This window comes from Oncorhynchus nerka, linkage group LG20 (assembly GCF_034236695.1).
Source record: "Oncorhynchus nerka isolate Pitt River linkage group LG20, Oner_Uvic_2.0, whole genome shotgun sequence".
In the NCBI taxonomy this organism is placed as follows: domain Eukaryota; kingdom Metazoa; phylum Chordata; class Actinopteri; order Salmoniformes; family Salmonidae; genus Oncorhynchus; species Oncorhynchus nerka.
In genome coordinates, this window is record NC_088415.1 from 78,169,998 (window position 1) to 78,458,355 (window position 288,358).

The window sequence follows — 288,358 nt, forward strand, 5'->3', positions numbered from 1 at the left end:
CAAACGACAAATGTCAGGAAATTACTTTGGTAGGGTGTTGACATAAGAAGCACACTCATTTGTCCTGTATCGCTTAGTCTCGCTTCCCTTGTGAAATTGACTTCTGTCATGTTTGGATGTTGTGGGGATTTTTTTTTACTTGTGTTGAGTGTGTGTGCAGTTTGTGTGGCAGGAGAGAGAGATGTCACTAATATCCCTGAAGTGGCCTAGATACATCATTCATGCACCAAATGTCTATTACAAGTTACATTACAGCTTCGGTCTATATACATGTTTTAGAACGTTTTTTTTATAAAGCTCTTGAATGTCTTCCTCTGAAGGGAGATGTAATTTTCAATGATTATTGGTCATTGGTTTGAACGCTGTGCTTGAGTTAATGGTGTTTTGCGGAAATTGTATTATTTTTATTTAAGAGAAATATGAAACATTGTAGATTTTGGTACCCATGATATCCTTTGTATTCTAAGTGTATTTCTGTTTGTCTAAAACACACACACACAATGAAAAATCAAAGAAAGGATGTTTTACATGTTTATTTATTAGGTAGTAAGAGAAGCTATTACAAACTAAATGACTGTACAGCATGGCGAGTCAGAAGGGGACAGATCATGAAAGCCTATATCATACAGTAGGTCCCCTTTAAAACAGCAACAGAATTTCTCTATATCATACAGTAGATCCCCTTTAAAACAGCAACAGAATTTCTCTATATCATACAGTAGATCCCCTTTAAAACAGCAACAGAATTTCTCTATATCATACAGTAGATCGATTGTAAAAAAAAAAGGTTAAGAGAGAGAGAGGCATGCAATAGAGAGATAGTCTGGATAGTGGGAATGGAGACCGGCTACAAGGACTCAACTGCAGACAAGAGGCCAAGCCCACTACTAAGACAGGAGAAAGAGGGCGGCTGCATCTAATTCTCCACCCTTCTCCTGAAGTGTGCACTTGCACACTCCCTCTCAGAATCAGGACGTAGCCAGAAAGACACACCGAAAGAAAGAGTTCAACTCTAAAACCTATCCAAATGTACAGATGTAGGATTTTAATTTGAGCCAGTTTGCTACAGAAAGAAAATAATCCTGCAGCAACAGGAAATGTAAATTATATGTTTTTGTAGGTGTTGATACATTTTCTGTAAGGGGAAATCAAGTCTGACATTTCAAACTTCAGAAGCCTTTTTTAAACCTCAAAATACACAAGTTTTACATTTCAGGAATGTTCTTGATAAAATTAAGAGGCTACATCTGTAGGTAATCTATATATGCCTAAGTAACACACTCAGGACTCAACATAGCGTTAGTGACTATAAATTTGGTTACGTTGGCCCGTCCAAAGCACTGCTACTTTATACAGTCTAAAGCCATGTGAGACCCAGAGAGTCAACCACTGGAAGATACCACAAGAGGGACAAACCATAGAGAAATTATCATTCAATCACAAAAGAAGCTCAGATAAAAATCTATGCACATGTGAATATGAAATCCAAGAAAAATCCATATACAGTATATATTGCTTATAGGAACGATGCAGAATACATACACAAAACAATTGATGATTTAAATTGCAGGCGAAAAAAAACCCATCTAAAATATATGAGGTATGTTTCGGTATTTCTGGACATCCAAAACAAGACATCATCATGGGTTCATTTGGTTGAACCAAGAGACAAATAGAAACATGTGTGTGTGCACAACACACGCAGCATCGTAACGCCCAATTCTCCTCACTGTCACACACACTGCACATGGTTAGAAGTACTATACAGAAAGGACTAACTCAATCTGAATCGATTGAAGTAAAAACGTAAGACAACTCATCTGATTATGCGTCGACTTCAAATCGATACAAATAAAAAACATCAGTGCAACAACATGACATGAAATCCCAAACAAAAAAGCTACATATTCATCGCATTACCGACATTATCGAAATATACAGATCATTGGAATACAAAAAACAAACAAATAATAGAAACAACACCAGAGCAGTAAACAACAATTCAACTTGGGACAAAAAAGGAATAAAAAAAACATTCAAATAAACTATTGGACAAACACATGCTTTTTAAAGTGCAATATAAAGCCTAAGGGATGCGCGAGGTATGGTTTCAGAGTGGGCTTGGTGGTGTAGGGTGGCCATCTTGCCATCTTCTTTCTCAGTATTTAGACCCTGTCGCAGATCACTGTCTCAACGACAAAGGTGTTCTCAAAGTGACGGATGCTGTGGCAGTTCCTCGCCTCACGCTTGTTGATGCCTGGAGGAGGGAGAGAAGAATGGAAGAGAGGTAAGCTTACACACAGTTGTATGTGTCATGTTCAATAACATTTAAATGTTATGTTCAATGATGTTATACATATGATATATGATCCATAGGGTTTGGGATATCTATGGTGCTATTGCTTTGCTGGGTTACAGAGGTAACTCCCCATATGTCAACATACTATGGGCCTAATAACCATTATGGTATCATCCTCTGAAGACTAGATGTTGAACAATATTGTTGAGGGGGATCCCACTGCCTACCTCACTGTTACCATGACTACCCATACCAGCCTCATCTTTGATCAATGTAGTTGCTCGTCAGCCCATATATGTGCTCAGAGGAAGCATGTTACATCAATGCTCTGGTTTTACAACTCGCCAATCACAGAGGCTCATGGAGCACATCACTACTACGCATCACTTCCTCCCCCACGCACGCTGTCTGATCATTGGAGCTGCGTGGTGTGTTGGAAAAATGACTCACATGCACACACACACGATGGTTCTGACATGGTGATCAAGAAGGATCTGTGCATGGAGATCACTTAGAACTCATACAGTGGGAGGCAAGCGCCTGGCAGAGCCCACACACTCTCACTCTCTGAGCCAGCACAGGAAGCACCGATATGGACCTGGCCATCTCCGTTTCCTCTGTGATGAGGGGTGTCACCAGACAGTCAGCCAGCCCATGGATTCAGACAGACACAGTGACTACTGTGAAACACACAACCCTTTGTTCTCCCCTCCTCTGTGCAGGACAGGAAGAGCCTAACTGATGACCTAGTATTTACATGCATCTCATGTTGATAAGGACATCTGTGTGTGAAAGTGTATGTGGATGTGTGAGACAGAAGGGAAAATGATGTGTTGTTGGTGTGTGTGTGTTGTACTTACGTCGACGTGCGTCGCGTCGGCGTTTGAGGCGGTAGGTGTCTTTGCCGTAGCAGAGCCGGTGGATGAAGGGCCCCAGCGGTCTCATGTTCCTCACCCTCCCCGTCACCACCATCTCCTCCTGGATAATGTAGGTCTGGGGCAGATAAGTCCCCTTCTATTGGAGAGGGAGAGAAACACAAACACACGTTAGTACAGGGATCATCAACTAGATTCAGCCACTAAACTGATTTTTATTGAGCGGATGTTCGGGGGGCCCGGAACATAATTACATATAATATGTAGACTGTAAATTGACCACAAGAATCCCAAACAGATTTAATGTTTGACTAAAACAATCATTTCAAACCTTGCTTACATTTGTATACGATCATGTCATATCTCTCTATTATGCATGGGACTACTTAGGAACAGACTACTTAAATTAAAATCACTTGGAGCTGATTTGGTGTTTATTTTTTACTGTATACAAAGTTTGGCCTGCGTGCCGCCATTTGGAAACCCTCCGTTAGTACAATGCCCTTCACAGGACAGACGGTACACATGGCTGCAATGTCCTTTTGTATAATAAATATGCATGTGCAGACTGTCCCTCTGATGGACAGCCACACACACACAAACAATTTTCCTCTGACAGACCTAACCCAGATACAACACAATAGCGTACCTTGACGTTGACCAGCAGCTCCCAGAGGTTCCTTGGTGGCATGACCAGGGTGGTGTTGAGCTCAATCACGTAACACTTGTCCAGGGAAATGTCATGGTACACAGTCAGACCCTGGAATTAGAAATGACAACAAAACATTAATCATGTTTTTTATCAAATAAAATAAAACTTTTGTTCATTTAGTAATTATTTTCTTAACTCTTTTCTTAAAACTGCATTGTTGGTTAAGGTCTTGTAAGTATGCATTTCACAGTAAGGTCTACATGTGTTGTATTCGGCACATGTGACAAATACAATTAGATTTTTATTTTCACTCCAGTATGCTAACTAACAGAAAAGATCACATAAAATGTTCATTGCCTTATAGACCACTGACCCTAATAGACATGTCCTCCAGAATCCTATTCTCATATGTATACCAATGGGCGAGCATTTGGACACAAAATGGCCACCTTGTATCACACTACACAATGAGTGTGTGGGACAGGCATAGGGATGACTTACCCTCTGGAAGTCATGGATGATGTCTGCGGGGTCGCTCCCTCCGAAGTGGGGCACGGGCACGCTGATCTGCTCGTAGTTGTCGTCCAGGTAGATGCCCACGTTCTCCTCCAGCTCCTGTCTGCCGTGCAGGGGGGCGTACACAGAGTCCTCATACAGAACCCTGCAGTGGAACAGGCTGTCCTCAGGAATCTAGAACACACAGAGGGAGAACAGAGCAGAACAGGGTTAGTATAGTCATGGGGATATCCATCTGTGGTATATCTATAGCATGCATCATTTCTTCAATCAGAACCAATCTGTCTGTATGATTGAACATGTGAGGTATGATGTAATAGTAGCTACTACTGGCAGTTGTACAGTAGTATAAAGTAGTATAGTCGTAAGGTAGTATGCAAAAATAGTATAATATCTGACCTGTGGTATAAAATAGGAGGTACTAGTGGTAGTTGTATAGTGGAGTGCAGAGCGGTGCAGTATAGTAGTATACCTGTTGTATGAAGTAGTACCGGTAGACGTTGGTATAAAATAGGAGGTACTAGTGGTAGTTGTATAGTGGAGTGCAGAGCGGTGCAGTATAGTAGTATACCTGTTGTATGAAGTAGTACCGGTAGACGTTGGTATAAAATAGGAGGTACTAGTGGTAGTTGTATAGTGGAGTGCAGAGCGGTGCAGTATAGTAGTATACCTGTTGTATGAAGTAGTACCGGTAGACGTATATGGAGGCCAGCACCAGTCCTGACATGAAGACCACCAGGCCAAAGGTGAGACAACACAGCCCGTTCAGATGAGACTGCTTTGGCCTCCGGGGAAGAACCAGCTCCTCCTGGAGAAAGAAACAATACACAGGTCAGACCTACAGGCCAATGTCAGATCAAATTATTCAACTTAAGAGTTAATTAATCAAATGGCCAACCAGACTATTTACATTGCCCCCCCCCTTGTTTATACACTGCCACTACTTGTTGTTTATTATCTATGCTTAGTCACTTTACCGCTACCTACATGTACAAATTACCTCAACTAACCTGTACCCCCGCACATTTACGCAGTACTGGTACCCTCTGTATATTACCTCTATTTTGTTATGCAATTTTATTGTGTTACTTTTTATTTTATTTTTTACTTTAGTTTATTTAGTAAATATTTTCTTAACTCTATTTCTTGAACTGCATTGTTGGTTAAGGGCTTGTAAGTAAGCATTTCACAATAAGGTCTACTACACCTGTTGTAGTCAGCGCCTGTGACAAATAAAATTTTATTTGATTCATCAGCAAGATGCTCCCACTATGAAAGAGCAGTTTCCGTTTCACTCGATGTTGGTGGTAATAGATAAGCAGATAGTCACATTGATCAGAGCAGAAATAAATCTGTTTTATAATATAGGCTGAAGGCTAGAGATGCTGAAGATGCCTTGTCATCCCAACTGCCCACCCCCAGTCTCTCAGCCCTACCGTCAATCTGTTTGCTATTAGCGACACACTACTCGGCACCTAGAAACGGTACCCACACACAGTTGCTAGGGACTATGGAGGATCAAAAGGGATGAGGCAGATTGCGATGTGCTTGCCGAGTGATGGCGAGGGAGGCTGTCACGGTTGTCTGGGAGTTCTATTCTTAGGATTCGACTTCCACATGCCCTACTTGTAGCTGTGACAGCGTTACATCACACACACCTCCAGTGGGAGGGAGTGATCACAGTGATGGCGTGGAAGTGGAATCTCAAGCCAGATTTGGTATTAATAATCCTTATACACACACATACAGATTTGGTATCCACACGTCTCCTTTACGAGCATCCCCTGTCTCCCACCTCCCTACATGACGTCAAAATCATAACCATGTCATTCATTTGAGGTACACGATCTCACACCTTCAGATTGGGACTTGCCAAACACAGATGTATACTGAACAAAAATATATAAATGCAACAATTTCAAAGATTTGACTGAGTTAAAGCTCATATAAATAAATCAGTAAATTTAAATAAAAGCATTAGGGCCTAATCTATGGATTTCCCATGACTAGGCAGGGGTGCAGCCATGGGTGGGCCTGGGAGGAAACTTGGGATGGGGAGCCAGGCCAGCCAATCAGAATGAGTTTTACATACAGAAATATTAGCCCCTTCCCCTGTTGTGTGACAGAACTGCACATTTTAAAGTGGCCTTTTATTGTCCCCAGTACAAAGTGCACCTGTGTAATGATCATGATGTTTAATCAGCTTCTTGATATGCCACACCTGTCAGGTGGATGGATTGTCTTGGCAAAGCAGAAATGCTCACTAACAGGGATATTAAAAAAAACGTGTGCACAACATTTTAGAGAAATAAACTTATTGTGCATATGGAAACTAAAAGGGATTTTTTTTTTCAGCTCATGAAACATGGGACCAACATCTTACACGTTGCGTTTATATTTCTGTTCAGTGTAGTTCTACGTCAGATCTAGATTTGATCTTACTTGAGCTAGCTAATCTGACTAGTGAAATACAGCCTAATTTCTAGAGCCTAGAAACTCACATCCATTTGGGGGTCATAATCAAGTCAATGTTGAGCATTTCTGAATCTGATGGATGAGGGTAGAGTTATCTAGCTCCTACAGTTGCTTAGATTGACAATTCAACTGCAAAGCTGTAAATGCATGGATTCTGTCACTTGCAGAAATACAATTCAATGTTCAGCATAAGTTTCAGATTTACTATGAATTGTATTAGCATGCCTGACAATATCCCATCTAGGTGCACTCTAATGACAGACAGACCTATAACTGTGATGTCAGTGCTAACATATTGAGCAGCTTCATATAGACACAACAGTGTGGGAGGCTTTCTATGCAAATGCAGTATGGCCACCCTTTTAGCAACTCCCTGACAGCTGTAACCAAATGCATATTTCTTATGACTCTCTCAACAAGTGCCACTTCCTTTCCTCATCTCCTTTATCCGATTTAAAAGAAGAGAACAGATGAAAGCCAACCAAAGTAGGACTTTCTTCTAGCATATTGCACCTGGGAAGTATTTTTAGATCAGTGCAGACTGCATAGATGAGGGCAATGACACAAGGAAAGGAAATCCCACTTCACTATTGAAATACATGCACCCTTATTTCTAAAAACAGCCCAACTGCGCAGGTGCCCCTTACGCGCTACCTGCTGGATTTGCTGGGGAAAAACACCTCGGTGACGTAACCATAACGCAGCGATAACGTCCCCATTTGTTTGCACAATTTACAGACTGTCCAGAAGATTCAACTTCCCAATATAAACCTAATAACGTGTTGTCTTGGAAGTTGTAGATAAACATAGTAATTACTCGAGTAGTATGGTCTAGCATAGCCAGCCTACGATTCGTGGTTACGTCTGCTGCACACCGAGTTATCTGCAGTGTCCCCAGCTAGCCTCACAAGGTGACGTAATGTCAACATCCTCGGGCTTCGCTGGCTAGCTTGTATCGATTTTAAAAGGTTAGGCTACTTTGTATGCGTGTTTCCAGCGCTTTCACCGCAGCAGTGTATACTTTCTAGTAACAGTAGTAGTAACACATGATACTGTAACAGTAGCCTAAATGATATCGTGGTAGCCTACTATGCAAATTAGTCTACAACTGATGTTATGGGCTCTTTTGGACTGTAATATATTTAGCAATTTACATCAACGCAATCATTAGGCTACATGAACAAATAGTGAACGATTGAACTATAACGCAAATAAGAAAACATATAGCCCTGATATAATCTAATTAATTGCATTGGTCAGCAAAACATCCCTATTTTACCCCAACGCTGTCAATACTCATGGAACAAAGAAAAGAGACGCTGAACTCACGTGTTCATAGGGCATGAGAATCTCGGCTTTGTCTCCATCGAGCTCCTTCTCTGGTTTCTGCGCCGTGATCGGCTGGAAAGTTATCTTCACCATCTTTGTATGTTTTATCTTTTTCACTACACTGACTTCCTCATTCGACACTGGTAGATTATATAGTTGCACTGTTCTCTCGCCCCCGTCGTATCAGGCTCCTCTCTGACCTCAGATGAGCGTAGCTGTGACGAACAATTCTGTGTAGGACTCGGAAAAAAATCAGACCCCAATCGCTTTTCAAAGTAAGAGTCGACATCCATATGGCTTGATCAACATGTTGCTTTTATTAACCTGTTGTCGATGTTATTATGTTTTATAATAATTTGATTGATGTTTGTATCGATATTTCTGGACTAAAAACAATTTTGCACCTGAATTCACTGCATGAATTCGATTCAGAAATAGGGGTTTATTTGCGAGATTCGTTCAGGGACTTTTATTTTGAAGTTTTGCACCAGATATGGGTATAACTTCCTTATCTTTATTTGTATCGTTTTTTCTCTGCTGATTTTCCTCAATAGGCTCTGATATTCTGGAAGTTTATAATGATACTCATATACAGGAGTGATACTCAAATTATCTCTTTAATGACGGGAAATTGGATATGTGAGAGTATGTGAATGTAACCACCCATTTATAATCAGGGGTTCCCACCAGGGGTACTAGGACCCTTGGGGGTACTCTGCCCATCCACAGGGGTACTTGAGAAGACTCTTGAGACCACAGGCTTACTGGTAAAATACACATGAGGGGGTACTTTAGGGGAACTCCGGGCAGAGCAAAATTCAGTTGGTATAGTAACTGATAAAGGTACACACCTTATAAGCTATATAAGGTGTGATGTCACACTGTTGAAAAAGTTGTGGTAACACTTTATTTGGTTTAAGGGCTGTTTTATTCTTATAAAGGCCATATCGTATGTGCATCTTCCTACTGAGCAGTAATGAACTATTCATATGAGATAATAACAACCTCTCTAGCAGTGTATGAGATGTCTGTATGTCTGTCAGATCTGTAGAGAGGAATAGAGCACAAATGGAGAGAAAACAATATTATCTCAAATTAATTGTACACTTCTCAATAAACAGAAGCATGGATGGAGCCCATGTGCCCAAGGATGAACAGGCCTACAGTGGAATACAATGTAGATAAGACATTCCTTTAGCCTATTCAAGACTGAAATAGGACTGGAATGAAATGTGGCACATTTTCCAATTCAAACTTGGCCTAAATGACTACAGATCTGTAGCATTCACGTCCTCTGTAGCCATGAAGTGCTTTGAAAGGTTGGTAATGGCTCACATCAACACCATTATCCCAGAAACCCTACACCCACTCCAATTTGCATACCGCCCCAACTGATCCACAGATGATGCAACCTCTATTGCACTCCACAATGCCCTTTCCCATCTGGACAAAAGGTCTTCCTGAAGACAAACAATAATGTTAACTTTCACTGCTATGCGGATGACACACAGCTGTACATTTCAATGAAACATGGTGAAGCCCCAAAATTGCTCTCGCTAGAAGCCAGTGTTTTCAGACATAAGGAAGTGGATGGTTGCAAACCTTCTACTTTTAAACTCGGACAAAACAGATGCTTGTGCTAGGTCCCAAGAAACAAAGAGATCTTCTGTTGAATCTGACAATTAATCTTAATGGTTGTACAGTCATCTCAAATAAAACTGTGAAGGACCTCTGCGTTACTCTGGACCCTGATCTCGCTTTTGACGAACATATCAAGACTGTTTGAAGGACAGCTTTTTCCCCATCTATGTAAGATTGCAAAAATAAGAAGCTTTCTGTCCAAAAATGATGCAGAAAAAGGAATCCATGCTTTTGTTACTTCTAGGTTAGACCACTGCAGTGCTCTACTTTCCGGCTACCCGGATAAAGCACTAAATAAACTTCAGTTAGTGCTAAATACGGCTGATAGAATCCTGACTAGAACCCCAAAATTTTATCATATTACTCCAGTGCTAGCCTCCCTACACTGGCAAGGGATGATTCCAAGGTTTTACTGCTAACCTACAAAGCATTACATGGGCTTGCTCCTACCTATCTCTCTGATCTGGTCCTGCCGTACATACCTACACGTACGCTACAGTCACAAGACGCAGGCCTCCTAATTGTCCCTAGAATTTCTAAGCAAAGAGCTGGAGGCAGGGCTTTCTCCTACAGAGCTCAATTTTATGGAATGGTCTGCCTACCCATGTAAGAGACGCAAACTCGGTCTCAACCTTTAAGTCTTTACTGAAGACTCATCTCTTCAGTGGGTCATATGATTTGAGTGTTGTCTGGCCCAGGAGTGTGAAGGTGAACGGAAAGGCTCTGGAGCAACGAACCGCCCTTGCTGTCTCTGCCTGGCCGGTTCCCCTCTTTCCACTGGGATTCTCTGCCTCTAACCCTATTACAGGGGCTGAGTCATTGGCTTACTGCTGCTCTTTCATGCCATCCCTAGGAGGGGTACGTCACTTGAGTGGGTTGAGTCACTAATGTGATCTTCCTGTCTGGGTTGGCGCCCCCCCTTGGGTTGTGCCGTGGCGGAGATCTTTGTGGGCTATACTCGGCCTTGTCTCAGGATGGTAAGTTGGTGGTTGAAGATATCCCTCTAGTGGTGTGGGGGCTGTGCTTTGGCAAAGTGGGTGGGGTTATATCCTTCCTGTTTGGCCCTGTCCGGGGGTATCATCGGATGGGGCCACAGTGTCTCCTGACCCCCCCTGTCTCAGCCTCCAGTATTTATGCTGCAGTAGTTTATGTGTCTGGGGGCTAGGGTCAGTTTGTTATATCTGGAGTACTTCTCCTGTCTTATCCGGTGTCCTGTGTGAATTTAAGTATGCTCTCTCTAATTCTCTCTTTCTTTCTCTCTCTCTCTCGGAGGACCTGAGCTCTAGGACCATGCCTCGGGAATACCTGGCATGATGACTTCTTGCTGTCCCCAGTCCACCTGGCTGTGCTGCTGCTCCAGTTTCAACTGTTCTGCCTGCGGCTATGGAATCCTGACCTGTTCACCAGACGTGCTACCTGTCCCAGGCCTGCTGTTTTCAACCTTCTAGAGACAGCAGGAGTGGTAGAGATACTTTTAATGATCGGCTATGAAAAGCCAACTGACATTTACTCCTGAGATGCTGACTTGCTGCACCCTCGACAAATACTGTGATTATTATTATTTGACCATGCTGGTCATTTATGAACATTTGAACATCTTGGCCATGTTCGTTTATAATCTCCACAGCCAGAAGAGGACTGGCCACCCCTCATAGCCTGGTTCCTCTCTAGGTTTCTTCCTCGGTTTTGACCTTTCCTAGCCAACATGCTTCAACACCTGCATTGCTTGCTATTTGGGGTTTTAGGCTTGGTTTCTGTACAGCACTTTGAGATATCAGCTGATGTACGAAGGGCTATATAAATACATTTGATTTGATTTGATGGCAAGCGGTACCGGAGTGCCAAGTCTTGGACAAAAAGGCTTCTCAACAGTTTTTACCCCCAAGCCATAAGACTCCTGAACAGGTAATCAAATGGCTACCCGGACTATTTGTATTGTGTTTGCCCCCCCAACCCCTATTTTTACGCTGCTGCTACTCTCTGTTTGTCATATATGCATGGTCATGTACATACTACCTCAATTGGGCAGACCAACCAGTGCTCCCGCACATTGGCTAACCGGGCTATCTGCCTTGTGTCCCACCCACCACCTGCCAACCCCTCTTTTACGCTACTGCTACTCTCTGTCCATCATATATGCATAGTCACTTTAACCATATCTACATGTACATACTACCTCAATCAGCGTGACTAACCGGTGTCTGTATGTAGCCTCTCTACTGTATATAGCCTGTCTTTTTACTGTGGTTTTATTTCTTTACTTACCTATTGTTCACCTAATACCTTTTTGCACTATTGGTTATAGCCTGTAAGTAAGCATTTCACTGTAAGGTCTACACCTGTTGTATTCGGCGCCTGTTGTATTCGGCGCACGTGACAAATACACTTTGATTTGATTTAATGTCCCATTCTGTTAATTGTGTTGGATTGGGTTGGAATTGGCCTCATCTTTGGACAGCATATGCAATGTCCCACAATTAAACTTGAAATACACGTAAAGGTGACTAATGACATACCATAAGAATTGTCTGTGACTGTTGCAAGAGGCTAATGGCATTTGGCAATTGGTTGTGATGAGGCTAAGTGCTTGTTTGAGTTGTAAGGTATGGTGAGTAGGCCTACGATATAAAGCATTTATAGGGCACATTCAAAATGATCCTTTAGGTATTTTTTTTACTTAGCGTTTTATATTTGCTAATTCAATAAATATTGTTTTTATGTGTTAAGTAAAGTTATAGGCCTATAATGCTGTTTTTAAAGTTGACGATAAAATACTGTCTCTTTGCTATTTATTATCATCATTTCATTCCATCTCTTTCAAAACATATTGGTCTCAGGAGCACTACTAGAATGGTGGGTTATGAAAGAATAAACTATTTCGGGCCGGGACACAGACCAAAGAATAACCCTCTTACGGTCGAGCCAAGTCCTCTCTCTCTCTCTGCCGACAACTGCCATAGCGCTCAGAGGACAAAATGCTAGACCAGCGATTGGCTGATTCGCATTGCGCTCAACAATCTTCTGCTCGCGTAGTCAGCCCCTCTATTCACATGTAAATTGGGTGAGGCGTTATAAATACCTACTACTGGCACTATCGTTGCGCTTGAGGCTGCATAACAAATCAAGTGCCCGTCTGCACAAGTACAGTTTGGCTTTGTTTGCAACAGGGACCGGAGGCCATCTGTCCCATTCACGGTGTGTAACGGTCGTGTGGATTTATCAACCCTCCGTTTTTGGCAGTGTCTGGGTTAAACTTCTCCAACATGGCCCCCACTCCCAATAGTAAAAACGGACTGAGAAGAGACGAGGTTGAATACTATGGCATTAAAGTGGACAGAAAGGTAGGCCAAAGTATCGCTGATTGTTGTGTATTGAGTGTTATTTAGTGTAACTTAATATAATTTATTCATGTGCGGTCAATGTTTTTTTTTTTTTTTCAGACCAGAAAACCGTTGGTTGAGAAAAAGAGACGGGCTCGCATCAATGAAAGTTTGCAAGAACTCCGAGTTCTGCTCGCAGACACAGATGTACGTTTTTGCACATTTTATGTCACGTTATCTGACACTCTCCCTCTCTTTGTGTAGCCTATTATCGTTACATTGTAAACCAGTTATTTACATTTGATCAATCTGACATTCACAGTTACAATTAAAGATGGAGAACGCCGAAGTACTGGAGATGACTGTGAAACGAGTGGAGAGTATCATTCAAAGCCGAGCACAAGGTAAGATAGGCCCATAGGCTAGGTTTATGCACGCGATGGTATTATGCACGTGGACATTTCATACAACTAGTGGAAAGTAGTGTGTAGGCCTACATATGTAGGATCTTAATTTAAGACAGTTTGCTACAGCAGGAACATAATCCAGCGGCAACAGGAAATGTGAATTATGTGGATTATAATTAATGGACATTTTTGTAGAGGTTGATTCAAATTTCAAAGCGTTAATAACAAACTTCAGAATCCGTTTTAAACCTCAAATACACTGCATGTGTTACATTTCATGCATTGCAGTAATGTTCTCCTGCAACAGGGTGATAAAATGAAGATTGTTATAAATGTACCTTTCTGTCTGTGCTTTGTCAGAGGTGGACACTGTGAATCGGGAGGCACGTGAAAGGTTTGCTGCTGGCTACATCCAGTGCATGCATGAGGTGCACACCTTCGTGTCCAACTGCCCTGGAATTGACGTGACCATTGCGGCAGAGCTCTTGAACCACCTCCTCGAATGTATGCCCCTAAACGACGAGGACAAATTCCAGGTGATGATCCAAGATATCATGACAGACTGCTCCACTAACAGTAACAGCACTTGGCCCAGTTCTGAGGGCATATACTTAGCACTGGTCTCCCCTGGGGGAAAGAGCATCTCCAGCGGCAGCTCCTCAGCCCTCTCCCCAGCGCCCTCCACTACCTCCAGCGATGACCTGTGCTCGGATCTGGAGGAGACTGACTCTGAGCAGAATCACATCTCTGTGGACGCTGAGAACCAGGATGTTCTGAACATGCCCACAGCGGCTTATTCCGAGTCCATGTGGAGACCCTGGTAGAGCCCCAAATGAGGCCTACAACTGTCCTGTACTAGAGGAATAGCCTGCAATAATAGTTCTTGTATATTGGGTTTTATTCTGTAATGCTGAAGATCAAATTCCTTGGAATGTTGTTAGGCTGTTGGATGAGAGATTTTGTAGGACTAGCATGTGAAGTGGGACACTATAACTTCACTTGGCAATGCAAAGTGTTGCAAATAGGCTAGGGGTGGCATCATTTTAAAAAGCTCTTTTTTTGTATTTGAACCATTCTAATAATGCGTTTGAACAACTAATAAGTATTCAAGCTATTTAATGAATTAATTGTATGTAATAGTTCAACTTTGAATAATTCCACATTGTTATAGATCTCAGATGTATTTTTGCCAGATATAGGTGGTTTATTTACCTTCAGTGAAGGGAGGGTACAGTAGGCCTGAATGCAGATGTAAATATGTAATTGTTAATAGTATGGCTGTATAGAAAATAACCTGTCCCATTAAACCACACATAGTAATGTGTAAATTATTTTATATGTTTAGGTTGAGGAAAATAAATGTTGTAACATTAGTCTGTAACATTGTAATAACACCGTTTTTTAAGTGTTTGTGCCTGATTATGTCATGTCCATATCTCATTTCAGACATAAATTGTCAAAACTGACTTAGTTAATTTTATTAAAAGCATTTTCTCTTCATATTGGACTCAGTTTATCCTATTTATTCTAAACAAAAATATAAACGCAACATGCAACAATTGCAGAGATTTGACTGAGTTACAGTTCATTTAATGAAATCAGTCAATCAGTGGTGCAGCCATGGGTGGGCCTTGGAGGGCATAGGCCCACCCACTGGGGAGCCCGGCCCAGCCAATCGGAATGAGTTTTTCCCCACAAAAGGGCTCCCTCAAAACTTGAGACATCTGTGGCATTGTGTTGTGTGACAAAACTTCATATTTTAAGGTGGCCTTTTATTGTCCCCAGCACAAGGTGCACTTGTGTAATGATCATATTTTTAAAATCAGCTTCTTGATATACCACACCTGTCAGATGGATGGATTTTCTTGGCAAAGGAGAAATGCTCACTAACAGGAATGTAAACATATTTCTGCACAACATTTTAGAGAAATAAGATTTTGTTCTTATAGAAACTTTAAGGGATTTTTTATATCAGCTCATAAAATATGGGACCAACACTTGACATGTTGCGTTTATATTTTTGTTTAGTGTACTTAGCTGTGAAGAATTGAACACAAAGTAATGGACTATCGATCCATTCAAGGAAGTCTACTGCATAGCACACTTCTAAAACAGGGAGCAGAAATGGCAAAAATTATTGCCTGCTAAACTCAAACAGTCATTCCACAGTAATCACATTTCAGCTTTACACTGGTAGCATTGTTTTTAAGATCTGAATCATACATTAACATTTGTATGCCATTTGTGTGTGAAGGTAGGCTTGGAAGTTTTAATTGAGTCCTATTTTAGCACAGCTGGGCCAGTGGGCCATTATGAGGTGAGAATGTCTGCCTTGGGGCTTCTCTACAATGCAGTGTGAGATCTGACAGATGGTTCATTTGATGGCTGGGCCTTCATTGATATTCTGACAGCTTTGATTCCTTGAAATATGCCAAGGAGATGTCAATATCATGAGATGTTAGTTCACCGTGAGGTTGTGTGGGGTAATATAAGAAACGTAAAGTGAGCCATCCCACTCCCTATTTATTTCTGGTTCATATCCAGACAATGAACTAAGCAGACCAGACACAGAGAGCCACCCTGAAGAAGACCAGAACTGTGACCTTCTTTCCCCAACGGTTAACGACCGAGACTCCAAGTAAGACATCTTTATTCATCCACCATCTTTGATAATATGACCTCAGATAATATGACCTCCCGTTCAGTCAAAAGTAGAAAGCACTAGCACATGTGTTGTAATCTTTGAAGAAGTATACTGTTTGAGCATGAAAGATCTCAACAAACCCCGAACAGCCCACCACAGATACCTACACTGAATATGAAAGCGCTTCTCCTCGGGTTCAGTGGACGACCTAGTGGCACCTTAGAAGTTTCTCTGATGTCCCCAAGTGTCACTTCTGACACCTCCATATACTAGCAACGTCTCAACTCCCACCAACATAAACATGTTAAGACCCTGTTATTCCTCTCTTAGTTTTCCAAACCACAGACGATAAACAATATGTTTTTCTAAAGACTATTTCGTTATTCCAATGATAATTGTTCTTCTCATTGTATAATCGAATACATATTCATGCATGATGTGAAAAAAAGCCTAAAGATAAGTTATAATGCCATTTCATTAGCCTATACGCAACGTTCAGTGAGTTATATGGCTCATTTGCAAGAGTACCCTAGCTAGCGTTTAAATAACACACATCAACAATCCAACACCTTCTCTATAACATATAGCCTAGCCAAGGTGACTATAATGAATTGTATGAATGTTATATTAATTCTCTACCTGAAATCCATATTATTAGGAGACATTCACAGACTGTTTGTTGTCAGTTTACGATGTAGCCGACTCCAGATTAGCGGAACCCCAGAGGTGACCATCACCGCAGGAGGGAAACTGTCCAGATTCACACCTGATCATCAAATTGGGAGAGGTGCGAACGGCGAGGCATGTGAATGACCGTGGCCGCTTTGATCCAAGCTACTAAAAGCCGTGCAAAATTTTTCCAACTCTCTCACTGTCTGTCTGCCTTCCTGTCCAGTTTCCACTGATAACATCTAGCCATGGGCTTTTGGTCGCGAGCATTAGGATTTTATTTGACCCTCTCATTTACATTACATTTAAGTCATTTAGCAGACGCTCTTATCCAGAGCGACTTACAAATAGACATAATACTTCATGATAGTGTTATAAAGAGACATAATACTTCATGATAGTGTCATAAAGAGACATAATACTTCATGATAGTGTCATAAAGAGACATAATACTTCATGATAGTGTTATAGACATAATACTTCATGATAGTGTTATAGACATAATACTTCATGATAGTGTTAGACATAATACTTCATGATAGTGTTATAAAGAGACATAATACTTCATGATAGTGTTATAAAGTATATTTTCTACAAGTTATTTAACATAAAAATAAATGACTAAAAAGACTTCATTAAAACAAAGGACTTAAGAAACAAACCGATTTTTAGGCAAATCGGAATTAAATGTTCTATACTGCAGGAAAAGGTGGAATAACTAACATGCGGTGGTTAATAGCCCTATTTTGGCTGATAGGCCTATTTTGAAATGCCACACTGCCATTCAATTCGAACAGTTAGTGAAGTGAGCATATGGCCAATCATTTCACCAACGGTCCATTTTCTGTAACCGCTCAAGTCATTCAGGTCCTCCCAAATTAAAGAACGTGCCATTAATGGTCCATTACACCATCTACCGAAATTAACCTAATTAATTAAGAACTGAAATCACTTAAGAATTGCAATGAATTGATCTCGGGAAAAACATGAAAATGTCTCTTTGGTCTAAAGCTTTAGGAGCTGTTGACATCAGAAGGAGAACTTGCTAGGATATCCTTCAATATTGATCGTATTTTCACTGAAAGTATTTCCACAATAGCCTTATCCTGAATACACACAAACACGAAAAAGGTATCCTAACATATGTCATGAAATAAATGTATGTTACCAACTTGATTTTATTACATTTATGTCAGATTATTGTGTTTTCATAAAGAGTAGGCTAGAAGCGTAAATATATTTAAATGTTAAAATGTTTGACTTTTTTTTCGAAACATTAACACATTAACACAGCCAATGTGTTTACACTTTTTAAAGTGACTATCCAACAACACAAGAAATACAGAAATACAGAGACATACAAGACCCATTGTAAAGAAATCATTAGGAAAAATGCAGGTAGACAATGTGTGTTTCCAGTGCTTAAAATAAAATAAATATTTAAAAAATTAGACAAAGGAGGAGTCCTGACAAATGCTTAGACCCAATAACTATCCCAGCCATATTACAATGCAGAAAGTGTTGCTACTACCGTGTGCTCTTAAACACTGTTTCAAGGCCAGCAAGCCTGATAGCTTATAACAGGATGCTTTGTGTTTGGGAAAGCTGATCCTGGAACAGTGTTATAGGACACTCTTTCCTCAAAGCTTGGTCAAACCATCAGTCACAGGCTAGAAAGAAAATGGTGAACAAAAAACATCTTCTCTATAAGCCTCCCCTACCAACTGTACTCTTTAGTCAGCCAATACGCTGTACTATGAACCCTGTAAATTAAACGTTTCAAAAACAAACACATTATCAAATCAAATCAAATTGTATTGGTCACATACACATGGTTAGCAGATGTTAATGCGAGTGTGGCAAAATGCTTGTGCTACTGGTTCCGACAGTGCAGTAATATCTAACAAGTGATCTAACAATCCCCAACAACTACTTAATACACACAAATTTGAAAGGGGTAAATGAGAATATGTACATATAAATATATTGATGAGCGATGGCCGAACGACATAGGCAAGGTGCAATAGATGGTATAACATACAGAATATACATATGACATGAGTAATGTAAGATATGTGTAAACATTATTCAAGTTGCATTATTTAAAGTGGCATTGTTTAAAGTGACTAGTGATCCATTTGTTAAAGTGGCCAGTGATTGGGTCTCAATGTAGGCAGCAGCCTCTGAGTTAGTGATTGCTGTTTAGCAGTCTGATGGCCTTGAGATAGAAGCTGTTCTTCATTCTCTCGGTCCCAGCTTTGATGCACCTGTACTGACCCTGCCTTCTGGATGGTAGCGGTGTGAACAGGGAGTGGCTTGGGTGGTTGTTGTCTTTGATGATCTTTTTTGCCTTCCTGTGACATTGGGTGTTGTAGGTGTCAAGGAGGGCAGGTAGTTTGCCCCCGGTGATGCGTTGTGCAGACCACACCACCCTCTGGAGAGCCTTGCTGTTGAGGAAGGAGCAGTTGCCGTACCAGGCTGTGATACAGCCCGACAGGATGCTCTCGATTGTGGATCTGTAAAAATTAGTCAGGGTTTTGGGTGACAAGCAAAATTTCTTCAGCCTCCTGAGTTTGAAGAGGTTGAAGAGGCACTGTTGCACCTTTTTCACCACACTGTCTGTCTGGGTGGACCATTTCAGTTTGTCGTTGATGTGTACGCCGAGGAACTTAAAACTTTCCACCTTCTCCACTGCTGTCCCTTCGATGTGGATAGGGAGGTGCACACTCTGCTGTTTCCTGAAGTCCATGATCATCTCCTTTGTTTTGTTGACGTTGAGTGAGAGGTTGTTTTCCTGACACCACACTCCGAGTGCCCTCACCTCCTCCCTGTAGGCTGTCTAGTTATTGTTGGTAATCAAGCCCACTACTGTTGTGTCGTCTGCAAACTTGATGATTGTGTTGGAGGTGTGCATGGCCACGCAATTGTGGGTGAACAGGGAGTACAGGAGGGGGCTGAGCACGCACCCTTTTGGGGCCCCAGTGTTGAGGGTCAGCGAGGTGGAGATGTTGTTTCCTACCTTCACCACCTGGGGGCGGCCCATCAGAAAGTCCAGGACCCAATTGCACAGGCCGGGGTTGAGACCCAGGACCTCCAGCTTAATGATGAGCTTGGAGGGTACTATGGTGTTGAATGCTGAGCTGTTGTCAATGATCAGCATTCTTACATAGGTATTCCTCTTGTCCAGATGGGATAGGGCAGTGTGCAGTGCGATGGCTATTGCATCATCTGTGGACCTGTTGGGGCGGTATACAAACTGAAGTGGGTCTAGCGTGGCCGGTGAGGTGGAGGTGATCATTGACTAGTCTTTCAAAGCACTTCATGATGACAGAAGTGAGTGCTACGGGGTGGTAGTCATTTAGTTCAGTTATCTTTGCCTTCTTGGGTACAGGAACAATGGTGGCCATCTTGAAGCATGTGGGGACAACAGACTGAGATAGGGAGTGATTGAATATGTCAGTAAACACACCGTAAACACATGTATATTGGTCCCAGTTCTCTTATGCTGGTTTCTTCCTATATTTATATTGTGAGACTCAGAACATAGAAACACATATCCTGTACATATGCTTTCCTAGCAGATATTATTCTCTGGTATAAAAATAGAGTATCTCTTTGAAACCATTGGGGGTAAAAAACATTTCACCAACCATTTACCGATGCTTCAAATTATATATATTTTTCTCATATTGAGAGACAGTTGAAAAACAGCAAGTCCACTACATATTCTTGGCTACCATCAACACAAAAACAAGACTATAAGTCTTAAACTTCAGTGAAAGCATTACTTTTAATCAGTGATACAACACAGGAAAAGAGATGGATGGAATTGAAAAAACAGTGTTTTGCACACACTGGAACTCACCGAGTTGACATTTTAGTAATTTAGCAGACACTCGTATCCAGAGTGACTTACAAAAGGAATTAGGGTTAAGTGCCTTGCTCAAAGGCACCTCGATAGCTTTTTCACCCATTCGGCTCGCCGATACAAACCAGCGACCTTCGGTTACTGGCCGAGTGCTAGGCTAGCTGCCCACCGCTAGGCTACCTGCCTAACCTCAATCTCATCTTCTTTTTCTCTCTCTCACACATTCACACACAGAAAATGAATTGACCAGGTGGGCCGTTGGTCTCTCAGGCTGTAGCAGAGTTTCCATACGGTTTAGCTGGTTGTAGAAAAGGTGTGTACCACCAGCAGGACACATGCAGTACTAGATAGTCCAATATGGTAATTCCCTGGTCAGGGACAGCTGTTGGTCTGAGGGTGGGACCCGGTCAATAATTGATGTCGCTTGAGAACGAGTCTTGGGAGGAAGTGCTGATGTTACAATCAACAGCGATGGGTGGATTCAGGGTGTGGATGTGGCTATGATGATCCAAGGCCAGAAGAGGGACAAGGGCAGGTGTCTGTGTTTAAGGGCTCCTCGCCGGGCTTCCTGGAGGGGCTGACCTCGCCTGTCTCAGTCCCTGTGTCTCCCATGTCTAGGTCAGGCTGCTCCTCAGACATCACTGCCTCTGGAGCATCCTCCTCAAAGCACACACAGGCCTAAACAAAACAACAACACACACACACATTTCTGTTAGTTAATGTTAGACTTGCTTTTGACAAACGTGAATGACTGCCCATGGTATAAGAGAGAGAGAGTAAGAGAGAGTGAAAGAAGGAGAAAGAGAAAAAGAAAGGAAGAGAGAGTGATTGTGAAAAAGAGAGAGGGAGGAAAGAGAGAGAGCGTTAAAAGAGAAAGCAATAGAGCGAGAGAGCGTTAAAAGAGAAAGCAATAGAGCGAGAGAGCGTTAAAAGAGAAAGCAATAGAGCGAGAGAGCGTTAAAAGAGAAAGCAATAGAGCGAGAGAGCGTTAAAAGAGAAAGCAATAGAGCGAGAGAGCGTTAAAAGAGAAAGCAATAGAGCGAGAGAGCGTTAAAAGAGAAAGCAATAGAGCGAGAGAGCGTTAAAAGAGAAAGCAATAGAGCGAGAGAGCGTTAAAAGAGAAAGCAATAGAGCGAGAGAGCGTTAAAAGAGAAAGCAATAGAGCGAGAGAGCGTTAAAAGAGAAAGCAATAGAGCGTTAAAAGAGAAAGCAATAGAGTGAGAGAGCGTTAAAAGAGAAAGCAATAGAGTGAGAGAGCCGTAAAGAGAAAGAGAGAGCTCACCTTGACGTCCATGACCTTGGGCAGCCCTCCACTCCTCATCCAGGGGTAGACCTCTACCAGTTCCCTCTGCTGCTCCCCAGTGAAGCACGGCTGACTCTTCTGCATCCCACGCAGCCTCTCTCTGTCCTCTCTGAGCAACCTCTCGATGCCCCTGAGTAGGCCAAGGGACAGACACACTCAGTATTCTGAACCATGGGACCTATGTCACCAGGGAAAAGATACTCAAACAGTAAGAATACTATTGGACATACAGGTAATTGGGCATTGGGCATTAGGGTGTCAGGAAAGGTAGGTCTGGTTAGTGGTTGAAAAATGTGTATTTGGTATGAGGGAGACATGGGTATCAGATGACAATTTGATATAATTGATCTTCATGGTTAACTAGATTGGGTGTCTGGTACCTGGAGAGTTTAAGAAACCACACATTTCTCAATCCACCTTGTCTAACAACTGTGGGTCTTTGTGTGAAAGCCCCATCTGGTGGACATAAGTCAGAATTGCAATTTTACTTTAATATTAGCAAAGCTTTTAACACAAATGGTCAATTCTAATTCAGCATGCCAGGTGAATATGGGAAGGGAGTGGGAAACAACAAGGGTGTACAGTGCAATGTACTAGGAAATTATTTCCCAAAGGTCTAGAGTGCCGTGTCCCATCTAAACATTTTCTTATGGCCTCCCAAAAAATATCCAACAAATATTTAAAACCCCAGCATTCACAGCCACTCATCATGCCCTGGGTAGAAGTTGCCTGTAGTCACAGATCTAGGATCAGTTTATCCTCCCCCATCCCAAATCCCAAACTGACCCCAGATCTGCATCCACAGACAACTTTCTCTTACTCCAGGGCACATTGCGAGCTGCCTCTCTCCTGTCTCCTCCAACTCACCGCGAGGGCATCAGATTTTTTATTATTATTTATTTAACCTTTTTTTAAGTAGGCAAGTCAGTTAAGAACAAATTCTTATTTACAATGATGGCCTACCCCGGCCAAACCCTAACCCGGACGACGCTGGGCCAATTGTGCGCTGCCCTATGTGACTCCCAATCATTGCTGGTTGTGATACGGCCTGGAATCAAACCAGGGTCTGTAGTGATGCCTCTACTACTGAGATGCAGTGCCTCAGACCGCTGCGCCACTCAGGAACCCTGATAGGTCAACATGACCTTGTTGTCAGTGTTGGGGGTGACCAAACACAGCGGGTCCTGCAGTACATACTTGTCATGTTGGCCCTGCTCCATCTCCATTGGCCGCACCTCCATGACACTACTGCTTCTCCCACTATCGCAGCCGGTGGAGTGCCCTTTGACCTTCTGGCTGCTGTTCCGGGAGGAATCCACGCTGCCAAAGTAGTTTCTGATCTTTTTGCTGGTGTGGCTGCTGCATACTTGAGGGGGAGAATAACAAAACAGAGTTAGGATATTTTACTTTTGAATCACCAGAGCTCTAGTCTCAAGTGCTTTATACATGAAGCAGCAAATGGTTGAATGTAATGTCTTGCTGCCATGTCCTTCTGTCATATGTTTGTTATTGTCCCTGCCAGTCTTGTTCAGAAAATATGCTTAATAATAGGTTTTACAGTTTTAGATGGGAAAAACCCCTCAATACGGTTACAGGAGTTACGTTTGGTACAGTGGAAGTGACTGGGATAGGAACAAATGTCTTACAAACGTACAAAAGGTCTAGGGTAGGTGTGTGTACAGACCTGTGCCATTGCCAGATACACCACTAGTTGACGTTCCACTAGCTGACTTTCTACATCCCGAAGTCCTGCTATTATTAGACCTTCCACTGTTAGACGTTCTAGCTGAGGTTCCACAGTCATTAGACCTTGAACCCAGGGACCCTGACGTGGCTGAGTGAGAGTCTGAATGGAGCCGGATGTCAAGCATGTCGCTAGGATTACCGTCGCCTGGCGAATTCACCTGCAAGACAGAGGTCAAAGGAAAGGTCAACAAACAGAAGGTCCACTCAAGTCGTATTGGTCTCTTTTTTCTTTAATCAGTCCCATCCTTTCTTTCTTGCTACTCCGCTCCTTTAATATCATGATCTGAGAGGCACCTCAACCGTATTGTCCTGAAATATTAATCCAACAGAGACCCGTTTTACAGTAACTACGGGAAGTTTTCTTTTGTGCATTTTAACAATGGAGGAACTGGAAGTTTAGTGAAGCCACACCAATCCAGTCATACTTCTCCTGACACGTTGGCAAAATTTGATTTACCTTTCTGCCAAAAGTCATCTTTTTTCGAATGAATTTTTACGATACAGCCGATTTTGACTTGCAGCTGGCCCATCTAGCGGAAATTTCTCAGCTCTGCCTCAAGGGCAACATTCATAACAATAAACATCAACCTGCAGAGCAGACAGAGTTGGGATTTAAAGGGATACTTCAGGATTTTGGCAATGAGGCCCTTTATCTACTTCCCCAGAGTCAGATAACTACCATTTTAATTCATTATTGACCATTTTGATTAAAGGGATACTTCCGGATTTTGTCATTGAGGCCCTTTATCTACTTCCCCAGAGTCAGATGAATACCATTTTAATTCATTATTGACCATTTTGATTAAAGGGATACTTCATGATTTTGGCAATGAGGCTCTTTATCTACTTCCCCAGAGTCAGATGAATACCATTTTTCTTTTTCTGTGTCCAGTATGAAGGAAGGTAGAGGTAGTTTCGCGAGCCCATGTTAATATAGACTTCCAGTCATTGTGCTAACGCTAGTTAACATTGGCTAAAACTACTTCTAACTTCCTTCATACTGGACATAGAGACATAAAAATGGTATCCATGAGTTCGTCTGACTCTGTCGCAGCAGATAAAGGGCCTCAATGCCAAAAAATACTGAAGTATCCCTTGAACACCCTTGGCATGTTTCCACTGTTTGACCGATTTTGATGTCAAAATATGTTTAAAAACTATAGTTTGTGCCTTTAAAGTCGTACTCCAGCCTCCTTTTCAGACCAAAAGAATTGGTGAAACTATAACATCATATCACAGTAAAAGCATTCTTAAAATATTGAGGAAAATGTCAAATGAATCTATAGCCTATGTGCCGGACCGCCACTTGGCTGCCAGCTGAAGACAATTTAGGATTGACTTAATACCTTACAGATTAAGCCGCCTTTTATACATCCTAATCCTAACACCTCCAGGCTAAAAACAACACTTTCGTAGTGTTGCTGCGATTCTGGGGAATCTCAACATTACTGCATTACATTACATTATAACCTCACACCCACTTTGTTATTTTTTATTACAATGTTTTTATTTCATCTTTATTTAACCAGGTAGGCCATTTGTTCTCATTTACAACTGCAACCTGGCCAAGATAAAGGAAAGTAGTGCGACACAAACAACAACACAGAGTTACACATGGAATAAACAAGCGTACAGTCAATAACACAATAGAAAAAGTCTATGTACAGAGTGTGCAAATGGAGTAAGGAGGTAAGGCAATAAATAGGCCATAGTAGCGAAGTAATTACAATTTAGCACATTAACACTGGAGTGATAGATGAGCAGATGATGATGTGCAAGTAGAAATACTGGTGTGCAAAAGAGCAAAAAAAGTAAATAAAAACAATATGGGGATGAGGTAGGTAGATTGGATGGGCTATTTACAGATGGGCTGTGTATAGGTGCAGCGATCGGTAAGCTGCTCAGATAGCTGATGCTTAAAGTTAGTGAGGGAGATATGTCTCCAACTCCAACTCCAACAGCTATTTTTGCAATTTGTTCCAGTCATTCGCAGCAGAGAACTGGAAGGAAAGGCGGCCTAAGGAGGTGTTGGCTTTGGGGATGACCAGTGAGATATACCTGCTGGAGCGCATGCTACGGGTGGGTGTTGCTATGGTAACCAGTGAGCTGAGATAAGACGGAGCTTTACCTAGCAAAAATGTATAGATGACCTGGAGCCAGTGGGTCTGGCGACGAATATGTAGCGAGGGCCAGCTGACGAGAGCAGACAGGTCGCAGTGGTGGGATGGCACTGTGGTAGACTGCATCCAGTTTGCTGAGTAGAGTGTTGGGGGCTATTTTGTAAATGACATCGCCAAAGTCGAGGACAGGTAGGATAGTCAGTTTTACGAGGGTATGTTTGGCAACGTGAGTGAAGGAGGCTTTGTTGTGAAATAGGAGGCCGATTTTGGATTGGAGATGTTTAATATGAGTCTGGAAGGAGAGTTTACAGTCTAGCCAGACACCTAGGTATTTGTACTTGTCAGAACCGTCCAGAGTACTGATGCTAGTTGAGGGGAGGGGGGGGCAGCGATTGGTTAAAGAGCATGCATTGAGTTTAACTAGCATTTAAGAGAAGTTGGAGGCCACAGAAGGAGTGTTGTATGGCATTGAAGCTTGTCTGGAGGTTTGTTAACACAGTGTCCAAAGCAGGGCCAGATGTATACAGAATGGTGTCATTTGCGTAGAGGTGGATCAGGGAATCACCCACAGCAAGAGCGACATCGTTGATATATACAAGAAAAAAGAGTCAGCCCGATAATTGAACATTGTGGTACCCCCAGAGGTCCGGACAACAGGCCCTCCGATTTGACATACTGAACTCTATCTGAGAAGTAGTTGGTGAACCAGGTGAGGTAGTCATTCGAGAAACCAAGGCTGTTGAGTCTGCCGATATTTATACGGTGATTGACATAGTCGAAAGCCTTTTAGCCAGGTCAATGAATACAGCTGCACAGCACTGTCTTCATTTATGATATCATTTAGTACCTTGAGCGTGGTTGAGGTGCACCCGTGACCAGCTCGGAAACCGGATTGCACAGCGGAGAAGGTACGGTGGGATTCTAAATGGTCAGTGATCTGTTTGATAACTTTCGAAGACTTTAGAAAGGCAGGGCAGGATGGACATAGGTCTGTAACAGTTTGGGTCGAGACTGTCACCCACTTTGAAGAGGGGGATGACCGCGGCAGCTTTCCAATCTTCAGGGATCTCAGACGATACAAAAGAGAGGTTGAACAGACTGGTAATAGGGGTTGCAACAACGGCAGTGGATCATTTTAGAAAGAGAGGGTCCAGATTGTTTAGCCAAGCTGATCTGTACGGGTCCAGGTTTGGCAGATCTTTCAGAACATCTGCTATCTGGATTTGGGTGAAGGAGAAGCTGGGGAGGCTTGGGCAAGTAGCTGCGAGGGGTGCGGAGCTGTTGGCCGGGGTTGGGATAGCCAGGAGGAAAGCATGGCCAGCCGTAGAGAAATGCTTATTGAAATTCTCGATTATCGTGGATTTATCGGTGATGACAGTGTTTGCTAGCCTCAGTGCAGTGGCCAGCTGGGAGGAGGTGCTCTTATTCTCCATGGACTTTACGGTGTTCCAAAACCTTTTGGAGTTAGAGCTACAGGATGCAAATTTCTGTTGGAAAACGCTATCTTTTGCTTTCCTAACTGACTGTGTGTATTGGTTCCTGACTTCCCTGAAAAGTTGCATATCGCGGGGACTATTCGATGCTAGTGCAATCGGCCACAGGATGTTTTTGTGCTGGTCTCGGGCAGTCAGGTCTGGAGTGAACCAAGGGCTATATCTGTTCTTAGTTCTACATTTTTTAAGATGTTAAGGAAATTGCTTTTAAAGAACCACCAGGCATCCTCTACTGACGGGATGAGGTCAATATCCTTCCAGGATGCCCGGACCAGGTCGATTAGAAAGGCCTGCTCGCTGAAGTGTTTTAGGGAGCGTTTGACAGTAATGAGTGGAGGTTGTTTGACCGCGGACCCATAGTGGATGCAGGCAGTGAGGCAGTGATCGCTGAGATCCTGATTGAAAACAGCAGAGGTGTATTTGGAGGGAGGGCAAGTTGGTCAGTATAATATCTATAAGGGTAACCATGTTGACGGATTTAGGGTTGTACCTGGTGGGTTCCTTGATAATTTGTGTGCGTTGAGGGCATCTAGCTTAGATTGTAGGACAGGTGGTTGGATAAAACGATAGAAAATAGAAACAGGGGAGGGAGAGAGGCAAAAAGCTAAAGAAAGAGAAGACAGTAGGGGGACAGACAACGAACAGGGTTATGTCCTACCTGCAGAAGCGTGATCTTCTCCATGGCTTGGCAGACCACACTCCTTCTCTTATCGCGGAAGGTGTTATTCCCCGGGGGAGCACCACTGGAGGGCGCTACCACCATGCTGTGCTGCCTCTGCAGGGAGCATGGTGTCTCCTCCAGCTGCAATAAGTTGAGCTGCAGGGGTGAGCTGCATGGTGACTGGAACACTGGAGGGGAGGGCACTTGGTCCCTGCCATCCATGGACCCAGGTGTGGAGCCCCGAGACTGGGTGGTTTCCCCAGAAGGCTTGGGGGGCTCCATGGCCATGGAAGAGAAAGGCTGGGTGGGAATTGGGAAGCCTGTCTGGGGGACTAAAGGGTTCTGGCCCGGGAACTGGGCCTGGATGGTGGAGGATGACTGTGGTGGGAAGGGAAGAGATGTCTGTAGGGGGAAAGGCTGCGGCTGTGCCAGGAAGGGACCCTGGGCAGGGAAGGTGAGGGATGTCTGTGGGAGGAAGGGCTGTGGCTGGGAGGAGTAGCCTGCCGTCTCGACCTGGTAAAAAGGCTGCTGTCCTGGAGCCCCGCTCCCCATTTGAGGGAACATGTAGTTGGGGAGAACCAGAGCCACCACAGGGGTCACCATGGGAGTAGAGAAGGGGGAGTGCTGGATGTTTGGTGCCGGGCACTGGGGATCCTGGTTGCACTGACTGTCGCCGAAGCCTGGCATTGAATTCTCAGGGCTGGTAGGCATGGTTCCAGCCATGGTGCCCACCCCGGGGTAGACCTGGAGAGGGAAGGCTGGCACTATGTTGGGGTAGGCCAGGGGCGGCAAGGTGGACTGGGAGGAGTTGGAGGGGGACCAGGAAGTCTGGTTGAGGCCCTGATAGAGGAGGTGGGGTCGGGGCTGCTGCTGTCTCTTCCTATGGGACTCGTTCTGTTTTACCCACTTGGACTTGGTCTTCTTGTTGCGTCCGCTTCTACGGGCAGCGGGTTCGGCCTGCCTGCATGGGCGCACAGTGAGCACAGCTGGAGAGGGGGAAAGAGCGGGGGAAGAGAGAAAAAGAAGGTTAGATTACATTATGTATTTGACTGTGAGAAGTTGAGTGTATGAAAGCATTAAGGTACTGTGTGTGTCTGTCTTGAATTGTACTAGCCTATGTCTACAAGCTTTATTGAGTTTGTATTGTATTGTAATGTATTGTAAAGTAACGTAATGAATTGTAATGTATTGTAATGTAACGTAATGTATTGTAATGTAATGTATTGTAAAGTAACGTAATGAATTGTAATGTAACGTAATGTATTGTAATGTATTGTAATGTATTGTAGTGTAATGTAATGTATTGTAATGTAATTTATTGCATTGTAATGTAACGTATTGTAATGTATTGTAATGTATTGTAATGTAACATAATGTAACGTATTGTAATGTATTGTATTGTAATGTAACATAATGTAATGTATTGTAATGTAACATAATGTAACGTATTGTAATGTATTGTATTGTAATGTACTGTAATGTATTGTAATGTAATTTATTGTATTGTATTGTAATGTAACATGTTTTAATGTATTGTAATGTATTGTACTGTAATGTATTGTAATGTAATTTATTGTATTGTATTGTACTGTATTGTAATGTACTGTAATGTGTTGTAGTGTATTGTAATGTATTGTAATGTATTGTATTGTAATGTATTGTAAAGTAACGTAATGAATTGTAATGTATTGTAACGTATTGTAATGTATTGTAATGTAACGTATTGTAATGTATTGTAAAGTAACATAATGAATTGTAATGTATTGTAATGTAATTTATTGTATTGTATTGTAGTGTACTGTAATGTAATTTATTGTATTGTATTGTAATGTAACGTATTGTATTGTAATTTATTGTATTGTATTGTAATGTATTGTAATGTAATGTATTGTAATTTATTGTATTGTATTGTAATGTAACGTATTGTATTGTAATGTAATGTAATGTATTGCATTGTACTCTATTGTGTGTAAAGCGTGTTCGCTGCTGTACTCTACCATCAGTGGCACCTTGTCCCTTCTGGCGCTCCAGGTATTGGGAACAGTTCGCCTGGAAGACCTGGACTCCCTGAAGCTCCTTGAAGCGGCACAGGAAGGCCTGCTGCTCTCTCTGGGTGTGGGTTGCTAGGACCTGCTTGGTCAGACCCAGCTTCTTATAGGGCTCCCTCTGCAGGCTGGGAGGTGAAACAGCACTAGGAGGAGGCCCAGGAGTCTGGCTGACCCGCTCCACCGCCTCCCCACCACCAGATACATCCTCAATGATCTCTGTATGGAGAAAACAGATAGAGAAACATTAGTTCCAGCAGACAGCCATGGATGTACAAGTTAGATACAATATATACATAAAACATCCAACCGTTCAGGTCATAAAGAGATGAGCAGCTGTGATACCCTCAGCAACATTGATATACATATATACAGTGATATACATTACAGTGATATACGTTACAAAGAAGCAGATAGGAAGATACATGCAGGACGCCAGTGTGTGCTAGGGTCATCTACTGTATATCATACATCATGGTACAGTCTTGTGGAACCAGACGAGTGTGAATCTCTGGGATTCTGGGAAGCGAGGTTATGCATGGCATATGTATCTTCTGGAAGATGCATGAACCCAGAGTACAGACATGATACTGCACCAATGGTGTGCGATAACATTCAGTACACAACATCTAGCTACATCTATACCCACGTAGACACACACGCACGCATGCATGAACACACACACACACACACACACACACACACACACACACACACACACACACACACACAGAACCCACCACAAAAAAGAGCAAAAGACCAGAGAACGAGTCCATGTAGTGTATACCTGACTCGGGCTGCAGTTTCTTGTCTCCTACATGCACGATGGTGCTACTGTAGCTACACTGGCTTGTTATTGACACCACACTCTCGGTTTTGCTGCACGGTGGCACGGCGAGGGCCGCCAGGGAGGAGGAACCCACTACCCCCGAGGCTGTGGTCGTAGCCTCAGTCTTTTTGTATGCGATGATGTCATCCACAGCGGTTAAACCAGGCTGAGCCTTAAATAGCGCAGGGTCTGCCAGGGTGACAGGGAGAGACTGAGAGAGGGTGACTAGGAGAGTCACATATTAAGTCCCATAATCGTGGATTATAGAGAGAGAGAGAGAGAGAGAGAGAGAGAGAAAGAACATTTGGCTGTCTGATTCAGTTGGTTAACCTGTCCAACAGAGATTTTGCATGAACTAAAAGATGACCTCTTTATAAATGAAGAGGTATAAATATTATATTTGATTTATTTGTACATAATAAGTATTGATCTTTTGATAAATTGGTATGTGTTCATCCGTTCTGATTCCCTGGCGATCGGTGGAGCCAGATGGAATCTGCAGTGATGTTTCCCAACCAATGTATTATCAACGTTGTCACACCATATCTAATAAAGGTATCCGTGCCTATTAATCTAGCAGTATTATTTGGTTTGAATTGAATTCATCCCACAGGTATCTTCAATTTGAATGAAGAAATGAAGGAAATTCAAACTGTGTATCCAGTTTAGATTTAATGATGGGAATTCAATTCATGGTGCATTCAATGACTGGTAGAAATGGATAGCGGTGTAGGAAAGGTCACTTCTAGGTTTCATGTAACATCATACCAACCATACTGTAGTCAAGAGTTGTACATGTTTTATTGTAAGTAATGGAGTAAAGCTAGATAACGTTAGTAGAACGTTGGTACAAGGTACCTTCAGATATCTGCATGCGGTTGTCCCCTCCTTTCTGCTTGTCCTCGTCTGAGGAAGTGTTGTCAGAAGAGTGGCACTTCCTCTTCATAGCGATGGGAATGTTACAGCCCTCTAGATATCTGTCAAGAGACACAGGAGAGACCGTTTAACTTTCTATCTTCATCAAAAACAATAGCCCATGATGTAACTACCATGAAATTGGGTAGCAGTAAGTTTAAATAGCAGCTACGTAGTACCTACCACTCTCCTTCCCACATAGCTACCCAGAAATACTACCTATAATTATTTTCCCCCATAAAAGACAAACTAAATGAATAGACAGATGACTGCCTAATGACAAGAGAGATGTTCAGCACAGGAGGCTGGTGAGAGGAGGACGGCTAATAATAATGTCAGGAACAGAGCGGATGGAATGGTATCAAACACCTGGAAACCATGAGTTTGATGTATTTGATTCCATTCCACTGATTCCACTCCAGTCATTACCATGAGCTTGTCAAATTAAGGTGCCACCAACCTCCTGTGACGTACAGATAAATGATGAGCAAGATTAATAAATAAGTGACTAGTTAGAAGCTGACCTGATGACGTTGTCCAGACAGCTGATCTGTTGGTAGGAGTAGACCGCCTGGTCGTTGACGGCCAGCTGCTCCTCCTGTACTGCAGGCCTGCAGTTCTCCAGGGGGGTGGCCCCACTGTCCCTCCAGCTCAGAGGTGCCACGGGTGCTGCAGTGTCCTTGAGACGGACCGCTGCGGGACTCTTCTGGAGGAACTCTGCTAGGGAGAGGGTAACGGTCAGGACTGGAATGGGCATGAATATGAACATTATGTTTACACCAGACTACACCCATTTAACATCACGCATGTATTAAACACACACATATACATCTCGCTCAACACATAAACACGCATTCATATCTGTACATCCACACACATCCACTCCCCACTCTACATGATCAAATGCACACACAAGCATATCTCAAAAAGTATTTTTCCTGCAGATTGTAAATATTTCTGTTTTGGTTTTCTTGTGTGACTTACTGCCAGGGTTCTTCTTGGTCTCAGACCTGGCTGAGGAGGAGGCTTTGTAGATTTGTTGTTCCTGACTGTTCTGGGGGTGGATTCCTTTACAGATCCCCTGGAATGACCTCTGCTGGGGAGGAGAGAAGAGACATGCTCACTATCATGGAGAGAGAGAGAGAGAGAGAGAGAGAGAGAGAGAGAGAGAGAGAGAGGGGGAAGGAGAAATAGACTGGGAAAAGTGAGAGCGAGAAAGAGATAGATAGGTAAAACAGAAGTAGAAGGGTACTCACAGGTTTGGCCCAGCTGCTTTCCCCCTCCTCCTCGATGCGTGTCCTGCTTGGGCTGCTACCATTGCTGTTGATGTCTCTGGTTGAATGTGTGTTGCTCTCGCTGGTCTTTCCCTGGGATGCTGCAAGGTGGTCGTTGCTTCCCACGTACCCACTGGAGCTAGTGCTGTGAACCGGCTGTAGTAGCAGTCTGTGGATCTGCTCAGTGATCTCCTGGACTTCAGAGTCCATGATCTTGGTCTCCATGAGGGCAGGGAGCGTGGCCTCGAACACATCCTCATTCACCGGGCCCCTTCCAGTGGAAACAACCATATTATCATTATTAGCAGTAATTTCTAGAACAATAGACACAGCATAAAAAAGTATTTTTTTGCCATTTAAAAAAATGATGCCAAGATACTGTAACACAAAAAAAGTGCTGAGCAGGGAGAAGTGCCAAGATACTAAAAATTTTCCAAAATAGGAAAACATTGTGCTAGGCAGACACTCACATGCGGACTGTGTGCCTCCCGATGATGAAAGAGACCTTACAGCTCCAGGGATTGACAAAGCTGGACCAGCTGGTGTCGATGATGGCGTACTCTCCGTTCCGTGTGCAGAACCTGATGGAGGAGTGGTCGAACGGCTGGCCAGCATACTGAAGGACTATGGATAGGAGAGAGAGAAAAGGGAATATAAATGTCACTAAAATATGCTGTAAAGGGACATTCCATTTGTTTTGTATGCAACCCAGTGATGTAATAATTAAAAGTGTAATAATTGTTCATGTGTTGTTCTAGTTTTACTTACTCCTCTTGTGAATGGCCAACATGCTCTGCCTGTCATTGGGGTGCATGAGAAGAAGGACTGGGGTGCCAATCAGCTCCTGGGGGAGGTAACCAAGGAGAGGAACAGCCCTGGAACACACACACAATGACATTATGAATCAGCGTACAGTATTACTACCCCAGGAGGTTGGTGGTACCTTAATTGGGAAGGACAGGCTCATGGTAATGGCTGGAGCGCAATCAGTGGAATAGTATAAAAAAGGACCCTGGGACTACACACCTCCCTCTGCAACTGGATCCTGGACTTCCTGGTGGTAAGGGTAGGCAACAATACATCTGCTACGCTGATCCTCAACACTGGGGACCCTCCTGTACTGCCTGTTCACCCACAACGCGTGACCAAGCACGACTCCAACACTATCATTAAGTTAGCAAACGACACAACAGTGGTAGGCCTGATCACCGACAACGATGAGACAGCCTATAGGGAGGAAGTCAGAGACCTGGCAGTGTGATGCCAGGACAACAACCTCTCCCTCAACGTGATCAAGACAAAGGACATGATTGTGGACTACAGGAAAAGGAGGGCCGAACACACCCCCATTCACATCGACGGGGTTAAAGTGGAGTGGGTCGAGAGTTTCAAGTTCCTTGGTGTCCACATCACCAACAAACTATCATGGTGCAAACGCACCAAGACAGTCATGAAGAGGGCACGACAAAACCTTTTCCCCCTCAGGAGACTGAAAACATTTGTCATGTGTCCCCAGATCCTAAAAAAAGTTTTACTGCTGCACCAGCGAGAGCATCCTGACCAGTTACATCACCGCCTGGTATGGCAACTGCTCGGCATCTGACCGTAAGGCGCTATAGAGGGTAGTGCGTATGGCCCAATACATCACTGGGGCCAAGCTTCCTGCCATCGAGGACCTACTGTATATACTAGGCGGTGGTCAAAGACTCCAGCCACCCAAGTCATAGACTGCTCTCTCTGCTACCGCACAGCCATAGATCTGCCTACATGTACAAATGACCTCGACTAACCTGTACCCCCGCACATTGACTCTGTACCTGTCCCCCCTGTATATAGCCTCGTTATTGTTATTTAATCTTATTGTGTTACTTTTTATTTTATTTTTTACTTTAGTTAATTTAGCAAATATTTATTGAACTGCATTGTTGGTTAAGGGCTTGTAAGTAAGCATTTCATGGTAAGATCTAAACCTGTTGTATTCGGCACTTGTGACAAATAACATTTGATTTGATTTCAAATACATCAAACACATTGTTTCAATGTGTTGGATGCCATTCAATTTTCTCTGTTCCAGCCATTATTATGAGCTGTCCTCCCCTCAGCAGCCTCGACTGATTACTAGATCATAATCCCAATACAAACACATTATCAGAAAAATGTTTGGTGTCTTGCCTCTCGTCCACATCCTGGAACACACAGCTAGGAGTGTGTGTGGTGGTGAAGATGCGCTTGTCGCTAGGAATTCTGGGAGCTGTAGGCAAATTAAAACACTGTTAACACTACTGTTCCCACACACTAATCGCATACTATCCACTGTTATACACTACTAAAGATGCAGTTTCAAAAGTATTCAAACAGGCACAACTCAGGTGTTGTGATGGCATTATGATTGGTCCTTACCCTCGTATCCGGAATGCAACCTTTCAGCCAGTAGGAGGCAGCAGAGCTGGTTCTCAGAATGGACCTTGTCCTGCACCTTCATCAGGAAGGGGGTCATACGGAACGGGGAGTACTGCAGGTCCCCCTCACACTCCTTACCCCCACTACAGAACACAGGAGAGAGTGGACAAAGTCAGCAAGTCACTAAAGCAGCAACAAAACCCTGAAAATATAGCCTATAGTATGATAATGATTGACGGTTTGTGTCAGTGGATTTCCCATCTTCAGCAGCTATTTCAGAGTTCAGCTCAACTACGCTACTTGGGTTTTTACCTGCCTCTTGGGAGCAGAGTTGAGCAGTAGTTTTACTTTAACAACAACTATGAATAGTGAGTGTGTGCATGTATACGTGTACGTGTGTGTCAGAGAGGAGCGAGATGAGACCAGCCGAGACTCAAACTAATTTAAATCTATCCAAAGTGGAAAAAGGGAATGAATAGAAAAGCAAAGAGAAGCACGATCATAGCCCTGCACACACCTGATCCGACAGAAGAAGGATTTCTCCTGCATGCAATCCGACGAGGAGGACTCTGAAAAGAGAAGAGGGGAAGGGGAACATTTTTTGAATTCAAAAGAAGCCTCTACTTCATCGGCTTACTGCCGACCCTCGCCTCAGTGTTTCCATGCCTACACTACGCATGTTTCCCAAGCTCTTATTAATCCCTCTGTGTTACCTGGCTTTAGGGACTCTGTCATTCATTTGTATTGTTTAGCATGGCTGACTAGGGTAGGGCGACTAGACTCAAATCCAGTTAAATGTTTTCATGTTTCCCAAGCTCTTATTAATCCCTCTGTGTTACCTGGCTTTAGGGACTCTGTCATTCATTTGTATTGTTTAGCATGGCTGGCTAGGGTAGGGCGACTAGACTCAAATCCAGTTAAATGTTTTCATGTTTTCCTAGCAACGGTTCAGCGTGTGCTGTTTTAAATTAATTTGTTTTCCGATCATTATAACTACATGGGATTTGCCTGTAAAGAGTAGTGAGTGTCTCAAAAGGTTGCTATAGATTTCAAAATAATGATTCACTATCATTAGGACGGGGGACCACTCCTAAAGCCAGCTGTAATGGGTAAACATGCATGTTTTCTTTTTCCACCCTACCTTAAATATTTTTGTGCACACCTTGTGATGTATCTAAAACTGTTTATAAACTGTCTATAAGAGGTTATAAGTTAAAGAGGGTGTTAGCTACCTGCTCCTGTGCACATGCTCCAGGAGGGCAGGCGGTAGGGCATGCTTATAAGTGTTTAACGACTGTCCATGGTTATAAGCATTCGTAGAGGGGTCATTACCTGCTCCGGGGCACATGCTCCAGGAGGGCAGGCGGTAGGGCATGCTTATAAGTGTTTATCGACTGTCCATGGTTATAAGCGTTCGTAGAGCGGTCATTACCTGCTCCTGTGCACATGCTCCAGGAGGGCAGGCGGTAGGGCATGCTTATAAGTGTTTATCGACTGTCCATGGTTATAAGCGTTCGTAGAGGGGTCATTACCTGCTCCGGGGCACATGCTCCAGGAGGGCAGGCGGTAGGGCATGCTTATAAGTGTTTATCGACTGTCCATGGTTATAAGCGTTCGTAGAGCGGTCATTACCTGCTCCTGTGCACATGCTCCAGGAGGGCAGGCGGTAGGGCATGCTTATAAGTGTTTATCGACTGTCCATGGTTATAAGCGTTCGTAGAGCGGTCATTACCTGCTCCTGTGCACATGCTCCAGGAGGGCAGGCGGTAGGGCATGCTTATAAGTGTTTATCGACTGTCCATGGTTATAAGCGTTCGTAGAGGGGTCATTACCTGCTCCTGTGCACATGCTTCAGGAGGGCAGGCGGTAGGGCATGCTTATAAGTGTTTAACGACTGTCCATGGTTATAAGCGTTCGTAGAGGGGTCATTACCTGCTCCTGTGCACATGCTCCAGGAGGGCAGGCGGTAGGGCATGCTTATAAGTGTTTATCGACTGTCCATGGTTATAAGCGTTCGTAGAGCGGTCATTACCTGCTCCGGGGCACATGCTCCAGGAGGGCAGGCGGTAGGGCATGCTTATAAGTGTTTAACGACTGTCCATGGTTATAAGCGTTCGTAGAGCGGTCATTACCTGCTCCGGGGCACATGCTCCAGGAGGGCAGGCGGTAGGGTGTGGTGAAGCTGTAGAAAACACTGACGTCTTGGGGAGTCAGGAACTCCACAAACCTAGCGTCCTTGAAGACACCCCTTTTACAGTTGAGGATAGAGGCAGCCTGGTCTGAGATGTAGACAATCTTCCCCGTGATCAGAGATATCGCAACCGCAAAGTTGTCCTGGAGGAACACACAGGAATACATATGAGAAAAACATGCATATACAGTACACACACAGCTGCAAGCGTGGATTATTCCTAATCGCTGGGATATCTGATCTGTTGTTGTTCAGACACTGTATGTCAAATAAGGACAGAGATGGACACAGGTGTGGGTATGACTATGAGTCACGCTATCAATGTACTTTGGTATTGTTGGGTTCTGTTTGCAACTGCTTTATGTGTTTAAGGTAAAATTGTCTCTTTTTCATGCTTTGAAGGTGTATTCAGAGGAAAAAGGGTTAGTAACTTACATTGTTTTTGAGGGTGTACTCTGAGGTGATGCTGTCTATCTCCTTGATGGTGTAAGAGGACACATCCAGGCCGGATGGCTGACTGCTATTGGTCATCAACAGCTGGTAGTACTCCTCATTGGCTGAAACACAACAACACAAACCCACATTGGTTTCCTATTGGCATTTTAAGATGCATTAGACAACAACAAACTATAATGTAATGATGCTAAATACATAATCAAATCACATGTTCAGGCTTACTACCCAGAATGCTTTGCGGTTGAGTTATCTCTTACCTTCCACCTGTTTGACACAGCGCAGGGCGTATTTCAGAGTGTTGAGGGAGCTGTTGTTGCCCTTGTTCCTCTTGTCAGCAGGAAGGTGGCGCTTGAGCTCCTTCAGGGTCCTGAGAAGCTCCTTCTGGGTCTTGGCCTTAGCTGACTCCTCACTACTGCAGCCGCTGGTGGAGGGGTTGTCCTGCTCAGAACTCAGCAGGCTGAAAGCATTGGAACTACTGGGAGGAGAGGGGCTGTGGGAGTTAGAGCTGGGGAGACAGACAGACAGAGATTATTAATGACATAAAGTAACATGTTTTCATTGAGAATTGTTTCAAACCACTAGAATTAAATTGTTATAAGCAAAAGTGATACACTAAAAATAGACTCCAAAGCTACTACCATATATGCAACCATTGATGAATTATTTAATTCCTCAATCGTGGACAATAAGTGGATTTCATGTTTATGACGAAGAGGGTATTTTCCACAATGTTTTAAATTAAATAGCAAAACAAAGTCCTTGAGTTTAACATGAAATGAGTGGGTCCATTTCTTTGCCCATCTGGTACAATGGCTTGGAGTTTGCTCTACTTTTATTGTGTTCAGGAGAGTACAATGCTACAATGGTACAAGGATACCAGAGCAGCTCTTAAAAATTATATTTGCCTTTTTGTTTTCCCCATCCACTCCGCAGTTGTCTGTGTTCCTGTCTCTGTAACATTCCACTCTTTGTACTCTGTAAAATGTGCCATCTTTGGCAAATGACACCTTGAGTGGAATGTAATAGCTGAACAAAGACTGGCAACCACGCTAACTCCACAGAGGATGCCAGGGGAATTCTATGCTGTTTCAATCTCAGGTCAGTCTGACTTTCCTCTGTCTTTGAAAGAGCATAATTACATCATCTAGTGGTCAAACAGGGAAATGGTTCCAATCGTTTTTCCACCATTCATTTTTGTGTTTCGTGTAGGATCACCCTGGCGTGATGTTTTGATAACCATGTAAATCTCTCTCAGACAAGGTGACTTATATCAATATATTTACTCTCAGATTTGAAAATGCTAATTAGCATCAAAGTATGGGAAAAATGAATGGTGGAAAAACGATTACAACCATTTTCCAGTTTGACCACAAGGTTTTATGGGTATTATGACTCTGTGGTACTCTATTGTGTCTTTTTGAAGCAAAGACGGGACCATGGCACAGGTAAACTGGATTGTGTGTGTGCGTTAATGTGTGTGTGAGAATCTGTAGTAAGTATGAGCCAATGTGTGTTTTTGTGTCACAGGCATTAGCCTAAAGGCTTAACAAGAGCGCTAATACATCCAAAAGCTATAAACAGCTGCTGAAGACAGCCAACTCATGAAATATAACTCAGGTGTATTTAAATAGTAGCTCAGAATATAATATAAGCATTTAGAGATTTAATTATATAAAAGAGAGCCACCTAAAGTATCAGCGGTATCTGCTATTGGCATTAACAGAGTGGTCTGGCAAACGGTTGCAACTAATTATAGAGGTAGGTAAATAGAATAAGCTAATTATATAATGATAATAAGAGCAGCTGTAGGCCTCCCCACTGTTGCAGTGGAGCTGACAGGTACATACTGTATTGTCACAGAGTGGAGACAGAAAGCGAAAGACAACTTCACCATATGACACACAAGTACTGCGACCTCTCAGCAAAAAAATACCTCGATCACTCTTTGCTTTTAACGAGAAGTTCCACACAATCAAGATGTGCTCCAGTGCCTTTCTCTTCAAAGAGTGTTTTGAGGTGTTTTCAGCCCAGCTGCTGAGAAATAAGGAGGGGGCAGAGTGTGTCATTAGGGTGGTGAAGTGGGCACCGCCATCCAATTACAGCCACTCCATTGTCAGCTTCCATAAGTTCTCAATGGGGTCCATCATTACTTTCTATGGGGTTTTCACTTCTCTTTGTGAGGGTCTCACTTCCAATATGTGGTCCATCATTTCCTGTCTATGGAGCAGCCTGCATGGGCACCATGGGGAGAGAAGTGAGAGACAGGGTGCCGCTGTCAGTATCTAGGGCATGTCAGATGTGGACCAGCATGTGCCAACAGAGGAAGATAGAGGGATGGAGGGACCCTGATACAACATGAAAGACAGCCACCATCTCTAACGGCCTCAAAATGTGCTGCCAGTGAGGCATATTGATGTCAACCTACGTCAAATGGGGAAACAGACACAACAACAGAGGATGATAAAAAGGACATGCATCATCATGTAGCCTTGGATTTAGATGGGATGTTGATGATGTGTGGTGTTGGATCAACTAATACTGTCAACTCTTCCTAGTCTGATGGGCTGCCGGCAAAATAAGACTAGTAAAAAGGTACCCATCTAGAAATGTTGTCTAGTCTAACCCCTCCCATAAACCAACTAAAGCACATCCGCTCACTGACCGCTTGTTGCTCCCAGACGACTCCAGGAGAGCAGAGTCTCTGCTGTTGCCATTGGAGCTACCCGTTGACTCATTGCCGTGACTCTCGTTTCCATGGCTTCCGTGGCTCTCGTTGCCGTGTGACTCGGTCCCGCTGGATCCACTGCTCTTCATGTCCACGTCGTCGTGGAAGGAACGTGAGCAGGCGCTCCTACGGCCAATGTGGGGTGAGGCCGAGGGGTCCTGGCAACTGCTGTCACTGCCTTCTGAGGCTAGACCCAGGCCTGGACCAACCTGGCTATAGCTGCTCCTACAATGAAGCTGGGCTATGGAGCTGCACCTTGAGCCCCCCTTGGGCATGGACCTGCACCCTGAGGCCCCCTTAGCCATGGAGCTGCAGTCTGGGTCTGAATTATCTGACATTAGAGGAAGGGAGGTGTGGTGTGTTGAGGGTTTAAATCAGAGAAGTGCTGAGTAGAGGATGGAGGAAGCAAAACTTAATCACCCCATTGTCAAAGAGCCAAAGAGAATGGATGGATGAGCTGCAGTTTTCTGGAAGAGAGGAAGAGGAGGGTCAGTTAGCTACACTAGTTGTGACTATTTCTTACAATGTTAAAACCATTTAAGCGCACAATTAAATAAATCCCAGGAACAAATATATAATTTGATACAGTAGAATTCCTCTGAAGCTATCAGACAAGAAACACCTAGACAAGACCCCCAAAGGTGTCACCTGCCCCTGTCTTCTGCCCTGTAACACAACAGAGCTAGCTAGACATTGACTATCCCAGTACCTATATCAGTTCTATCTAGACCTCTGGGATCCACCCAAGTGAGGGCCAGGCCAGGGGATGGTCCATCAAAGCGGAACCACCCGACAGTTCTGCTTATTGGGGTAGCCCCCTGCCCTTTCACCCCCCTCTGGGGAGCTCAGTTGAACCTGTAACTTGTCTAGGCAGGGCTTGAGTCAGGCCAGCTCAGTGTATGAGTCTACTCACAATGCCACCAATCAGTCATGAATGACACAATGCCCCCAATCAGTCATGAACTACACAATGCCCCCAGTCAGTAATGTAATGACACAATGGCCCCAATCAGTCATGAACAACACAATGCCTCCCAATCAGTCATGAACAACACAATGCCTCCCAATCAGTCATGAATGACACAATGCCCCCAATCAGTCATGAATGACACAATGCCCCACATCAGTCATGAATGACACAATGCCCCACATCAGTCATGAACAACACAATGCCACCAATCAGTCATGAACGGCACAATGCCCCCAGTCAGTCATGAACGACACAATGCCACCAATCCGTCATGAACAACACAATGCCTCCCAATCTGTCATGAACAACACAATGCCTCCCAATCAGTCCTGAACAACACAATGATCCCAATCAGTCATGAATGACACAATGCCCCACATCAGTCATGAACAACACAATGCCTCCCAATCAGTCATGAACAACACAATGCCTCCCAATCAGTCATGAACGACACAATGCCACCAATCAGTCATGAATGACACAATGCCCCCAATCAGTCATGAATGACACAATGCCCCACATCAGTCATGAACAACACAATGCCTCCCAATCAGTCATGAACAACACAATGCCTCCCAATCAGTCATGAACAACACAATGCCACCAATCAGTCATGAACGGCACAATGCCCCCAGTCATTCATGAACGACACAATGCCCCACATCAGTCATGAACAACACAATGCCTCCCAATCAGTCATGAACAACACAATGCCTCCCAATCAGTCCTGAACAACACAATGATCCCAATCAGTCATGAATGACACAATGCCCCACATCAGTCATGAACAACACAATGCCTCCCAATCAGTCATGAACAACACAATGCCTCCCAATCAGTCATGAACGACACAATGCCACCAATCAGTCATGAATGACACAATGCCCCCAATCAGTCATGAATGACACAATGCCCCACATCAGTCATGAACAACACAATGCCTCCCAATCAGTCATGAACAACACAATGCCACCAATCAGTCATGAACGGCACAATGCCCCAGTCAGTCATGAACGACACAATGCCACCAATCCGTCATGAACAACACAATGCCTCCCAATCAGTCATGAACAACACAATGCCTCCCAATCAGTCATGAACAACACAATGCCTCCCAATCAGTCATGAACGACACAATGCCACCAATCAGTCATGAATGACACAATGCCCCCAGTCAGTCATGAACGACACAATGCCCCACATCAGTCATGAACAACACAATGCCTCCCAATCAGTCATGAACAACACAATGCCTCCCAATCAGTCATGAACAACACAATGATCCCAATCAGTCATGAATGACACAATGCCCCCAGTCAGTCATGAACGACACAATGCCCCCAGTCAGTCATGAACGACACAATGCCCCCAAACAGTCATGAACAACACAATGCCCCCAATCAGTCATGAACGACACAATGCCCCCAGTTAGTCATGAACAACACAATGCCCCCAGTCAGTCATGAACAACACAATGCCTCCCAATCAGTCATGAACAACACAATGCCTCCCAATCAGTCATGAACGACACAATGCCACCAATCAGTCATGAATGACACAATGCCCCCAATCAGTCATGAACAACACAATGCCACCAATCAGTCATGAACGGCACAATGCCCCCAGTCAGTCATGAACGACACAATGCCCCACATCAGTCATGAACAACACAATGCCTCCCAATCAGTCATGAACAACACAATGCCTCCCAATCAGTCCTGAACAACACAATGATCCCAATCAGTCATGAATGACACAATGCCCCACATCAGTCATGAACAACACAATGCCTCCCAATCAGTCATGAACAACACAATGCCTCCCAATCAGTCATGAACGACACAATGCCACCAATCAGTCATGAATGACACAATGCCCCCAATCAGTCATGAATGACACAATGCCCCACATCAGTCATGAACAACACAATGCCTCCCAATCAGTCATGAACAACACAATGCCACCAATCAGTCATGAACGGCGGCACAATGCCCCCAGTCAGTCATGAACGACACAATGCCACCAATCCGTCATGAACAACACAATGCCTCCCAATCAGTCATGAACAACACAATGCCTCCCAATCAGTCATGAACAACACAATGCCTCCCAATCAGTCATGAACAACACAATGCCACCAATCAGTCATGAACGGCACAATGCCCCCAGTCAGTCATGAACGACACAATGCCCCACATCAGTCATGAACAACACAATGCCTCCCAATCAGTCATGAACAACACAATGCCTCCCAATCAGTCCTGAACAACACAATGATCCCAATCAGTCATGAATGACACAATGCCCCACATCAGTCATGAATGACACAATGCCCCCAGTCAGTCATGAACGACACAATGCCCCACATCAGTCATGAACAACACAATGCCTCCCAATCAGTCATGAACAACACAATGCCTCCCAATCAGTCATGAACAACACAATGATCCCAATCAGTCATGAATGACACAATGCCCCCAGTCAGTCATGAATGACACAATGCCCCACATCAGTCATGAACAACACAATGCCACCAATCAGTCATGAACGGCACAATGCCCCCAGTCAGTCATGAACGACACAATGCCACCAATCCGTCATGAACAACACAATGCCTCCCAATCAGTCATGAACAACACAATGCCTCCCAATCAGTCATGAACAACACAATGATCCCAATCAGTCATGAATGACACAATGCCCCCAGTCAGTCATGAATGACACAATGCCCCACATCAGTCATGAACAACACAATGCCTCCCAATCAGTCATGAATGACACAATGCCCCCAATCAGTCATGAATGACACAATGCCCCACATCAGTCATGAACAACACAATGCCACCAATCAGTCATGAACAACCCCCAGTCAATGCCTCCACAATCAGTCATGAATGACACAATGCCTCCCAATCAGTCATGAACAACACAATGCCTCCCAATCAGTCATGAACGACACAATGCCACCAATCAGTCATGAATGACACAATGCCCCCAGTCAGTCATGAACGACACAATGCCCCACATCAGTCATGAACAACACAATGCCTCCCAGTCAGTCATGAACAACACAATGCCTCCCAATCAGTCATGAACAACACAATGCCTCCCAATCAGTCATGAACGACACAATGCCACCAATCAGTCATGAATGACACAATGCCCCCAATCAGTCATGAACAACACAATGCCACCAATCAGTCATGAACGGCACAATGCCCCCAGTCAGTCATGAACGACACAATGCCCCACATCAGTCATGAACAACACAATGCCTCCCAATCAGTCATGAACAACACAATGCCTCCCAATCAGTCCTGAACAACACAATGATCCCAATCAGTCATGAATGACACAATGCCCCACATCAGTCATGAACAACACAATGCCTCCCAATCAGTCATGAACAACACAATGCCTCCCAATCAGTCATGAACGACACAATGCCACCAATCAGTCATGAATGACACAATGCCCCCAATCAGTCATGAATGACACAATGCCCCACATCCGTCATGAACAACACAATGCCTCCCAATCAGTCATGAACAACACAATGCCTCCCAATCAGTCATGAACAACACAATGCCTCCCAATCAGTCATGAACAACACAATGCCACCAATCAGTCATGAACGGCACAATGCCCCACATCAGTCATGAACAACACAATGCCTCCCAGTCAGTCATGAACAACACAATGCCTCCCAATCAGTCATGAACAACACAATGCCTCCCAATCAGTCATGAACGACACAATGCCACCAATCAGTCATGAATGACACAATGCCCCCAATCAGTCATGAACAACACAATGCCACCAATCAGTCATGAACGGCACAATGCCCCCAGTCAGTCATGAACGACACAATGCCCCACATCAGTCATGAACAACACAATGCCTCCCAATCAGTCATGAACAACACAATGCCTCCCAATCAGTCCTGAACAACACAATGATCCCAATCAGTCATGAATGACACAATGCCCCACATCAGTCATGAACAACACAATGCCTCCCAATCAGTCATGAACAACACAATGCCTCCCAATCAGTCATGAACGACACAATGCCACCAATCAGTCATGAATGACACAATGCCCCCAATCAGTCATGAATGACACAATGCCCCACATCCGTCATGAACAACACAATGCCTCCCAATCAGTCATGAACAACACAATGCCTCCCAATCAGTCATGAACAACACAATGCCTCCCAATCAGTCATGAACAACACAATGCCACCAATCAGTCATGAACGGCACAATGCCCCCAGTCAGTCATGAACGACACAATGCCCCACATCAGTCATGAACAACACAATGCCTCCCAATCAGTCATGAACAACACAATGCCTCCCAATCAGTCCTGAACAACACAATGATCCCAATCAGTCATGAATGACACAATGCCCCACATCAGTCATGAATGACACAATGCCCCCAGTCAGTCATGAACGACACAATGCCCCACATCAGTCATGAACAACACAATGCCTCCCAATCAGTCATGAACAACACAATGCCTCCCAATCAGTCATGAACAACACAATGATCCCAATCAGTCATGAATGACACAATGCCCCCAGTCAGTCATGAACGACACAATGCCCCCAGTCAGTCATGAACGACACAATGCCCCCAGTCAGTCATGAACGACACAATGCCCCCAAACAGTCATGAACAACACAATGCCCCCAATCAGTCATGAACGACACAATGCCCCCAGTCAGTCATGAACAACACAATGCCCCCAGTCAGTCATGAACAACACAATGCCTCCCAATCAGTCATGAATGACACAATGCCCCCAATCAGTCATGAATGACACAATGCCCCACATCAGTCATGAATGACACAATGCCCCACATCAGTCATGAACAACACAATGCCACCAATCAGTCATGAACGGCACAATGCCCCCAGTCAGTCATGAACGACACAATGCCACCAATCCGTCATGAACAACACAATGCCTCCCAATCAGTCATGAACAACACAATGCCTCCCAATCAGTCATGAACGACACAATGCCACCAATCAGTCATGAATGACACAATGCCCCCAGTCAGTCATGAACGACACAATGCCCCACATCAGTCATGAACAACACAATGCCTCCCAATCAGTCATGAACAACACAATGCCTCCCAATCAGTCCTGAACAACACAATGATCCCAATCAGTCATGAATGACACAATGCCCCACATCAGTCATGAACAACACAATGCCTCCCAATCAGTCATGAACAACACAATGCCTCCCAATCAGTCATGAACGACACAATGCCACCAATCAGTCATGAATGACACAATGCCCCAATCAGTCATGAATGACACAATGCCCCACATCAGTCATGAACAACACAATGCCTCCCAATCAGTCATGAACAACACAATGCCACCAATCAGTCATGAACGGCACAATGCCCCCAGTCATTCATGAACGACACAATGCCCCACATCAGTCATGAACAACACAATGCCTCCCAATCAGTCATGAACAACACAATGCCTCCCAATCAGTCCTGAACAACACAATGATCCCAATCAGTCATGAATGACACAATGCCCCACATCAGTCATGAACAACACAATGCCTCCCAATCAGTCATGAACAACACAATGCCTCCCAATCAGTCATGAACGACACAATGCCACCAATCAGTCATGAATGACACAATGCCCCCAATCAGTCATGAATGACACAATGCCCCACATCAGTCATGAACAACACAATGCCTCCCAATCAGTCATGAACAACACAATGCCACCAATCAGTCATGAACGGCACAATGCCACCAATCAGTCATGAACGGCACAATGCCCCCAGTCAGTCATGAACGACACAATGCCACCAATCCGTCATGAACAACACAATGCCTCCCAATCAGTCATGAACAACACAATGCCTCCCAATCAGTCATGAACAACACAATGATCCCAATCAGTCATGAATGACACAATGCCCCCAGTCAGTCATGAACGACACAATGCCCCCAGTCAGTCATGAACGACACAATGCCCCCAGTCAGTCATGAACGACACAATGCCCCCAAACAGTCATGAACAACACAATGCCCCCAATCAGTCATGAACGACACAATGCCACCAATCAGTCATGAATGACACAATGCCCCCAGTCAGTCATGAACGACACAATGCCCCACATCAGTCATGAACAACACAATGCCTCCCAATCAGTCATGAACAACACAATGCCTCCCAATCAGTCCTGAACAACACAATGATCCCAATCAGTCATGAATGACACAATGCCCCACATCAGTCATGAACAACACAATGCCTCCCAATCAGTCATGAACAACACAATGCCTCCCAATCAGTCATGAACGACACAATGCCACCAATCAGTCATGAATGACACAATGCCCCCAATCAGTCATGAATGACACAATGCCCCACATCAGTCATGAACAACACAATGCCTCCCAATCAGTCATGAACAACACAATGCCACCAATCAGTCATGAACGGCACAATGCCCCCAGTCATTCATGAACGACACAATGCCCCACATCAGTCATGAACAACACAATGCCTCCCAATCAGTCATGAACAACACAATGCCTCCCAATCAGTCCTGAACAACACAATGATCCCAATCAGTCATGAATGACACAATGCCCCACATCAGTCATGAACAACACAATGCCTCCCAATCAGTCATGAACAACACAATGCCTCCCAATCAGTCATGAACGACACAATGCCACCAATCAGTCATGAATGACACAATGCCCCCAATCAGTCATGAATGACACAATGCCCCACATCAGTCATGAACAACACAATGCCTCCCAATCAGTCATGAACAACACAATGCCACCAATCAGTCATGAACGGCACAATGCCACCAATCAGTCATGAACGGCACAATGCCCCCAGTCAGTCATGAACGACACAATGCCACCAATCCGTCATGAACAACACAATGCCTCCCAATCAGTCATGAACAACACAATGCCTCCCAATCAGTCATGAACAACACAATGATCCCAATCAGTCATGAATGACACAATGCCCCCAGTCAGTCATGAACGACACAATGCCCCCAGTCAGTCATGAACGACACAATGCCCCCAGTCAGTCATGAACGACACAATGCCCCCAAACAGTCATGAACAACACAATGCCCCCAATCAGTCATGAACGACACAATGCCCCCAGTCAGTCATGAACAACACAATGCCCCCAGTCAGTCATGAACAACACAATGCCTCCCAATCAGTCATGAATGACACAATGCCCCCAATCAGTCATGAATGACACAATGCCCCACATCAGTCATGAATGACACAATGCCCCACATCAGTCATGAACAACACAATGCCACCAATCAGTCATGAACGGCACAATGCCCCCAGTCAGTCATGAACGACACAATGCCACCAATCCGTCATGAACAACACAATGCCTCCCAATCAGTCATGAACAACACAATGCCTCCCAATCAGTCATGAACGACACAATGCCACCAATCAGTCATGAATGACACAATGCCCCCAGTCAGTCATGAACGACACAATGCCCCACATCAGTCATGAACAACACAATGCCTCCCAATCAGTCATGAACAACACAATGCCTCCCAATCAGTCCTGAACAACACAATGATCCCAATCAGTCATGAATGACACAATGCCCCACATCAGTCATGAACAACACAATGCCTCCCAATCAGTCATGAACAACACAATGCCTCCCAATCAGTCATGAACGACACAATGCCACCAATCAGTCATGAATGACACAATGCCCCCAATCAGTCATGAATGACACAATGCCCCACATCAGTCATGAACAACACAATGCCTCCCAATCAGTCATGAACAACACAATGCCACCAATCAGTCATGAACGGCACAATGCCCCCAGTCATTCATGAACGACACAATGCCCCACATCAGTCATGAACAACACAATGCCTCCCAATCAGTCATGAACAACACAATGCCTCCCAATCAGTCCTGAACAACACAATGATCCCAATCAGTCATGAATGACACAATGCCCCACATCAGTCATGAACAACACAATGCCTCCCAATCAGTCATGAACAACACAATGCCTCCCAATCAGTCATGAACGACACAATGCCACCAATCAGTCATGAATGACACAATGCCCCCAATCAGTCATGAATGACACAATGCCCCACATCAGTCATGAACAACACAATGCCTCCCAATCAGTCATGAACAACACAATGCCACCAATCAGTCATGAACGGCACAATGCCCCCAGTCAGTCATGAACGACACAATGCCACCAATCCGTCATGAACAACACAATGCCTCCCAATCAGTCATGAACAACACAATGCCTCCCAATCAGTCATGAACAACACAATGCCTCCCAATCAGTCATGAACGACACAATGCCACCAATCAGTCATGAATGACACAATGCCCCCAGTCAGTCATGAACGACACAATGCCCCACATCAGTCATGAACAACACAATGCCTCCCAATCAGTCATGAACAACACAATGCCTCCCAATCAGTCATGAACAACACAATGATCCCAATCAGTCATGAATGACACAATGCCCCCAGTCAGTCATGAACGACACAATGCCCCCAGTCAGTCATGAACGACACAATGCCCCCAAACAGTCATGAACAACACAATGCCCCCAATCAGTCATGAACGACACAATGCCCCCAGTTAGTCATGAACAACACAATGCCCCCAGTCAGTCATGAACAACACAATGCCTCCCAATCAGTCATGAACAACACAATGCCTCCCAATCAGTCATGAACGACACAATGCCACCAATCAGTCATGAATGACACAATGCCCCCAATCAGTCATGAACAACACAATGCCACCAATCAGTCATGAACGGCACAATGCCCCCAGTCAGTCATGAACGACACAATGCCCCACATCAGTCATGAACAACACAATGCCTCCCAATCAGTCATGAACAACACAATGCCTCCCAATCAGTCCTGAACAACACAATGATCCCAATCAGTCATGAATGACACAATGCCCCACATCAGTCATGAACAACACAATGCCTCCCAATCAGTCATGAACAACACAATGCCTCCCAATCAGTCATGAACGACACAATGCCACCAATCAGTCATGAATGACACAATGCCCCCAATCAGTCATGAATGACACAATGCCCCACATCAGTCATGAACAACACAATGCCTCCCAATCAGTCATGAACAACACAATGCCACCAATCAGTCATGAACGGCACAATGCCCCCAGTCAGTCATGAACGACACAATGCCACCAATCCGTCATGAACAACACAATGCCTCCCAATCAGTCATGAACAACACAATGCCTCCCAATCAGTCATGAACAACACAATGCCTCCCAATCAGTCATGAACAACACAATGCCACCAATCAGTCATGAACGGCACAATGCCCCCAGTCAGTCATGAACGACACAATGCCCCACATCAGTCATGAACAACACAATGCCTCCCAATCAGTCATGAACAACACAATGCCTCCCAATCAGTCCTGAACAACACAATGATCCCAATCAGTCATGAATGACACAATGCCCCACATCAGTCATGAATGACACAATGCCCCCAGTCAGTCATGAACGACACAATGCCCCACATCAGTCATGAACAACACAATGCCTCCCAATCAGTCATGAACAACACAATGCCTCCCAATCAGTCATGAACAACACAATGATCCCAATCAGTCATGAATGACACAATGCCCCCAGTCAGTCATGAATGACACAATGCCCCCAGTCAGTCATGAACGACACAATGCCCCCAGTCAGTCATGAACGACACAATGCCCCCAAACAGTCATGAACAACACAATGCCCCCAATCAGTCATGAACGACACAATGCCCCCAGTCAGTCATGAACAACACAATGCCCCCAGTCAGTCATGAACAACACAATGCCCCCAGTCAGTCATGAACAACACAATGCCCCCAGTCAGTCATGAACAACACAATGCCCCAGTCAGTCATGAACAACACAATGCCCCCAGTCAGTCATGAACAACACAATGCCCCCAGTCAGTCATGAACAACACAATGCCCCCAGTCAGTCATGAATGACACAATGCCCCCAGTCAGTCATGAACAACACAATGCCCCCAGTCAGTCATGAACAACACAATGCCCCCAGTCAGTCATGAACAACACAATGCCCCCAGTCAGTCATGAACGACACAATGCCCCCAGTCAGTCATGAACGACACAATGCCCCCAGTCAGTCATGAACGACACAATGCCCCCAGTCAGTCATGAACAACACAATGCCCCCAGTCAGTCATGAACGACACAATGCCCCCAGTCAGTCATGAACAACACAATTCCCCCAGTCAGTCATGAACAACACAATGCCCCCAGTCAGTCATGAACAACACAATACCCCCAGTCAGTCATGAACGACACAATGCCCCCAGTCAGTCATGAACAACACAATGCCCCCAGGCAGTCATGAACGACACAATGCCCCCAAGCAGTCCTGAACAACACAATGCCCCCAATCAGTCATGTAACGCATGGGGCTGCTTGCCAATGTCCTCTGGCTGAATCTACCACTGTTACTATAAGGTCATAAACATAATCAGCATAACTTTATGGTGTTGCATTAGTCGTCAATAAAGTAACTTAAACCATAAAGCATTATTGAATTGAACCACGCCGTGCTGGGGACAGGAGACGTGCTGTCATCATGGGACTATTGTAACTGAACGAGGTTGAACGTTTACAACACTCAGACTACTGACCCATTTCCTCCACAATATCTTTATTACATTACTTCCTGACTACAGGAGCCTAAAATAGAAGAACATGGAAAGAACAACTACTGGTGTTTTGGGATGACAAAGATAAGCTCACTTGTTCTTACACCACCTACTTTCACACTTACACTGCTGCTCATAGATTATTGATTAGATACATGACTACCACTACACTGCTGCTCATAGATTATAGATTAGATTCATTACTACCACTACACTGCTGCTCATAGATTATAGATTAGATTCATTACTACCACTACACTGCTGCTCATAGATTATTGATTAGATTCATTACTACCACTACACTGCTGCTCATAGATTATAGATTAGATTCATTACTACCACTACACTGCTGCTCATAGATTATAGATTAGATTCATTACTACCACTACACTGCTGCTCATATATTATTGATTAGATTCATTACTACCACTACACTGCTGCTCATAGATTATTGATTAGATACATGACTACCACTACACTGCTGCTCATAGATTATTGATTAGATTCATTACTACCACTACACTGCTGCTCATATATTATTGATTAGATTCATTACTACCACTACACTGCTGCTCATAGATTATATATTAGATTCATTACTACCACTACACTGCTGCTCATATATTATTGATTAGATTCATTACTACCACTACACTGCTGCTCATAGATTATAGATTAGATTCATTACTACCACTACACTGCTGCTCATAGATTATAGATTAGATTCATTACTACCACTACGCCGCTGCTCATAGATTATAGATTAGATTCATTACTACCACTACACTGCTGCTCATAGATTATAGATTAGATTCATTACTACCACTACACCGCTGCTCATAGATTATAGATTAGATTCATTACTACCACTACGCCGCTGCTCATTGATTATTGATTATATTCATTACTACCACTACGCTGCTGCTCATAGATTATAGATTAGATTCATTACTACCACTACGCCGCTGCTCATTGATTATTGATTAGATTCATTACTACCACTACACTGCTGCTCATAGATTATAGATTAGATTCATTACTACCACTACACTGCTGCTCATAGATTATAGATTAGATTCATTACTACCACTACGCCGCTGCTCATTGATTATTGATTATATTCATTACTACCACTACACTGCTGCTAAAATTATTATTGATTTGATTCATTACTACCACTATGCTAGAATCTTGACTAGAACCAAAACATTTGATCACATTACTCCAGTGCTAGCCTCCCTACACTGGCTTCCTGATAAGGCCAGGGATGGTTTCAAGGTTTTACTGCAAACCTATAAAGCATTACATGGGCTTGCTCCTACCTTTCCGATTTGGTCCTGCCTTACATACCTACACGTACGCTACGGTCACGAGACGCAGGCCTCCTTATTGTCCGTAGAAATTCTAAGCAAACACCTGAAGGCAGGGCTTTCTTCTATAGAGCTCCATTTTTATGGAATGGTCTGCCTATCCATGTGAGAGACGCAGACTCGGTCTCGACCTTTAAGTCTTTATTGAAGACGAGTCTGGCCCAGGAGTGTGAATGTGAACGGAAAGGCACTGGAGCAACGAGCCGCCCTTGCTGTCCCTGCCTGGCCGGTTCCCCTCTCTCCACTGGGATTCTCTACCTCAAAGCCTATTACAGGGGCTGAGTCACTGGCTTACTGGTGCTCTTAAATGCCATCCCTAGGTGGGGTGCGACACTTGAGTGTGTTGAGTCACTGACATGATCTTCCTGTCCGGGTTGGCACCCCCCTCCTGTTCGTGCCGTGGGGGAGATCTTCGTGGGCTATACTCGGCCTTGTCTCAGGATAGTAAGTTGGTGGTTGAAGATATCCCTCTAGTGGTGTGGGGCTGTGCTTTAGCAAAGTGGGTGAAGTTATATCCTGCCTGTTTGGACCTGTACGGGGGTATTGTCGGATGGGGCCACAGTGTCTTCCAACCCCTCCTGTCTCAGCCGCCAGTATTTATGCTGCAATAGTTTATGTGTCGGGGGCTAGGGTCAGTCTGTTATATCTGGAGTATTTCTCCTGTCTTATCCGGTGTCCTGTGTGAATTTAAGTATGCTCTCTCTAATTCTCTCTCTTTCTCTTTCTCTCGGAGGACCTGAGCCCTAGGACCATGCCTCAGGACTACCTGGCCTGATGACTCCTTGCTGTCCCCAGTCCACCTGGTCGTGCTGCTGCTCCAGTTTCAACTGTTCTGCCTGCAGCTAATGAACCCTGACCTGTTCACCGGATGTGCTACCTTGTCCCAGACCTGCTGTTTTCAACTCTCTAGAGACAGCAGGTGCGGTAGAGATACTCTGAATGATTGGCTATGAAAAGTCAACTGATATTTACTCCTGAGGTGCTGACCTGTTGCACCCTCTACAACCACTGTGATTATTATTATTTGACCCTGCTGGTCATCTATGAACATTTGAACATCTTGGCCATGTTCTGTTATAATCTCCACCCAGTACAGCCGGAAGAGGACTGACCATCCCTCATAGCCTGGTTCCTCTCTAGGTTTCTTTCTAGGTTCCGGCCCTTCTAGGGAGTTTTTCCTAGCCACTGTGCTTCTACACCTGCATTGCTTGGTGTTTGGGGTTTTAGGCTGGGTTTCTGTACAGCACTTTGTGACATCAACTGATGTAAGAAGGGCTTCCTAAATAAATTTGATTGATTACTACCACTACGCTGCTGCTCATTGATTATTGATTAGATTCATGACTACCTCTACACTGCTGCTCGATGATTATTGATTAGATTCATGACTACCTCTACACTGCTGCTCATTGATTATTGATTAAATACATGACTACCACTACACTGCTGCTCATTGATTATTGATTAGATTCATTACTACCACTATGCTGCTGTTCATTGATTATTAATTGCCATTACCATTAGTACCTATCTATTTTATCTTGCTACTGGTCACTGTTACTCATGTTTAATGTATATATTACCACTTGTATATTACCATAGGCATTTATATATTCCTGCTACCAGTCAGTCACTTTCCAGCCCTGTTTACATATTCACTGAGTGTACAAAACCTTAGGAACATGACATAGACTGACCAGGTGAATCCATATGCCTTTCACAAGCATTTCGGATTAGAAGGAGGTTCATTTTATAAATTGTGTATACATAATATTATAAATAATATAAATAAGTAGGTGAGGCGAGGCCACTGTAGCATTTACATATGTAGTTTAAACACTAACTTGTTTGTACATGTTAGACATCTTAGTAAGTAGGCTATTATTACTGAAGACTAATTTCGGATGAACAAAAAAAATGAATCCTCCTCCATACCATTGACCTTATGATTGTGTCTCTCTAGCAAAGAAAAATCTCATCAAATTGGAAAATCACACACAGCGATTATTGTTTAGTCGGCTAAAGATGACTAAAAACAGGACACAACACCGGCTCCATGCGGTGGCGATTTTTCATTTAGGCCTAATGAACGTGTTATAAAACAACGGCGCAAGGCACCCAGCCACTGTCTGGCTTGAAACAATTAAACCAGCCGCCTGATCAGTTCATAATGTTTTGTACCAATGTTTCACTGCCAGAAAACACCGCAATAGACTGCCCTTTCAATACACTAAGCATGTTTTTGAAAGATCTCTGACACATGCAATGATGACTGATCACTCATCCTCACTCAAGCTTGATCATACAGAGGGCAAACATTTGTTATTGTTTTGCATAATTGTTTCTCTGTATTGTTTCTATGACTATGGCACAGGTTGCGTACAGTCCAGCCGTAGACATGTAAGGAGCGTAACTGACAGTCAGTGGGCAGGGCTTACTGTCCCACTATGACCCGCACACTGACAGTCATGCAACGCAACTTTCTAACTCATTTTAAATATATATATGTTTTTGTAAAACCCACCAAGGCGTGTTATAATAAAGATGTATATATGCTCTGACCACTCCCAGAGTTTCGAAGAAGTAGGCTTTCGCGATACAGTTGAAAATCCCCCACAAACACCAAACCATAGGAGCCAACAAAAATATGACAAATTCACCAACCTGCCAGTTAATAAAGTAGATTATCGTCTCTTTTCTGTGATTTCAACGACTTCTGTTGGTTTGCAAAACTAATCGTTTTATTTTGCTTCCCGGTAATTCAGGCTTTGGTTTGACACACTACACTACTCTACACCTAGCGTTCAAGTTTCGTCATAGTCATATCCCTAGCGCTTTAGAGTGACCTCATTTTGAGCTCCGCCCTTAGCACCGTCGACCTCCTTCCTCTACCCTGCGTTTATTGGCTCCAGTAATTGTGTTTCCATGGCAAGTATATGGAAACAGCCCGAGACGTACGACTATTGGTGAAAAACGATGTCAGTCTCTTTATATAATGATTTCACGTGGAATTCCATGGCCACAACCAGCGTGCAGGGAGTGAGGTCGAAGCACTACGAGATACTGTAGGTGAATGGAGCGCTGTCGGTGGTTGGTTCATAGAGGCTCAAGCGACTGGCTGTTATCTAACGGTTATACAAGTGTGTGTATTGTCAATGTGGGTGAATTGTTTAACCAAATCCTTGCATGGTAATAGCAACAAACAAAAAAATATTATTATTATTATGTTTTTTATTCGAAAAACGTACAGAGGTCCGGACCTCGATGTCCTCATATGTATTTAACCTTTATTTAACGAGCAAGTACGTTAAGCCAGTTAAGAACAACATATTATTTACAACCACACACCACGACAAGAGAGACAACACTACATAAAGAGAGATCTAAAGACAACAACACATGACAACACAGCATGGTAGCAACACGACATGACAACAAAATGGTAGCAGCACAAAACATGGTACAAACATTATTGGGCACAGACAACAGCACAAAGGGCAAGAAGATAGAGACAACAATACATCACGCAAAGCAGCCACATCTGCCAGTAAGAGTGTCCATGATTGAGTCTTTGAATGAAAAGATTGAGATAAAACTCTAGTTTGAGGTTTTGTTGCAGCTCGTTCCAGTCGCTAGCTGCAGCGAACTGAAAAGCCGATGTAGCTAAGTTCCTGAATAAGAAGTACAGTATTCACCATTATACATCATAAATCTATATTTTCCTGTGTGCATTTGTCAGCACAAGCTTAGGGGAAAACACAGTAGACTTGGCACTGATTAAGGAGCAGGTGTTGTTTACATAATGCAGTGTGTTTAAATCTCATCCTTAGGGCTCCCGTGTGGTCTAAGGCACTGCATCTCAGTGCTAGAGGCGTCACTACAGATCCTGGTTCGATCCCGGGCTGTATCACAACCGGCAGTGATCAGGAGTCCCATAGGGCGGCGCACAATTGATACAGCGTCATCCGGGTTAGGGGAGGGTTTGGCTGGCGTAGGCCGTCATTGTAAAGTAAGAATTTGTTCTTAACTGACTTGCCTAGTTAAATAATGGTTAAAAAAAACACACACACACTTTCACCAAATCAACAGAATAGCAGCAGATGGTAGTCAAGAATAGCCATTCTTAACTGCTATCGCAGGCCGTTGCTATGCATCTGTCCCATCCGTGCAGACAATGTGAGAAAGTAGTCCTGTCTTATGCCAAGTGCATGCATCTGCACGCACACGTACTAATACACCTGACTCTCCTAATGTACTAGTATAGAGCCACAGGGCCTGATATCCTTTCTTTGGCCTTTAGTACCAACATGAAAATACTATTTAGAATAGAACATTTTTAATCAGTAAGAAAATAAGTGCCTGACCCTTCTAAAATAAACCCATTATTGGCTTCCAAAATGGGTCTCGCTCTTCTTTTCCTTGAAAGGTGTACTATTAAGTTTGATCTAATTCAAAACCGGTTGACCAAAGTCACTAATGGATGATTAAAACTACTAGCTAACCTCTTTTCAAATAGAACATTCTGGAATTGTTTGTAACATGGGACTTTGGGGAAAGAGCCCCCATCCTCATGGCTTAACGGAAGCTGCTTTGAATCGGCACATTCAATGACGTAGAAGTCCTAGTGACTCACCAACCCAAAGTGCACCAGTCTCCCCAAACACACGTTTTGGTGCTCGGCTGACGGTGTCTCTATCTCTGTATGTAGGGCAATATGAGGCTGAAGTGTTTATTATTGTCTCCCTGTGTCTATGTTTGTCTGTGGCAGTGTGAGAATGACGCACATCGGCCCCTGGTTCTGGCTTGGAGGCTTTCTAATGACCCATCACTTTGCTGTGTGTGTGTGTGTGTTGCACACGTCCCAAAACCATCACCAGAGGTGATAGTAAGGCTTCAACAGGTTAAAGGGCAATACAGTGCTGAAAGCATTGGGAGTCAAGAGGGGTCAGCATGTTATTGTGGATGGACTGTTAAGGAGCCTTTAATTGTTCAGCAGACTTACGGCTTGGGGGTAGAAGCTGTTAAAGAGCCTTTTAGACCTACACTTGGAGCTCTGGTACCACTTGTCGTGCGGTAGCAGAGAGAACAGTCTATGAATTAGGTGACTGGAGTCATTGACAATTTTTTGGGCCATCCTATGACTCCGCCTGGGTGTATATAGTACCAGTCAAAGGTTTGGACACACCTGCACATTCAAGTGTTTTCTTGAATGAGTAAGTGTGTCCAAAACTATGAAATAACACGTATGGAATCATGTAGTAACCAAAAAAGTGTTAAACAATTCAAAATACATTTCATATTTTAGATTCTTCAAAGTAGCCACCCTTTGCCTTGATGGCAGCTTTGCACACTCTTGACATTCTCTCAATCCATTTCCTCTGAAATGCTTTTCCAACAGTCTTGAAGGAGTTCCCACATCCCGAACACTTGTTGGCTGCTTTTCCTTCACTCTGTGGTCCAACTCATCCCAAACCATCTCAATTGGGTTGAGGTCAGGTGATTGTGGAGCCCAGGTCATCTGATGCAGCACTATGGACTACAGTTAGGAGTGGACCCAGACAGGAAGTGGCTGTCTAACCTGCCAAACACACGTGTGCCTTAATCTAGGCAGACTGGCATTTCCTAAAATGATTATACCCTTTAAATTAAACTACTTCAGTGTGGAGGAATGAAGGAACAGTTGATGCAATTAAGAGCATGGAAACATAAGCAAAGTCTGACTCAAATGTCCAAGCTCAGACGTCACCGTTCAAGCTTCATAGACTACTTCCATTGTTGTGTCACATGCAGTATGTTTTGCAGCCACAGACAGACATGAGCCAATCCTACAGCAATGCAGAATGTTTTCTGCCTGCTGGGAGACTTCTAAAGTTCCATCCCTCTACCACCTCCTCCTCTCCTGCCTTTATATGATAAGAAGAAAGCTAATGTTTGGGTAATGGTGGACGGTTCTGGTCGGTTTGTTTTAAGATGGAAATAGACAGTCTCCCTGAACTGTCATAACTGAACCTAACTATTTATTTTATGTCTGAACTATGTGTCATGACATTGGCCTCTTTGGGTATAGCAATCCCATCCCCCTCTCCCTGCCTCCCCCTTGCCTCCTTCAACTAGGCTGCTGTGGTCAGAGGTCATAAATTCCTGAGAGGATCTCCTCATGGACACATAGTAGAGAGAGAGTAAACTTTCATAGAGGACAAAGGAAATCCTTCCACCTCACAGAACTTGAGGTACGAACATATTTCATGTTCCGGAGAAAGTATAAAAGATCGGTGAAGAATCCAGCTACGAACTGGTCTGTTTGTCACAACTTGGGAAAGCTCATGGGAGATGGTGTGGCCACATTACCATAACAATGTTTATATAATAGCCTCAGATATGAGGTTTACATCTAATTGTATAAGATGAATGAGTGAGTATGATAATGTTTGTATAATTGTGTAATATGATTTTGGACTGTTTAATGAAGAAAAATACAATTCCATTTTGATTTGAACTAAATTAGAGGACCGCCCCTGAGCCCAGTTAGGGTCAGACATCCTGGGACAGCCTTTTCTGCCATTCCCAATAAAAAACCCACTCGGGTTTTCGATCAGCAGACCAAGCTTACCTCAATTACGAGATGGCTAAAGGTTGCAGACCATGTTTTTCTCCATTAGGAGGACAAAGGTTGTAGACCATTGCTGAATATTTTAACCATACCACATGGTTAAACTCTTAGACTATCGATACCGACAGAATAGGAACAAGTCTTTGATATTAATTACTAGTCTGCAGCTAGGAATTCGGTATCATTGAACGCGAAGGACGAAAAACCGCCGAAACATCCATTCTATAACGAATGTCACTTTGAACTATCCCCTCTAACCAAGACAGAGAGAGAAAGGGAGAGAGATGGACAATTCTACGAAAGACACAAACTTTTCACCAGCGATCAAGATGACACACTGAGCGTAAATATATATATTGATTGCAATTGTTCCCGAATGAGTGAGCATTCATGTGTAAAGGATTAGCATTTCAATTTTTATAATCATTAACTGTAGTGACTTCTTAGTCGACCCCAACTTCCCCTTTTGTCTAACAAGCCCCCATGCCGGTTTAGCCCACTAGGGCACATTCTCCTATCATTACATTTACCTTGTTTGTTTGTTTATGCATTTCTGTGAATTACTAGTTTGTAATAAATAAATGATTTAAGACAATTGATGTATGGATGACTCATAGTGAAGACTGGGTTCGTGCAGATAACCAACAATTTATGACGTTTGGAATGAGACTAACGTGAGGTAAAGTAAATAATTCATTAATTTGAAGACTAATTGATCAGATAATATATCTGAAAAGTTATTTTAGGAAATTATAACTTTGTAATCTGAATATTTTTCCTTGGTGCCCCGACTTCCTAGTTAATTAGTTACGTGATTAATCAGTTGATCTCCCCAATTTTGTGGCATCCAACAGTCTTGTCTCATCGCTGCAACTCCCGTACAGACACGGGAGAGGCAAAGGTCGAGAGCCATGCGTTCTCCGAAATAAGACCCAACCAAGCTACACTGCTTCTTGATACAATGCCCGCTTAACCCAGGAACCAGCCACACCAATGTGCCAGAGGAAACACTGTACACCTGGCATCCGTGTCAGCGTGCATGCACCCGGACCACCACAGGAGTTGATAGAGCGCGATGGGACAAGAACATCTCTGCCGGCCAAACCCTCCCCTAACCCAGACAATGCTGGGCCAATTGTGCGCCACCCCATGGGTCTCCCGGTCGTGGCCTTCCTGCGACAGAGCCTGAACTCGAATCAGGATCTCTATAAACAGACTTAACACAAAGAGTTATCTGTATTGCAGGACTCCTGGTCATTACGTGTCTCCCTGTCCATTAATAAAACAGGCTCATCGGTAGGTACGACTACTCTGGTGGGCCATACAGAGAATAGTCCTTCTCCCTGTACTTGTACCCCTCTCCATGCCATCCTGCTGTGGGTCTACCAGTCAAAATCTCTCCTGGTACTCATTGACTTTGGGGCCGATGAGAGATTCATGGACACTACCCTGGTGTCAGATCTGGGCATCCCCACTCAGCTCCTCTCCATTCCCATGAACATTAGAGGGCTGGATGGGCGCTCTATAGGCAGAGTCACCCACAATACCACTCCTATCAACCTGCAAGTGTCAGGGAACCACAGTGAGACTATGCTGTTCATGCTCATTACGTCTCCCCAGGTACCCGTGGTATTGGGGTTTTCATGGCTCCAGCGTCACAATCCCCCCATCGACTGGACTGCTGGTGCTACCATGGGCTGAAGCCCGTTTTGCCACGCTCATTGCCTGAAGTCGGCGCAACCTGCCCCGGGATTTCTTCCTGTGGGCTCAGAAGAAGCCTCGGACCTCTTCACCGTTCCCGCGGAGCACCAGTACCTCCGGGAGGTTTTCAACAAGGCCCGGGCCACTTCGCTTCCTCTGCATCGACCCTATGACTGCATGTTCGACCTTCTCCCGTGCACTACACCACCACGGGGATGGCTGTATTCATTGTCGGTCCGGAGACCAAGGCTATGGAACATACATGGAGGACTCCCTGGCTGCAGGGTGTCCGTCCTTCTGCCTCCCCTGCTGGCTCAGGGTTCTTCTTTGTGGAGAAGAGGGGCAAAACCCTGTGCCCGTGCATCGACTACCAGGGCCTCAATGACATCACAACACGCGCAGTGCAAAACTAGAGACTCAGTTTGTTTTACTTTAACAACAAGCTACCTAGTTAGCTAATAAAAGTCTACAATAGTTTTTCTTTTCATATCTGGATCCTGGGACGCAGTTAGTGTTACCGCTGGGACCGCTGCTATATGTGTCAGGATCCTTGCTCAGACAAGATGGTACTACATTGGCAAAGCAGCTAGCTTAGCTGCTAGCTATCTAGCTAGGCCACCTGGTCTACTATTGCCGGATACCAAGCACGCTAAGCGGTTAGCCCTTGTGGCTAGGGCCACACTTCTATCTGTTTCGGTTTTAGGGCTACCGATTTCCAGTTTTCTACTGTCGGCATCTCTCATTTCACAGAGCGAATAGCGGGCTCATCCTACTATTAGTACTATCATGCCTCTGAAAAAAGACGAGGATCACATCTCTGCTGGGCAGGTACGTGCACTCTTGGAGAAGCAGAAAGTTTTCTATAAGGAAATTATACTTCAGCAGGAAAATAACTGGAGTCTACCAACAAACGGCTGGACGACCTGAATAAAGATGTACAAGACATTAAAACAAGCCTTCAGTTCACACAGAAGGATGTGGATGTATTGAAGACCACACAGGATAAACTTTCCATAAACTGTTCCTCTATGTGGAATGAAATCACCACAGTCAGGGAGGGCCCCCAGAACATGTCTGGGAAGGCTGATTACCTGGATGGACAATCAAGGAGAAATAATCTTGTAATAGATGATATCCAGGAGAGCCAAAGTGGGACATGGGCTGAATCAGAGGACAAAGTTCGAAAGCTGTTTTCTGAGGAGCTACAATTGGATCAACAGGTTGAGCTGGAATGTGCTCACCGGTCTGGGAAACCAGGGCACTGGCGGTGCCAATGGGGGTGCCAATGGTGGTGCCAATGGAACCAGACCCAGGCCAATTGTGGTGAAATTCATCAGGTTCAAGGATAAGCTTTCAGTCCTTGAAAAAGCCAAACGCCTTAAAGGGTCCTTCATCTTCATCGATGAGGATTTGTCAGATGCAGTCTGTCAATGAAGAAAGGAAGTAAAACCAGCCATGAAGGCTGCAAGAGAACGAGGTGACATAGCATATCTGAGGTACGACAAACTGATTGTTCACCCTAGGAGGAGCGACAGACACAATTATTTCCAGCCCCACGCACACACACACGCTGGCTGACTGAGTATCTCTCTCTCAGATTCCAACTGCTAATTCATGTTTGGACATAAAAATACCGTAAATCTACCAAAGAAAGAGGTCTGTTATTTGCTCACTTGAATATATGCAGTTTAAGGAACAAAATTCATGAAATATGCTGTCTAATGCAGTCAAACAATATTAATGTATTTGCAATATCAGAGACTCACTCTGACTCTTCTTTTGAGGATGCTGAGATCTCTATACATGGATACAATTTGTTCAGAAGGGACAGAAATAGATATGAGGGTGGAGTTGCAGTTTACATCCAGAGTCATATTCCAGCAAAACAACGTAATGACTTAATGTTGAATGGATTAGAGGCACTATGGGTACAGGTGCATTTACCACATTTCAAACCTATAGTAGTTGGTTGCTGCTATAGGCCACCTAGTGCTGATGTGAAATATCTTGATGGAATTTGCAAAATGTTGGATAAGGTATCTGATGAAAATAGGGAAATGCAGTTTTTATAACCAACTATCCAATGAGAAATAAACTTATTTCTGTTGCCAATGTATGTAACCTGACCCAAGTTGTGACATTACCAACCAGAGCGTTCACTATTAGGTCTGGTATCACATCATCAACTTGTATTGATCACATTTTTACTAACATGGCTGAACATTGTTCTATAGCTGTATCAGTGGCACTAGGTTGCAGTGATCATAACTTGGTTGCACTCACTAAGAAAACTAAAATACCAAAGGCTGCCCCTAAGGTAACCTACCGAAGGTCCTACAGAGGGTTCAATCAGGACTCACTCACTAGGAAAACTACAATACCAAAGGCTGCCCCTAAGGTAGTCTAGCGAAGGTCCTACAGAGGGTTCAATCAGGACTCACTCACTGGGAAAACTACAATACCAAAGGCTGCCCCTAAGGTAGTCTAGCGAAGGTCCTACAGAGGGTTCAATCAGGACTCACTCACTAGGAAAACTACAATACCAAAGGCTGCCCCTAAGGTAGTCTAGCGAAGGTCCTACAGAGGGTTCAATCAGGACTCACTCACTAGGAAAACTACAATACCAAAGGCTGCCCCTAAGGTAGTCTAGCGAAGGTCCTATCAGGACTCATTTGTGGATGAGATTAAGAATGTGCAATGGTTAGAAGTGTGTAGTAAGGATGATCCTGAAATGTCACTAAGTTTGTTTATGAAAATATTAATTGAGTTTAGCTGATAAGCATGCCCCTTCAAGAAAATGCACTATGAGGTCAAACGATGCCCCATGGATTGATGATAAGCTGAGAAATGTAATGATTCAACGGTATAATGCCTTAAAAGTAGCAGATAAATCTGGCACTCTGTTTGATAAGCAAAGTTATTGTAAATTAAGGGAGGGGGGGGGGGGGGGGGGGCTAACCGGATGTTTGTCCCAGACGCTGCCCGCTCCTGGAATGTGCTCATTCCTCCAAGCTTGCCTGTCACCCTAGCTCCCAGTGGACCCTGGCCTTTGTTCGACAACGCAACCATGGTCCCTGACGTCTCCGCGTTCATTTTCCACAACTGCTTTTCCAAAGCCGGTCAAAGGCCAGCTGGAGCGAACCAAACAGGACCTGGAGACGACTATTCGCTGCCTCGTCTCCGCAAACCCAGCACCTGGAGCCAGCAACTTGTGTGGGTGGAATATGACCGCAACACCCTCCTCTGCTCAGCCACTGGTCTCTCGCCTTTTGAGCGTTCAATGGGTTATCAGCCCCCGCTCTTCCCTGAGCACGAGAAAGAGGTCAGCATACCTGGAAGAGAGCCCAGTCTGCTCTTCTCAAGACCACCTCCAGATATCGACGACAGGCGGACCTCCACCAGACCCCGGCTCCCCGCTATCGTCTCGGGCAGAGGATGTGGCTGTTCACTTGGGATCTGCCCCTCCGGGTGGAGTCTCGCAAACTTTCCCCCCATTTTATCGGCCCTTTCCCCATCTCTAAGATTCTTAGTCCTTCTGCTGTTCATCTTCTGTTGCCCCCACATACTACCCAACCAGCCCGAGATCCAGACACTACCCAACCAGCCCCAGATCCAGATACCACCCAACCAGCCCCAGATCCAGGGACCAGCCCCAGATCCAGATACCACCCAACCAGCCCCAGATCCAGATACCACCCAACCAGCCCGAGATCCAGATACTACCCAACCAGCCCCAGATCCAGACACCACCCAACCAGCCCCAGATCCAGATACCACCCAACCAGCCCCAGATCCAGATACCACTCAACCAGCCCAGATCCAGATACCACCCAACCAGCCCCAGATCCAGATACCACCCAACCAGCCCCAGATCCAGATACTACCCAACCAGACCAGATCCAGATACCACCCAACCAGCCCCAGATCCAGATACCACCCCCAGATCCAGATACTACCCAACCAGCCCCAGATCCAGACACCACCCAACCAGCCCAGATCCAGATACCACCCAACCAGCCCCAGATCCAGATACCTGTCCACCCACTGACACGCCCACTTGGCTTCTTCCCCTGTGATCAAGCCATCATGCTCTGTCCCTTCTCCATCACCCTGCTGTGCTACCCAGCCATCCCTCCACCTTCCTCCTGGCTATAAATGGACTCACTATCACTCCATCAGCTTGGTTAAATGAGGAAGACACATTTCAGTTGAATGCATTCAGTTGAACAAATGACTAGGTATCCCCCTTTCCTTTCCTGTCACTGCTGGACTTCCTAATGTTGTGGTGTCCCTGAGCTCTGTCTTACATGACAGAGCACAGGGACAATAGATGGTTTGATAACCAAGAATAGATGGTGTGATAACTGGTTTGATAACCATAAATAGATGATTTGATAACGGCTTGGATAACCAAGAATAGATGGTGTGATAACTGGTTTGATGGTGAAAATAGTAACAGCACAGTATAGAACAACTTCATTATTCCCAATAGAACTTCAGGATCTCTTTATGTAAAATGTGTCTATTAATGGTATAATATACCGTTCAAACAGAGTAGGCCTACAAATATACTGCCATTCTATGAATTTCCCATATTTTATTTGATATTGCCTTTCTCCTTCTAACTTGTTAAGGGTTGTTGTATAGAGGATCAATTGTTTGATAATTAAGAGTGAATTAATTAACAGCATAGAATATAATAACTTTATGTTTCCCTATGCAAGTTCGCTATTACAATATCATGTGAAAATATATTCTTACTATAATGGTATTATATATACAGTACAAAGTACAAACACACTGTCAAAATCAATGTTCTATTCTGTGAATGTTCAATGTTTCCTAGGAATTGTTCCTCTGTTGCTTTATGGTAATGAAGTAAGGGAAAAAACCTGCGTCCTTGTAGAAATGCTTAAGAGGTGGTACTGTACATGGGACTTGAAATAATTAAGGTGAAAACAACTAACATGTTCTTCCATTTCAAACATGGCTCAATAGTACAGTGGACCTTTGCTTCCTCTACTTTTCCATTATGGAAATGACTTCCACACTGCACCACTTAGTCTGAGTGTCCCCAAACCTGAAAGAGAGAGAAAGACAGAGGAGAGAAGAATAGTGTGAGTCACTTCCGACTGGTCATTACATTGTAGGAGGGTGTATGTAGAAACATTAGTGTGGAAACAGGGAGAATCTAAATTGCTTACTCCTCACGTCCTCTCTCCTTGCCTCTTTCTCAAAACCCATTGGAGGAGAAGGACAAAGGGGAGGGACCTCTGGGTTTCTCATCCAATGGGTTTTGAGAAGGAAGCGAGGAGAGAGGACACGAGGAGTATGCAATTGAGATTCACCCTATGTTTCTACACCCTCCTACGATGTAATGACCAGTCGGAAGTGAGTCACACTATTCTTCTCTTCTCCTCCGCGATGGAGAGATAGAGGGATGGAGGGATCACCCTCAAACATCAGTGGATCTTCCCTTGTCTGTTTAGGTGGGTACACTCATCAGGGCAGCCTCAAGTGCGCTCTCTCTCTCTCATCTCTCTGCCAAGGAGTTCCATGGCCACATAAGGCTTGAGCAAGACTATAGCACAGATAGAACAATGAGCCAGATATTTCACCAGATGTATAAATGTGAAGCATCCGGTTGGCGTTTCCACTCACTACCAAATATGGTGGTGAGAGGAAGCCCTGTGGCTGGCAGTGGGAGAAGATGGATCAAGATGGATTTTGGCTAACATTCTGCAAATTTTCTCATCAATTAAACATTTGATCTCCATACAGTATTCTGTTTCCAAAACTAGAATATGTAACAAAAAGAGTGTACTGTGTTTTGTAGACTTTACTCTTTGCCAAAGTTTTTTTAAATAACGTTGTTTAGGAGTGCAAGGGTGTATTGAGTTATTGCACAAGCGCACACAGAGTAGATGTTCCCTAACGCAAATTTGCAAAAAAAATGTTAGAACGCGCCAATAGCATCTCAATAACTGGTGCTTGGCTCTGCCCAGCTCCTTGCTTGTTCTGCCCACTATGATTAATTTGCTCCCATTGGAAACAACAGGCTCTGGACTATCTTGGATTAGTTATAAAAATCTTTGGCATTGATTATGGATTTCACTCTCAAAAACCAGGTCATCCGAGAGCCCAGGCATAGAATTAAACTGAACAATATATTGTACATTCACTGAACAAAAATATAAACACTACAGGTAACAATTCCAATGATTTTGTTACAGTTCATTTAAGGAAATCAGTCAATTGAAATACATGAATTAGGCCCTAATCTATGGATTTCACATTACCGGGCAGGGGCGCAGCCATAGGCCTAACCACTTGGGAGACAGGCCCAGCTAACCGGAATGAGTTTTTCCTCCAAAAAAGGGTTTAATTACAGAAATAAATACTCCTCACCACCCCTCCTCCCCCCTCAGACGATTCCTCAGGTGAACAAGCCGGATGTGGAGGTCCTGGGATGCCATGGTTACACGTGGTCTGTGGTTGTGAGATGTACTGCCAGATTCTCTAAAACGATGTTGGAGGTGACTTATGGTAGAGAAATTAACATTCAATTCTCTGGCAACAGCTCTGGTGGACATTCCTGCAGTCAGCATACCAATTTCTCACTCCCTCAAAACTTGAGACATCTGTGGCATGGGGTTGTGTGACAAAACTGCACATTTTTTGAGTGGCCTTTTATTGTCCCCATCACAAGGTGCACCTGTGTAATGATCATGCTGTTCAATCAGCTTCTTGATATGCCACACCTGTCAGGTGCATGATTTTTCATGGCAAAGGAGAAATGCTCACTAACAGGGATGTAAACAATTTGTGCACACAATTTGAGAGAAATAAGCTTTTTGAGGTTATGTAAAATTTCGGGGATCTTTTATTTCGGCTGATGAAAACATGGTACCAAAACTTTACACGTTGCCTTTCTATTTGTGTTCAGCATATGATCCTAGGGCTACACAGATCATAACAATAGAAAAGTTATCACAATAAGTTTAGTATTTTTACATCATCCTCTCCATCATTATTATCATCATCCTAACCATCATCATTATCATCCTCATGATTATCACCATTATCATCCTCATGATAATCAGTATCGTCACATTATCATCATGATCACAAACGTCATCATCACCATGACTAAGAAACCAACTGCACTGTGGTATTCACCCCGTCAAACGGAAGCCATAGAAATGGAATAACAATTTGACTGTCTTCCTCCATTGGCTTGGTTGTCTTCCTCCATTGGCTTGGTTGTCTTCCTCCATTGGCTTGGTTGTCTTCCTGCATTGGCTTGGTTGTCTTCCTCCATTGGCTTGGTTGTCTTCCTCCATTGGCTTGGTTGTCTTCCTCCATTGGCTTGGTTGTCTTCCTCCATTGGCTTGGTTGTCTTCCTCCATTGGCTTGGTTGTCTTCCTGCATTGGCTTGGTTGTCTTCCTGCATTGGCTTGGTTGTCTTCCTCCATTGGCTTGGTTGTCTTCCTCCATTGGCTTGGTTGTCTTCCTCCATTGGCTTGGTTGTCTTCCTCCATTGGCTTGGTTGTCTTCCTCCATTGGCTTGGTTGTCTTCCTCCATTGGCTTGGTTGTCTTCCTGCATTGGCTTGGTTGTCTTCCTGCATTGGCTTGGTTGTCTTCCTCCATTGGCTTGGTTGTCTTCCTGCATTGGCTTGGTTGTCTTCCTCCATTGGCTTGGTTGTCTTCCTCCATTGGCTTGGTTGTCTTCCTCCATTGGCTTGGTTGTCTTCCTCCATTGGCTTGGTTGTCTTCCTCCATTGCATTGGCTTGGTTGTCTTCCTGCATTGGCTTGGTTGTCTTCCTCCATTGGCTTGGTTGTCTTCCTCCATTGGCTTGGTTGTCTTCCTCCATTGGCTTGGTTGTCTTCCTCCATTGGCTTGGTTGTCTTCCTGCATTGGCTTGGTTGTCTTCCTCCATTGGCTTGGTTGTCTTCCTCCATTGGCTTGGTTGTCTTCCTCCATTGGCTTGGTTGTCTTCCTCCATTGGCTTGGTTGTCTTCCTCCATTGGCTTGGTTGTCTTCCTGCATTGGCTTGGTTGTCTTCCTGCATTGGCTTGGTTGTCTTCCTCCATTGGCTTGGTTGTCTTCCTCCATTGGCTTGGTTGTCTTCCTGCATTGGCTTGGTTGTCTTCCTGCATTGGCTTGGTTGTCTTCCTGCATTGGCTTGGTTGTCTTCCTGCATTGGCTTGGTTGTCTTCCTGCATTGGCTTGGTTGTCTTCCTGCATTGGCTTGGTTGTCTTCCTCCATTGGCTTGGTTGTCTTCCTCCATTGGCTTGGTTGTCTTCCTCCATTGGCTTGGTTGTCTTCCTGCATTGGCTTGTTTGTCTTCCTGCATTGGCATCGGCAGTGGTGGGTGCGACCACCCACATATGTGAACTCAGAGGTTTTCTATAGCAAACGTGACGCAGTTTGGTGTCGCGTCTCGCTGGCACAGGCAGCCAGGCTTGGCACCATTACTGCCTGCTGGAGGCATCAATGCCCACTGCCCAGTCACCCACCATGTGTTAACCAGTGACGTGCATCAACTGGGTATTTCTGATACTCACCATCATGTTGTGTAAAATGACTGTAGGTTGTAAACCAATGGAAACATCAGATGAGATGTGGTAGCGAATATTTTGCGAAAGGGTTAGACACACATCACATTGAGTATTGTATTACTTACCATTCAATTAATATGGTTGGATCCCACATAGGGTTAACTTCACAGAAGTGCTAGTTGAGTCACTCTGTGGAATAGCAAATGTTTTACAGTAACCTCCAAAGTGGCATTAAACACTGTGGATGATGGGTATGTAGACTAGAGACTCTCCTTATGTTAATCATTATAGTGGAGAAAAACCTGCTAATCACAAGTAGGGTAAAAAAGAATCCCAAAAGATGAGTAATTATTTGGGGGTCTTCCTTGGTGAGAACAGAAACTATATTGTGACCTTTATGTGTAGCTGGTTTCCTTGAATCACTGAGTCATCTGGCTTGCCTATATAGAGTGCATAGTAATGTAGGGTTTGAGGGGGAAAAGACTAGCGGCTAGCCTCCCTGGATGCTAGGATTTGACAGCCTTCATTGAGAGGTCAGGACACAGATGGCACATGATGTAGTGCCCTGTAACTGTATGGTCACTGGCTCAAGCACTGCATCGGCTGTTCCCCTTCAATCACTGCAGCTCTGGTGACGTTGCAAAGCATATATCGCCCCCTTCTGGTCTGGAAATAGTTCACACCAGCATGCATGTTCTGCACATTGGATGGAGAAAAGGATTCTGTTATTGACAATACCATTTATAATGTATTTTAATTTAGTGTTACATACAAAAAACGAGAATTGTGCCAATGTTACATAAATACGTAATAAATTGTGACCTCATGGATTCGGCCCACACCTCTAGTAAAGCCCAGTGTGCAGTAATCAGAACATCCACACCAGAACAGCAGGAGTGCTTCAGTCAACCAACATCTATAATAAAAACAAGACAAACATACACACATCCTTTTGCCCCTCAGCTTACATTATAAAAGTGACTGGTGTCATTCACAAAGAATGTTCATAGGAACATAACCCACTGGATATGGTGAGGGGATACAGGTGAGAGGTAAGGGGTTAAAGATCAATGTTGATAACAGGTGTAACCCCATGGCTGGGTATGGTCGGGCCCAGGCCTCTGTTGAGCAGGCCCAGCTGGTGATAAGGTCAGAGCCAGGTGAGGGGTTAGAGGTCAGTGGTGACAACTGGCATTACCACGTGGATGAGCAGGGTGAGTCCCAGGTCTCTACCCAGCAGATCTAACCGGTGATGGGGTTAGAAGTGAGGGCTCAGGGGTTATAGGTCAGTGGTGATGACAGGCATGACCCCATGGATGAGCAGGGTGGGTCACAGGTCTCTACTCAGATCCAACTGGTGCAGGTAGGAGGAGTAACGCCTCGTGTCCGCCGGAGTGCGGGGCAAATACAGGAAGCGCACGGCGGGGGGTGGGTCGATGATGGCTTTGACTAGGCCTAGCACATACAGGAAGCGCACGGCGGGGGTGGGTCGATGATGGCTTTGACTAGGCCTAGCACATACAGGAAGCGCACGGCGGGGGGGTGGGTCGATGATGGCTTTGACTAGGCCTAGCACATACAGGAAGCGCACGGCGGGGGTGGGTCGATGATGGCTTTGACTAGGCCTAGCACATACAGGAAGCGCACGGCGGGGGGTGGGTCGATGATGGCTTTGACTAGGCCTAGCACATACAGGAAGCGCACGGCGGGGGGTGGGTCGATGATGGCTTTGACTAGGCCTAGCACATACAGGAAGCGCACGGCGGGGGGTGGGTCGATGATGGCTTTGACTAGGCCTAGCACATACAGGGCACTGCCACACACGTTGTCATAGAAGAACATGATGCCAATGCTGCGTCCAGACTGGCCCCAGAGCTCGACTGATCATGTCTGGTTGATTATTGTTAGAGTATGGATGCAAAGCAAGTAAAAGTTGCCCCACAACTACTAATAAAGGGTTGATTCTTTTTCTGGGCTAATACATATGCTTTTGACAAACATAATATACTCATCACACAAAAGACATTTGCAAGACTAGCCACCTCCTTTAAGTCAAAGAAACTAAACTCAAGTTTGAGCTATTATTACAGATACATGTAATGTGTAGGCCTAGACATAAGTTTGAAATTTAAGAAGTTTACAACCTCCACCTGTATCCTCTTTCTGAGTAGTTTACAACCTCCACCTGTATCCTCTTTCTGAGTAGTTTACAACCTCCACCTGTATCCTCTTTCTGAGTAGTTTACAACCTCCACCTGTATCCTCTTTCTGAGTAGTTTACAACCTCCACCTGTATCCTCTTTCTGAGTAGTTTACAACCTCCACCTGTATCCTCTTTCTGAGTAGTTTACAACCTCCACCTGTATACTCGGTCAATTGGAGTTTCATAAATGGATGGCGGCTACAATGAGAGAATGTCAATTGTATACCCATTGGAGGAGAATGTGAAAGGGGTGGGACCTCTGGCTTTTCTCATCCAATGGGTTTTGAGGAGGCGGCGAGGAGAGAGGACATGAGGAGTGTACAATTGAGATTCTCCATTGTATCACTCAATCTTTTTTTGACTGTGCGCCATTTGTAATGTTTCGCTTGTTAATCCAATCAGTTATGCTTCCTCCTTGACCTCGTGACCACAAAACTGTTGACACAGCTAATTGGTTTCAGACAATATTTGTATTACTTTCAGAAAAGTTTAATTAAAACATGATGTGTATAATTTTACATTTTATGAGGACAGTTACAATTTCCTTTGAGGATTTAATTTTAATAATGACATACAAATATAACCATATTTATATAGCCTGATTAATGAATTAATAAAAAAAACTGTTATAAAACTAATGTAATGTACAGTGAACAATAAATAAAAAATACTAAGAGTGGACTATTATCTGATTGCATCCAAATGCTTGACATGTGTTCCAAGTGCTCTGTTGGTAGGTGCCATGAAATGCAAGCCATCAATTGGGTCAATTGTCTCTCATATGTAGCATGTACATTTTTATTCCTTTTGTCCTGGTTTTACTGCAGAAACAGCATGCAGTCAGTCTAAGCTGAATGCCGGAAACAGTGAGCTGTCGTTCCAAATAATGACCAGCAGAGGGTGACCTATCTCCATGTTTCATTAAAAGTCTTTACTGTCTCGAATGTGTAACAAACCAGAGAAAGGTCTGCTTGGTGAGTGACAGCTTTCAGGCGGTTATGTTATTTCTCCTCTCTAAGCACCTCCCTTCTCCACATTGCCTCTCCTCTCTGGGTGCATCACAATACTCTACAGCAGCTCCCTAGCCTCCTCACTTATCTGGGTGCGTCTCAATACTCTGAAGTAGCTCCCTCCCCTCCTTCCTCTTCAGGGGCACCCATGGGTCAGGTCAGCCATAAGCCATTCCATCTTTCCAGTGATCAGTCTGCTGAAAGTCCACAGAACCGTGCTCAGGCTGTGGGTACTCTCAGCGGTACTTGAAAACAACGGGCTCTCCACAGACCCCTTTAGGACCAAGGGGAAGAGCGAGAAGGTGGGGGATGGGTAGGATGGAAAGAGAGGAAGAGCGCAACAGGGGGAAGAGAAAAGGGGAGAATTGAGGGAGAGAGAGAGTATAACAAGGATATGACACACATTACTAAATATGCTGATGGTTTCCATTACAAAAGAAATTCACTTTAACTATGCATGTTGATAGAGAGCTGTAGTCTTCTGCATTGAAATGATCATACACATGAAAGCATGTTGTTGACATTGTCTGATAGTGAGACACTCGAGAAACACTGAATGACAATTGGAAAGAAACTATTGCAATTTCACTGTTCTGTTTTGCTCATCTCTAGCCAGTCTTTTAACTACAAATGTTGCTAGTGAATGGCATGTCCCCTGCATAAGTTCTCCATGCATAGCCTGGATGGCTGTGTCTCTGTCATGGGGAAGGTATGATCTGCTAATCTTCCTGGCAAAGGAAGACTAGGGTTCATTGGGGTCACAGCTATGTTTGAAATGAGAGGGAGTCAATGAGGGATTACTGGAAGAAGACAGGATACTCCATTTTCATATGGAAATGAAAGTGACGTCAAATCAAATCAAATTTTATTGGTCACATACACATGCGTAGCAGATGTTAATGCGAGTGTGGCAAAATGCTTGTAGTTCCGACAGTGCAGTAATATTTAACATTTCCCCAACAACTACCTAATACATACAAATCTAAAGGGGTGAATGAGAATATGTACATATAAGTATATTGATGAGTGATGGCCCGAGCGGCATAGGCAAGGTGCAATAGATGGTATAAAATACAGTATATACATGTGATAGTCATGTAAGATATGTACACATTATTCAAGTTGCATTATTTAAAGTGGCATTGTTTAAAGTGACTAGTGATCCATTTATTAAAGTGTCCATTGATTGGGTCTCAATGTAGGCAGCAGCCTCTCTGAGTTAGTGATGGCTGTTTAGCAGTCTGATGGTCCCAGCTTTGATGCACCTGTACTGACCTCGCCTTCTGGATGGTAGCGGTGTGAACAAGGCAGTAGCTCGGGTGGTTGTTGTCCTTGATGATCTTTTTTGCCTTCCTGTGACATCGGGTGCTGTAGGTGTCATGGAGGGCACGTAGTCTGCCCCTGGTGATGCGTTGTGTAGTCCGCACCACCCTCTGGAGAGCCTTGCGGTTGAGGGTGGTGCAGTTGCCGTACCAGGCTGTGATACAGCCCGACAGGATGCTTTCGATTGTGCATCTGTAAAAGTTTGTCAGGGTATTGGGTGACAAGCCAAATTTCTTCAGCCTCCTGAGGTTGAAGAGGTGCCACTACACCTTCTTCACCACACTGTCTGTGTGGGTGAACCATTTCAGTTTGTCTGTGATGTGTACGCTCAGGAACTTAAAACTCTCCAACTTCTCCACTGCTGTCCCTTCGATGTGTATAGGAGGGTGCTCCCTCTGCTGTTTCCTGAAGTCCACGATCAACTCCTGTGTTTTGTTGACGTTGAGTGAGAGGTTGTTTTCCTGACACCCTACTCCGAGTGCCCTCACCTCCTCCCTGTAGGCTGTCTCGTCGTTGTTGGTGATCAGGCCCACTAATGTTGTATCATCTGCAAACTTGATGATTGTGTTGGAGGTGTGCATGGCCACGCAGTCGTGGGTGAACAGCGAGTACAGGAGAGGGCTAAGCACACACCCTTGTGGGGCCCCAGTGTTGAGGGTCAGAGAAGTGGAGATGTTGTTTCCTACCTTCACCACCTGGGGGCTGCCAGTCAGTTGAGACCCAGGGCCTCCAGCTTGATGATGAGCTTGGAGGGTACTATGGTGTTGAATGCTGAGCTGTAGTCAATGGACAGCATTCTTACATAGGTATTCCTCTTGTCCAGATGGGATAGGGCAGTATGCAGTGTGATGGCGATTACGTCATCAGTGGACCTGTTGGGGCGGTATGCAAACCAAAGTGGGTCTAGGGTGGCGGCGATATGATCCTTGACTAGCCCTTCAAAGCACTTCATGATGACAGAAGTGAGTGCTACGTGGCGATAGTCATTTAGTTCAGTTATCTTGAGACTTAGCAACACTGAAATGCCTACGCTCACTGCACACCAACAAGTGGCCAATAAGTAATATAAGCAAGACATAGCCGTGGGAAGTAGTTTGGTGGTGGGGCTGCTGCAATATTTGTGCCAAAGTGATTTGGGGGAGGTGTGCAGATTTTATTTGCCATCACTGTAGACGCCGCTAACAGGACTAGTAAAGGTACAGTGTACTATTTTTGTGATTCTTTTTTTACTAAATTGAGTGTATACTCACACTTGAGTCTGATAATTATCTGTACAAAACAGTTAATCTGATAATACTTGTGGAATATAAAAATACTTGCTTGATATATATTTTCCAGTTTCTTGAAATACCTTGCAATTGCAACTTATTTCTATGTGAAAACTGAAATGGTCTATCCATTCCTTTTTAGTAGACACTCTTATCCGGAACAAATTATAGTAGTGAGTGCATATATTTTCATACTTTTTTGTACTGATCCCCCATGGGAATCAAACCCACAACCCTAGCATTGCAAGTGCAATGCTCTACCAACTGAGCCACATCATCACAAACCACTTGATGTTTCAATGTAGTCAATTACTGTAGTGTGCCTTGTTTTTCTTCATAGTGATGGAAAGTCTACAGGTACAAACATAGATGACCAGCCTATGTACAATGTGGTTTGTAGGGATGATAAATTAATACTGCACAAAAAGTGGTTGTTTTCCATGTTATTTGATCAAGAAAAATATTTAATTTGATGTGGATGTTTTGTGTCTTTGCACTTTTTGATGTAAATGTTTGAGAACAGGGTTTTGTTCTTTTAAGATTACGTTAGAATGAAAATCACAGAGAAAGGGATAGGACAACAACTCTTACAATTTCAACTATTGAATCCTGGAAGATACTGTTCTTAATTACTACCTTTTTTGCAAAATCTGAGATACTGAAATATATTTTTGCCCGCTCTACAGATGTCTATATAGGTCTGCCAATACTAAGGCCCAGTGCACTACTTTTGCACTTTTTATGATATATCTTTTTTCAATTCAGCACACTCAGCACCCCTACTTCTCAGCAACCTATAGTGTGTGTATTTCTTATTATCCCTTACCCTGATGTCCAGGTGTGTGATTATGTGTAGGTAGTTGTTGACAGTGTGCTCCAGTCTCTCCAGCAGAGTTGCGGCACAGCCAGGCTGGCTCAGAGTCTTAACCACACTCATGCTCCTAGACAAAGCCCTCAGAGTTGCAGCTATGTCCCCCTTCTTCTCCTGGGCCTGGAGGAAAAACACACACACACACACACATGCATACATATGTAGGTAACACACACACACGAGAGAGAGATACAAACATCAAATTATTACCACAATTGGATGTTACTGAACCGAGGAAAACAAATCATCTGCATTGAGAAGCAGAAGTTGAAGTGTTTGATAGCGTACTGATTTCTTCTCCCAGGAAGCCTTGTGAACCTTGATGCAGGGGAGCTGAATGGGGGACGGGAGCATCTTCAAGGCGTCACAATCAGCCTGAAGAAAGGAGAGAAGCACACAGACATTAAAAGAGATAGGCAGTCAGGCAGGCAGGCGGGCGGGCAGGCAGGCAGGCCAGATTCAGTGGTGTAGAGGAGAGTATACGCAGGTATATGCCATATACCACCTTTTTTGTGGGCATTGCATATGTTTACTTCTTAATCCCCATGATGCGTATCAAAGTAGTGTAGTGGAGGTATACGCAATATCAATTTATAAGGCTGATGGAACAGATCAAAATGTTTAGCTTAGAATATTGATAAACGGATAATTATTTATTCACACTTTAAGCGCAGCAATGTGCACACGGTGGTAAGCCATGTTCCAAAATGCAATTGAGAAAACCCATTCTAAAATGCGCACTGCACATGCAAACGGTTTCATGGAAAGAGATGGAAATATCCATTAGAAATGTATAACGAGGGGAGATCTAAAGATGCAACAACTATCATGGGTTGCTAATATGACTAGGATAATGCCTTTGGCTGCTTGACAATGAAAGGAACATTGAAAACCAACAGGAGAGCGCATATGAAGTCTTTATTAAATAATTGCCTCCACGTTTCCACGGTGGGATTTTGGCTAGGCTACTTTGAATGGTAAGACATTCCTCATAATATGAAGTAAAACATCCAGGTCTCAAACAATTAAGGAATAGGAAACATATAGTGATGCTAATGATAGACCTGAACGTCTTCTGGTAGATGGAAAGGCTTTCCCAAAAACTCTCAATTAAATGTTAACTAGCTACAAAGTAGCCTATGCCTGTCTGCCAGAATAATATCATGATTATTTGCATCAATCCAGTGGCTATTTGTTTTGCAAACTCCTTCTCATGTGTGCTACAGAAACACTGCTAACTAAATACCAGTGCCCGTTGCCTGCACAGTTGTAATAAAGGGTAACTACACTCAAAAATACAAATGTAAAAGTTTTTCCCAGACCTCAAAAGTGGTCTCCTCATGTGGTTTAAGAATTATTGTGTACTTAGAAGGTCCAATTTAATTGTCTATCTATTAAAAAAGTGTGACTGAGAGCAAAAACATGAAAAAAATGTAGGTCATTCAGAGTGTATGTAACTGTTTGTCATAATTTTTCACACAAGGCACCTTTCCTTCAGGCTGTTTTGGGGCAACATTTGAGTATACCCACTTATCCAGGCACCATTACACCACTGGGCAGATTGTTAAAAACATATAGGTTTACCAGAGCAGCCGCCATCTCTGCCACAGTGTTCATGTCCCTCCTGGACTCTCTGTCACACACAAAGTCTATGGGCCTGGTTTCAGCATTCCACACCTCAGAGGCTACCATGCACAGCAGCACGAGTCCTGGACACATACATAACATATTCAACTCATTTAAGAATGTATTCATCCTCAAGGTGCTATGACAGTCAGACACTGAATCAACCCCTAAATGACTCAACACACTGCACATAAGGTATGAAAATACGATACTAGATAGGCCTAGCTCATTATAGTTTAATATATTCCATCAGTCACTCTTTGAATAGCCTACTCACTGCTTAACGCCATGCCCCTCTTGGCTGCGTCTGATGTCCATTAATGTGGTCCATTAAAAAAACGTAATGTTTACTGTATTCAGTCGGTAATAAAACCACTCCGAATTACTTTCTGCACATCTGAAGTGCGTTGTGTCCCCTCTATAGTCCTCGCGCCCTTTAATTTTCCACGTTATCATCCTTCATAGCGTGAAGAGCGCGCGTTATCAAATCCCAGAGCGCGCTCAATTTTCCTGTTTCTATAATCCAAAGGGTCACGTGAACGAATATCACCGAACTGCTGTTCTTCTTTCATCTGTCCCCTGTCGTTAATTAAATCTCTCTTTCGCTCGCTTGCTCTCTCTCGTTCTATGACAATGACTCATTAACATAAATGTCATATAACGTTCAGAAGATAATATGTTGACTAGGCTACCTACTCCCACCGGAGTTAATGTTTTATTATTGTGAAACGATAACATCTATTTATCTAGGGTGCACAGCTGATCAATCAAGCCATTGGAATTCTCCCATGGCTGTCAAGCACGTAGGATTTAGGCATAAATGGTTGGCCTGAAGCTCAATGATTCTATTGTACCAATTTCTCTTCGATATTTTTTTTTATCACTAACAAAATAATGTTCTAATCTACAATTTTTATAGTCATTCAAGTGTGCTAACCATGTACAGCACCACTTTCAAAGAATTTTCCCTCCCTCCCACGCACGCACACACTCCCTCTCTTTCTCTCTCTCACACACACACTCACTAACTCTCTCCTTACTGCGTAGAAGCGATGTTTTGCTGTTTGATTTGCGTGCTTACAAACATCCCGTCAGCGGCCAAGTTCAAGTTTATTTACCTCCCAGTCAGTCAGGCCAAACTGTCCCAGTCCTGCCCGAAGGAAAATATTCAAACATAAATGTTCACCTGTTGATTTATTCCCATTTTCAGCCTCTCGATTACCCCATCATCATAATCACTGCAACCCATTCATTAGCCGAACTGAATAGACATCGCCGCCTCTCCAGGAGAGGAAATTGCTTCGAGCAGCCTCGTTAAAAATTAATTTCATTCATAGTCCAGAGTTGACTGCGGTAGTATCACACAGTGGGTGCTGTTTAGACAGCTGTGGGTGCGTGCCATCTGGAGTTCAGTGGGACTGACAGGATTGAATCGATAGCCTACTGATGCAATAACAAATTGAAAGTAGCATTTTACCTGCAAGGGCTATCATTATGAACAATAGGCATGAATATTAATAACACTTGGCAATTTGAATAAAATCATGGTCTAAATAACTGGCTTTTCATTAGTATAACGGTTAGTATGGTATTTTCCTTTGAATACTCGAAGTACTGAGTACTTTATACATTTCCAAAAATATATATTAGCAATTTTTTGCTTTGTCATTATGGGATATTGTGTGTAGATTGATGAGGGGGGAAAACGCTTTCATCAATTTCAGAATAAGCCTGTAACGTAACAAAATGGGGAAAAAGTCAAGGTGTCTGAATACTTTCCGAATGCACTGTTAATGTTGTAAATGACTATGGTCGCTATTGTCACACAGCAGTTTGCAAACAATGAAAAAAAGAATAATTGAGTTAACAATGGCATCAAATTACGTTATGTCTACAGTAGCTTTTATTGGACTGATGATGTCAACATCATACTTTGAAAACCTTTGCTAGTAGGCTAAACAAGCAGTCATCATCATGAATCACGTCAACAATCTACGGCAAATCCCTTTCAATCATTGTCATATGAAGACAAATTAATGATGAAACTTATTGGTGCTCATCGGCCACTGGACATAAACATTACACAACAAGTTGGAAATCGAAATTTCAACAATGAGTGGTTTGGAAGGAATCAGTGGCCAACTGCAAGCCTTGCAAATAAATCACTAGCCTGCTATTCAGTGGAGTGGGTGTGTGGTCCAAGTCTGGGTTTAAGGGTCTCTTTTCCAAGCTTAAAAGGATAAACATTCAACACCACATGGGTCAGAAAAGGTTGAATACATTGGCCATGCTGTCAATCCAGCATGACTTCTGCCAAGTTCAAAATAAATGGAAACTCAGAACTGGGAAATCTCAGACTTCAGTGAGTTCAATACAACTGGGAACTCTGAAACAAATGAGCTTCGACTGGGAAAATACGTTTTGAACGGTCATCCAACTCGGAATTCCAAGTTGGGAACTCAAGCCTCTTTCTAGAGCTCCGACCTGAAGATATCTGACGTCATGATTCTACCCTGTTTTTTGTATGAGTTCCCAGTTGTCTTGAAAGCACCATTAAATCCAAAGAATGACAGACTTTGATGACAAAATTTTCCCACAAGGACCGCCGCACCACCTTCCTGTTCAAGTGAGCACAGCACAACAAGGTCCCAAAATGACTTGTATGCTGCTGCATAAATTATGTAATATGCCAGGGAACTCCCCAAATACAGGTGTGCCAAGCTTGTAGTGTCATACCCAAGAAGACTCGAGGTTTCAATCGCTACCAAAGGTGCTTCAACAAAGTACTGAGTAAATGGTCTGAATACTTATGTAAATGTGATATTTCCATCTTTTTTTAAATACAAATGTCTAAAAGCCTGTTTTTGCTTTGTCATTATGGGGTATTGGGTGTAGACTGAGAAAAAACAGCAACATTTAATACATTTTAGAATAACATAACAAGCATAACAAAATGTGGAAAAAGTCAAGGGGACTGAATACTTTCCAAATGCACTGTACATATACTGCAGCTAAGAAAGTAATATTAAGTGTATGTTGTTTAGTAAGCTGTTAATAGCCCATTTGCCTCACCCTAATAATTTGGTCCCTTTCCCCCTCATAACTTAGGACCTACTGTTCTGACTTGGTTGTGCACATGTAACCTATAGCCTGTTTTAGAGAAATGTAATCATTGAATATTGTAAGAGCTTTCATTGTCTGCTTATGTGCCCCCTTTATTTATCATACGGTTCTGACTTGGTGTACAGGGAGAATACTGTAAGAACAGCCCATGTTCTAAATTCTGTCGCTGTACATTTCAAAAGTGCTGAACAAATAGTTATTGACTACGTCCGTCCTACCTCGCTCATTAATGTCTACAATAGTCAATTACAACATTAACAATGTCTACACTGTATTTCTGATCAATTTGATATTTTAACAGACAAAAAATGTGCTTTTCTTTCAAAATCAAGTACATTTATAAGTGACCTTTTGAACAGTAGTGTGTGTATATGTCACGTTCTGACCTTTATTTCCATTGTTTTGTCTTTATTTAGTATGGTCAGGGCGTGAGTTGGGGTGGGCAGTCTATGTTTGTTTTTCTATGTTTGATTTCTGTTTCGGCCTAGTATGGTTCTCAATCAGAGGCAGGTGTCGTTAGTTTTCTCTGATTGAGAATCATACTTAGGTAGCCTGGATTTCACTGTTGGTTTGTGGGTGTTTGTTTCCGTGTGTGTGTTTGTCGCCACATGAGTTCATGTTATTGTTTTTGTAGAGTTCATGTTATTGTTTTTGTAGAGTTCATGTTATTGTTTTTGTAGAGTTCATGTTATTGTTTTTGTAGAGTTCATGTTATTGTTTTTGTAGAGTTCATGTTATTGTTTTTGTAGAGTTCATGTTATTGTTATTGTAGAGTTCATGTTATTGTTATTGTTTTTGTTCAGTTCATGTTATTGTTTTTGTTCGAGTGTTCATTTGTCTTTATTAAAAACATTATGGACACTTACCAAGCTGCATCTTGGTCCAATCCTTACTCCTCTTCAGATGAAGAGGAGATCTGCCGTTACAGTGTGTGTGTGTGTATATATATATATATATATATATGTGTTCTGTCACTCATGGGGACAGTGTTCTGTCACTCATGGAGACACTACGTCATTGCGAAGTTTATGTCCTTAGTAAGGGTAGACATCCAAAATGTCAGCCCTTTGGGTCCTGCCATAGAGTTATATTACACGTACCCGTCCAAGAAAGCTCCAGGTCATTGGCCACAGATAAAATGACGTCAAATCACATTATACATAGAGTAGCTTTGATTAGACTGATCATGTCAACATCTTACTTTCAAAGTCTTAGCTAGCGGTCATCATCATAATTCAAGTCGACAATCTACTGGCAAATCCTTTTTAATCCTTGTCATATGAAGAGAAATAATATAGAGAAATTATAGATAAAACTTATCGGTGCTCATCGGCCATTGGACATAAAGATTACACAAGTTGGAAATCGCAAATTCAACAATGAGTCGTTTGGAAGGAACCAGTTGCTAACAGCAAGCAGTACAAAGCAACCAGTAGACTGCTATTCAATGGAGTGGCTGTGTTTTAAAAACATTTTTTTTACATAAGTTTCTACCATATATCCAGAGAATGCCAGACTTTGATGACAAAGTTTGATGACAAACCGCTGTGCCACCTTCATGTTTAAGTGAGCACATGACAAGCCAAGGTGAGTCCCAAAATGTATTGTGTGCCGCTGCATAAATTATGTAATATGCAAGGGAGTTCTGTATACCGTAGCTAAGAAAGTAACACTAGCTGTATGTTGTGTAGTAAGCTGTTAGTAGCCCATGTGCCTCACCCTAATAATTTTGTCTATTTTCACCTGTTAATTTCACCTATCATTACTGTTCTGATTCGGTGGTGCTGCACATGTAGCCTATAACCTGTTTTTGAGAAATGTCCTGATCTAATATTGTAAGAGGTTTCATTGTCTGCTTAAATGTCCCCTTTATTTTTCCTACGGTTCTGACTTGGTGTACAGGGGAAATACTGTAAGAGCAGCCCATGTTCAGCCTTCCGTCATTGACTACGTCCGTCGTCGCTCGCTCATTAATGTCTTAATCAATAGCCAGGTGTAGCAGTGGTAAGGATTCACTCCATTGTGCTGGAAAGAAATGCTCTGCTGTTGGGACAGCTTTATGTCGGTCCTAGCAGTTTGTGGGCACCGCTTATCGCTGTTATAGTGCAATTAATGTATTGTTTAGTGTTGTGTCTTTGCTGGCATGCATCTTTGAGTCTGCCCCACCAAGATGTACATGCTAAAATCGCCGCTGGTGCAATTAATGTATTGTTTAGTGTTGTTGTGTAGTGGCTTTGCTGACATGCATCTAAAAATATATATATATTTTTTGCGCAACCAAGATTTACATGCTAAAATCGCCACTGCTTAGCTTAGATAACCTATGCAGAAAAATATAAAGATTTTTTTTAGGCTTAATGATTGTGAGATTGCAGGGGAAAGCTGTTTGTGTAGGCAGGCAGGCAGGCTGTATGTGAGGGTGTGTGAAGTTGAGTGTTGAGTCTACGCGGTTGCAGGTTGCAGACAGACACACAAATGGCCACAGACAGACGATGATATTCCCTCCATTCCTTTCTATTATCTATTTGCAGACAATTCGAATGGCGCGGGTGAATTAAGAAGAACGTACCACCAGCTCCCGGTAATGACAAACACGTCTGGACTTTCTTCACGGGGAGTTAAGGAGGTAATGGGAAACGCTTGACACAGACGGAACCGCATTGCATCATGGACACATGGTACCCAACTCGAGCCCTGCGGGAAAGAGACTAGCCCATTGCATCTTTATTTATAGAATACTAATTTATGCCAAAAATAACAGTCACAGTCAAACACATTCGACCGGATAACTCTGTTGTGGCTCATAGGCTTCAGATGCAGCTGCTGTCTAAAGGCATGCGCATCGACGCGGATAAACACAGAAGTTTGGGGTGCTGCGTGTGCAGCGTGGGTGCACACAGCTATTCGCGCCAACCAGTCAAAGCACCAGCAACAGGCCACCGGTTATCACGTTTACCCGCGGAGAAGAGTGAATGAGATAGGAGAGTGCCTCTGCTTATGGATTAAATGACAACTGATCAAGGGGGAAAACTCAAGCTTTGAAGTTGGAGTTTATGCGCGGAAATAGTCCTCATTTTGATTCACTCTGTTACACGAAATATGGAGGGGCGCAGCTGACAGTTAGGGACCGTAGCCTCGAAGAGGAGAAGCACACCGGAGGAACCGAACTGCCAGAGGAGGGAAATGTGAGTAAACTGTTTCTACCTCGAGTCCATCATGCCTATTACTGACGCTGGTATCCTGTCTTTCCCCGGTGAAGACGAGAACAATGGGTCAAATCATTTTGTTTTCATCATGTATCAATCGAATATACATTTAACTTCAGTCATGTGTTCATGCTCAAGGGCAAATAATTTGTTTATTTCTATATGGTATATATATATATATATCGGCATCATATTGTATTTTCTGGATAAACTGCAAAATGTTTCTATCCCAAAGATGAAATGATTGTCAATGTAGTGACATTGACCTATAGTATACGTCTCTCTTGGCATCTTTTATTTACACACAAAAACTTGTGAGGAGAAGAGGTACAGGTGGTTATGCATCGTATTCTACTTTGCGCATCAAGTCGTTGTAAGGGCTCAAGGTCCTTAAAAGGTCCCTTGCTGCGGTGGTTCCTCTTGAAATTACGCACACGAGAACGGCTATTTTATTCGCTCCGGTGACTTCCCTTTATATATTTCCTGTAACATTTGAAAGGAAATTAAAATGCCATTCGTCTTCTAAGACCGGTCATATTTTGAAATTGAACCCACTCATTGACGCTCATTAACAGATGCAGTCTGAGAAAAATGTGAATGACGTCATTGAGAAAGTATGATCCAATCTGGAGATTTTATTTGTTTCTTTAAATGTTTGACCCACTTGGAAATCTGAATGACATTTTGTAGTTCCCTTGTAGGAACTACAGAAAAATACACACACACACACACACAATGGGTTGCCAAAACAAACTCCACAGGTGTGTATTTATTCCAAATTGTACTTGTTGAGACTGAAGGTTGAACTGGGTCAGTGTGTTGGTGCTTGAGGCTGCGGAGCACCTAGTTCCACCTATTAGGGACAACATTACATCTATTTAACTACATAGCCACAGTAGTATCTGCAGGACACTCAAAGGAGAAACACACCTACAATAAATCAATTGGAGAGAGAAAATAAATACCTGTAATAACTCAACTCTTTGGGCCAGTGTCTGAATGATAATGGCTTGGATCATGTGTGCAATGCATGCATATTTGTGTGTGTATCTGTGTGTGCGTCAGCGGAAAACGACTGCCCCCTCTCATGGAAGCCACTGAAGTTCAAGGCCGTGCGTGGTACTGCTGGCAATGTTAGCAGGATCCCCGATTAAAATTAATGGACAAATTTGGTACATTTTCATGCTAATAAAAAAAAGTTTGAAAGACAATCATGTTACCAATAATTGCTTATAATTCACCCGATGTATGTCCTTCAACCGATTCTTTTTTAAATTGCACACAGAAGAAATTATAAGCAAAGTGCGAATTACGATACAGCCAGCTCTCCTAAATGTAACAAGTCCAACTTTTGGTGGGTCTTTAAATAATGCTAATTTAACCATTCGCCTATTTGTTTGAAATGTAGTGTTAAATATGTTTTGCGGTGTTAAATATGAAAATAAAGGCTTCCAAATGAAACGAACACCCCCACCTCTCCATCATGGTTTAAACCATTTATCTCTATGTGGCAGAGCTGTCTACTCAGTATGGCTGAATTTCGGTCTCAGCTGAGCTTCTTTAAGCATAATGTTCCTTTCTACTTCCCAATTTCCACCATTTGTTTGCCATGCGTCCTTGATCAAAAAATGCCTTTATTGCAATGCATTAGATTTATCAGTTGATTTATCATTGTTTACTTTTGTCAGTCAGCTGCTTTGTTTTCCAGGTGTGTTTTCCAGGTGTGTGTGAGTACTGGTGTTCTCTGTGCCATCTCTGGCCAGAAGTAGTACACCGTTTATTTCACTTTATTATTTTCAATCAATATTTTTCTTTCCTGAATCAGCTGATGATGGTCAACAATATCACTAGACAACAGCTAGGCACCAATGCGCATCCAATCCATCAAACAAGTAGGCTATACTTTAATGACAGTAGACCTATAAGGTGACTCTTTCGGTTAGAAGATTATAGTGAATTTGTATTTGATTTTGAGTAGTCTAATAATAGGGATTTTTCATAATTAACTGGGTGACACATTACCTTGAGCGATACAGAATAGCTCATCTCACCACCATGCGTTTCCATCTCCTCTCTCTCCTTTATTCCTTTCTTGAGCGTGCAGACGGGCTGTCAACAGTTTAGCGAAATATGTTTGGTTGCGAAAACCTGTTACTATCTATGTCCCCAAACAGATATCACTTGGTTTCCCAAATTAAGCACTGGGTAGTTGCAGGAACAGGGTTGGAGAGCCCATGGAATACATAGTTCGAGCGGGATATCACCTGTCGCGCAGCTGAGAGGGTAGGCTACCGGAAGCGGTGTAGGCCTAGTGGAGGGTAAACATCACACTTTTTTTTACTGAGACTGGCAATCAGAGTTTATCTACCAATTTGATTTACCACCACATCACTGGCTACTGATTGGCCTATTTGAAGTTCATGGTAATGCACATTGTAGCCTAGTCTAGTAAGTTGACCGTGTGTTAGGGTGACCATCCCAGTTTTGCCGGGATAGCTTCAGCCCCATTTCAGGTGTCCAGACTTTTCAGGCTGCAAAAAGGTCAACTTGTCAGCAAGACACATCAATCACTGAATGTCATTAGGAACACGTTGTGGTGTTTTGTAACGGATGCCTATTTCCATTCGTCAAATGGCGCGAGTATGCATGCAGTTTGGATGCCGGAATTATTTTATCATGACTGATTGTGTTCATGCCACATTAAAAGGTAATTCATTTTGACCGTTTAAATTAGAGGTCGACCGATTAATCGGAATGGTTGATTAATTAGGGCCGATTTCAAGTTTTCATAACAACAGTCACTCGCTCTGAGCCTTCTAGAAGTTGTTCCCCTTGCTCTGCATGGGTAACGCTGCTTCGATGGTGGCTGTTGTCGTTGTGTTGCTGGTTCGAGCCCAGGGAGGAGCGAGGAGAGGGACGGAAGCTATACTGTTACACTGGCAATACTAAAGTGCCTATAAGAACATCTAATAGTCAAAGGTTAATGATATACAAATGGTATAGAGGGAAATAGTCCTATAATTCTTATAATAACTACAACCTACAACTTCTTACTTGGGAATATTGAAGACTCATGTTAAAAGGAACCACCAGCTTTCATATGTTCTCATGTTCTGAGCAAGGAACTGAAACTTTAGCTTTCTAACATAGCTTATATTGCACTTTTACTTTCTTCTCCAACACTTTGTTTTTGCATTATTTAAACCAAATTGAACATGTTTCATTATTTACTTGAGGCTAAATTGATTTTATTGAGGTATTATATTAAATTAAAATAAGTGTTCATTCAGTATTGTTGTAATTGTCATTATTACAAATAAAAATAGGTCGATTTAATCGGTATCTGCTTTTTTGGTCCTCCAATAATCGGTATTGGCGTTGAAAAATCATAATCGGCCGACCTCTAGTTTAAATTGTGTCTTTGTTTTTAGGCCCCCCAAATGTTTTTCTTCCCAATAGAGACCCCTGAATGGTTTAATTCACACTAGACATTGGTTATAAGGATAATTTAGTTGCTAATGGCAGCCTGCAGTACCCCGGTCGACCTTCAACTTGAGTTACTCAATGAGAGGGGGCAGCACTGAGTTAGCCTGCTACGTCACTTCCTAGAGTAGCTCAAACTGCGTGTCTCCATAGATGGGGTGGTTGTTTAGCAATTGTAGTGCAAAACACACAGGGTTGGCTTAGATTGTCATGTAAACTATATTTCGCCTCTAAAGTTTATTGAAAACAAATACATTTACACAATGACCACTTGTGGACTCTCAAATACATTGTTACAGTTGTTGGTTAGCTAGCTAGTGAATTTTAGCCATATTAGCATAGATGTGACAACAGTCAAAACAAGACATGATATCAAGAACAAGATAAAACTAGCTGAAACGAGCCACCTAAGATTCCCCACATAGCAGCTTCTTGTCGTAGTTACTAGCTCTCTAGCCATTCAGAATCATAACAAAACACAGACTTCTGCCCCATTCAAGCACATTGTTTTTCGTGACTTTGTCAGCTAACCTTTCTATGATACGCCAGTTTAACTGAAGGTCATTTGGCTTCAATGTGCAATTGAATCTTCACATAAGACTGAATGGTGTCACATGATTGATGGCTTTGTCCATTCATATATAGACTTATTCGTATGCATGCAGGCCGGTGATTCTGTTGGCCTGGGGTTCTTTTGTTCCATTACCATGAGCCAGAGCCATGTATTCAGAGAGTTGGGCCAACTTTTAATATTGTTCTAATTCTACACGTTCAGTTACATAATTAAGTGATAATGCCCGAGAAGCCATGGTTTGGAGGATATATTGGCATGGCTCGAGACGACAATGGTTATTTTTTTAAATGTATTATTATTCAAGATTTACAAAATGTACATTACATTTACATTTACATTTAAGTCATTTAGCAGACGCTCTTATCCAGAGCGACTTACAAATTGGTGCTTTCACCTTATGACATCCAGTGGAACAGCCACTTTACAATAGTGCATCTAGGTCTTTTAAGGGGGGGGGGGGAGGGGTAGTAGTACATCAATGTAAGTACAAAGATTTGACCATATCCCATGACTAAAGGTCACATGGTGAGACATGACATGTATCACAATCATCATTTACATTTATTTCAGACAATCTGGATTTGGAAAATGCACTCTATTTAAAACCTTAAATTGTATGAGACCAAGATGAGCACAAGATGTAGTGGAGCGTACTCTATCAATCGCCTCATTCCACCACTCCTGTGTCAATTCAACACCCATTTACCATTCCCAAGCAGATTTAGTTTTGTTGGTGGAGTGTTTGTCTAATGACATAATACACAGATAGAGCTGAGAAATTACTGCTTTCTGTCAAGGTCAGAGTCAATAAACCATCCCAGGGTTGGCAAGGGGGTGGAGAAGGGAAGCCAGCAAATTAAAAGGAGACACAATGCCTAATTTGAAGGTAACAGAAAAAGTGAGATGGAGGCAAAGAGTATTTAGATGCTAGGTTGGGAAAACTAGAAGAAAAAAAACAATCTCAAATATAACATATATTTTGTTTTGTTTAACACTTTTTTGGTTACTACATGATTCCATATATGTTTCATAGTTTTGAGGTCTTCTATTTTATTATACAATGTAGAAAATAGTACAAATAAAGAAAAACCCTTGAATGAGTAGGTGTGTCCAAACGTTTGACTAGTAATGTAAGTCTTGGAAGGACTTAAAACTTCTTATGGCTTAGATCCCGCTAACGGGATTGATATGACAACAGCCAGTGAAAGTGCAGGGCGACAAATTCAAACAATATAAATATCATAATTACAATTCCTCAAACATACAAGTATTCTACACCATTTTAAAGATAAACTTGTTAATCCCACCACAGTGTCCGATTTCAAAAAGGCTTTACGACGAAAGCACACCAAACAATTGTTAGGTCAGTACCTAGTCACAGAAAAACACAGCCATTTTTCCAGCCAAAGAGAGGAGTCACAAAAAGCAGAAATGGAGATAAATTTAATCACTAACCTTTGATGATCTTCATCAGATGACACTCATAGGACTTCATGTATGTTTTGTTCGATAAAGTTCATATTTATATCCAAAAATCGCAGTTTACATTGGCGCATTACGTTTCTGTAATGTTTTGCTTCCAAAACATCCGGTGATCTTGCAGAGAGCCACATCAATTTACAGAAATACTCATCATAAATGTTGATGAAAATACAAGTGTTATGCATGGAACTTTAGATAAACTTCTCCTTAATGCAACTGCTGTGTCAGATTTTGAAAAAGCTTTACCGAAAAAGCTCACCATGCAATAATCTGAGTACGGCGCTCAGACACAAAAACAAGCGATACAGATATCCGCCATGTTGTGGAGTCAACAGAAGTCAGAAATAGCAATATAAATATTCACTTACCTTTGATGATCTTCATCAGAATGCACTCCCAGGAATCCCAGTTCCACAATACATTTTTGTTTTGTTCAATAAAGTCCATAATTTATGTCCAAATACCTCCTTTTTGTTCGCGCATTTAGTTCACAAATCCAAATTCACGATGCGCAGGCCAGACGAAAAGTCAAAATATTCCATTACAGTTCGTAGAAACATGGCAAACGATGTATAGAATCAATCTTTAGGATGTTTTTAACATAAATCTTCAATAATGTTTCAACCGGAGAACTCCTTTTGTCTTTAGAAATGCAATGGAACGCAGCTACCTCTCACGGGAGCACGCCTGAATGAGCTCATGGCACTCTGGCAGACCTCTTACTCAATCAGCTCTCATTCTCTCCTCCTTCATAGTAGAAGCCTCAAACAAGGTTCTAAAGACTGACATCTAGCGGAAGCCTTAGGAAATGCAATCGGACCAAATTTACACTGTATCTTGGATAGGCAAAGAGTTGAAAAACTACAGATTTCCCACTTCCTGGTCACAGACATCATTCAAACAGTTTTAGAAACTTCAGAGTGTTTTCTATCCAAATCCACTAATAATATGCATATCTTAGCTTCTGGGCCTGAGTAGCAGGCAGTTTACTCTGGGCACCTTATTCATCCAAGCTACTCAATACTGCCCCCAAGCCATATTAACAAACTATAGTTTTGGCAAGTCGGTTAGGACATTTACTTTGTGCATGACACAAGTCAATTCACCAATAATTGTTTACAGACAGATTATTTCTCACTGTATCACAATTCCAGTGGATCAGAAATTTACATATACTAAGTTGACTGTGCCTTTAAACAACTTGGAAAATTCCAGAAAATTATGTCATGGCTTTAGAAGCTTCTGTTAGGCTAATTTGAGTTAATTGGAGGTGTTCCTGTGGATGTATTTCAAGGCCTACCTTCAAATTCAGTGCCTCTTTGCTTGACATCATGGGAAAATCAAAAGAAATCAGCCAAGACATCAGAAAGAAAATGTTAGACCTCCACAAGTCTGGTTCATCCTTGGGAGCAATTTCCAAACGCCTGAAAGTACCACGTTCATCTGTAAAAACAGTAGTATGCAAATATAAACACCATGGGACCACGCAGCCATCATACCGCTCAGGAAGGAGACGTGTTCTGTCTCCTAGAGATTAATGTACTTTGGTGCGAAAAGTGCAAAACAATCCCAGAACAATCCCTCCTTAAGGAGAAGCGCTATTGAAGCCTGTGTTAGGGTAGGTGGCACCGAGCCACGTTTAAGTGACTCATTATACATAGATACATGTAAAGGGGCTAACCTGGTATGGGGCGGCAGGGTAGCCTAGTGGTTAGAGTGTTGGACTAGTAACTGGAAGGTTGCAAGTTCAAACCCCTGAGCTGACAAGGTACAAATCTGTCATTCTGCCTCTGAACAGGCAGTTAACCCACTGTTCCTAGGCCGTCATTGAAAATAAGAATTTGTTCTTAACTGTCTTGCCTGGTTAAATAAAGGTAAAATAAATTCTGAAAGAACTCAGTTGGAAACCCATCAGGCCCTGGAGTCTTGCTGTTTTGCATTGACTTGATAGACTGAATAACTTCTTCAAGGCTAAGAGGGGAATCAAGGTCATCTGCAGTTTCAGCCTCAACTGTGGGAGTTTCCAGTTCACCCAAAAATGTAGTCATATTGGCAGTATCTGATGGAAATTCAGACCTGTACATGGAGGAATATAAATATTTGAAGGTATCGTTGATCCCTGTAGGGTCAGAAGTCAAGCTATGAAAGGAATCTTTCATTTGGGGAATCAGACCGGTAGCAGCACTGCATTTTAATTGGTGTGCGAGCAGACGACTTGCCCTCTAGCCATGTTCTTAGTAGGTACCACGTGAATGCAATTGTAACCATTCTGCATCTGTAGTGGACAAAATATGTCATTCAGATTGGTCTAAATCAAGGATGGCTTTAGAGAGTTCTTCTAGTTTAGCTTTCCAAGTTTTGTTTAAATGAGAATAATAAATAAATTATCTTCTAAGATAGGCCTTAAGTGATTCCCATAAGAGAGAATGAGCTTGTCTGATTTGAACAAATAAAATGATCAATAGAAGTGGAGATAACGTTACAGAAGTCTGCATCAGACAGGAGAAGATAATTAAATCTCCAACAGAGAGGAGTACGAGTTTGTCCTGATAGGCTGTCGAGGGCTAAAGGTCCATGGTCAGAAATTACAATGGGTAAATATTCAGAAGGTGACGTTTGGAAGTAACTTGTGATCAATAAAATAATAGTGAATACAAGAAAAAGAATGGTGTACATGTGAAAAGAAAGAATACTCTCTTGCATGGGGATTCTGACATCTCCAAGGATCTGTACACCTGTTCTGAACCATAAAATCTAAGAAGGACTTTGACATAGAAGAAGGAGACATAGTTCTGGGGTTGGAGCGGTCTAACGCCAGGTTAATAACACAATTCAGATCCCTGCCAAATATCAAAAGATGGGTGTTCAGAGAAGGGATTTTCCCCAGCAACCCATTGGCAAATTCAACATCAAAATTGGGAGCATATACATTGACCAATACTACAGGTGTGTGCCAAATGGTGCCAGTTATGATTAAATATTTCCCATTACTGTCTGAAATAACATTAGTAGTAGAGAAATGTAGTATTTTAATAATCCAAATTGCAACCCCTCTGGCTTTGGAGTTAAAGTCTGACTGGAAAACCTGACTGAACCTGGTGTTTGGTAGCCTTGAGTGATCTTTAATGCGTAAATGTAAAAATACCACATCTGCTTTTATCATTTTCAAATGGGAGAAGACCCTAGACCTCTTGACAAGTTTATTCATTATCTTAGTATTCCAAGATAAACAAATTATAGGATTAGGCTGACCTATTCCAATATTACTATTATTAGCATTGTTAGCCATCTAAAATATTGAAAGGAAAAAGGTGTGGAAACAGACCAAGCATTTACAAAGATAACAGAGAACTGATTAAAAACATTTAAAAATGATAAAAAAGGACCAAAAAAGGTCGCTCCTCCTCCCCTCCCACCCCACCCAAACCCAAAGTCTCCTTTCCCAGCGAATGGAGACAGCAGGTTGACGTTTGCGAAGCTTCGGTGCATATAAACAGAAAATATTCCTATACTGATGCGGAGAGGCTCCATAGCACGAGTAATGAAAAACAATTGAAAAGGCAAAACAGTAAAGTAGGTCAACAGATAAACAAACAGTAAAACGGAACTGTCCTGATTTGGGCCGTCTTCAATAAGTGCAACACGTGGAATGTGTCTTAGTGTCTTAAGGATGGACAAATAAGTGTCCCGCAGTATGTCACCCGATTACAAAAAGAAAAGGGGCTGAGTATCTGTACATGTACACATGATCAATGGGGCATAATAAAGGGGTGACAAGGCCTTCAGTAAGTATCTAGATGAAAAAACGATAAAAGGAAAGCTCTGCAAAAGCCTGGAATTGTAGCCATGCATTACTACGCTAGCCATCTAGCCAAATAAAAAAAGACCTCTCAAACATGTAGCTTAAATAACAACCACACAAGACAGTATTAGTAATTTTTATCAGAGTTCAGTAGTGTTTATGCAGAGTAGAAAAGGAATGCCAAGAGTTGGAAAAAGGCCCTGCCATAAAAATCTAAACATACCTTCGACTTGGAGGGTAGGCTAGGCTATGCATGCTACCTGGCAAAATAGTTATCAGGTATGAAGGTAAGACCCAGATGCAGACCACATCGAATAAACAATAGTTTAATATTCCAACAGTGGCAGGCAATACAGGTCAAGGCAGGCAGGGGTCAGTAAACCAGAGGTGGGGCAACTATACCGGGCGGCAGGCAGGCTCAGCGTCAGGCAGGGGTCAGTAAACCAGAGGTGGGGCAACTATACCGGCAACTATATACTAAAAGTATCCTATAATCCTGCCAGTGCCAGCCAGACTCAGAGCCATATATTTAGCTTGCTGACGTTAGCTAGCTAGCTAAACAGTTAGCATCATGGCTAGCAGGCTAGCTACTTAGCTTAATTCCTACCTTTCTTGCCATGGCATTGGCTATTAGCTAGCTAACCAAGCAAACCAGGCGGCAGGTTTTATATGTGGATAGCTAGCTATATAGCTTTCAATACGACCTGACCAGATAAAATTCCTGCTAGCTCACATTAGCTAGCTAGCTTGTTTCAACTCTGATTTTTATTATTTATTTATTTCACCTTTATTTAACCAGGTAAGCAAGTTGAGAACAAGTTCTCATTTACAATTGCGACCTGGCCAAGATAAAGCAAAGCAGTTCGACACATACAACGACACAGAGTTACACATGGAGTAAAACAAACATACAGTCAATAATACAGTAAAAAAAACAAGTCTATATACAATGTGAGCAAATTAGGTGAGAAGGGAGGTAAAGGCAAAAAAGGCCATGGTGGCAAAGTAAATACAATATAGCAAGTAAAACACTGGAATGGTAGTTTTGCAATGGAAGAATGTGCAAAGTAGAAATAAAAATAATGGGGTGCAAAGGAGCAAAATAAATAAATAAATTAAATACAGTTGGGAAAGAGGTAGTTGTTTGGGCTAAATTATAGGTGGGCTATGTACATGTGCAGTAATATGTAAGATGCTCTGACAGTTGGTGCTTAAAGCTAGTGAGGGAGATAAGTGTTTCCAGTTTCAGAGATTTTTGTAGTTCGTTCCAGTCATTGGCAGCAGAGAACTGGAAGGAGAGGCGGCCAAAGAAAGAATTGGTTTTGGGGGTGACTAGAGAGATATACCTGCTGGAGCGTGTGCTACAGGTGGGAGATGCTATGGTGACCAGCGAGCTGAGATAAGGGGGGACTTTACCTAGCAGGGTCTTGTAGATGACATGGAGCCAGTGGGTTTGGCGACGAGTATGAAGCGAGGGCCAGCCAACGAGAGCGTACAGGTCGCAATGGTGGGTAGTATATGGGGCTTTGGTGACAAAACGGATTGCACTGTGATAGACTGCATCCAATTTGTTGAGTAGGGTATTGGAGGCTATTTTGTAAATGACATCGCCAAAGTCGAGGATTGGTAGGATGGTCAATTTTACAAGGGTATGTTTGGCAGCATGAGTGAAGGATGCTTTGTTGCGAAATAGGAAGCCAATTCTAGATTTAACTTTGGATTGGAGATGTTTGATATGGGTCTGGAAGGAGAGTTTACAGTCTAACCAGACACCTAAGTATTTGTAGTTGTCCACGTATTATTTGATAGCTAATGTTAGGTAGCTAACGTTCGAGGGCTGACTGTTCTCATAAAAGTTTATTTGTTAGTGGAAAAATGTATGAAGGATCCCGCTATGGTGTTAATTCGGGTCATGTCTGACAACTGCAGTACTGCTTGTCCATATGCTAGCTAACCGCAACAAGCCCAGACGAGCTAGCTAACATTGTGTCCGCATCAAGCAGTGGTGGTTGCATAGTAAGGGAGTCACCAGCCCAAATTCTAATCGAGCTGGCACCAGTTGTGAAACTGGGCAGTGCTGGCCCGAGTTTCCCTCAACCCAGCTTGAATTTGAAAATTCCCTAATTTGGCCCTAATTTGAAGTGCCACTGGAAACGGGCTTAAATAGATGGCTCTGCCTTGAGCCATTTCCATTACCGTGCCAACAGCCTATCAACAGCCTCAATACTGCAGTGAAATTCTTCTGTCTCCGCCAATCAGAGGCTGTTTCTCTGTTTCTCTCAGGGGAAATCAGTCTTTGATCTCATAAAATATCAAAGCCACTGATACCCAAAGGCCTGGAGCTAAATGGCAAATACGCAATGCACAACAAACAGAATATAGCTATATTTAGTATGCTAGTTCAAAACCACAACATGTAATATTAATAAGGAACAAATGCAGTGACCGATTGCCCAGTTTTGTAGGGTGCAGATTGGGTGAGTGAAAGGTTAATGTTGAGTATCTTCAAAAGTTGACAAATTCAGTTTTGAATATGGGATATGACTTCAACAGATAGATTTTTTCCGTATTCTGTCTTGTTCTAAGGGCAGTTCGAACTAATGTGATTGGTTGAAGCTCAACAGTCAGTGGGCAGAGCTTGCGCTAGGTGGAAGGTTGATGATGGATGGATGGGGTGCAGGGCAGGACACACAGGATGCTATACATGCTATACAAGGTTGCTGGTTCATATTCCACCCCAACTTTAGCCCTAAACTAAATAATTTGGAAGTACTTGCTTAAACTTAACCAATCAAATGTCAAGGAAAACTCCACTGAGCATTCATGAATGTCTTGAAACTTGGTTCAACCCATTCAAATCTCCCATTGCACTCATCTCTTGCTCTCGACAGAAAAGCAAAGCCTTTTACTCCCTCTTTATCTTTAGCACTAAATTATCCATTCATCATCGGAATGTCCTCATGTCAAAAAGTGCCTTTTGATGGTTCGTCTTGATGTCTCTTTTTCCACTGATTGACTCACTGACTGTGCGATGACAGATGACGATGTGTACAAAGCAGTACTGTAAATGAACGCTTTAGTGGGTGATTCAAAACATTGCATGAACTCAATGTGCTAGTACTTTATGGCCCTGCATAGCTAACAGCATAGCAACTAGTCTATAATCCATTTGAATTACGGTGCCTTTACTTTATTAGGTGAAACAGAGCTGAGGGCTCTTATTCCAGCCCTGGTCCCCCAAGCACTTATCTATCCCTATTCCCCACTAATCCATTGTGGAGAGACTGGTTCTAAATGCTGTTATTGGGATTGTACTGCAGTTCCCTTTTCCCTGAGCACTCAGTGCGTTAAAAGCATAGCTGTGTCATCTGTATGGCTACTGTGCTGTACATCTGAGAGATACTTTTTTAGCCAGGCCATGGTTAGTCAGTCTTCCTAGACCCAGACGTTGCTTATCTGAACTGAGATCCAATTTATACCACACATGCAGACAACAGCAGCTAAAGTCTGGCTTTATGTATCAAGGAAGCCATGGACTATGCATGTCAATTGGATGTGGCTATACAGACAGTATCTCCTGTGTGTATTATAGGCTGAGAATGAGTAATGGCGAGTGTATGTGTGGAACCCCCTCTCAGCAAGGACAATTGTCCAGAAGAGAGAACATGTTCCATTCTTTTTGCCATCCTCCAGAGAGATAAGTGGATGTTTTCACTACCTCATACCAAAGAGTCTTGAGAGCAGTATTGCTGTAACATTCCATTTGATAATCTATTTAAGTTCAGGTGAAAGGGCCATGGGAACAATAACATGTACAGTATATCACAAAAGTGAGTACACCCCTCACATTTTTGTAAATATTTGAGTATATCTTTTCATGTGACAACTCTGAAGAAATGACACTTTGCTACAATGTAAAGCAGTGTGTACAGCTTGTAAAACGATGTAAATTTGCTGTCCCCTCAAAATAACTCAACACACAGCCATTAATATCTAAACCGCTGGCAACAAAAGTGAGTACACCCCTAAGTGAAAATGTCCAAATTGGACCCAAAGTGTCAATATTTTGTGTGGCCACCATCATTTTCCAGCACTGCCTTAACCCTCGTGGGCACGGAGTTCACCAGAGCTTCACAGGTTGCCACTGGAGTCCTCTTCCACTCCTCCATTACGACATCACGGAGCTGGTGGATGTTAGAGACCTTGCACTCCTCCACCTTCCGTTTGAGGATGCCCCACAGATGCTCAATAGGGTTTAGGTCTGGAGACATGCTTGACCAGTCCATCACATTTACCCTCAGCTTCTTTAGCAAGGCAGTGGTCGTCTTGGAGGTGTGTTTGGGGTCGTTATCATGTTGGAATACTGCCCTGCGGTCCAGTCTCCGAAGGGAGGGGATCATGCTCTGCTTCAGTATGTCACAGTACATGTTGGCATTCATGGTTCCCTCAATGAACTGTAGCTCCCCAGTGCCGGCAGCACTCATGCAGCCCAGACCATGACACTCCCACCACCATGCTTGACTGTAGGCAAGACACACTTGTCTTTGTACTCCTCACCTGGTTGCCGCCACACACGCTTGACACCATCTGAACCAAATAAGTTTATCTTGGTCTCATCAGACCACAGGACATGGTTCCAGTAATCCATGTCCTTAGTCTGCTTGTCTTCAGCTAACAGTTTGCGGGTATTCTTGTGCATCATCTTTAGAAGAGGCTTCCTTCTGGGACGACAGCCATGCAGACCAATTTGATGCAGTGTACGGCGTATGGTCTGAGCACTGACAGGCTGACCCCCCCCCACCCCTTCAACCTCTGCAGCAATGCTGGCAGCACTCATACGTCTATCTCCCAAAAACAACTTCTGGATATGACGCTGAGCACGTGCACTCAACTTTTTTGGTCGACCATGGCGAGGCCTGTTCTGAGTGGAACCTGTCCAGTTAAACCACTGTATGGTCTTGGCCACCGTGCTGCAGCTCAGTTTCAGGGTCTTGGCAATCTTCTTATAGCCCAGGCCATCTTTATGTAGAGCAACAATTATTTTTTTCAGATCCTCAGAGAGTTCTTTGCCATGAGGTGCCATGTTGAACTTCCAGTGACCAGTCAGTATGAGGGAGTGTGAGAGCGATGACACCAAATTTAACACACCTGCTCCCCATTCACACCTGAGACCTTGTAACACTAACGAGTCACGTGACACCGGGGAGGGAAATGGCTAATTGGGCCCAATTTGGACATTTTCACTTAGGGGTGTACTCACTTTTGTTGCCAGCGGTTTAGACATTAATGGCTGTGTGTTGAGTTATTTTGAGGGGACAGCACATTTACACTATTATACAAGCTGTGCACTCACTACTTTACATTGTAGCAAAGTGTCATTTCTTCAGTGTTGTCACATGAAAATATATACTCAAATTTTTACAAAAATGTGAGGGGTGTACTCACTTTTGTGATTTACTGTGTTTTCAGCTCCATACACAAGTAGCCTGTTGTCTTGCATCTTCATTCATTAGGGTCTGTGAGCCGAGTGAGGTGCTGTTCAGCGGCAGTGATGCTGAAATCAGCGATCAACTGTCTTCTGTTTACTTTGCGCTGATTGTGGTGTTCTCCATGGTGCTGAATGCTAGTGCGCCAGTATTAGGGTACAACAATGGATTACCGCAGGACAGTTTAGATGTATTCATTTATTTTCTGCTTTTCAGAGAAACTGTACTTTGGGCTACTGTACTATTCTTTAAACAAGTGTAGCTAAGGTTATGTATTACCAAACCTCAATGATAACGCACCAGTTCTCAGCTGCAGGCAAAAGAACACGGGAGCCCCGACGGATAGATTCAAGGAGAAACCGATAAGAGTTATTGGAACGAATACAATACATAATTATAAGGCCATTGTGCTTGGACTCTGCACCACCCCTGCAAAATACAAAACATTAACTCTGCTCCCTGCGAACACAGCTGGGACCGACTGTACCAACGCTTGGAGGAGGGAATCGGCGTTGAAACAACCCGCATATGCGGCTACTCCTCTGGCTCTGATCGCACGAGTTATTCAGTAGCAGCGGAGGGATTAGGCTATGATAATAACCTGTTACACAGCACATGTATCGATGGCTATAGCTGTCTAAAGGCCAGAACATTCACCTTGTGAGTGACAAATGAATGCGCACGGTGGGTAGGTCATATGGATGAGGATTTTGCAACGATGCCAGCAAAGGACAAAGCCGAGAATCGGTCGCTCCAGTACCAGCAAACTTTGGTGAGTTTTTGTGGGATAAGCCCTTACCCTTCATTATTTGTTAATGTAAAGTTATGAGTGCAAATCACGTGGCGATATGCACCATGAATTTTAAATCCCGGGACACAGTCAATGTTTCAGAACAATGTCCGGGACACGGTCAGTTTCAGAACAATGTCATTCACAGAACACTGGAATCCCAGAGAGTCTGATGGTTCTTTTTCCTCCATATACTTGTTGTGACTGGGCTGCTGGGCTGCTGGGCTGCTTGCGAAAATATGTGGCAGCGACTAATAGATTCAAGACAAAAATCAATTTCAAAAGCCGGGCAATTTCAAAAGCTGGACACCGGCATTTTGTGTGTATGCGTGTGTGTGTGTTTGATTGCCTGTGTGTGTGTGACAGTGATTCGTGGTTTGTATTCCAGTGTGAAATGTTGATCTCAACCAACTGGGCACATAGGTCAATTCAACGTCTATTCGACGTTGGTTCAATGTCATTTAATTGAAATTACATGGAAACAACGTTGATTCAATCAGTGTGTGTCCAGTGGGAAGGAAGAGTTACAATACGGAGTGGCTAGTTGGACTAAAAAGGCTGCCCGCCGGTTGGTGATAACGCACTCAGTCGTGATCATCCATCGTTTGCGCTCTATTTTGATAGCGCTCTGGAGTGGAGCAGAGCATGAAAGGTGTTTGCCAGGTTTCACTGATTTATTAAGTGAATGACTGATTGGCTATTTTTTTAAATTCAGAAATGCATAAGGTAGGGTACTGTGTATAGAGCTAGGCTATATCACTGCAGAGGCCTACTCTCATCCTTTTGTGCTGTCTATCTATCCTCCTCCCCTTTTCCACCATCCTCTCACTCTCTCCAACCTATTTCCATCCACTTTCCTCCACCCAACTCATCTTCCTTTCCCTCTCACTCCTTCCTTTCCTTGTTCACTCTGTCCCTCAATTGCTTCACCTGTGTGTACATATTTCAGCCCATCTACACATGAACTAAAAGTGTATCTGATATGAATAATATTTGCTTCATGCACCAGTTTTGCCCACTTATGTGATTGATAGATGTAGCCTGGGGCACTTATCGGGATATCTATAGAGAGAGAGAGAGAGAGCGAGATCACACAGGATGCAGAGAGATGGACTAATTGATGAGAGAAGGAGAGAGCGAGAGAGAGTAATCCGACCGGGATGCAGAGAGATGGACTTATTGAGAGAAGGATGGCTTGAGAGAGAGAGACCGAGAGAGATTGAGTGAGAGTGATTTGACCAGGATGAAGCGAGATGGGACTGATAGATAAATGTGGTCCTCCATAACTATGTTTATTTTACTGACGTCCAGCCTTTTGCGTGTGTGTGTGTGTGTGTGTGTGAGAGAGAGGGAGAGAAATACTGCAATCTTGTCAGACTGCGTTCCTTTATCTATATGATAGGCATCAAGTGGCAACAGCACACCCGGACAACATGCTAGTGGTGTATATGTGGGAGTGTCTCGTATATGTGGTGTATATGTGGGAATACCTCGCTTATGAGGTGTATATGTTGGAGTGTCTCGTATATGTGGTGTATGTGAGAGTGGCTCATATATATGTGGTGTATATATGGGAGTGTCTCGTATATGTGGTGTATATGTGAGAGTGTCTCGTATATGTGGGAGTGTCTCGTATATGTGGTGTATGTGGGAGTGTCTCATATATGTGGGAGAGGCTCGGATATGTGGTGTGTATGTGGGAGTGTCTCGTATATGTGGGAGTGTCTCGTATGTGTGAGTGTCTCGTATGTGTGTGTGTGAGTGTCTCGTATGTGTGTGTGTGAGTGTCTCGTGTGTGTGAGTGTCTCGTGTGTGTGAGTGTCTCGTGTGTGGGAGTGTCTCGTGTGTGGGAGTGTCTCGTGTGTGGGAGTGTCTCGTATATGTCGTGTATGTAGGAGTGTCTCTTATATGTGGGAGTGAATCTGTACTTTTTTGTCTCTTTTCTTGTTTTGTGTCGATAGGGCACTTTTGGTGCACATCCTTGTTCAAGAGTGTGTGTGTGTGTAAGTGTTCATGTGTGTTGGTCTGTGCCCCTGCCCTCTGCACATGTACAGTGGGGCAAAAAAGTATTTAGTCAGCCACCAATTGTGCAAGTTCTCCCACTTAAAAAGATGAGAGGCCTGTAATTTTCATCATAGGTACACTTCAACTATGACAGACAAAATGAGGAAAAAAATCCAGAAAATCACATTGTAGGATTTTTTAATGAATTTATTTGCAAATTATGGTGGAAAATAAGTAGTTGGTCACCTACAAACAAGCAAGATTTCTGGCTCTCACAGACCTGTAACTTCTTCTTTAAGAGGCTCTTCTGTCCTCTACTCGTTACCTGTATTAATGGCACCTGTTTGAACTTGTTATCAGTATAAAAGACACCTGTCCACAACCTCAAACAGTCACACTCCAAACTCCACTATGGCCAAGACCAAAGAGCTGTCAAAGGACACCAGAAACAAAATTGTAGACCTGCACCAGGCTGGGAAGACTGAATCTGCAATAGGTAAGCAGCTTGGTTTGAAGAAATCAACTGTAGGAGCAATTATTAGGAAACGGAAGACATACAAGACCACTGATAATTTCCCTCGATCTGGGGCTCCACGCAAGATCTCACCCCGTGGGGTCAAAATGATCACAAGAACGGTGAGCAAAAATCCCAGAACCACACGGGGAGACCTGCAGAGAGCTGGGACCAAAGTAACAAAGCCTACCATCAGTAACACACTACGCCGCCAGGGACTCAAATCCTGCAGTGCCAGACGTGTCCCCCTGCTTAAGCCAGTACATGTCCAGGCCCGTCTGAAGTTTGCTAGAGAGCATTTGGATGATCCAGAAGAAGATTGGGAGAATGTCATATGGTCAGATGAAACCAAAATATAACTTTTTGGTAAAAACTCAACTCGTCGTGTTTGGAGGACAAAGAATGCTGAGTTGCATCCAAAGAACACCATACCTACTGTGAAGCATGGGGGTGGAAACATCATGCTTTGGGGCTGTTTTTCTGCAAAGGGACCAGGACGACTGATCCGTGTAAAGGAAATAATGAATGGGGCCATGTATCGTGAGATTTTGAGTGAAAAACTCCTTCCATCAGCAAGGGCATTGCAGATGAAACGTGGCTTCAGCATGACAATGATCCCAAACACACCGCCCGGGCAACGAAGGAGTGGCTTCGTAAGAAGCATTTCAAGGTCCTGGAGTGGCCTAGCCAATCTCCAGATCTCAACCCCATAGAAAATCTTTGGAGGGAGTTGAAAGTCCGTGTTGCCCAGCAACAGCCCCAAAACATCACTGCTCTAGAGGAGATCTGCATGGAGGAATGGGCCAAAATACCAGCAACAGTGTGTGAAAACCTTGTGAAGACTTACAGAAAACGTTTGACCTCTGTCATTGCCAACAAAGGGTATATAACAAAGTATTGAGAAACTTTTGTTATTGAACAAATACTTATTTTCTACCATAATTTGCAAATAAATTCATTAAAAATCCTACAATGTGATTTTCTGGATTTTTTTCCTCATTCTGTCTGTCATAGTTGAAGTGTACCTACGATGAAAGTTACAGGCCTCATCTTTTTAAGTGGGAGAACTTGCACACTTGGTGGCTGACTAAATACTCTTTTGCCCCACTGTATGTAGCGTGCTGCATATGAGACAGAGGGCCATTTTCAGTCTCTACGGGTGTTGAGATCAATGTACGTTTTTGTCTCAGTGAGGCGTAGAATAGTAATGTAAAAGGGCGGTCGGAGTCTCTCCGCTACGTGTTGTCTGCTCTGCCCTTGTCTTCTCCTCTGACCGCTATCCAACAGCACCATGATCGATGGCCTTATCCTTCACTAGCTCTGGACCTCCAGTTCATTACAGAGAAATAGATGGCCTATACAATTGCATGTGTAAGGTGTGTGTGTGTGTGTGTGTGTGTGTGTGTGTGTGTGCGTGCGCACACGTGTGTGCCTGTGTGCCAGCATGTATATGTGTGATGTATGGTGTGTGTACATACACATGTGTGATGTGTGTGAATCTTTGTCTCAGACTCAGATCGCAGCCTGTGTTTTATATACAGTACATTAAACTCCCTTAATCTGAAATGGAGGCAGGCCTTTGTTCTCCTCAGGGAGAATTGATTGACAGATGGCTCATATTTCATATTTTAGTCCAAATATGTGAGAGCTAGCTGACATTTACTTTGAAGCCAGCGGCCCAGTACCTTTTGAAAACACATGTAGAAATCTAATATGGGGTTTAAATTTGACAGATGATTCTGCTGTGTATTGGTTTTTAAACAGAGCCTAGGGCTCAGAGCTACAGATGGGGCTGAAACCGAAAATATTTATTGTTTTATTAGACCAAGGGTGGGATATTTTACACTGTCAGGTCTGGTGTCCAGCAGTGATGTAGTGAAATACACGTATACACCGTTTATCATTTGGAGAATAGCCTAGCATTTTAAATGAACCAGTAATGGAACTAAAATTGCCTTTGTTAGCATTAGCATTTACCTTTCTCTTTCCCACTACATTACTGTCAGTGTGGGTGCAGGTGTTTGCTCCATCCAGGCAGTAACACACTCAAATAATCATAATCCATCAAGCCTTTGAGTTGAATCAGGTGTGTTGCTGCTTGGCTTCAAGAAAACCCTGCATTCATACTGACCCTTGCAGGGTAAGTATTTCCATCCATTTACAAGACCATTTCTCCCACTTAGGGAGTGCAGGAATAGTGTTGTATGGGATGTGGGAAACAGACAGAGCACAGTTAAGATCTTTATGAGAACTTCTAAACGAAGCTAGGATGTCATGTTGTTATCTCCAGCTAGAGTGGGGCAAAAAAAGTATTTAGTCAGCCACCAATTGTGCAAGTTCTCCCACTTAAAAATATGAGAGAGGCCTGTAATTTTCATCGTAGGTACACTTCAACTATGACAGACAAAATGAGGAAAGAAATCCAGAAAATCACATTGTAGGATTTTATTTGCAAATTATGGTAGAAAATAAGTATTTGGTCAATAACAAAAGTTTATCTCAATACTTTGTTATATACCCTTTGTTGGCAATGACAGAGGTCAAACGTTTTCTGTAAGTCTTCAAAAGGTTTTCACACACTGTTGCTGGTATCTTGGCCCATTCCTCCATGCATATCTCCTCTAGAGCAGTGATGTTTTGGGGCTGTTGCTGGACAACACGGACTTTCAACTCCCTCCAAAGATGTTCTATGGGGTTGAGATCTGGAGACTGGCTAGGCCACTCCAGGACCTTGAAATGCTTCTTACGAAGCCACTCCTTCATTGCCCAGGCGGTGTGTTTGGGATCATTGTCATGCTGAAAGACCCAGCCACGTTTCATCTTCAATGCCCTTCCTGATGGAAGGAGGTTTTCACTCAAAATCTCACAATACATGGCCCCATTCATTATTTCCTTTACATGGATCAGTTGTCCTGGTCCCTTTGCAGAAAAACAGCCCCAAAGCATGATGTTTCCACCCCCATGCTTCACAGTAGGCATGGTGTTCTTTGGATGCAACTCAGCATTCTTTGTCCTCCAAACACAACGAGTTGAGTTTTTACCAAAAAGTTGTATTTTGGTTTCATCTGACCATATGACATTCTCCCAATCTTCTTTTGGATCATCCAAATGCTCTCTAGCAAACTTCAGATGGGCCTGGACATGTACTGGCTTAAGCAGGGGGACACGTCTGGCACTGCAGGATTTGAGTCCCTGGCGGCGTAGTGTGTTACTGATGGTAGGCTTTGTTACTTTGGTCCCAGCTCTCTGCAGGTCCCCCCGTGTGGTTCTGGGATTTTTGCTCACCGTTCTTGTGATCATTTTGACCCCACGGGGTGAGCTCTTGCGTGGAGCCCCAGATCGAGGGAGATTATCAGTGGTCTTGTATGTCTTCCATTTCCTAATAATTGCTCCTACAGTTGATTTCTTCAAACCAAGCTGCTTACCTATTGCAGATTCAGTCTTCCCAGCCTGGTGCAGGTCTACAATTTTGTTTCTGGTGTCCTTTGACAGCTCTTTGGTCTTGGCCATAGTGGAGTTTGGAGTGTGACTGTTTGAGGTTGTGGACAGGTGTCTTTTATACTGATAACAAGTTCAAACAGGTGCCATTAATACAGGTAACGAGTGGAGGACAGAGGAGCCTCTTAAAGAAGAAGTTACAGGTCTGTGAGAGCCAGAGATCTTGCTTGTTTGTAGGTGACCAAATACTTATTTTCCACCATAATTTGCAAATACATTCATAAAAAATCCTACAATGTGATTTTCTGGATTTTTTTCTCATTTTGTCTGTCATAGGTTGTGTACCTGATGAAAATTACAGGCCTCTCTCATCTTTTTAAGTGGGAGAACTTGCACAATCGGTGGCTGACAATACTTTTTTGCCCCACTCTATATGCTTTAACTCTGAACAGTACTTCAGAGACCTAAAGATTGATCGACTGTGGCTATGGAGAAGTAAAACTGATTGGCGTAAACAGATTTGCTGTGCTGATCCTTTTCATTTAACCTTTACCAGGATGGAAATCTTTTGAGGTCAGAGGTTTGAACCAGTTTTTTGAGTCTTGTTAAGACATCAGTGTTCATGTTGATGCTAAATATTGGTAGTGGATGAGGTGACTTCCCATTGAACACCTGCATTAAAAGTGCTATACAGTTATACAGTAAATCCACCTATTATAGTCACCATATGGTAGGGTTTAGGTCTGTTTCCAGACAGGACTTGTTGTTCCTTACTTTGACCCATCTGTGACCCAGGATGACATGCCTGAGTGGGCATTTTAAATTCATAGGGGGGAACAACTAGTATTGCTTTCAAAAACTGAAAAATTTGGCGTGCAAAATTATTCAGCCCCCTTAAGATAATACTTTGTAGCGCCACCTTTTGCTGCGATTACAGCTGTAAGTCGCTTGGGGTATGTCTCTATCAGTTTTGCACATCGAGAGACTGACATTTTTTCCCATTCCTCCTTGCAAAACAGCTCGAGCTCAGTGAGGTTGGATGGAGAGCATTTGTGAACAGCAGTTCTCAGTTCTTTCCACAGATTCTCGATTGGATTCAAGTCTGGACTTTGACTTGGCCATTCTAACACCTGGATATGTTTATTTTTGAACCATTCCATTGTAGATTTTGCTTTATGTTTTGGATCATTGTCTTGTTGGAAGACAAATCTCCGTCCCAGTCTCAGGTCTTTTGCAGACTCCATCAGGTTTTCTTCCAGAATGGTCCTGTATTTGGCTCCATCCATCTTCCCATCAATTTTAACCATCTTCCCTGTCCCTGCTGAAGAAAAGCAGGCCCCAACCATGATGCTGCCACCACCATGTTTGACAGTGGGGATGGTGTGTTCAGGGTGATGAGCTGCGTTGCTTTTACGCCAAACATAACGTTTTGCATTGTTGCCAAAAAGTTCAATTTTGGTTTCATCTGACCAGAGCACCTTCTTCCACATGTTTGGTGTGTCTCCCAGGTGGCTTGTGGCAAACTTTAAACAACACTTTTTATGGATATCTTTAAGAAATGGCTTTCTTCTTGCCACTCTTCCATAAAGGCCAGATTTGTGCAATATACGACTGATTGTTGTCCTATGGACAGAGTCTCCCACCTCAGCTGTAGATCTCTGCAGTTCATCCAGAGTGATCATGGGCCTCTTGGCTGCATATCTGATCAGTCTTCTCCTTGTATGAGCTGAAAGTTTAGAGGGACGGCCAGGTCTTGGTAGATTTGCAGTGGTCTGATACTCCTTCCATTTAAATATTATCGCTTGCACAGTGCTCCTTGCGATGTTTAAAGCTTGGGAAATCTTTTTGTATCAAAATCCGGCTTTAAACTTCTTCACAACAGTATTTCGGACCTGCCTGGTGTGTTCCTTGTTCTTCATGATGCTCTCTGCGCTTTTAACGGACCTCTGAGACTATCACAGTGCAGGTGCATTTATACGGAGACTTGATTACACACAGGTGGATTGTATTTATCATCATTAGTCATTTAGGTCAACATTGGATCATTCAGACATCCTCACTGACCTTCTGGAGAGAGTTTGCTGCACTGAAAGTAAAGGGGCTGAATAATTTTGAACGCCCAATTTTTCAGTTTTTGATTTGTTAAAAAAGTTTGAAATATCCAATAAATGTGGTTCCACTTCATGATTCTGTCCCACTTGTTGTTGATTCTTCACAAAAAATACAGTTTTATATCTTTATGTTTGAAGCCTGAAATGTGGCAAAAGGTCGCAAAGTTCAAGTTGGCCGAATACTTTCGCAAGGCACTGTATACCTGCTGGAGCGCGTGCTACTGGTGGGTGCTGCTATGGTGACCTGTAGAGACTTGTAGATGACCTGAAGCCAGTGGGTTTGGCGACGAGTATGAACGAGAGCCAGCCAACGAGAGCGTACAGGTCATAGTGGTGGGTAGTATAAATGTAGGCCTAAGTAAGTTACGGTATTAAGACTAAACAGGATGCGCTCTTAGGCTTACAGCTCGATGGTAAATATACAAGGCTGCTATACTAAGCCTACTAATGACATTACTTATTATTATAAGGATTATCATAATAATAATAGTAATAAGAAGGAGATCAAGAAAAATGAGAATTATTATATAAAACATATAATTTGTCTGACAATTTGGAACAGTGTAAACACTAAATAAATGATAAGTAATATCAGAGAGGATGTTCTAATGAAAATAAGTGTAAAGCCTTTATTACAGCATAGAAAATACTAAAAACAGACATTTGTAAAATAGTTTATTCGGCATGTTATGGTTTGTGAGGCTTGGTGCTCACAGAATCAGTAGGATATGAAACAAACACTCCAACAGGCTACAGAAGCAGGATCTGTCTTATTTCTGTAGATATACAGCACCTTCTGAAAGTATTCAGACCCCTTGACTTTTTCCAAATTTTGTTACGTTACAGCCTTATACTAAAATGGATTAAATAAAATAAAATCATCAGCAATCTATACACAATATCCAATAATGATGAAGTGAAAACAGATGTAGAAATCTTAGCAAATTAATAAAAATAAAGAACAGATATCTAATTTACGTAAGTATTCAGACCCTTTGCAATGAGACTAGCAAGATGGTGGTGACAGAGATGTTCACCTCGCTTCAGGTCCTTAAACTATGCAGTTATTTGTTGTTTATGTTTTATTTCTTACATTGCTAGCCCAGAAAATCTTAAGTGTTATTATATACAGCCGGGAAGAACTATTCGATATAAAAGCTATGTCAACTTACCATCATTACGACCAGGAATATGCCTTTCCCGAAGCGGATCCTTTGTTCGGACCTCCACCCTGGGATCTTATCCCAGAGGCCGACCCAAAACAATGCGGTCGCCGCAGGAGAGGCAGACGGATCGGCCTACTGGTCAGACTCAGAAGGCGAGCACACCATCCACCGCTTCCGAGCATATTACTCGCCAATGTCCAATCTCTAGATAACAAGGTTGACAAAATGAGGGCACGAGTTGCCTTCCAGAGAGACATCAGAGATTATAACATTCTCTGTTTAACAGAAACATGGCTCACTCGAAACATGGCTCAACATGGCTCACCACACTGCTGGAACGACTTGTTCAGTCAAATGTATCCGTCATAGCCGATAGGACCCTCGAGCTTGTAGTGCAAATAATATGTCAACCCCTGGGTGGTGGGGGGCAGAGAAGGAAACTAGAATGCATTAGGCTATCAGAAATCTTAAGCAATAAAAGGGCATACCTCATAAAAATTCACAATCCTGGTAATAAGCTATGCTTTGCAATAGGCCTAGCACATTTACTCAACCCTGGATGTACGGGTCTGGCGGCGTTACACAAGGCTAGAAAGCTCCAAACGGCCGTGGGTCTAGGTATAGAGGATGCGGGGGCTTTCTCAGACATAGTCAAATTTGAAACCTTTCTGAAAATCAAGATTGTGGTTTTGTACCACCGTAGAGCTAATGCATCGCTCTTCAAATCCCAAAACAACCCACAATCTCATCCTCAGATTCTGTACTTTTATGTGCAAAACGACCATTATTACGCCATTACAAACATCACAGCGTTTTTAGGCGTACCATATGTGTGTCCATCCTACCGGCTACACCCGAATGTTCAGTATGTCTGGATGAAAATTGTCCGATGCAGCCCTTAAACCTGACACCCTGTGCGAATTGTCACCGCACATGTCGTTCGGCCTACTGTTACGAAAAACACAAAATTGAAACATGGCACCCCAAGGCCTGTAAATCTGTAAGCAGTTGTGACATTAACAAGAAATGTCCAAAATGCCAATGCAATTACAACCTTAAAATAGACAGCCCTAAACCTCATGTGTGTGGAATCATACATTGCCCAATCTGTAAAGGGCATTTGAAAAGCAGAGACTGAAGTGGTTCAAGAAGTGCCACACGAGTGTTATATTCAGCCCTTGGCTGAAGATGAACATTCAGAGAAATGTTCTATGATTTTGAGACAAATCAGCAATCGGGCTAATTTGCAGATTTTTGTATCTACCATGACTTTCAAGGGTGATAAGTGGTCGGCAGAGGGGCCCAGTTGTGCTCTCCTCTTTCTAAAACACTTTAGGAAACCCTAGTACAGAAACTTCACGTTTATAGCGCACAATTCTAGAGCCTATGACTCTTACCTTCTTCTAAACCCCTTGATACAGCAAGGCGTTGCTCCCAGTGTCATAGCTCAAGGTAGTAAAATCTTGTGTTTTGTAGACCCTTCCTTCAACCAGAGATACATTGACAGTTTAAGCTTCTTACCCATGAGATTGGCTCAAATGCCAGAGGCCTTGGGTTTTGAAAACTCTGTGAAAGGTTGGTTTCCCCACTTCTTCACATCTGAGGAGAATCTACATTATATCGGATCTTATCTCAGCCCCAAAATGTACGGGTGTGATCAAATGTCTCCCAAAGAGCGAGAGCGATTCATGACGTGGTACGAGACAGTAAGACATAGCACCTTTGATTTTCATAAAGCGATGGAATCATAATGTGACAATGATGTGGTTATACTTGGTGAAAGATGCCTCAGATTCAGAGAAGAGGTCATCAAAGATGCAGGCATTGACCCCTGGAGTTGTACAACTATTGCATCTGCATGCATGAACCTATCGTACATACTTTCTACCTGCAGCATCTATAGCTATCCCCTCGCCTGACAACTACCAACGCCAATTCAAGTCATACTCTACGGTTGTTTCTTCCACGATTGTAAATCTTGCGTTGTGCCCCAGGCCCTGTGTGTTCTAACCCAAAATAATTTGGGGGAAATGTACCAAGAGTTTCAAGACAAATTGGAATCTTTACAGGTTTCTTACGAGTTAAAAGTGAATGTGATGTGGGAGCATGAATAGATTGCACTCAAAAAGTCTGATCCTCATGTTGGAGCCTTCCTTTCCAGCTTTGACACACCAGAATCCTTGGAACAACGACAAGCTTTGTATGGAGGCCGTACCAATGCTTTGACATTGAGGTATGTAGCGCAACCCGACGAGACAATAGGATATGTAGATTTTACATCCCTTTATCCTCATGTAATGAGTTCCTCATGCTGTCCTATGGGGCATCCTGAAATTATTTACCGCGACGTTGACTTATCCCAAAACTATTTTGGTCTGATCAAAGCAACTGTCTACCCTCCTAGGGGTTTGTTTATACCAGTGTTGCCTTACAAGGGACCTCAAGGAAAACCTTTCTTTCCCCTTTGTAAAACCTGCAGTGAAAACAACAACGAGTAAAAGCCTTGTGGTCACTCAGATCAATAAAGAGCCCTGACAGGTGTATGGGTCACAGTTGAATTCTCTAAGGCTCTAGAGATGGGGTATCGTGTGGCCAAAATCTTTGAAGTGTGGAACTTTTCCAGGAAATCAGACACTCTTTTTAAAGAGTACATCAAGACCTTCTAGAGATGCAAGCAAATGGCTTCAGGCTATCCTGAGTGAACAGAATAGACCTCCTGTGTTCCCAAAAGCTATGCTTTTAGGACTAAAGACAATCACGTGGTGTTGAAAGCCAAAGGTGTGACTCAAAACTATGAAAATGCCCCGCGTGTAAACTTGGAATCAATCACACGCTTGGTCGATTGGTTCATAAATGACCGGAATAGTGACATGGAGATTTTGAGCTCCTACAAAAAAATTGTTAGGGATAAAAAGGGCTTCCATCTAAGGAATGCCCCACTTACTAAAATATTCAGGGTAATCTATGACAAGAGACTGCTTTTGCCTGACGGAACCACATTGTCCCTTTGGCTACTGACTTATGCTACACACTGGGGTGTGTCTTAAAGCTTAAGATATAATGGCTGCTGTAGAAGGTTTTGACCCCCGGTTGCAACTACCATTTTTGGCCTTAAATCGCAGGCCCTTCCAATAGTGGTAAAACTTGTTTTGTAAAAATTATTTTAGAGAATTCTGGACATGTGTTATCTCGAAAGCCTGACAATATTGTGTGGTGTTATCAACCTTTGTATGATGAATTGTTGAAGAAAATACAAATCCAGTTTGTTGAAGGAATACCTGAATCCCTGTCTGATGATGAACTTCTCCCTCTTCATAAAAACAATCTGCTGGTTTTGGACGATATGCTATTTGCAGGTAGCAAACATCCCGAAATTGCACATGCTTTTACCCAATATACTCATCATAGAAACCTGTCCGTGCTTTACTTGGTGCAGAATGTGTTTCACCAAGGTAAAAATAGCCGTACCATTAGTTTGAACGCCAATTACATGGTTTTGTTAAAAAAAACCCAGAGACAAACTACAAATTAACACTCGGCAGATGTACCCGGGAAGGAAATCCTACTTCATGGAGAGCTATGAGGACACTACCAAAGCGCCATTTTCTTATTTAATCGTGGATTTAAAAGCAAATACTCCAGAACACCTGAGGCTACGAACAGGTCTGTTCCCGTGGGAGTGGCCGGCTGCGTACATTCCTAAAAAGTAACCGCTATGTCTCTGCGTTTAAAAAGAAACCTGCCCCTCTTGAGAAACCTAGTTGGGGCTACAGCTAATGAACGGAATGCCATCTTGGGTCACTGTTCTTAAGATCTCATATTATCCCTATGTGAGATTGCTTTGAGTCTTCTCAAAGGACGCATTCCACTCACCCTGACCCAATAAAAAAAATTAAAGAGACAAAAGACCGCGATCAAACACTTTGCCAATTAAAGGGCCAATCTTCAAAAGATAAGACATAGCATACAACAGTCTGGGGGGTTTTCTTCTACCTTTACTAAGTATAGCCGTGCCCTTCATCACCAGCCTTATTGCTGCCAGACGTGGGGGTTGAACACAGAGTGTGATGGCCAATAAATGTACTTGGTGCCTCAACAAGAGTTGGATAGACTTAAAAAAACAAATGCAAGGTCCAAAAATACACAAACCTCTTGCAAAGGTATTTGGCCTTGGTAAAACAAGGTGAGAGAGAGACCAACCATTTAACGCTTTCTCTTCCGGACCCTTTAAAAGATGACGCGCCTAGCGAGAGCCAAGCCCCTGTAATGCCTGTACCTGCGATCTTACCGGCTGAAGATCAAATGCTTGTTGAAGATAAAGTTATGCATGACATGTTGACACATGTTCCGGCATGTAACAGGAAAAATGTTAGATACATTATGAACAAGATAAAAGACTCAAAGGGGACCGCTACTTGGAATGACAAAGGAGAGTTTATCCTTCAGGGCGCTGTTGTCAAGGGTTCACATATGCTTGACTTGCTTAAAAGTACCACGGCTGCCCACAAGGTTGCTGATGACAGAAGACCTGGCATCAGTTTCTTAAGGCCTTGGAAATCCTCAACATTCCCCTCTCGGGTGTACCCAACTATAAGCTTCGTCAACAGATTCACGCTTTAAAACAAAAACCTTCAACGAGCTACAGCACCCCTAAAGATGTCCCAACAACCCCTCCCCCCTATAAAAGGGATGATGATAACTCATTTACCCCCCTGAACGTCTCCGGACCTTTTCCTAATCCCGATCTCTCAGGGTGGTTAGACTTTTGAATGACTATGATTAAATTCAATACATTTTATTTGAAAAATTAAGCAATTTAACATTTGTGGCATTCTTGAAACATTTGACATGAGCATACGCCTTGATTACACGGTCTTAAAGGACACATATTTGAACACTTTTGATATTTTCTAACAAAACAAGCTACAACGTTATCATTACTTCTTAAATCATCCTTATAAAGAGACATAACATCTTCAAAAGAAACTCCCCGGGCTCTTTGGCATAGGTAGAATACACAGTGTTGACCGCATGTAGTGGAAAGGTTATCTTGCACTTGTTTGATGCTGTAGTATATCTTTGATCTGTTTTTGGTCAAAAACTCTTTAAAAGACTTGGGGAAATGTGAAAAACCGGGGGGAAAGCCATAGGAATCAAAAAAAGTTGAGATTTTTCTTCCTCCTTCGTCTTCTAATGTCAACAGCTAGCCAATGTTCACCCGGCATGTTTTTAGGATGGGTATTGACAATAAACATGGCCAGCCGCTCCGGCCATTTCTCAATAGGTAATTCATTATAAGCCCACACTCCGCAAAATTGTTTTCCAATCAATCGGGTCATGAGCCCTTCCAACCCTTGTGTATTCATGTCTTTGCTCAACGATCCTTAATAATAATCCACTAAGACCTGTCTTCGGGCATTCACTTCCAAGATTGAATCAGAGCATGCATAAACAATCATGCTAACTGTACAGGCTAAAGGTGTACGGAAATGCATTTCCAGCCTGAGGTTACCTTGGGACACCACAGACAGATTTCCTGAGGTGTCATCATCAGGTGATAAATTGAAAGCATACAATGTGTAACCCTCTGCAAAATAATTTCTGTCAATAGGTAAAGAGATCTTTTAGATGCCTCCCGGGAGCCAGGAATAGATTGTAAAATTCTCGCACAGATATGTTATTAAATTGTGGTTGGAAAGCCTTAGCAGGGACCTGACGTCCGTCCTGACAGAGAGCTACATACTCTGCATTGAAGTGTTGAAAATTAAATGGGTTTTTATGTAAGCTGCCCGTATTAGAGGCGTGATCAACCAAACCTATAACAATGTACCGGGGTAAAGGGCCTAGAAAAAGGTTTTCTTGACTGCAGATTCTACTGCCCACAGATATGCTAAAGGTTTATGGTAATTCTTTGGAGAGGGTAAAGGACATTTCCTTTCATCAAAGCCTGTGAGTGACCCAGACGAACTGCCGGAGATAGACATTTTTTAAATAAAAAGCGTTGCCCCCAACACTTTTAAACTAAAGTCACCGTCCTGGGCAGACATCAGACAAAACTCATCTGTGGCCCTGGTTAATTTTAGTCTTAAATCAACCGAATTTAAGAGTAAACGTTCTTGAAAGAAAATGTCAGAGTGTATAGGCCCTAGCAGATGAAACTCTCGAGATTCGGCACAGTAGCGAGCACGTGCCTCCAGTCCTTTGTTTGCACCGGTGGAAGGGTCTATCGATTTCCATAGAGACTCCTGCAGTGTCCTTGCTAAACAGCCTGGCGCTGAATTGTGTCTTGATAGTGTCTTCGGAGTAGTTGAGTAAACACTCCATGATGGCCCTGTAAGGGTATGTGGCACTGCTTTGACTGATTAGACGTTCACCCAAAGTCACATCCACTTGGGAGAAGATGGTGGCCAAGGGAAAATGAATGAGACTCACTTTGGCATCGTCTGCAATATTAGCACCATCTCTTTTGGTCACTTTTAGATGTAAATGCACCAAGGTGTTGTTGAGGTCCAGATAGTTGTCACCGTGGCCTGGTATGAACATTTCTATAGGACCGTTGTCTGTAATGGCAGAGAATGGGGCTATCTATTGAAAATTGGGTTAAGGGGGCCGTGAAAAGACCGAGCTCTGTCTTTATAGAGGACATGCAGAGTAAAAGAGCCATGTTGCTTGTTCTTTTAGAAAATACTTCCGAGTATTCTTTTTGTCGTTTTTGGTCCAGACCTCCTCACTTTACCACGTCTTTGACTTACTGAGTTTCTTTTAACGGCTAACCTCCGCTTTTAGGGGCAGGCCTGTGCCTTATACCCGGAGGTCTCTTTGGTCTTCGAGACAACATCATAAGCCCCGAGCCTTCTTGATGCTCGGCATCTGGTGACGCCCTTCTGGTCATAGCATTGGCCACAACCTTACTTACTATATTTTTAGCCGCTGATTTTAAATGTGGTTTGGCTATGCTGAGGCCTCTCTTCATAAATGGTCAAATCATCCTAAAGAGGTTACGAAATATACCGCCTATCCCTGAACCGTACATGGTCGGGGATCCATAATAGCCGGGTAACCCATTACACACTTGAGCAACATAGTATGAGACATAGCGGTTAGGGTCAAGATGTTGGTGGTCCATAACCCTTTTAATTTATTTGTATCATGTTTATAAAAATATATAATACTAATAATATATTATATATGTATAGAGGTTTTGGTGGGTCTAAAGTGGAGTTTTACAATCGTTTTACCATAAGTAAATTCAATGTTTTCGTTCTGATCCGTTTTAAGCTCAACCAGAATGTTTTCAATATATTTCTTGCTTACAGGTACGTAGTGTGGCTTGTCATAGTTAAGAGTGACTATATCGCCATCCTTTCCATCTATATGAACTGTTCTCAGGAGGGGCACACAACTGTTGTCACGTCCTGACCTTAGTTCCTTTTTTTATGTCTCTATTTTAGGTTGGTCAGGGCGTGAATTGGGGTGGGCATTCTGTTTTGTTCCATGTTTGTATTTCTATGTGTTTGGCCTGGTATGGTTCCCAATCAGAGGCAGCTGTCAATCGTTGTCTCTGATTGAGAACCATACTTAGGCAGCCTGGTTTCGCCCTTGAGTTGTGGGTAGTTGTTTTCTGTCTCCGTCCCAGACAGGACTGTTTTGTTTGTTCCGTTTTGTTCTAGTGTAATTAAAAAGATCATGAACACGTACCACGCTGCACCTTGGTCCTTTCCTTCTTCCACCAACGACAGCTGTTACAACTGTCTCCTACCCTTTGATAGGATATGATGTCGGTATACACAAATATGTTGTAAAATCCTGCATGTATATCCGCAGGAAATTGGAATCATTTATCTTTCACTTACGTCCATTTATTGGGACCCATCCCCAACATGTAGGCTAAATTACCACTGGTCTTTATACCCCTGTCAGCATCCCCTGAGATTTGTACACGTTTATGTATAGGGTTGTAGATCAAGAGTATTTCCATATTGTTCAGAGTTAGGAGTTCATTCAACTCTGAGATGATCTTGTCGACGGTTCTATAGAACCCTTTTTTTAAGTTTAATAAGTTTCGCAGGTTCCGATATCCTTTTGCAATAAAAATCACAGTCCTTCTCCTTGATATTATACCAACTATGGGGGTATGTAATCTTGCGGAGACCTACTTCCCAGGCCTCTGATAACTCTATGGGCTTTGGAAAATTGGTTGTATAATTCGAACTTTGGTTATTACGATATATATGTGCAGACGCATTACTGGGGAGAGTCAGGTAGAAGCCGCTGTGTTCCATGATGCACTCCTGTGTACACGCAAATGATGGGGTATTTATCATGCATGAGGGTTTAAGTTAACCTCCGATGCCTCCACCACATTGTGCTCTAATAACCAACTGTTGAACTTTTGGGGCCAGTTTTTCCAGCGGACCAGCACAATTTTTGACCCTTTTCTCTCTTTTGATCTAGAATCTCCTCCATGTGAAAGACTTTGTCTTTACCCAACTGTACCTTCTGTAATTCCTTCTCCTATAAAGATCCCTCGATAAGCTCCCCGTCATAATCTTTTAACTTGTAGACAGGGGGTATGGGCGCTAGACATTCGGTAACGGTGAACACCTCATCACTGTAACCTTGCTCATACACCCCTCAACTTGTATATATGTACCAAGACCATCAGTATGAATTTAAAATAATGTTTTTCTTATGGCGAAGGGGGAACAAACCATACAGATTTTTAAAGAGTTTTCAGAAGAGACCTCGGAGGGCTTCATCCGTATACTCTTAAAGTAGCTGTTGTTGTATCCCTTTACTAAATCTTGAACTATATCGATATATCTATGCGTGTTTTGAGCTGTAAAATATCGCCACATCCGCTCCTTCAGAGTTCTATTAAAGCGTTCAATAACTGAAGCTTTCAAATCCGAACCTGTAGCAAAATGCACAATATTGTGCTTCTCCATGAGTTTCTGAAAAGTATTATTAACAAAATATTTTCTGCCATCAGTCAAGAGTCATATGCCCGGGTCACCTCTGCCACGCTCTTATTTTTTAAGACCCTTACACATGCTATTTTAGAACCGTTAGCATGTAGCGATTTCCATCATTTTTATCTGCAAGGGCCTGATCCACCTGAAATTGGGACAAGGGATGAGTAGAAAAAAACTCTATTTGTTTTCGTACAGGTTTATGCTCTGCTAATCACTCATTCACTTGAGCAGTGCTTAACCGGCTACCTGTTTCTTCGGCTATAGCTCTCTGTAAACGCTCCTTACCCCCATAAGACCCGGGGTTAGAGGGGGTATAATAAATGTTTTTCAACATTTGCTCCGCCATCCTTCTTGCCTCTGAGGTACAATAACGTTAATGAGCCCCTTTCAAATAACTACAACATTTCATTTAAAAAAAAAGGTTTTTGTGCAAACATCAAGTATTACGTATACAGACAATTCAGGATTCGTTGCAGGATACTTGTCCCCGTTTTCTCAACGATCCCAGCATGCAACACCTTGTATATTTGGTTTAGATTTACAGGCTTGTGTCGCTGAATTTTTGAAACACACACATCCGCAATATAAGTATATAAACAACAAATATGATAAATACAATTAAAAGGTGTTTCAAACAAATGAAGTAAAATCAAAAGGTTGTTTCTAGTTCTTCAGAATCATCCACAAGACGGGATACCATGTGTCCATTGTAGACTCTCGCCCGTATGTCGTACATGATTCATGATTTGCTCCATTTTTAGCACACGCTCTACATTAGCCCAGGTATTGTGTGTTGTGTAGAATGATACATTGTTCACTTTATTTTCAATAATTTGAGGCATAACATTTAAGTTCTCTCAAAAGAAAAAATGTATTTATTCTCTCTAACATGCATATAGTTACTCATTGCTTTACATCTAAATAACAAATATGTATTGTCACTCGGTCTCTTGGGGTTTATTGAGCCAGAAAGTCATCACATCAGCCACCACAGCTTCCCTGTATTTGTTGTCGTCCACCAGGGTGTGTCAGATTTCTTTGAGTTTCTCGTGGCTGTAGATCGCCGCCTTCAGTTCATGTAGGAAAGCATCGGTTACCCCGTAAACTCTGGGAATAGACGGCACAATACCCATAGACTCCAGGGCTCTGACCAGCGAAGGTATAAACCTGCAGGACCACAGTCTTTTCACCAGCTCCTCAAAATGGTTGAAGAAGTAGTATCTTGGGGGGTCGTATAGGCACAGATGACGGCGCTGGCTGGGGTGATTGATCTCACAACCGATGTATTTCTCTCTGATATACTCTCCAATCACCACGTCTAAAAGTGTGGCTACAGAGGCCTTGATGATGTCCACAAAAATAGTACTGACCACCCCATCAAACACATCCTCAGGAGGTGTCGGGGGTCTTGCCTGGGGGGGGTAGGTTACGAGGCATAGAGTCCTTAGGCCCCCATGACGTATTGGAGTGCTGCAATATTGTATGAATATCCATGGTATATGCTGAAATGAAGAACCGGAGGCATTTTATTTATTTCACCTTTATTTAACCAGGTAGGCAAGTTGAGAACAAGTTCTCATTTACAATTGCGACCTGGCCAAGATAAAGCAAAGCAGTTCGACAGATACAAAGACAGAGTTACACATGGAGTAAAACAAACATACAGTCAATAATACAGTAGAAACAAGTCTATATACGATGTGAGCAAATGAGGAGAGAAGGGAGGTAAAGGCAAAAAAGGCCATGGTGGCAAAGTAAATACAATATAGCAAGTAAAACACTGGAATGGTAGTTTTGCAATGGAAGAATGTGCAAAGTAGAAATAAAAATGATGGGGTGCAAAGGAGCAAAATAAATAAATTAATTAAATACAGTTGGGAAAGAGGTAGTTGTTTGGGCTAAATTATAGGTGGGCTATGTACAGGTGCAGTAATCTGTGAGCTGCTCTGACAGTTGGTGCTTAAAGCTAGTGAGGGAGATAAGTGTTTCCAGTTTCAGAGATTTTTGTAGTTCGTTCCAGTCATTGGCAGCAGAGAACTGGAAGGAGAGGCGGCCAAAGAAATAATTGGTTTTGGGGGTGACTAGAGAGATATACCTGCTGGAGCGTGTGCTACAGGTGGGAGATGCTATGGTGACCAGCGAGCTGAGATAAGGGGGGACTTTGCCTAGCAGGGTCTTGTAGATGACATGGAGCCAGTGGGTTTGGCGACGAGTATGAAGCGAGGGCCAGCCAACGAGAGCGTACAGGTCGCAATGGTGGGTAGTATATGGGGCTTTGGTGACAAAACGGATTGCACTGTGATAGACTGCATCCAATTTGTTGAGTAGGGTATTGGAGGCTATTTTGTAAATGACATCGCCAAAGTCGAGGATTGGTAGAATGGTCAATTTTACAAGGGTATGTTTGGCAGCATGAGTGAAGGATGCTTTGTTGCGAAATAGGAAGCCAATTCTAGATTTAACTTTGGATTGGAGATGTTTGATATGGGTCTGGAAGGAGAGTTTACAGTCTAACCAGACACCTAAGTATTTGTAGTTGTCCACATATTCTAAGTCAGAGCCGTCCAGAGTAGTGATGTTGGACAGGCGGGTAGGTGCAGGTAGCGATCGGTTGAAGAGCATGCATTTAGTTTTACTTGTATTTAAGAGCAATTGGAGGCCACGGAAGGAGAGTTGTATGGCATTGAAGCTTGCCTGGAGGGTTGTTAACACAGTGTCCAAAGAAGGGCCAGAAGTATACAGAATGGTGTCGTCTGCGTAGAGGTGGATCAGAGACTCACCAGCAGCAAGAGCGACCTCATTGATGTATACAGAGAAGAGAGTCGGTCCAAGAATTGAACCCTGTGGCACCCCATAGACTGCCAGAGGTACGGACAGCAAACCCTCCGATTTGACACACTGAACTCTATCAGAGAAGTAGTTAGTGAACCAGGCGAGGCAATCATTTGAGAAACCAAGGCTGTCGAGTCTGCCGATGAGGATGTGGTGATTGACAGAGTCGAAAGCCTTGGCCAGATCAATGAATACGGCTGCACAGTAATGTTTCTTATCGATGGCGGTTAAGATATCGTTTAGGACCTTGAGCGTGGCTGAGGTGCACCCATGACCAGCTCTGAAACCAGATTGCATAGCAGAGAAGGTATGGTGAGATTCGAAATGGTCGGTAATCTGTTTGTTGACTTGGCTTTCGAAGACCTTAGAAAGGCATGGTAGGATAGATATAGGTCTGTAGCAGTTTGGGTCAAGAGTGTCCCCCCCTTTGAAGAGGGGGATGACCGCAGCTGCTTTCCAATCTTTGGGAATCTCAGACGACACGAAAGAGAGGTTTGAACAGGCTAGTAATAGGGGTGGCAACAATTTCGGCAGATAATTTTAGAAAGAAAGGGTCCAGATTGTTTAGTCCGGCTGATTTGTAGGGGTCCAGATTCTTCAGCTCTTTCAGAACATCAGCTGAATGGATTTGGGAGAAGGAGAAATGGGGAAGGCTTGGGCGAGTTGCTGTTGGGGGTGCCGTGCTGTTGACCGGGGTAGGAGTAGCCAGGTGGAAAGCATGGCCAGCCGTAGAAAAATGCTTATTGAAATTCTCAATTATGGTGGATTTATCAGTGGTGACAGTGTTTCCTATCTTCAGTGCAGTGGGCAGCTGGGAGGTGTTCTTATTCTCCATGGACTTTACAGTGTCCCAGAACTTTTGAGTTAGTGTTGCAGGAAGCAAATTTCTGCTTGAAAAAGCTAGCCTTGGCTTTTCTAACTGCCTGTGTATAATGGTTTCTAGCTTCCCTGAACAGCTGCATATCACGGGGGCTGTTCGATGCTAATGCAGAACGCCATAGGATGTTTTTGTGTTGGTTAAGGGCAGTCAGGTCTGGGGAGAACCAAGGGCTATATCTGTTCCTGGTTCTACATTTCTTGAATGGGGCATGTTTATTTAAGATGGTTAGGAAGGCATTTAAAAAAAATATCCAGGCATCCTCTACTGACGGGATGAGATCAATATTCTTCCAGGATACCCCGGCCAGGTCGATTAGAAAGGCGTGCTCGCTGAAGTGTTTCAGGGAGCGTTTTACATTGATGAGTGGAGGTCGTTTGACCGCTGACCCATTACGGATGGAGGCAATGAGGCAGTGATCGCTGAGATCTTGGTTGAAGACAGCAGAGGTGGATTTAGAGGGCAAGTTGGTTAGGATGATATCTATGAGGGTGCCCGTGTTTAAGGCTTTGGGGGGGTACCTGGTAGGTTCATTGATAATTTGTGTGAGATTGAGGGCATCAAGTTTAGATTGTAGGATGGCTGGGGTGTTAAGCATGTTCCAGTTTAGGTCGCCTAGCTTTATGGGCACTCCTTTTATTGTTGAACCAGTCCTTTGGGTATCAGGGCGTGGTTAACGCAGCCGCGTACTTAGTTTTCTTCCGGGGCTGACCCTTCTGAGGATGTACCTTCTTGGGGCTCCTTTGAATCATAATCCTCAGGATTCGTATACATTATGCACTTCCTTAGCTGAACAATGCTCTGCCGCTGTTGGGTCTGTACAAAAAGAGCATCCAACAACTCTAGCATCTTCAATTCCATTAGATCCCAACTTCCAAAAGGAATAAGCATGCGCAACCTAAAATCCCCATCAAATGTTTTGGTTGCGGGTTTCCTCGTTGCTGATATACAACTCCACGCATCCACATGGAAGTCCATTCTTTCTTTGTATTTTCACCCTGTGAAATACTCTTCCTGAGGAGTCAGGGGTACCTTCCCAACAGGTCTCGTAGCCCGTGAACACGCTATACCCCTTTGTGATAACTCTCAGTTCGGGACACACAACCTTGCGAAAAACTGGCCAGTCTTCAAGCCCGTAGTCCACTCCTAAAGTCTGGTCTGTATATTCTTCTCCTTCGGCTACCGTATAGAGTTTCACTCTACAGGCCTGGTAGTCAAACTGATACCCCCATTGTGGCTGTTTTTCATGGTTGGGGCTAGGCCCCCTAGTTCCAGTGAAGGGAAATCTTAACGTTACAGCATACAATGAAATTCTAGACAATTCTGTGCTTCCAACTTGGCAACAGTTTGGAGAAGGTCCTTTCCTGTTTCAGCATGAATGCCCCTGTGCTCAAAGTGAGGTCCATACAGAAATGGTTTGTCGAGATTGGTGTGGAAGAATTTCACTGGCCTAAACAGAGCCCTGACCGCAACCTCATAGAACACCTTTGGGACATCGTCGAACACCTCATTGAACACTTAAATTGGAACGCCGACTGCAAGCCAGGTCTAATCGCCCAACATCAGTGCCCAACCTCACTAATGCTCTTGTGGCTGAATGGAAGCAGCTCCCCGCAGTAATGTTCCAACATCTAGTGGAAAACCTTCACAGAAGAGTGGAGGCTGTTACAGCAGCAAACTCCATATTAATGCCCATGATTTTGGAATGAGATGTTTGACGAGCAGGTGTCGACATACTTTTGGTCATGTAATCTATTACATTATTACAACCCCCCCCCCCCTCACGACTCATGAGGTGGATGGATAGAGGGATGCTTAGACAGATGGTGTCTTGAAGGGTTATAAACATTCTTACATTTACATTTAAGTCATTTAGCAGACGCTCTTATCCAGAGCGACTTACAAATTGGTGCGTTCACCTTAAGACATCCAGTGGAACAGCCACTTTACAATAGTGCATCTAAATCTTTTAAGGGGGGTGAGAAGGATTACTTTATCCTATCCTAGGTATTCCTGAAAGAGGTGGGGTTTCAGGTGTCTCCGGAAGGTGGTGATTGACTCCGCTGTCCTGGCGTCGTGAGGGAGTTTGTTCCACCATTGGGGGGCCAGAGCAGCGAACAGTTTTGACTGGGCTGAGCGGGAACTGTACTTCCTCAGTGGTAGGGAGGCGAGCAGGCCAGAGGTGGATGAACGCAGTGCCCTTGTTTGGGTGTAGGGCCTGATCAGAGCCTGGAGGTACTGAGGTGCCGTTCCCCTCACAGCTCCGTAGGCAAGCACCATGGTCTTGTAGCGGATGCGAGCTTCAACTGGAAGCCAGTGGAGAGAGCGGAGGAGCGGGGTGACGTGAGAGAACTTGGGAAGGTTGAACACCAGACGGGCTGCGGCGTTCTGGATGAGTTGTAGGGGTTTAATGGCACAGGCAGGGAGCCCAGCCAACAGCGAGTTGCAGTAATCCAGACGGGAGATGACAAGTGCCTGGATTAGGACCTGCGCCGCTTCCTGTGTGAGACAGGGTCGTACTCTGCGGATGTTGTAGAGCATGAACCTACAAGAACGGGCCACCGCCTTGATGTTAGTTGAGAACGACAGGGTGTTGTCCAGGATCACGCCAAGGTTCTTAGCGCTCTGGGAGGAGGACACAATGGAGTTGTCAACCGTGATGGCGAGATCATGGAACGGGCAGTCCTTCCCGGGAGGAAGAGCAGCTCCGTCTTGCCGAGGTTCAGCTTGAGGTGGTGATCAGTCATCCACACTGATATGTCTGCCAGACATGCAGAGATGCGATTCGCCACCTGGTCATCAGAAGGGGGAAAGGAGAAGATTAATTGTGTGTCGTCTGCATAGCAATGATAGGAGAGACCATGTGAGGTTATGACAGAGCCAAGTGACTTGGTGTATAGCGAGAATAGGAGAGGGCCTAGAACAGAGCCCTGGGGACGCCAGTGGTGAGAGCGCGTGGTGAGGAGACAGATTCTCGCCACGCCACCTGGTAGGAGCGACCTGTCAGGTAGGACGCAATCCAAGCGTGGGCCGCGCCGGAGATGCCCAACTCGGAGAGGAGGATCTGATGGTTCACAGTATCGAAGGCAGCCGATAGGTCTAGAAGGATGAGAGCAGAGGAGAGATAGTTAGCTTTAGCAGTGCGGAGGGCCTCCGTGATACAGAGAAGAGCAGTCTCAGTTGAATGACTAGTCTTGAAACCTGACTGATTTGGATCAAGAAGGTCATTCTGAGAGAGATAGCAGGAGAGCTGGCCAAGGACGGCACGTTCAAGAGTTTTGGAGAGAAAAGAAAGAAGGGATACTGGTCTGTAGTTGTTGACATCGGAGGGATCGAGTGTAGGTTTTTTCAGAAGAGGTGCAACTCTCGCTCTCTTGAAGACAGAAGGGACGTAGCCAGCGGTCAGGGATGAGTTGATGAGCGAGGTGAGGTAAGGGAGAAGGTCTCCGGAAATGGTCTGGAGAAGAGAGGAGGGAATAGGGTCAAGCGGGCAGGTTGTTGGGCGGCCGGCCGTCACAAGACGCGAGATTTCATCTGGAGAGAGAGGGGAGAAAGAGGTCAGAGCACAGGGTAGGGCAGTGTGAGCAGAACCAGCGGTGTCGTTTGACTTAGCAAACGAGGATCGGATGTCGTCGACCTTCTTTCCAAAATGGTTGACAGAGTCATCTGCAGAGAGGGAGGAGGGGGGGGAGGAGGATTCAGGAGGGAGGAGAAGGTGGCAAAGAGCTTCCTAGGGTTAGAGGCAGATGCTTGGAATTTAGAGTGGTAGAAAGTGGCTTTAGCAGCAGAGACAGAAGAGGAAAATGTAGAGAGGAGGGAGTGAAAGGATGCCAGGTCCGCAGGGAGGCGAGTTTTCCTCCATTTCCGCTCGGCTGCCCGGAGCCCTGTTCTGTGAGCTCGCAATGAGTCGTCGAGCCACGGAGCAGGAGGGGAGGACCGAGCCGGCCTGGAGGATAGGGGACATAGAGAATCAAGGGATGCAGAAAGGGAGGAGAGGAGGGTTGAGGAGGCAGAATCAGGAGATAGGTTGGAGAAGGTTTGAGCAGAGGGAAGAGATGATAGGATGGAAGAGGAGAGAGTAGCGGGGGAGAGAGAGCGAAGATTGGGACGGCGCGATACCATCCGAGTAGGGGCAGTGTGGGAAGTGTTGGATGAGAGCAAGAGGGAAAAGGATACAAGGTAGTGGTCGGAGACTTGGAGGGGAGTTGCAGTGAGGTTAGTGGAAGAACAGCATCTAGTAAAGATGAGGTAGAGCGTATTGCCTGCCTTGTGAGTAGAGGGGGAAGGTGAGAGGGTGAGGTCAAAAGAGGAGAGGAGTGGAAAGAAGGCAGAGAGGAATGAGTCAAAGGTAGACGTGGGGAGGTTAAAGTCGCCCAGAACTGTGAGAGGTGAGCCGTCCTCAGGAAAGGAGCTTATCAAGGCATCAAGCTCATTGATGAATTCTTCCTTCGAGAAGTTTGTTTGTGTGTCGTGTGGGGTGAGCCTCTGTCAGAACAGATGTTAGATGCAGCAGGCTCCTGTCCTCAGGGCCAGCGGGGGATCAGGAGGATCTCTGGCTGCTGCACGGATCAAAGTCATGATCAAGCAGAACTGGAGAAACACCCCACAGAGAACTGCAGACGCATCCCAATACAATCTGCGTGTGTGTGCGTGCCAGTTTGTGTGTGCAAGGTGTGTGTGTGCACATTGATAGGAATATGAGGCGCAAGTCTGTGTTGTGTGTGTGTGTGTGCAAGGTGTGTGTACTGTTTGTGGTGTGTGTGTGTGTGTGAGATCACACTATTGCAAGTGATTAGAGCATAAGCAGGAGATGCGCCCCAGAGAGAAACACCTAAATCCCTTTGTATCACACACACACACACACACACACACACCCTACCACACACACACACCTTTCTCTTCAGGGAATCTACCTTCTCATAGTCAGCATTCCTGTCTCTGCACACACACGGAGGTGGGCTCAGTTTCACTCTAGCTCCTGCCAGAATAAAGCTACCTGCTCTCTCTCTCTTTCTCTCTCTCTGCACACCTGACCCGATGATGAAATACTGCAGGTGTGAAGGAGAGACAAAGGATGATATAATTTCTTTAGACCCTGGAGGAGCTATAGGAGGACAGTCTCATTGTAATGGCTGGAATGGAGTCAACCATTTGGTTTCCATATGTTTGATTCCTGAAATAACTGGAATGGCCATTTCTGGCACACACCACAGGTTAGAGGTCAAATGCCTTAGGTCCAGTGGCGACCCGTCATTCTGTTCTAAGACCCACATTTTTGGAACAAAAACAGGGCTTGCCTGTTTTGCATGTTATTTTGGCATTAATACGGGTCACATATCAGTTTTCAAACAATGTAAAATATATATCATTGAGTTAATAAAGCTACATACAAACATGGTCTCTTTTTGTTTTCTTGAGTAAGGTAGCTCCAAAATGCAAGTGTTTCAGCCTAGCTCAGTGCTTTCTGTAGTGGTGTGGCAAGCCTGCAGAATATACGGAGCGTTACGCCGTGATTGGCTCAGTGTTTTGTCACCGATGGGGACACATCTTTGTCCAAGATGGCGTAGCAGTCGGACGTGTGTTTTGTCTTGTCCCGTCCTGTCTGGTGTAAATATAGTTTTCTCATTTTTTTCTGTATATATTTTAATCTCACTTTCCAACTCCAGGCTGAATATACTCTCCTGCAACCCGCATCACCCAATGTGGTACGGATCTGCTTTTTCTATACTTTAGAACCGGAACCCCCATCAGAAGCTAGCCAGCTAATACTCAGTTAGCCACTGCTAGCGGTCTTCAAAGTTAACTAGGACACCAGCGCGACATCAACCCAGAGCATATCAGACTGCTTTCTCTACCACATCTCCGGATTCCTACCGCAAGCTCTGAACCTTTACACCGGATCATCGCAACTAGCTAGCTGCAATCCGAGTGGCTACTCCTGGCTAACGTCTCTGTCCCAAAGCAAGCACCAGTTAGCCTTGAGCTAGCCTCGAGCTAAGCCCATCTCCCGACTAGCCGAAGAGGTCCAACAGCAAATTGTTGGGCTACAATACCTCTTTTGCCAATTGGCCTGGACCCTTTACTGCCGACACGGAGCCACGCCGATCCATCACGACTGGTCCGCCGATATAATCGTCCGAGGTGGTTTCAACAGGCTTTTCTGTTGCGACATCGCCAAAGATCCATCTGCTGGCCAAGGCCCGCGAGCTTTCTGAATAGCTGTGTCTCCAGCTCACCTAGCGTACTAGAGCACCTGTAGCATACTCCTGGGCTACAATTACCCGGGCCCACGACCGGTCTGTCGATGTCACCGCATGAAGAGGAATAAACACTCACCCCATCGCGACGTCCCCCAAAGGTTAACTCGCTAGCCCTCGCTATCTCCCTGCTTGCTAATTCGGCCTGCTAACGGCTAGCTTGTCTAGCTCCGGTCCGCTAACTGCTACCTTGTCCAGCCCGGGCCTACGAACTGTTAGCTTGTTAGCACAGGCCTGCTAACCGTCTGAATCACCGCGTCCCAAACACTCTCTGGACTCATTTACTTTCTCTCTTTTTGATTTTTAATTTGTTTATACCTTCCGGAAACCTGCTTCACCCAATGTGATACGGAATCGCTATTACATTTATTTATTTATGACACACTCAAGAACCTCCAGACGCTAACCAGCTAACTAGCTACAAGCTATTTAGTCATTGTTAGTTTTTTTTTAAACCTGGATAACACTCGCCAGTCCAGCTTCCCTGCCCATCCACCGCTGCCCCCTGGACACTGATCTCTTGGCTACATAGCTGACGCACGCTGGACTGTCCATTAATCACGGTACTCCATTCTGCTTGTTTGTTTTATCTGTCAGCCCCGTTGCCTAAGTCAACGCCATTTTACCTGCTGTTTGTTGTGCTAGCTGATTAGCCTCGCCTATTGTTTTTAGCTAGCTTTCCCAATTCAACACCTGTGATTACTGTATGCCTCGCTGTATGTCTCTCTCAAATGTCAATATGCCTTGTATACTGTTGTTCAGGTTAGTTATCATTGTTTTAGTTCACAATGGAGCCCCTAGATCCACTCTTCATACCCCTGTTACCTCCTTTGTCCCACCTCCCACACATGCGGTGACCTCACCCATTACAACCAGCATGTCCAGAGATACAACCTCTCTCATCATCACCCAGTGCCTGGGCTTACCTCCGCTGTACCCGCACCCCACCATACCCCTGTCTGCGCATTATGCCCTGAATATATTCTACCATGCCCAGAAACCTGCTCCTCTTATCCTCTGCCCCCAACGCTCTAGGCGACCAGTTTTGATAGCCTTTAGCCGCACCCTCATACTACTCCTTCTCTGTTCCGCGGGTGATGTGGAGGTAAACCCAGGCCCTGCATGTCCCCAGGCACCCTCATTTGTTGACTTCTGTGATCGAAAAAGCCTTGGTTTTATGCATGTCAACATCAGAAGCCTCCTCCCTAAGTTTGTTTTACTCACTGCTTTAGCACACTCTGCTAACCCTGATGTCCTTGCCGTGTCTGAATCCTGGCTCAGGAAGGCCACCAAAAATTCAGATTTCCATACCAACTATAACATTTTCCGTCAAGATAGAACTGCCAAAGGGGGCGGAGTTGCAGTCTACTGCAGAGAGCCTGCAAAGTAATGTCATACTTTCCAGGTCCATACCCAAACAGTTTGAACTACTAATTTTGAAAATTACTCTCCAGAAATAAGTCTCTCACTGTTGCCGCCTGCTACCGTCCACCCTCAGCTCCCAGCTGTGCCCTGGACACCATTTGTGAATTGATCGCCCCCCATCTAGCTTCAGAGTTTGTTCTGTTAGGTGACCTAAACTGGGATATGCTTAACACCCCGGCAGTCCTACAATCTAAGCTAGATGCCCTCAATCTCACTGAAATCATCAAGGAACCCACCAGGTACAACCCTAACTCTGTAAACAAGGGCACCCTCATAGACGTCATCCTGACCAACTGGCCCTCCAAATACACCTCCGCTGTCTTCAACCAGGATCTCAGCGATCACTGCCTCATTGCCTGTATCCGCCACGGAGCTGCAGTCAAACGGCCACCCCTCATCACTGTCAAACGCTCCCTAAAACACTTCTGTGAGCAGGCCTTTCTAATCGACCTGGCCCGGGTATCCTGGAAGGACATTGACCTCATCCCGTCAGTTGAGGATGCCTGGTCATTCTTTAAAAGTAACTTCCTCACCATTTTAGATAAGCATGCTCCGTTCAAAAAATGCAGAACCAAGAACAGATACAGCCCTTGGTTCACTCCAGACCTGACTGCCCTCGACCAGCACAAAAACATCCTGTGGCGGACTGCAATAGCATCGAATAGTCCCCGTGATATGCAACTGTTCAGGGAAGTCAGGAACCAATACACGCAGTCAGTCAGGAAAGCTAAGGCCAGCTTCTTCAGGCAGAAGTTTGCATCCTGTAGCTCCAACTCCAAAAAGTTCTGGGACACTGAAGTCCATGGAGAACAAGAGCACCTCCTCCCAGCTGCCCACTGCACTGAGGCTAGGTAACACGGTCTCCACCGATAAATCCATGATTATCGAAAACTTCAATAAGAATTTCTCAACGGCTGGCCATGCCTTCCGCCTGGCTACTCCAACCTCGGCAACAGCTCCGCCCCCCCCCGCAGCTCCTCGCCCAAGCCTCTCCAGGTTCTCCTTTACCCAAATCCAGATAGCAGATGTTCTGAAAGAGCTGCAAAACCTGGACCCGTACAAATCAGCTGGGCTTGACAATCTGGACCCTCTATTTCTGAAACTATCTGCCGCCATTGTCGCAACCCCTATTACCAGCCTGTTCAACCTCTCATATCGTCCGAGATCCCCAAGGATTGGAAAGCTGCCGCAGTCATCCCCCTCTGCAAAGGGGGAGACACCCTGGACCCAAACTGTTATAGACCTATATCCATCCTGCCCTGCCTATCTAAGGTCTTCGAAAGCCAAGTCAACAAACAGGTCACTGACCATCTCGAATCCCACCGTACCTTTTCCGCTGTGCAATCTGGTTTCCGAGCCGGTCACGGGTGCACCTCAGCCACGCTCAAGGTACTAAACGATATCATAACCGCCATCGAGAAAAGACAGTACTGTGCAGCCGTCTTCATCGACCTTGCCAAGGCTTTCGACTCTGTCAATCACCATATTCTTATCGGCAGACTCAATAGCCTCGGTTTTTCAGATGACTGCCTTGCCTGGTTCACCAATTACTTTGCAGACAGAGTTCAGTGTGTCAAATCGGAGGGCATGCTGTCCGGTCCTCTGGCAGTCTCTATGGGGGTGCCACAGGGTTCAATTCTCGGGCCGACTCTTTTCTCTGTATATATCAATGATGTTGCTCTTGCTGCGGGCGATTCCCTGATCCACCTCTACGCAGACGACACCATTCTATATACTTTCGGCCCGTCATTGGACACTGTGCTATCTAACCTCCAAACGAGCTTCAATGCCATAATACAGCACTCCTTCCGTGGCCTCCAACTGCTCTTAAACGCGAGTAAAACCAAATGCATGCTTTTCAACCGATCGCTGCCTGCACCCGCATGCCCGACTAGCATCACCACCCTGGATGGTTCTGACCTTGAATATGTGGCCATCTATAAGTACCTAGGTGTCTGGCTAGACTGCAAACTCTCCTTCCAGACTCACATCAAACATCTCCAATCGAAAATCAAATCAAGAGTCGGCTTTCTATTCTGCAACAAAGCCTCCTTCACTCACGCCGCCAAGCTTACCCTAGTAAAACTGACTATCCTACCGATCCTCGACTTCAGCGATGTCATCTACAAAATGGCTTCCAACACTCTGCATCCAGTTTGCTGAGTAGTCTATCACAGTGCCATCCGTTTTGTCACTAAAGCACCTTATACCACCCACCACTGCGACTTGTATGCTCTAGTCGGCTGGCCCTCGCTACATATTCGTCGCCAGACCCACTGGCTCCAGGTCATCTACAAGTCCATGCTAGGTAAAGCTCCGCCTTATCTCAGTTCACTGGTCACGATGGCAACACCCATCCGTAGCACACGCTCCAGCAGGTGTATCTCACTGATCATCCCTAAAGCCAACACCTCATTTGGCCGCCTTTCGTTCCAGTACTCTGCTGCCTGTGACTGGAACGAACTGCAAAAAAAATCGCTGAAGTTGGAGACTTATCTCCCTCACCAACTTCAAACATCAGCTATCCGAGCAGCTAACCGATCGCTGCAGCTGTACATAGTCTATTGGTAAATAGCCCACCCATTTTCACCTACCTCATTCCCATACTGTTTTTATACCGTTTTATTTATTTACTTTTCTGCTCTTTTGCACACCAATATCTCTACCTGTACATGACCATCTGATCATTTATCACTCCAGTGTTAATCTGCAAAATTGTAATTATTCGCCTACCTCCTCATGCCTTTTGCACACATTGTATATAGACTGCCCCTTTTTTTCTACTGTGTTATTGACTTGTTAATTGTTTACTCCATGTGTAACTCTGTGTTGTCTGTTCACACTGCTATGCTTTATCTTGGCCAGGTCGCAGTTGCAAATGAGAACTTGTTCTCAATTAGCCTACCTGGTTAAATAAAGGTGAAATAAAAATTTAAAAAAATAAAAAAATACGTTACTGCCAAGTCTAAGGGTAGACCAAGAAAATTCTATTCCCTTGGGTGCTGCCATGGAGTTACATTAGAAGTGCCAATCCAAGAAGGCTCAAGGCCATTGGCCACAGGTAAAATGTACAGTATTTTTGAATAGACTGATGTGAAAATCATATTTTCTAAATCTTAGCTAGCAGTAATAATGAATAAAGTCGACAAGCTAATGGAAAATCCTTGTATGAAGAGATATTATAGATAAAAAGTATCGGTGCTCATCAGCCATTGCGCATAAACATTACACAAGTTGGAAATTGCAAATTTAACAAATCACTAGCCTGCTATTCGGTGGAGTGGCTGTATGGTCCCAAATCTGGGATTAAAGGTCTCTTTTCCAAGTTTAAAATGAGAAACATTCAATATTGGTCATGCTGTCAATGAAGCATGATTTGTGCCGCGCTCAAAACTGTTAACTCGGAACTGCGAGTTCAAGACAACTGGGAAGTCACAAATAAATGACTGGGAAAATACGTTTTAAACAGCCATCCAACTCGGAATTATAAATCCGGCCTCTTTCTAGAGCTATGACGTCATCGTGATTCAACCTTGTTTTTTTTCATCGAGTTCCCAGTTGTCTTGAAAGCACCATAAATCCAGAGAATGACAGACTTGGATGACAAAATTTGACCACGAAGGACCACCGCACCACGCCACTGTTCAAGTGAGCACTTCACAAGGCGAGTCCAAAAATGTATTGTATGCTGCTGCATAAACGATGTAATATGCCAGGGAGATATGTACAGTGGGGCAAAAAAGTATTTAGTCAGCCACCAATTGTGCAAGTTCTCCCACTTAAAAAGACGAGGCCTGTAATTTATCATAGGTACACTTCAACTATGACAGACGATGAGAAAAAAACATCTAGAAAATCACATTGTAGGATTTATTTTTTTTATTTGCAAATTATGGTGGAAACGTATTCCAGTGTCTGTCTGCCAGTGTGGGCGTGTGTAGGCTACCTGCGTTTGTCTTAGTGTTGCCAACTCCTCAGTAAGGAAAGTAGCTATTGGCTGTCCCTAAAAAAATAAAAACCGCTAAATGACATCACTTAATTTGCATAATTGGTAATGTGCATGTAATGGCCCCTGTAGAAGAGAGAAATCATGTGGGAGCGACAAAAAGTGAGTAAAAAAAAACACCCTAAATATGTTTAGAACTACAAATTTACTTTGTCGATTCTTGTTTTTTTAAATATCACAATTCCAACCCTCCTTTATCCGGCAAAAGTGACCCAAGAGAGACTCTGGTGGAGTTAGTTTATCGTTTAGTTTTCAACTTTATGGTCCTACAAGTCACAGTAAAACATGAACATTTTTAACCATAACATTTTTTTGGTAATACAATCTACATAGACCAAAAGAGAACAGAAAAACTGTCAATGGCAATGTGAGAATTATGTTAACTAGTCTGGCCCTAATCCAGGTAAAAATAAATAAATAATTAAATGTAAACCAGGGCGGGATCAGCCAGAGGTGGCTTCCCGCATGCGCAATTCATTTTCAGTCTGGACGCGGAGGGGTGAACATCTCCTGCTCTGAATGCAGCTGGGAGGGACTTCCGCGTGAGGACTGGGCAGCCTGTGAGTGCTTTGGGACCGGGTGGGACCCACGTTGAGAAGTCGCCTTTTTAAAAATGTGTCGCTAGAGGGGTCTGAATACTCGCTAAATATAGCGACAGTCTAAGTTGGCAACACTGGTCTTTCATTATCATTAAACCATGCAGTTAAGGCAAAATACAATTTGCTCTTAACTTTCCTGTACAGATTAAATTGCTTACCCACTCCATAGCAAGCTGCTCTAGCCATACTAATTTGTGAAGTAATTATGTTGAGCTAAATGTAAAAATAAATACAAATTGAGGTTTGAAAAGGAATAGAAAGGAAAGATATAAATCCGTACTTTTGGGGTTTATAACTTTATTTTGCTGGTCGTAACAGTGGAATAGCACAGGGAAAAAATGGTTCTGTACAGAACGAAACGATTGGAAAATAATTAATTTCAACTTCCTGCTTAGGTCATTCTATGGGGCTGTTGTTTTTTCATTGGTTGTTTGTAAGACCTGGCCCAGGCTCACATTTTATGACTTTTATATGTTTAGGTTTTATGGTATCCGCATTAGGGGAAACAGCACCATTGTCCGCCCCAGCATCTTTGCTATTGTTTTTGTTTTGTGAACAAACCGGTGGAGAGGTGCGTGGAGCAGTGTGGTCCCCAAACAATCTGTGCATATTCTGCTGTTCTATCGCGCGTGCAGCCATGTCTGAGGGGGGGGGAAGGAAGAAGTGTTAGTTGCTTGCATTGACTACTTTGTTGTAATAAGTTTCACGGTCAGCATTAGGGAGTCCATCCAGCAACTAAAGCTCTGACCGTTAAAGTAATGACATTTGTTGCAGAAAAGATGATTTTCATCATTTTTCATATGATTTTCACATCAGTCTATTCAAAAGTACATAATAAAATAGATTTAAAAAAACAAGGACTGGTGATTACAAAATGTGGATTAAAAAGGCCAAAATAAGAGGGTCTATTCCTAAAAGGCAATGATGCTTTCCTGGAGTGTTTTTGATGGAAATGAAACCCCCCCCCACAGGTAAACTCATGACAGCCTCCCAGTAAGATGTTTTAATCTCTGACAACATTCCTGGCCTCATGGTTGGAGACAGAACCTCTAATAGGATGATGGTGTGTGAATGCTGACGATATGCTAGTGTTTGTGCGTGCATGCATGGGTTTGTGTGTGTGACTGTGTGCGTCAGTGTGTGTGTTCACTTTAGCTGACTCATGATAACTACAGTACTCCAAACCCAGCCTCCATTACCTATATTAAAGCAGCTCTTCAGACAGTCAAATCTCTTCCTACTAATTCGATTTCCCAAGCCTGTCCCTCGAGCCCTGAGGGTTTTGGGTAAGCTGCACTGCTCTGAGTTTCAGTACATAGTAATATGTAGGTGTGTTTTGATGATTATATTACAGCAGTGGGATGTCATTAGTGTCTTTTCTTATCTTTTATGGACCCGTATTGTGTGGAGGGTTTTGTTCAAGCCCAGTACTAACACTCCTAATTCAAATAATCAAGAGGGCCTGATGAATACTAGTTGAACCAGGTGTACACCTTGCCAAAGTAACAGTAGAGGAAGCACTGCTGTGGTGTTGCCAGTAATCTTAAAGTTGCTATACCATTGTTTTTTAACCTGATGACGTGTCAGGTAATCTGTGGTACCCTACGTGGTGACCACAGTTCTTCCAGTCCATCTGCCGCTATCCCAGGGGGCCATGCTCCAGATGGCCTCTGATTGGGTTCTCACAAGCCCAGGATGGGGCCACTGACAAAAATATTAATATCACACACGCATGCGTGAGTGGGACTGGAGAGGTATGTTCATTATCATTTAGCCTACACATACACTGTCATTAACTCGTTTTTCAACCACTCCACAAATTTCTTGTTGCCAAAACTATAGTTTGTTAAGTCAGTTAGGACATCTACGTCGTGCACGACACAAGTAATTTTTCCAACAATTGTTTACAGACAGATTATTTAACTTATATGTATCACAATTCCAGTGGGTCAGAAATGTACATACACTAAGTTGACTGTGCAATTACACAGCTTGGAAAATTCCAGAAAATGTCATGGCTTTAGAAGCTTCTGATAAATGTCAATTAGCCTGAGTCAAACATGTGGATGCATTTCAAGGCCTACCTTCAAACTCAGTGCCTTTGTTTGACATCATGGGAAAATCAAAAGAATTCAGCCAAGACCTCAGGAAAAATAAAAATTGTAGACCTCCACAAGTCTGGTTCATCCCTGGGAGCAATTTCTAAAACGCCTGAAGGTACCACGTTCATCTGTACAAACAAGTGCGCAAGTATAAACACAATGGGACCACGCAGCAGTCATACCGCTCAGGAATGTTCTGTCTCCTAGAGATGTACTTGTGCGAAAGGTGCAAATCAATCCCAGAACAGCAAAGAACCTTGTGAAGATGCTGGAGGAAACAAAAGTATCTATTTCCACAGTAAAACTAGTCCGAAACTCTTTTCCATCCCTTTTTCAGGACCCTGTCTTTCAAAGATGATTGGTAAAAATCCAAATAACTTCAGATTGTCATTGTAAAGGGTTTAAAACACTGTTTCCAATGCTTGTTCAATGAACAATTAATGAACATGCACCTGTGGAATGGCCGTCAAGACACTAACAGCTTACAGATGGTAGGAAATTAAGGTCACAGTTCTGAAAACTTAGGACACTAAAGAGGCCTTTCTACTGACCCTAAAAAACACCTAAAGAAAGATGCCCAAGGTCCCTGCTCATCTGCATGAACGTGCCTTAGGCATGCTGCAAGGAGGCATGAGGACTGCAGATGTGGCCAGGGCAATAAATTGCAATGTCCGTAATGTGAGACGCCTAAGAGAGCGCTACAGGGAGACAGGACGGACAGCTGATCATCCTCGCAGTGGCAGACCATGTAACACCTGCACAGGATCGGTACATCCGGACATTACACCTGCGGGACAGGTACAGAATGGCAACAACTGCCCGAGTTACACCAGGAACGCACAAACCCTCCATCAGTGCTCAGACTGTCCGCAATAGGCTGAGAAAGGCTGGACTGAGGGCTTGTAGATCTGTTGTAAGGCAGGTCCTCACCAGACATCACCGGCAACAACGTCAGACAGGACTGGCAAAAAGTACTCTTCATTGACGAGTCACAGTTTTGTATCAAGGCTGGTCGTCGGATTCGCGATTATCGTCGATGAAATGAGCGTTACACCGAGGCCTGTACTCTGGAGCGGGATCGATTGAGGTGGAGGGTACGTCATGGTCTGGGGCAGTGTCACAGCATCATCGAACTGAGCTTGTCATTGCAGGCAATCTCAATGCTGTGCGTTACAGGAAGACATTCTTCTCCCTCACGTGGTATCTGTCCTGCAGGCTCATCCTGACATGACCCTCCAGCATGACAATACTACCAGCCATACTGCTCGTTCTGTGCATGATTTCTTGCAAGACAGGAATGTCAGTGTTCTGCCATGGCCAGCGAAGAGCCCGGATCTCAATCCTATTGAGCACGTCTGGGACCGGTTGGATCGGAGGGTGAGGGCTAGGGCCATTCCCCCCAGAAATTGGGGAAGAGTGGGATAACATCTCACAGCAAGAACTAACAAATCTAGTGCAGTCCATGAGATGCACTGCAGTACTTAATGCAGTATCTGGTGTGGCCACCAGCTGACTTACTTTTGATCCCCCTTTGTTCAGGGACACAATTCCATTTCTGTTAGTCACAGTGGAACTTGTTCAGTTATGTCTGTTGAATCTTATTGTCAAGCTTATGTTCATACAATTATTTGCACATTTTACGTTTGCTGAAAATAAATGCAGTTGACAGTAAGAGGCTTATTTTTTTGCTTTATATCTACATCACTGGAAAGGCCGCTTAGCAAGGAAGAAGCGACTGCTCCAAAACCACCATTAAAAAAAGCCAGACTACGGTTTGCAACTGCACATGGGGACAAAGATCGTTCTTGGAGAAATGTCCTCTGGTCTGATGAAACAAAAATAAAACTGTTTGGCCATAATGACCATTATGTTTGGAGGAAAAAGGGGGAGGCTTGCAAGCCGAAGAACACCCTCCAACCGTGAAGCACGGGGGTGGCAGCGTCATGTTGGGGCGCTTTGCTGCAGGAGGGACTGGTGCACTTCACAAAAGATGGCATCATGACATAAGGAAATTGTGGATATATTTAAGCAACATGAAGACAGTTGGGAAGTTAAAGCTTGGTCACAAATGAGTCTTCCAAATTAACAATGACCCCAAGCATACTTCCAAAGTTGTGGCAAAATGGCTTAAGGACAACAAAGTCAAGGTATTGGAGTGGCCATCACAAAGCACTGACCTCAATTCTACAGAGAATGTGTGGGCACAACTGAAAAAGCATGTGTGAGCAAGGAGGCCTTACAAACCTGACTCCTTTACACAAGCTCTGTCAGGAAGAATGGGCCAAAATTCACCCAACTTGTGGGAAGCTTGTGGAAGGCCACCCGAAGCATTTGACCCAAGTTAAACAATGTAAAGGCAATGCTACCAAATACTAATTGAGTGCATGTAAACTTCTGCCCCACTGGGAATGTGATGAAAGAAATCACTTTTGACATTTCACAATCTTAAAGGTGGTTATCCTGACCTAAGACAGGATCATTTACTAGGATTAAATGTCAGGAATTGTGAAAAATTAGTGTACATTTATTTGGCTAAGGCATATGTAAACTTCCTACTTCAACTCTATCACATACGTGTTTCCACAAACGTCAGCCAGTGTGTTTGGTCAGGTTGTTTACACAGTAGTGGGCTTGGGTTGGATGAGATATTGCAGTGTGCTAGGTGGAGCTGCTTCAGTTAAATGGGAGCTATGGGAAGAAGGAGTGGATGGTAGTAAAGTTATGAGATGGGCTGTTGGACAACTCAATGGGCTTTAATGACATGGAAAACATGTTTACATTGACGAAGTGAAATACTCCCCCTTTCAGACAGAAGCCAGGGCTGCCCAGCTTCCCTCTGTACCTCACCTGCCTTAGTGAGCACAAAGGGATTCTGGAGGAACTGTGATGCCCATCAAGAGTGGTAAAGACAAAGATGAATGATCGTGTTAGTTAAGTGATGGTAGTTGAAGAGCCGATAGGGATTGTAGAGAGAACGGAGTCTGGCTTCACTACTTAGAAAGGGAGAGTAGTGTGAACAGAGTGTGAGGGGGGGGGGGTTCAGAGATGGGAGGGATGAAGGGACTGCACTGACCGTATGAACTTGTGTTTATACAGGTTGCAGAGATTGGGTTTTATTAGGATCCCCATTAACTTTTGCTAAAGCAGCAGCTGTTCCTGGGGTCCTCACATTACAGAACATTAAACAGCTCAAGGACAGATCAATTTAAAAAGGCACACGTGGCCTACATACGAGTACACGGTCAAATAGGGGAGAGGTTATGAAACCAGGGTTGCTGTTCATTTGAGCTGGGAGTTCCATGCAATAATGCTCGACATACTGAAAGGGACTGCACTGACCCAATGAACTGTACACAGGTTGCATAGAACACGGCAACATTAAGACACTTTAAAACGCCAGGCAATAGGTGATGAAAGGATGACCTGTGTAGGTGCAGTCATGTGAGATTAGGTAGTGTGGTCATATGCAGTGGGTGGGTACATATGTGAAAGCCAGATGCTAGGGCAGGTACAGTAGGCTCTCAAGTCGCTCTGGATAAGAGCGTCTGCTAAATGACTTAAATGTAAATGTAAATAGACATCCCTCTCCACATGACCCCTAATATTATCATCTGCAGGATCTTGCCCTCAAGCCACCTCTGCTATACTGAATCACCCTGTTAGACATGTCACTGATTCAAATATACTCCGCTCATAGAGCGTTCCCTTTGCTTGGTCTCAGCCGATGCCGGGACACAGCACATGTGAAGCTACCCTCCACATACACTGTAGGTCAGTGGTTACAGAAATTGTTCCCATTTCTTGCATTAGCTTAGAAATTATTCCTGAAGTAGTAAAGGCATTGACAAATTACCCTTATATGAAATGCTAGTGGCATGTAGATGTCAAGATATCTGGTGAAAGCAGACAGCCAAGGTTATTGAAAGGATGCCAGAACAAGCCTCCACTCAAAATGTAGAAAGAATTCTCTAGTTAAGTCATAACTCAGATATTTCAAAGTCAAGTATTGTATTAAACCAAACTAAAGCCATAGGATTACAAGTCACAATATGTATTGTGTGTATGCTACAAGGTCAAAGAGTGAGGCCTTCATCCCAAGCTGAAGTAGAAGTATTTCTTCAGGCCTGACAGGTGGAAGGTAGTTATGGTCAGGTCAGAATGAGCTCCCCACTGGACACCACGGTCTCACCAGCCACAGAATTCACTGCAGCCACATCTCTCCCTAATGGAGCAACAGGAGATCATGAGGCTTGACACTAAGGCCCTAAAGCCCAATTTGATTCACAAAATTAGCATTTACAGTCACCAACCCTGGTCAAAGGTATAGCTATTGCATTCTCATGCTGGGATGGAGCCAAGGCATATACAGCCCATCGCCCTATATGACCAGGGTCAATGACACCTTTACAAAATGAGGCATGATGAACAGCAAGTTGTACATCAACACCAACTGGAAGATACAAAAAAACCGACTTACTTTGCCTGTTGCAGCGCTGTTGACAGGAGTGGGTCCTAGTAGGGTGGCACACCTCTGTACTACAGTGGATGAAAACCTGATAGAAAGCAAACGTTAAATGTATCAACTACATTAGCCATTTAAACCAAGGCCATTTCAAACTGGGCTGAGGTTAGCAGCACTGCTTTTCAACATAGTGACAGATTCAGCCTTTGGGGCAGACTTCCTGGCAAATCCATCAAGCATCAGGGTGAAAACCCCAGCAGAAGACCATGAGACCCTGATTAGAGTACTCCTGCTGTAATAAAGTACAGTACCCTGTCCTTCAAAGGGGCCAAAGTGTCTGCATCCACAAAGGTGAACATCTTGACCGTGAAGCGTTTGTAGTGGGTCAGGAACTCAAGGCCAGAGGAGCCATCCACAGGGATTACATTGGTCAGGTAACGGTCATCCTGGTACGGACACCTGGAGAAAATAATTGTTAGGAATAAGGTGGGACAATTCCAGAAACCTTCCCAGGTTTCAGAAATCCTGGTTGGAAGATTGCAGTTACTTTACAGGTTACATGTAAGCACCAGTTGAACATTGATCTAACACATCAAGTAGCAAGGTAACCATCTTGTTTCTCTAGTTACCCATCAACCAGGAGGTCCCACTTGGGCAAGCTGAGGGGACTGGGGGTGGAGGTGGCCCAGCAGTAGTCCAGATTCAGGACCAGGTTAGAGTCGGTCCTCCCCAAGATGTGAACCTCTGCATACACTGGATCCTTCAGGAGCTGGGAAACTGGGTAGTCTGCCTCACTGTAGTATGACCTGTAGGCTTCCACTTCTGTGGACAAAGGGTAGCATTCACAGAAAAAGCTGAAGTGCAGCAGTTTCAGAACAGTGCTGGCCATCTTAAACAGATTGTTGGAACAGGCATTTGTTCCACCTAAGTAGTAACCCATCGGCTGCAACAAAGCCGGAATTTAATACTAGGATTTGTAGAATCAGGTGTTAGTTTGGCTTGAGTCAAAGCCTGCACCCACCCCTTGTATGACAAAGCAATTTCCTGTCAGGGATAAGCTATCACAGCAAGATTTTTAATCTTCTAAAACCATTTCTCCAGTTTACCTTCCACACATCCCTCATTGTAACATTGTCCGCTGGCCAGTCGGAGCTCTACTCGGACAAGTCCAGTAGCAGTGACTGGAGCAGGGGGAGGAAGAGCATTCACCTCAACCACCAAAAACTCCACCGCAGTGTCAGAGTACTTACACTGGAACTGCAGCCTAGAAGAAAACATGTTGACAGTGATGTAAAGGCCAGAACTGTGTTCCACAGACTCAGGGTGGGCTAGTACATTCTGACTCAAGCTGTGAATCAATGATACTAACAGAAAATGCCTTTAAGAAATAATTCAGTATGAAAAGAATTCTAAAAATATTGTACTGGCCATTTCACTTAGGCCTCAAGTGGAATTGGCCAAAGGGAACTTCATTTCATGAGGGAAGACTCACTCAAAGTGGCTGTCTCTAGTGATTGAACCTCGAGGTCCAATCTCCACTTCATAGGAAGATATCATCTTGTTCTCATAGACCACATAGCCACTTTCCTCCTGCAATGGACAAAACATAACATTCAGCATTGGCCAATGGGTCTAACATCCAGGCTTTGCCTGTTGAATTGGACTGATTTACAAGTTCTTTGAAAAATGTAATTAATTTAAATCTGATTGTCATAAGGTTCCATGACTTTGTCCACACAGGGCATTGATGATTAAATTGTGTTTAAAAATTTTTTTTTTTTTAAACTTGTACACCTGTGGTGTTCCTGATCGAAAATGCCAAGCAAGCCATCTAAATATGGACTAAAGATCTGGGCAGCATGTGATGCCAGGACAAGTTACGCCTGGAAGATGCAGGGTTACGCCGGGAAACCTGCTGACGGTGTTCCTGAAAGGAACCAGGGAAACCAGGTGGTCCTGGAAGTGACTGAAGGTCTCCAGGGGCACAACGTGTGACAATTATCACCCCATATGCTCTAGGTCAGGAGCTGCTCCAAAAAAATGACCATGGTGGGGACAGTCAGAAGGAACAAGCCAGAGTTACCTCCTGCCTTACTACCAAGGACAGGGATTGTTTTTCCTCTAAATATGCCTTCAACACTTGTGCCCTACTGCCCAAAGGAAAAAAAAGTGCTCCTGATGACAATTGCACAGGGATGCCACTGTGCTGGATTACAACAGGAACCAAGTGAGAGTTGACAACCTTGATAAAGTATGTTATCATCTTTGAAATCTCATGTACCTTCTCCCCTTACCAGATTGTTTAAGCTGCACAATAAGAGATATGTTTGGCAAAATTCTCATTGAATTTGTGAACAATATGGAGTCAATTCTATTCAATATGTAAATATGTTTTAGATGTGATAAATTAAAACACTTAAGACATTTCTCAAGTTACTATGACGTATCACTTGTACGTACTCATTTTATTCACGGATTGTTGCACTCAGGTTACATACTAAGAGGATGACGGCACGTTGGCCCATGGTGTTCTTCAACATCTTAGCTGTGTCGGCCTAAAACGAGTCTGGTGTGAATACAGGCTGGAAGTAGGGAAATTCTTCAAGAGGAAAAACTACTCCATTCAAAGGCAAATACCTTGCACCAACACCAGCCTTTGCTGGATTGGTGAGAGATACAAGGGCAAGAAGCAAGAGCTACAGCTGCCAGAGACAGAAGTGCAATCTGTGTGCACCAAGAGATGTCATAACGAGCAGCATGTGCCATAAATGCAATGCATATATTTGCAAGGCACATGCAACAACCTTGTATTGTCCAACATGTGCATGAGAACTCACAACGGAACCATTGATTAAAGAAAAAACATTGTTCACATTCTGTGAATGTGTTCAGACATTCATTTTGTATTGTGGTAAAGTTCTCATATCCTTTTACTATCATGTCAGTGTTAACCTGGAACAGGTTATTTTGTGCCACTATTTTTAAAAATGTGAAACCGTATCAAAACAAATGTCCTTGATAAAAAATTGACGAAGTAGTCTGATAATTAGCACTGTTTCTATGAGAATTTGATAGTCAACATTACCCATAAATTATGCTTTTTTTTAAGTCAATGAGGCCCACAGGCCACAAATATAATTCAAAACTTGTAATGTTCACAAGAACTTAAATTAATATCAGCACATCAGGTGATAACATTATAGATTTATAATCAGCTATAATGTGTCAGTCATTTTGGACAGGGAACACAATTAACATGAAATGAACAGGAGGGTTAAATTAATGCAGGGCCCTGCATTCTCTAGATTATTATTTTATATCAGATGGGATTCAATTCCTAAAAACAGACAAATCATGGATTTGGAATGGGACTAGTCAAATTCATTTCGATCATGAAATCCAGAACTTTTAAACTGTTACTCTGGGACTAATTCTGAGGGACACACACACCAGGTGAGAGGACTCAAAACTACCAGGCAGAATAGAACCCCAGCAGCATTGACCAAGGCCTAAATTGAAAACAATGGATTGGGTTTATAAAACACTTCCTAGGTGGTCAAGATTTACATTGCATCACATTGAGAAAGATATTTACCCACCACAAGAGTGGTGCCACAGGCTGTGACAGGGAACTGGTATATGGCAAAGGCTTTAGTGGTGCCAACAGGCTTACAGAGTGTATCTTGCGGTCCAAGCAGACTGATGGTATCAAGGTCCAGGTTGGGGAGAGTGGCATCCCTGGCCACCACAACAACAAACTGACCATCTCTGGTGCACTGTACAGTCACTGAGGAAGGAGTGGGCACAGAAAGGATATGAGTAATTACTCATGTGCCACTCTAGAAAGTCATGATAGAGCCAACAGAACATTTAATTCACAACACATGTTGGCACTTATATAACTCCATAAATGGAAGTCTTACAAGCTAGGCAGGAGCAAATACAAAGGATTAAATGGAAGTCTTACAAGCTAGGCAGGAGCAAATACAAAGGATTAAATGGAAGTCTTACAAGCTAGGCAGGAGCAAATACAAAGGATTGGCAAATTGTAAAATAAATGAAGGGAAAAGCCAAAACAGTCACCTGCTTTCCCATAGTAGCACCGCCACTCAAAGCAGCAGTTGATTGCCTCACATTGAGCAAGAGTAAGATCAGGGACACCACAAGTAAGTCGCTCTTCCTTTTTCACTTGGCATTTCTCAATAGGAGTTGTGGCATCAGGTCCCTGGGTAACCCACTGAGGTGACCACTGGGGCTGGTTTTTCAGCTTCTTGGCCTGCTGGTCATATGTTACTGGCCTGGTCGGAGGCTGCTGCCTCACCTTCTGGGCCTGCTGAACAACTGGAGCCTGGTGCTTCTGTAGTAGCATTCCCCAAGTATTTGCACTACTGCAGTGCACAAACACAGCCAGCACCACAACTACACACCTTGCTGATGATGCCATTATACTACACAATCATATCCACAGAACTTACTCAGGGCTCGCTGAGGCTTTTATACCTGATTGAGTATGTTTGTTTGGCAGATGCCCCGCCCCTCCTCGTTAAGAGTCGAGCTGTCACCATCAATTAATCAGTTAGGGCCTGGCAGGCATCCCTGGGTAGTTAATCAGTCAGGGCCTGGAAGGCATCCCTGGGTAGTTAATCAGTCAGGGCCTGGAAGGTATCCCTGGGTAGTTAATCAGTCAGGGCCTGGAAGGCATCCCTGGGTAGTTAATCAGTCAGGGCCTGGAAGGCATCCCTGGGTAGTTAATCAGTCAGGGCCTGGAAGGCATCCCTGGGTAGTTAATCAGTCAGGGCCTGGAATGCATCCCTGGGTAGTTTGTCAGGGCCTGGAAGGCATCCCTGGGTAGTTAATCAGTCAGGGCCTGGCAGGTGCAGCTCATTGATAGCTCGTTTGGCTCTAGGGAGCGATCAGCACCTAGGAATTGTTTCTATCAAATGGATACATTTGAATATTTTGAAATTGATTAATGGTATACTTGTCCTCTTTTGATCCATCTCAATAGTATGAAGTTGCTTCCTATTCTTGTCCCCTCTCTTTCATATTTTTTTTTTTAGATATATAGACCACGTGACAAACTCATTTCACGGAGGGCCAAGTGTCTGCGTGTTTTCACTCCTCCCTTGTGCTTGATTGATGAATTACCCTCACTGATTAGTAATGAGCTCCCCTCACCTGGTTGTCTAGGTTGAAAGTAAAAAACAAAAACCTGCAGGCACCTTGCCATCCGTGGAATGAGTTGGACACCCCTGCTTTTTAATACTATTGAAATGCCATTTCTCATTCCTTCTGTCTCTAACTTTCTCTTGACCTCCCCCTCTTCTCCCCCCCTCTGTCCTTCTCTCTCCCATGGATTAATGTATTATATTAAACAGGACTCAGGAGCTGGTTGAGTATAATGAGGGTCCCTTTGAATACTTGAAAATGAATAATATTCTCTCTCTCTCTCCCTCCTTCCCCACCCCTCTTGTTCAGATGTATGGGCGTTACACACAGGAGCTCGGTGTGTATGCCAAGGAGGAGGCGGCCCGCCTGCGTGATGGCGGGGTACTGCGGAGGTCCACCAGCGTTCGCAGCCGGTCGGCAGAGCTGCTAGAGTATGAGAAAGACCCCTGCGCCAAGTGTCATGGTGAGTGACCAACTGACCTCAACATGACCACTCATATTTACCAACCTAATGACCACTCATATTTACTGACCTGTCTAATGACCTCCGTGTGACCACTCATATTTACTGACCTGTCTAATGACCTCAATAGGACCACTCATTTACTGTCCTGTGTAATGAGTGAGGGATCACTGTGATCCAATGACCTCTCCTATAAGTGCACCACCACCGAACTGACAGCGTTGACCTACGCTGAGTGTACAAAACATTATGAACACCTGCTCTTTCCATGACATGGACTGACCAACTGAATCCAGGTGAAAGCTATGATCCCTTATTGATGTCTCTTGTTAAATCCACTTCAATAAGTGTAGATGAAGAGAAGACGGGTTAAAGAAGGTTTTGTATGCCTTGAGACATGGATTGTTTGTGTGCCTTTGAGGGGTTGACTGGGGTATGGTAGTAGGTGCCAGAACTGCAACGCTGCTGGGTTCTTCACACTCAACAGTTTCCTGTGTGTATCAAGAATGGTCATCCATCCAAACGACATCCAGCCAACTTGACACAATTTGGGAAGCAAATTAACTTTTAACACCTGTTAATTGAAATGCATTCCAAGGTGACTACCTCATGAAGCTGGTTGAGAGAATGCCAAGAGTGTGCAAACCTGCCATCAAGGCAAAGGGTGGCTAATTTTGAAGAATCTCAAATATAAAATATATTTTGATTTGTTTGGTTACTACATGATTCCATATGTTATTTCATAGTTTTGATGTCTTCACTATTATTCTACAATGATAAATCTTTCCAGCTGTAGATAGTTTACTTAACTTCATAACGCAACATATTTGGTCGCCAGGCATACTGTCTTATTACAGAGGTTCTGAAACTAAGTGGGAACAATTTCGAAGGTATCTCGAAAAAGCGGGTGTTCTTGACACTCTCACCAATGTCTTGGTGGCCCTATACGAAGAGACCGAGAAACCTAATAATTCTTTGAACTTTCCAAAGCATCACCTTGGTGTTGCTGGTGTGGAGACTGCAGATGCCGAGACCCTCCGTTTGGGGCTGTCTGAGCTACAGCAGAAGTGTGATCTGCTCATGGAGGAAACCAAAGAACTCAGAAAGAGGCTTCTGCAGTCTGAACCAACACCTGAGGATGGAGCAGCGGAGTAATGTAGTTGGTTGAATTTTTATATTTTTTTCACTGTTTGGAAAGGGCGCTTAATGTAAAGCCATAATTTCTCTATAGTGGTGTGTGTGTATATCTATATATCACTTCAATTTTGTTTAAGTAGTAAATGTGGCTTCTGTGTACAGGCACTTCCTTTGTTACCATTATCTCCAATTTAAGTCAATAAATACTCTTGCAGGGGGGGGAAACGATTCTACAATGTAGAAATAAAGAAAAACCCTTGAATGAGTAGGTGTGTCCAAACTTTTGACTAGTATTGTGTATATATTTTTTTAATGTAAAAAATAAAGGACTCTCTTAAATATGACTCTTGTGTACTAGCGATATCTTGCCACGTTCTTGTACATGTTGTACAACAGGAGGAGAGCAGAACCCAGCCATTCTCCCACCTACACCACAATACCTTACCTCTTAGGAGTAGGATGATGAGTTTGTGCCTCTGTTCTGTATATGTGGGTGTGTGTGTAGGAGTATGTGCCTCTGTTCTACTCCAAAATCCAGAGGGTTTTAGAGCCCAGCCTACACACTCCGCAAAAGGCTGAGCGGCTCATGACCGTTAGCTTTGGAGAGTGCGCGTGGGTTAGCTCAAGAGGGAGATCTCGCTAACATGCTAGGCTAATGTATAATCCAGTGTGACTGACTCATCTCACTCACCACCATCGGCCATCTACTGTATTTTATATAATACAATGAGCATAAACTGAGTATACAAAACATTAAGAACACCTTCCTAATATTGAGTTGCACCAGTGGAGGCTGTTGAGGGGAGGATAGCTCAACAATGCCTGGAACGGAGCAAATGGAATGGCATCAAACACCTAGAAACTGTGTTTTATGTATTTGCTACCATTCAGCTAATTCCGCTCCAGCCATTACCATGAGCCTGTCCTCAAATAAGGTGCCACCAACCTACTGTGAGTTACACCCCCCCCCCATCCCTTTGCTGTCAGAACAGCCTCAGTTCGTCTGGGAATAAACTAGACAAGGTACGATCACGAATATCCTACCAACGGGACATCAAAAACTGTGATATCCTATGTTTCACGGGAATCGTGGCTGAATGACGACATGGATATTCAGCTAGCGGGGTACACACTGCACCGGCAAAATAGAACAGCACACTCCGGTAAGACGAGGGGTCGGTCTGTGCATTTTTGTAAACAACAGCTTTTGCACGAAATCTAAGGAAGTCTCTAGATTTCGCTCACCTGAAGTGGAGTATATTGGGATAAATTGCAGCCACACTACTTGCCTAGAGCGTTTTCAGCTAAACTTTTCGTGGCTGTTTATTTACCACCACAGACAGATGCTGGCACTAAGACCGCACTCAGTCAGCTGTATAAGGAAATAAGCAAACAGGAAACCACTCACCCAGAGGTGGTGCTCCTAGTGGCTGGAGACATTAATGCAGGGAAACTTAAATCAGTTCTACCAAATTTCCATCAACATGTTAAATGTGCAACCAGAGGGGAAAAAATTATAGATAACCTGTACTCTACACACACAGAAGCGTACAAAGCTCTCCTTCGCCCTCCATTTGGTAAATCTGACCACTACTCTTTCCTCCTAATTCCTGCTTACAAGCAAAAATTAGAGCAGGAAGCAGATGCTAAACTACAGGACTGTTTTGCTTTCACAGACTGGAACATGTTCCAGGATTCTTCCGATGGCATTGAGGAGTACATCACATCAGTCACTGGCTTTATCAATAAGTGCATCTAGGACGTCGTCTCCACAGTGACTGTACGTACATACCCCAACCAGAAGCCATGGATTACAGGTAACATTCACACTGAGCTAAAGGGTAGAGCTGCCGCATTCAAGGTCCGGGACTCTAACCCGGAAGCTTACAAGAAATCCTGCGATGAACCATCAAACAGGCAAAGCGTCGATACAGGGCTAAGATTGAATCCTACTACACCGGCTCCAATGCCGTCTCATGTGTCAGGGCTTGCAAACTATTACAGACTACAAAGGGAAGCACAGCCGCGAGCTGCCCAGTGACACGAGCCTACCAGACGAGCTAAATCACTTCTATGCTCACTTTGAGGCAAGCAACACTGAAGAATACATGAGAGCATCAGCTGTTCCGGATGACTGTGTGATCATGCTCTCTGTAGCTGATGTGAGTAAGACCTTTAAACAGGTCAACATACACAAGGCTGCTGGGCCAGACGGATTACTAGGACGTCTGCACCGGGCATGTGCTGACCAACTGGCAGGTGTCTTCACTGACATTTTCAACATGTCCTTGATTGAGTCTGTAATACCAACATGTTTCAAGCAGACCACCATAGTCCCTGTGCCCAAGAACACAAAGGCAACCTGCCTAAATGACTACAGACCCGTAGCACTCACGTCCGTAGCCATGAAGTGCTTTGAAAGGTTGGTAATGGCTCACATCAAGACCATTATCCCAGAAACCCTAGACCCACTCCAATTTTCATACTGCCCAAACAGATCCACAGATGATGCAATCTGTATTGCACTCCACACTGCCTTTCCCAACTGGACAAAAGGAACACTTATGTGAGAATGCTATTCACTGACTACAGCTCAGCGTTCAACACCATAGTACCCTCAAAGCTCATCACTAAGCTAAGGATCCTGGGACTAAACACCTACTTCTGCCACTGGATCCTGGACTTCCTGACGGGCCACCCCCAGGTGGTGAGGGTAGGTAGCATCAGCTCTGCCACGCTGATCCTCAACACTGGAGCTCCCCAGGGGTGCGTGCTCAGTCCCCTCCTGTACTCCCTGTTCACACACGACTGCATGGCCAGGCACAACTCCAACACCATCATTAAGTTTGCAGACGACACAAAAGTGGTATGCCTGATCACCGACAATGACAAGACATCCTATAGGGAGGAGGTCAGAGACCTGGCCGGGTGGTGCCAGAATAACAACCTATCCCTCAACGTAACCAAGACTAAGGAGATGATTGTGGACTACAGGAAAAGGAGGACTGAGCACGCACCCATTCTCATCGACGGGGCTGTTGTGGAGCAGGTTTTTCCTTGTCCACATCAACAACAAACTAGAATGGTCCAAACACACCAAGACAGTCGTGAAGAGGGCACGACAAAGCCTATTCCCCCTCAGGAGACTAAAACGATTTGGCATGGTTCCTGAGATCCTCAAAAGGTTCTACAGCTGCAACATCAAGAGCATGATTGCATCACTGCCTGGTACGGCAATTGCTCTGACCGCAAGGCACTACAGAGGGTAGTGCGTACTGCCCAGTACATCACCAGGGCTAAGCTGCCTTCCATCCAGGACCTCTACACCAGGCAGTGTCAGAGGAAGGCCCTAAAAATTGTCAAAGATCTCAGCCACCCCAGTCATAGACTGTTCTCTCTACTCTCTCTACTACCTCTCTACTAGCGGTACCGGAGTGCCAAGTCTAGGTCAAAAAGGCTTCTCACCAGTTATTACCCCCAAGCCATAAGATTCCTGAACATGTAATCAAATGGCTACCCAGATTATTTGCATTGTGTGCCTCCCCCAATCCCTCTTTTTACGCTGCTACTACTCTCTGTTTACCGTATATGCATAGTCACTTTAACTATACATTCATGTACATACTACCTCAATTGGGCCGACCAACCAGTGCTCCCGGACATTGGTTAACCGGGCTATCTGCATTGTGTCCCACCCACCACCCGCCAACCCCTCTTTTACACTACTGCTACTCTCTGTTCATAATATATGCATAGTCACTTTAACCATATCTACATGTACATACTACCTCAAACAGCCTGACTAACCGGTGTCTGTATGTAGCCTCACTACTTTTATAGCCTCACTACTGTATATAGCCTGTCTTTTTACTGTTGTTTTATTTCTTTACTTACCTATTGTTCACCCAATACCTTTTTTGCACTATTGGTTCAAGCCTGTAAGTAAGGATTTCACTGTAAGGTCACTGTTGTATTCGGCGCACTTGACAAATAAACTTTGATTTGATTTGGAATGGACTTTACAAGATGGCTCATGTTGATATCCCGTTCAAAGGCACTTAAATCTTTGGCACCTTCAGAATGGCACACACAATCCATGTCTCAATTGTCTCAAGGCTTAAAAATCCTTCTTTAACCTGTCTCCTCCCCTTCAGCTACATGGATTGACGTGGATTTAACAAGTGACATCAATAAGGGATCATAGTTTTCACCTGGATTCACTTGGTCAGTCTATGTCATGGAAAGAGCAGGTGTTCATAATGTTTTGTACACTCAGCGTAGGTCAATGCTGTCAGTTCAGTGGTGGTGCACTTATAGGAGAGGTCATTGGATCACAGTGATCCCTCACTCATTACACAGGTCAGTAAATATGAGTGGTCATATTGAGGTCATTACACAGGTCAGTAAATATGAGTGGTCCTATTGAGGTCATTAGACAGGTCAGTAAATATGAGTGGTCATTAGGTTGGTAAATATGAGTGGTCATGTTGAGGTCATTAGACAGGTCAGTAAATATGAGTGGTCATATTGAGGTCATTACACAGGTCAGTAAATATGAGTGGTCCTATTGAGGTCATTAGACAGGTCAGTAAATATGAGTGGTCCTATTGAGGTCATTACACAGGTCAGTAAATATGAGTGGTCATATTGAGGTCATTAGACAGGTCAGTAAATATGAGTGGTCCTATTGAGGTCATTACACAGGTCAGTAAATATGAGTGGTCCTATTGAGGTCATTAGACAGGTCAGTAAATATGAGTGGTCCTATTGAGGTCATTAGACAGGTCAGTAAATATGAGTGGTCATATTGAGGTCATTACACAGGTCAGTAAATATGAGTGGTCATTAGGTTGGTAAATATGAGTGGTCATATTGAGGTCATTAGACAGGTCAGTAAATGTAAATGTAAATGTAAATATGAGTGGTCCTTTTGAGGTCATTACACAGGTCAGTAAATATGAGTGGTCATATTGAGGTCATTAGACAGGTCAGTAAATATGAGTGGTCATTAGGTTGGTAAATATGAGTGGTCATTAGGTTGGTAAATATGAGTGGTCATTAGGTTGGTAAATATGAGTGGTCATTAGGTTGGTAAATATGAGTTTTCATTAGGTTGGTAAATATGAGTGGTCATATTGAGGTCATTAGACAGGTCAGTAAATATGAGTGGTCATTAGGTTGGTAAATATGAGTGGTCATATTGAGGTCATTAGACAGGTCAGTAAATATGAGTGGTCCTTTTGAGGTCATTACACAGGTCAGTAAATATGAGTGGTCATATTGAGGTCATTAGACAGGTCAGTAAATATGAGTGGTCATATTGAGGTCATTACACAGGTCAGTAAATATGAGTGGTCATTAGGTTGGTAAATATGAGTGGTCATATTGAGGTCCTTAGACAGGTCAGTAAATATGAGTGGTCATTAGGTTGGTAAATATGAGTGGTCATATTGAGGTCATTAGACAGGTCAGTAAATATGAGTGGTCATTTTGAGGTCATTACACAGGTCAGTAAATATGAGTGGTCATATTGAGGTCATTACACAGGTCAGTAAATATGAGTGGTCATATTGAGGTCATTAGACAGGTCAGTAAATATGAGTGGTCCTTTTGAGGTCATTACACAGGTCAGTAAATATGAGTGGTCCTATTGAGGTCATTACACAGGTCAGTAAATATGAGTGGTCATATTCTTGGAGATTTTTGAGATGTGGCAGTGCCTTGTCATAAAATAGGCTTTTCCCATTTTGTGCACTGCTTGCTAGTGACTGTTCTGCTGAGGGAGATTACACTCATATTTGTTTTGATATCTTTGGCCTAAATGTCATTCTATAATTTACAGTATGTTTGTACGATTCATATTCCCGAAACAGAATAAGCAATTCATTACACAGTGTATCTGGCAGACTGTCTGTTTTTGCTTTTGGGTTGAGAAGAAGACGAAGACTGTCACACTACTGTGGCTGCGAATATAAGGACAGCCAAGTTGCCTGGGCAGAGGAGAGCCAAGCACCGGGCAGAGGAGAGCCAAGCTGCCCGGGCAGAGGAGAGCCAAGTTGCCCGGGCAGAGGAGAGCCAAGTTGCCCGGGCAGAGGAGAGCCAAGTTGCCCGGGCAGAGGAGAGCCAAGCACCGGGCAGAGGAGAACCAAGCTGCCCGGGCAGAGGAGTGCCAAGTTGCCCGGGCAGAGGAGAGCCAAGTTGCCCGGGCAGAGGAGAGCCAAGTTGCCCGGGCAGAGGAGAGCCAAGCACCGGGCAGAGGGCCACCCACCACATGCCAAACTAGTGTGTGTGTGTGTGTGTGTGTGTGTGAGTGTGTGTGTGGCTCCCTGGGCCCACCCCCCCACCCCCCTGGGAAAAAAACAACTATTTTTTATTCAGACATAAATAATCATAACATTTAAAAATATATAAATATAAAAATATAAACAAAAATAAGACTCATAAATATCAAAAAGAAGTAACAAAGACATGTTTATTTGACACTTGAGCATCAATACATTACCCATCCCCCAATACTGTCAACCAAGACTCAAGACTAAACAAATTCAGCTTGGTGGTGTGCAGACTGGTTTTCTATTATTTTTAACCATCAATCAATCAAATGTATTTATAAAGCCCTTCTTACATCAGCTGATGTCACAAAGTGCTGTACAGAAACCCAGCCTAAAACCCCAAACAGCAAGCAATGCAGGTGTAGTAGAACGATTTTGCATAAACCAGAAGAAAATGCAACAATATGTATGTGAAACCTTTTGCTAATTGCATTAGTACTGTACAAAGTTAGAGGTGCGCTATTTGATAGTTCCCCCACTCCCCCCAACCTCGGGCTTCCAGTGAGGAGACCGGAGGTCAACCTACCCCCGTCCCCCTACCCATCTCATACTTCTGAGTGGGAGACTTTCCCAGGCAGTAGACTGTCTAGCTCACAAACTAGAATCAGGGTGCCCACGGAAGGTCATGTGGTCTGATGAGACAAAAATAGAGCTTTTTGGTCTAAACTCCACTCGCCGTGTTTGGAGGAAGTAGAAGGATGAGTACAACCCCAAGAACACCATCCCAACCGTGAAGCATGGAGGTGGAAACATTCTTTGGGGATGCTTTTCTGCAAAGGGGACAGGACGACTGCACCGTATTGAGGGGAGGATGGATGGGGCCATGTATCGCGAGATCTTGGCCAACAACCTCCTTCCCTCAGTATGAGCATTGAAGATGGGTCGTGGCTGGGTCTTCCAGCATGACAACGACCCGAAACACACAGCCAGGGCAACTAAGGAGTGGCTCCGTAAGAAGCATCTCAAGGTCCTGGAGTGGCCTAGCCAGTCTCCAGACCTGAACCCAATAGAAAATCTTTGTAGGGAGCTGAAAGTCCATATTGCCCAGCGACAGCCCCGAAATCTGAAGGATCTGGAGAAGGTCGGTATGGAGGAGTGGGCCAAAATCCCTGCTGCAGTGTGTGCAAACCTGGTCAAGAACTACAGGAAACATGTGATCTCTGTAATTGCAAACAAAGGTCTCTGTACCAAATATTAAGTTATGTTTTTCTGATGTATCAAATACTTATATCATGCAATAAAATGCAAATGAATGATTTAAAAATCATACAATGTGATTTTCTGGATTTTTGTTTTAGATTCCGTCTCTCGCAGTTGAAGTGTACCTATGATAAAAATTACAGACCTCTACATGCTTTGCAAGTAGGAAAACCTGCAAAATCGGCAGTGTATCAAATACTTGTTCTCCCACTGTATGTAAATGTGATTTTATTTTTATAAATTTGCAAAAAAATCCTAAAACCCGTTTTTGCTTTGTCATTATGAGGTACTGTGTGTAGATTGATTTACAAAAAAGTAGAATAAGGCTGTAACGTAACAAAATGCAGAAAAAGTCAAGTGGTCTGAATACTTTCCGAAGGCACTGTCGGCACTACCTCTGCCGTGGACTTTCAGTGCTGTCAGAAAGTATTCACAAAAGTTGTTGTGTTAGTCTGAATTAAAAATGCATAACATTTAGATTTTTTTGTCTCTGGCATACACACAATAACCCATAATGTCAAAGTGGAATCATATTTTTTCCAAATTAATTAAATATTAAAAGATGAAATGTCCTGAGTCTAAGTATTCAACCTCTTTGTTATAGCAAGCTTAAATAAGTTCAGGAGTAAAAATGTGCTTAACAAGTCACGTAAGTTGCATGGACTAACTCTGTATGTGTAGCTAGCTTTTGAGGTGGCGCGACCGGCTAAGACTCTTGAGGGAGGACAGTCACTTGTGTTTGTGAGCATGACGTCCTTTTTACGTGCAATAATAGTGTTTAACAGGATTTTTGAGTGACTACCTCATCTCTGTACTTCACACATACTTAGGTGTCTGGCTAGACTGCAAACTCTCCTTCCAGACTCACATCAAACATCTCCAATCGAAAATCAAATCAAGAGTCGGCTTTCATTCCGCAACAAAGCCTCCTTCACTCACGCCGCCAAGCTTACCCTAGTAAAACTGACTATCCTACCGATCCTCGATTTCGGCGATGTCATCTACAAAATGGCTTCCAACACTCTACTCAGCAAACTGGATGCAGTCTATCATAGTGCCATCCGTTTTGTCACCAAAGCACCTTATACCACCCACCACTGCGACTTGTATGCTCTAGTCGGCTGGCCCTCGCTACATATTCGTTGCCAGACCCACTGGCTCCAGGTCATCTACAAGTCCATGCTAGGTAAAGCTCCGCCTTATCTCAGTTCACTGGTCACGATGGCAACACCCATCCGTAGCACACGCTCCAGCAGGTGTATCTCACTGATCATCCCTAAAGCCAACACCTCATTTGGCTGCCTTTCGTTCCAGTACTCTGCTGCCTGTGACTGGAACGAACTGCAAAAATCGCTGAAGTTGGAGACTTTTATCTCCCTCACCAACTTCAAACATCAGCTATCCGAGCAGCTAACCGATCGCTGCAGCTGTACATAGTCTATTGGTAAATAGCCCACCCATTTTCACCTACCTCATTCCCATACTGTTTTTATACTGTTTTTTTAAATTTATTTATTTACTTTTCTGCTCTTTTGCACACCAATATCTCTACCTGTACATGACCATCTGATCATTTATCACCCCAGTGTTAATCTGCAAAATTGTATTATTTGCCTACCTCCTCATGCCTTTTGCACACATTGTATATAGACTGCCCATTTTTTTTTTTTTTCTACTGTGTTATTGACTTGTTAATTGTTTATTCCATGTGTAACTCTGTGTTGTCTGTTCACACTGTTATGCTTTATCTTGGCCAGGTCGCAGTTGCAAATGAGAACTTGTTCTCAACTAGCCTACCTGGTTAAATAAAGGTGAAATTAAAATTTTAAAAAATTCCACCATCATTTGCAAATCAATTCATAAAAAATCCTACAATGTGATTTTTGGAAAAGAAATTCTCATTTTGTCTGTCATAGTTGAAGTGTACCTATGATGAAAACTACAGGCCTCTCTCATCTTTTTAAGTTGGAGAACTTGCACAATTGGTGGCTGACTAAATACTTTTTTGCCCCACTGTACCTACAGTGAAGCCGCTCAACAACTACATCATACCAGTCATCCAACAGACTCCCAACCCCCCAAGATCCCCCCACAGTTCCCCAATAGTTGTCCCTCGATCATTCCAGACCCCTCCCACAGTCCCCCCCTGAAGAAAAATTAAAAATACAATTAATTCCATTCCCAACCCCCAAGAACCCCACAATGGACCAACAACCAAGAGAATGAACTAAAGAGAAAAAAGAAAGACAAAAGAAAACAGCAAACAACAATGCAAAAATTAAATAATAATAAAAAAAACAAAAATAAACAAAGAACATCAAGGATAACTAAAATCATAACAGCAATGCCAACTGTATATGTTTGTGTGCATGTCTGGCACTATTACATGTATGTGTGTGTTCTTGTATGCGTTTCTTTGCATGAGTGTGTATATATGCATGTGTACAAACACCTGCACGGCATCAGCCAAACTTTTTATTATGTTTAATTTTTACTTTAAAAAAAAAACTTTGACCATCATTCTATCTCTCGCACAGAAACTCCACTCCCACTTGTCTCCAATTCCACATCCCAAAACTCAGCTTCCCTCAGCCCATCCAATCTATCTCTGCTGGCCACCCACTTCGGGTTTCTACGCAACACATATCTTTCAACTATGCTGTGATGTTTAACATGCAGTTTCAATCTATCTAATCGAATCCACAGATTGCGAGTTAACGATAAATACTTTTACTAAGAGTATTAGTATATTAGTAATTGACTGACCCGGTCTCTCCAGATCTCCTAACAGTACTATTTCTAGGGTCAATTTTAGATCAATGCTATGCATTTTCAGCCATTCCTGAACCTGAGACCAGAAACAGGCTACCTGAGGGCAATACAAAAATAAATAGTCTATTGATTCTGTATCCTCACAACAAAATCTGCAGAGCTTCGATGATTTTATGCCTCAAATATTCAACATTTTGTTCGTGGCAAGAATTCTAAATAATAACTTTAACTGAAAAACAAAGGTCTTGAATCTTGTGTTGTTATACTGTATATATCAACTCAGGCACCATGGAATCGGTACATCAAAAATCTCTTCCCAACTATTTTGCAATCTGTATGACACAGTTGTCAACATCCTGGTCCTCAAATGAAACTGGTATACTTTCCTATTTATGGTATTTTTATTCCTCCGCCAGTTTTGATCCTTTATATTGGGCAGTTCCCTAGCTCCTCCCGCTGCCACCTGCCTCCTCTATTTTTAGGATAATGCTGTAATCATTTGGTTGTACTCTTGGATTGAGCAGACCTTCCCGTACAATTCGGATAACTCAATGAAGGACATAACTCTACCATTCCAATTTACAATATAATTTAATAACAAAATGCCATTTTCAAACATCTTTCCCATAAATACAGGTATTTTATCAACCCGCACATTTGAGTTCAGCCATAATATTTGTTCTATCTTTTCAGGGAGATGAAATTGAAATTGTAGCCAGCTCTGCAATGCTTGTTTGAAAAAGAGATACTTCGGAAAAAAGTATAATTTTCAATTAATCGAAAATGAGACATGACAATCTGCACAAAGGCAAAAAGGCCATTTTTAAACAATGGATGAGCTTTTCTTAGTAATCTACTTGAGAACCATTTAGGGTTCAAGTAAAACTTTTGAATAAGTGAAGCTTTTAGAGAGAGGTTTAGTGCTTTTATATTTGATCATCTCAACCCACCCAATTCACATTCATTATATAGATAGGCACTCTTTATTTTTATTGATAGGCACTCTTTATTGGTTTGGCATCCCAGATAAAGCAAAATATATTTTGCTCATATGATCTGAAAAACAAATTGTCAGGAGTATGCAGCGCCATAAGTAAATGAGTAAACTGAGATTTGACTAAGGAGTTAATCAGGGCAATTTTTCCATAAATAGTCAGGTCCATGGTTGCAGGCTCTTGTCTATTTTACAAGTGTTCTATTGAAAATCATTGTGGAGAGCTTATTTGTATCTTTTGTGATATGAATTCACAAGTATGTCTACTTCACCATCAGCCCATTTTATAGGTAAACTGCAGGGTAATGTAAAAGTTGTATTTTTTAAAGATCCAATATGTAATATTGTACACTTTGGTTTTAGTCCAGAGAGTACAGAAACGTTATCTAGATCTTCAATGAGACATTGCATCTAGCTTGTGGACTTAATATAAAACTTGAGTCATCGGCACTCATGGACACCTTTGTTTTTAAGCCTTGGGTTTCTATTCCTCTAATGTTGTTATTGGATCTGATTTTAATAGCTAGCATTGCGATGGCTATAACAAATAGATATGGTGACAGCGGACACCCTTGTTTAACTCCTCTTGATAATTCAAAACTCGGAGAAGAAGCCGTTATTTACTATTTTACACCTGGGGTTGCTATACATTATTTTTACCCATTTTATAATAGAATTACCGAAATTGAAAAAAGTCATTTATAAATAAAATCCAGTCTTACTTTATCAAATGCCTTTTCAAAATCCACTATAAATACCAGTCCTGGCTTAGATGTTTCATGATGTTCTATTATTTCTAGTAGTTGTCGTATATCATCTCCAATGTATCGTCCATGTAAAAATCCTGTCTGATCAGGATGAACAATACCTGGTAAAACCCTTTTAATTCTGAGTGCTATGCATTTCACTAGTATTTTTCCATCACAACATTGAAGTGTAAGGGGCCTCCAGTTTTTTAGATAGAAGGGATCTTTATATTTGCCATCTGGGTCTTGTTTTAAAAGAGAAATCAGACCTTCCTGCTAAGTACCTGACAGACTACCATTAGTTAAAACTAACAATGGAGCTTTTAGTATATCAAAAAAGGCTTGATACACCTCTATCGGTATGCCATCAAGCCCTGGGGTTTTTCCAGACTGAAACGATTTAACAGCCTCAAAAAGCTATTTCTCTAATCTGGCCTTCGCACTGATCTTTCTGTACATTTGTTAATTTTCCATTTATTTATTTATTTATTTTGGAAATAATTCCTTACCGTAATCTTCATTCAGTGGGAGAGGATGAGTCGGAAAAGAAAACATCTGTCTAAAATAATTAGCTTCCTCTTTTAAAAATATAATTCGGAGAACCATAGATGACTCAGTCTTCAGTAACGAGTTTCTGCAAATTATTTTCGTTAGCGTTCCAGTATTGGAGATTCAGGAAGAGTTTTGTGCATTGTTCTCCATATTCCATCCAGTTTGCTTAATTTTTGTAATAGATTACATTAGATTGATAATAGATAAGTTCCTCAAGTTCTTTTTCCTCCTCTTTTGTATCCAATAGGCACCGAAGGGGAGGCAGATTCAAGGTCAGGGCAGGCAGAATGATCAGGCAGGCGGAAAAGTAGTCCAGAGTCAGGCAGTGGTCAAAACCAGGGGAGACTGGCAAAAGAGTACAGGAAAAACCACGCTGGTTGATTTGACTAATCATACAAGACGAACTGGCACAGAGAGACAGGAAACACAGGGATAAATACACTGGCGAACATAAGCGACACCTGGAAGGGGTGGAGACAATCACAGGGACAGGTGAAACAGATCAGAGTGTGACATCCATAATATTTGTGATTTCCTTAAGGGCACGGTGATGATAGTTTGTGGAGTGATTACCTTTACGGTCCATTGAGGTACTTAACACTGTGTTATAGTCTCCTACCATAATGATTTGATAATCATTTGTTGCCTGTAAGTTCAATAAATTGGTATAATCATTTAAGGATGTAGTGTTTCCTGTAAACAGTATATATTATCTTCCCCTTGCTTGTTGTAAACATATATAAACTTGTAGACAAATACATTAAAAAGATAGACAAACAAACACATTAAAATATAAAACAGTTCTGGACAATAGAGGGAGGGAGAGAAGAGAAGAGAGCGAGATCAGGTGTGTGTGTGTGTGTGTATGTATAAGTCCGTATGTGTAAGCGAGCATGTAATTGAGTACGTGTGTGTTCATATCCACTTCATAGTGTTCAGATATTTTTACAGTTCCCATACTTTCTTTTTTTCATAACCTGAAGTTCCTGTAGAATTTTGTACAGCCATGGTGTTATGGAGCTGTCTCAGAATAGCTGTCCATCTATAAAGAGTTTGTCCACAATGAGAAAGGAACACTTACCCTTGTCCCTTTTTGTTGCCTTTGTACTAGATAGAGTCTCTTACGACGTTCGTTTACCTCCCTTGGAAATTGGTCATTGAGACTGAATTGGGTCCCTTTAAGCTCCCTTCCTCTGCTTTAGATCAGCTCCTTTTGTTGGTAGTGTTCAAATTTTGCAATGATCGGTCGGGGACCCTTGGTCTTGTCACTCCGAGCTCCAAGTCTGTGTGCTCGGTGGAAAGCCACCTTGTTTACAGTCTCTATAGGAAGTTTTAATGCGGATTTCATGAAATCTCTGATCGCGCCCTCTGGATTATTATCAGGAATCCCAGAAAAAAATGATTTTCATGCATGCTATTACTAGTGAAGTCTAGTAGCGACTCCTTCATCACCATGTTTTCCCTGAGTAGACAATCCATGTTGGAATCGTGGATTTTTACCTTGGCTGTTGGTGCCTTGTTTTCTATCTCCTTGGAGCGTAAGAATTTCATTCTGGCTGAACTCCAAACTCCCCCTCAGCCCTGCTACCTCCTCACACAACTTTTCCAGTGTCGCATGGGTTCCAGCCAGAGCACTAGCCTCTACTTCAACGGTAAGTAAATTGTCTGTGTCTGTAGTTAAATCTGTTTTTCTTTTTTTGTCGGGTTAAATATATTTTGTGAAGTAGTCAGATCTTTCCATGAGTATGTTGCTCCTCCATAGCGTAAAGCTGTTGGTACTCGTCAATTTCCCTCAGGATCTCCTTAGTATACAGGTTGGCTATTTACTACAACCAGATGTTTTACGAAAAGATAACAATGAGTCCCCAATAAATGCTTTAAATTGCACCAACGGCATCATCAAGATGAAATGTATGTCAAATTTTGTTCCAGCAATATGGTGCATTAAAACTAAAAGCAGATTTACCTAGCTCGTTGTAGACCCTAGGAACCTCAAGAATGATCCAATCCTGTGAACAGCAAAGTTAGATAATATGGACGTTTATGAGTAGGGCCTTGTAAACAAAAAGGGAGTGGGTTTACATACACTAAGTTGACTGTGCCTTTAAACAGCTTGGAAAATTCCAGAAAATTATGTCACGGCTTTAGAAGCTTCTAATAGGCTAAATGACATCATTTGAGTCAATTGGAGGTGTACTTGTGGATGTATTTCAAGGCCTACCTTCAAACTCAATGCCTCTTTGCTTGGCATCATGGGAAAATCAAAAGAAATCAGCCAAGACCTCAGAATCAGCCAAGACCTCCACAAGTCTGGTTCATCCTTGGGAGCAATTTTTAAACACCTGAAGGTACCACGTTCATCTGTACAAACAGTAGTATGCAAGTACTACTACCTCTTTAAGGAATACCTAGGATAGGATAAAGTAATCCTTCTCACCCCCCCCCCCCTTAAAAGACCTAGATGCACTATTGTAAAGTGGCTGTTCCACTGGATGTCATAAGGTGAAAGCACCAATTTGTAAGTCGCTCTGGATAAGAGCGTCTGCTAAATGACTTAAATGTAAATGTAAATGTAAGTATAAACACCATGGGACCACACATTCATCACACCGCTCAGGAAGGAAACGCGTTCTTTCTCCTAGAGATGAACGTCCGGAAAAGTGAAAAGTGCAAATAAAATCAATCCCAGAACAACAGCAAAGGACCTTGTGAAGATGCTGGAGGAAACAGGTACAAAAGTATCTATATCCACAGTAAAACGAGTCCTATATCGACATAACCTGAAAGGCCGCTCAGCAAGGAAGAAGCCACTGCTCCAAAACCGCCATAAAAAAGCCAGACTATGGTTTGCAACTGCACATGGTGACGAAGATCGTACTTTTTGGAGAAATGTCCTCTGGGATGAATCAAAAATAGAACTGTTTGGCCATAATGACCATTATGTTTGGAGGAAAAAGAGGGAGGCTTGCAAGCCGAAGAACACCATCCCAACCGTGAAGCACAGGGATGGCAGTATCATGTTGTGGGGGTGCTTTGCTGCAGGCGGGACTGGTGCGCTTCACAGAATAGATGGCATCATGAGGTAGTAAAATTATGTGGATATATCTCAAGACATCAGTAGGAAGTTAAAGCTTGGCCGCAAATGGGTCTTCCAAATGGACAATGACTCCAAGCATACTTGTGCGAGCAAGGAGGCCTGCAAACCTGACTCAGTTACACCAACTCTGTGAGGAGGAATGGGCCAAACTTCACCCAACTTATTGTGGGAAGCTTGTGGAAGGCTACCTGAAACATTTGACCCAAGTTAAACAATTGAAAGGCAATGCTACCAAATACAAATTGAGTGGATGTAAACTTCTGACCCACTGGGAATGTGATGAAATAAATAAAAGCTGAAAGAAATCATTGTCTCTACTATTATTCTGACATTTCACATTCTCAAAATAAAGTGGTGATCCTAACTGATCTAAGACAGGAAATTTTTACTCGGCTTAAATGTCAGGAATTGTGAAAAACTGAGTTTAAATGTATTTGGGTAAGGTTTATGTAAACTTCCGACTTCAACTGTTTAAAGCACTCAAGAAACATTTAAGAAACAAAGTTAGGTCAGCTAAAAGAAGCTTCATTGGACCCAATTTATTCTCCTTTTTATGTGAACTGGAAGTCTGGAATTCCACCGGTTGTCACAACTTCCCCCGAAGTCGGCCCCTCTCCTTGAAGTCGGCCCCTCTCCTTGAAGCCGGCCCCTCCCCTTGAAGTCGGCCCCTCTCCTTGAAGTCGGCCCCTCCCCTTGAAGTCGGCCCCTCTCCTTGTTCGGGTGGTGTTCAGCGGTCGACGTCACCACCGATCCATGTTTCATTTTTGTTTTGTTTTGTCTGTATTACACACACCTGGTTTCAATTCCCATATCATGTTCCTTATTTAACCCTCTGGCATACATTTCTGTTCTGTCCGTGATTGTTGGTGTCTTAGTGGTTGTTGTAGGTGTTAGTTTGTATGCATTTTCCTATTTGGAATCTTGCTTGAATTTTTGTGAGTAAACTCAGCGATTTGGTGCCAGAGATGTAGCGCCTGACTCCGCTACATCTCTGGCACCAAATCGCTAACACCGGTTCAGTATCTAGAGCATTCATAGACTGTGTCCCTCAAGACACTGTGTTCTCTTCGATGTTTGATTTGGTCTTCAGGGACATCCAGTTACTCCTCTCTCATCCACCTGAGAGCAACCATTCACCTTTCCTCCTTCTCTCCACACATCCCTTTTATCTCTCTTTCGTCACTCGCTTCCTGTGTGTTTAGCGGCCTTATATATCTCTCTTTCCACCCATCTCTAAGTCCACTCATTCCTTTATTCATTCAGCTCAACAAGTTGTGATGCATTTCTATCCGTCTCTCCACCCCACTTGCTTTTCACACAGTGTTCCTTCTCCATTTCTCATCACTCCATGTCTTTTTTTAATGCTCTCTGTCTTGTTACAGTGACTATTTCTCTCTTATTTTAAGCTGTTGTCTTTTTAATCTTCCTCTCCCCTCTCTCTCCCACCCCCTCTCTCCTTTCTCCAGTGTGTACTTCTCGCTGTCAGAAGTTCCTGATCTCTCGTGTGGGCGAGGACTGGATCTTTCTCATCCTCCTGGGTCTGGTCATGGCCCTGGTCAGCTGGGTGATGGACTACGCTATAGCCTTCTGTCAACAAGGTGAGGGAGGGAGGGAGAGATATTCCTGGGTCTGTTGGGTAATGGACAACACCATAGGGAATGGAAGGAGGGAGAGAGAGAGGGTGAGATATTCCTAAATTTTGGAATGTGCCCTTTAATAGGTTTGATTTATCTGTGTGTGTCTCTGCGCTGTAGCTCAGAAGTGGATGTACAGGGGACTGAACAGTAACATGCTCCTGCAGTACCTGGCCTGGGTCACCTACCCAGTGGTGCTCATCACTTTCTCAGCAGGGTTCACACAGATACTGGCCCCGCAGGCTGTGGGTAAGATACTCAAGTGTGGAACGCACACACACTCATTCACTGTAATCTTACATCTACATTTATTCCTAATCATGCTCACTCACATATATTTAAATAGCTAATTTGCATACAGAATGAAACACTGTGCAATATTATTTAAAGGTCACAGATGTATGGCGTTGACTCAGTCCACATGGGTAGTTGACAGAAGTTATACAACTTCAGGACATCCTTGACAATATCCTTGAAACCACTAGTAATGACTGCCTTGAATTCATAAATAATCTTGAAGTGGATCTCTGAATATACATTTTACCGCACTCTCCGTCCTCGCCCTCCTCCTATCCCACCTCCCTCGCCCTCGTCCTCCTCTCTTCCACCCCCCCCCCCCTCTCACCTCCTCCTTTTCCTCAGGTTCGGGTATCCCAGAGATGAAGACCATTCTTAGAGGTGTGGTACTTAAGGAGTATCTCACCTTTAAAACCTTTGTGGCCAAGGTTATCGGGCTGACCTGTGCTCTGGGCAGTGGCATGCCCCTGGGAAAGGAGGTGGGAAACCCCTAGTGGACTGTTACGGGAAAAAGTGAAATGTTTGAAATTCCTGGGCTCGAATTTATAAAGTGCTGATCTAGGAGCAGTTTTGCCATAAGATCATCATGAATACGGTTATATGGACGGGGGAGCTTTATTCTGGTTCAGCACTCTTACTCTGAGACACTTGATGAATACGGGCCCTGGTCTGAAATTGCTTTAGTTCTGCCTTATTTTCCCCCCTTTTCTCCTCTATTACTAACTCTGCATTCCATGTTCTTTCTCTTCGTCATCCTTTGACCCCTACATCTCTCTTTCTCGTTTCTCCAATCTCTCACTCAGGGCCCGTTCGTTCATGTGGCCAGTCTGTGTGCAGCTCTCCTGAGTAAATTCATGGCTGCGTTGTTTGGTGGGATTTACATGGTGAGAGACAGTTCCCCCCCCACACACACACACACTCAATTTGGTTTTAGTATCTGTGTGATATCTGTCTGACCAGCCTGCCACCCTCCAGGACACACACTCACCCCCACTCACCTGAGCCCGACCCTGGGCTCCAGCACACAGTACGACTCCTGTCTATGGTTCTCAGTCTGCCAAGAGAGTACTCTCTCTGCCATACACCACCCAAGACCTGGAGGAGGGGAGGGGGAGGCGGGGGAGGAGGAAAAGGGAGATGGAGGAAGAACATTTCAAGTCAGCAAGCATCAAATCAGACGGTCTTACTTTAGAACAATTTCATAATGATCAGGGTTGAGGTTCATCCTGTTTGAACCCAATCATTATAGGAGATTGAATACATTTTCTGTCCAAAAAATAAAGCAATAAATATAATTTCTCCCAACAGATTTTGGTCTCTGCTTTTCTTCAATTTAACTCTCAGGTACTCACACAGATTTCTGTCTTTTCCCACTTACTGCTTAAGGAAGAGCCCTTTGAGGGAAACAAGGTACGAGTGCACGTGTGTCTAAGTATGTGCACGTCTCAGGGTCCACTTGTTTCATGTTTGTTGGGGCGTCACGTGAGCGCCTTTCCATTTCAAGTCAAGCATTTCTATTCTGTTCTATGTGAATGCCATCATGACACATACGACAAACGGTACATGACATCTCCCTTTACTTCATGTTATTCTGTTAATCTAAATTCCAACATTACTCTCTGTAATTCCATTATGTATTTCTATGTGTGTCTATGTGTGTACTATGTGTGCTTGCACATATGTGTTTATGTATGTGTGGGTGTTTGTGAGTGTGCGTATGTTCCTATTACAGAATGAGTTGAGGAACACAGAGATGCTATCAGCAGCGTGTGCAGTAGGGGTGGGATGCTGCTTTGCTGCCCCTATTGGAGGTACGTAACCATGGGAAGTCTATGTACTTTACAATATACATTGGGGAGAAATGCAGTAAAATACAGTAAGTGATGAATGGTGTTACTGCAACAGTGATTGTGTGTGTGTGCTGCAGGTGTGCTCTTCAGCATTGAGGTAACGTCAACGTTCTTTGCGGTGAGGAACTACTGGAGGGGCTTTTTTGCTGCCACCTTCAGCGCCTTCATCTTCAGAGTACTGGCTGTGTGGAACCAGGACGAAGGTGAGGAGGTGTGTGTGTGTGTGCGGGGGGGGGGGGGGTCATTGAGCCAATAGTTAGTCAGAGCTGACTGGTGTTATTCTCTCTGTCTCTCTCAGAGACCATCACGGCTCTTTTTAAGACACGTTTCCGTCTGGACTTCCCCTTTGACCTCCAGGAGTTGCCAGCCTTCGCCATCCTGGGGTACATGTGTGTTTACTGTATCCTGTGTGTTCTACACACCCTGCTCAAACTCCTCAGTATCGTCACTGTAAATGGCTATTAACCTAGAACTGTGTGAACTCCTCAGGATTGCGTGTGGTTTTGGTGGGGCCCTATTTGTCTACCTGAACAGACTGATAGTAGAGTGTATGAGGAAACAGAAGACCATCAACAAGTTCCTGCTTAGGAAGTGAGTCTGTGAATATTATACTATTGAACTGTTATATATTGTACACACACAAACATATGGAGGACCAAATCTGCAGTAATTATAGATAAATGCACAAATAAATAGATGAACAAATAAATGGATGAATGAATGCACACAAATAGATAAATCATTATTTTAATAATTAATCCCACTCTCATTTGATTAATTTATATTATTTCTTTATTTCTGTCTTCCTTCAATATGATAATGAGGTGTCAATCAAACGTATGTGGGTGGTATCTAACACACCATTCGTGAATCAATGCCAAAGCACCTTGCATGATTGCACTTGCCTGGGCTGCGTTCAGTATAACCGATTAGCCCCCCCTTCCCAACAAGTAATGTGCAGTGCATATCTATCTATGAATTAATATCTGTTACCGTTTTTTGGGCTGAAGTTGGAGATAAAAATCGATTATATGCAGCTGTGCCGCACGCGCACCATAAAAACATTGCTCTTCCTTGATTTAGAAGCAGGTGAGCAGTTGTAGAACACTGAGCCGTTGACTGCGTTACTTTTGACAATAAACCACCGGACTACAGTCATATCGTTTTGAACCTAGAAGAAGACCAAGAGACGGGAGTAGGAAGGACTTGACCGGGATTGCCCAGAAAACCATGTTACTGTAAACGAACGTTACTGAGTGAGTATCAAGCTCGGCTACATATAATTAAGTCGAGTTGGCTAGCTAGCTGCGTTTTAACAGCCAGACTCACACTTAGTTAGCTAATGAACTAAACTGCAATTATCATAAATCATTATCTAGCTAGCTACGGTACAGAAATATTTGTCAAATGTAAAGCAAGCAGTGCCATGGCATGTCAGAAGTAATGCATGTTGGCTAGATCACTTATTATAGAATGCATACTTAATTAATAGGGATGTCAGTTAGTTAGCTACATACCTTGGCTAATTCTTGACGTAATACATATTTGAAGCAGTTTGGTTGCAATATTAGGTCTCAATCGCTGGCATCTAAACGAGCAACTAAGCTAACTACAATCAAATGAGGAGCATGATGTCATGATGGAAATCAACTATGTGAAGGTAGCCACAGTACAGATTAGCTACAATAGTGGAATTGCTTTTTGCCTTAGCAATTCTTAGAGAAAACGAGAAGTGGTGCTATAAAATAGTTTATCAAGCTATAAATTCACATGTAAACCATGTAATTTGTTGTAGCCGATAACACACAATGGCATGTATACTTTTAAATCCGCTCCTATTGTCATTTATCAATCCTAAATACAGGTACCATTTTAATTGTGTTAATCTCTGCCATTTGTAATCTGATCTCTCGGAGCCTGGTGGAGGCAGAACATTTTTCTACATCTAGGTTGAGGCTTGTTACCAGCAGGAACATGGAGCACTCTCTGTCAGTAAGTCATGATATTGTTTTCCTTTACATTGCATAATGCTAGGCAGGAGGTGCTGGGCCAGTGGGAGGTCCAAGTTCTCATTCTAGCACACTACCTCTATCACTCTCCAGGTGCTACAGAGACAGAATTGTCCTGCGAGCCTTCTGACCAACTACCTTTCATCTCTCCAGAGCACAGAGAAGTAAGCTACACTCATAAAAGTATACTATGTAAACCTCCTTCACTGTGGCGGTCTGCCTGTGTGACAGCATAGCATATTATACAGGGCCACTGGTTGGGTTGGATTTACTGTACACACAAACTCATTCTCTCACCTCCTTGTAATAGTCCCAGACTTTTATCAAAACTAACATATCCATCCCCCTAATCTCCAGGTGAGTCTGCTGGGCAATGGAACTCTAGCGCAGTACATCCAAAAAACCTTCCACCCTGTTGTCAGCTATCTGCAGATAGTTCCCTGATGGATGCAACTATCAAGGCTTTCAAAGGCCACATTTTGGGGGTGACCAAATGCATAAAGTTTTGTATGAACTAAGTTTAATTTTGTTAGATTACAAAATACCTTTTTCATGTCATGTTGGTCTTCACACTAACTTCTGTGGTAACTTTTGAACAAAGACAACACATAGGCTAATTGGGGTTTTGACATCAGATGTTGTTCAGAGCTGATATGAGTGGTCAAAAGACCAATTAGTGAAAAACAAAACATAATTGGGCAGCCTGTGTGAAAGCAGCCTTAGTTTATGCTTCAAAAGGCCTAGAGTAAAAGAGTCATGTCTAGATTAATACATTTTTATTCATGTATACGAGATATATCTATCCCTGACCAGATTGAAGAATGGGACAAGTAGACAAAGTGAATGTCTGTGATTGTCTGTAGCATAATTTGAGTGGTTACATACAATACATGTTGACAGAATGGCTGCGAGACAGTGTTGCTGTACTCCCAGGTAAGACCCTTTCTTTCAGTACCACGGAAGGGCATAGTTTACATTCAGGCTGCTTTGAAGAAGTGTCACCATCCAGGCCCATGTCACATCCTCTGATGGGGAGATGAAATGCATTATGTACCTTTCATCACCAAAGCCATGTTAGCGTTTACTGCACATGTTGCTGAACAATTCAACCCTTTTGTTAGTGTCATTGATATGGAAATTCACATTCTGTTAATAAGCATTGACTAATACCTCTAGGGCAGAGGTAGGCAATCCTTTTCCTGGAGTGCCGCAGGCGCTTAATGTTTCTGATTAAACTGACCTGGAAGACAATCACTGAACTGATAAATCAGCTCAGTTGGTCAGTACGGATTTCAGTACATAGAACGTTCAATTGAACGGAAGTGGTGCTGTACTGAATGACCAGTTTAAAAATGGGAAAGGCTTGGGTTGTCGGTTCAAAGTATACCGCTGCCCTTTAAATATGTTGCTTCAAGCCACACACCCACTGAACGGCGCAAACGTATGTCTAAGAACATACAAGAACGTTTTGTTAAAATGTGTCATTCAGTACAAACCGTTCCACAATGTAGCAAATGATTAAGTGAACTATAGCCTAGATGGAACAAAATTATTCATTACCTGGGCTCCCGAGTGGCGCAGATGTCTAAGGCACAGCATCTCTTTGTGCTTGAGGCGTCACTACAGACCCTGGTTCTATCCTGGGCTGTATCACAACCGGCCGGGATCGGGCGTCGCACAATTGGCCCAGCGTCGTTAGGGGAGGATTTGGCCAGGGTAGGCTGTCATTGTAAAATAAGAATTTGTTCTTAACTGACTTGCCTGGTTAAATAAAAAGGTTTGCCTGCTCTAGGGTCCTGTGGTGAAGCGACTGCTGTGCAAGGTATTGGGCAACAGCTTTCTTCCAGTGTCCATATTCACAAAACATCTCAGAGAGTGATCTAGGATAACCTCCTTGTCAATGTAATTGTAGTCAATGTGAAGACAATCCTAACATCAGTACTCCTACTCTACTCTGAGATTCTTTGTGAATTTGGTCCCTGGCCTGTCAACACTGCACCTGAAATGCAACAAAAATATGAATAATTAGCTCAGTAACTTAGCTAACTAGCCAATGAAACACTTGTAAATGTGCACAAGCCTAATAAAGCAGGTGTATATGAAAACAGCCTATTAGCTGTGAAATTAAGAGGCATTTATCTTGCTAATTTTGTCACCAATTGATAAACAGGCAGGGGAACAAAGTAGTTTAACAAAAACTGCGGAATAGTCTAACTAGCTATAATTTCAAATACAGCTACCAATATATCTAGTTAATTGTTATTTTCTAGAAACCTAGCTAGTCTGTTTAGCTAGCTAAGGTGAACTCTGATGGTGGGAGTAAACTAACGTTAGCTAGTTTGGCCCCTGCAGTTAAGGTAGCTGGCTAGTTACATTTTTAATCAAGTTTATTAATTGTATGAATAGCTAGCAAAGATATTCGTTCACACATGTCTCTAGTTGACCCAAATTGTCTGCATACCTCCACACGGCAAAGCAGATAATATGGAGATACTGTCGTTTTCAACAGCAGCCAGCACTGCCAGAGCAACCCACTGTACAGTATTGCCAACTCCTCAGTAAGGAAAGTAGCTATTGGCTGTCCTAAAAGTCGCTAAATGACGCCATCACCTAATTTGCATAATTGGCCATGTGCATGTAATTGTGATGGACGCTGTAGGAGAGAGGAATAAAGGAATAACGTGGAAGAGACAAAGTGAGTAAAAAAAACACCCTATATACATTTAGAACTACAAAGGGATTTTCTGTCGATTTTTTTTTTTTTGTCACAATTCCAACCCTCCTCCTTTATCCAGACTTGGGACCGGTAGAAGTGACCCAAAAGAGACACTCTGGCGGAGTTACTTACATTTTTAACCATAACATGTTTTACATTTTTTTGTATATAATCTAAATGGACCAAAAGGAGACAATAAAAAAAAAAAACTGTCAATGGCAATGTGGGAAAATTATGGTAACTAGTCTGGCCATAATTCAGGTTAATTGTTTAAAAAAAAAATCGGACCCCCCCCCCTCCACACACACACAGCCTGTGCTGGCTCACAGAAAGAGTGGGTCATTGTCATTTTGGTCAAGGCTCTCTATGGCAGGTTCAGTAACTGAGGGAGCTGACTTAAATGAGCAAGCAGCTGATGAGCCAAAAAGCTGCAAAACATTATCAGGCAGCTGGTGCTCATAGCAAGGCTCATCAGACAGCTTCAGTCCATATCGAATGTACAGGATGGAGTTAAGGGTCTGCAAGGACATCCGATTTCTAAGTTTGTTTTTTACCACTCTGGCTGAATACTCTCTTGACTTCAGCATTGGAGTGTGGCAAGGACAACAGACACAGCAGCCATGGCAAGTTCTTGAAACGGGTTGATATCAGCTGCATCCCTGAACTTCCAAATCTCACTCCAGAAGCACAGTGTGTTTTTTGTTGTTGTCCCATTCCGTTTACCAAGATGGATGGCCCACCATTGCTGGACAATCTTGTCTACCAAGGAGCGTGGCTTTTTTCTATTTCTCCAGGGCTCTTATTGTGCTTTAGAGTTTCCTCCAAATTGAAAACTGACATGTACTGCAGTGCTTCGATGTTGTCCGGCAGTCACCCTCAACTCATTATTAGTGAGGGAGATGGTGAAGGCTACACACCGCTTTCTGACATTGTTTTCATCCTCAGGCGCAAGGTGGAGCTCAGCTGCCTTTGACTTAAAAAGGTAACCACGGTACGGTTTGGGACTGATGTATCCATTATTGGCCCTTTTAGTACATCAACATTTGCCGGTGGATTCAGCACCCTGCTGCTCACAGACTTGATCAGGCTAACCAAGCTGTCAAGTAGCTTAAGAGGATCAACTTGCTCTCCCTCAAAAGCCTTGATGGCCAACTGTACCTCACCCAGCACGGACTTCAAAAAAGTCAGATACAATATGTTTTGAGGATCACTGTACATGGAGTATAAAACCTCAGCCATGTAGCAGTGTTCACTGGACTTGGTGACTGAAATGCAGCCTAAGCTCCTCCCACTGGCCTAAAACGCGTGCAACCGCAGGTTCAATGGAGAGCCAATGTGTGGCACACACCTTGGTTATCTGTAAAGGTTTCTCCCAACAGTTGATGGTCTCATATATGGCCTTGTTGGCCAGTTATAAGTCTCATACCAAGTACTCCACACTACAGGGGATGGTGTCATTGGAAGCATGACTTACAGCAAGCTGCAGAGTGGCACACACGGCAAATAAAAACCAGATATTTGAGGCCATAATCCTTCAGCACTTTATGGACCCCATTGTTAATCCCCGTCATAACAGCGGCATTGTCAGTCCCTATCCCCAGGTGTTTCTCTTTTTTAAGACAAGACTTCTCGAGGAAAGTCACAAAAGCATGGGCTATAGATTTTGCATCTCCTCCCTCCAACTCAATAAGCCCCAGAAATGTTGATACAATTGTCTGCTTGGTGTCACTAAAGTACCTTATCACAACCCCCAGGTACTTAGAAACACTTAAATCCGTGGACTCATTGAGGAGGATGCTGCAACGCTGGTCACCCACCCCTGCGGCCAACTTTTTCAGAAAGTATTGTGCTAGAACACCATTAATCATTTCTGTGCACTTTGTCCTGTGCATTTTGAAGTGGGAAGCAGCAGTGGAGTCTGAGAAAGCAGCTCTACATGCTTCTCCAATGTGATCACATGCCAGCATGGAACAGAACAGTGTTCAGCGATAGCTAATGCCATGGTGGCCTCAGCCTTTTTTGCAGTCAATTTTTTTTAACCATGTCAGCTTGTTTTGGGTGGAACTGTTATAAGGCTTTGCATTTTGAGTATGTTTATGAGTTGTCATGTGTTTTTTTTACATCACTAAGTTTGGCGTAAAAATCAGCCTTTACAATACAGGCAGTATGCCTGTGTATCATCTCCAATAAACGGCTTCAACCAGCCTTTGAATTCAGGGTTTGATTCCCACTCCTTTCTGTATTTTTGAGTGTACAGTGTAGACTGAGCTAGCCAGCTAGATGTTTAGCTTATGTCACAGAGAGGCGCACACAGTGGACAAGGTGAGGAACTGACTGAGGCTGTGTGAGCCAAATGCAGTGATTTATTTTTGTATAAGATCAAAGTATGAGTTTGCTTATATAAGTCATATTTATTTTACTGGTAAATGTGTGCTTAGTATTGTTTTCTTTGGTAACTGTGATATAAATGGGATAAACCGCTTAAACAAATGCAACGCAATAAACGTTTCTGTTCTGGTTTCGTTTGTTTAAGCGGTTTATCCCGCTTATATCAGTTATCAAAGAGAACAATACTAAGCACACATTTACCAGTAAAATAAATATTTGTATAAGCAAGCTCATACTTTTGTCTTTTGATTGCTAGAGATGCAACCCAGTAGGTCCTTCGATATTTATGGATGCGACCCAATCGTTCGTTCTTTATGTTCTGTTTGCCATGCTCACTGCCAACGTTCTTATCCCTTGCTAGCTAGTCAGCAAGCTACTGCTAACAATCACAACCTCTGCAGCCAGAATAACAGCAAAGCAGCTGTTTTCTTTTGACATTCATTTGCAAACAGTGCCTTACAAAATTATTCATCCCCCTTGGCGTTTTTCCTATTTTGTTGCATTACAACCTGTAATTGAAATGTATTTTTATTTGGATTTCATGTAATGGACATACACAAAAGAGTCAATTGGTGAAGTAAAATGGAAAGACAATTCAATTGAAAAGTGATGTGTGCATATCTATTCACCCCCTTTGCTACGAAGCCCTTAAATAAGATCTGGTGCTACCAATTACCTTCAGAAGTCATATAGTTAGTTAGATTGCACACAGGTGGACTTTAAGTGTCACATGATCTGTCACATGATATCAGTATATGTTCTGAAAGGCCCCAGAGTCTGCAACACCCCTAAGCAAAGGGCACCACCAAGCAAGCGGCACCGTGAAGACCAAGGAGCTCTCCAAACAGGCCAGGGACGAAGTTGTGGAAAAGTACAGATCAGGGTTGGGTTATAAATAAATATCAGAAACTTTGAACATCCCACTGAGCACCAATAAATCCATTATTAAAAAATTAAAAGAATATGGCACTACAGCAAACCTGCCAAGAGAGGGCCGCCCACCAAAACTCACGGACCAGTCAAGGAGGGCATTAATCAGAGGCAACAAAGAGACCAATCATAACCCTGAAGGAGCTGCAAAGCTCCACAGCGGAGATTGGAGTATATGTCCATAGGACCACTTTAAGCCGTACGCTTTACAGAAGAGTGGGCAGAAAAATACATTGCTTAAAGAAAAAAATAAGCAAACACGTTTGGTGTTCACCAAACGGCATGTGTGACAATCCCCAAACATATGGAAGAAGATACTCTGGTCAGGTGAGACAACAACAAAAAAATGTTTGCCATCAAGAACAACACTATGTCTGGCGCTAACCCAACACCTCATCACCCCGAGAGCACCATCCCCACAGTGAAGCATGGTGGTGGCAGCATCATGCTGTGGGGATTTTATTCATCGGCAGGGACTGAGAAACAGGTCAGAATTGAAGGAATGATGGATGGCGCCAAATATAGGGAAATACTTAAGGGAAAACTGTTTGTCTTCCAGAGGTTTGAGACTGGGACGGAGATTCACCTTCCAGCAGGACAATGACCCAAAGCACACTGCTAAAGCAACACTTGAGTGGTTTAAGCAAACATATTTAAATGTCTTGGAATGGCCTAGTCAAAGCCCAGACCTCAATCCAATTGGGAATCTGTGGTATGACTTAAAGATTGCTGTACACCAGCGGAACCCATCCAACTTGAAGGATCTGGAGCAGTTTTGCCTTGATGAATGGGCAAAAATACCAGTGGCTGGATGTGCCAAGCTTATAGAGACATTGCTGCAAAAGGTGGCTCTACAAAGTATTGACTTTGGGGTTCTGCATGCTAAAGTTTCGTTTTTTTTTCTTGTTTTCTTCACAATAAAAAAAATCATGATATAAACCTCAATGTATTTTAATTCCAGGTTGTAAGGCAAGAAAATAGGAAAAATGCCAAGGGGGGGGTGAATACTTTTGCAAGCCACTGTATATCCATAACAATGAGCTGATAATGCCTGATTTTTGTCTGGCATAGCTAGAAAAGTCTGCATTCTCGTCAGGTCACTCAACACTGTTCATTATGAGGAGATCGCATTGCATATCAAACACTAGGCTAAATAGTTTGTTGCTAGCAAACTTGCCAATATGACAACCAAATTCAAAAATACCAGTTGCTGAAAACAGTTGCTCCCAAACTAGAAGCGTGGGAGGATTTGACAGTATAGCGCCACTTGCGTCAAGACTGCAACATAGGGACCAGAGAAATGTATGTTTGTCACTCACCACGTTAGGTTGTCAGATGCTCAACAAAAAAAAAAAAATCCTCCTTGGAGCTGCTTTTACAATGAATCCCATTTCAGTTTGTCATTGTTGGTTTAACTTTCTGTAACTTTGTAGCAAGTAAGGTCTGCATGTGTAGGTGCAAATTGCATCATGATTGCAAGGTGTCCCAATAACTTTTCCAACTCTCCTGTTATCTGGTTTTATGTCTATTCTAGAATGCCCTTCTAGCCAATCAGAAACTAGTATTCAACAATGCTGTGTTATAATTAAGCAATAGGCGAAAGGCCCAAGGAAGTGTGGTATATGGTCAATTGAATATGCATGACACATCGCAGAGTGCCTGGACACAGACCGTAACTGCCTTATTGCTATTATAAACTGGTTACCAATGTAATTGTCATACCCGTGGTATACATTCTGAAATACAACAGCTTTCAGCCAATCAGCATTCAGGGCTTGAACCACCCAGTTTATCATGTTATATGAATTCAACAAAAAACAATTAGTTAATTTGACAAAAAATGACATAAGTTAAAATCACACTATGGATGTATTAGACTTCATCATTGCATACTTATATTTCACTGTGCAATGTGTGGACACCCCTTCAAATTAGTAGATTTGGCTATTTCAGCCACACCAGTTGCTGACCGGTGTATAAAAAGCAAGCACACAGCCATGCAATCTCTAAAGACAAACATTGTCAGTAGAATGGCCTTACTGAAGGGCTCAGTGACTTTCAATGTGGCACTGTCATAGGTGGCCACCTTTCCAACAAGTCAGTTCGTCAAATTTGTGCCCTGCTAGAACTTCTCCGGTCAACTGTAACTGCTGTTATTGTGAAGTAGAAACATCTAGGAGCAACAATGGCTCAGCCGTTAAGTGGTAGGCCACACAACCTCACAGAACGGGACCGCTGAAGGCTGAAAAGCGTAGCGCGTTAAAATCTTCTGTCATCGGTTGCAGCACTCACTACCAAGTTCCAAACTACCTCAAGAAGCAACGTCAGCACAAGAACTGTTCGTACAGAGCTTCATGAATTGGGTTTCCATGGCCGCACTCAAGCCTAAGGTCACCATGCGCAATTTCAAGTGTCGGCTGGAGTGGTGTAAACTTTGCCGCCTTTGGACTCTGGAGCAGTGGAAACGTGTTCTCTGGAGCTAAAACGCTCAAATTTGTGTATACACTTCACATTTGTGTTCTGATGGTGTCACTGAGTAGGCTGATACCCATTTCATGGACCCAAGATCCGTAGGTAAAGCTGGACGTTGCAATATGAATGTTCAATAGGCTGAATAGTGAGGGGATTTTACAGTCAAAGTCCTGCAATAATAGCTACAATGCTAATATTTGTGTAAACTCTTCATAGTTGTGAACATTTCATGGATCCAAGATCCTTAGGGAAGGTTGTATAATGCATACAGTAGTCCCCCAATTAAATTCTGAAGTCTAACAGAGCCTAAATGTTATTTTAAACTGATATATAAATTCAAAAAAAGACGGACTTTTTTAAACAACATTCCAAACCTGTAAAGCATTATCTAGTCTAAATATGGCATGATTCCAATATTTGTATCTGTTTGCGTCAGTTTCATGGGGTACTTTTATTTTCAAGATGAATGCAAATTCCACTATTGTGGCTCATAGTTATTGTGACCGATCAACCAATGGTGTGTTAGATTCCACCCACAGACATTTGATTGATGTTACCATATTGGAGAAAAAACTACATGAATGAATAAAGATAAAATATTAAAATGAATTACATTTCGAGTAAATAGATAATACATACAGATATGTAGAGAAAATGTATTCATTTTAGTCAGTATTTTTTATTTCCTTGCTCATTTAATTGTGTGGATTTATTTATCTATTTCTGCGTGTATTTATTTATAATTGTGGCAGGTTTAGTTCTCTACACACACACACGGCGGCTTGCCTTATATGTGAACCCCACGCTGCATCCCCCCAGGAAAACACTGTTGAGAGTTTGAATAGTACAATGTTCAATTTCGACATTTGGTAGTGTCGAAATCAGCAGTTCTCTCAAGTCCAGTTTGGGTCCATTTAAAAACTGCTTTGTTGCAAGGTATCGTCTCTAATTTCCCTAGCGGGCCTGAGATCTTTCATACCTGAACAGCAATGTATTATATAAAAGATGAACAGAAAGGGAGAGACAACTTGTAAAAGAGCAGACGTGTCAGTTGATTGGGAGGGTTTTTGTAAGGCCACGTAAACTGGAAACCTGAATGTTATGAACAGGAACAATCCTTTAGACTTATTCACAAAGCTACATCTACTCTCCAGTCAATGTTGACTTTTTTCTAATCATAAGAAGAGAAAGAGCAAAGTCAACACATGCTGAGGTGAGTAGAAAGAAAGAAGATATGATAATTCTTGACATGTCCCATGATAACTGGTATAGCTACCAGTCAAAAGTTTGGACACACCTACTCATTCAAGGGTTTTTCTTTATTTGTATTATTTTCTACATTGTAGAATAATAGCAAAGACATCAAAACTATGAAATAACATAGAATCAAATCAAAATAGATGAACAGCTCAAATAAGAAAAGAGAAATGACAGTCCATCATTACCATGAAGGTCAGTCAATCTGGAAATTTTCTAGAACTTTAAAAGTTTCTTCAAGTGTTGTTGCAAAAACCATCAAGCACTATGATGAAACTCGCTCTCATGAGGACTGCCACAGGACAGGAAGACCCAGAGTTACCTCTGCTGCAGAGGATAAGTTCATTAGAGTTAACTGCACCTCTGATTGCAGCCCAAATAAATGCTTCACAGAGTTAAAGTAACAGACACATCTCAACATCAACTGCATGGATCAGGCCTTCATGGTCAAATTTCTGCAAAGAAACCACTGCTAAAGGACACATATCAAGAAGAAACTTGATAGGGCCAAGAAACACGAGCAATGCACATTAGACCAGTGTAAATCTGTCCTTTGGTCTGATGAGTCCAAATTTGAGATTTTTGGTTACAACCGATGTGTCTTTTTGAGATTTTTTATTTAGCTAGGCAAGTCAGTTAAGAACAAATTCTTATTTTTAATGACGGCCTAGGAACAGTAGGTTAACTGCCTTGTTCAGGGGCAGAACGACAGATTTGTACCTTGTCAGCTCGGGGATTTGAACTTGCAACCTTTCGGTTACTAGTCCAACGCTAACCACTGGGCTACGCTGGGGCGGCAGGGTAGCCTAGTGGTTAACTGACTTGCCTAGTTAAATAAAAAATCTCAAAAAGACATCGGTTGTAACCAAAAATCTCAAGTTTGGACTCATCAGACCAAAGGACAGATTTACACTGGTCCAATGTCCATTGCTTGTGCTTCTTGGCCCAATCAAGTTTTTTCTCCTGATTGGTGTCCTTCAGCAGTGGTTTCTTTGCAGAAATTTGACCATGAAGGCAGTAGATCTAGTTGGTCTGCCATAATATACTAGAGACAGTAAATCTAGCTGTTCTTTTGTAACATAATTGAGACAGTAGATCTAGCTGGTCTGCCATAACATATAGAGACAGTAGATGTAGCTGGTCTGTCATAATATAATTGAGGCAGTAGATATAGCTGGTCTGTCATAATATAAATTAAACAGATCTGGCAGGTCTATCATAATATATTAGAGACTGTAGATGTAGTTGGTCTGTCGTAAAAAAAAGTAGAGACAGTAGATCTAACTGGTCTCTTGTAAAATAATAGAGACAGTAGATCTAGCTGGTCTGTCGTAATATAATAAAGACTGTAGATGTAGCTGGTCTGTCATAATATAATAGAGACAGTAAATCTAGCGGGTCTGTCATAATATACTAGAGACAGTACATCTAGCGGGTCTGTCATAATATACTAGAGACCGTAAATCTAGCGGGTCTGTCATAATATACTAGAGACCGTAAATCTAGATGGTCTGCCATAATATAATTGAGACAGTAGATTTAGCTGGTCGGTCATAATATAGTAGAGACATTAGCTCTAGCTAGTCTGTCATAATATAATTGAGACAGTAGATGTAGCTGATCTGACATAATATAATAGAGACTGTAGAACTAGCTGGTCTGTCATAATATAATAGAGACAGTAGATGTAGCTGGTCTGTCATAAAATAATTGAGACAGTAGATGTAGCTGGTCTGTCATAATATAATAGAGACAGTAGATCTAGCTGGTCTGTAGTAATATAATAGACAGTAGATTTAGCTGTTCTGTCATATTATATAAAAGAGACTAGATCTAGCTGGTCTGCCATAATATAATAGACAGTTTATATAGCTGGTATGTCATAATATAATTGAGACAGTAGCTCTAGCTGGTATGTCAAGTTATAATAGAGACAGTATATCTAGTTGGTCTGTCGTAATATAATAGAGACAGTAGATAGAGCTGGTCTGTTGCAATATGATAAAGACAGTAGATAGAGCTGGTCTGTCATAATATAATAGAGATTAGATCTAGCTGGTCTGTCATAATATAATTGAGGCAGTAGATCTAGCAGGTCTATTATAATATAAAATAGGCAGTAGATCTAGCTGGTCTGTCATAATATAATAGAGACAGTAAATCTACCTGGTCTTTCGTAGTATAATTGAGAGAGTAGATCTAGCTGGTCTGCCATAATATAGTTGAGACGGGAGATCTAGCTGGTCTGCCGTAATATAATTGAGGCAGTAGATATAGCTGGTCTGTCATAATATAAATCAGACAGTATATCTCACAAGTCTATCATAATATATTAGAGACTGTAGATGGTCTGTCATAATATAATAGAGACAGTAAATCTAGCTGGTCTGTCACATATACTAGAGACAGTAAATCTACCTGACTTTCGTAATATAATTGAGACAGTAGATTTAGCTGATCTGACATAATATAATAGAGACTAGAACTAGCTGGTCTGTCATAATATAATAGAGACAGTAGATGTAGCTGGTCTGTCATAATATAATAGAGACAGTAGATCTAGCTGGTCTGTCATAATATAATAGAGACAGTAGATCTAGCTGGTCTGTCATAATATAATAGAGACAGTAGATGTAACTGGTCTGTCATAATATAATAGAGACAGTAGATCTAGCTGGTCTGTAGTAATATAATAGACAGTAGATTTAGCTATTCTGTCATATTATATAAAAGAGACTGTAGATCTAGCTGGTCTGCCATAATATAATAGAGACAGTTTATATAGCTGGTATGTCATAATATAATTGAGACAGTAGCTCTAGCTGGTATGTCAAGTTATAATAGAGACAGTATATCTAGTTGGTCTGTCGTAATATAATAGAGACAGTAGATAGAGCTGGTCTGTTGCAATATGATAAAGACAGTAGATAGAGCTGGTCTGTCATAATATAATAGAGACAGTAGATCTAGCTGTTTTGTCATAATGTAATAGAGACAATAGATATAGCTGGTCTGTTGTAATTTAATTAATACAGTAGTTGTAGCTGGTCTGTCATAATATAAATGAGACAGTAGATCTAGTTGGTCTGCCATAATATACTACAGACAGTAAATCTAGCTGGTCTTTCGTAATATAACTGAGACAGTAGATCTAGCTGGTCTGCCATAATTGAATTGAGGCAGTAGATCTAGCTGGTCTGTCATAATATAATAAAGACAGTTAATCTAGCTGGTCGTTCGTAGTATAATTTAGATAGTAGATCTAGCTGGTCTGCCATAATATAACAAAGAAAATATATCTAGCTGGTCTGTCATAATATAATTGAGACAGTAGATCTAGCTGATCTGTCATAATATAATTGAGACCGTAGAGCTAGCTGATCTGTCATAATATAATTGAGACAGTAGATCTAGCTGATCTGTCATAATATAATTGAGACAGTAGATCTAGCTGGTCTGTCATAATAAAATAGAGACAGCACATCTAGCCTGGTCTGTCTTAATATAATAAAGACAATAGATGGTCTGCCATAACATAATAGAGACAGTAGATGTAGCTGGTTTGTCATAATATAAATGAGACAGTAGATCTAGCAGGTATTATGATAATATATTAGAGACTGTAGATGGTCTCTCATAATATAGTTGAGATGCAGAGTAGGTGAAGGGATGATCTCCACATGTGTGGTTCCTACTGTGAAGCATGGAGGAGGAGGTGTGAGGGTGCTTTGCTGGTGACACTGTCAGTGTGGGCAAGCTACTTTTGAAGAGTCTATAATATGTTTTGATTTGACTAACACTTTTGGTTACTACATGATTCCATATGTGTTATTTCATAGTTTTGATGTCTTCACTATTATTCTACAATGTAGAAAATAGTAAAAAAGAAAAACCCTTGAATGAGTAGGTGTCCAAACTTTTGACTGGTACTGTATGAAACAGTGTATTATTATATTGTTCACACTGACAAACAATTCAATGATAAAAATAAAAACATTTTTTAAAGAATGACTTATTTCAGAGGGGCCAAAACAGATGTAGTTTTTTTTGGTCTGTTCTCAGCTATGGCTTCCTCCTGAAGAGCAGCTCCAGTGTTCTATCTGTCTGGATGTGTTCGCTGAGCCAGTCACCACTCCCCGTGGACACAACTTCTGCAAGGCCTGTATCAGAGGATACTTGGACAGCACTGACGTGTGCAAGTGTCCCACATGTAAAAATACAGTTTATAAGAGACCAGATCCCTTTTTCAACACTTTCACTTCTGTGAAGGCTGCTCAAGTCAAGGAGTTAGCTCCAGTTCATGTCACACTCATCACCCCAGGACAAGCCCAAACCACAACCCTCAACAAATCTGGAGAAGTACCATGTGACATCTGCACAGAGACAAAGCACATGGCCCTGAAGTCCTGTCTGATGTGTCTGACCTCTTATTGTGAGGCTCACCTGGAGCATCATCGGATAGTGGTGTCTTTAAAGAAGCACAAGCTGATTGACCCTGTGGAGAACCTGGAAGACAGGGTGTGTAAGAAGCATGAGAGACCCCTGGAGCTGTTCTGTAAGAGAGACCAAGCATGTGTGTGTCAGTTCTGCACCGAGACAGACCACAAGACTCATAAGACTGTCCCCATAGAGGAAGAGTATGGAGAGAGGAAAGCTCAGATGGGGAAAAGTAAGGATACATTTCAGAAGATGATCCAGGAGAGACTGAAGAAGGTTAAGGAGATTGAACAGGCAGTAGAGCTCAGCAAGAGAGACGCAGAGAGAGAGATAGCAGACAGTTTGCAGGTCTTCGCTGCTCTGGTTCGTTCCATTGAGAGAAACCAGGCTGAGCTCATTGAGGTGGTTGAGGAGAAGCAGAAAGCAGCCGAGAGACAGGCTGAAAGGCTCATTGAAGAGCTGGAGCAAGAAATCACTGAACTAAAGAGCAGAAGCACTGAGCTGGAGTAGCTCTCAGATATTAAGGACCACCTCCACCTCCTTCAGAGCTCCACATCCCTCTATACCACCCTTCCACCTACCAAGAACTGGTCTGGTGTTCACAGCGATCTGTGTGTTGGGACTGTGAGGAGAGCTGTGTCTCAACTGGAGGAGACACTCAATAAAGAGATGGAGATGTTTCCTCAAATCAAGCTGAAGAGGATGCAGTGGATGTGACGCAGGACCCTGACACAGCATGTCCTTATCTTATCCTGTCTGAGGACCGGAAAGAAGTGAGATATGGAGCCATAAAGCAGGAACTCCCTGACAACCCAGAGAGGTTTGATTGTCATCCCCGTGTGTTAGGAATGGAGGGGTTCTCTTCAGGGAAATTCTACTATGAGGTACAGGTGAAGGAGAAGACTTGGTGGGCCTTAGGAGTGGCTAGAGAGTCCATCAACAGGAAAGGGATGAATGTACTGAGTCCTGAATTTGGAGCCTGGACTATAGAGCTGAGGAATAGGAATGAGTATGGAGCTCGCACTGAGCTTGTAGTTCCCCTCACCATGAGAGAGAAGCCCCAGAAAGTGGGCGTGTTTGTAGATTATAAGAAGGGTCAGGTTTTACGATGTGGAGGCCAGGTCTCATATCTACTCTTTCACGGACTGCACCTTCACTGAGAGACTCTACCCACTGTTGTCTTCACCTGATCCTTCTGGTGATAACTCAGCTCCACTTATCTTCTCCCGTCATGTCTGAGTTTAGTCAATAGGAAATTCAGTCACAGGAAAGCACAGCGATGTGCCCTAATGAATGTGTTTATAGATTGTTATCTATGGTCAGATTGTATAATTAAGCAGTAAGGCCCGAGGTGTGGTTTATTGGACAATATTTTGTTCTTATTTACAATGATGACCTGTCAAACACTTACAGTATGTATAGTGTAACTATATACACATCAATAACACAATACATGAAGAGCAAACACAAAAAGCTAAACATAATGATACAAACACATTCTTCAGTAAAAAAATACGGAAGCAGCCTTTAGCAGTGGTATATTGGCCATATACCAAAAGGGAAAGGGGATACCTAGTCAGTTGCACAGCTAAATGAATTCAACTGAAATGTGTCCACATGTAACCCAACACCTCTGAATCAGTCCATGTCATCAGCGCCCAGGGAGCAGTTATTGTGGGGGTTAACTGCCTTGTTCAAGGGCAGAATGGCAGATTGTTCCACCTTGCCCGGCTCGAGGTGACTTATTGCTATTATAAACCGGTTACCATGAATATAACAATAAACAAGTATTTTTGCGTCATGCCTGTGGTATATTGTCTGATATACACATGGCTGGAATGCTGTTTCCGCCAATCAGCATCCAAGACCCAAACTACCCGGTTTATCTCATTCCTCCCCTCATTGTATAAAGAGTTAGGGCCAGCTCGCTGTCTGCGTTACAATGGGATTCTATAAACTACGTCCGTTGCTATATCAACGGTGTGATGGCAAAATGATTAAAATTTTGGATATCATTACAGCCTAAATTATGTTCTTTTCATCATCACTATGCAAACAAGGCTGATTTCCATTACAATTTCGCTGTTTAAACAAGTTGTTTAGATAATAAAATGAAAACATTACTTCTAACTACTTTTGGGTACCTTGTTAACATTACATGAAATCCAATGCTTAAACGTTGCTACGTTTTGGAAATGTCAAATAAAACATGTAATCTGCTTGACGCATTAAAGTTACCTTACAGATCATGAAGTCGGATCATTTCCACGCCATTCATATGCAAATCCATTTGATTCATACACTGGCTTGTCTGGCTGTCATGTTTTATTTTCACCTGCCCTTCCCTACACTGAAATATCATTTCAGTAGTCCTCTATCTTGATTTTTTTTAAACTCTAACTCACATAGCTCATTAGTACACCCTTGGGGTTGAAAATATATGTATCTATTGTCGATCCTAGGATACAACAATGAAAACCAACCTGGCAATATTTAAGATTATAATACATAAACTTTGATCTTTTTTGGTACAGTTGTGTTATTAATTTATTTGCAGATGTTTTTGTACGCTCACATGGTAATCAGACTAAATGACTGAATTCTGGTGTGTGGAATATTGAGGAGGTGGTTGTTGCTGTGTGTGTGGGATATTGAGGAGGTGGTTGTTGCTGTGTGTGTGGGATATTGAGGAGGTGTTTGCTGTTTGTGGGGAATATTGAGGAGGTGGTTGCTGTGTGTGTGGGATATTGAGGAGGTGGTTGCTGTGTGTGTGGGATATTGAGGAGGTGGTTGCTGTGTGTGTGGAATATTGAGGAGGTGGTTGCTGTGTGTGGGATATTGAGGAGGTGGTTGCTGTGTGTGGGGGATATTGAGGAGGTGGTTGCTGTGGGAATGTTGTGCTTGTCACTTGTTCTCAACAGGCAGCCAGTTTCGGAAGGGGGACGTGACTGCAAAGTCCAGGCACTGCTGCTCTGAGTGTTTGCAGTACTAGTGTTTTTAGTTCATCTGTGTATCTCACATATGATGTGCCCAGTATGATAGTTTTCTTGCTCTTTCTTAGCAGATAATGACAACTTGACAATAACAGTAGCTGATGTAATGAAAAGTTGGAGGGTGGTTGGTAATGGAGGACATCAGGTGGCTCCACGTCTGGGTGTTGGGCAGAACCCCTAGGCCCTGGAGAACAGGAGCAGAATAAAGGGAACAGGGTAGGAGACAAAGATGTAAACAGTAAAGTTACACTTTACTGTGCAAAAATGTGATGAATTAGTGCAGTGTTATAAATGGGAGATATGTACTTTTCAACACTTGGAAGGTATAGCCTACCTCAAGCTGGTCCCCACTCTGACTCAGAGCTCAAAGAATCAGACTGATCCGAACTCACTGGTTCTGGTGGATGGGATACCTCCTGGGGGGCTCGGACGGTCGATGGTCCTAAAGGCATTTGGAGAGAAAATGAAGAGATACATTTTTATAAACTCGGCATAACTACCCTTTCTTGCTTTCTCTAATGTCAACCAAACTTAACAGACTTTGTCTATTGGACTTCAGCGAAGTGTAGGGCGTCAGTGGTCGACCGTCCAACTGGATAAGTTGTTGGCTTCCCCCGAGGTAACCAGAAGATAATGAGAAAAATATCAGTGTTAGGGAAACTAAAACAAGCTTCAGGTTATTTTATGTGCAAATACAAATAGTTATCTGAGATTTGTTATATTCACTTTAATAGATGGTGACCCCGGCTAGGAGGTGAAAGAGCAGTGAGGTTTCCCAGGTCTCGCCTTCCTTTGGTCCTTCTTCCAAACCAAGTCATTCGCTCACATGTCGTAGCGCTTGGTGCCCTTCTTGATTCTGCTCCGGTAGCTCTCCTGTTTCTCCTTCACCTTGTCCATGTTCAGTCTCACCTTGATTAAGAAGAATAAGTGAAATTATATTTCATATTACAAATACATTTCTTACATATCTCTTGGAGGGCCAGAAAAAAAGTTAACAGTGGACAATAATTTTTACCTCGTCAAAAAAAACTCCACATCCTTCTCAGTCCGTGCCTGAATGTGATCCTCAAAGGCGTTCTGATCTGGTTCGACAACTTCCACCACATCAGGTGTGGTGATCTGAAAGGACGTTATACAAAAATAGCAATAGACAAACACTAAGTCGATTACACATTTGAAAGACCGTATATGCAGTGCTTGTACATTATATACAATTGCATTGTTTATCCCAGTCAACAGCTGTGGCTCCCGTCCATACTCTGCCTGGATGCTGCTGTTGTGTGCAAAGAGAATTACCTTCAGGTTGTTCTCCCACTCTTCCTGGTACCAATCAAGGGACTTATCCATAGCAGTCTTGAGGGTCTGGTTGGTCCATTCACCAAACCATGTACCATGGAAAAACAAACAAATTGTAAAAAATCCAAATAAAACACTGGTGACAGAATATAACATCCGCACCTTGTTCCAGCATTCATGACCTCGGTCCCACAAGATGACCTCAGGAGAACCGTGGGTGTTGAAGATGTCCATCATTACCTTGGAGGTGGCATCGCCAGTCCACCTCCTTGATCGGTATCATAACTAGCAACATGTGGATAGCCTATTTAGAGTGTTGGGCCTGTAACCGCAAGGTTGCTGGATCGAATCCCTGAGCTGACAAGCTAAGAATCTGTCGTTCTGCCCCTGAGTAAGGCAGTTAACCCATTGTTCCCCTGGCGCCAAAGATGTGGATGTCGATTATGGCAGCCACCCACACCTCTCTGATTCAGAGGGGTTGGGTTAAATGCAGAAGACACATTTCAGTTGAATACATTCAGTTGGACAACTGACTAGGTATCTCCCTTTCCCTGTATGGAAAATGGTTGTTGAAAAATCGTTGTACATAGTTAAATCCGTCCAGTTATCTAATAGAAGTTAACTGCTTAACGTTACCCTGAATTGTGAATTTCTCTGAATGTTGCGCCTCTTGTCGGGATCAGTGGTGCCTTCATAGTACTTCGCCTGGTTGGAAATATACAAGAAAATCTCAGTGGGATACCATTGAAGTGCAAGCTACATACAAACAGAAAGCTACAATAATAGTTACAGTAGCTAGCTAACGTTAGCTAAATAAAACTATTTTAGCTAACGTTAGCTGGGGGGGGGACACTTTTTGGCAGTGGGACATGACAGGCCCTTGACCACTAGGGGGGCATCCAGTAAAAAAAAAATTGCTTGGGGCCACTGAAAAGGCTAGAGCTGGCCACACACAAACATTAATGAACCCACAGCTCCTCTCTCCCTGTCAGACGTCTGGTGTTTCCTGCCATGGTCACCTTGGTCATCTCAACCCTTACCTTCCCCCTGGGTTTGGACAGTTCATGGCTGGACAGGTCAGTAGTTCCATTTTTTAAATATCTGTGCCTGTTAACAACAATGTATGATACACCTTTCAAAGTATTGGAACAGGGATGCATCTCAATTGTCTAAAGCAGCCTCTTCTCCTCGTGGAGGCTACTTCATTTTCTCTGTGAAAGGACGTGTCCTGTGTGGTCTTCACCTATCCTCTTCGATCAGTGAAGGGAAGGAGATAAGGAAAGGAAGCCAATTTAAGCTATTGAGATTGATCCAGTATATGCCAATCCTAACAGTTGTCTGTCCTTGTCTCCTCAGCTGACGCAGCATGAGTCACTGGTGGCGTTGTTGGACAACCGCACGTGGTCTCGCCAGGGTGTTGCCGAGGAGTTTGACTACATCAGCCACTCCCACGCCTGGAAACACCCCCAGGTCAATGTCTTCATCACTCTCATCTTCTTCATTGTGATGAAGGTACGTGTGTGTTTTAAACTAGAGAGAGTTTTTGTGTGTGGGTTTGGTAGAAGCGAGTCAGATTTGTTTGTGATTGTGTTGGTGTGAAAATTAGGATACTATGCCTCTATTCTGTGTTTATTTTCAGTTTCCTCTTGTACACTTCTGACTTTCTTTCTCTCTAGTTCTGGATGTCTGCAGTAGCTACCACCATGCCTGTACCATGTGGGGCCTTCATGCCAGTTTTCCTCATTGGTAAGTAACTTGCTGTGTGTGAGAACTTGTAAAAACACCTGCATGTTTACAAACAATATATTTGTGTGATGTGCAGGTGCAGCATTTGGGCGTCTGGTAGGCGAGACCATGGCAGTCATGTTCCCTGATGGCATCCATGCCGATGGCAGTGTCTATCCCATAGTGCCTGGTGGCTATGCTGTTGTGGGTGAGTAATGGGTGTCTCCGTATCACACTTCACCAGTTGCATTAAAAATAATGCCTTTTCTTAACCTTTAGGCTCCATTATGGCTCTAACGTGTCTGCTTATCACTGAAACCAAACGTGAAACTGAGCTTCTCCATAGGCTCCATCTTGGCTCTCTGTTCTCTGAAGTCAGCAGGTTTTGGGGTGTAATAAAAACAAATGTGGTCCTCATTGATTTTCTTGTTTAGTGGGCCATGAGCGGTACATGACCTTGAACAATTCATTAAACATTTGACCTGAAATACTTGTTGGCTAAATGTGACTATTGAATTCACAAATCACTAGCTTGTGTTTTCATTTGTTGTGTTGTTTAGAACAGTGAAGATAACAAATACACATGAAAACATCTGAGGGATAGGCGTCCCGTCAACGGGACCGTTCTAAATCCTGCAGCTCCTTGTCACAATTGCTGATTCTAGAGAAACAACAAATGTCGGTACATATAAGAGTCTTATATCGGCTGAAAGCTTCAATTCTTGTTAATATAACTGCACTGTCCAATTTACAGTAGCTATTACTGCGAAAAACTGCATATTTATGCAATTGCAGACAGAAGTAGCTATTACTGCGAAAAACTGCATATTTATGCAATTGCAGACAGAAGTTGACAACGGGAACATAGCATGCATGTTTCCGAGTAAGTTTGTTCCCCACCTAAGGGCACAACTGATTTTATACATGTGATCACTCCCTAGTGATATGATCACCTACGTCAATGTAGGTGTGTACCAATAAGTTGAGCTTACCTTATAAGGCAACCTAGTACAGTAGCTTCTCTGAATTTATTAGCATTGTCCACTGTCACACAAGATCAAAATGTCAAAACCAGACAGTGGTTCTGTCTCTTTATCTAGTTTCGGTCGGACTCAAACCTAGACTGCAAGCACACTCTCACAACAGCCAGGGCTTAACCACAAAGACTAATATAGATAGCTTGTGCAACGTATAGTGGCAGAGTTTAGACACATAGCAACAGTAGCTTATTATAAGGCCTACAGCAAAACATATGAATCTTAAGGTCCCCCAACTCAATAATGGGGAGTGTCTTTAAGACCCACCACCTACAGTTCTTTTCAAATGGTACCAAGAATATGAAAATCCTTGAGCTACAGGCAGTTAGATTTGGGTATGTCATTTTAGGCGAAAATTGGAAAAATAATTACTAGCCTATTCAACCTCTCTTTCGTATCGTCTGAGATCCCCAAAGATTGGATAGCTCTTCAAAGGGGGAGGCACTCTAGACCCAAACTGTTATAGACCTAAATCCATCCTGCACTGTCTTTCTAAAATCTTCTAAAGCCAAGTTAATAAACAGATCACCGACCATTTCGAATCCCACCGTACATTCTCCACTATGCAATCTGGTTTCCGAGCTGGTCATGGGTGCACCTCAGCAACGCTCAAGGTCAGAAACGATATCATACCAGCCATCAATAAAAGACAGTACTGTGCAGCCGTCTTCATCAACCTGGCCAAGGCTTTCGACTCAATCACCGCATTCTTATGGGCAGACTCAGACTCAAATGACTGCCTCGCTTGGTTCACCAACTACTTCTCAGAAAGAGTTCAGTGTGTCAAATCGGAGGGCCTGTTGTCCCGACCTCTGGCAGTCTCTATGAGGGTGCCACAGGGTTCAATTCTCGGGCCGACTCTCTTCTCTGAATTTATCAATGATGTCGCTCTTGCTGCTGGTGATTCTCTGATCCACCTCTACGCAGACGACACCCTTCTGTATACATCTGGCCCTTCTTTGAACACTGTGCTAACAAACATCAAAACAAGCTTCAACGCCATACAACACTCCTTCCGTGGCCTCCAACTTCTTTTAAATGCTAGTAAAACTAAGTGCATGCTCTTCAACCGATTTCTGCCCGCACCCTCCCGCCCGACTAGCATCACTGTTCTGGACGGTTCTGACCTATATAATGTGGACAACTACAAATACCTAGGTGTCTGGTTAGACTGTAAAACTCTCCTTCCAGACTCACATTAAGCATCTCCAATCCGAAATTAAATGTAGAATCTGCTTCCTATTTCACAACAAAACCTCCTTCACTCATGCTGCCAAATAAACCCCCGTAAAACTGACTATCCTACCGATCCTTGACTTCAGCAATGTCATTTACAAAATAGCCTCCAACACTCTACTCAGCAAACTGGATGTAGTCTATCACAGTGCCATCCGTTTGATCACCAAAGCCCCATATACTACCCACCACTGCGACCTGTATGCTCTCGTTGGCTGGCCCTCACTACATATCCGTCGCCAAACCCATTGGCTCCAGGTCATCTATAAGTCTTTGCTAGGTAAAGCCCCGCCTTATCTCAGCTCACTGGTCACCATAGCAACACCCATCCGTAGCACGCACTCCAGCAGGTATATTGCACTGGTCATCCCCAAAGCCAACCATTCCTTTGGCCGCCTTTCCTTCCAGTTCTCTGCTGCCAATGGCTGGAACAAATTGCAAAAATCTTATATCTCCCTCTGTAACTTTAAGCATCAGCTGTCAGAGCAGCTTACCGATCACTGTTCCTGTACACAGCCAATCTGTAAATAGCATTCCCAACTACCTCATCCCCATATTATTACTTACCCTCTTGCACCCCAGTATCTCTACCTGCACATCTATCACTCCAGTATTATGCTAAATTGTAATTATTTCGCCTCCTATAGCTTATTTATTGCCTACCTCCCTAATCTTCTACATTTGCACGCACTGTACATAGATGTTACTATTTTTCTTTTATTTTGTGTTATTGACTGTACGTTTGTTTATGTGTTGTTTTTGTCGCACTGCTTTGCTTTACCTTGGCCAGGTCGCAGTTGTAAATGAGAACATGTTCTCAACTGGGCCTACCTGGTTAAATCAATAAAATACAAAAATGGGAACAGGATGCAGCTCAATTTCAAATCTCATCGCAAAGGGTCTTAATACTTATGTAAATAAGGTATTTCTGTTTATTTTTTTAATACATTTGCAAAAGATGTATAAAAACATGTTTTCTTTTTGTCATTATGGGGTCGTTTGTATAGATTGCTGAAGATTTATTTTTATTTAATCAGTTGAAAACACAGGATTGCATCGAGGCACGGATCTGGGGAGGGGTACCAAAACATTTCTTAAATGGAAGAAGTTTGGAACCACCAAGGCTCTTCCTAGAGCTGGCCGCCCGGCCAAACTGAGCAATCGGGAGAATGGCCTTGATCAAGGAGGTGACCAAGAACCCGATGGTCACTCTGACAGAACTCTAGAGTTCCTCTATGGCGATGGGAGAAACTTCCAAAAGGACAACCATCTCTGCAGCACTCCACCTATCAGTCCTTTATGGTAGAGTGGCAAGACGGAAGCCACTCCTCAGTAAAAGGCACATGACAGCCTGGTTGGAGTTTGCCAAAAGGCACCTAAAGACTCTCAGACCATGAGAAACAAGATTCTCTGGTCTGATGAAACCAAGATTGAACTTTTTGGCCTGAATGCCAAGTGTCACATCTGGAGGAAACCTGGCACCATCCCTGCGGTGAAGCATGGTGGTGCCAGCATTACGCTATGGGGTGTTTTTCAGCGGCAGGGACTGGGAGACTAGTCAGGATCGAGGCAAAGATGAACTGAGCAAAGTACAGAGAGATCCTTGATTAAAACCTGATCCAGAGTGCTCAGGACCTCAGACAGGACAACGACCCTAGGCACATAGCCATGACAATGCAGGAGTGGCTTCGGGACAAGTCTCTGAATGTCCTGGAGTGGCCCAGTCAGAGCCCGGACATGAACCCGATCGAACATCTCTGGAGAGACCTGAAAATAGCTGTGCAGCAACACTAGCCCTCCAACCTGAAAGAGCTTGAGAGGATCTGCAGAGAAAAATGGAAGGAAATCTCCAAATACAGGGGTGCCAAGCTTGTAGCGTCATACCCAAGAAGACTCAATCACTGCCAAAGGTGCTTCAACAAAGTACTGAGTAAAGGGTCTGAATACTTACTTAAATGTGAAATAGTTTTTTTATTTGCCTATAAATGTGCAAAAATTTCAAAACTATTTTTGCTTTGTCATTATGGGGTATTGTGTATAGATTGATGAGGGGGGAAAACTATTTAATCAATTTTAGAATAAGGCTATAACATTACAAAATGTGGAAAATGTCAAGGGGTCTGAACTTTCCGAAGACACTGTATGTCTAGGGAGGCTGTGGAAAGCAAAAAGATAAATGTCGCTTTCCACCACATTAGACGATAAAATCCATATTCATCTTCATCATTATCATCCAGACTCTCTGTATCCCTCCTCCCCAGGTGCGGCAGCGTTGTCGGGGGCTGTGACTCACACAGTGTCGACGGCAGTCATCGTGTTTGAGCTGACGGGTCAGATCAGCCACATCCTGCCGGTGATGATAGCGGTGATCCTGGCCAACGCCGTAGCCCAGTCCCTCCAGCCCTCGCTGTATGACTCTATCATCAGGATCAAGAAACTACCCTACCTCCCTGAGCTTGGTATGGGGCACCACGAGTGAGTCTCTGTCCATCTGTTTGTGTCTCAATCTCCCTCACTTTATATTATACTCCCTATATTCTTTGTTCTCTTTTTTTCCCAACTTTCTTCCGGACATTTCATTCTTACCCTATTCCCCTCTTCTCCTCCTCACCTCCTTCAGGAAGTATAACGTCCGTGTGGAGGACATCATGGTTAGAGACGTGCGTTACATCACTCTCTCCTCCTCCTATCGAGATGTACAGGAGGTCCTGCTGATTGGACAGCTCAAAACACTGGCCCTGGTCGAGTCCACGGGTAAGGATATGTGTATAGTCTGCTATAATTTCAAGATGCATCCTTCCTCCATTACACATAGTCATTCTCTACTGCTTTCCTTTTTCTCTCCCACGTCTTCCAGCTTTTTGACTTTCTGTCCTATTCCATCTCTTCTGTACTCTGCTTAGTACTCTCCCTTACTGTTTCCTCTTTTTCTCCCCTTTCCCCGGTCTTCTCTCCCTTATTATCCTTTGCTATTTTCTCTCCCATTTTCCTCTCTCTTTTTTTCCCCTCTTTATCATCCTATCCCTCTCTCCCCTCCCTCTCTCCCTCTTTCTCTCTGTCCTCCAGATTCTATGATCCTGTTGGGTTCTATAGAGCGCTCTCAGCTCCAGTCACTCCTGTCCCTCCAGCTGGGTCCATCGCGCAGGCTAGACCACATCCGGAGGCACGCCAAGGACAATGACACACATACACTGGACACACACACACACCTGTCCAACCTGGGCACCATGGACAATCCCCTAAGCCCACCCTGCACACACACACATTCCAACAGCACCAGTAACAGCGCACGCCATGGGGTCCGCTTCGTGGTGAGTGTAGCGGAGGTGAGTCGGACTCACGCTCGCGTGATGAGGTAGCACTGCCTGCGACTTAAAGTCACTGTCATCCTCAAGGGTGGAGGGGTAGGTAGGGAAGCTATGTTTAAAGTTCATTACACATAATGTGTGGATAGGTGTTGGGACTTACATTGGTTGCAGTAAATGTGTGAGTTAAGTAAGTGTTTTACGGTGTATTACAGAGTGTGGCTGGTTTGGTATGTTTGGTAAAGGACATCTGTGAAGGTTGTCTGATTTCAGTATGAAATCAAATCAAATGTTATTGGTCACATACACATATTTAGCAGATGTTATTGCAGGTGTAGTGAAATGCTTGTGTTCCTAGCTCCAACAGTGCAGTGATATTTAACAATTCACAATAATACACACAAATCTACAAGTAAAAGAATGGAATTAAGAAATTGACTAAGGCATTGACTAAAATACAGTAGAGTAGAATAAGGTATATACATATGAGATGAGTAAAGAAGTATGTGAACATTATTAAAGTGACTAGTGTTCCATTTTTAAAGTGGCCAGTGATTCCACGTCTATGTATATAGGGCAGCAGCCTCTAAGATCAGGGTTGAGTAACCGGGTTGGTAGCCAGCTAGTGGTGGCTATTTAACAGTTTGATGGCTTTGATATAGAAGCTGTTATTCAGTCTCTCAGTTCCAACTTTGATGCATCTGTACTGACCTCGCTTTCTGGTTGATAACGGGGTGAACAGGCCGTGGCTTGGGTGTGTGATGTCCTTGATCTTTTTGGCCTTCCTGTGACATTGGGTGCTGTAGGTGTCCTGGAGGGCAGGCAGTGTGCCCTCTGTGATGCGTTGGGTAGACTGCACCACCCTCTTGAGAGCCCTGCGGTTGCGGGTGTTGCAGTTTCCGTACCAGGCGGTGATACAGCCCGACAGGAGGCTCTGAATTGTGCATCTGTAAAAGTTTGTGAGGGTCTTAGGGGCCAAGCTAAATTTCTTCAGCCTCCTGAGGTTGAAGAGGCACTGTTGCACCTTCTTCACCACACTCTGTGTGGATGGACCATTTCAGATTGTCAGTGATGTGTACGCCGAGGAACTTGAAGCTTTTCACCTTCTCCACTGCTGTCCCTTCGATATTGATAGGGGTGTGCTCCCTCTGCTGTTTCTTGAAGTCCACGATCAGCTCTTTAATTTTGTTGACATTGAGGGAGAGGTTATTTTCCTGGCACCACTCCACTAGGGCCCTTACCTCCTCCCTGTAGGCTGTCTCGTCATTGTTGTTATTCAGGCCTACTACTGTTGTGTAGTCTGCAAACTTGATGATTGAGTTGGAGGCGTGTTTGGCCACGCAGTCATGGGTGAACAGGGAGTACAGGAGGGGGCTGAGCACTCACCCTTGTGGGACCCCTGTGTTAAGGATCAGCGGGAACATGGAGTACAGGATGGAGCTGAGCACTCACCCTTGTGGGACCCCTGTGTCGAGGATCAGTGGGGTGGAGATGTTGTTTCCTACCTTCAGCCCGTCAGGAACTCCAGGAGCCAGTTGCACAGGGCGTAGTTCAGCCCCAAGGTCCCGAGCTTAATGATGAGCTTGGAGAGTACTATGGTGTTGAAGGCTGAGTTATAGTCAATGACCAGCATTCTTACATAGGTATTACTCTTGTCCAGATGGGATAGGGAAGTGTGCAGTGCAATGGAATCGTCTGTTGCTCTATTGGGGCGGTAAGCAAATTGAAGTGGGTCTAGGGTGTCAGGGAAGGTGGAGGTGATCCTTAACTAGCCTCTCAAAGCACTTCATGATGACAGAAGTGAGTGCTACGGGGCGGTAGTCATTCAGTTCAGTTACCTGTGTTTTTTTTTTTAACCCCCTTTTTCTCCCCAATTTTGTGGTATCCAATTGGTAGTTACAGTCTTATCTCATATCTGAAACTCCCGTACGGACTCGGGAGAGGCGACGGTAGAGAGTAGTGCGTCCTCTGAAACACAACCCAACCAAGCCACACTGCTTTTTGACAATGTCCACCTAACCTTGAAGCTAGCCGCACCAATGTGTCAGAGGAAACACTGTACACCTGGTGACCTTGTCAGCGTACACCGTGCCCGGCCTGTCACAGGAGTCGCTAGTGCACGATGGGACAAGGACATCCCTGCCGGCTAAACTCTCCCCTCACCCAGACGACGGGGGGTCAATTGTGCGCCACCCCAGGGGTCTCCCGGTCGCGGCCGGCTGTGACAGAGCCTGGACTCGAACCCAGCATCTCTAGTGACACAGCTAGCACTGCGATGCAGTGCCTTAGACCACCGTGCCATTCAGGTGGACATCTTGAAGCAAGTGGGGACAGCAGACTGGGATCACGTTGGCCACAGAGAACGAGAGCCCACATTCCTTTGGGGAGGGCCGCATTTGTGGCACCGTGTTATCCTTAAAGCAGACAAAGAAGATGTTTGGCTTGTCCGGGAGCAAGACTTCGGTGTCCGCAATGTGGATGGTTTTCCCTTTGTAATCTGTGATTGCCTGTAGGCCCTGCAGCATACGTCTCATGTCTGAGCTGTTGAATTGTGACTTCACTTTGTCTCTGTGCTGACGTTTTGCCATATTCCCAGTAATCTTGCCATGGTTAAATGCGATGGTTTGTGCTTTCAGTTTTGTGTGAATGCTGCCATCTATCCATGGTTTCTGGTTTGGGTATGTTTTAATAATCACAGTTGGAACAACTTCCCCTATACACTTCCTCATGAACTCAGTCACCGTGTCCGTGTATACATCAATGTTATTCTCAGAGGCTACCCGGAACATATCCCAGTCTGTGATATCAAAACAATCTTGAAGCATGGATTCTGATTGGTCAGACCAGCGTTGAGAAGACCTTATCATGGGTACTTCCTGTTTGAGTTTCTGCCTATAGGAAGGGAGGAGCAAAATGGAGTTGTGATCTGATTTGCCGAGAGGGAGGGCTTGGGAGGCCTTGTAGGCATCTCAAAAGGGGGAGTAGCAATGGTCAAGTGTTTTTCCAGAGTGAGTACAACAGTCAATGTGTTGATAGAATTTCGATAGCGTTTTCCTCAAATTTTCTTTGTTAAAATCGACATGAACAATAAATGCGGCCTCAGGATATGTGGTTTCCAGTTCGCATAAAGTCGAGTGTAGTTCCTTGATGACCGTTGTGGTATCGGCTTGAGGGGGAATATGAACGGCTGTTACTATAACCGAAGAGAATTCTCTTTGATTGTGAGGTATTCAAGATTGGGTGAACAAAAGGACTTGAGTTTCTGTGTGTTATCACAATCACGCAATCAAATCAAATCAAAGTTTATTTGTCACTTGTGCCGAATACAACAGGTGTAGGCCTTACAGCTTACTTACAGGCTCTAACCAATAGTGCAACAAGGTATTAGGTGAACAATAGGTAGGTAAAGAAATAAAACAACTGTAAAAAGACAGTGAAAGACACTGACTGAACATTAGCGAGTAATATACTCGGAATACCTCTTCTCTGCCGGCGCCGTCTTGGAGCAGCCTCTGGGATAAGTTCAGTTGCCCTGGGGGTTACGAACAAAGGATCCAAATCAGGAAAGTAGTATTCCTGGTTGTAATACTGGTGAGTTACCGCTGCTCTGATATCCAAAAGTTATTTTCGGCTATATGTAATAACACAAACTTCTGGGTTAATAATGTCAGAAATAACACACAAAAAAACAATATACTGCAAGTTGCTTAGGAGCTAGAAGCAGAGCTGCCATGTCTGTCCGCGCCATCTTACTTCAGCATGCCTTCTACTCTCTAGAGTACCTCTAACCACTGTGTACCTGTGCTTTGTGTGTGCTTACGTCTGTGCCTGTACGTGTGCGTGCTTGCGTGTGTTTACGCATGTATCATGTGTAGAGCTGACTGGGGACTGATATTTAACAACACATTTAGACTGCCAGGCCTCTCATGGTAACATCTGATTCATGATATTTTTAATATAGCCAACACATTTTTAATATAGCCTATCACAATAAATCCATTTAATATAGCCTCCATCACAATAAATCAAATATAGCCGCTGATGTGTGCCTTTGGAACATCTACATTCATCTACATTTTTAAAAAGTATAATAAATCCATTTAATATAGCCTACACCATCACAATAAATCCATTTAATATAGCCTACACCATCACAATAAATCCATTTAATATAGCCTACACCATCACAATAAATCCATTTAATATAGCCTACACCATCACAATAAATCCATTTAATATAGCCTACACCATCACAATAAATCCATTTAATATAGCCTACACCATCACAATAAATCCATTTAATATAGCCTACACCATCACAATAAATCCATGATTTATTTTTGGCAGGTCTAAAGAAACATTACGATATGAAGAAAATGTATTTCAGAAGATCAGAATATGAGTTGGCCTACTATATGTTATCTTGCTGTGGGCCATGCCATAGGCTGTAGGCTTGTTCATTTATCAAACCACATATGCTAAAAGCCCCATGCCATTATGTTATATTATATGATTTTATAGTAAGAATAATATAATTGAAGTTTGAATAAAATAGAAAGGATATTTTTCCCATTCCGGAGCGAGTGTATTTGAAGTGGCTATATGTTGAGCATAAAGGTGTTCATTTGAAACTGGTCCTATATGCTAGATTTAGAGTAATTTGGCAACTTTAGTTGTAAATGATACAAACCATAAAATATCTTAGAAATCAAAACATATGGGCTGCATGATGCGACTATAGGCTACTGATGATTAGAGAAAGTCACATAAAAAGTTTGTGCTTTGTTCCTTGCCTCAGGCTGCACATGCTGTTCTCTCATCAAGTGATCATATTTTCACCCATCAGACTGTTCTCAATTTTACTTTGTATGTCAAATTTGTTTGGATTTAGAATGGTGTATTTAACAAATGGAATAGGAGCAGGAGAAAAGTACATGTCATCTGTATGCACTCAAATAGCAAATAGGCTCCGCAGTTGGTTTTTCAATCATGCCAGGTAGGGTACTCCGGTCTTATAATGGAGCATGTGCTTAATATTAGCAGCTGAGAAATAAATATAGTAGCAGCTGAGAAATAAATATAGTGGCAGCTGAGAAATAAATATAATAGCAGCTGAGAAATAAATATAGTAGCAGCTGAGAAATGAATATAGTAGCAGCTGAGAAATGAATATAGTAGCAGCTGAGAAATGAATATAGTAGCAGCTGAGAAATGAATATAGTAGCAGCTGAGAAATGAATATAGTAGCAGCTGAGAAATGAATATAGTAGCAGCTGAGAAATGAATATAGTAGCAGCTGAGAAATAAATATAGTAGCAGCTGAGAAATAAATATAGTAGCAGCTGAGAAATAAATAGTGTGAGGTGTGTGTGGGGGTCTTACCTCTGCAGCAGACATGAAGGAGTCGTTGGAGGCGATGCTGACGGAGTCTTTGAGACAGGACACATCATCCAGATCATCTCTACAAAACACACAAGTTTTATCTGAAACAAAACATCAAAAGTTTATTGGTTGCGTACACAGGTTTAGTATATGTTATAGTGAGTGCAGCAAAAGGCTTACGTTACTAAATCAAATCAAATTTATTTATATAGCCCTTCGTACATCAGCTGATATCTCAAAGTGCTGTACAGAAACCCAGCCTAAAACCCCAAACAGCAGGCAATGCAGCTCCTAACAAAGTATAATGTCAAACAGGTACACACATCATTAAAAAAAAATACAATAATCTAGAAATGTCAGAACAAATCCAATAACCAACCCAAAATGTACTGTAACAGTAATCCAAATGCATTATATATATATATATATATATATATATATATATATATATATATATATATATATAGTAGCAGCTGAGAAATAAATATAGCTGGGTTCCTTTTTTTAGTGGCAACCCTCAAAACTCTTTCACACAGGATTGCATATAGAAATGTCTGGGCCTATAGAAATGTCTGGGCGTATAGAAATGTCTGGGCTTATAAGAACACTTACTTCAGTGAGGTGAGTTTTAAAAGCATGATACAATTTGGTGATAAGTGTTTGATGTGATTTTAGATTGCATTTGCATTGATGTCAGAGTAGTTTGAGGGACAATACAGTGCTGAGTACCAGACCATTAGGACCTGATGGAGGGACAGTAGAGCCCTGAGTACCAGACCATTAGGACCTGATGGTCATTAGCCAGTTGGGTGAGTGCATAAGAGGAGATTATCGTGACTCAACGGTCACGTGGAATTTGATTGTGGTCTTGACTCATGAATGCCGCTGTGGCGGTAATACGGTAACCGCAACAGCCCTAATCATGTCTCTCTATCTAGATCTCAACAGAGGAGTCCTCCTTCAGCCAAGCTGTGTCCATCTCTCAGCTGCCACTCAAGTCGGCTATGAAAACTGTCCCTACTACTCACAACACAGAGGCAACCAACAGTATGCACACTCTCTCAATTAATAGAGACACGCTGACTCCGTCTCCTCTCTCAGGCTCTCAGCAGACCCTCTCCTGTGGTGACCCTGAAAGAGAGCTACTCGAGGTGTGTGTGTGTGCGTGTCTATTCTTGTATCCTCATATGCTACCTCAACCTCTACTTTCTCCTCAGAGAATCTTAATGTTGTCCTAACATTGTGCTAATGATGTGTTTGTTACTCCCTTCCCTCCCTGACTGTAAGAGCCTGACAGAGCTGGAGGCTCCTGAAAGCAGGGGGCCCAAACGCGTCAGGATCTCCATGGTGGCGGTAAGACTGCCACCCTTCTTAGAGACAGTTGCTAAGTAACCGTTGCCTAGCGACCTAGCATTGAGCAAGTGACCGATCCAAATCATTTTGAGTACTTCTACCAACCCAAAATATACTGTAGCTTCATAGCACTTGCGAGAGAGAGAGGGAATGAGTAATGAAGGGAGAGATTGGTGTAGGAAAGGAGAGAAAGCGAGGGCGAGAAGGAGAGTTGACCGAACCTGAGTTGAAACCGGAGTCATTTTAGTGATTCATCTGATTATTTAGCCAAAAAGCTCAATCAACAGTGAGTAGTTACAGGGGCAGAAGCATGTACTTCTGAATGTGGTTATGTGTTAGGTGTTGTTGTTTGTTATGTGTTCATTTTTCATTGTCGTATGCAGTGGTGGTATGTTAGTTAAGGAAATATTGTATATTTGTGCGTGTGCTGGTTCTGCATGTATGTATGCTGGTGTAACTTAGATATAGTTAGAGGATGCAACATTGTATCTGTCCCATTTGTGGTGTCTGTGAGAGCATGGGCAGTGCAATTGAAGTCATCTCCAAAGAGCTCGCCAGCTTGTAGTCCTGGCCATTCCTATGGGAAAATTAATGGGGAAAGAATGGGGTTTTATGATATACGCCGAAAAGAAGGCCTGAGGTTAATACAGACTTAGGAGATCTTATACGTTTGGTTATCAAATTCTATTAGTCACATGCTCTGAATACAACAGATGTAGACCTTACAGTGAAATGCTTACTTATGAGCCCCTAACCGACAGTGCAGTTTCAAAATAAAAGTAACAAGTAAATAAAGAGGAGCATTAAAAAAATATATATATATACAGTTGAAGTCGGAAGTTTACATACACCTTAGCCAAATACATTTAAACTCAGTTTTTGACAATTCCTGACATTTAATCCTAGTAAAAATTCCCTTAGGTCAGATAGGATCACCACTTTATTTTTACAATGTGAAATGTCAGAATAATAGTAGAGAGAATGATTTATTTCAGCTTTTATTTCTTTCATCACATTCCCAGTGGGTCAGAAGTTTACATACACTCAATTAGTATTTGGTAGCATTGCCTTTAAATTGTTTAACTTGGGTCAAACGTTTTGGGTAGCCTTCCACAATTTTCCCACAATAAGTTGGGTAAATTTTGGCCCATTCCTCCTGACAGAGCTGGTGTAACGGAGTCAGGTTTGTAGGCCTCCTTGCTCGCACACACTTTTTCAGTTCTGCCCACAATTTTTCTAAAGGATTGAGGTCAGGGCTTTGTGATGGCCACTCCAATACCTTGACTTTGTTGTCCTTAATCCATTTTGCCACAACTTTGGAAGTATGCTTGGGGTCATTGTCCATTTGGAAGACCCATTTGCGACCAAGCTTTAACTTCCTGACTGATGTCTTGAGATGTTGCTTCAATATATTCACATACTTTTCCATCCTCATGTTGCCCTCTATTTTGTGAAGTGTGCCAGTCCCTCCTGCAGTAAATGACCCCCACAACATGATGCTGCCACCCCCGTGCTTCACGGTTGGACTGGTGTTCTTCGGCTTGCAAGCCTCCCCCTTTTTCCTCCAAACATATCGATGGTCATTATGGCCAAACCGTTCTATTTTTGTTTCATCAGACCAGAGGACATTTCACCAACAAGTACAGTCTTTGTCCCCATGTGCAGTTGCAAACCGTAGTCTGGCTTTTTTATGGCAGTTTTGGAGCAGTGGCTTCTTCCTTGCTGAGCGGCCTTTCAGGTTATGTTGATATAGAACTTGTTTTACTTTGGATATAGATACTTTTGTACCTGTTTCCTCCAGCATATTCACAAGGTATATTGCTGTTGTTCTGGGATCGATTTTCACTTTTCACACCAAAGTACGTTCATTTCTAGGAGACAGAACGTGTCTCCTTCCTGAGCGGTATGACGGCTGCGTGGTCCCATGGTGTTTATACTTGGGCACTACTGTTTGTACAGATGAACGTGGTACCTTCAGGCGTTTGGAAATTGCTCCCAAGGATGAACCAGACTTGTGGAGGTCTACAATATTTTTTCTGAGGTCTTGGCTGATTTCTTTTGATTTTCCCATGATGTCAAACAAAGAGGCACTGAGTTTGAAGGTAGGCCTTGAAATACATCCACAGGTACACCTCCAATTGATTAAATTATGTCTATTAGCCTATCAGAAGCTTCTAAAGCCATGACATCATTTTCTGGAATTTTCCAAGCTGTTTAAAGGCACAGTCAACTTAGTATATGTAAACTTCTGACCCACTGGAATTGTGATACAGTGAATTATAAGTGAAATAATTTGTCTGGAAACAATACTTGTATCATGCACAAAGTAGATGTCCTAACTGACTTGCCAAAACTATAACAAGAAATTTGTGGAGTGGTTGATAAACAAGTTTTAATTACTCCAACCTAAGTGTAGTACACTATACCGCCTGGTATAGAGGTCCTGGATGGCAGGAGGCTTGGCCCCAGTGATGTACTGGGCCGTTTGTACTACGCTCTGTAGTGCCTTGCGGTCGGAGGCTGAGCAGTTGCCATACCAGGCAGTGATGCAACCTCTCGATGGTGCAGCTGTAGAACCTTTTGAGTGTCTGAGGACCCATGCCCAATTTTTTCCATCTCCTGAGGGGGATTAGGTTTTGTCGTGCCCGCTTCACGACTGTCATGGTGTGCTTGGACCATGTTAGTTTATTGTTGATGTGGACACCAAGGAACTTGAAGCTCTCAACCTGCTCCACTGCAGCCCCGTCGATGAGAATGGGGGCGTGCTCGATCCCCTTTTTTCTATGAGATAATATCAGTCAGTTAACATGACATTTAGGAATTATGAAGCCTTTATGTGCTTGTCTTGATTACATAAATTCAAATTCACAAAAAGTGATGTTAGCTGAGGAAGATTATCTCATAGAACAAAACGTATAAGATCTCTTAAGCCTGTGTTTACCACAGACCTGATTTTCAGCATTTATTTTAAAAAATAATACAAAAATAAAAATAATAATTTCCTCATAGGCTTTGGCCAACGAGCCATGGCAGAGTTAGACTCCGTTCGTGCCTACAAAAAGATGCCATTACTATTGCTCTCTATTTTTGAAGTAGTCCATTTTCTTCTTCTACTACTTCTATTAGTTTTTTGTTGTTGTATTTATTAGGTATTAGGTATCCCCACAAGGCAGCAGCTACTCTTCCTGGTGTCCAAACACAGTAAGGCACTTACATTACATATAAAGCTCCCTCGAGTGTGTTGTTTGAACCGGTAAAAAAACAAGGTTGGCGATTTACTGCCTCCTGCAGTTATGGAATGTTTTATCACACGTATAATTCATTGGCTGATCCCTCCTGAGGACCTGGATGGAATTATGTGATTCTTCTGGAAGTCCCACCCAGTTGACTACTTAAACAGGGTGAAAGTACTCAATGGCGGTTCCCATGCTAAAACTGGCTTTTGGGCAGTAGAATCCTCTCTGGGGTGTAACCACTGTCTCTCTTTGTTTTCAGGAGTCTCCTGAAGTCGAGGATGACATGACCACAAACGAAGTAAGACTGAACACTAGATTAACTGTCAATAACTTTAAAATGCAGTGATTGGTTGTATGTGTTTTTAGACGGTCATCATTGAGGGATTTTGTCAACAAGGCAGCGTGGTGTATTGTCCAGAGTCATACAAGATCTCTTTTCCATCAAATAAATGTTAGAATTTTCTGACACATTTTCATTGGGAAGGCAGATAAAACATATTTGATCCAAAGCGATCCCTTTAACATGGGAAAACACAGACATCGACTAATTACTACACATTTTATTTATCACCTTTGTCTTGAGCCCACTTCACCGTCGGACACAGAGGGGCACAATGGCTCACGCCCGGCAGGCAACCCGGTTCCAAATGGAATGTAATTAAGTTTCAGCCGGTGCAAAACATTCCAACACGGGCGCCCGGCGAAGTTAATCTAGCCCACTCATTGGTTGAGAGTTCTGAATCCCCTACCACAGATAGCGGAGTGGGAGGAGCAACAGTTGGACGAGCCAGTGGATTTCAACAACTGCAAGATTGACCCAGCCCCTTTTCAGCTGGTGGAGCGGACGTCTCTGCATAAGGTGTGTCATCATCTGTTCACCTGTCAATCAACCCTTATCAATCTGCACAACCAACCTAGCTGTCATCCGTTATTTTTGGAGGAACTCTTTAGTTTATAATGCTTGAGTGTATCCACTGGATAAGTGTCTGCTAAATGACTCAAATCTAATACCAGGCAACAAGTAAATTGTTAATTGACGTCCCTTTAAATTGATGGGGTTGGTGACAGAAATGTGATGTGGCACGCAGCTCCACTAGACCAGAGCCTTCCATTACAAATAGAAGGCTCTGCACTAGACTGACATTTTTTGAATAGTCCATTTGTTCTCATTGACATTTTAATGGATGTCATCTATTGCTCTCTCTCTCGTTCTCTCCATACCCCCATATGAATGTAGCTACCATGTACACTGCTGTTCAAAAGTTTGGGGTCACTTAGAAATGTCCTTGTTTTTGAAAGAAAAGCCATTTTTCTTTGTTCCAATGGCACGTTGTGTTAGCTAATCCAAGTTGATCATTTTAAAAGGCTAATTGATCATTAGAAAACCCTTTTGCAATTATGTTAGCACAGCTGAAAACTGTTGTTCTGATTAAGGAAGCAATAAATCTGTCCTTCTTTAGACTAGTTGAGTATCTGGAGCATCAGCATTTGTGGGTTTGATTACAGGCTCAAAATGGCCAGAAACAAAGACCTTTCTTCTGAAACTCTTCAGTCTATTCTTGTTCTGAGAAATGAGGCTATTCCATGCGAGAAATTGCCAATAAACTGAAGATCTCGTACAACGCTGTGTACTACTCCTTTCACAGAACAGCGCAAACTGGCCCTAACCAGAATAGAAAGAGGAGTGGGAGGCCCCGGTGCACAACTGAGCAAGAGGACAAGTACATTAGAGTGTCTAGTTTGAGAAACAGACGCCTCACAAGTCCTCAACTGGCAGCTTCATTAAATACTACCCGCAAAACACCAGTCTCAACGTCCATAGCGAAGAGGCAACTCCGGGATGCTGGCCTTCTAGGCAGAGTTCGTCTGTCCTGTGTCTGTGTTATTTTGCCCATCTTAATCTTTTCTTTTTATTGGCCAGTCTGAGATATGGCCTTTTCATTGCAACTCTGCCTAGAAGGCCAGCATCCCAGAGTCGCCTCCTCACTTCACTAAACTTGGATTAGCTAACACAATGTGCCTTTGGAACACAGGAGTGATGGTTGCTGACAATGGGCCTCTACGCCTATGCAGATTTTAAAAATCTGCCTTTTCTAGCTACAATAATCATTTACAACATTAACAATGTCTACACTGTATTTCTGATCAATTTGATGTTATTGTAATGAACAAAAAATGTGCTTTTCTTTCAAAAACATTACTAAGTGACCACAAACTTTTGAACGGCAGTGTAAATACAGCACTTAGATTTTATAGGCCATTTAATCTAAAGTGGGACCTTCCTTTCTCTTCCCTATCTCCTTTGTTTTATCCCTCTATCTGGTCATGTTGTTCCTTCTAATCTGCTCTACCCTCTCTGTCTCGTGCTCTCTCTCCTTCTCCTTCTCCTTCTCTTTCTTCAGACTCACACCATATTCTCTTTGCTGGGGCTGGACCATGCCTATGTGACCAGTACTGGACGACTGGTGGGAGTCGTCTCCCTCAGGGAGGTGGGTGTTCCTGTGCACTAGAACTCTGATGTCACTGTGATGTCATGTAGTTTGATTAGTTTCTATTTTCATCATGCTATGAGTGATTGAGGGCAGTTCATCTTAAAATCCCAACAAGCACATCACAGGAAACCTTCCTGTTTACTTTGGCTTGATTGTGATTGTGATTGTGTTTGAATATTGTCATCACCTTAGATCAGTTCTAAGGACAATATTGCGCTTCATGAATCAGCAGTAACCTCAGGCTAATCAATTTGCTCATTACAGAAATTGCTGCAGATTAAGGTTGCCTTGGCAACAATCCTGTAAATTTGAAGATCTAATCAAAAGTGTAATATGACTCCACAATGTTCCATCCTCTCTCTCCACTCTTCTTTCAATCCTCTCCCTCATCTTTTGTCATCCTTGCTCCTTATTTCATTCCTCCATCTCTACCTCTCCTCTCTCTGTCCAATATCTAGCTTCGTAAGGCCATAGAAGGCTCAGTGACCGTGACAGGAGTGAAAGTTCGCCCCCCACTGGCCAGTTTCCGTGACAGCGGCAACAACACCACCAACGTTTCGGAGGTGACAGAGCTACACAAGCTTTGGAACCGCCACAGAGGCCTCTCATTACCACGGGACCCCACCCCGCCTGACATGGAGGACCAATTGAACGATATGTATGAGGAGAGTCCTGTCCACTTCACACAGGACCAATCAGATTTGGAGTTTGAAACCAGCCCCGCTGACAATACGGACCTGCCATCGGAATTGGTTCTTCAGGAAAGCCTCTCACTAACAGAGGACCAAACAGAAGAGTTTATCTTAGAGTGCAGCCCTTCCCACACTGACGAATCAGAGCTAGCCTGTGATTTTGACCACCCCCACCTCCCTGAGACTTATCAATCGGAGCCGGCGAAGGAACATGGAACCCCGCCCGAGAACATACAGCAAATGGACCAATCAGAACTGCAGTGTGAGCGAAGTACCACTGAGGACCAATCGGAATGACAGAAGGGGTGACGGACGATTCAATGGTTTGTTGAGGTTTCTACAACCTTACAGGTCATTTTCACCTCAATCTTTCCAGCTGGATGTCTGTGTCCACGATGTATTGGTGTGTGTTTGTGTGGACGTGTTTAGAGACCAGATTCCTCACAACAATAGTAAACGAACGAAAATATGACCAACTGGGGACATTTTGTTAGTCCCCACAAGGTCAAGTGCTATTTCTACAGGGTTTAGGATTGTTAGAATAGCCCATGCAGCCATCTGGTATTGACACTACTTTCCCCCAAATGAGTGAGTGAGAGAGAGGGAACAACATGACCAGACAAAGGGATAGAGAGAGGGTGAGGAGGAACAACATGACCAGACAAAGGGAAGAGAAAGGAGGGTCCCACTTTGGATTAAATGGTCTATAAAATCTAAGTGCTGTATTTACATGGTAGCTACATTCATATCTGAGGGAAGGACTTTAAAGTGGGATGGAAAAGGGATATTTAAGACAAAATGTTAAGTAACCACCTTAAGGCAGCTGAGAAAAGACCAATGCATTGGCATCGCTCAGTCATAAAATGCACAGGGTTAAAAACATTTGTGAAGCACATTAACATGCATTTAACTCAAAGTACATGTAGCCTTGTCTGGCGTTAAGGTCGTAGGACAGAAGTTAGGGAGTTTCTTGTAACAGTGTTTTGGTCACAGTACATTTTGTATCATTACGTTCCTAGCGATAGGTAATGATTTTTCACACAACATGTCTCTGGAATTAGTGTTAATAACTTTGGTTATGTGGAGAGACAACAGTGAAACTCAGAATACATCGAAGTTAAGCACACACACACTCTCACATAGTAATACATATTTGTTCACCAACATACAAAATAATATTCCTAAGACACAGCGCGCACACACACTGAAAATGATTTATACAGTCTGCCTGGCATCACAACCATTTTAGAAATATGTACTACCAACTTAGAAGCACAGTCATAACTCTCCACGTCCGCAGATAAGCAATAAAAGCCTTGGTTGAAAGATTAAACCGTGTGTGTGACTGTTCTCCACTGTCATTCAAGATGCATGTTAAATCATTAATCACTTGACAATAAAATTAAAATGTATTATGGCTCAAAACTATGTAATCACAACTGGTACATTTTCATCTTAAAGAATAATCAGTTGTGCAATAATTTGTCTTTTGTATGCAGATAGAATGTGAAGTAGTGTCTCGCCATGTAAAATATGTCAAAAGAGTTTAATGTAGAGTGTAATAAGCTAATTAACAGAACATCTAGTTAAGCAATAAGTCCGACGTTTCTCTCTTTATATCTCCCCGGCCTGTATATGCGTTGCACACTCTTGTGCATAGGAGAATATGCATTTGAGATTAACAGCCATTGTTATCTTTCAGAGAACATGACAATTTGTTTTTTGTACATCAGTGATGGATTAAATTAACAAAACTTTGAGATGTAACTCTGTTCTGTGTGTTGGGCAAATGATCAAAGAGTGAAAATCTTTTATTTTATTTTTTAAATCATGTTTATTTATCCAGGACAAACCCCATGACATGACTTCACAGCATGGTCTAACAATCCATAGAGAACCAATTAAATAAAACTTCACAGAAATATTCAAAACTTTTCTCAGTAATCCAGTTTCAACACTCAAATACATAGTAACATCGACAAAGATTGTGAGAAAGTGAGAGAAAACGAAGAGAGGGAACGTGCAGGGAGACGAGAGCTGAGACAAAGGGAAGGAAGGATGATAAGTAAAGGCCAGACATCACTAAATTACATAGTGTCTTCAAGCTCTGTCAAGTTGGTTGTTGATCATTGCTAGGGCAGCCATTTTTAAGTCTTGCCATGGATTTTCTCAGGAACATTCAATTACAGTATATATTTGGCATTATGTTTTAAGTTATTGTCCTGCTGAAAGGTGAATTTGTCTCTCAGTGTCTGTTGGAAATCAGACAACCAGGTTTTCCTCTAGGATTTTGCCTGTGCTTAGCTCTAATCCTTTTTTATATCCTAAAAAAAACCTCCCTAGTCCTTGCTGATGACAAGCATACCCTTAACATGACGCAGCCACAACCATGCTTGAAAATACTCAGTAATGTGGATTTGTATTCAGGACATAAAGTTAATTTGTTTGCAGTTTTACTTTACTGCCGTATTACAAACAGGATGTTTTGGAATATTTGAGGATGGATCAACTATATTTGTAACTACAATATTGTTGATCCATCCTCAGTTTTCTCTTTTCACAACCATTAAACTCTAACTGTTTTAAAGTTACCATTGGCCTCATGGTAGAATCCCTGAGCGCTTTCCTTCCTCTCCGGCAACGGAGTGAAGGACACGTATCTTTGTAGTGACTGGGTGTATTGTTACACATCCAAAGTGTAATTAAAAACTTCACCATGCTCAAAGGGATATTCAATGTCTGCTTTTTTATTTTTACCCATCTACCAATAGCGGCCTTTCTTTGTGAGGCATTGGAACACGTCTTTGTGGTTGAATCTGCTTTTGAAATTCACTGCTCGACTGAGGGACCTTACAATTCATTTTATGCGTGGGGTACAGAGATGAGGGGGTACAGAGATGAGGTGGTCATTCAAAGCATATTAAACACTATTATTGCACATAGAGTCCATGCAATTTGTGACTTTAGTAGATTTTTACTCCAGATTTGTACTCCTTGCCATAACAAAGCACTTGAATACTTGACTCAAGACATTTCAGCTTCTCATTTTTTATTAATTAAAAAAATATATATATACAAATATAATTCCACTTTGACATTATGGGGTAATGTGTGTAGGCCAGTGACACAAAATCTCTATTTAATCCATTGTAAATTCAGGCTGTAACAACACAATCTAGAATAAGTCAAGGGGTGTGAATAACTTCTGAAGGAAGTGTTTCTAAGAGTTGACAGACTATCCAAGGTGTACACCTACAAGATGAAACATCACATTTAAATGCTTTCCACCTTATCTTCTTAATGGAACGAAGCCACGCCTGACGAGCCTCTGTCGGAGAGCCACTCTCTACACTCCTATCCTCTTCTTCCTCTCTAAGAAACTCAGAGTGAGAGGTTGAATAGCAGGAGTCAAACCTACTGCTTCATGATTGTCGGCCTCCAGTCAGACTAGTAGACGATGAAGTGCAGGCTGATCCTCACCATCCACTAGGGAATGGGCTAGCCCGGTCACCCCCTGGAGTAGGCGGGTTGTTCTGAGATGTGGGCCTATCACAGTGCAGGCTGATCCTCACCATCCACTAGGGAATGGGCTAGCCCGGTCACCCCTGGAGTAGGGGGTTCGTTGTTCTGAGATGTGGGCCTATCACAGTGCAGGCTGATCCTCACCATCCACTAGGGAATGGGCTAGCCCGGTCACCCCCTGGAGTAGGCGGGTTGTTCTGAGATGTGGGCCTATCACAGTGCAGGCTGATCCTCACCATCCACTAGGGAATGGGCTAGCCCGGTCACCCCCTGGAGTAGGCGGGTTGTTCTGAGATGTGGGCCTATCACAGTGCAGGCTGATCCTCACCATCCACTAGGGAATGGGCTAGCCCGGTCACCCCCTGGAGTAGGCGGGTTGTTCTGGATGTGGGCCTATCCAGTGCAGGCATCCACCATCCACTAGGGAATGGGCTAGCCCGGTCACCCCCTGGAGTAGGCGGGTTGTTCTGAGATGTGGGCCTATCACAGTGCAGGCTGATCCTCACCATCCACTAGGGAATGGGCTAGCCCGGTCACCCCCTGGAGTAGGCGGGTTGTTCTGAGATGTGGGCCTATCACAGTGCAGGCTGATCCTCACCATCCACTAGGGAATGGGCTAGCCCGGTCACCCCCTGGAGTAGGCGGGTTGTTCTGAGATGTGGGCCTATCACAGTGCAGGCTGATCCTCACCATCCACTAGGGAATGGGCTAGCCCGGTCACCCCCTGGAGTAGGCGGGTTGTTCTGAGATGTGGGCCTATCACAGTGCAGGCTGATCCTCACCATCCACTAGGGAATGGGCTAGCCCGGTCACCCCCTGGAGTAGGCGGGTTGTTCTGAGATGTGGGCCTATCACAGTGCAGGCTGATCCTCACCATCCACTAGGGAATGGGCTAGCCCGGTCACCCCCTGGAGTAGGCGGGTTGTTCTGAGATGTGGGCCTATCACAGTGCAGGCTGATCCTCACCATCCACTAGGGAATGGGCTAGCCCGGTCACCCCCTGGAGTAGGCGGGTTGTTCTGAGATGTGGGCCTATCACAGTGCAGGCTGATCCTCACCATCCACTAGGGAATGGGCTAGCCCGGTCACCCCTGGAGTAGGCGGGTTGTTCTGAGATGTGGGCCTTCAGGCAGGCTCCTCACCATCCACTAGGGAATGGGCTAGCCCGGTCACCCCCTGGAGTAGGCGGGTTGTTCTGAGATGTGGGCCTATCACAGTGCAGGCTGATCCTCACCATCCACTAGGGAATGGGCTAGCCCGTTCACCCCCTGGAGTAGGCGGGTTGTTCTGAGATGTGGGCCTATCACAGTGCAGGCTGATCCTCACCATCCACTAGGGAATGGGCTAGCCCGGTCACCCCCTGGAGTAGGCGGGTTGTTCTGAGATGTGGGCCTATCACAGTGCAGGCTGATCCTCACCATCCATTAGGGAATGGGCTAGCCCGGTCACCCCCTGGAGTAGGCCGGTTGTTCTGAGATGTGGGCCTATCACAGTGCATGCTGTTTCTGCTAGAACTTCAAAGCTGTCTGTCTTGGCCTGGAATGGCACTCGGGGCTCGTGGTTGGACGTTGAAGTCTGAGGGAGAATCAAAGTGTCAGAACACCTGGAGATGGATGAGGCGAGAGAGATGTAGGGATGAGGGGAGGGTGAGTAACAGAGGGAAAGAAAGAAGAGAGATATTGGGGCATAGCACAGTCTAGGTGGCACTGATGACTGAAAACACAATGAGTATGACAAAGGTAAGGAATATTGGGTGATGTGTACTGTATGCATGTGTTTACCTGAGCTGTGGGTAGAGAGTGTGTTTCTATTGTTCTGGAGGAACTCCTAGTCATCGTCTTTCTGGTCATAGCCACAGAGGTCCAGGTTTTCAGCTTTGCCTCAGCGATAGCAAACTGCTCTGCCACTCCTGGAGAAGGACACACACACAAACCTTACAGGTGGTAATCAAACACACCAAGCACAGGAAAGAGTGACAGACAGTAGTCTCAGAGACAGTTAGGGAGTGAACAGTAGGCTGTATCACCATGGGGACAGTGAAGTGACAGTTGGAGGAGAGTCTAATTGGCTACCATCTATTGGGCTCTCATAGGACAGGCCGTCATCGCCTAGGTGACAGCAGAAGGGGGCAGGACACAGATCTGAGCTGTGACATGCAGGGGTTAGAGGAGCGGTGGGACAGGTGTAGGGATGAGAGGGGGGGCACGACACACGTGCACACAAACACATGGTGGTGGTCCACTTTACATTTGACCCACAAATCATATGCTAATGATTAGCCTACTGTCAGCAGCATACCACCCTGCATCCCACTGCATATATACCAGCAGCATACCACCCTGCATCCCACTGCATATATACCAGCAGCATACCACCCTGCATCCCACTGCATATATACCAGCAGCATACCACCCTGCATCCCACTGCATATATACCAGCAGCATACCACCCTGCATCCCACTGCATATATACCAGCAGCATACCACCCTGCATCCCACTACATATATACCAGCAGCATACCACCCTGCATCCCACTACATATATACCAGCAGCATACCACCCTGCATCCCACTACATATATACCAGCAGCATACCACCCTGCATCCCACTGCATATATACCAGCAGCATACCACCCTGCATCCCACTACATATATACCAGCAGCATACCACCCTGCATCCCACTACATATATACCAGCAGCATACCACCCTGCATCCCACTACATATATACCAGCAGCATACCACCCTGCATCCCACTGCTGGCTTTCCTCAGAAGCTAAGCAGGATTAGTCCTGGATGGGAGACCAGATGCTGCTGGAAGTGGTGTAGGTCTAAAAAATTATCCCAATGCACCAGGGCAGTGATTGCAGACATGTGTAGGGTGCTGTATTTCAGATGGACGTTAAACGGGTGTCCTGGCTCTCTGTCGTCACTAAAAGATCCCATGCCACTTATCGTAAGAGTAGAGGTGTTAACCCCGGTGTCCTGGCTAAATTCCCAATCTGACCCTCATACCATCATGGTCACCTAATGATCCCCAGCTTACAATTGGCTCATTCATCCCCCTTCCTCTCCCCTGTAACTATTCCCCAGGTCGTTGCTGTAAATGAGAATGTGTGCTCAGGCAATTTACCATGTAAAATAAGGGTTAAATAAATACAAAAAATGTAACTGCTGAGGACAGATTTCTGATGAGATCCTATTCTGAGCTATTGATGACTAAAAACAAATTGATGGCAGAATTAGTTGGACAATAGAATCACCAAGGTGTAAACATTACTCTTAAAATATAAAATAGATGAGAAAATATATTGAAAGAGGACAACATTGAAAGTATTAATTGGTTTGTATCTCTGCCACCGGCTCTACTTTACTAGCTGAGCTAGCGGAGGGACATGCACCTGCGGCGAAGCGAGCTTCCTGTAGAGAGTTGCAGTGTGTGCGGAGGGGGTTGGTGGGTTTGGGCCAACCCTTCCACTTGAGGTGGATGACCATGCAGGGATGTTGGCTTGGTCACATGGTCCTTCATCGCCTGGGAAATGCCTGGAGAAAGAAAAGTAGGAGGCCTGGGTTAGAGAGATGGTCCGTGTGTGTCTTTCTGACCCTTACCATTTAAGGAGGATCTGGACAGAGCAGCAATCTCTTGAATGCTGACTGCCTTTCTTGACTTTGAGATCATTTCACAATCCTCAAATTTAACCTGGAAAAAAAGCAGTCATGCTCAGTATGTCACTAACACTACAGCGCTAGAGTGTTTTCAATATTTGTGTGGTCTGCTATACGCCTCAAATGTTGCTCACAGCCCAGATAAAGATCATGAAATCGATGTGCGAATAGCGAGAGAAAAAACAGACAATCCTGCGTGTGTTTCAGCACCTGGACACTTGACTGCTCCCCAGAGCATGTGATGGTGCAGATCTAGCCCTTGATAATGACTCTCAGTTCCATTACACATAAGAGCCATGCCATTACACAAGAGCCAGAGCCATTACACATAAGAGCCATGCCACTACACAAGAGCCAGAGCCATTACACATAAGAGCCATTGGACGAAGGCATCTTCTGTTGGGGGGAGTTTTATTAAGAGTAGCAACGCTCGGTCTGAACATTAACAGGCATTGTAAGTGGTACAGTTCTGGAAGCATAATGAACTTATCTCAGCTAGAAATCATGTTCAAAAAACAAAAAGTTAAATACGGCCATTAGTTTTCTCCTCTAATCGCCCCCCTTACCCTGCTGTCCCCTCCTCTCGTCGTCGCCCCCCTCCCTTACCCTCCTCTCGCCGTCGACTCTCTCCCTCCCTTACCCAGTAGTCCAGACAGGAGATGACAAGGGCCTGGATTAGGACCTGAGCCGCTTCCTGTGTGATGTAGGGTCGTACTCTTAAGGATGTTGTACGAGCCTACAGAAGCGAGTCCCTGCTTTGATGTTTGCAGAGAATGACTAGGTGTTTTCCCATCCCCTTCCTGAAAACACAATTAAATAAAAGTATAGAATACCGATAAAATTGCAACACATACAGCTGCATGTCTATCGAATCGATGAAAGGCTTGTTTATTGGTAGGCCTATTTGGTCATCATTTTCTCAGGTTTAGCCTAACATTTCATGAAGCTATACACGGTGTAGCAATGCTGCTATTTTTTTTTACTGCTGGCTGGCGGTAATAATTTAATTACTTGTTCAGTAATTACAGTTGGAAATTCAACATTGCAGATTGTCAAGTACTTTTTCCAATATAACAGCTAATCAGCTAACAACTAATCTGCTTTTGTTGTTGTTGAATATAGGCCTACAACTACTCTATATAAGTTACCTGAACCTACATCACGACTCGTCTTTGCGCTCTCTCCCAGCTTGGATAGAAAGTTGTGCGCAAAACCAAATAATATAGCCAGTCCACCCTCAAAACACTAGGGATTGTTTCATTATGCAGTATACCGTCTATAGCTATATACAGTATTTAGCTTCTATTTATAAACAAAAATAGCCTAACAATGAGGGAAAAGGTAGTTGCCTTAAGGATAAATTCAAACACTAAATTCAGTAATTTATTGTTGAACTCAGCAGGTTTTGTCTGTCTAACAGCTGCAATATTGAGGTAAATTCAATTAAATCCAACTTGAGTCTCCCCTGGGTGCTGAAGTCCTCCTTTTTTGTGTGCAAATGTTTTCACCACGGCCTGTAGGTCCAGGTTACACCTCGACTGTTTTCGATACTGAGTATTGACAGCCCAGACTTTCCTGAGACATTGTGAATTAGGTCTATTGCGCTGCACACTATTTAAATGAAGTCTTGATTGATTCATGCCAAGATATACCAAAGATAAGGGACTGTTGATATTGCAACCACACAACTCAAACGCCTGTTCACCAGTTTGAACGAAATTGCAAACAGCTTTATTTTTTCAAGCCCTTAAGAACTGTTGTCTGTTAAAGATGCTAATCTGTTTGCGTCTGCCAATTTATTGGCTGTCCAGTATCTAGACAACCTTTCCCCAGAGCTTCCTGTGCAGTTCATCTCTTTCCGTAACATAAAAGACAATAAAGAAGCTCAATTAAAGATGTTGCAGAACTGCTGTATTTGAAGCCCTCCCTTCTGACTAGTTCCCTTGACGTTGCTACGGTAATTAAGATGCTTTTACCTCTGTAAGTATCGCTTCTGCAGAGAGATTGTTTTCTAAACTTAAAACTCATAAAGAACTATAAGAAGCATGAGGCTCTCGTTCTGAAATGGCTTTTGAACACCTGAGCAAAGCTCCACTCATTGCACTGGTACCGTCGTAGCCTTGACCACAGCATTTCTTCACTGATATTCCCTTATACTTTCCATCAGTATCTTCTCTCTTTTTCAGTCACATTCCTGAATCACAAGAAACAAAAACTTTGTTTCATAGTACTTACGGAAATTAAAAAGGGTTATGAATGACTTGGAGGTTTGCTGTCAAAATGACTTATTCAACAACAACAAAAATAGACAATGACAGGAGCATGGGCCACCAGAGATCAGGGACCCCACCGCCCTGTGGGGGTGTCTGCTAACCACTGGGGCTTTTCTCTGAGATTGCGGGGGCTGTTTTATCTGCCAGAGAAAGGGATATAGGCTAAGCAAGCATGCAGTCTCTTGGATAGGAGTATTTTACTGTAAGGCCATGTCAGATACGCGTCTGCTCACCGGTGATGTGACATGGCTGAGACCGACAACAGCCATCATAATGTGATGGGGTTAGTAATGTTCTCTAGTTGCACCGTGATTGGCTCAGTGTTCTGTCACTCATGGATCCAAGGCAGCTCAAGGTCATTGGCCACAGATAAAATGACATCAAATCACGTTATATCCATCTACCTTAACATGATCAGTCCAATCAAAGCTATCATACTTTCAAAATCTTAGCTAGCAAGCTAGACAAGCAGTCATCAAGTCAGCAATCTACTGGAAAATCCTTTTCAATCCTTGTAATATTATGAAAAATTATAGATAAAATGTATCGGTGCTCATCGGCCATAACCATTATACAACAAGTTGGAAATCGCTAAATCAACAATGAGTGCTAAGGCGAAACTGCAGCCCTGGGTTCGATCCCGGCTGTGTCACCCATGGAGCGACGCACAATTGGCCCAGTGCCGGCCGGGATGTCCTTGTCTCATCGTGCTCTAGCAACTCGTGGCGGGCCGGAAGGTCGACGTCGGTTCGACAGTGTTTCCTCCGACACATTGATGTGGCTGGCTTCCGGGTTATCTCCTTTATTTATCCAATGGTTCTAAGTTGGTGTACAGGGAGAACACCGTAAGAACGGCCGTGTTCTTTATTCTGTAGCTGTACATTTCAGAAGTGCAGAACAAATAGTTATTGACTATGCCTGTCCTAGCTCACTCATTAGTCTTAATCTAAATTATGGATTGCCTCTTATCCGCTCGTCGTCACTTTATACCATATTTTGTACATCTCAATTGTCATTAGAAACCACAATTGTTTAAGCAAGTCAGCCAAATCAGCTATGTTTAAAAATAAAATAAAAAGGCAGTAAATGAGACTGAATGGTTTCGCTGCCAGACAAGGCTCCGCTGATAACCAGGTGTAGCAGTGATTGAACAGCTTTATGTAGGCCCTAACAGTTTGTTGGCACCGTTTGTCATCGTTATAGCGCAATTAATGTATTGTTTTTGCTGGCATGCATTAAAAAACTTTTTTTTACCCAACCAAGATTTACCTGCTAAAATCAGCCACTGCCTGCAAACCAAATGGAGGTGGTGGCATCGTCGAGTATCGTACATGATCACAATGCGCTGGTCTCAAATCACATCAACAGATGCTACCATGGTGCCCAGTGCGGTTTAGTTCCCCCGATACTAAAACACGGTATTGTAGTTCAAAAAGTCCAGCTTTCACACTTCAAACATATGCGCTCTGTCAAAATGGTTCCCTCTGATGTTGGCAGGCGTCATTAACGCAAGACATTGTTTCAACCAATTCTGTTCCCCCCATTGATCACATCTCACGAATTGTTTGTTGCCTATTACTTGTGGTACGTCTGTCAATGTAGGCTACCTAGTCCACATATACAGTCCTTTAGAAAGTATTCAGACCCCTTGAATTTTTCCACATTGTGTTATGTCACAGCCTTTTTCTAAAATGGATTTAATACGTTTTTCCCCCCTCAATACTTACCGAATGCTCTGCAATTGGAGACTAAATTAAGCTATTAATCATTATAGGCTACCATTATTTTTTATTTAACTAGCCAAGTCAGTCAAGAACAAATTCTTATTTACAATGACCGCCTACCTCTTGCCAAACCCGGACGATGCTGGGCCAATTGTACGCCGCCCTATGGGACTCCCAATAACGGCCGGTTGCGATACATCCTGGAATCAAACCAGGGTCTGTAGTGACGCCTCTAGCAATGAGATGCAATGCCTTAGACTGTTGCACCACTCGGGACCCATCCTAACCACCTGCAAACTTGACGGTTGATTGACCTAAATTTCCCAAATCCCAACATGTGCACCACTTGATGCACCGTCATCCTTGTTAATCCCACAGGGAATGAGAAAGCTACCCATGTTCTGTCAATAATGGAGTGCTTGAGCCTTTGATAAACCCCTGATGTGGCTCTCTGATAGACATTTCAACCCTATAGAAAAATGCTACACCTAGTGGGCATGTACAATCCTTCTGGCAGGCTAAACTAGAGAAGAAAAATAAGTATACTAGTGACCATACAAACACTATTTCTGCTACAAACTCCACTCCGGTATTTTATTTGCAATGCTCTGTTTCCTCATCTTTTCCAGTTTCCGATGCAAAAAGAAGCAGTTATTCCTTAAATAATAAAATAGGGGAAAAAATATTTACAAAATTCCAATAAAACTAATGAATGGATCACCTAAAGCACCCCTTTCTGCATCTCGTCAACCTGCCATTTCTGTTGGAAAAAGATACATGGCATTTGAAAGTTTACAGTACATCAGCAATTTATTTTTATTATTTCTGAAAAATAAAACAGAAAAAAGTGTAATATATATATGTACAGAACGCTCCTGAAATGTGATTCTACTCAGAGTAGAAAAGGCTTTCGGATCATTTCTGTTTTTCATCAAGTTGATTTCTGTAGGTTTCAAGTTTTAAATGGTGACCTTGTCATTAAGTTTCCTCTAGTTAGGTGTTTCTTTACCGATATGACAGGGGTCTCGAGAGAGAGAGAGAAAGCACCCAACAGTTCATCATGTAAGTACAAGAAAGGTAAAAGATGAAGAATCTCAGTCAGGATTGACTACTGGGGGTGGAAGTGAAAGGATGGGTTTAAGGAAGCATACAGAAGACCCCCCTCTCCCTCCCCTCAGTAGCCATGGTCAGAGGCTAATGGTCAAAGGTCACAATCAGTCCTCCATTGTGTTTCTGTCCTCACACAGGTCCTAGTACAGCGGTAAACTGGAAGTGGGGAAAAAGGTACAGACAAAGTTCGCTCAGAACTCCAGTCAGCGGCTCCATAGTCAGCCACATAATTTGATGTCAGCTGATCAGCCAACATACCATGTCTGCTGCTTCTCCTTTCCACATTTAATCACCAATAGAAACACTTAAACCATGCTGCACGCTCCATAAACAAGATAGTGTTGGATCGGACATCACACGGGCGCAGCATGATACCCCACTCCTGGGGAAAAGCATGCTACATGACACCTCTACCATTGTCTCTATGCGTTTTGCGTGTCATATAGTATGTTGCATAATAGAATTGTGTCTAGAACTATAAAGAGAGCAGCGTGGTGGCTTACGTTTTTCAAGAACATAAAGTTAAAAGGGTTTTATACGCAATGACCGTAGTAGTTATCCCACGCGTTTACACAAGCAAAATCCGGAAGAATAATTTTTCAGGTTTATTTCATTTTCGGCGGACACTCGCCATCACAAAACTGGGAAAGGAGAGAGAATGACGAAGTGAGAGTGAGAGAAAGAGAGAGAAAGTGATTGTATGTCCCGCTCTCAATAGCCTCGTTGAGGATTGGTATCAGTCCGCAACATTAAAGAGCCAGAGTCCAAATCCCTCCTTGGCCCCCCTTGCAATACCCCTCCCTGGCCGTAGAGGGGTTGTTTTAGAGTGAGGCCCGTTTAGTCTTTGTCGGACTCTTCTTCGGCATCACGGAGCCAGGTGAAGAAGGCGGTGACCGACTTGAGGGCCACACCCTTTCCAGTCTGCTCGGCTGGGTCTTTGCTGGACTCCCACCTGTAAAAGGCCTCCTCTTTGATCACGTCCTCGTCGTAAAGCGTGTCAAAGAACATCCGCAGCAGATCTGGTGAAGGGAGGGTGACAGGAAGAGATGATGGTTAAGCTTCATAATCATGACTCATGAACATTGATAGAGAATAGCCACAACACATTAGCTAGGCACAGAAAAGCAAATCAATATATACTCCCTCCATCCAATTTCTTACTCACACAAACCACCAAAGCTCATTTTAAACAAAAAGAAAGTATCTATATATATATATATATATTTTTTTTTTATAAGACTAGACAGTTGGCTGGAATGTGAAAAACAAACTCTACGCAAAATGTGAAGAAACTGCCACAATGTGGATATTCACTATAAAAAAAACATTAGAATGGAGGTTCTGAGCCTCTCGAGTGGCGCTCTCAGGAACTACATCGCAGTGCTTGAGGTGTCACTATAGACCCGGGTTAAATCCCAGGCTGTGTTGCAGCCTGCCGCGACGGGGAGACCAATGAGGCAGCGCACAATTGGCCCACCGTCGTCCGGGTTAGGGGAGGGTTTGGCCGGCCGGGATGTCCTACGAGCTCTAGCGACTGCTTGTGGCGGGCTGGACTCATGCACGCTGACTTCGGTCGCCAGCTGTATGGTGATTCCTCCGACACATTGGTGTGGCTGGCCTCCAGGGTTAAGCGAGCAGTGTGTCAAGAAGCAGTGCGGCTTTGGAGGGTCGTATTTCGGAGGACACACGGCTCTCGACATTCGCCTCTCCCAAGTCCATAGGGGAGTTGCAACAACGAGACAAGACTAACAATTGGATATCACAAAATTGGGAAGAAAAAAGGGTAAAAGTACAAAAAACATACAAATGTAGGTTCTGTATCTGAGCTGGTGATTGGCTGGGTCAGAAGAGACTACAGCCAATGAATAGGCAAAAATGTTTACTTTACGAGCACTCTAGCACACCAGGACAATGAGGTTGTAAAGGCGTGACTCTAGCCTCGCTATCCACAATCATACACAACCTCACAGAACTGAGGTGAGAGACACTGCGGTGCTATACTGTACTCACTGGCCGGTTGCTCCATGTGCACCATGAGGGCCTGGAGGGCATAGAGGGCCTGCAGTTCCTTCTTCTCGTCACTCAGGTACTGCTGCAGCAGCTTTGCCCTCTGGGTAATCTGCTCCACGTCCACCTTGTATGGGTTCTCACCTGGACGGAGGGAAGCAAGGAGAGATGGAGAGTGAGTGCCTAGAGAAACTAAGATTCAGAGTGCTTAGTCACAGTTACAGGGTTGCCGGTGTTATTGCAGGGTACAGTGAAAGTCGAAGGTTCCGAGCACTAACATGCAGGACTAAGTGACATACAAAGGGAGAAAGGATGGATGTGTTTTTCCTCCTTAGTCTCCAACCAGTTAACCCTTTTCTTAGGGATATTAACCAAAAGTTAGACTGGCACAAACTACCAACACTCATTCTACACCCAACTTGATGCCCTCATTGCCAATCAGACATAGATATCAGCAATTGAGGATAGAACCAGAAAATGGAAACGTTTTGCCACTGAAGACAAAGCACTGGACTTTATGTCCCTCCATAACACAGAGAACAGGGTGCATGCCAAGAAAGGAGGTTGGCGTTGTTAAGCTATGCAAACAGAAGGGCCCGAGATATGGGCTCGGAATGCATACTCACATATAACGGCTGACTGGCAAATGGATGTCATCAGAGAGCGCACAAACTGGTTGGCGGACGTCTGCTGTTCGTCCAGGTTGGCCTGTAGGTGAGATGATAAAGTTACCACACAGAGACTGGTTTCCCAAGAGTAAAATGGTGGTGCCTAGAATGCAAATCAAACTCATTCAATTTACCTGTTGATACTCAGACAGTTGCATACGCGCACACACACCACCAGGCCACACACACACCAGGACCCCCCCCCACAGACACGCACCCCCCCACCATGGACGGACGGACACACACACCCCACCGCGGACACACAAAAAAAAAACACCGCGGACACACACACACACACCACCAGGCCACACACCCACCAGGACACACACACCCCCCCCCCACCACGGACAAACACAAACCGCCCACCACGGACACACACAAACCCCCCACCACACCAGGACACACACAGGAGAATACAGACCTGGACCCAGTCTCTGATGCGCTGGTTGTTAGCCTTGTCCTGGATCAGTCTGTCAAGCTGTTTGCTAAGCTCCTCCCCACTCATGGTTGTCTTCTGATTGGTCCCGTCTGACTTCTCCCCCAGGGTAAACTCAATTTTCTGGAAAGAGAACACACCATAGGATGACATTAAGAACACTATCTCTATGGAACACACACTCATAGAACGAGACAGTAAACCCATCAACGTTTCCTCTCATTTATAAAGGACAGTCATATTTTCAGTCGTCCATCCTTAAATGGCACAGTCAGATTGCGTGGCACCAACTAAACATTTCATTAGCAAATACTTACAACAGATCAGCAATAAACCCCATTGTCCCCCACTGACCTGTTCAGTCACAAACTTGTTGACATCCTCGTCCTCTGGCAGGAAGTCTCTCCAGTTGAGCCCCGCTTCCATCCACATACCGCCCACCTTCTTATGGGTCTAACACAGAAACAATATTTATATACACACACAGCATATAAAACATAAGGAACACCTGCTCTTTCCATGACAGACTGACCAGGTGAAAGCTATGATCCCTTATTGATGTCACTTGTTAAATCCACTTCAAATCAATGTAGATGAAGGAGAGGAGACAGGTTAAAGTAGGGTTTTAAAGCCTTGAGACAATTAAGACATGGATTGTGTATAGGTTCCATTCAGAGGGTGAATGGGCAAGACACAAAATGTAAGTGCCTTTGAACGGTTTGGTAGAAGACACATAGGTTAGACTGTCAAGAAGAGCAACGCTTCTGGATTTTTCATGCTCAACAGTTTCCCGTGTATCAAGAATGGCCCACCACCCAAAGGATATCCAGCCAACTTGACAACTGTGGGAGGCATTGGCGTCAACACGGTTCAGCATCCCTGTGGAACACTATACCTTGTAGAGTCCATGCCCTGACGAACTGCTGAGGCTGTTTTGGGGCAAGGGGGGTTCCTAATGTTTTGTACATTCAGTGCCTCCAGAAAATATTCATATCCCTTGACTTATTTCACATTTTGTTGTGTTAGCCTGAATTCAAAATGGATTAAACAGATGTTTCTCACCCATCTACCATATTGCCAAAGTGAAAACATATTTTTTGAAATTCTAGCAAACAAATGGATTGAAAATGAAATAGAAATCTCATTTACATAAGTATTCATACCCTTGCGTCAATACGTTAGTCACCTTTGGCAGCAATTACAGTTGTGAGTCTCAAAGAGCTTTGCACATCTGGATTGTACAATATTTGCCCATTATTCCTTTCAAAATTCTGCTCTGTCAAAACTGGTTGTGGATCATTGCTAGATTTTCAAGCAGATTTGAGTAAAAACTGGAGCTTGGCCACTCAAACCACTGTCTTCTTGGTAAGCAACTCCAGTGTATATACGGCCTTGTGTTTTAGGTTATTGTCCTGCTGAAGGTGAATTCATCTCTCAGTGTCTGGTGGAAAGCAGACTGAACCAGGTTTTCCTCTAGGATTTTGCCTGTGTTTAGCTCCATTCTGTTTATTTTTTTATCCTGAAAAACTCTCCAGTCCTTTGGGACTACAAGCATTCCCATAACACATTTTATTGAGGTGTAACTACAACGTTGTTGATCCATCCTCAGTTCTCCACTCACAACCATTAAACTCTGGTACTGTTTCAAAGTCACCATTGATCTCATGGTGAAATCTCGGAGAGGTTTCCTTCCCCTCCGGCAACTGAGTTAGGAAGGACGCCTTTTAACTTTGTAGCGACTGTGTATTGATACACTATCCAAAGTGTAAAATGAATAACTGCACCATGCTCTAAGGGTTATTAGCTTCTTCTTTTTTTACCCATCTATCAATAGGTGCCCTTCTATGCGAGGATTTTTTTACTCCTGAACGTAGACTTGCCATAACAAAAGGGGTTGAATACTTATTGACTCACAACATTTCAGCTTAAAATGTTTTATTAATATATATACATATTTTTTAATAATTCCATGTTGACATTATGGGGTAGCATGGCCAGTGACAAAAATCTCAATGTAGTCCATTTCTTATTCAGGCTGTAACGCCAAAATGTGGAACAAGTCAAGGGGTGTGAATACTTTCTGTAGGCGCTGTGTGTGTGTGGTCAACACATACAGACATCTTCAAATGTGCACAATGCACCACTCATGGACATGGTTACACACATTTCAAACACATACAAAGTTGTATATCTATCTGGTACAGGGTTCTTCAACCCTACCGTCCTGTAGGTTCACTACAACCATAATCTAGCGCACTGGATTCTAATAATTAGCTGGTTGATAAGCTGAATCAGGTTAGTTACAACTGGGGTTGGATTGAACACCTACAGGATGGTAGCTCTCCAGGAACAGTGTTTGAGAGCCCTGATCTAGTATAATACACATGGCGTTCATACAGACACTCACCATTTCTTTACAGAGTAAGTTGAGGATGTGCACCAGCAGCACACCGGCCTTACGCAGGGGAATCAGGGGCTTGGAGATCTCTCTGTAGACACACATACAGCAGCAAGGTTATTGGGCACACTCTTCAAGTAGAACTGACAGCGTTTTAACTACTTTGCAGATATGAAACAAACAGACAATCATAATCAGTCAAAAATATCAAATTCCCAATGTATGCTACAAAACCAACTTCATAAGAGGTTTTAAAAATAGGTTCTATTTGACTCAAAATGTCTAATTACAAATTCACCAATAAATATCTTGGAACTCCAACAAATATTGCTATCAGGTTGTAAATCCCATCTGTCCTGGTACATCGCTAACTTCGTTTAGCCATTCAGGATGCTCTGTTTCAGGTTCAATTACTCAATATTTTGGACAAAAAGGGACGGAGGTAACCAGGGCGGGGTATGTCTATACAATCAAACTAGCATAGGCAGGCAATGATCACAAGTCAGTTATAACATGGGCAATAGGCTAGCTTATCTATTTATGTAGCCATTTATTTTGCAAGCTAAAAACACAGAGCCCAACGTTAGCTAACTAGCTGTTGGGAGGGTGTTATTGGACGAGTGGGTTCGTGGCTGCCTTTTCCCCCCATAATGTTTTTCCAAGGCTACAGCTAGAGATGTAGGTGTCATGTGGTAAGCTGGCAAGAAATGTGAATTAATTTATCTAGCTATACTGAACTTGAACGTTTGTACAAACTACGGCAATTACATTTGGATTTTTTATTTTATTTTTACTATGGCAATTTTAAATGAAATGTCAAAATAAAACGTAAATAGCGTCCAACCTCTATCACCGCACAATCTACAGTAATTACATTTGTATTTAACTTTGGCCTTTTTCTATGACATTTCTTTCATATGTATAATAAAAAAAATAAAAAATAAATAAAAAAAATGTTGCCTGAGATTGTATTGATGAGGTCCCTGAAACAGTAACAGTTGGTTTAATTCATGCAAGTGATATGGGGTGGAAGCTATTGAAGTTTTTAACAAGTATTTTTTTATACATTAACCTGTTAACCTGTTGCTTCTACTCGGGACGCTTGCGTCCCAACTAGAGCTCTGGAAATGCAAATGCGCTACGCTAAATGCTAATAGTATTAGTTAAAACTCAAAAGTTCATTAAAATACACATGCAGGGTATCGAATTAAAGCTACACTCGTTGTGAATCCAGGCAACAAGTCAGATTTTTAAAATGCTTTTCGGCGAAAGCATGAGAAGCTATTATCTGATGGCATGCAACACCCCAAAAGACCCACAGGGGACGTAAACAAAATAATTAGCATTTCGGCGTTACACAAACCGCACAATAAAATAGAAAACATTCATTACCTTTCACCATCTTCTTTGTTGGCACTCCTAGATGTCCCATAAACACTATTTGGGTCTTTATTTCGATTAAATCGGTCCATATAAAGCCTAGATATCGTTATATGTAGACTGTGTGATAAACGAAAAAAACATCGTTTCAAAACGTAACGTCATTTTTTAAAATTCAAAAAGTCGACGATAAACTTTCACAAAACACTTCGAAATACGTTTGTAATGCAACTTTAGGTATTAGTAAACGTTAATAAGCGATAAAATTCATCAGGAGGCGATGTAAAGATCATTAGCTGTCCGTCTGGAAAAATGTCCGGCTAGAAACTCAACGAAAATATCCGGTCCTAGACCGGAGGAGATACGGTGTCCTGCATGTGTTTGACCAAGAAAAAACTCGAAGGGAAATGACAAGACTCTAGACACCGTGTGGAAGCTGTAGGTACTGCAACCTCAGTCAATTAATTGTGGTTCACCTTTATCAATGGGTTCAAGTAGCGCATGGATATATTTTCCCATTTTCAGTGATCAGTTTTTCCTGTGCTTTTCGATGTAAATGCCGTTCTGGTAAAGCCACAGCAGTGATTTAACCAGTTTTTTAAACGTCTGAGTGTTTTCTATCCACACAGACTAAGCAAATGCATATACTATATTCCTGGCATGAGTAGCAGGGTGCTGAAATGTTGCGCGATTTTTAACAGAATGTTCAAAAAAGTAGAGGGTCGACTTAAGAGGTTAAGACTCTAGGGGCAGTATTTCATTTTTGGATAAAAAGACGTGCCCGTTTTAAGCGCAATATTTTGTCACGAAAAGATGCTCGAATATGCTTGGAATTGATAGTTTTGGAAAGAAGACAGTCTTACGTTTCCAGAAATGCAAATATTTTCACTGTGAGTCCCTTAGAACAAATGCTTCGGGCAAAACCAAGATGTATGACCGACCAGGAAATGCACAGGATTTCTGAGGCTACGTTTTCCATGATCGCCTTATATGGCTGTGAATGCGACAGGAATGAACGGACTCTTTCTCTTGTTTCCCCAAGGTCTTTGCAGCATTGTGACGTATTTGTAGGCATATCATTGGAAGATTGACCATAAGAGACTACAATTGCCAAGTGTCCCCCTTGGTGTCTGTGTGGCAATTGGTGCGCAAAAGTCAGGTCCCGGTATTTTTCCATTCAAATCTCAGAACAAACCAGGCTACAAGGACGGTGCTTTCAATGGAGAGAAATATGACAAACCACCTTCAGGATTGATTCAAACAACGTTTTCCATGTTTCAGTCGATATTATGGAGTTAATTCGGAAAAAAGTTCGACATGTAGGTGACTGAATTTTCGGTTAGTTTCGGTAGCCAAATGCATAGTAACAAAAGGGAACGATGTGTCCTACACAAGAATCTTTCAGGAAAAACTGGACATCTGCTATGTAACTGAGAGTCTCCTCATTGAAACATCTGAAGTTCTTCAAAGGTAAATTATTTTATTTGATTCCTTGGCTGGTTTTTGTGAATATGTTGCGTGCTAAATGCTAACGCTAATGCTAAGCTAGCTATCACCACTCTTACACAAATTAGTGATTTTCTCTGGTTCTAAAGCATATTTTGAAAATCTGAGACGACAGGATTGTTAAGAAAAGGATAAGCTTGAGAACAGGCATATTTATTTCATTTCATTTGCGATTTTTAGAAATCGCTAACGTTGCGTTATGGTAATGAGCTTGAGGCTGTAGTTACGCTACCGCATACGGGTTTGGGCGGACTATGAGGTTAAGAAAATACATTCTTTGAAAACAGTCAAAGTAAAAAAAAAAATACAATAGCAATTGCCATAGATTGGACAGGTGAGGTCCCTGAACTACTCATGGACGCAATTGAAGTTCTCTGTAAAGTGAAATAAAATGTCAAAAAATTAATTGCTGTGGATTCTAGAGCAGAGGTCTCTGAACAAAGTCATACTTATTTGAGAGCTATATGTCATGTAGGCGTTGCAGTTTTAAGACGGTCCCTTAACCCTCTGAGCGGGGGAGAGCAACGTTTTACGAATCTACTGTTCCCTCGGTAGCGTTTAGCTCATCTCGCTCTGGCTAAGAGTTGTTGCACAGGTAACTGAGGGAGAGCACCTACCTTTTCATGGTTGTTTGATCAATATGACTGTTAAGTTCCCAAATATAAGAGGACTCCCAAGTGGTATTGACATATTTGCAGAAATCCATTCAGGTGTATTTTGGCAAATGTGTTCTATTGATCTAAAGTCGGCTGTTGCTACTGCCTGTAAACACACAGTCCAGTTCAAAGTGAATGATGACGTGCCCGTGTAAGTAGCTTCATTTGTGGCTAGAATCTTTTACCAATAGAAGTCGCTGGAGGGGTCTGATAAATATTGTAGGCAACACTTGCCGTGTGTCAAATGGCTTATTAGCATATAAGCCTACAGTAGCTCTGATTGGCTATGGCGCACTGGTCTACGTGGACTCCGGTCCTGGACAAGACAGATGTTTTTATTAGGATGTATTTACTGCAGTATCTATTCATTGTCCAAACACAGGTCAGCTATCTCATTCTATATTGCTATAGAATTTTCACAAATTCCTATCTATAAGTCATTCCCAAACATTCTATGAATTACCATCTCTTGTCAGATAACTATTCATCAATAAGTGAAGCATCAGTCAAAGCCTTCTGGCATCAACACTTACATGACAGTGACCTCCAGTTTGGGCCTACGCAGCCTATAAAGTCTGGGCCTCACCTGAAGAGCTGTCCCATGGGGATGCCTCCCTCGTGGAGCATGGGGTTGATGAGCTCAGACAGGTATTGCCAGATGTGGGGGATGTCTATGGCCATGTCCTCAGCCACCTCCAGGATCTCTTGGAGCCTATGATGAAAACACACAACCAGGTGAAAACCTTACTCATAGCATACGCACATGCACTAACATTGACCCTTCTAAATTATTTTCTCTAACAAGCACACAGTACTTTTGTGGCAATGCTCTGTCGACACCCAATAGATGTGGGAGTTTATCAAAATTGGGTTTGTTTTCAAAATTCTTTGTAGGTCTGTGTAATCTGAGGGAAATATGTCTCTCTAATATGGTCATACATTGGGCAGGAGGTTAGGAAGTGCAGCTCAGCTTCCACCTAATTTTGTGGGCAGTGTGAACATAGCCTGTCTTCTCTTGAGAGCCATGTCTGCCTACTGCGGCCTTTCTCAATAGCAAGGCTATGCTCACTGAGTCTATACATAGTCAAAGATTTCCATACATTTTGGGTCAGTCACAGTGGTCAGGTATTCTGACACTGTGTACTCTGTTTAGGGCCAAATAGCATTCTAGTTTGCTCAGATTTTCTGTTAATTCATTCTAATGTGTCAAGTAATTATCTTTTTGTTTTCTCATGATTTGTTTGGATCTAATTGTGTTGCGGTCCTGGGGCTCTGTGGGGTGTGTTTGTGAACAGAGCCCCAGGACCAGCTTGCTTAGGGGACTCTTCTCCAGGTTCATCTCTGTAGGTGATGGTTTTGTTATGGAAAGTTTGGGAATCGCTTCCTTTTAGGTGGTTGTAGAATTTAATGTCTCTTTTCTGGATATTGATCATTAGCGGGTATGGGCCTAATTGTGACTCGTTTCAGGAAACTAGGCGTATGTCGGGCGTCACTACTTCACATTTGAACGTAAACTACATTTTTTTAAATCATGTTTATTGGCAGAAATGCCTTCTGGAACATATGAACTTTCATGTGCCTTAATAACAAACTTGTAACCCATCTGTAAAAACTAATAAAATTGTTAAAATTACGAGCCTAGTTGGTTTAGCCACGGAATAAAGACCGCAACCTTCCCGCTAGCCATGATTGGTTGAGATAATGAGTGGGCTGGACATGCCAAGAGACAAGTTCGGGTTGGTCTGCCATGTAACACGCTTCTGTCTAGAATGAGCTGGTCAGTATGTGTAGGTAATCCTTTCTAACGCAGCTTAAAAAATATATATATATCACGTAGTATAACTGCATAAGTGGTGCTCTCCACTTTCTGGAGGACCGAGTTTTAAAATCAGTGGAATTAGAGTATGGTAGCTAAGGAGAAAATTCTGGCGTTAGATTGCAAATATGCAGACGGAGTCGAAGACACCTGTCTCCGGATTACATCTTCAAACTAAGGGCAACCATGGCATCTGTGACAGAGAGGGAGAAGCATCCATCCATGTATAACAGGTAAGAGAGTCTAGCTGGCTACATTTTCAGATATTATGCATTTAAAATGGTCAGAAAGTGGTTTTCTTTTTAAATTTCTCCCTCCCTCCCAGCCCTCTCTCTCCCTACCCCCCTCCCTCGCTCGCTCTTCCCCCTGACCTCCCCAGTCTGTCTCTCTCTCCAGCACACAACCTGGTCTCTAGGGAAGTACTACACATACTCCCCCTTACCCTTTGTAGTACTCTGTTGTGGGCAGGGTGCCAGCCTTGATGAGCTGGTGCAGCAGCAGGCCCATGCGTTCTCTGGCGATGGCGCTGCGCTCCAGAGTGTTCTCCAGACCGTTCCGCACAAACACAAAGAGCAGCGGGGCGCTGTTCAGCTCCACTACACACTGCAGTGCCTCCTACAGGGCCGGAGGGGGAAGGACAGGAGTTTAGTATACAGCAGTTAGCTTTACTATGGCCTCCAAATGTGTGTGTGTATATTTGTCATTGACATGAAACTGATGATGCGTGAGTGAGCATGTCATTGAGATGGAGGTGTGTGTACCTTCATGTCATTGAGATGGGTGTGTGTGTGTGTGTGTGTACCTTCATGTCATTGAGATGGAGGTGTGTGTACCTTCATGTCATTGAGATGGGTGTGTGTGTGTACCTTCATGTCATTGAGATGGGTGTGTGTGTACCTTCATGTCATTGAGATGGGTGTGTGTGTGTACCTTCATGTCATTGAGATGGGTGTGTGTGTACCTTCATGTCATTGAGATGGAGGTGTGTGTACCTTCATGTCATTGAGATGGAGGTGTGTGTACCTTCATGTCATTGAGATGGAGGTACTCCTCGATGATGGCGCTGGACTTCTTCTCCAGCTCCTCCTCGGTCACGGCCGGTTTGGTCGGAGCATCGGGGGGAGGGGTGGGGGCTGTCTCACGCTTCACTGCACAGATACAACACAAACCATAGTCAGATTAACACACACTAGTATATACTAACACAGACAATTATACATAACCACACAGTTATACACTAACACACATCATACACTAAGAGTGTATAAATGTATCCAATGTGAGCGCATGCGTGGATGTGTATGCGAAGGCAGTGTGTCAAGTTGCATGTGTATGTGTTGTAGTGTGTGTATAATCTCCTACCAACAACCTCCTTGCTGGGAGCCCTGTCCCGGCTACCGCTGCCTCCCCGGCTACGGCTGCCTCCCCGGCTACCGCTGCCTCCCCGGCTACCGCTGCCTCCCCGGTCTCTGTCGTCAGTCATGCTGGCTACGCGCCGGACGGGGGGTTCCGTAGGGGTGCAACTATCGCCCCTACGCTCCTCTGTCTCGCGGCTGAAGCTGCGCTTAGTGATAGGGGGGCGGGCGTCGCGACTGCCACCACGCTCGTCACGACTGCTGTCGTGCCGCTCGAAGCGGTCAAACCTGTCCCGGTCACGACTGGAGCTGGACCTACAGAAGGGGAGGGGAGAGAGAGAGCGAGCTTTACGAGGGGAGAGAGCGATCGTTACGAGCGGGAGAGAGCGATCGTTACGAGCGAGAGCGAGCGATCGTTACGAGCGAGAGCGAGCGATCGTTACGAGCGAGAGCGCGCGATCGTTACGAGCGAGAGCGCGCGATCGTTACGAGCGAGAGCGCGCGATCGTTACGAGAGAGAGAGCGATCGTTACGAGAGAGAGAGCGATCGTTACGAGAGAGAGAGCGATCGTTACGAGAGAGAGAGCGATCGTTACGAGAGAGAGAGCGATCGTTACGAGAGAGATCGTTACGAGAGCGATCGTTACGAGAGAGAGAGAGCGATCGTTACGAGAGAGAGAGAGAGCGCGATCGTTACGAGAGAGAGAGAGAGCGATCGTTACGAGAGAGAGAGAGCGCGATCGTTACGAGAGAGAGAGAGCGCGATCGTTACGAGAGAGAGAGAGCGCGATCGTTACGAGAGAGAGAGAGCGCGATCGTTACGAGAGAGAGAGAGCGCGATCGTTACGAGAGAGAGAGAGCGCGATCGTTACGAGAGAGAGAGAGCGCGATCGTTACGAGAGAGAGAACGCGATCGTTACGAGAGAGAGAGAGCGCGATCGTTACGAGAGAGATCGTTACGAGAGAGAGCGATCGTTACGAGAGAGAGAGAGAGCGCGATCGTTACGAGAGAGAGAGAGCGCGATCGTTACGAGAGAGAGAGAGCGCGATCGTTACGAGAGAGAGAGCGCGATCGTTACGAGAGAGAGAGCGCGATCGTTACGAGAGAGAGAGCGCGATCGTTACGAGAGAGAGAGAGCGCGATCGTTACGAGAGAGAGAGAGCGCGATCGTTACGAGAGAGAGAGAGCGCGATCGTTACGAGAGAGAGAGAGCGCGATCGTTACGAGAGAGAGAGAGCGCGATCGTTACGAGAGAGAGAGAGCGCGATCGTTACGAGAGAGAGAGAGCGCGATCGTTACGAGAGAGAGAGAGAGCGCGATCGTTACGAGAGAGAGAGAGCGCGATCGTTACGAGAGAGAGAGAGCGCGATCGTTACGAGAGAGAGAGAGCGCGATCGTTACGAGAGAGAGAGAGCGCGATCGTTACGAGAGAGAGAGAGCGCGATCGTTACGAGAGAGGGAGGGCGATCGTTACGAGAGAGGGAGGGCGATCGTTACGAGAGAGGGAGGGCGATCGTTACGAGAGAGGGAGGGCGATCGTTACGAGAGAGGGAGGGCGATCGTTACGAGAGAGGGAGGGCGATCGTTACGAGAGAGGGAGGGCGATCGTTACGAGAGAGGGAGAGCGATCGTTACGAGAGCGAGAGAGAGCGCGATCGTTACGAGAGAGAGAGAGAGCGCGATCGTTACGAGAGAGAGCGCGATCGTTACGAGAGAGAGAGCGCGATCGTTACGAGAGAGAGAGAGAGCGCGATCGTTACGAGAGAGAGAGAGCGCGATCGTTACGAGAGAGAAAGAGAGCGCGATCGTTACGAGAGAGATCGTTACGAGAGAGAGCGATCGTTACGAGAGAGAGAGAGAGAGCGCGATCGTTACGAGAGAGAGCGCGATCGTTACGAGAGAGAGAGAGAGCGCGATCGTTACGAGAGAGAGAGAGAGCGCGATCGTTACGAGAGAGAGAGAGAGCGCGATCGTTACGAGAGAGAGAGAGAGCGCGATCGTTACGAGAGAGAAAGCGATCGCATGCGATGAGAGAGCGTGTTACGAGCAAGAGGGGAGAGAGCGCGTTACGAGCAAGAGGGGAGAGAGCGCGTTACGAGCAAGAGGGGGAGAGAGCGCGTTACGAGCGAGAGGGGGAGAGAGCGCGTTACGAGCGAGAGGGGGAGAGAGCGCGTTACGAGCGAGAGGGGGAGAGAGCGCGTTACGAGCGAGAGGGGGAGAGAGCGCGTTACGAGCGAGAGGGGGGATAGAGCGCGTTACGAGCGAGAGGGGGATAGAGCGAGAGGGGGAGAGCGTGTTGAGGGAATAGGCGAGAGGAGAGATATGAAAGAGGAAAGAAACGAGGGAGAGAAATAGAAGAGATGGGAAAGTGGGGGAAGAAAGAGAAAGAGGTAGAAAATAGGTGTGTAAGCAAGTCGGGCAGAGAGAAAGAGAGAAGTGGTGGAGATTAAGATCAGGAAGGAGAGGAAGGAAGAATAGAGAGAAAAAAGGAAAAATAGAAAGAGCAGTAGTGACCTCTGGGGTACCCTGCGGTCAGCGTCTGAGGAGGATGCTGGTGGAGCTGACTGCTGCAGGGCAGAGAAACGGTTGCCGGTGGCCGGACGGCCAGTCTCCGCTGCGAGAGAGAGAGAGAGAGAGAGAGAGAAATTATAATTCTATTACAAAGAATTTGAAACTATAAAAGCTGAAGAAAAAAATCTAATATTTATTGGGTGAAAAGCCAAAATGTGCAGTTTTGGCAGCCAAATATGTGTCCTCCTGCAACAACCTGAGGGACAGCCAGTGAAAAGTGCAAAGTAAAGTCGATAATATTTCCCATCTTGTTTTGTTTTGTCTTTCATACCATGTCATGTGTCTTCTCAGTCATGTTGACACTGGTCCACTACCATTGTTTTAATGGATTGTTGTTCTCATTAATATTGTTGTTAATGGTAATCCTATGTCCACTACAACTATTATTATTGCTGTTGGTCCGACCATTCTCTCTCTCTCGTGCTCTCCCTCACGCTCGCTGCCTCTCTCTCGCCCCCCCTCTCTCGCTCCCCTCTCTCGCCCCCCCGCTCCCTCTCGTTCCCTCTTTCTCTCGCACGCCCCCCCCCCTCTCGCTCCCCCTCTCTCGCGCTCCCCCTCTCTCGCGCTCCCCCTCGCTCGCGCGCTCCCCTCTCTCTCCGCTCTCTCTCTCTCCCCCTCTCTCTCTCCCCTCTCTCTCGCGCTCTCTCTCTCCCCTCTCTCTGCGCTCTCTCACCCTCTCTCGCGCGCTCTCTCTCTCTCACCCTCTCTCTCGCGCTCTCTCACCCTCTCTCTCGCGCGCTCTCTCTCGCCCTCTCTCTCTCGCTCTCCCCTCTCTCTCGCGCGCTCTCTCTCGCTCTCCCCCTCTCTCTCGCTCTCTCTCTCTCTCTCGCTCTCCCCCTCTCTCTCGCTCTCCCCCTCTCTCTCGCCCTCTCTCTCACCCTCTCTCGCGCGCTCTCTCTCTCACCCTCTCTCGCGCTCTCTCTCTCTCCCCTCTCTCTCGCGCTCTCTCACCCTCTCTCTCGCGCTTCTCTCTCCCTCTCTCTCGCGCGCTCTCTCACCCTCTCTCGCGCGCTCTCTCTCACCCTCTCTCTCGCGCGCGCTCTCTCTCTCACCCTCTCTCTCGCGCGCTCTCTCTCTCCTCCCCCTCTCTCTCTCGCTCTCCCCCTCTCTCTCTCGCTCCTCTCTCTCTCTCGCTCTCTCTCTCTCTCTCTCTCTCTCTCACCCTCTCTCGCGCGCTCTCTCTCTCTCACCCTCTCTCGCCTCTCTCTCTCCCCCCTCTCTCTCGCGCGCGCTCTCTCTCTCCCCCCTCTCTCTCGCGCGCTCTCTCTCTCCCTCTCTCTCGCGCGCGCTCTCTCTCTCTCCTCTCTCGCGCGCGCGCTCTCTCTCTCTCTCTCTCGCGCGCGCTCTCTCTCTCTCGGCGCGCGCTCTCTCTCTCTCGCGCGCTCTCTCTCTCTCGCGCGCTCTCGCTCTCTCTCTCGCGCGCGCCTCTCTCTCTCTCTCTCGCGCGCTCTCTCTCTCTCGGCGCTCTCTCTCTCTCTCTCTCTCTCGCGCCTCTCTCTCTCTCTCTCGCGCGCTCTCTCGCTCCTCGCGCGCGCTCTCTCTCGCGCGCGCTCTCTCTCTCGCGCGCTCTCTCTCTCTCTCTCTCTCTCTCGCGCGCTCTCTCTCTCTCTCGCGCTCTCTCTCGCGCGCGCGCTCTCGCTCTCTCTCGCGCGCGCGCCCTCTCTCTCTCTCTCGCGCGCTCTCTCTCTCTCTCTCTCTCTCTCTCGCGCGCTCTCTCCCCCTCTCTCTCTCGCGCTCTCCCGCGCTCTCTCTCGCGGCGCTCTCTCTCTCTCTCGCGCGCGCTCTCTCTCTCTCGCTCTCTCTCCGCGCGCGCGCTCCGCGCTCTCTCTCCGCGCGCTCTCTCCTCTCTCGCGCTCTCTCTCTGCTCGCTCTCTCTCTCGCGCGCTCTCTCCCCACTCTCTCGCGCGCGCTCTCTCCCCCCTCTCTCTCTCGCGCGCTCTCTCTCGCGCGCTCTCTCGCGCGCTCTCTCTCGCCCAGCGCTCTCTCTGTGCGACGCTCTCTCGCGCTCTCTCCGCGCGCGCTCTCTCTCGCGCGCGCGCTCTCTCCGCGCGCGCGCTCTCTCTCGGCGCTCTCTCTCGCGCTCTCTCCCCCTCTCTCTCGCGCTCTCTCTCGCGCTCTCTCGCGCGCGCTCTCTCTCGCGCTCTCTCTCGCCGTCTCTCCTCTCTCTCCCCTCTCTCTCGCGCGCTCTCTCTCGCGCTCTCTCTCGCGCGCTCTCTCTCTCTCTCTCTCTCTCTCTCTCTCTCTCTCGCGCGCTCTCCCTCCTCTCTCTCTCGCGCGCTCTCCCCTCTCTCTCTCTCTCTCGCGACGCGCTCTCTCTCCCTCTCTCTCTCTCTCTCTCTCCGCGCTCTCTCTCTCTCTCGCTCTCTCTCTCCCTCTCGCGCTCTCGCTCTCCCCCTCTCTCTCTCGCGCGCGCTCTCTCCCCCCTCTCTCTCTCTCGCGCGCTCTCTCTCTCCCCCTCTCTCTCTCTCTCTCGCGCTCTCTCTCCCCCTCTCTCTCTCTCTCGCGCGCTCTCTCTCCCCCTCTCTCTCTCTCGCTCTCTCTCCCCCCTCTCTCTCTCTCGCGCTCTCTCCCCCTCTCTCTCGCGCGCGCGCGCGCTCTCCCCCTCTCGCGCGCTCTCCCCCACTCTCTCGCGCTCTCCCCCTCTCGCGCGCTCTCCCCCCACTCTCTCGCGCGCTCTCCCCCTCTCTCGCGCGCGCTCTCCCCCCTCTCTCTCGCGCTCTCTCCCCCCTCTCTCTCCCCTCTCTCTCGCGCGCTCCCTCCCCCTCTCTCTCGCGCGCTCTCTCTCCCCCTCTCTCGCGCGCTCTCTCTCTCCCCCTCTCTCTCGCGCGCTCTCTCCCCCCTCTCTCGCGCGCGCGCGCTCTCTCCCCCTCCGCTCCCCCTCTCTCGCGGCCTCGCACTCTCCCCCTCTCTCTCGCGCGCTCTCTCCCTCTCTCGCGCGCTCCCCTCTCTCTCTCGCTCTCCCCCTCTCTCGCGCGCTCTCTCCCCCTCTCTCGCGCGCGCTCCCCCTCTCTCCCCTCTCTCCCTCTCTCGCGCGCGCTCTCTCCCCCCTCTCTCGCGCGCGCGCTCTCTCCCCCCTCTCTCGCGCGCGCGCGCTCTCTCCCCCTCTCTCCCGCCGCTCTCTCTCTTCCCTCTCTCGCGCGCTCTCTCTCTCCCCCTCTCTCCCCCGCTTTCCTCTCTCCCGCGCGCTCTCTCCCCCCTCTCTCTCGCGCGCGCTCTCCTCCCCCTCTCTCTCTCGCGCGCTCTCCCCCCACTCTCTCGCGCTCGCCTCTCCCCCCCCTCTCTCGCGCTCTCCCCCCTCTCTCTCGCGCGCTCTCTCTCCCCCTCTCTCGCGCTCTCTCTCCCCCTCTCTCTCGCGCCGCTCTCCCCCTCTCTCTCTCGCGCTCTCCCCTCTCTCTCGCGCGCGCTCCCCCTCTCTCTCGCGCGCTCTCCCCCTCTCTCGCGCGCGCGCGCTCCCCCTCTCTCAAAAAAATTACAGACCTCTACATGCTTTGTAAGTAGGAAAACCTGCAAAATCGGCAGTGTATCAAATACTTGTTCTCACCACTGTATATATATTTTTTTAATAGCCAAATCAGTGTCCAGAAATACAGATTTCTAATTGTTATGAAATCGGCCCTAATTAATCGGCCATTACGATTAATCGGTCGACCTATCGTCTCCAAGTTTAGTCTTGCCCGTGTGTGTGTTTCAACGTGCCCCTACCTGGTTCAGCTCCAGTGGCAGGCTTGGCTCCTGTGGTGCCTCCACTGCTGCCCTTGCCCCAGCTGCCCCACATGCCCTTACCCCCGAGCTGGGGAGCAAGAAGCTGGTTGCTGAAGTCCAGAGCACCAGGCTAGTGGGGGAAGAGGTCAAAAGGTTAAGAGAGCATAGGTGATTTACCAAAATGATATCCATCTCAGTGGGTCTTGACTTGGTAAAACATCTGATAAAACATGTCTAATAAAGTAAAAGGAAGTCCAACCAGCATGACATCCAGGCAAAGCATTCAGACAACACAACTCTCCACCTTGTCATGCTCTATATGGCAAATACAAAAAGCATCCTTGTGAGCCACAAAAAGGCAATATGTACAATTTGTTTACATTCCCACCCAGAATGAGGAACCCCATGTGTTGGTAATGTAGTGAAAACACAGGTTCCTTTAGTAGTTCTAAACATTAAGAAACTCTCCCCTCACCTTAGTGATCTTGCTGAGCCGGCTGGTATCGATGGGTCTGTTCTTGGTGGAGATGGGCACTGTGTTCCAGCCCTCGTCCTGGGGCTGGCTGCCCCTTCCCACCTGCTGGCCCCCGCGGCCCACCTGATCCCTTCCTCCTCTGTCTCCCCCCCTCCCGTCTCTTCCCCCTCCACCACCTCCTCGTCCTCCTCCGTCGTTCCTTGACATGAGCTGCTGCTGAACCTTGACCTGCTGCATGTGTTCTTCCTGCTCAGCATCCTTGTGGATCTGGTCAATGGTCTTAGGACCCTGCTCCCCCCGCCGGGGCACCCAGCCACTCTGGTGGAGGGAGAGGGAGGGAGATGACTCTTTAAAGTCTAAGATAAGCAATGCTGCTTCAGGGCCATATGGTTAATTACTATGGTAATTACTGTGATGCCATGATGGTAATGATACTATTTCACAGAAGACAAATAAACAGGAGGAAAAGCAAAAGAAAGCTAGAGAGATACTTGAATCAGTTATAGAACCCATTGCACTTCAGTTGTGAGGTCTGGGGTCCACTCACCAATCAAGAATTCACAAAATGGGACAAACACCAAATTGAGAGACTGCATGCAGTGTACAACATAAAACACCAAATAATGCATTCAGAGCAGAATGAGGCCAATACCTAATGATCAAAACCCAGATAAGAGCTGTTAAATTCTACAACCAACTAAAAGGAAGCGATTCCCAAACGTCCCTTTATCAAGATCCTGTCGTTTAAAGATATTTGGATTTTTACGAATTAACTCCAAATAAATCCAATAACTTCACATCTCCATTGTAAAAGGGTTTACACACCGTTTCCCATGCTTCTCACCTGTGGGTCATTAAGACACTAACAGCTTGCAAACTGTAGGCACAGTTATAAACACTTAGGACACTAGAGACGCCTTTCTACTGACTCTGAAAAACACCAAAAGAATGATGCCCAGGGTCCCTGCACATCTGCGTGAACGTGCCTTAGGCATGCTGCAATGAGGCTTGAGGACTGCAGATGAAGCCAGGGAAGAAATTGCAATGTGCGTACTGTGAGACGCCTAAGACAGCGCTACGTTGTGACACGACGGACAGCTGATCGTCCTCGCAGTGGCAGACCACATGTAACAACACCTGCACAGGATCGGTACATCCGAACATCACACCTGCGGGACAGGTACAGGATGGCAACAACTGCCCGAGTTACACCAGGAACGCACAATTCCTCCATCAGTGCTCAGACTGTCCGCAATAGGCTGAACTGAGAACTTGTAGGCTTGTTGTAAGGCAGGTCCTCACCAGACATCACCGGCAACGTCACCTATGGGCACAGCCCCACTGTTGCTGGACCAGACAGGACTGGCAAAAAGTGCTTTTCACTGACGAGTCACGGTTTTGCCTCACCCTGGTTGAAGGTCTGATTCATGTTTATCATCGAAGGAATAAGCGTTACACCGAGGCCTGTACTCTGGAGCGGGATCGATTTGGAGCTGGAGGGTCCATCATGGTCTGGGGCGGTGTGTCACAGCATCATCGGACTGAGCTTGTTATCATTGCAGGCAATCTCAACAAAGTGTGTTACAGTGAAGACATCCTCCTCCCTCATGTGGTACCCTTCCTGCAGGCTCATCCTGACATGACCCTCTAAGCATGACAAATCCACCAGCCATACTGCTCGTTCTGTGTGTGATTTCCTGCAAGACAGGAATGTCAGTGTTCTGCCATGGCCAGCGAAGATCCCAAATCTCAATCCCATTGAGCACGTCTGGGACCTGTTGGATCGGAGGGTGAGGGCTAGGGACATTCCCCCCAGAAATGTCTGGGAACTTGTAGGTGCCTTGGTGGATGAGTGGGGTAACATCTCACAGCAAGAACTGGCAAATCTGGTGCAGTCCATGAGGAGGAGATGCACTGCAGTACTTAATGCAGCTGGTGGCCACACCAGATTCTGACTGTTACTTTTGATTTTGAACCTCCCTTTGTTCAGGGACACATTATTCAATTTCTGTTAGTCACATGTCTATGGAACTTGTTCAGTTTGTCTCAGCTGTTGAATCGTGTTATGTTCATACAAATTTTTACACATGTTAAGTTTGCTGAGAATAAACGCAGTTGACAGTGAGAGGACGTTTATTTTTTTGCTGCGTTTACAACCCATATTTATGTTTATTTATTTTCCCTTCTGTGCTTTAACTATTTGCACATCATTAGAACACTATAGACATATGAAGTGGCTTTATTCTTGTGGAACCTTTGTGAGTGTAATGTTCACTGTTTTTTCTTCTTTATTTCACTTTTGTTTATTGTCCATTTCTCTTTTTTTGGCAATTTAAACGTTTCCCATGTCAATAAAGCCCTCTGAAATGAATTATGAGAGAGATAGAGCGCAAGGAAGATACAGAAAGATGGAGGAAGAGAAAGACGGCGAGAAAATGAGTAGAAACGAGGAGAAGGAGAAAGGAAGAGAGAACATTGTACAGAGAGGGATGGGGGGGTGTAGTTGTACCCGTCTGAGGTCGATGACGTCCTGCAGCATGAAGCGGATCCTAGATGAGGTCTTCTTCTCCTTGATGATCTTGTCCATCTGGGCAAAGTACTGGTCCATACGGGGCTAGGGGGGTCAGAGGGACAGTCAGACTGGGGGCGGGTGGGTGTGGCCATTCTAATTTCCGTAAAGGTAATTATGTCAGTGTGAGTGTGTGTCTGCTCCTGTGTGTGTGTGTCTCACTCTCTTTGCGTACCTTGGCTTTCTCAAAGTCCAGGTCCTTGCCGATGGTGGACAGCAGTCTACAGAGGCACTCCAGCGATTCCTCGTCGTGGTTCTTCAGCAGCTTGACGATGCAGTCGTGCATGATGGCCTCCGTCAGCATCTTCAGCTTGAACAGCTCACCGATGAACTTGATGTTGCCCAGCGACCGCCGCCGCGCCTGGTCTTTGGCCTCCTCCAACGTCGCCTTCAGACCAGCTTTCTCCTCCTGGGAAACGAGAGGTCCGAGGTTAGTTTGAAAGTTCACAAAGGAGGGTGAAACAGAATGGAAACGCATCTATTACACAGGTTGTCTATCAAAGTAGTTTGTTGAATCTTGAATTATAAAAAAGAATGGCAGCATCTATTTTCAATATTACACATCGAACCACCCGCCCCCAAAAACCCCACTTCTTTTCTCACTTGCATGGATTTCTCTGATAAATACTTTGAGGAAAAATGTACTTGAAAGGCTTGTGATGTGTTCTCACCTAGCCATCTTAAGAAGAATGCATATATGTCGCGTTTGCTAAATGACTAAATTGTCATGTGAAATGAATCCTCCCCTACCTCTTTGGCAGCCTCCATCTCCTTCTGTTTGGCCTCAAAGATGACGTCATCATCCTGGTCCTTCTCAAACTCTTTCTGACAGCGGTTGAGCAGCAGCTTGCGGAAGTTTACAGTCACTCCCGGCTTGTCTGTGGTGGGCACTTTCAACTAGAAAGAGCCAATGAAAGGAAACAAGGAGAAATACTAGTTTACTTCAAGGTCTGTTTGGTTTATGTCCAGTAGAATAAAGACAGAATCAAAGGAAAGCAGAGGGCTTGTCCTCAGCTCGAGTTGTTAAATTTCATCAATAGACTGCAATGGTCCAAACACAAGGCTCAACATAGAGGGAGAGAAAGGAAATAAAAAGACTAACACGGACCGCCCAAACACTTCACTCACCCCCATAAGGCAGCGGCACATGTTTGCGTAGGCCACAGAGAAGTTGGGCTCGGAGATGGCCTTCTCAAAGATCAGGTCGATCACTCCCTTCAGCCGCTCCTCCGTGTCGATGGTCAGCTCTGTGACCTGTTTCATCAGTTGCTGGAACATCTGAGGGGTCAGCTTGTTGAGGATGGAGCGGACCCTCTTGAACAGCTCCTGGGTCTTGGCCTGCTCGGGGTCGTCGCTCTCCTCATCCTCGGGGGAGGCGCCTCGGCCCCGGGTCACAGCCTTCTTCACTGTGGGCTTCCAGGCCTTCTCCGCCTTGTTGAGCTCCACTTCGCCACCTAGCGATGAGGAGATTGTGATGATCTTGCGGGGCTCCTTGCGCTGGCCCTGCTGGGAGCGCCGTGGTCCGGGGGGCTGGGGGAAGAGGAGATATAGATTGTAAGGGGAGAGAGTGGTAGGGAGAAAGAGGGTGGGGGAGAGAAAGAGGTATAAAGAGGGAGGAGATGAGGTCTATGAACTCAAGAAACACACCGGGCTGTCAATCATACACTACCAGAGCACAGTTTTAGACAGAAACAAGGTAGAGAGCAGGGCCAGTTCCACTCAACGGAAATCTTAGAACACCATTCAATGGTTATCTTTAAATGCTCACAATAAATCATTGGTTGATGATCCAATCAAATCACTTGTTTTAAAGAAACGTGACAAAAAAGGGTGCATCCAATGACATCTCCTTTCTCCTGACGTGTGCACTAATTCAGTACTTCACACAAATGTAATAGCATTAGATTGGTAGAGGCATGGGCTAGTGGGAGTTTCCACCATATTTCTTACACCAGTCATTTCCTTTCAAATCAGTAAACATAGGAGGAAGGATAGAGAGACATTTGGAGAGTGACGTACTATGTACTCTGAACTATGACTAATGCTTTCCAAGAGACACGGACACACACACCAACAGCCCACATACTTAACAAATACTGACGAACACACACAGAAAACACATAGAACCAACATAAATAAATAGAACACTATAATGGGCATCCTATTAACATGACCAAACAATAGTCCATCTTGGTCCTGAATTATAGGATCTCTATACACTGACCATAGAGTTAGAGGACACTATGCAGACACACACCCAACACACTGCCATACTCACTCCCATGTGGTCCCTTCCAGGGCCCCGTGGTCCCCCTCCCCCAGAGGACTGTCTACCCAGGTTACCCATGAAGGCGGGGGTGAAGTCTGGCCCGGCGTTCATGTTGCGACCAGGCTCCGCTGGGCGCATGGGGGTCTTATTCGCCTACACAGAGAAAGAGAGAATTATGTACCTATGATTTTGACATTGGATTGTCATTGAAATTAACATTGGGACAGAAATACTAGAAAAGCACATGATTGAGACATGGGAGGTGTTAAAATCCACATAAAAACAAAACACTAAAATTTGCACTAGAGCATAATCCCTTTAATTTCTTAACACATATTAGAATAATACCTTTAACTGGGTGCCTATAAAATCACAATACTGGATCAGAAAATTAATTAATTCATTTGATGGTATAGTTTACCTTATCTAGCACAACGTCTGTGATGAGAGGCAGGCCCTCAGGCTTGTTCATGCTGGCACTAATGAACTGGCAACCCAGCAGGAACTCCCTGTCGTACCTCTTCTTCTCCTCTGGGTCGATAGGCTTCCATTGCTCTGTTGGGAGGAAAGGGTGGAGGAGCGGGAGAGTTTGAATTGGCTACAAAGGACTCTTTATACTGCTTCGGTGTTGTTGTAACACACCCAACCCAATCTAAGAGACATGCATTTCATTAGGGATAACGCTGGCCATACACATGAGTAATGGGGATCTTTGACAGTAGCTAGGTTTCCATTCAATTTGTGATAGATTTTCATGCAAATATTATAATATCCGCCTTAACAAAATATGTACATTTTCCTTCCTGAGGTTTGTTTCCATCAGAACAGAACGGCAGATAAAAGGCTGTGCTTGATGACGTAGCGCACGTGAAAACAACTTATGCGCTAAAGTACAAGTTCAATGTGTTTCCATTGCATTTTCCAGTCCATCGATGGTTTTGTCACAAAAACAATTTGGGCAAACTTGCCCAATCTGGTTTTTGCACATGCACTCTAGACTAGAGGTCGACCGATTAATCGGCATGTGTGATTAATTAGGGCCGATTTCAAGTTTTCATAACAATCGGTAATTGTTATGGACGGCGATTACATTGCAATACAATCGCCATCCAAACGATTACATTGCAATCCTTGAGGAGACTGTGTGGCAGGCTTACCACCTGTAACACGAGTGCAGCGTCAAAAGGACCTTGTGGCTGCAATGAGCCAAGGTACGTTGCTAGATAGCATTAAATGTATCTTAAAAAACAATCAATCTTTACATAATCACTAGTTAACCTAGTAATATCATCAACCATGTGTAGTTAACTAGCTTGTCCTGTGTTGCATTTAATCAATGGCTGTTAATTTATCATCGAATCACAGCTTACTTTACCAAACGGGTGATGATTTAAAAAACACATTCGTTGCACAAAATGTACCTAACCATAAACATCAATGCCTTTCTTAAAATCAATACACAGAAGTATATTTTTTTTACCTCCATATTTAGTTAAAAGAAATGCATGTTAGCAGGCAATATTAACTAGGGAAATTGTGTCACTTCTCTTGCGTTCAGTGCAAGCAGAGTCAGGGTATAATGCAGTAGTTTGAAGACCATTTCTTCCTAACAAAGACAGTAATTAATTTGCCAGAATTTTACATAATTATGACATAACATTAAAGTTGTGCAATGTAATAGCAATATTTAGACTTAGGGTTGCCACCCATTCGATAAAATATGGAACGGTTCCGTATTTCACTGAAAGTATAAACGTTTTGTTTTTCAAAATGATAGTTTCCGGATTTGACCATATTAATGACCAAAGGCTCGTATTTCTGTGGTTATTATATTATTATACTATAATTTGATAGAGCAGTCTGAGCGGTGGTAGGCAGCAGCAGGCTCGTAAGCATTCATTCAAACCACACTTTCCTCCGTTTGCCAGCAGCTTTTCGCAATGCTTGAAGCACAGCACTGTTTATGACTTCAAGCCTATCAACTCCCGAGATTAGGCTGGCAATACTAAAGTGCCTATAAGAACATCCAATAGTCAAAATGTACATGAAATACAAATGGACAAGAGAGAAATAGTCGACACGTCATAATTTCTATACTAACTACAACCTAAAACTTCTTAACTGGGAATATTGAAGAACTGGAAATATTGAACCACCAGCTTTCATATGTCCTCATGTTCTGAACAAGGAACTTAAACGGTAGCTTTTTTACATGGCACATATTGCAATTTTACTTTCTTCTAAAACACTTTGTTTTTGCAAAATTTAAACCAAATTGAACATGTTTCATTATTTATTTGAGGCTAAATTGATTTGATTGATGTATTATATTAAGTTCAAATAAAAGTGTTCATTCAGTATTGTTGTAATTGTCATTATTATATATATATATATAAAAAAATAAATCGGTATCGGCTTTTTTTGGTCCTTCAATAAAATCGGTATCGCAAGGTGAAAAATTATAATCGGTCAACCTCTACTCTAGACAACAGTTCACTAATAAAGTGGACAGGTTAAGATATATGTTGAGATTGATTAATTAGCAGTGATCATGTCACAAGACACTCAATATTTATTGGAAAGGAGAATCAAGCTAATCACAGCACTTTCACCATGACTTATTTCATCTGTCGCCCTTTAAACTGTGCATGCTTTTTCAGGTCATAGTGAGAGGACCACACAACATAAAACAACTATACAATTTGCAGTCACACGATGCTATCAAAAATCACACAAGAAATTGTTTCCGCCGCAATTTGTTGCATAATTGATTTTACCAATAAAAATATCCCACTATGTCGAATGAACCTATTGTCTGTCGACATTTTGGTAATTGTACCGACACTTCCTTTTTCCATCACAGCTGTTGTGATTTATTTTTACACGGTATGACTTGACTCACATAAAATCCGTGGATGGAAATGTTATAGAAACAGACAGTTTATTGCCCATTTCAACGATGAGACATTTCATATGACGGGAAAAATGAGGACACGTCTCACAAAGAATCAATCAACGAATATTAGATATTCATTGAGTCCGATACAGATCCTTGACTGATATCTTCAGTCATTTCTAAGGGACCACCAACCTCCTTTGTACTGATACTTGAGGTCGCCCGGTTTGAGTGGGGGTGTGTCGGCGTTCTGCTTGTCCTCCTTCTCTTCCCACGTCTCGTCTGGCGCGTCGGCGGGCGGCAAGGAGGTCAGGGCCACAGGGCTGGGCTCCGGCGGTGAAGACGACGGCTCGGTGGCAGGTGCCGCCGCCTCCTCCTGTACAGACGAGAGGGGAGAAGGGACAGGAAGATTGAAGGGTAAGAGAGTAGAAGGAAGTTGAGACCCTATATGCTGACCTCAAGTCAGTTTCGTGGTTAAGGTTAGGGGATTTGGGGTGAGTCACCAGTGGTTTTCCACAAGCACATGGAGTAGCCAGCCTAATAGAAAAAAAGTAGCCAGCCAGGCTCCCCTGGGCTGTTATGACATTTTTGCAGAAGAAGATTTATTTTGGTGGCCTCTGGTACCTTCTAATGCCTTGATTACATCCAAAATACACAGTGAAATTGTTGAGTATTTGATTGGGTTTACCTCCCAGATTTGAAAAATTTGGTGTGGGATTGTACTTACAATTGAAGTTACTGTAAATGTCTGAATTCAGTGTATTGTTAGTCATAATTGGATATTGTCTAGGACTATGACCTTAAACCTTCCTCCTCTTGAGATTAAAGTATTTTTGTTTGTTCTTTAAATTAATGTATTTTATTAAAAACAGAAAAATGAAGTGGCCAAATTATCTTTAAAATGATTTAAGGTACAATTTTAAACCCAAGAAATTGTGTGATTAGTCACTGGAAAAAGTGTCAGATGGGTCTAGAATAAAAACAGATGCTCAATTAAGAGAGGGAACGGCAATTCAATAACTAAAATAATTTCAACAAGTGTATGCAACTCAATTGCAGAATGTCTTTTTTTTTCTCCATCTTTTTTTTTTTTTTTTAACACTTGTTTAGCAACTGACCCACAGGCTTCAAGCTTCCTTAAGAGGCATTTTCAGCTATCTGCAATATAGGTATGATTGAAAAATAAAGCAGACTGTTGATATGGTATTCACCATCTTCATTGAATGTTATCATTTATCTGCAAATAATTGCCAAAAAAACACTACCAGTATGCAAATTAGGGAGCCAAATGAACGGCTCTCTTACAGATGCGATAGGCTGCTGACAAGCCAATCACTAACGTCACTGTCTGGCAAGTCCTGATGGACTTCATATTGAAAATACAAACTAGATCTTTAGTTTACGATGCCATGGAGATGGCACACTGAGTGCACAAAACATTAAGAACACCTTCCTAATATTGAGTTGCACCCCATTTTGCGCTCAGAACAGTCTCAATTTGTCCCGGGCATGGACTCTGCAAGGTGTAGAAAGCGTTCCACGTGGATGCTGGCCCATGTTCTCCAATGCTTGCTACAGTTGACATGTTGACTGGATATCCTTTGGGTGGTGGGCCATTCTTGATAAACCGTGGAAACTTAAGCGTGAAAAATGCAGCACTTCATGGTGTTGCACTTCATGACACACTCAAACCGGTGCGCCTTGCACCCACTACCATACCACGTTCAAAAGGCTTGTTGGTCTTGCCTATTCACCCTCAATCCATGTCTCAAAGGCTTAAAAATCCTTCTTTAACCCATCTCCCTCCCTTCATCTACACTGATTAAACTGGTTTTAACAAGAGACATCAATAAGGGATCATAATAGCTTCACCTGGATTCACCTGGTCAGTCGGTCATGGAAAGAGCAGGTGTTCCTAATGTTTTGTACACAGTGTAACTATGTTGTATGATTCATGAATATCAAAGATATGAGATGGACTATATTCAGTCAGTTGGACACCTTTAATAAAACTATTCAAGCTTGTTGTTAAATCAAAGCAGTCAATAGCCCATGCCCCACCACCCCGTGGCTGCACCTGAAACAGGCAAAAGAGAAATTAATGTGCCAGTAAACAATAGGTTAAGTGGACTTTGACTCATCGTCGCCACATTATAATGGGATGTGCAAATACAATCAGAGACGAAGGAGTATCATGCCCTCTCCCTCTGTAAATAAATTTGACTGCAATTATTTCTCCAAAATAAGCACACACACAGGTACCGAGAGGCAGGACAGACAGCAGACTGTTGATAGGTTTGATTTGAGCTTTAACTATTATTAATGACTAATTCTAAAAGAGACATGAGGTGCCATAATGAAGCTTGGGAGAGGCTGGGCGCAGGGAAAACTATCACACGTGGCACTACTGATAAGGGGAGGAACTGTTTAAGGCACAGATCACTCAGCTCCCTGCCTAGCAATAATGATGCAATGTGTAGCGATGAGGAGACTCCACCCAAGGTGGGGTATGTATACTACCAGGGATAAAACCATGGTTTTTGTCTAATGCAGCGGTATTGACCCTCTGGGCAGAATAAACTTGGTTTAAAGCTTTCATAGTGCCCGTTGAGTTTGTACTCTGAAAATGAGAACCTAACACTGTCAAACCAGCAGTGTTTCCGTGAGCGCTCACTTTTTGACTGACAGGAGTCTGTCCGATCAATAGATCGCTAGAAGACTCATATCTTTCCTGAGGGCTCGGCAGACTTTTCTGCCGAGTAAATTGAAAAGTAGCCTAGCTAAGTGGAAAAAGGAGCGTAAATCGTCAGTTTAGCCGACAGCCGGTGCTAGTGGAAAACACTGGTGTGTAAAGTCCTTTTATTCCTTCTATTTTTAAGATACAAGTTTTAATTAGCAAATTGGTCGGTTAATGATGAAAACTTGCTGGGAAGTGAAATGCTTGTCTCGACAGGCATACCAGGACTCCAGGCACAAAGACCAACGATGCCATTTGCCGAGTTGCTCCTGCTCTGACTGATGAACAGTAGGCTTAGGCAATATACAGTATACCGGGGTATTTGGAAATAGCCACGGGATGGTTTTTCAATACCATTGAAATGTATTTTAAGGTCATTATTTATTTTGTGTTCAATAAGTTGTTATATTTGTAGCTACTTAAGTAATTACCTGCAACCAACTTGTGCAATACTTTAGGACATTGGAGTTCTTCGTTTCACCTGTTAGATTACTTTACATCTTACCTTAGTTCCCCAGAACAGTTGAGCCAGTCACTTGTTGTGCATCTTACCTTAGTTCCCCAGAACAGTTGAGCCAGTCACTTGTTGTGCATCTTACCTTAGTTCCCCAGAACAGTTGAGCCAGTCACTTGTGCATCTTACCTTAGTTCCCCAGAACAGTTGAGCCAGTCACTTGTTGTGCATCTTACCTTAGTTCCCCAGAACAGTTGAGCCTGTCACTTGTTGTGCATCTTACCTTAGTTCCCCAGAACAGTTGAGCCAGTCACTTGTGCATCTTACCTTAGTTCCCCAGAACAGTTGAGCCAGTCACTTGTTGTGCATCTTACCTTAGTTCCCCAGAACAGTTGAGCCAGTCACTTGTGCATCTTACCTTAGTTCCCCAGAACAGTTGAGCCAGTCACTTGTGCATCTTACCTTAGTTCCCCAGAACAGTTGAGCCAGTCACTTGTGCATCTTACCTTAGTTCCCCAGAACAGTTGAGCCAGTCACTTGTTGTGCATCTTACCTTAGTTCCCCAGAACAGTTGAGCCAGTCACTTGTTGTGCATCTTACCTTAGTTCCCCAGAACAGTTGAGCCAGTCACTTGTTTGTAAATAGCGCAACGGGAGAAAGCGGTAACAGGTTAGTTCAGCTATGAATTTTGTTTAACTTGCTAGTTATTTAAGTGGCTGAATTATGTAAGGAGATGGGCCTCATATCGTGTAGCTTTCCACCGTGTTTGAGAAGTCAAAGCGCTTTGGATGAGTTCTGTACAGCGGCCACTGCTATCTTGATTTCCTAGCATTTGTTCTCCTCACCGTTCTTGGCCCGGTCTGCTCCAACTCCTCTTCTCTGAGCAGAACAGGCAGGACCATTGCCCTAGTGACTCCAGACTCCACACAAACACAGCATGTACACATGCTGCTTCAGAGCCAGTACAGTACTTCCTTCAGACAAGCAAGCATTAAAACGTTCATTTGCAGAGTCTCTCGTTTACATTAGCTTGGAAACGTCCAAACTCTCTAGCGCCTACCCATATACAGATGATTCAGAAAGTATTCAGACCTTCACTTTATCCACATTACAGCAATATTCTAAAATGGATAAAAATTATTTCATCCCTAATCAAACACATCATAACAACAAAGCAAAACAGATTTTTGAAATGTTGGCAAATTTATTACAAATAAAAACTGAAAAATCACATTTACATAAGCATTCAGACCATTTACTGTGTCTGTGCCAGTTTTAGCTTTGTCATTATGGGGTAGTGTGTAGATTGATGAGGATTTTTTTTAAATTCTATACATTTTAGTATAAGGCTGTAACGTAACGTGTGGAAAAAGTGAACGGGTCTGAATACTTTCCGAAAGCACTGTATGTATAACTTTATGAGCAGGATTGTCTGCCTTTGCAATTAGTTTATTTTCAGTTGTGCTCGTTAGCATATTTAGCTAGAAGCCTCTATGCAAATTCGCTATTACTTGTTCTAATTTTGTTAGCATTCTGGTCATAGGCGCCCAACTGGCTTTTTTGTGTTTTTGGGCGACCCCTTGTGTACTATACCGGTAAAAGCATAAATCCCGGGATGAGAGCAGAACTGTATGACGATATTGAAATTTGGATACCACCCAACCCCAATGAACAGTCCAATCGAAGTAGAGGCTGGCTGCAGATACCATGCAGTGAAAACCTGTAAGATTGTTACTCACAGCAAGGTTTACTACTGGTGCACCTTGAAAAGTGGTCAAGGACAACTGTTCAGGATAGTTTGACTTTATAAGGCTACTCTATTCTATGCACATACACAGACACACACCTCTTTGAAGGCATCCAGCATGTCTCCGATGGCTTCCTTCTTGTTCAGCTCCTTCATGTTCCTCTTCTTCTTTGGCACAGACACAGCAGCTAGAAGAGAGAAGACAGGAATGTTACATTACATTTGTTACATCAAAAACCTGAAGCCACACCAAGAATCCCTGGGTGCCAAGGGTCAAACCCGAAGCCACACCACCAAGAGTCAAACCTGAAGCCACACCACCAAGAACCCCTGGGTGCCAAGGGTCAAACCTGAAGCCACACCACCAAGAACCCCTGGGTGCCTCAGTCACACCAAAACCTTGGTGTAAATACTACAGTTTTTCTGACCAAGTGACCTGACAGGGAAAACTCCTTCCTGCTCACCTTGCATAGACGAGTCCTCTGAAGGGCTGCTGGACAAGGGCACTGGGGATGCATCCTCCTCTTTCTGCTCCTCCTCCTCCTCTTCTTTCTTCTCCTCCTCCTCCTCCTCCTCCACGGCAGCAGCTGCAGGGTTAGCAGTTTCCTGAGGTGGGGGAGCGGCAGGCTCTGTGATTACAGTTGCAATGCGCTCTATTGCAGCAACGGGGGCATCTACCTCATCGGGGTCCTCCTGGGGGAGGCCGTTGGACAGGGGCAGCTGCTCCACCTTCTTTTGGGCCACAGCAGGCTCCGCCTCCGGGACAGAGGGAGTGGCGGCATGAGCAGGGGCAGAAATGGGCTCGGTCATGGCTTTCTGTTTAGGCGCTGGCGGCAACACCACGCTCTCAGTTTTAGTGGCCGCTTCCACAGCCGCCACCAACTTCAAGGACGGAACGAAATCGTCGCCCGTTGCCATGGCGATGGGGGTCACAGGTCGTGGAGCGGGTTTAGTGTCTTCTTTAATGACCACAACAGCCACTACTACCTCTGGATTGATGGTAACTGCCGGCTCCTTCTTGACCTTTTCTACCTTCTCCTCCACCACTACTACTTCCTCCGCTACCTGGGCAAGAGGCTTCTCCACAGATGCTGGTGCAGCCAGAGGCTCTACCTGTGTGGAAGGACCTTCCGGGGTCACTGCCTTCACCGCGGGGGTCATACCAGCGCCCACTGTGTGGCTGGCCTGAGCCATGGCGGTGGCAGGGGGTGGAGTCTGTACCTCTGCAGGGGGAGGGGAGGTAGAAGCTGTCAGGGGGGAGGCGGCAGGGGCCTGGTCTTCCCTTTGTGGGATGGGCACCTCGGGCCTCATCCCCGCCACCGGGGCATGCGATTCGCTGACGACCTGTTCGGTAAGCGGGGCAACCTGGCCATCGGTTTCCTGTCTGGCCTCCAGTGGGACAGCTGCAGTGGTAGGCTCTGGAGTTGACAACACTGGAGGCAGGGCTTCGGCGGCCGTCACTGTGCAATCCGCGGGTTCTGCGTTTTCATCTGCAACAAAGAAGGAAATCAGTTTGGAACTGTTTTGGACCTTTAATGTACTGCAATCAATCACTGACGATCAAATCAGTAATTCATGCGGGCAAAATGTGGCTGTATAAACATTGTAGTACCACAAGACCTGAGAGGAGGCTCACCTGTTCTCGTCACGATGGTGACGGGTTTAGTAAATTCCCCGTTGGTCTGGGCAGGACCTTCTTCCTCTGTGGTGGAGGACTAGGGGCCGAAAACAGGAAGCAACATCAAAACTAGCATTGCAAAAATATACTTGATACAAAATATGTTTTTTTCAAATGCTATCCTTTTGCCTGGTTGATCAAAACCAGCCAAGTTGAGAGTTGGAGAGAACACACAACCATAAAAATAAACACTGAATGGAACATCTGGCTTCTATTCCAAACTTCCTGGTTTCCTTTATGACATCATCGCTGTGGAATCATCTCAAAGCCACAGGATTCCAAACTTGCATTGTGAGGTCATCACTGGGAATGATTCCAATGAGGAGAAATCAGGGGATGTATTAAGTGATGTGAAACACTTAACGTTAAATGTATTCAACTAGGAAGTATAGAGCTGATAGATTCCCTGTTCTATCTGACGGACAATCATCTGTTTCATATGATACATTTATGCTTTTTTTCTAATCGTTTGATATCCTCATATGATAAATACCAATCAAAGTCTCGGCATGTGAACAGCAAGAAATCTAATTATTGGACAACAATGTTTATCAGTGCATTCTGTAACGTTACATGCTCCAGTGAGTTGTGATGCGTACCTGTGAAGGGGGGGTGGAGGTGGACCTTCCCCCGGACATGATCTCCTCTGTGATATCACGGCCCCCTTGGTTGGGGTCTCGTATTCTGATCTAGAAGGGGTAGGAACAGGGTGGGGGGCGCAGGATGAGGTTAAACAGTCTATACTAAAGTTCTAGAAATTAATTTATTGTATTAAGAAAATCACATCGCGCCCAAGCAGTCATTGTAAATAAATAAAAAATAAGTCATTTTTCAGGACCCTGTCTTTCAAAGATAATTTGTAAAAATCCAAATAACTTCACAGATCTTCATTGTAAAGGGTTTAAACATTGTTTCCCATGCTTGTTCAATGAACCATAAACAATTAATGAACATGCACCTGTGGAACAGTCGTTAAGAAACTAACAGCTTACAGACGGTAGGCAATTAAGGTCACAGTTATGAAAACTTAGGACACTAAAGAGGCCTTCCTGCTAACTCTGAAAAACACCAAAATAAAGAAGCACAGGGTCCCTGCTCATCTGCGTGAACGTGCCTTAGGCATGCTGCAAGGAGGAATGAGGACTGCAGATGTGGCCAGGGCAATGAATTGCAATGTCTGTACTGTGAGACGCCTAAGACAGCGCTACGTTGAGACACGACGGACAGCTGATCGTCCTCGCAGTGGCAGACCGCGTGTAACACCTGCACAGGATCGGTACATCCGAACATCACACCTGCGGGACAGGTACAGGATGGCAACAACTGCCCGAGTTACACCAGGAACGCACAATTCCTCCATCAGTGCTCAGACTGTCTGCAATAGGCTGAGAGAGGGGCTGGACTGAGGGCTTGAAGGTCCTCACCAGACATAACCAGCAACAACGTCGCCTATGGGCACAAACCCACCGTCGCTGGACCAGACAGGACTGGCAAAAGTGCTCTTCACTGACGAGTCGTAGTTTTGTCTCACCAGGGGTGATGGTCGGATTCGCGTTTATCGTCGAAGGAATGAGCGTTAAACTGAGGCCTGTACTCTGGAGCGGGATTGATTTGGAGGTGGTGGGTCCGTTATGGTCTGGGGCGGTGTGTCACAGCATCATCGGACTAAGCTTGTTGTCATTGCAGGCGATCTCAGCGCTGTGCGTTACAGGGAAAACCTCCTCCCTCATGTGGTACACTTCCTGCAGGCTCATCCGGACATGACCCTCCAGCATGACAACGCCACCAGCCATACGGCTCGTTCTGTGCGTGATTTCCTGCAAGACAGGAATGTCAGGGTTCTGCCATGGCCAGCGAAGATCCCAAATCTCAATCCCATTGAGCACGTCTGGGATCTGTTGGATCGGAGGGTGAGGGCTAGGGCCATTCCCCCCAGAAATGTCCGGCAACTTACAGGTGCCTTGGTGGAAGAGTGGGGTAACATCTCAAGAACAGCAAGAACTGGAAAATCTGGTGCAGTCCATGAGGAGGAGATGCACTGCAGTACTTAATGCAGCTAGTGGCCACACCAGATACTGACTGTTTTTATTCCCCCCTTTATTCAGAGACACATTATTCCATTTCTGTTAGTCACAGGTCTGTGGAACTTGTTCAGTTTATGTCTCAGTTGTTGAATCTTGTTGTGTTCATACAAATATTTACACATGTTAAGTTTGCTGAAAATAAAACACAGTTGACAGTGAGAGGACGTTTCTTTTTTTTGCTGAGTTTAAAAATGTGCTATTAACTGACTAACCTGGGTCGTATTCACGAGACCCAAACAGAAGAAAACGGACCTAAACTGGGAGTGACTGAACTTTCAATGTGAATGAAATGCTCGTTTTCGTTTAGTTTTGCACTCATAACACTGGTTAAATAGGCCTATAATGAAAATCCCATTCTCTTCTCCCATCAACAATAAGGGATAATCATTTCCCTTGGTTCAGTCTCCTCTCCGTCTTTAGCACATGGTTGGAATTACTCTTAAGCACACATCTAGGGTCACATTACCCCAAGCCCAATTCTGATCTAAAATCAGATTGCCCTCCCCTGATTCTATCTTTAACCATTGGGGGGGGTGAGAAGATATCGGATCCCGTATCAGCGTTAAGGGGCAACATCTACTCTACCTCCTCCTGAACGGCATTGACCTCAGCAGCAAGGTCATTGTACACCCTCCGCCCTTTACAGGGCTTTTCCACTGCTAATATACTAGGGAAATGGTGTTACCATAGCTAGGGCTGAAAAGCAGAATCAACAGCCTCAATCGCCTAAACAGATGTTTTTGATAAGGAAAATGATCCAACTGTCCATCTAGCCAGCTGAAGCCAAAGAGAACACAGACTCATCGTTGATACAAAATCAACAGTGTTACTGTCTGGCCCTATTATGTTAGTGGGTTTATTTAGTTAGTTGGTGCAGATCTATCATTCAAGACATATGCTTGCAGTCATGATGAGAGATTGTTAGCTCGCGAAATTAGAACGTGTGGCTAAAAAAATTGCACAGCTTTTTCCTGCATTAAAATTCAGTCATGAGCGCATGCCACTTGCAGTTGAAATATATTAGCCAATACATTTTGTATTGAATAACAGTGTAATTTACATCACGGTTTCAGTAAGAAAACATTTTGATAATGAACAGCTGGCGTGTGCGTGTCATAACAAGCTCTTGTTGCAAGGTTGCCATAAAGTGTTTCTTTACATGACCTTTGACTGTTGTAAAGCACCGTAGTGAATCTACTAAGTGGTGACATTATGAAAGGCATGTTACAGGATTTCACTGCATAGTTTGTGATCTTGTGAATAGTGTAGTTTCAGATTACAGGTTAATTCATTCAGCCCTTCTTGTTTATTTGTGCTTCAGCCCAAATACTACTGCCTTCTTATTCACCACCATAGACAGACATCTTTAAGTTGTGCCTTAGGAGGTCAACTGAAAGTGTTTTGTATTTACTTTGATTTAGAGGATACATAGTTGTTTTTGGTGGTTATCATGTAAACCACAAATAAAATAATCTTAAATAATTTATTTATGAAATCATAATTTAGAGTATCTGTTCATCCCTTGGAGTACAATTTGTAAAATAAATAAATATATAAAATAAAAAAAGATTTATGTATTTTTCACTCCATCTAAAAACAAATCAGGAAATATACTGGTAAACGGAGACTTTCGCCTCCCTAAAATCAGTATCGGACCCAAAAATCACATATCGGTCGAACGATAGTAAATGCCAGGTGAAAAGTACTCAGGGCCTTGCCTTGGCTCCAAGCTAGCGCAAGTACACCGGAGCCATGGCCCAGTGAGACACGGGTACCAGCCTGTGAGACACGGGTACCAGCCAGTGAGACACGGGTACCAGCCAGTGAGACACGGGTACCAGCCAGTGAGACACGGGTACCAGCCAGTGAGACACGGGTACCAGCCAGTGAGACACGGGTACCAGCCAGTGAGACACGGGTACCAGCCAGTGAGACACGGGTACCAGCCAGTGAGACACGGGTACCAGCCCGCGTAGATTCAACTCCTGTAATGAAGCATCAAATAAAACTTATATTTAAAACATTTACCAAAATGTAATTGACAGGAAAATACTGTTTTAAACAGTACACATAATGAGAGCGGTTCCATAATGAAAATGTCTGTTAGAAAGAGGGGGAGTCTAATAACCACTAGGATGGGTTGCTAATATGACTAGGATTGTGCCTTTGGCTTCTGGACAACAAAGGAAAGTTGATATGAAAACAAATAGAGCAGGAGAGAAAAGCTAGACAAGGGCATCAGGAAGTCTTTAGAAAATAACTGTCTCCACATTTCTATGGATGGATTTTCACAAGGCTACTTTGAAGCAAGGTAAGACATGACTCATTATTTGAAGTGTTCAGCTTTCAGACAATTAGTGCCTCAAAGCGGTGGTGACGCGCTGATAGCCTGCCTAATGTTGACTATTGCTTAGGCACTCGAATGGAAAATGGGAGGCGCGCTTTAATTACCAGTTGAGATTGACAAATAAAAACAACTCCATTTAAATTGTGGCCATGAAAGTTAACATGCGACTGCATTTATAATTATTATTAGTTGAGCAATGACTGGGTTTACAAAAGCACGTTTCACTCCAGTGAGGAGCTACTCTTGGGTTGTCTGACAGGTGATAGGATACTCCATTCCTCAAACTAGGCTCTGTATGCTGTGCAAATGTGATAAGTAAGATGCATGACAACTAACGAAAATACACACTCGACAATTTATTTCCACTAAATTATGCAAATTGACTGACAAGCATGACCTGTCAAATGTATTTTCGGCAGCTAACATCCCTAGTGGAAACTCAAGTCTGTCGTTAGGCCAAACACCGGGGTAAAGTCTCATAGTGGAAATGCAACAGTGTGTGGTACAGTACCGTTACGCGCTCCCTCTTGGGTGCCGGTGGATGGGTCGGCGGCTGAGGGGGCAAGGCCTGCTGCTGGGGCTGGGCAGGGCTTATGACAGGCGCGGTCTGGACAGGGGGTGTGTGGCTGTACTGGGGCTGGGCCGGGTAGTAGGCACCTGCTGTAGGGGGAGGGAGGGAGAAAGGGAGGTTTGTCAAACACACCCCAAAAAGAGCAAGAGACATTCACACAGACTGAACATGCACTGAAATACACACATGCATCCGCAGCAAAACAAAACCATGTGCACAAGGGAAAAAACACATTATGCAGACATATTAGGCAGACAAAGATGCAGCCCAGCACATACTAAGCAACACACATGCACACGCAAGTACACAGACACACACACACATACTCACCAGGGTAGCGCTGGGAGGTGAGAGGAGCACCGTGGAGAGAGAGACGCCCATTCTCTCGCCCGCCCCCTCTCCTCTCCCTCACAGCCAGAGAGGGCTCTGAACACAACAGGGGGGAGAGGGAAGAAAGAAGGAAGGGAGCGAGGCAAGGAAGGAAGAAAAATTAAAGGGAGGAGAGAAGAGAGGACAGGAAGAGACAGATGCAGAGTGAGTGAAGGGAACCGGAAGTAAGCAGGGTGTTAAAGGCAGTGAGAAGCAGCAGGTGAGAAGACTGATAGAGCAGAACCAAAGCCCACACACACACACAGCCTTGGATCCTAAAGAGAGAACAGAGACCATCATACACACAGCCTGCCAGGCCACGCAGCAATGAACCAACCGTAAGACCACCTTGACTGGCCAACCGTAAGAGCAACTGCAAGAGCAATTGTAAGATCAACTAGTGGTCCTTTGTAGCTCAGTTGGTAGAGCATGGAACTTGTCACGCCAGGGTCGTGGGTTCGATTCTCGGGACCACCAATATGTAAAATATATCCACGCATGACTAAGTGACTTTGGATAAGAGAGTCTGCTACATTTCATATATTGACCGATAAATGTGTGACCGACCAACTGTAAGAGCTGGCTACCACCTGGTAAGCAACGCTGCACCTTAGAGACTGCTGCAATATGTTCACATACTTTTCTACCCACTTCATAACTATTTAACTGTATTCTAGTCAAGGCTCATCCTATATAAACTACTGCAGTACATACATTTTCTATTCATGTACTGTCCATACACACCATTATACAGTGCTTTCGGAAAGTATTCAGACCCCTTTCCACATTTTGTAACGTTCCAGCCTTATTCTAAAATGGATTGAATAAATGTTTTGACACATTAATCTACACAACATACACCATAATGAGAAATCTAAAACAGGTTTAGAGATTTTTGCAAATGTATAAACAATAAAACAAATACCTTATTTACATTCAGTCCCTTTGCTATGAGAATCTAAATTGAGCTCAGGTGCATCCTGTGTCCAATGACCATCCTTGAGATGCCTCTACAACTTGATTGGAGTACACCTGTGGTAAATTCAATTCATTGGACATGATTTGGAAAGGCCCACTCCTGTCTATATAAAGGTCCCACAGTTGACAGTGCAGGTCAGAGCAAAATCCAAGGCATGAGGTCAAAGGAATTGTCCGTAGAGCTCCGAGACAGGATTGTGTCGAGGCACAGATCTGGGGAAGGGTACCAAAAAATGTCTGGCGCATTAAAGGTCCCTAAGAACACAGTGACCTCCATTATTCTTAAATGGAAGACGTTTAGAACCACCCAGACTCTTCCTAGAGCTGGCCGCCCGGCCAAACTGAGCAATTGGGGGAGAAGGGCCTTGGTCACTGACAGAGCTCCAGAGTTCCTCTGTGGAGATGGGAGAACCTTCCAGAAGGACAACACTCTCTGCAGCACTCCACCAATCATGAATTTATGGTCGAGTAGCCAGACGGAAGCCACTCCTCAGTAAAAGGCACGACAGTCCACTTGGAGTTTGCCAAAAGGCAGAGCAAAGTAGAGAGATCCTTGATGAAAACCTGCTCCAAAGCACTCAGGACTTCAGACTGGGGCCAAGATTTAGCTTCCAACAAGACAACGACCCTAAGCACAGAGCCAAGGCAATGCAGGAGTGGCTTCGGTACAAGTCTCTGAATGTCCTTGAGTGACCCAGCCAGAGCCCAGACTTGAACCCGATCGAACATCTCTGGAGAGACCTGAAAATAGCTGTGCAGCGACGCTCACCATCCAGCCTGACTGAGCTTGAGGATCTGTATAGAAGAATAAGAGAAACTCCCAAAATACAGGTGTGCCAAGCTTGTAGTGTCAAACCCAAGACTTGTGGCTGTAATTTCTGCCAAAGATGCTTCAACAAAGTACTGCGTAAAGGGTCGGAATACTTATGTAAATGTGATATTTCCATTTTTTATTTGTAATATATTTGCAAACATTTCTAAAAACCAGTTTTCTCCGTGTCATTACGGGCTATTGTGTGTAGATGGATGAGAAATGTTTATTTAAATACATTTTAGAATAAGGCTGTAATGTAACAAAATTTGGAAAAAGTCAAGGGGTCTGAATACTTTCCAAATTCACTGTACTTACACACACATACCGGACTCTGACATTGCAAGTTTTTACTTAATCTATTTTTTGTGAGGGGGGGGGGGATTTGTGTGTATTGTTAGATATTACTGCATTTTTAAGCTAGAAACATAAGCATTTCGCTGCACCTGCAATAACATCTGCAAAATATGTGTATGCAACCAATAACATTTGATTTGATCAACTAACTGACCAAAGATCGACCAACCGACCCCTAAGAGCGACCCTAAAATCGACCGGCCAACCGACACAAAGACCAACCGACTAAGATATCTCTGGGTGCATGTGGCCCCAGTTCTTGTCATGGATGTGGTTTTGGTAGTATTTACAGTGATGGTCCTAGGTAAGATCGTGATTGGACCTAGTGTAGCCACGGTTGTGGTTCGAGCGGACATTGAACGGTTCAATAGTAGGTTGAGGTTCGCGTTCCAGCTGCTGATCTTGTCGTGCCTGTGATTCTAATCAAGATTATGGTTGCAGTCATGGTGGTTGTGCTTGGCAGGTGGGGCCCGGCTCAGAGCAGGGCCTCTTACCATAGGTGGGGTATTCAGCCGGGCTGGTGCCTGGGTAGAAGCCTGCTGTCCCACTTGTCACAGGGTACTGTGGACTTGGTGGCATGTAGGGAGCCCGATACTACAGAGAGACAGAGAGGACACTTAGAACTGTGTCAAGTTACCTGTCTTAAAGGGATCAAGCTCCCTGTTTGCTCTATTTAGGTATATCTACAATAGTATGTAACATTACCTCTTGACTTTAGACTATCAGCTGGAATACTGCATGAGCGGTGTGATAATTAGGGATGCACTTTGTTTTTTTACTTTCCAAAAATTCCCAGATTTTCAGAAATTCCAAAAACTTGCAACCATTTATTCTAGTCAAGTTGACCGTTAGCATAACGTGATGACCAGCTGTGGTACCTGTCCAGGGGGGATGAAGTAGCCCTGAGGGGAGCCAGCAAAGGACAGCTGCTGACCAGGGATCATCATCATCTGGGAGCCGGGCTGGTAGATGTGGGTGGGACCAACCGGACGAGGCCCACTGCTGGTCTGGACCCTGGTGACACTGGTGGGCATCGTGGGCCTGTTGGCATAGTAAGGCTAGAGAAAAATGGGGGAGGGAGGGACAGAAACTGTCAGTATATTTGTGTGTGTGCACGTGCACCGCAGGGCTAAAATGTCACATACTGAAAGTGTCAGATAGTTGAGACTCCACGGGGGGGCATATCCATCCAGGTTAGTACATCAAAGACTAGGAACTACAGGGCCGAGTGGAAAGAAATGTCTGCTACAATTTAACATTGATCACAGCTCGCATCTACCCTAAAAATTGTACAATATCGACTCTGTATGACATGGTTGTTGTTGTGTGGCTGTGCATTCAGCCCTCAGGTTCTATACACTCAGATGAGAAGGAAGTGAGAAGCTGTTACCTGCAGTGCCCTGTATCCACCCTTCAGCCGGACAACACACAAGCAGAGAACAAGGGGGCAGGGTGACAGAAAGGCAACAGAAAAATAGGAAGATAAAAGTAATAAAAAATTTAAAAAATAGAGAGCGGAAGGAATGTGAGAGAGAATGTAAGAAGCAAGAGTAAATCACTCAGACATTACAGTTAGCAGTGCAAAACATCAGTCTTTCACATGCAGCTGACCATCAGAAAATATGAAGACGTTGCAGAAATATAAAGCTAGAGGGTAACAGACTTAAATTCCCAAGGGGTTAGCATACGTCTTCTAGTTTCATCGATGCCTCTGTTTGCAGGCCTAGCAAGTGGTTTGGCCAGCACTTTGCTTGATTGGGGTAACCAATTTACACATATACAGGTGAAATGTAAAACCGGCAGACCATACTGCTGAGGTGCCTAGTACCTTTACTGAACTGCCCTACTGCGGGTGGTGTCATATTAGGTGTTACCAGGGGTAGCCTATGGGGTTACCAGCCTGGATGTCTTCACTGGGGGAATCCCTGGTCCTGGAGATCCACAAAAGGCTGAGGGACAGATTCTAGCACTCCACTACTCAAGGTCTTAATTGATAAAAAATATATACATTTCATTCAATCAGGTGGTTTTGGGTGTAGTTACAGCTGGATCTGGTCAGAACTAAGAAAGGTTGTTGAGCCTCATCCTTCTCTAAAGTGAAATGTGTATTAATGCACTACGGTCCTATTGAAACGGCAGACATTTTGGGCAAGGTAAAGGGAGTTAGTACCTGTTGGTGTAAAGCACGGGGCCCGGTGGCAAACTGGGAGGGAGGACAGAAAAAGAGAGCAAGAGGTCAAGGTTGGTAGCCAGAGAGTGGTGAGATAGACCTTAAAAAACACACACACACACTAAACCAAAGCGGTTAAGCAGAAAGACCGTTACACACAGGTTGGACCAAAGCGTTACAGTTTAGCAAGAGTTGGAGTTAAAAGGCCCAGTGCAGCCAAAAACATGATTTGTATGTTACATATACACATACAGTAGCAGTCAAAAGTTTGGACACCTACACATTCAAGGGGTTTTTCTTTATTTTTTACAATTTTCTACATTGTAGAATAATAGTGAATAAATCATAACTATGAAATAACACATATGGAATCATGTAGTAACCAAAAAAAGTGTTAAATATATTTTATTTATTTATAGATTTATTTTATTTGAGATTCTTCAAAGTAGCCACCCTTTGCCTTGATGTCAACTTTGCACACTCTTGGCATTCACTCAACCAGCTCATGAGGTAGTCACCTGGAATGCTTTTCCAACAATCTTGAAGGAGTTCACACATATGCTGAGCACTTGTTGACTGCTTTTCCTTCACTCTGCGGTCCAACTCATCCCAAAGCATCTCAATTGGGTTGAAGTCGGGTGATTGTGGAGACCAGGTCATCTGATGCAGCACTCCGTCTCTCACCTTCTTGGTCAAATAGCCCTTACACAGCCTGGAGGTGAGTTTTGGGTCATTGTCCTGTTGAAAAACAAATGATAGTCCCACTAAGTGCAAACCAGATGGGATGGCGTATCGCTGCAGAATGCGGTGGTAGCCATGCTGGTTAATTGTGCCTTGAATTCTAAATAAATCACTGACAGTGTCACCAGCAAAGCACCCCCACAACACCTCCATGCTTCACAGTGGAAACCACACATGCGGAGCTGATCCGTTCAGTTACTCTGCGTCTCACAAAGACACAGCGTTTGGAAGCAAAAATCTCAAATTAGGACTCAGACGAAAGGACAGATTTCCACCAGTCTAATGTCAATTGCTTGTGTTTCTTGGCCCAAGCAAGTCTCTTCTTATTGGTATCCTTTAGTAGTGGTGTTCTTTGCATCAATTAGACTATGAATGCCTGACTCATGCAGTCTCCTCTCAACAGTTGATGTTGAGATGGGTCTGTTACTTGAATTCTGAAGCATTTCTTTGGGCTGAAATCTGAGGTGCAATTATTTCCCGATTTCTGAGGCTGGTAACTCTAACGAACTTATCCTCTGCAGCAGAGGTAACTCTGGGTCTTCATTTCCTGTGGTGGTCCTCATGAGAGCCAGTTTCATCATAGTGCTTGATAGTATTTGCAACTGCACTTGAAGAAACTTTCAAAGTTCTTGAAATGTTCTAGATTGACTGACCTCCATGTCTTAAAGTAATGATGGACTGTTGTTTCTCTTTGCTTATTTGAGTTGTTCTTGCCATAGCCCTATTTGGTAAAAAGACAAAGTCCTTACTATCTTCTGTATTCCACCCCTACCTTGTCACAACACAACTGATTGGCACAAAATCATTAGAAAGGAATGAAATTCTACAAATTAACTTCAGGCACACCTGTTAATTGAAAGGCATTCCAGGTGACTACCTCATGCAGCTGGTTGAGAGAATACCAAGAGTGTGCAAAGCTGTCATCAAGGCAAAGGGTGGCAACTTTGAAGAATCACAAATATATTTTGATTTGTTTAACACTTTTGTTTACTACATGATTCCATATGTGTTATTTCATAGTTTAGATGTCTTCACTATTATTCTACAATGTAGAAAATAGCAAAAATAAAGAAAAACCCTGGAATGAGTAGGTGTGTCCAAACTTTTGACTGGTACTGTACATTTCCACACTGAGATTGGAATAATACTGTGAAAATTATGATAATGCCCTTTGAGTATAAGAGCTGTTTGAAAAGACCGTCTGAAATTTCTGCCTGTTTTGGTGGGATGGAGTTTTGGCCTGCCTGGCGACGTCACAAGGCGGTATAAGTTAATAGAGCAATAACAATGAGTTTCAAACCTCTTGGCCAATAACAGCTAGTTCAGAGGTTTCATATCCTCCCATTAGGTTCATCCAATTAGGCCCCTAACTCAGACAGTCCTAGCAAATTTCTTGCTTGAGAAAATATATTTTTGTTTTCAATTAAAACAGCAAAAAGAAACAATCATAGTAAGGTACTTAATTGTTACCCAGAAAACATTTGATATTTAGATAAAAAACAGCTGCATTGGACCTTAAAGAATTGAAGTAGGGGTCTTACACTCACAAGACATAGAAGCTCAGCAAGACATAGAAGAGTCGACATTGAAAGAGTGTTGGCAAAAGAGTGGAAAATGAAAGGAGCAATTGAGTAGCAGAAGAAGTAGAGCGCACTACCTGTCGTGGCTGCGGTGCAGAATTCATTTGTTGAGGTGTTTGGGTGGCGAAGACAAGAGAAGTGGGCTGTCCAGAGGCATAGGTAGCCTGGGAAAGAGGGGAGGCAGAGAAACACAACTACATTAGCCAGCTAACTTGCTGCCAAAGATGGGTTGTGTTCAGTAGGATACAATGTAGCAAAACGCTTCAGAAAGGAAAACAAAAATGATCATCCTTATTGGACAAGTTCAGGGGTGTATTTAATAGTCGCAGAACGTTTTGCAAGGGGAAACATTTAGCAGTGCAAAAGGCAGGTAGGACACTCCCTGTTTGATTTTGTTTTGTTCCTAGAGTAAATGGTAAACAGTTTAATCTTTGTATTCACTAAGAACCAAATGGAACCAAACTGACGCAAATGAGATGAAACGGGGAGGGACCTATAGGAATTTGTCCAATAGAAACTCTGTTTTTTTTTGCAAACTGTTTTCCATTTGGAGTGAACATTTTCTGTTGCAAAACATTTTGCAAAAGTCTTTGTCTAATGAATAAAACCCATGTAAAATCTCACGGTTTCAAAACATTGTCTCATGTTTTTTGCCTAATGAACGCTACTCTGATCTGTCAGAGCGAGCTGGGTCTTGTCACTGGCTCTCACCTGTGTCAGGCCAGGGGAGGGGGGAGGGGAGTGGGACAGAGGTGGGTCCCGTTATAGGCTGCGGTGGTTTGTTCATTTCACGTGGTTCTGCATCAGGGTGGCGCTGACTTGCCAGCCGATCTGAGGAAGAGGAAGTTACCAAAGTTAGTTACCAAAATGAGCAAAAAATTTGGTGATTTTTTTTTAAAACCCCAAGACATTCATCTCCATATTGATACTGGGTCAGCTGGACTAGGCTAGGCACACTAGATGTACAATAATCACCTGGACACCATGCCCAGTGAGCGAAAGAGCAGAAAGGTCAGAAAGCCAACTTGGGAAATCCCTGTATCAACCGCCTAAGAAGTTAACTTGCGGTTGCCCTCACGAAGCTACCCTCAGTACCCAATGACATATTCATGAGAAACCCTGAGTGTTTGTCTGCTGTAGTAGGTCATGGCAGTAAGGCATAGTGCCAAATAACCCGACACTGGTCACAAGTTGGTGTTACAAAGTAGGAAACGTTACAGTAGATAGGTTAGACCTTGTGTTAGAACACCATTTCATGGGCTTCCCGAAGTCCAGTCTAAATATGCCATTCCAGTGACACATAGTTGTTGTGCCGAGTTCCAAAATACCCATAAACCGCTATTTAGACCTTAGACAAAAAGACACCAACTCACTCCTGAGGGTGCATTGGGTTAATGGGAGTTACCACATCACTACAGGGGCAGTTTCACTATGCTACACTCCAGTCACAACAGACAGAACCATCTATTGATCCTCCTGGCAGATGGTGCCAATAAAGAACATGTCACACCATGATTATTATCATCTCAAGGGAATAACTAACATTTCCTTTAAGAATGAGAGACTATCTGGGGGGACTGAGATTGTGATAGAGAGCTGAATTTGACATGACAAGTCTGCGAATTAGAAATTGCAAAAAATAAACTGCTCCTGGGTTGTGGAATTCAAATCTCTTCTCTGCACCATTGGGGATTAGGTTCACGCCAGCCTGAGCTTGTACATCTCACTCACTGTTTTAACTTTGAACTAACTATTTATTTAGTATGAATGTCTTTCAGGTGAAAGTTCACTTGCCAGTAGCCTCCATTTGCTTGTAACAGATTGTCTATATTGTGGACATTTACATTTAAGTCATTTAGCAGACGCTCTTATCCAGAGCGACTTACAAATTGGTGCATTCACCTTATGACATGTGTTGGTTACAATTTTTCAGATTCCTCAGAGGTGTCCACATAACATCAGATGACAACAAACAATTTAAATAACATTTATAATTTTACTGGGAAGCAACACACTCCACTTTCGCATTTGAGGAATGTGGAATTGTAGACCAACATGGAATCAGGGTACGTGTATATTGCGGCCTTTAAAATGTTTAAGCAATTTCCCGACAGTGTTTGACATGCCATTAATTAAAGCATGAAAAGATGTCGTGTCAAACTGATAGCACATGGTCTAAAGAGGACATCTCACATTAAGAAGACGTGTCATATGGCTGGCTGGCTAGCTAGCTAGCTAGCCGGTGTTAGCCACCAGTTAGCTTCCATATGTTATCCCATCCCTGGCTGTTTTTGGCGCTAAATAAAACGAAAGACCATTAAATGAACGTATGATAACTAACATTATACGTTTTCCTGGGTAGATTAGGTATAACATTAGTTACTGGTAGATCAAATTGCAAGCAAGGCCTTCTAGCGTGCTAACAATGCCGGGGAGGACCACTGATGGTGGATTTCACACACCGCTAGCTAGCCTGTAGTAGCCTACGTGTCTCATAGTAATGAGTGAGTGAACTTGACTAGCTACAGTAAATTAGTTCGCCAACTTAAGTACACCTGAAATTCTGCAGTGACATGTCTACACATATATACATTGTGGATTGTAATATTAAATATCACTTTATTTGTACCCAACTGAAATAGTTAAGACTTTCAATCACATGTTAATTTCCAAGCTAGTCTTCCAATGAGTATTCATTCTAGGCCCGACTAAGCCACACATTGAAAGCCCAGCATGACAATTGCTTTGGCTACAGCTTTATGGGCAGGTTAACCAACGTTAACTAGCAATTTTAAAACAGTGTGATAAAAATACACTTACTTGCGAGTAAATTGCCAGATTGGCATCTTGGAAGTAAAGCGTGAATCTACACCATTTGTTTCGATGGGAACTGTCAAATTGATGAAAGATTTGCGAAATCTCATTAAGTTACCTTGCTAACATTCTAGACTAGCATTAGCTCGCTAGCTAATTTAACAACAATACGTTCACCAACTTCAAACACAGACCTGAGCTGGCTAGCTAACGAACTTCAATAATGAAATACTCGAGAGTTGTTCCAACCCAATTTCATGCAAAGGTTAACTAACTAACCAGGCTCGTTTTGACGAACACAGACAAACACAGTTAAAGCCAAGATTATTTCTAGCCGCTAACATTAGCTAGTTAGTTATTCTTCTGAAAGATAGCAAGCTATTTAGCCAAGTTAGCAAACCTTGTAAAATGGACTGACAGAACAGGGCCTTCATCCGTGCGTTAGTCTTTCACAGCGTAATAGCAGGTATCGAACTTTAGCACAATATTCTTACCGGGTATGAAGTGTCTGAGGGGTCGGAGGGAAGACTTGAATAAACAATGGAAAAAAGACTGTATTTTATAACCTATTGTCCATTACTTAAAATTGTAGCTAATGTAGTTTCTTGTCCTCTCCTCCAAATGGAAAGTGTGCCTTTATTGACTTAGCAGCTAGCTAGGTGAGTGCTGTCACTTCGTCTTTAAATTCCCAGAATGTGCAAAAGTGACAGGGCAGAAAATGTATTAATATCGCACTTGAAGGTTACTATTGACAACTCCAATGCCTCCTAAAAAAGCCTCTGGACCGGAGGTCCATGATCAAGGCGCCGATGGTAACGGATTGCCGGTAAAATACAATATACTGGGGGTTTCATTCGGTTTACAGCGAAGCCATGGTGCAATGCATTATCGTCCGCTGGAGCCGGCAGGACTGTGCCCGGGTACGCATGGGCACTTCCGGGAAAATTATTATTTGATGCTGCCACCTCCATCACGTGACAGTGGAAACTAAAATCCAAATGTTGTGTTATTACTACCTCTGAGGGTTTAGAGCTTGGGGTATTCACCTCATACAAGTACTTGGGAGTATGGCTAGACGGTACACGGTCCTTCTCTCAGCACATATCAAAGCTGCAAGCTAAAGTTAAATCTAGACTTTGTTTCCTCTATCATAATAGCTCCTCTTTCACCCCAGCTGCCAAACTAACCCTGATTCAGATGACCATCCTACCCATGCTAGATTACGGAGACATCATTTATAGATTGGTAGGTAAGGGTGCTCTCGAGCGGTTAGATGTTATTTACCATTTGGCCATCAGATTTGCCACCAATGCTCCTTATAAGGACACATCACTGCACTTTATACTCCTCTGCAAACTAGTAATCTCTGTATACCCATCGCAAGACCCACTGGTTGATGCTTATTTATAAAACCCACTTAGGCCTCACTCCCCCCTATCTGAGATATCTACTGCAGCCCTTATCCTCCACATACAACACCTATTCTGCCAGTCACATTCTGTTTAAAGTCCCTAAAGCACACACATCCCTGTGTCGCTCCTCTTTTCAGTTCGCTGCAGCTAGCGACTGGAACAAGCTGCAACAAACACTCAAACTGGACAGTTTTATCTCAATCTCTTCATTCAAAGACTCAATCATGGACACTCTTACTCACAGTTGTGGCTGCTTTGCGTGATGTATTGTTGCCTCTACCTTCTTGCCCTTCGTGCTGTTGTCTTTGCCCAATAATGTTTGTACCATGTTTTGTGCTGCTACCATGTTGTGTTGCTACCATGTTGTTGTTATGTTGTGTTGATAACATGCTGTGTTGTCATATGTTGCTGCCTTGCTATGTTGTTGTCTTTAGGTCTCTCTTTATGTAGTGTTGTCTCTCTTGTCGTGATGTGTGTTTTGTCCTATATTTTTTAAATGTTTTGTTCATTTTTACAAAACAAATTCTCAACTGAATTCACAGTTTCATCTACTGCTTAGGTTGCTTGAACGTTGAGGGGTTGGGAGAGAGAGTGTGTGTTTGCCACAAAGGTAAGCTCCACTATTCTTTCTGCTGGCAGGAATGGAAAGTGCAGGCCTTCTCCAAATCTGAGGGGAGAATGGGAGAACAGGTTTTAGCTTCAGATGCAGATATGTCCTTTATACATGCCAATAACTCATCTGCCACCGCCCGACTATGTGAACATTTGAGGCCCGCAACAGACCCTAACAAAAATATAGAAAATGCGTTATAGAGTCAAAGATGGCAGATTGTCTTTTTAACAGGCTTTCAGATAGGCCTATGTTTCTGCTTATAATTTCTGACACTTTGGTAGGGTATTTGTTAGTCAACTTGTCTATGATTAGATACATGCAGATTATCTTCTGTCCTTTGCTCCCGACTGGCGCAGCGGTCTAAGGCACTGCATCTCAGTGCAAGAGGCGTCACTGCAGGCCCTGGTTTGAAACTGGTCTTGATTGGGAGTCCCATAGGGCGGCGCACAACTGGCCTCGCGTCGTCCGGGTTTGGCCGGGGTAGGGTTTGGCCGGGGTAGGCCGTCATTGTAAATAATAATTTGTTCTTAACTGACTTGCCAAGTTAAATAAAGGTTAAATACAAAAATTATTATAATAATACAAAAATTAGCTGACTTGTTGCCTTAGAATCAAATCAAATAGGATTTGTCACATACAACAGCTTACCGTTAAATGCTTACTTACAAGCCCTCAACCAACAATGCAGTTCAAGAAATATAGTTGTTTTTTTAACTAAATAAACTAAAGTTTAAAAAATATATAAAATCAAAAAGTAACAGAAGAAAATGACATAATAACGAGGCTAGTAAATAAGCATTTGCTCACCAGAATGTGATACATCGATAGAATGAATGCTTCAACGTAGTTGACATTGGTACAGTTTTCTCTTTCATCTCTGCTTCTCTCATGCAGCAAAGATGTTTGGGGCCGTGGAGAAAATGTAATAACAAAAATAAAAATACAGAAAGATATTCTGTGCAAAACGTCCAAATGGCATCAGTTTAACTGGTTTTAAGGAAATGAATAGCTGTGAAAACTACCCAACATGTTTCTTGTCAGATTTCAGTTAGGCTTGGATGCATATTTTATGCTGTTGAAATATGCTATCAGATTTTATGCAATGTGGTCTCAGAGCATTTCTTATTATTCTGTACATGAATCTGAGACACTCCATTTAGTATGATTTGTTATGTTTCGTATGGTATGTATTAATTGGTGGATGTCCATCATCCATTTCTTATAATATGTTACGAATTGCAAATCGTACAATATTTTACAGATTGCAATTCATACAATATGTTACGAATTTGCAAAACATACATTATGTTACAAATTTGGCTAATGTTAGTGTAACGGATGTGAAACGGCTAGCTAGTTAGCGGTCGTGCGTGCTAAATAGCGGTTCAATCGGTGACGTCACTTTCTGAGACCTTGAAGTAGTGGTTCCCCTTGCTCTGCAAGGGCCACGGCTTTTGTGGAGCGATGGGTAACGATGCTTCGTGGGTGACTGTAGTTGATGTGTGCAGAGGGTTTGCCATTTATTACTTAGCTAATAAAAAATACATAGTATAAAATCGGTGACTCATTGTTATATTTATCCTGATACCAGATTCGAATTTACGCAACTCTAACACCACACGGATATAACCGCATGACTGCGAGTTATGAGTCAACCTGCCCATCTGTGTAAGGTAGTGACAAATTAAACAGAGACTTGGAAGAACAGAGAAAGAAAGAGTCTTGCCTCTTATCTGAGTATTGGAGGGAGAAACATATCCCTCTGGGGCTTAGAATTAACAAAGCCCCCGCTTTTGGCTTAGAAGACAGTAATTTTATGCAGAGATGGGAGAATGTTTTGAACAATTGCTCTCTAGATCTCATGTTGCTTGTCATTGAAAAGACCAAGCAGAGACAGAGATAATGCGACAGACTTGTCATTGAAAAGACCAAGCAGAGACAGAGATAATGCGACAGGCTTGTCATTGAAAAGACCCAGCAGAGACAGAGATAATGCGACAGGCTTGTCATTGAAAAGACCAAGCAGAGACAGAGATAATGCGACAGGCTTGTCATTGAAAAGACCAAGCAGAGACAGAGATCATGCGACAGGCTTGTCATTGAAAAGACCAAGCAGAGACAGAGATAATGCGACAGAGTGCTCGCATCAGAAGTTTTTCTCTCGCTGACAGATGAGTAGTTGGTGTCTCGGTTCCTTTGGGACCACATAGGGCTGAACTTGGATCAGTACCTGGATCTGACACCATGCAGGTCATAGACCATGCCCTTGGAGTAGTATTCAGTATCCTTCTGGTTTTTCTCCAGTGTGTGCCTCTTCAGTTCTTTTGTGGCGATTTTCTCTGTTAATGTGGCAAACATTTCGATTTATTTTTATTTAAACGGAAAAGTCAGTTAAGAACAAATTCTTATTTACAATGATGGCCTACCCTGGCCAAATCCTAACCTGGATGACACTGGACCAATTGTGTGCTGCCCTATGGGACTCCCAATCATGGCCGGTTGTGATACAGCCTGTAATGACGCCTCTTGCACTGAGATGCAATGCCTTAGACCACTGCGCCACTCGGGAGCCCGAAATCAACTAGCCCATGTCAGCTAATGTTTTTTTATTTTGTTTTTTTGCCCATAGATAATGTTGTAATTTTTTTGTCACTCAAATATTACATGAATACACATTAGACAAAATGTAAAGAATTGCGTGTGATGTTCCCAAATGCTGGAAGGTGGGCCCCGAGTGAAACAGTTTGGGAACCCCTGCTTTAGACCAATGTTGGATTGCTGAAAAGGAGAGGGATTTCCTCATCACCCCTCACCCAGTATGTGCAGCTTACTATGGCCTACCTAAGATTCACAACAAACTATCTGATCCTCCTCTGAGACCTATAGTCTCTGATAATGACAGCCTCACAGAACCCCTATCCCAATTTGTAGATTTTTTCATAAGAAATTTGGTTCCTTCCCTTCCAGCATTATTGGGTGACAACAATGATGTATTAAAGATCCTTGAGAATGTCAAATTTGAATCTAATGATATACTTATAAATATGGATGTTCTTTATACGAACATCCCTCATGCAGGAGGCCTAGAAGCCCTCTCCCACTATCGAGATCAGGCCTAGGCAATTCCAGTCCTCGAGAGCCTGATTGGTGTCACAGTTTTGCCCCAGCCCCAGCTAACACACCTGACTCCAATAATCAACTAATCATGATCTTCAGTTAATAATGCAATTTGATTAATCAACTGTGTTTGCTAGGGATGGAGAAAAAGTGTGACACCAATCAGGCCCTTGAGGACTGGAGTTGCCCACCCCTGACCTAGAGAAACGCCCTGAAGGTCTGCTGCCCCCTTCTGCTTTTATTTTGACATTAACCAAAATGAACTTTTTAAAGTATGCTGGCTCTTTTTAGCTCCAACGCCAGGGAACGGCGATGGAAGCGGCATTTGCTCCAAATTATGCTAATTTATTTATGGTTTTCAGGAAAGAAAAATTCATTTACAATACTGTATCTAACCCCTTATTTTCTAATATTGTCCTGTGGTGATCGTTCATTCATAATAATCTGGTATTCTGGTGGGGCACAAAGGAGTAGATTTGTCTTGTATGCCAACTCTACTAATCTCCATTTATCATTTACAGAAGAGCATTGTACTGTACTTCCTCTGTCAATTTCCTCGACTTCACAATTTTTCATGTCGACGGTGATACGCTAGAAATGACCGCAAACCTCTCAGTAGGAACATGCTCCTAAATTATGATAGTAATCAGTGCCGATTTTAGCATGTAAATTTTCTTTAAGATGCATGCCAGCAAAGCCACTACACAACACTAAACAATACATTAATTGCACTATAACATGCTGACCACAATGCAAAACAAATATACACATACATGTTATTCAATCATTGCACTGCACCCACACTGCTTGTGCACGTCAGCGAGCATCGGCGTGGCCATGCGCTAAAATAGAAATTGGTTCTCATTGGTTTTTAGGAGCATATACCCAGATGGGTGATTGAAAGATAAACTGAGGTCCAAACTCAGTTCCTCTTTGTGGTAATGCACGTAAAGTTGGTTGCCAACCACGCCATATGAAGTCCAAAGAAGAAAAAGAAGCCTGAAGGAAGTTGGAGAGATGAGGAGAAACAAATTCGGTTTAATGTTTTTTTTTCTGTCGATTAATTGTAGAGTAGAGGACCTTGTGCATTTCAGGTCAAATAACAACCCAATGTTAATATCCCAGGACAAATTAGCTAGCAACAGCAAGCTAGCTAGCTACATTGCCGTAAATGTTTAATGTTTTCTGACCTTTCCCAAAATTAATATAATTGGTTCAGAGTTTGTTTTGACATTTCAACCTGCGTTTCCTGGTCGCGTCTGATGTGGGTGAACAAAATCAACTTGCGCGATGGTGCATGCGGTCAGCATGTTATGGTGAATAACGGTGCCCACAAACTATTACATGCTGACTACACCACTCACTTCGTGTGCGCGAGGGTTGCAAAATAAATGTACACGCATGTTATTCAATCATTGCACCCACACTGCTCACGAGCGTGTGCATAGCCGGTCACTAAAATAGAGCTTGGTTCTAAACTCAGCAAAAGAAGAAACACCTTTTTCAGGACCCTGTCTTTCAAAGATAATTTGTAAAAATCCAAATAACTTCACAGATCTTCATTGTAAAGGGGTGATACACTGTTTCCCATGCTTTTTCAATGAACCATAAACAATTAATGAACATGCACCTGTGGAATGGTCATTAAGACACTAACAGCTTACCGACAGTAGGCAATTAAGGTCACAGTTATGAAAACTTAGGCCTTTTTAAAGAGGCCTTTCTACTGACTCTGAAAAACACCAAAAGAAGATGCCCAGGGTCCCTGCTCATCTGTGTGAACGTGCCTTAGGCATGCTGCAAGGAGGCATGAGGACTGCAAATGTGGCCAGGCCAATAAATTGCAATGTTCGTACTGTGAGACGCCTGAGACAGTACGGACAGCTGATCGTCCTCGCAGTGGCAGACCGCGTGTAACAACACCTGCACAGGATCGGTATATCCGAACATCACACCTGCGGGACAGGTACAGGATGGCAACAACAATTGCCCGAGTTACATCAAGAACCCACAATCCCTCCATCAGTGCTCAGACTGTCCATAATAGGCTGAGAGAGGCAGGACTGAGGGCGTGTATGCCTGTTGTAAGGCAGGTCCTCACCAGACATCACCAACAACAAAGTTGTCTATGGGCACAAACCCACCATCGCTGGACCAGACAGGACTGGCAAAAAGTGGTCTTCACTGACGAGTCGGGGTTTTGTCTCACCAGGGGTGATGGTCGGATTAGCATTTATCATCGAAGGAATGAGCGTTACACCGATGCCTGTACTCTGGAGCGGGATCGATTTGGAGGTGGGGGGCCGTCATGGTCTGGGGCAGCATGTCACAGCATCATCGGACTGAGCTTGTTATCATTGCAGGCAATCTCAACAAAGTGTGTTACAGTGAAGACATCCTCCTCCCTCATGTGGTACCCTTCCTGCAGGCTCATCCTGACATGACCCTCCAGCATGACAATGCCACCAGCCATACTTCTCGTTCTGTGCGTGATTTTCTGCAAGACAGGAATGTCAGTGTTCTGTCATGGCCAGCGAAGAGTTCGGATCTCAATCCCATTGAGCACGTCTGGGACCTGTTGGATCGGAGGGTGAGGGCTAGGGCCATTCCCCACAGAAATGTCTGGGAACTTGTAGGTGCCTTGGTGGATGAGTGGGGTAACATCTCACAGCAAGAACGGGCAAATCTGGTGCAGTCCATGAGGAGGAGATGCACTACTTAATGCAGCTAGTGGCCACACCAGATACTGACTGTTACTTTTGATTTTGACCCCCCCTTGTTCAGGGACACATTATTCTATTTCTGTTAGTCACATGTCTGTGGAACTTGTTCAGTTTATTTCTCAGTTGTTGAATCTTGTTATGTTCATACAAATATTTACACATGTTAAGTTTGTTGAAAATAAACGCAGTTGACAGTGAGAGGACGTTTCATTTTTTGCTGAGTTTATTTGTGATGCTCAAAACTTTTTAACTCCTGCCTCTCAAATCTCCTCATTGGTTTTTAGGAGCATTTACCCTCGTGCCATCTCATTGGTTTTGAGGAGCATATACCCCCGTGGTTGATTGAAAGATTAGCTGAGGTCCACATTCCAGTCGGTTGTAGTAATGCTGTAAAGTTGGTTGTCACCCGCCATTTAAAGCCCAAAGTAGAAAATGAAGCCTGAAGCAAGGAGGAGAGATAACGAGAAACAAATTTGGTTTACCGTTTTATCTGTGGATTAATTGTTATTTGTTTATATCCCTGGACAAATTAGCTAGCAACTGCAAGCTAGCTAGCTAAATTGCCATAAATATTTAATGCTTTTTGACCTTTCCGCAAATTAATATAATTGGTTCAGAGTTTGTTTTGTTATTGTAACCTGCGTGTCCTGATAGCGTCTGGTTTGGGTGAACAAAATCAACTTGCATGTGCGGTTTGGTCAGTATGTTAGGGCCTACATAAAGCTGTCCCAACAGCAGACCATCCTTTTCAGCACAATGTAGTGAATCCTTACCACCGCTACACCTGGCTATCAGCTGAGCCTTGTCTGGCAGCGAAACAGTTCATTCAGCCTCATTTACTGCCTTTTTAAAAAACATAGCTGATATAGCTGACTTGCTTAAACAAATGTGGTTTCTACTGACAATTGAGATGTACAAACTATCGCATAAGGGAACGATGAGCGGATAAGAGCCAATCCATAATTTAGATTAAGACATTAATGAGCGAGTTAGGACGGGCATAGTCAATATACTATTTGTTCAGCACTTTTGAAATGTACAGCGACAGAATTCAGAACATGGGCCGTTCTTACAGTATTTTCCCTGTACACCAAGTCAGAACCGTAGGATAAATAAAGGGGGCATATAAGCAGACATATAAGCAGACAATGAAAGCTCTTACAATATTTGATGATTACATTTCTCTAAAACAGGCTATAGGCTACATGTGCACCACCAAGTCAGAACAGTAGGTGAAATTAAGAGAGGTAAATTTACCAAATTATTATGGTGAGGCACATGTGCTACAGCTTACTATACAACAATGTATATTACATCATTTATGCAGCAGCAGACAGAGACATTTTTTGGACTCACCTTGTTGTGTTGTGCTGTGCTCAAATGAACAAGAAGGTGGTGCGGCGTTCCTTCTTGTGGGCATATTTTGTTATCAAAATTTGACGTCATAGTCTGGCATTCTCTGGATTTATGGTGCTTTCAAGACAACTGGGAACTTGAGAAAGAGGTCCAAGTCCCCGACTTGGAATTCCGAGTTGGATGACTGTTCAAAACGTATTTTCCCAGTTGTTTTGAACTCACTGAAGTCTGAGCTTTCCCAGTTCTGAGTTTCCAGTTGTTTTGAACTCGGCAGATGTAATTTTGGATTGACAGCATGGCCAATGTATTCAACCATGGTGTTGACTGTTTATCCTTTTATGCTTGGAAAAGAGACCCTTAAACCCAGACTTGGACACACACCCTCTCCACTGAATAGCAGGCTAGTGATTGCTTTGCAACGCTTGCAGTTAGCCACTGAGTCCTTCCAAACAACTCATCGTTGAATTTGCTATGTCCAACATGTTGTGTAATGTTCATGGCTAATGGCCAATGAGCAAGGATACGGTTTTATCTATAATTTCTATTCATATGACAAGGACTGAAAAGGGCTTGCCAGTAGATTGTCGACTTGATTCATGTTGATGACTGCATGTCTAGCTTGCTAGCTACGAGTTTGAAAGTATGATGTTGACATGATCAGTCCAATCAAAGCTATGGCAGATATAACGTGATTTGACGTCATTTTATCTGTGGCCAATGACCCTGATCCTTCTTGGATGGGCACTTCTAATGTAAATCTATGGCAGCACACAAGGGGCTTGAATTTCTGAGCTCTCCCTGTAGATTTTGTTGCGAAGTAGTGTCCCCATGAGTGACAGAACACTGAGCCAGTCACAGCCCAACTAGAGAACATAACTAACCCCAACACTGTTTTTTTCCGCTGGCTGCCCCACCTCCACAGAAAGCACTGAGCTACAATGAAGCAACTGCATTTTGGAGCCTTATCCAAGAAAGCAAAAAAGAGACCATGCCAAAATGACATGAATCACAAAACAGGTGAACCACCCAATATATATATATATATAGCCCAACATTTTTAGCAAAACAAATATATATATATAAATGTTGGGCTCAAAACAGGTGGGCCCCTGAATACTGTTTGACAGTAAAGATTCTGATATAAATAGTTAGTCTCTCACCTGGATGGCTTTGAGGCATTCAAAAGAGCCGTCCCTCTTTACATATGAAAACTGCGCTGCATTTGCTGGTCCACGCATTTCTACAACTCTTGCTCCGACATTACGCACCATTTCACATTTCCCTCAGCTGGGGCAGCATGCACCGAGGTAAAGACAGATTCAGGTTGGATATTCGATGGATATTTGCATGTAGATTTCCTTATGTCCACCAACCACAGTTAGGGACTGTCAACATAGTGACAAATAAAAAAAATCTAATTTCAATAGCTCTGTAACCATTGCTCTGTAACCAACTTTCAAAACTGGTTCTAGCTAACCCAATGGCGCAGAGACACATATTGCACACACTTTTTTTTGTCGATTTACATCTCATTCTATTTTTTAAAATATTTTTATTCAATAGCGCCTTGTTCATGTGACCCACGCACCTCAAACAAGATTCACAATGTACACTCAGTGGGCCTACAGATTGCAGACCCTTTTGTTTTTTCTATTTGGATCTCATGAGATTTTACGAGAATATTAAAAAGTTTCACATTTCAATAGCTCCTTAGTCATATGACCTACAACTAGAGGTTGACCGATTATGATTTTTCAACGCTGATACCGATACCGATTATTGGAGGACCAAAAAAGCCGATACCGATTAATCGGCCGATTTTAACAATGTTTTCGTAATAATGACAATTACAACAATACTGAATGAACACTTATTTTAAGTTAATATAATACATCAATAAAATCAATTTAGCCTCAAGTAAAAAATGAAACATGTTCAATTTGGTTTAAATAATGCAAAAACAAAGTGTTGGAGAAGAAAGTAAAAGTGCAATATGTGCTGTGTAAGAAAGCTAACGTTTCAGTTCCTTGCTCAGAACATGAGAACATATGAAAGTTGGTGGTTCCTTTTGTGGGGTTTTGAAAATGTGCTTGGCCTATCATGAGGGTGTATGTGTGTGCTGGAAGTAACATTTTGCAACATATGGTGTGACTAGCGGGAAGGCTATGGCTAACCTTGGGTGTATCATGAGTTGTGGGGGACACATACAGAGCATAGTGTTGTGAAAACAGACTGTCTTTTGTTAGAACTCAAACTTGGCAATAACGGGAAACAGAGGTGTGGGCTCATAAGATATTCTGCCCAGCAACAGCTACACCTGCCAATGGGAGCGCCTGGGGGGCTGCGACCAGCCTGTGCGCCAACGATAGGCTGAGTGAGTCTAAACCACGCTCAGCCTCTACTCTGACCGTCCAGCTCAGAAGCGGGAACTACTTTTGTCAGAGTATATTAGAAGAACTTTGTCAGGATCTAGTCAGTTCTCTGTTCTGCCCTGCGTGGTGTTACAGTGAACCCGTATATATACGAAAATTGCATTTACCATTTATTGCTTGACTAATAATAAAAAAACATAGAAGATTCTCGGTGACTCCGTGTCACCTTCTGTCCTGATGCCAGATTCGATTGACGCAACCCTAACACTTTTAACATGAGTCTTCAATATTCCCAGGTAAGAAGTTTTAGGTTGTAGTTATTATAGGAATTATAGGACTATTCCCCTCTATACCATTTGTATTTCATTAACCTTTGACTATTGGATGTTCTTATAGGCACTTTAGTATTGCCAGTGTAACAGTATAGCTTCCATCCCTCTCCTCGGGTCATTATTGCGTTGGACTAGTTAACTGTAAGGTTGCAAGATTGTATCCCCCGAGCTGACAAGGTGAAAATCTGTCGTTCTGTCCCTGAACAAAGCAGTTAACCCATCGTTCCTAGGCCGTCATTGAAATTAAGAATGTGTTCTTAACTGACTTGCCTAGTTAAATAAAGGTTTCAAAAGAAAAAAAAGAAAATAAATGTAAATAAAAAAAATCAGCAAATAGGCGCCCAAAAATTCCGATTTCCGATTGTTATGAAAACTTGAAATCGGCCCTAATTAATCGGCCATTCCGATTAATCGGTCGACCTCTACCTCCAACCCTCAAACTACTTTGAAAATATCCACTGAGTATCCTTATATGTAATACAACATTTTGTTTGTCCATTTTCATCTCACATGATTTTACATTAATTTTCAATGTTTTTCAATGTTTTTTACTTCAATAGCTCCTTGGTCATGTGACCTAAAACCCTGAAACTGCTTTCAGAACATCCACTTACTAGCCTTATATATATTGCATACCCTTTTGTTCATCAATTGTCATCTCAGGTGATTTTACATAAATTTTCCTATGTTTTTCTATATTTCTAATTTCAATAACTCCTTGGTCATGTGACCTACTGACCTCAAACAAGTTTCAGAATGTACATTCAGTGGGCCTACACACTACACACCCTTTAGTTTATACATTTTAATCTCACACGATTTTACATTAATTTGCCTGCTCTGCCCCCCTGAAGGACAGGATCACTCATACACCTATTCAGTTGGGCCTTCTCCCTGGGGCTGTCCTGACCTCCAGGCAGGCCCCCATTTTCCTGGAGACCTCTGACTCTAGGCCTACAATCCCTGCCACCCTCTCCCCAGGCCTGAAAGTGTATAGCTTACTACCTGGAACTATAGACCTCCAGGCCTCCACATCTACTCAGTCAAACACCCCTCTCACTAGGAATCACCCATCTCCGTGTCCCGGCCGGGTCTCAGCCATCTCCATAACCTTGCAAACCGGGGCACCCACACTTAAGCACCCCTCCCCAGACACTAAGACTACAAAATATTCCCGCAGTCAGGAACATGAAACAGGCTGTGTGCACCAGGTGACCAGCCCGCTTTTTTCTGCTCAGAGACTAAGTCCCCACTCCAACCTCTACAGCCTGAGTGCTGCCCAGAGTTCGGCCTGGGTTATTTGAGTGCGACCGCCGAAAGGTGGGTATGCTCCTTTGAATTTCATCAAGTTGACATTCAGTGATCCATGCCCAGTGGGAACCTAGGCTTCTTCCGTACGTTTTATGGGTCCACAGCAAATCAATGGGCATGAATGGTACTACCCACATCAGATGTTGGCCTCCCTCCCCAGACAAACTGGAGATACCTCTCCCCACTTCGTAGGGCATGAGCCAGATCCATCCTATCACTGCGGGGCCAATGGGTTTGGTCTCTGCCTCGAGTCTAGTGAGCGTAGAGGAGACTTCCCCACCTACAATGTGTGGTGTCCCACACTCAGGCAAGCCTGGGCCTGGTAGTGTCAGCTAATGGTAAGGCACGTGCCATCTCCACTACATGCTCCAAGGAGCATGGAGGAGAGCTCCCACATAGAATGTGTAGAGTCCCGCACCCTGGCGGACCTTCCATCTCTATTTAGTGCTCCACTGTTAGCGGGTCCAGCCAAAGCCAGCGTTCGATTCAAACCTTTGTTGAAACGTTTCGCCACAGCTGCTCTGTGATCAGACTGAGGCCAGTACTACACTTTCATCAGCCATCATCCAGGACTTAACTCCCCCTCCCAGCCAAAGCCAGGGATGCAGTCTGGTGGAACCGCCCTCACATTTTCATGCTTGACGGAATGCTCCATATTCCAGGACCGACTGCCGCCTTCCGTTAACGATCAACAGCCGTCACCATCTGCAGGGCTCTCTTTGCGTATAGACTAGTACCGCGGTAACTCCCGTTTGATTTGCATCGTTAGCGACACCTGAAAACAGGTGACGTACAGTGAGGGATTGGAAGAGCCCTGCTAGAGAGCTACCTCGTTATCTCCCTTACCCCCATGTACTAACATGCTAGAGACAGTTTGTCTCCTAGCCGTTGGAGAGACTCCCTCAAATAGGTAACACACAGAGTAGGGGTTGGAAGACCCTCCAAGGGCTACGGTACTATTTTCAAGTTATGGATCAAGTTATGGATCTGACTTTGCCGTCTTCCCTTACCTACATTGTTCTAACATGTCAGAGGCTGTTCACCTTGGAGATCTGCTACGGATATGGGTACTGCCCGGCACGAGATTTCCATCCTCTCCCCCGGAATTTCAAGGGCCAGCGAGAGCTCACCAGATGCCGCCGGAACCGTGACGCTTTCCAGGGCTTGGGCCCCTCTCTCGGGGTGAACCCATTCCAGGGTGTCCTGCCCTTCACAAAGAAAGAGAACTCTCCCAGGGGCTCCGCCAGCTTCTCCGGGATTGGTCACGTTACCGCACTGGGCTCCTCGTGGCGCCTGTCTCCGCCAGTCCGTGGACATTCTGAAAGTAGTTTGAGGTCAGTAGGTCACATGACCAAGGAGCTATTGAAATAAGAAATTAAAAATTCATGCAAAATCACCTGAGATGTAAAGGGACAAATCAAAGGGTGTGCAATATAAAAGAGTAGTCAGTGGACATTCTGAACCTTGTTTGAGGTCATTAGGTCACATGACCAAGGAGCTCCCGCTCCTCTTTCTATTCTGGTTAGAGCCAGTTTGAGCTGTACTGTGAAGGGAGTAGTACACAGCGTTGTACGAGATCTTCAGTTTCTTGGCATTTTCTCACATGGAATAGCCTTCATTTCTCAGAACAAGAATAGACTGACGAGTTTCAGAAGAAAGGTCTTTGTTTCTGCCCATTTTGAGCCTGTAATCGAGATACTCAACTAGTCTAAAGAAGGCCAGTTGTATTGCTTCTTTAATCAGAACAACAGTTTTCAGCTGTGCTAACATAATTGCAAAAGGGTTTTCTAATTATCAATTGGCCTTTTAAAATGATAAACTTGGATTAGCTAACACAACGTGCCATTGGAACACAGGAGTGATGGTTGCTGATAATGGGCCTTTGTACGCCTATGTAGGTATTCCATGAAAAATCTGCTTTCTAGCTCCAATAGTAATTTCCAAGATGAACAATGTCTACACTGTATTTCTGATCAATTTTGTTATTTTAATGAACAAAAAATAGCTTTTCTTTCATTAACATTTCTAAGTGACCCAAACTTTAAGGGTAGTACAGTCATGGCCAAAAGTTTTGAGAATGACACAAATATTAATTTTCTCAAAGTCTGCTGCCTCAGTTTGTATGATGGGAATTTGCATATACTCCAGAATGTTATGAGTGATCAGATGAATTGCAATTAATTGCAAAGTCCCTATTTGCCATGCAAATGAACTGAATCCCAAAACAAACATTTCCACTGAATTTCAGCCCTTCCACAAAAGGAACAGCTGACATCACGTCAGTGATTCTCTCATTAATACAGGTGTGAGTGTTCACGAAGACAAGGCTGGAGATCTCTGTCATCCTGAGACCATTCATGTGTGGGGTTGCTTCTCAGCCAAGGGAGTGGCCTCTCTTACAGTTTTGCCTAAGATCACAGCCATGAATAAAGAATGGTACCAACACATCCTCTGAGAACAACTTCTCCCAACCATCCAACAGTTTGGTGACGAACAATGCCTTTTCCAGCATGATGGAGCACCTTTCCATAAGGCAAACGTGAAAAGGCTCGGGGAACAAAAAAAAAAAAATAAATGATATTTTGGGTCCATGGCCAGGAAACTCCCCAGACCTTAATTTCATTGAGAACTTGTGGTCAATCCTCAAGAGGCGAGTGGACAAACAAAACCCCACAAATTCTGACAAACTCCAAGCATTGATTATGCAAGAATGGGCTGCCATCGGTCAGGATGTGGCCCAGAAGTTTAATTGACAGCATGCCAGGGAAGATTGCAGAGGTCTTGAAAAAGAATGGTCAACACTGCAAATATTGACTCTTTGCATCAACTTCATGTAATTGTCAATAAAAACCTTTGACAATTATGAAATGCTTGTAATTATACTTCAGTATTCCATAGTAACATCTGACAAAAATATCTAAAGTCACTGAAGCAGCAAACTTTGTGGAAATTCATATTTGTGTCATTCTCAACTTTTGCCCACGACTGTATATATATATATATATTCGCATGAGTGTTCATGAGAAACCAAAGCTGGGTACCATGTCTGACACTAATAAAACCTATTACTTTATAGATTTACATCAATACAATTATTACAAAAGATAGCTTGTGAAAAAGGGTACACTTTATTTCAAGAAAGTAAGCCAAAGCTGTTGGCCAATTCATTGAACAACAACCAAAACAAATGTGAATTGGACCTCAGTGTTTGGTTTGGTTAGACTGCAATTTATGAGCAGGACGGCAAATAAAAAAGGTGATTTTATTATTTCAGAAAACTGTAATCTCCTAGAAATACTTCAAGAACTGGTTATGGTTTGGTTAACAGTTCAACTACAAGGTAAACAGTAGTAGTAATTTAGCGTAATTAATTTAACACTTGTTTTATCAAAGGAACGTAAAGCACATTTTCATACAAGATTGTTTTGTACAAAAATTCTCAACTGAATTCACAGTTTCATCTACAGTCACTGCTTAGGTTTCTTGAGTGTTGAGGGGTTGGGAGAGAGTGTGCGTTTGCCACAAAGGTAAGCTCCACTATTTCTTCTGCTGGCAGGAATGGAAAGTGCATGCCTTCTCCAAATCTGAGGGGAGAATGGGAGAACAGGTTTTAGCTTCAGATGCAGATATGTCCTTTATACAGTGCGTGTGCACATGTAAGGTTGTCACGTAACTCTACCTGAGGTATTGTCGGAGCACTCCCTGAGCGATTGCATGGCGATCATGTACTCTTCCCCAAGGAAATCCTGGAATTTGGTGCCGCTTGGGATCTCCTGGAGACACTTTGTGGAATCCTTGAAGAGCAAGTTCTTTCCTAAATCTGACTGATACATTTTAAATGAGGGATCGCTGCCGCTTGAGCCGAACCTGGCCTAAACACAGGGAGAAAATATTTACTTGGTGGTTAAATCAATGATAAACCTTTAATTATATTTTAGACTATTTCTTACACTAAATGTGTATTTAATAGACCCCCCCAATGAACCAAAACTGATCTTAGATCAGCTTGGGGATCATGGGTGGAAATGGGCCACATTATGCACAGGCTTATGTGCCAGTGGGTTAGTGCTGGGCTGAGACAAAACCTTAAACTCTGTATCCCTCTAGTACTAGAGTTGCTCATCCTTGGCTAAACTGACTAAGGAGTTGTCTTAAGCAGAAACAGATCTGGCTATAAGCCTTAACACCCACCTGCTGCTCCAGAAGGATGGACACAACCTCTCCACGGGACTCTGGGCGTGTTATCACAGCATGGGCGGGCACCTTGGCCAGGTGGCACTCACGGAAATTTGTGACTGGCTGGGTAGTACCATCCTGGCAGAGTAGTTCAAAGTCAGAGGACTTCAGGTTCTGTGCCCAAACTGGACCACTACCTACAGGGAAGGATGGATAGATAGAAAGGAGAGAGTTGAAGACTTTGTTTTCAGATACAGAGAGCCACAGATAGAGAGCCATAGAAAGTGTATGAGAGAAATAACGATGAGTTGAGATTCATCTCTAGGAGTGAGAGGAGTGAAGCGGAGGAGAGGGAGATGAAAATAGGGCAGCAGAACATCTGTATGTGGATAAGAAACACACTTACCATCAGTCATCTCTGGTACAATAGTGTGTTTAATGAAGGCAACCTCTCCAGCATCTTCAACCAGACATCTGGAAGGATATATCAAGACAGACCATTAGATATATAAAAGAGTGAGAAATATACTATAGGCCAACAAATATATTTTGTTTTGTATAGTCGCCATCACTATTAGAAAGATCGTGGTGAAGGACTCAACTATCAGCTCCACTATTAACCACCATTGTGGTGGCGCCCCGTACCTGAATGCTCCGCTATAGCCGTAGTACTGCTCTTCAGAGCTGGCTTTGCACCTGGCCCTATCTCCTCCCACGGACTGCCCACTGCCCCTACACTGGGCACAGAAGGGAGAGTCCACCTCAGATCCAGGAGCACAGCCCTGACTGAAGTATGTGGCTGAATTCAGGAAGGAGACACCATATGAGATATACTACATTCATAGATATACCAGGACACAAGTATAGAATGACACATTATAAACACACACACACAGCTGCCCACTCACTGAAGTCACAGTTTCTAGTCTCCCTATGGATAAGACCCATGGGTATGTTCCAGCCTGCGGTCCTGCCCAAGCCGGTGTGGCATGACCTCCTGCCCTTCAGGGTTTTCCAGGTCAACCCAGATCCCTTCTTTACCACCGCCACAGCAAAGTAGGATGACGCCTCTGAGAGGTGAAAGAGAAAGTCCAGCACTAGGCTTGATCGGGGTCCGGGATCGGGGGCCCCAATAAATCTTACTGTAGCATTATAGTATGGTGTGTGTTTGGTGAGGGAGCAGGTGTAAGCATGTGTACTTACCACCAGGGTCGCTGCACCGAACTGTGAGGAGAGAGAGAAAAATCAGCATGTTAACATTGTTGAGGCAGAGCAGGAGAGGATAGAAAGAGAGAGGGGAAAACACATAGATGATATGTGTGTGTGCGTCATACCTGCATCATACTGCTCCACCATGACAGGGACCAGACCACATTTTCCAGCAGTGAACACCTCCCCACCATCCACCGCTATGGCATCTGCCTCTTTACGCTGTGG

General features: G+C 43.7%; 8 protein-coding genes, 1 long non-coding RNA gene, 1 other non-coding gene and 2 pseudogenes across 14 annotated transcripts in view; 4 read left to right on the forward strand and 8 right to left on the reverse strand.

Moving 5' to 3' along the window:
* Positions 1-518: 518 nt before the first annotated feature.
* On the reverse strand, positions 519-8,371 carry LOC115103158 (integral membrane protein 2C-like). The gene is made up of 6 exons (XM_029623877.2): positions 8,147-8,371; positions 5,013-5,150; positions 4,328-4,516; positions 3,824-3,934; positions 3,160-3,313; positions 519-2,257 (listed from the first exon to the last, which is right to left on the reverse strand). Exons 1-6 carry the CDS (start codon positions 8,237-8,239, stop codon positions 2,166-2,168), a joined length of 777 nt encoding a protein of 258 aa, XP_029479737.1. The 5' UTR covers positions 8,240-8,371; the 3' UTR covers positions 519-2,165.
* Positions 8,372-12,777: 4,406 nt separating this feature from the next.
* Positions 12,778-15,014, forward strand: LOC115101798 (transcription cofactor HES-6-like). Its single transcript, XM_029621268.2, has 4 exons — positions 12,778-13,128; positions 13,228-13,314; positions 13,430-13,511; positions 13,875-15,014. The coding sequence occupies exons 1-4, from the start codon at positions 13,051-13,053 to the stop codon at positions 14,336-14,338; spliced, it is 711 nt and encodes a 236-aa protein (XP_029477128.1). The 5' UTR covers positions 12,778-13,050; the 3' UTR covers positions 14,339-15,014.
* Positions 15,015-20,598: 5,584 nt separating this feature from the next.
* On the reverse strand, positions 20,599-56,794 carry LOC115103159 (period circadian protein homolog 2-like). Of its 3 annotated transcripts, none has more exons than XM_065005803.1 (20): positions 56,646-56,794; positions 40,791-41,320; positions 38,386-38,633; positions 38,108-38,229; positions 37,614-37,815; positions 35,999-36,050; positions 35,482-35,624; positions 35,254-35,332; positions 33,850-33,956; positions 33,552-33,705; positions 33,064-33,352; positions 32,792-32,900; positions 32,332-32,524; positions 31,751-31,869; positions 30,016-30,282; positions 28,016-29,004; positions 23,683-23,902; positions 23,196-23,364; positions 21,978-22,128; positions 20,599-21,373 (listed from the first exon to the last, which is right to left on the reverse strand). In XM_065005803.1, exons 2-20 carry the CDS (start codon positions 41,189-41,191, stop codon positions 21,194-21,196), a joined length of 4,194 nt encoding a protein of 1,397 aa, XP_064861875.1. In that variant the 5' UTR covers positions 41,192-41,320; positions 56,646-56,794; the 3' UTR covers positions 20,599-21,193. The 3 variants fall into 3 exon arrangements, with proteins under 3 accessions (XP_064861875.1, XP_064861874.1, XP_064861876.1); XM_065005802.1 differs by having other exon boundaries at positions 32,792-32,903; XM_065005804.1 differs by lacking the exon at positions 20,599-21,373 and having other exon boundaries at positions 22,089-22,176; positions 32,792-32,903.
* A 28,154-nt stretch (positions 56,795-84,948) lies between these two features.
* LOC115103162 (chloride channel protein 2-like) lies at positions 84,949-211,800 on the forward strand. The gene is given in 27 exon segments (XM_065006085.1): positions 84,949-84,959; positions 85,089-85,151; positions 85,304-85,466; positions 147,351-147,504; positions 165,801-165,932; positions 166,089-166,217; positions 166,611-166,744; positions 167,069-167,159; positions 167,656-167,675; positions 167,998-168,076; positions 168,193-168,318; positions 168,414-168,498; positions 168,605-168,706; positions 189,588-189,652; positions 189,655-189,689; positions 189,970-190,125; positions 190,290-190,359; positions 190,436-190,546; positions 194,873-195,086; positions 195,232-195,365; positions 195,678-195,937; positions 202,237-202,449; positions 202,586-202,651; positions 206,147-206,185; positions 206,642-206,746; positions 208,290-208,376; positions 208,838-211,800. Coding segments are annotated over 27 exon segments (3,375 nt in total). The 3' UTR covers positions 209,369-211,800.
* Positions 140,981-146,325, reverse strand: LOC115103160 (zona pellucida sperm-binding protein 4-like). The gene is made up of 8 exons (XM_029623880.2): positions 145,956-146,325; positions 145,472-145,659; positions 143,365-143,462; positions 142,979-143,136; positions 142,502-142,694; positions 142,184-142,331; positions 141,888-141,963; positions 140,981-141,632 (listed from the first exon to the last, which is right to left on the reverse strand). Exons 1-8 carry the CDS (start codon positions 146,314-146,316, stop codon positions 141,559-141,561), a joined length of 1,296 nt encoding a protein of 431 aa, XP_029479740.2. The 5' UTR covers positions 146,317-146,325; the 3' UTR covers positions 140,981-141,558.
* On the forward strand, positions 170,091-175,056 carry LOC115103163 (uncharacterized). The gene is made up of 3 exons (XR_003859546.2): positions 170,091-170,107; positions 170,218-170,288; positions 170,482-175,056. It is a non-coding gene; the product is annotated as an uncharacterized LOC115103163 (long non-coding RNA).
* LOC115101842 (E3 ubiquitin-protein ligase TRIM39-like) lies at positions 183,591-186,125 on the forward strand (annotated as a pseudogene).
* Positions 211,801-213,734: 1,934 nt separating the features above from the next.
* Positions 213,735-216,800, reverse strand: LOC115101799 (protein FAM131A-like). 2 transcript variants are annotated; one of them, XM_029621269.2, is made up of 3 exons: positions 215,995-216,800; positions 214,375-214,502; positions 213,735-214,168 (listed from the first exon to the last, which is right to left on the reverse strand). In XM_029621269.2, exons 1-3 carry the CDS (start codon positions 216,086-216,088, stop codon positions 213,989-213,991), a joined length of 402 nt encoding a protein of 133 aa, XP_029477129.1. In that variant the 5' UTR covers positions 216,089-216,800; the 3' UTR covers positions 213,735-213,988. The 2 variants fall into 2 exon arrangements, with proteins under 2 accessions (XP_029477129.1, XP_029477130.1); XM_029621270.2 differs by having other exon boundaries at positions 213,735-214,196.
* A 4,247-nt stretch (positions 216,801-221,047) lies between these two features.
* LOC115101583 (eukaryotic translation initiation factor 4 gamma 1-like) lies at positions 221,048-267,521 on the reverse strand. The gene is given in 33 exon segments (XM_065005808.1): positions 221,048-222,385; positions 223,377-223,517; positions 224,000-224,081; positions 224,463-224,600; positions 224,832-224,930; positions 226,885-226,966; positions 231,004-231,129; positions 232,676-232,848; positions 233,257-233,381; positions 233,596-233,903; positions 236,104-236,203; positions 239,863-239,992; positions 240,338-240,655; positions 242,847-242,951; positions 243,082-243,315; positions 243,657-243,803; positions 244,035-244,436; positions 245,185-245,328; positions 245,597-245,730; positions 248,267-248,447; positions 253,109-253,197; positions 253,474-254,499; positions 254,646-254,724; positions 255,287-255,376; positions 259,630-259,778; positions 260,020-260,115; positions 262,699-262,798; positions 263,083-263,262; positions 263,595-263,615; positions 264,375-264,407; positions 266,773-266,859; positions 267,407-267,451; positions 267,453-267,521. Coding segments are annotated over 33 exon segments (5,376 nt in total). The 5' UTR covers positions 267,483-267,521; the 3' UTR covers positions 221,048-222,203.
* Positions 223,180-223,310, reverse strand: LOC115103414 (small nucleolar RNA SNORA3/SNORA45 family). Its single transcript, XR_003859594.1, has one exon. It is a non-coding gene; the product is annotated as a small nucleolar RNA SNORA3/SNORA45 family (small nucleolar RNA).
* Positions 223,818-223,937, reverse strand: LOC115103405 (small nucleolar RNA SNORA57; annotated as a pseudogene).
* Positions 267,522-285,852: 18,331 nt separating the features above from the next.
* Positions 285,853-288,358, reverse strand: part of tfa (transferrin-a) — a 7,030-nt gene continuing 4,524 nt past the window's right edge. For both annotated transcript variants that reach the window (XM_029623882.2, XM_065005806.1), the window contains exons 10-17: positions 288,256-288,352; positions 288,125-288,145; positions 287,830-287,991; positions 287,567-287,720; positions 287,328-287,395; positions 286,937-287,118; positions 286,425-286,617; positions 285,853-286,329 (exon numbers count right to left, since the gene is read on the reverse strand). In XM_029623882.2, the coding sequence (XP_029479742.2) occupies positions 286,283-286,329; positions 286,425-286,617; positions 286,937-287,118; positions 287,328-287,395; positions 287,567-287,720; positions 287,830-287,991; positions 288,125-288,145; positions 288,256-288,352 (924 nt within the window). In that variant the 3' untranslated portion in view covers positions 285,853-286,282. The remainder of the gene's footprint in view (positions 286,330-286,424; positions 286,618-286,936; positions 287,119-287,327; positions 287,396-287,566; positions 287,721-287,829; positions 287,992-288,124; positions 288,146-288,255; positions 288,353-288,358) is intronic.

Excerpts from the sequence above, each read along its gene's own strand:
- LOC115103159 (XM_065005802.1), bottom strand. The coding sequence starts at position 41,191 with ATGTCAGATAATTCAGACCCAGACTGCAGCTCCATGGCTAAGGGGGCC. Across the intron at positions 33,353-33,551 it reads GGGAGGCACACAGTCCGCAT|GGGCCCGGTGAATGAGGATG; the intron begins GTGAGTGTCTGC and ends TTCCACTGGAAG. Across the intron at positions 29,005-30,015 it reads GGGACAAGGTGCCACTGATG|CTGTGCTCACTGTGCGCCCA; the intron begins GTAGAGTACAGC and ends CCCCCTCTCCAG.
- LOC115101799 (XM_029621269.2), bottom strand. The coding sequence starts at position 216,088 with ATGGTCATCCACCTCAAGTGGAAGGGTTGGCCCAAACCCACCAACCCC. Across the intron at positions 214,503-215,994 it reads GGAAGCTCGCTTCGCCGCAG|GAGTGGCAGAGCAGTTTGCT; the intron begins GTGCATGTCCCT and ends GTCCTTCTCCAG. Across the intron at positions 214,169-214,374 it reads ACTCTCTACCCACAGCTCAG|ACTTCAACGTCCAACCACGA; the intron begins GTAAACACATGC and ends ATTCTCCCTCAG.
- LOC115103158 (XM_029623877.2), bottom strand. The coding sequence starts at position 8,239 with ATGGTGAAGATAACTTTCCAGCCGATCACGGCGCAGAAACCAGAGAAG. Across the intron at positions 3,314-3,823 it reads AGCTGCTGGTCAACGTCAAG|AAGGGGACTTATCTGCCCCA; the intron begins GTACGCTATTGT and ends CCTCTCCAATAG. Across the intron at positions 2,258-3,159 it reads CCGACGCGACGCACGTCGAC|GCATCAACAAGCGTGAGGCG; the intron begins GTAAGTACAACA and ends TCCCTCCTCCAG.
- LOC115101798 (XM_029621268.2), top strand. The coding sequence starts at position 13,051 with ATGGCCCCCACTCCCAATAGTAAAAACGGACTGAGAAGAGACGAGGTT. Across the intron at positions 13,315-13,429 it reads TTCTGCTCGCAGACACAGAT|TTACAATTAAAGATGGAGAA; the intron begins GTACGTTTTTGC and ends TGACATTCACAG. Across the intron at positions 13,512-13,874 it reads CATTCAAAGCCGAGCACAAG|AGGTGGACACTGTGAATCGG; the intron begins GTAAGATAGGCC and ends GTGCTTTGTCAG.
- LOC115103160 (XM_029623880.2), bottom strand. The coding sequence starts at position 146,316 with ATGGCATCATCAGCAAGGTGTGTAGTTGTGGTGCTGGCTGTGTTTGTG. Across the intron at positions 143,137-143,364 it reads ACTAGAGACAGCCACTTTGA|GCTGCAGTTCCAGTGTAAGT; the intron begins GTGAGTCTTCCC and ends GTTTTCTTCTAG. Across the intron at positions 142,695-142,978 it reads CAATGAGGGATGTGTGGAAG|AAGTGGAAGCCTACAGGTCA; the intron begins GTAAACTGGAGA and ends CTTTGTCCACAG.